We start from the raw sequence: 270,000 nt of genomic DNA on the forward strand, positions 1-270,000 counted from the left end.
GGGAGAAAAAACGAAGATAAATCCTAATAATCCTAGCTGTTGGAAATATGTCTTCATAATTTAATGAGCTAGAGTGCATGTAAGGATCCAAAGGACATTCACCCCCAACAAAACTTGCAAATGACTGCAACAAAAGAAAATATTTACTAAGAGGAACTAAATTTTGGAATGGTGTAACAAAGGGGATTTTAGGATGCACATGCACATGGTAGATGGGCCTAGCCACATGTGGTTTCAAGGGTGTGTGGGCATTGGGACTATAAAAGACACCATCCCTAAGAATATTGTACCTTATGACCTTTTGACTACCATTTGACATATGATACATTGGACCTTTCTCTCTAAACCTAGGCTAAATCACTCTAAGCTAGGCTAATCTAGGTTTAGCTTCCTTTCAGTGGTATCAGCTCTTTACTATGATTTTGGTAGCTTTTAGCTTTGATCTTGGTAGCTTTTAGTTTTGATCTTGGTAGCTTTTAGTTTTGATCTTGGTAGCTTTTAGCTTTGATCTTAGTTGTGATTAAGACTTAATCATTCTTAGTTATGATTAATCATTCTTGGTAGCTTTTAGCTTTGATCTTAGTTGTGATTAATCATTCTCGGATTAATTTTTATACATTTTTTCAAGATTACTGTTATCTTGATTTGTATGGATTAGTAATCTATGCTAATCACCATTTTCAAAAATCCTATTCTCTTAGTTTAGTGTACACTTTAATGACTTCTATGATCAAATCTTTTCATAAACCCTTGTTTTCTTCAACATTTACCTAGTTTCTTTAGATTCTTGGTAGTTTGCAAGATACTGGTAGTTGCTGTGCAAATCTTGGAGTAGAGTTTATTAAGAAAGTGTGAAGATTGTAGTTCTATAGAGCAAATTTTTTGCCATAATCCCAAAACTTTGCAAATATTTTATGACTACAAAGCTCGGGTTCCCAAATTTCTCATGCCATAGCTTACTTATCTTGACATCATCAGCTTGGGCTATAAAAGCCCGACATCTCATACAAGTTGTTGCACCAAATTCCTCTGCTAAATGACACTATTGCTGGCATCTGTGATGATTATGCCAACCTTATCGAAGAGAACCTTCAAGTCATGGTCAGCTATGGTTGCACAATAGACAATAGATTTCTCTTGATGTTTAGCACATAAAGGATAACTTCAAGTCATGGTCAGTTATGGCCACATAGTAGATAACAAATTCCTCTTAATGTTTAGCACATAAAGGACATAAGACAACTTCTTAGTATCATCATTTCTAGAAACAAGAGAGATGGTATCTCAACCCATGGCTGGGCATTTGGTATTGCTACTAGAATGGACTTCCCCCAAGTTAGAGGGTGGTATACCAGGCCTTTTTTATTGGCCATATGTCAGGATGCTCCATTCTCAATAATCCATGAACCATCAAATGCTAAGGAATGTTCTATCTTTGTACATATTTCTTCTTTTGCCACAAATAGCTCCAATTTTGTTTCAACATTATTCCTAGACTCCTTCATCAAACTTCTTCTTCAGCACTATTCCCATACTCCTTCAGAATCTTTAAAGTGCCATTCTTCTCATCTACTTCCTTTAGTCTACATGATTTGACCACATGACCAAGCTTGTCTCGCAATAGAAATACTTTACATTTGATTTATTCTTATTCTCAATAGTGTTGGGGTTATTGAGGCCCTTCTCCTTACCTTTGCAGCATCACTACAATATCTTGCTTTAAAACTTATCTTCTCCTCTACCAGCATTGCGTCAAACTCCTTAAAAGTGTAAGAGACAAGATGTGCTTCTGTGTGTTTAGTGTGAGGTTATCAAACTGTCATACTTTGGGGACAACACTCTGATGTATCTTTGTGCCAGTTCTTCATTGGTCATAGTGATCCCACCCCCACCATTTGATCTTGTAAATTCTTCTTTATCTGCAATATGAACTACTATGTTACTTCTTCGACATAATGCCTTTCTACTACAAGTTGATTCTCAAGGTTTTAAATCCTTATCTTATTCCTCATCTCATACTGCTTAAGAACTTGGCATGCATCAAAAGCTATGGCAGTATGCTAAATATCACGATCATCACTAGCGTTGTTTGGAGAGGTTTGTAATTTGAAGGAAAAATTATAAGCGATGGGTTGTACCATTGACCAAGCTTTCGCCTACCATGGCTCCCCCATCCAGAGATGTATCTAGAAATTGTCGATGGTGAGACTTTGGTGCAAATGTTCTCCTATGCATGAGTATAGATATGTACTCATGGAGTAACTGTCTGTTACATTAATTTAGCCAAAAGAATAGTAAGCAATATGCTTAACAAATATATAATGGCTATTGAAGATCGTTGGAAAAGTGTTAATGTGTGAGATAGCTTAATCTGTGATGTGGCTTAAATCGTGAAAGTGCAAGTTCTTATGTCGTGAGACTGTAATTCGTGTGAGAAACCTGAACTCGTGAGATTACATGTTTTTTTTTACCCCCAGGATATTCCGTGAAATGGTCTAATCTCGTGAGATTGCAGGGTTTTTGGCCGTGAAGGGATATTCCATGAAATGGACTAAACTCGTGAAAGTTAATCCCGTGAAATGGTGTTTCCGTGAAAGTGCAAGCTGTGAACTGGAATTCCGTGAGTGAAGGGTAATTCCGTGAGATGGAATTCCGTGAAGTGTAATTCTGTGAGATGGAATTCTGTGAGATTGTAGGTTTTGACCTCGTTGGGTTTTTATTTTGATTAATTTTATGGCTCAGCTAGGGCATGACTTACGAGCAATAGCTTTTTGTGCATATCCAGAGGGGTGACAAGAGCTTTGTTATTTTGTCCTTGATGCACTCGTAAGTCTTTGTTTTTTGTAGACATGGGTATTGATTCTTGAATTTGTCGCTCAAATTTGACAAGAGCTTTGTTATTTTGTCCTTGATGCACTCATAAGTCTTCGTTTCTAGACATGGGTATTGATTCTTGAATTTGTTGCTCAAATGTTATCGAGGTAGTAGGTAGAACTGCTAGTTGTTTTCTTGAACACCCAAGCTCTTGTGTAGGTGCTGAATGCACGAGATTTGTTAAGTGATTTGCTTGTTGTTGCTTGGGCATCCATTCTTGTTGAACTTTAGGTGAAGTTGTTGGGGTTGAAGTTGGTGGTGAGGCTTTCTTCACATTGTTTGATTTTGGCAACCATATGATGGAATTACCATCATAGTATCCTTGTTGTTGAAGCACATGCACAGGCACCCATCTTTGATGAACATTATAAATTGGTGGGGCTGATGTGCTTGGTGCTGAGGCTTCCTTCTTTGTGCACAATTAGGGGACTTTGTGATGCATTTGGAGATCCAAGTTTTAGTATTTCTTTGGTAGTACCCTTGTGCTTGCAGTAATCTTTTTGGTACACACACTTGTTGACTTGGTGGAGTTCTTTAAGAAACTTGCATAGGCTTTTGTGGACGGTGTTGTGGAGTACTTTCTTTTTCTTTGGCCTCTGAGTGCTACGTTGAGGATGAGGTTGTGACTGTCGAGGCACTCAAATGTGATTGGCACCTTCATAGTAGCCTTGGGCTACAAGTAGTTGCTTTTCCACCCACATTTTGCTACCATTAAGATACCTTAATTTTGGCTGTCTTGGTGGAGTTTTCTTTTGGGTTGATGCGGAAGGTTTGGGGCCCTCTTGAACTTTGGTTGGCATTGAGGCTACAGGTCTGAGACTCACGAGCATTTTTGTTGATGATGAGGCTAGAGTCTCTAGTGGAGTGGCTGTCGTCGCAAGAAGTCTTGTGTTAACTTCAATATACATTGTATGTTCAAAGTACCCCAAACATGGCATGTTCAAGTCTTGTGTAAAGGGAATTCTTTGAGGATATGCCGTGAGTGTTGGTTGACTTAACAAATCCCATAGCTCGAGGATCATGAGATTGTGTTCTCATGTTGGATAAGGCTGTGCTTGAGCTGTGGTGATTTTATTTGAAATTTCCTATCCAACCAGAATCCTAGGGATCTTTTTAGTAAGATATGTTGGAAGTTCCAACTCCTCTATGGTCTCGTTCTCCCGTAAAAGCAATTAACAATGTCTGTAGGAGTGTTCAAGGTGACTGTTTGCATGGATTCATCTATTGAATACAACGAGTCACATATCCAAGTTCCACCACCAAGGATGACATCATACTCAAGGGAATCTAGGGTAACATGGAATGTAAATTCCACATCTCCACTGATTGTTTGAGTAGCATAGCTAAAGTAACCTGAAGCTTCAATGCTTTGTCCATTGGCTTCTCTTACAAGACCATTGTCTATAGGGATAAGTTTAGGTTATCCCAATGACACCCAAGTGTCTATTGTCATGATGTTATGACTAGCTTGAGGGCTAATCAATGCTCGTTTGTGCTGCTTAACATCATTGCCTACTATAGGGAAATCCAACCATACCATGATAGAATCTTCCAAAGGAACCATTGATGTTTTAGTTTTTGTTTTAGCTTCAGATCCCCTTTCTTTTTCATATTCCCATTCACTTTCATCCTCTGTTTGGCGCTCAGCTTTTTCAAGAGTACCCACCAATGTGTACATTGGCACACTTCCTCTGACAATTCTTAATGAGGTCTATTTGGAAACTTGTGAATCCTCACAGTCTTGTTTTATGGAGTTCTTTATGTCTTGGTATAACTCATGTTGAGCTCTTAAAGGTGCAAGTGCTGATGTTATGCTGGCTTCATCATGAGAGAAGAGCATTCCTCCAAATGAGGTTTTGAGAGATTGTTTTAATCTTGTAAGGGATTATTAAATTCCTCATGTGTTTTCTCAAGCGTATAGTTCGTGCAATCTGTCTCAAATGACTCTTCTATAGGAGAGTATGTCTTCCTCTTGAAAGGGAAAGCGGTACTCCTCTGGGCCTTGTATTTTGGTTGCTTTTTTAGGATTGGCATTATGAGGCTCAATCACAGCCGGTGACCCTATAAGACACTCAACCAAGCTAAGCATGCTCTCTTGAGCTTGCTTTTTGCGTTTCGCATATGTCATGTGATCATTATTATCAATTTGGGGTGGTTGGGTGGGTTTTAGTTTCTTGATTGGTCTATGTGGTGCATTGAGTGAAGAGTCATAACTTGTTTCATCCTCACTTAGTGACGTACTAGAACTTGTTTCATTTTCTAAATTTCTTTGGATTGTTAGTTTTTCATTATAATTGCCCATGGGATGAGATCGAATTTTCTTTTGGGCTTTTGTATCCTGTGTCACACATATGGGTTTTGTGGTTTGTGTGGTAGCTTTTGATGTGGATGATTCTGCATCCTGTGTATCTTTTGGCTCTTTTGTGTTTATGTATCCCTTTTGGGTTTATGTCCTCCATAGGCTTCTTTTCCCTGTCCTTTAATTCAACCTTGGTTTCGATAGTTTGTTGTCCCTTGTTTTTCTTAGGTTTAGAAGGTTTTGCTTTTTCTTTTGGGTTTTGCTTTAAACCATTTTCTTCTACCCATGTTGAGGTATTATCTTTTTCGTTCTTTTTTACTATTCCTCGTGCCTTGGCTTGTAAGCGTGTAAGCACATTCAAAGTACCGTGGACAATTGCATGTTTTGTACACTTAAGATGTTAAGAGTTGTATTTTGTGAGACAAGTTGCATTGAAGCAACTCGTCTTGGGCAATCTTGGAACATGTGATCAATGCCACATCATTCACACATAGGTTGCAAGGTGTCAGTGATTATGGGCATGGAAGTATTCCAAACTGTGCAGCCTGCCACCTTGTGAGGTCCACGATAATAGAAACACTGAAGTGTTTGATTAACTGCTTCCTGAGATGAGCAGTTTCTACCCTTTGGATTGTTTCTGTTTGGTGCATGGGAGATGGAGGTTTTGAGTCAATTATGGATGAAGTGGGACACTTTTTAGTATCATGGCCAAAGGTTTTAATATATATGGAGTATAGAAAAACAGGTGCCTTGTATGCACAATGGGGATTGGGATGGTCATAGTGATTGCACTCAATATACAAGGCATTTCATTCCTCACTTGTAGAGGCATTAAGGATGTTTGGTTTTGAAAGATCCCATCCTCTCTTAGAGATCTTGGTTGTAAGCTTTTAAGAAAGGTTGCATAGAATTCAGGGAATGACAATTCCGAGATCAATCTTTCTTTTGCCATTGCTTCACTAGGTTTAGATGAGGAACACCTCATAGCATGATCATCTTCCAGCATGTTGTCATCTAAACGTATTACTTCGTTACAACATTGATCGAATGTTTCCGGATTGGATACAATGATCAAGTTGTGTGAGCTGTTATTCTTTAAGCCTATCATGAAACATCTCTTCAATTGAATATCGTTTAATTTTTCCCAAGACTCACATCGTGAGTCCAAGAGTTTTATCCGAAGGATAAACTCTCTAATGGATTCATTTGGTTGATGCTCAATTGAATAGAGTTCTATTCCTGTAGTCCACCGATCACCTTGTCTAGAAAAGCCATGTATAAAGGCTGATTTCAAGGTTTTGAAGTTAGTCTTGATCGCAGGCATCAATGTGATGAACCATTGACTAGCCTTTCTCTCTAAGCATAGGTTTAATGCATGTACCTTGGTGGGACAGTTGGAATTCCCAAAGGCTTCACATCTCTGTTCAAATATTTTAATGAATTGAATAGGGTCTGTTGTTCTGTCGTATTTGCCCATAATTTTGGAAATTTGTGCGGCTGTATTTCTGTATGTCCAAGGTGTGGGCATCTAGGAAATGGTTGGTACCTATAGGATTTGTGGGAACGTTAGGTAAGGAACCAAAGCTCGGCGGGATTGAAGTGATGATCTTCAATCCTTAGTGAAGATATCTATATTAGCCTCGCAAGTTGATGTAATTCTTTCAATCCTCACCAACAAGTGGCTACTTCAACACAAAGCAGTTCAATAAGAGTCTATATGACTCAATTCTTGTACTTCATGTATCTGCTTCATAAGAGCACTTAAATATACATAAAAACATAAAAATCCCTTTGTGTGACAAGAATCCTGTCACACAAAGGGACATTATCGAAGGCCAATTTCTTCAAATGGTGAAGGTCACTTCAATGAATCAAATGAGGAACTGAGAATCACCATCAAATTTTGATAATTTAGTCTACATTCCTCCGGATCCTTCCCTCTCTTCTCTCCCATTATTAACATCTCTTAGCATCTCCACTAACACAAATCACATGTAACATTGCTTATGATTGCCAAAAATAAAGTGAGCAAAAAGCCAAAAAAAAACATGCTCACAAAAATGCAATCATTCCCCCACCCCCCATTAGGAATTCCCATTAAACCACTAACCTCTCCATTCACTAACTAGCTTTTCTTATTCCTTCTGGAGGAACAAAGACCATTGAATTTCACTCAACATCAAAGACATCGATAAAGCTTGTCCATTCTCCCCACACAAATGTCTTCAACACGATCACGAGGATGCGATTGCCATCAAAAGAAGGGGGGATGTTAACCCAGTTCTCAGGTTAACAAGAGCTACCACCATTATCTTACATCAAGGATTCAAGGTAGATACACCAAAGGGTCATACATTCAAGATATGAAGCAATGGTGTCCAAAGCTATAGCTTGGACGGGCGCCCATAATGGTGTGACGGAGTATTTATGGCGATTCCCACGTCAAGAGCGTGTGGTAGCAAGTTAGGATTAAGTCGTCCTAAGTGATGTACTTCTTTGATATATTATGAGAGTAGTCATTATAATAGCATTAAGCCTCTTATGAGCCTAAAGTGCCTGGCCAGCAATAGTTTGAGTGTGAACACATATGGCCATGTATATAATTGAATATCTCTCATAATACAACATACTCTCCCATTGTGCAAGTGAGTCTTGCTCTTGCTAATCTCTCTCCCTAATGCATGCTAGTGAGTGTGTGTGAGTGAAGTGAGGTGAGAGGAGGGACGAGCACCCGTAGTGTAACGTGGCAGTGTGACAACACTTGTGGGAGACATGGTGGAATTGCTTCTCAAGGAGTTGTAGAGCTTGGAGACCTCAAGGGTTACGAACTCGGCCATTGGAAAGATCCTCATGACAGTTGTGGTTCACCAGGTAATCTCTTGTTATATGTGTTTCAAGGGGGGTTAGGGTGAGCCTTAACAAGTGTATGGCCAACAAGAGATTGTGTTGATGTCCTCATATTAAATTAAAGCAAAGGCTACATCATTGTATGGCCAGCACAAGAGATTGTGTAAGTGTTGATATATCTGTTGTTGTTACCTTTGCAATTATGTTTTTTTTGTGGTTTTACTGAGATTAATTTGTCTTGTATATGTCGATGTGTTTAGATTGATCCACATTCAATGAAAACCCAACATGAGATTCAATCTCGATAGCATGCACAACTCTTAAAGCGCACTACTACTACCAGGCAAGCAAGCCAAGAAGTAACAAGTACGAAGAAGAGGAGGAAAATAGTGCAAGAAGAAGATTATGATGATTAGTCTCCTCCATGAAGAAATCCAAGTTGATCTTCTCTAAGCTACAAAAAAGGTGCTTCTTCGAAATCCATAAAAGAAACAAGGAAAGTAGGAGATGTGGAAGAGGAAACTGGAAAAGAAGGCAAGAATGAAAACCACTTCATGGTCACACATGCAACGTATTTGCAACTAAAACTCTTGTAGGATAGTCTTAACAAAGTAAAGGTAATTGTTACCCACTTTTTAAGTAATCTTGCAGCATAAGGTATTTTTATGATGACTGGTAAGCACAACCTTTGTGTGTACATTGCAGGGAAAGAAATCCACTCCTTTGCCACCTATTACTTTGTGCAGACTTGTGCCTAACCCCTCTATACGAAGAGTGTAGTTTAGGTACAAGAAAATGGCAAGGGAATTAAGTCTACACAAATGGCTATCTTGCCGATCGATGTAGGTTCATTTGCTCTATCTCCTCATCCCACAATCTTATTATAGAAGTATCGCAAGATGATGTTAGTGCATGGGAGGACATATGGTAAATGAAAAACGAGGAGTTTGAGAATGTGATCAAAGGCACAGAGTGGGAATTTATGTCCAACAAGATGTTCTATGTGTGGGCAAGCAATCATCGCGTTGTGGCATGGATGGAGGAGATTAGTAAATGTGAGTCATCTTAAATTGCTAACTTTTTAAACACGATGGTAAGTTTTTTTAAAATAGATTTGTGACTTATTAGATTCACATTGATTGTAACATTCAAGAAAGTTATATCAAGACATCCATATGCTATCCTTATTGAATTCAATGAAGATATCAAGGGGGAGGTCCTCACAGTCATAGCACGCTTAAACACGTAAGGGAATGTACACAACATTATGAGAATATATATCTTAAATCTCTTTAACTTGGGAAGGTCCAAGTGCAGGATGTTTTATCTTTCTTCATCATCACTCATAATTGTTTCGCCATAGGATGAATGAAGTGGGCTATGCTTCGTTGTCTCTTGTGGAAAAGGTATGTCTCATTAGGGAACTTGGATTAGAAAATAAAGAAACAATTATGAAGCACACAAGAGCGATGAACAAGGTATGGATGGACAAGCATGCCTCGATGCAGAAAATAGGATTGCCCATCCTGGTACAACTATGAGCTTTCAGAACTATCCCAAATAGTATTCCAAGTATAATCATCTATCTTCTAACATTTGCAATATATGATTAACATTTATATATTATCAAGCTAATGTAGTACCCTGTGAATAATAGAATGGTTACCTCGTTGCACGAGATTGACCCCCTAGTAGATACCTTGCCTGCAAATGAGTTTGAAGACAAATGGATAACTACATTTTATAAAGATGAGAGAAAGTGGAGGCATGCTACTAGATGGCTGGCCATGATTGCAAACCCTCCACAAGGAGAAGGTTTCTTTGAGTAAGAAAGCCTACACTCTTCTCTCTTTGTCTTTTTGGTAGGCAATGACATCTCAAAGAGAGAAATGTTGCAGTTTGATTTTGGTGTTGTGTTACAGATGACTAGTGAAAGTAAATGGGATGAGAAACCAGATTGTTTGACGGAGGATAGGCTGTATAGCTTAGTATCTAGCTCATTGCCAAATGACCAAAAAATAATTATTTTAGATATTTTAATTGATGGAGATTCACAAGGCTCAAGGACTTACAAGTCCCTAAAAGTAAGTAATAATTACTTCCCCTATTTTCTTGATATATAGAAAGTACTATATTTTGTATAAATAACAATTTCAATGACAACACAGCAAATGCAAGTTTATTTAGGGATTGGCTAAGAAGTGAAGTCATATGGCACAAGATTGGAGCACAAGGTGTGGCCGTCCTTGAAAAAATAACATATAAGTACAAAATAATTTTCCCATATACATTTCAGGAGGACCTCACCGATCTCAAGAGACTGTATTTTGAAAATTGGCATCCCTAAAAAACCAAGGCGTGGTAGCTTTAAACCCTGATGTCATCAAAGCTACTAATCGTATTGTGTTTAGGTGCATAACATTCTAGAAAGCCTACTTACTATTTTATTGTGCTCTTATATTCGTAAACTAAACGGAAACAATTATATGTAGATGGATTCGTAAGTGCCATGCTGAGAAATATATTGTAGGTGTGCCTGCAATCATAAATGATTGGCTGCAATCCACGATATGAAAGCACAATGTATACACAGCAACAACTTCGAGACCTTTGGAATGTAGGGATAAACAAGAGATGCCCATTATTCCTTGACTTTCTAAATGGAAAATTTCCCAAGAGCGAGAAGGAGATGTATACTCGAGCTTGTAAATCAAAGCAATCAAAGATGGTGTGTACTATATAATTAGTTCTTTATTAATATTGTTCCTTATATCTTTTTGAATCGTGATTTCTATTGTGATGAAGACTAAAATTATGCATGACCAATTGCATGTTTAAGACAAGGGCAAAGGTATTTTTGTGAAGAGTAGAATTCTACGTGACCAATCACATGTTCAACACAAGGGCAAAGGCTCCCAAAGGTCTTATTGAAAGATCAAGGTGTTGATGAAGATGAAAATAATGAAGGGGCAAAAGTGCCAAAGAAGGATGCCACAAAGGAAGATAAAGAAGTAAAGGCATGAGAGGAAGAAGATGGCTCTGATGTCTTTACATCAGAGTATGATGAAAGCGATTCCAAGGATAGCACTCAAAGGATTGAGGTAACCCCAAAAGTTAACAAAGTGGGTCATGTAGCAACACAGGTAGGGCACTCTTTTACTCATGATTGATTAGTTTTATTATACCTATAGTAGAATGAGGGTCCAGTAGCAAAAATAGCAACACTTTTATAACTAGAAGGGTACAAGGATGTCGGGCCTATTTTGCTTACTAGAAACGCTGCTATTTTTGCTGCAACAATGGGATCGCTACTCAACTGTGAAAATAGCAGCAAAATTTCGTTGTTGAATAGCAAAATTTCACTGTAATTTTTGCTGTTAAGTAGCGACAGATAGAACTGTGTGGAGAAAAAGCTGGGATAGACTGGGGAGTCTACATAGGACTCCCCAGTCTGGGATAGACTGGGAAGTCTGCATAGGACTCCTTGATCTGCCCCAACTCTTCTTATTTATTGATACAGATAGTTTTTTGATACAGACATAAACTTGAAAAAAAAAACTGGGAAGAATGCAAGTGAACCAAATATATATTATATTTCTCAATTAGTTGGGCCTATGGTCATATACAAAAAAGAAATCAAGGAAGAGAAGGCCACTTGGTATCCTCATTAGATTCCTCCAGCTTGTCATCATCTTCACTTCCTTCACCCACTTCACACTCATAGTTTGGATCTTCCTCTTCCTCTTCCTCTTCATTCTACATATATGCCAATAAGAGAAAGGTAAGTATAAAATAATAAGATAAAATTACATATAGATAAGAGAAGGGCTTAGCAACTACTTACCTTGACTACTTGAGTTCCCAAAACGAACTCGTTTAAGTGTACACCTCGCGTACACATCCAAGCCCACAATTGCAGACGGGGGGGCTCTATATCCATAATCATACCCCTCTTTTGTTGGGTCACACCCAACAACCTCCCTCTATAAAAAAGAATTAAAAAATATATAATTAGTTAAAGGAAACAATATAGTACAAAACAAAATGAAAGAGGAGAAGGAAAATAGTAGAATAGATACTTACGAAGCGAGCAATGAAGGAGGATTTTCCTCCCAAGCCAAAGTGTGAAGCCCCTCGCTTTTGTAGTCGGGAAGCACACGCTGTCGCTTGTTGAAAAGCACGTGGATGCTTTCTCGCAAAGCTCCATGCATGCCTCCACTCCTCCAGTAAGCAAATGCTTGGCTTTTCCAAATTGTTCTTCACCGCTCTCTTGATGTTTACTCTTCTATTAGAGAGCAAAATCTTCATCCTGATCTTCATCTAGTCCTCCGAGAAGACAAGGCTCCCATGTGGAATAGCAAACTCAGTCTTGATGAGCCCATCAACAACATATTGCTTTGAGAGCTCATCCTAGGCTTTCCACTTCTTCAAGGAGTTTGTGAACTCTAGGTTAGCAAGTACATGCATGTGGTTGATGACTTGCTTCCTTGTGCATTCACCACAAGGGAACCATTGGCATCCACATTATATGGTAGGGTTTGTGGATCAAATGGTGGGATGGCTCTCCTTGGGGGTGGCTTAAAATGAGCAGATGAAGAACCCCCCTCCCTCCCCCACCCGGTTGGGGAGATGCCTCGAGAGACCTAGTGCTGCTTTTGCCAAAGCAAAAGCAGCCTACTCTCCCCTAGCTACTAGGTCTCTAGTCCCCCCAGATTCCCTACTAGGTCTCTAGCCCCCCCAGATTCCCTAAGATGTCGTCATGGGGTGAAGATGGATATGAGGGAGCAGAGGTAGGTCTAGTCAACATTGGTGGTGTAGGCTTATATCATAGCCATAGCGTGATGGGCCTACACCACTTGAACCACCACTCAAACCTATGCCTATTATCAAAGGAGTAGACTGTCCCCACATGGAGTCGATTGGCCCGATGGTATGTTGGCCTACATTGTGAGACCCCTGCCCCCTCCGGGGGTGCCGGTGGGCAGAAGCCGCGTCAGCCTCCCGTGCGGGGCAGGGATCCACACTCAGGGCCTCGCCTCGTGGATGTCCGGGCGAGAGACTAGCCCGAGCAGTTCGTCTGAAACAACTGAGCCCGAAAAAACTCACCTCGCTCGGAAGGCACGGGTGATTCCGCCATGGGAAAATCTTCTAACGGGGGAATTACTCTAACGAGTCAAAATCTTAACTAGTTAAACTGATCTGACCGAACCTGAAGTCACATGGTCAGATCAAGAAGAGACTTGCACTTGGTCCATGGAATCACCGCTTTTTTCCTCCTTTAACGAGGCATAGCCACTGATCCCCTCCCATAGAACAAGGTCTTCTCAGGACTTAATCTAACTAACGTAACTAATCGTATCTTAATTGTTTCGCAAGAATCCTCTGATCTAGCCTAACCCCAATAGCCAACCACCCGAACCACCCGACCACTATATTGGTGGGATTCCTTTATAAAGATTTGGTTGTGTTTTGCCCAAGTACCGAGGAAAAGAGTTCCCAGGCCCCCTAGCCGGCGATTCATGCAAAAATTAAGGTAGGCATACCACGTACACACCCAATATGAAATTGCCATTTATAACAGACTTGGCTAGCTTTAAAACAATCCTTCAATAGAAATCATAATATTACTGATCATCATCCTCCAAAATTCTGAGTCCATATTGTATTACAAAATGTGTCCTCTGGACTCTCCGTTGAAGACCAGCTGGCCAACCAACGAGATCCAGTATCAAAATTCGATTCACAAAAATCTTTCCTTTTAGTCCATCCGAATCTTCCTTGACGCACGCATGGGTGTCCTAGCAACCGCGAGCCCGTGCATCACTTGTCAAAACCCTCTAGGATCCTCTTTAGGTGTCCTAGCACTTCACTTAGGGACCGCTTCGTCGGTCCTTGCCCATCGTACCGGAAGTGCACCATTTTAACCATACCGAGGTTGGTCAAGACCTCGGCAGGCTTTGCTGCGAGCGACGTCCCTTGACGACTCCCCACCAGCTGTTCCAACGAACCTCCTCTTAGTAAAACACATGCCAATGCTTTCTCTAGCATTCTGGCGTAAAACAGTCCTTTAAATGAAAAATAGAGGTTCCAATGCAAGTAAAATTCCCAATTTTAGATTGGTTCCACAAAACCCCTTTTTCCATAATTCCCAGTTTCGTAAAAATGAGGATCCTTGATCTCTCATCAGGGTAATCTACCCATGATTTGACTGATTGTCCAACTAGATTCTTGGTGAGTTCGAAGAAAAACTAGTTTAATTCAACGGTACTCTATTCTTTGTATTTAGGAACTGGAATTGGTCCACGAAGTTTTTGCTTGATTTAGATCGAGAGATAGACAAGTAGGTTTACGTTCTAACAAAGATTTCCTTCAGATAAACATCTAACTTTGGGTAAATACCAATTTAGTGATTTTACCAATTAAAATATCTAAAGATATTCTTTCTGCCACTTAATTTCTTGACCTTAATTCCCTAGGTAGAATTATGGTGGAAATTCATCTTTTAACACTAAAAATTAATTCAAATCCTTCTTTTCTTAAATATCATAAAAATTCTTCTTTTGACTGAATACCAATATCCATTTTTTTGAATAAGCTTGAAATCCCTCTTTTTCTCATTTAATGAGTGCAATCCAATTATCATGGGAATTCCTCTTTTACCATAAATTAAATCTATCTAAAATTTCTCTTTAAATTAAATAAAAATATTCAATATTACAATTATACCAAGAATTCTCTTTTCCCATTTAAATGATTGAATTCCAAATATATTGGGAATTCCTCTTTTATCATTTAATTTTTTCCTATGCATAAAAATAAATTTAACTAAAATTTCTCTTAAAATTGAATAAAAATATCCATTAATCCAAATATGATAAAAATTTCACTTTTTCCATTTAAATGATTGAATTCCAAATATGGTGGGAATTCCTCTTTTATCATTTAAATCTTTCATGCATTAAAAAAATTAACTAAAATTTCTCTTAAAAATAGATAAAAATATCCATTAATTCCATTATACTAGAAATTTCACTTTTCTCATTTAAATGATTGAATTCTAAATATGGTGGGAATTTCTCTTTTATTATTTAAATTTATTTATGCATAAAAATAAATTTAACCAAAATTCTTCTTTAATGTTAAATAAAATATCCATTATTTTGATATTCCAAATTTTCTCTTTCTCCATTGGAATACATGGATTTCCATTGTCATGGGAAATTCTCTTTAATCATCAAAATGAAATTACTAGAAATTCCTCTTTTTTCCTAATTAACTATTTATGCATAAATATTAAAAATCAAATTTTCCATGGTTATGATGAGAATTATTCAATTAACCTAGGATGACCAATCCTAGAATATGGTAGGAAGTCCTCTTTTCATATTATGCATAAAAATGATTTATGTGTTAATTTTTTAGAAATTTTACCATAGCTCCGCTACTATTATTGATAATTTTCAATAAATTTCAAAAGCATAAGGTTTAGTTAATACAATAGAATAACTATCATTTGGATCAATATCCAATTTATGGATTTAATCCCTAAGTTTATCATAAATTAAGTAACATAAAAGCATTAAAAAGCCACTTCTTTGGCCTCTAGCTTGACTAGCATAGAGTTTACTTTTAGAATTAAGAATTGCTTCATGAGAAGCATCATTTGAATATAGAATTGGTCATAGGAATGACCATTCTTTGGGGGAGAGAGAGATATGCTTAAAAAATATTTTAATTTAAGCATAAATGTAAACTTTATGTGATTAATCATTAAAATTCATTAGAGAGCTTCATTTACATTGAAGAACCATTCAATTGAATACTTCTCAAGCTTGAGAGGGGTTGAGAAGTGAAAAACATTTAGATGAAGAAAAAAAAATCATAAAGTCACACTTTACCTCTTGTTTTGCTTGATTCTCTAGTCTTAGTAGAGGCCCCCAACCAATCAATTGGTTAGTATGTTGAGAAAAGCTCCAAAGAAGGTTGAAGAGAGAGAGAAACTCCAATCTCTTTAGATTGTAGAGGATTTTTAGATGATAATAGAAAATATGCTTATTTTAGAGTAATATTGGCATGGTCTAGTTCACAGATGAGAATACAAAATAATGAGGGTCTATTTATAGGTAAGGAAGGCCACTAACTGAGTCCAACTAAGTTCTAGAATTTTCCAGCTTCAGTTTGGCTGAATTTGGATAAGATTTGGACCAGTTTGGCTCCCTTTTTTATTTGGTTTGATTTGATCTAGGAGAGAGGAGAGATAAAAATATCTTAATATTTTTGAGTTTAAAACTCCTTCACATGTGTGAAATAGGAACCTCCTTGAAGGCTCCCCCTTTCCTTACCAAGGTGTCAAAATGGTATGATTACTCCAAAATATCTCATTTTTTTAATAATATTTCATAATTTTTAACTAATAAATCTTGTACTCAGTCAACTCTTCATCTTATGTGGGCATTTACTCATTTTTGGGTATTTTTCTTTATTCATTGGATTTATCTCATCCCAACACTTGGATTAATCTTATTGGTCCATAGGAACCTTAATTGGACCATAATCCAAAATTTTTAAAAAATCTTGACCCTTAGGCTAAGGTCTTTTAAATCATTTTTAATTGATTCCTAATGCACCTTGGAAAATTTATTTTAATTTTTTGTTTTAGGAAAACATATTTTTGATATTTATTAAATGAATTGACTTACAAAATGCATAAAGGATAAACTTTGTGTATGTAAAAAGGTTTTCAAACCAAACCTTTGTTTGTGAGAACTAATTCCATGCTTGCTACCAATATCGTCAGTTGATGATATTGAGTAGATTTGTGACATTTGGGTCTTGTGATGGGCCGATTGGCATTACCTATACATATAACCTAGCCCAAATACATGCATTACCTATACATATAACCCAGCCCAAATACATGCATAAAAGTCAATTGCTCGAAGTATAAAACATTCATAAATAGCTATTCATAAAGGCTTTATGCATAGAGCCTACATATAGACTCTACACATAGAGTCTTATGCATAAAGCTCTATACATAGACCCTGCGCATAAAGCCTTATGCATAAAGCATGGGCATAGAGTCTACACATAAAGACTTATGCATAAAGCTCTATGCATAGAGCCTATACATAGAGTCTATGCATAAAGCATGGGCATAGAGCCTACACATAAAGCCTTATGCGCATAAATCTCTATGCATAAAGCTTACGCATAGAGCTAACACATAGAGCCTTGTTCATAGAGAGCCTTGTGCATAGAGCCTACGCATAGATCCTACGCATAGAGCCTTATGCATAGACCCTATGCATAGAGTCTACGCATAGAGCCTTTTATATAAATATCTATGCATAGAGGTAAACCTAAGCTAAACCTAAACCCGGCACCCAAGGGTGCAATAAAGGTAGAACTTGCATAAGCAATTAGAAGAAAAAGAGGACTTACCTCTTTTTTGTAAAGGTAAAGGAGAGGATTAGTGCAAGAGCTACAAAAAAAAAAAGATTAAACAAAGTAATTAGTAGATTAAACATAATCTTTATGCAAGCCTATGCATAGAGCTTACAAGAAGCCTATGCATAAAGCCTATGCTGTATAGAGCTTGCAAGAAGGCTATGCATAAAGCTTGCAAGCCCATACATAAAGCTCTATGCATAGAGCTTGCAAGCCTATGCAAGCTTTATACATAAGATTGCAAGGAGCCTATGCATAGAGCTTACAAGAAGCCTATGAATAATCTTGCAACAAGAAGCTTATGCATAAAGCTCTACGCCTATGTATAATCTTGCAAGCCTATGCAAGCTTTATGCATAGAGCTTACAAGAAGCCTATGAATAATCTTGCAACAAGAAGCTTATGCATAAAGCTCTACGCCTATGTATAATCTTGCAAGCCTATGCAAGCTTTATGCATAAAGCTTATGCCAACCTATGCATAGAACCTATGTGGGCTCTATGTGCCACAAGAAAAAGGAAGGCAATGAATACTAGATGAAGCATTACATCAAAAGGTGAATACATTCTGCATTCTAAATAGTCCCATCATGGAGAAGTGGATTGGGAGATACAAGGATGCAATCAATAGATGCAAGGATGACAGAAGAGCCTAAAAATCATGCTTTTGTTTAATGTTAGTACAAACTATATAATGCAATATGGTCGGAGGGAAGGTACTTTCACATAGAGCGTGAGGATTCTCAAAAAGAAACACATTTAATTATGGTGTGATGACTTTTGAGCAAGAAAGTCGAGCTATTAGGCATGATACCAATGTCATAGAGGACAATCTTGAGTATTGTGGAACTATTCAAGATATTCTTGAGGTTTTTCCAAACATACGGGACCAAAGGAAACAAATGCTTGCTTGGATACAAGCATGGTGCCGTATCCCAAACCCAACAATCGTGGCAAGTGTTTGATTTTTGAAATTGCTGGTGGTCCTGATTGATCAACCCAAAGAGCCCTATGATGGCTATGAAGCTGAGCACATGCAGTTCGACATGAATCAAGGCCCATCTAACCGGGGCATGATGTTGTATTATCATCGTCTAAGCTATCTTTCGGCTTACATGCATGTCACGTTCGAAGACATGGTGGACATAGGGTTCTGGCGCTCACACTCAGGCTTCAGACGCACCCTAAGAAAGCTTCAATCTCACGAAGAAATTTCTACTGACATGAGTTCAGTGACCAAGTCTTTAGATCTCGGTAACAGGTTCTGAGGATAGAACCTACATCAGGAAGGGGGGGATGTTAATCCCATTTTGGATTAACAAGTATGCTCCTCCAATCAAGAACATTAATAAGTGTCATGAAACGGCACTATGAAAGTTATACATTATGAGATATTGGCCACCCAAGGCCTAGTTAAGTAAGTTTTGGATACCAAAGTGTGAATAAGGGCCAAATGTATATAAGGCAAGTAAGTTTTGGATACCAAAGTGTGAATAAGGGCCAAATGTATATAAGGCATTTTTCCATATAATGAAAAGACACAATCCCCCTTTGTGCTATTGAGAGCTCTTCTTTGTGTCTTGAGAGAGATTGAGAGAGAGCATTCTAGCATTTGTGCCTCTTTTATGCTTGTATGATTCATGCTTGTGTGGGAGAGTGAGAGAGATTGATTACCTTATGCGACGGTGTGAGCGACTCTACAATGACAGCATGGAGGTGGAGCTTGGAGATTTGGAGCTTAACAAGTGAGCTTGGAGGCCTCAAGGGACTCAAGTTCGAAACCTTGGTAAGTGCCCTATGACAATTGTGTTCTATAGCTCATCCTTTAGGTGAATGCATTGAGTTCCCTCTTGGAGGCATGCCCCATAACACTAATCTAGAGCGATTAGACGAATCTCTTGAGTTATGTACTGAGACAGAGCGCTTAGTGGTGGACCCTTTATGCCCAATTCACCTTGTGTTAAATGGGGGTGATAAATTTATTGAAGTGAAAAGTGGTAGTTTCTTTTAACCGATATTGGGTATTGGCTTCCAAAGGTGAACTGGGCATAAAGCCTTGAACTTGTCGATTTGGTGTGGCCAAATTTCCAAGAGTGTTCAGTGTGTACTTGGGTAGATGTGGAAGTGTTTTCACACTATTTTCAGTCATGGGTGTGGCAAATAGCCAAGAGATGGATCCACAAAGTATTTGGGCAAGTTCTTGAAGGACTTTGCTATTTTTATTCACATTGAAATTGAGTCTTAGGCTACTATCACAGCCTAGCAAGACTTATATTTAGATGTTGAATGGTAGAGCTTAGAGATTGACATAGCTCTTGATCCAAAGACATTGGCCTAACAAGGATCTGGTGCTGAAATGCCCTAACTTTGTACTATAGTGCCAAGGGTTTAAGGTCAATTTAATGTGCATTTTTTACTAAGTGGCTCAAGCGTCTTCTAAGAGATAGCTCCTTCGAATATTCCAACTCAGAAAGAGTATATCCATGAGTACAAAGTTAACCAAATTGAAGGAAGGATTTGGCATTTTAGATGGACAGAGTAAAGTGAACGTAGTTCAACTTTACCAAGCAAACATCACCCCAAAAAAAAAGCCAGCTTGTACTAATTTGTGTTTTGGAAATATTTATAAAGTTTATACAAGGACTTAGTATTCCTTGCTTGTCATCGGTTATGGTTGGGTAGTATATTGCCACCTCTACAAGAAGGTAGTGCATTGCCACTGTAATGAGGAGGCAACAAGGAAATGTTATATATATACTGACTTCATAGTACATCAAATAGGATGAGTGATGTTTATGTCATAGAAATCTTGAAGATTAAGAAGACAAAGCTTAAAAGGGTGGTTGATCACTACTTCAAAGAGGTTGCACACTGCTAATAGTTGACAGCCAGTAGTAAGAAGTCAAACATGGTCATAGTGCTTAGGAAGTACTAGTCTCTGTGTCGAGCAGTTGCTCTGTAATGATCTTGAAATGATTTCGAAAGTAATCCAATAAACAAAGAGCAATAATGCCATTCATTATGTCTCTGTGTTACTCTCTGTAATATGTTGAATAAGAGTGACGTATCTCTATTTTAATAAACATTCTATGCACTAGAGAGAGAGTGAGAGTTATGTAGTAGAGTGAGAGTAGAGTGAGAGTGTGTGGTGTTCTAAAGTGGAGCGATGTTCTAAGTGTCCCCATGACCACTCTAGAGATGGTGTTTGAATCCAAAAGCTCTAGTAGTTAGCGGGTGGCTACATGCCTCCCACAGCATTACCTGATTGGTCTATTACTTCATACCAATGTCTTGCCATTCTTTCAAGAGGGATATCGATGAGAAACACCTAACGATTTTGTTGGGAAACTCCACCGCAACTCCGAAACCTTCCTACTGAGGGAAACTTCTATCGCAACTAGGTCAAAAATCTTTCCTTTTTGGGACATTGTGGCAAAGCAAAAAAGTCTCCACTGAGTAGCATTCTGCACATTCAGGCAAAGGAAACTCTAAAACAGAAAGCTTTGGTTAAATTGATCTTGCTAGAATTAGATCCCTAAAACAAGTCTGCAGAGAAACCATAGCATGGAGGGGCTTTTCTAAGAAGGTCAGTGCGTGGAGAAACTTCCACCACACAACCCAACCTAAAAAAATGGAGTCAGGCATGCCTTCCACATGATTGTGAACATGAGGATGGAGAAAAGTAATGCCTTCCAAGAAACCCTGTAAGAAGCTCGTAGTAGCTGGGAGTATCTCGCACTGTTCCAATCAGGAAGATAGTGAGGAAACTTCTACAACCCCACATGAGTAAGAGGGAGCGTCAGATTTTAAGCACAATTTGGACCAAGAAAAGGAGTGACCATAGCTAAAAGCTGTGCATAGTTTAGGTGCCCAAGAAGGGTGAAGTAACAAAACCAGGAAGAAGAACCACAACAACAAAACCCCTATAAAAGGTTCATGGGAGCCATGGCATCATTAGCCAAAAATTTCCTAGTGTTCTCATGAGAGAAAAGGGAAGATGTAGATCTACATGTGAGGAGGTTTGAGTAATACTCAAAAGTGGCCAGACCTCGGGATGTGGAAGAACAAGAGCTGAGTGAAATCTACAGAGATGCTTTCATGAACACCTTCAAAGACAAAGCCACGGAGTGGTTGTCAAGATACCAAGACAGACATTTCCAGACTTATGAAGAGGTCATGACTACTTTTTTAGGGAGATTGCACAAGATAAAGTCTACAACTCAACTCTGAGATCAAATGAGAGAACTCCCACAAGAAGACATGGATGTAGAGGCCTATGCAACAAAACTATTGAGGTTGAGGAAGAGAGTGATGGAACAAACCCGACCCCAAATGCAAATAGTTGTAGATTGGTTTGTCCAAGGGCTTAAGCCGGACATCCATGCAGCAATCCAACATAAAGTAGGCAGAAACTGAAGAGGAGTTCAAGGAGCTAGTCGAGCTGGCCAAAATGGCAGAAAAAATAAGTCAAGAAAAAAGAGAAAGCCTAGGAAAAGCATCACAACTAAGGAAGATAATTCAAGTGACACCTCTCACAGGACACTCTAGAGGCAATAAAGAAAAGAAAGGACAAAAAGAAGAAAACCGCGAGGGCACAAATAAGCCCCGGAGAACTTGTGCTACAGGTGAATGATTCAAGAGATGAAAAAGAGAAAAAGCTCAAAATTCCACAAAAATGTTTTCTCCTCTCAATGCACAATGCCACCAATGTGTACCATTTGTAACATGTACAATCATAGTACATGGAACAGCAGGTACAACTTGAAAAATAAAGCTCCCATGGTGAACAATATGGAAGGAGCGAAAAGAAGATCCCCAGGGATGGGAAGGTAGGGAAGCAAAGGCTGCAAAAATTACTCAGGAAGAAGAAGCCAAGGACATGCCGGTGGTTCTACAACCTTCACATGTGCTACTATTGTCAACAGCCTGGGCACACCAAGGTGGAAGGTGCCATGAAGATAAAACATGATGAAGAAAGACAGGTGAAATTAATGGAACTCAAAGAAAGACAGGTGGAATTAATGGAACTCAAAAAAAATTTGCCAAGTGCTAACTTAGGAATTAATGTCATTATTACTGAGGAAACTGCAATGGTATGGGGTGTCAAATGGGAGCCCATTCCATTCAACATAAGAATGGTAGATAATAGAATGGTGGTTCCTAAAGGAATTATCAAGAATGTCCAAGTGGAAATCAAACAAGTAGACTTCAAGGTTAACTTGGCGGTCACTCATTGTTGAAATTTGAGCATAATGATGAGCTATGGTGGATCATACACTAGAATCAACATGATTAACAAAGTGATTAGTAAATGATTTAGACATAATTAGTGAATAATTAGCAAATAGATTAATGTAGGCATGGATACTCAAAAACCAGCAAATTCTCATTAGGGCTATGCCTCAATTTATAGTGTTTACATCAAGCGTCAAATCCCATTGATTTCTCCATGATTCACTCCCAGAATATCTCCACCTTTTGCTTGATTCTCTCCACCTCTTCTCTTTTCCCTGAATATCTCCCAGAATATCTCCACACTCCTAAATTCTCTCATGCTACCCTTTATTCTCTCCCAGTAGATTCTTCTCACCTTTTCACAGGTTCTTTCACATTTACTCATCTTCTTTTACAGCCTCTAACCAAGAGCTTGTTCCCACACACACCCTATTCACTTACAAGTATATTTCAACACCTCCCCTCAAGTGAATACTCCTAGTACACCTAGACCCTATACCAAGTTTGCCTCCCCTTACTTAGTAGTCCACGACCAGTGTCTATTCCTCCCCTCAAGTTATCTTAGCACACCTGGACCCTGTATCAAGTTTCTCTCTTACTTGACAGTCCGTGACCAGTGCCTCAAGTCCCTAAACTCCATAGTCCTTGACACTCTCTCTCTCTATGTGTCCAAGGCTACTATAAGTGCCCGCCTCCTTGACTAAAGTGCTCACACATACATCTACCACGTGGCCTACATCATCGGTGGCTCAGAGGTGGTTTTACTTTGTTGGGGCAAAAAATAGAGTATGCGGGGAGCCCAGATCTGGTGCCTTCCACTTCAAATGAGCTCAAATGCTTTCAAAGGCATCAATAGCAATGAGTCTAGTAGAGGATTAAGCCAAGAAACACAAGATTTGACCAAATATTGAAAGCTTAATCTCTGTTTTACCAAAGTCACCTGCAGATTTGATAAAGAGCTTGGATCTCACTGTAGACTTGATGAAACTCAATTCTGTCTTCACCAGCTTGTAGAGCATGCTTGATTACACCTTGGGCTAGGAGGAATTGAAACAATTTGATTTGAGCAAGGAGAAATCTGCAGTTTACTCAGAAAAAAATGCGCTGGAAAAAACGTCGAATTCTCTTGATAGCACCGACGGTTTGCTACGTTTTCTTGATGGGCTTGTAGCCAAAGATGTTAGCTATCATGTGCTAGAAGCTTGTGCCCTAATTCTATGTGTGCAAGGTGCTAGAGATCCTCCACTGGCTAGGGGTGAAGGGGAGAAGTGAAAACTCACTAAAAATTTGATTTTTTGCTAATTATCTACTAATCTTAATTAATTAACTAATGGGCTCATAAACCTAATTGATTCTAGGCATGGCTCTGATACCATGTTGAAATTTGAGCATAATGATGAGCTATGGTGGATCATACACTAGAATCAACATGATTAACAAAGTGATTAGCAAATGATTAAATAATTAGCAAATAGATTAATGTAGGCATGGATACTCAAAAACTAGCAAATTCTCATTAGGGCTATGCCTCAATTTATAGTGTTTACATCAAGCATCAAATCCCATTGATTTCTCCATGATTCACTCCCAGAATATCTCCACCTTTTGCCTGATTCTCTCCACCTCTTCTCTTTTCCCTGAATATCTTCCAGAATATCTCCACACTCCTAAATTCTCTCATGCTACCCTTTATTCTCTCCCGGTAGATTCTTCTCACCTTTTCATAGGTTCTTTCACATTTACTCATCTTCTTTTACAGCCTCTAACCAAGAGCTTGTTCCCACACACACCCTATTCACTTGTATATTTCAACACTCATGACCATTGAAAATCACGCCAGGTCTTACCAAGTGTTATTGGGAAGGCCCTAGTTGAGACATGGCAAAGTAAAGCAAGACTAGGGTAGAAATAGAATCTCTATCAGAAAAGGGAAGCAAAAAGTTCATATTGATCTTTTCAACATTAAGGGATCAGTAACACATTAAGGGATCAGTAACACATGCTCAAAGTCCAATTCATGGCGGAGACATTCAATATGTTAGAAGGCTTTGATGATGAAGAAGAAGAAGACAGAATACTCTGCGAACATCCCGACTATTGAAATATACGAGTGAATAGGGTGTGTGCAAGAACAAGCCCTTGTTTAGAGGCTATAAAAGAGAATATGTAAATGTGAGAGAACCTGTGAAAAGGTGAGAAGAATCTACTGGGAGAGAATAAAGGGTAGCATGAGAAACTTTAGGAAGTGTGGAGATATTCTAGGAGAGGTGGAGAGAATCAAGCAAAAGAGGTGGAGTGAATCAAGGAGAAATCAGTGGGATTAGATGCTTGGATGTAAACTCTATAAATTGAGGCATTGGCCTAATGAGAATTTGCTGGTTTTTGATTATCCATGCCTACATTAAGCTATTTGTTAATTACTCACGTCTTAATTATTTGCTAATCACTTTGTAGATGATGTTGATTCTAGTATTTGATCCACCATAGCTCATCACATTGCTGTAATTTCAACATGGTATCAGAGCCAAGCCTAGAATTCATCAAGTTTATGAGCCCATTATCTAGTAAATTAAGATTAGTAGTTAATTAGAATTAGTAGATAATTAGAAAATAATCAAATTTTTAGTTATTTTCAAGAAGCCTTATGTACCCCCAGCTGGTGGAGGAGCTCTATCTCCTTACACACTCAACATTAGCTCCATTGCTTCTAGCCATAGATAGCCAACACCCTTGTGCTCCAACCAGTCGAATCAACACAGCAAACCGCCCATGCAAGCGTCGGATTTTTGCTGATTAAGAAGCACCATTTTTTGCAGCAAATCAGAGATCTCTACTTCATCCAATCAAATGGGTCTAATTCCTCTTAGCCCCAAGTGTTTTCAAGTATGGTCTACAAGCTGGTGAAGTCAGAATTTGATTTCATTAAGTCTACAGTGAGATCCAAGCTCTTCATCAAATCTGCAGGTGACTTTGGTAAAACAGAGATTAAGCATTCAATGTTTGGTCAAATCTTGTGTTTCTTGGCTTAATCCTCTACTAGACTCATTGCTATTGATGGCCTTGAAAGCATTTGATCTCATTTGAAGTCTAAGGCCCCAGATCTTGGCTCCCCGCATACTCTGTTTTTTGCACACAAAACAGAGGATTAATTTACTAATTAGTGATTAATCAATGCTAATCACTATATTTTGGTGCAATTGAGGGTTCAAATTAACCATTAGGTATCTGATATAGATCCCTATAACTTCAAATTGCAATTTAGAGTTGGTTTAATACTCCAACCATTCCCTACAAATTAGTTACCCTTGATTAATGTAATTTCTGGTAAAATCATGCTGATAAATTTGTGGTAATCATTATTTTGCATTTAACCCTTGGTTAATGCCTGCAAATCACACTCAAATTCAAGATTATTCACAGCTAGAGTTGCATTTGGGAATGTGCATAAGAATGAATGCTATATGCATTATGTATTGGGCACATTACATCAGTGTAAAAATGGGATCAGACACTGCCCTTGTCCAGACCCTTGTCCAAAATAAGGCAAGAGGTAAGACCTCCCGCATAGATTTGGGTTCGCATTGCATAATGACACAAGATAAACATAAAAAACCCAAAGGAACTGTCAGCAAAACATTTAAACATGTTGCTCACATGGAGCAAGAAGACCTAACGGACAAGCTCAGCCCCAACCATGAAAGAAGAAAAACATCTCTTTCCAAGAGGAAGATCCACACCAAGAAGAAAAGCTGAAGGAAGACATGGACATGAGAAGAGAAGCTCCCACAAGAAGACTGAAAGAAGAGGAAGACATGGACGCATGGAGAGAAGCTGCCACCCACGACAAGAAGACTGAAGACAAGAGAAGATGTGAGGCTCCAAAGAGTGAGGAGCCATGTGAAAGTCTCTGAGAGAGAGAGAGAGAGAGAGAGACCCCACAACCCAATGTAACCTGCCCCAACAAAGTAAAACTACCTCTGAGCCACCGATGATGTAGGCCACGTGGTAGATGTATGTGTGAGCACTTTAGTCAAAGTCGCGGACACTTATAGTAGCCTTGGACACATAGAGAGAGAGTGTGTGTCAAGGACTATGAGATTAGGGACTTGAGGCACTGGCTACGGACTATCAAGTAAGAGAGAAACTTGGTACAAGGTCCAGGTGTGCTAAGTTAACTTGAGGGGAGGTGTGCTAGACACTGGTCGTGGACTATCAACAAGTAAGAGGGAAACTTGGTATAGGGTCCAGGTGTTCTAGGAGTATTCACTTGAGGGGAGGTGTTGAAATATACAAGTGAATAGGGTGTGTGCGGGAACAAGCCCTTGGTTAGAGGCTGTAAAAGAGAATCTGTAAATGTGAGAGAACCTGTGAAAAGGTGAGAAGAATCTACTGGGAGAGAATAAAGGGTAGCATGAGAAAATTTAGGAAGTGTGGAGATATTCTAGGAGAGGTGGAGAGAATCAAGCAAAAGAGGTGGAGTGAATCAAGGAGAAATCAGTGGGATTAGATGCTTGGATGTAAACTCTATAAATTGAGACATTGGCCTAATGAGAATTTGCTGGTTTTTGATTATCCATGCCTATATTAAGCTATTTGTTAATTACTCACTAATCACATCTTAATTATTTACTAATCACTTTGTTAATGATATTGATTCTAGTATTTGATCCACCATAGCTCATCACATTGCTGTAATTTCAACACTGACCTGGTGCCCTTGTACATGTTACATGTGGATCAAGTAATAAGGCACTATGCGGAAGTGTGAGACCCCTCTGCCCCGTCCGCGCACTAGATTCCCAGTGATGCTAGTAGCGGAAGTATCTTCCTCTTACGCAGGGCAAGGTTTCCCACTCGGGGCCTCGCCCTCGAATGTCCGAACATGAGACTAATCTGGTGGTCATTTCGAAATCGAAACCGAAACTGAGAAAATTTTCCTTGCCCGAAAAACTGAGACGATTCCACCTTTTTTATTTTCTTAACAAATTTTCTAATGGGATCAAGAGACTAAACTATCCTTCACCTGATTAAACCAGATAGAAGGAAAACTATCACTGACTTAATTTGAAGAAATCAACGCTTTTTCCTAATCAAAATCAGGCATAGCCGTTGATCTAATCATCTGAGGAAATCAACGCTTTTTTCCTAACCGAAATCAGGCATAGCCGTTGATCTACTCATTTGTTGAGAAATTCTTCAGGGTTTTATTTAACTACTCGAATTCTAAGCGTATTCCTATTATTTCAATTTAATTATTAAAACTCCACTGATTCCAGCCTCTGGTCCATGGGTTAGCCACCACCCAACCACTGGAATCGGTAGAACCAGACAATTACTTACCCACCCATAATTGAATGCCTTTCTTAGCTTTTGCTTTCAAATATAGATACGCACACACTCCTCTTTAAAACTTTAACATATAAAATAATCCATTGACAAACAGTTATTGGCTACAAATATCATAACACAAAATTTCCATCCAGTCCCTTGTTTCTCAAAAAACAGTATCACTCTGGACTCTCCATTGAGACCAACTGGTCAATGAGATCTAGTAACAGATTATAATAATCATTTCATCCATCATACATATCTTCCATGACATACGCATGGGTGTCCTAGGCACCGCGAGCCCATCGCCTGGTCAGAACCCTCCAGGATCCTCCTTAGGTGTCCTGGCACTTCACTGAGGGACTGCTTCGTCGACCCTCGCCCATTGTACAGAAGCACACCATTTTTCAACCATACCAAGGCTGGTCAAAGGCTTTGCCGCGTGAGCCGTCCTTTGAACACTCCCCGCCAGCTATTGCAGCCAAACTTCCCTTAGAAAAACATATACCAAATGCTCCCTCAGCATTTTGGCGTAAGACAATCCTTTAAGAAAGCAGGGTTTCTAGGCAAGTTTTCAGTTTGATTTTTTTTTTTGAATACAAGGAGTATTTCTTGAATCAGTATCCCCAAAACTTCTTGTATCTCCTCCCTACATTTGGATTAATCTTATTGGTCCATAAGAACCTTAATCCAAAATTTTAAGAAAATCTGGGTCCTTAGGCTAAGGTCTTTTATGCACATTATAATTTATTTCTAATGCACCTTAGGAATTTCTTTTTAAACTTCTATTTCAGGGAAATTTATTTTAATAAGAAGGGATATTTTTTCATCCAAAGATATCTAAAAACTGAATTATCTCTCTCTAGAATATTTTCTCTCTCTAGGCCAAAACAGGTAGAAACAAGATCTTTTATTATTCTGAAAAGGGAATCGATTACAGGGGAAGAAACTAGACATCTTGAGGGGCTAGGGAGGAATCTTACATGCTCTCCCACTTGAAAAACACGAGATGTCCTCATATCGCAAACTGGAAGTAATCCCGCATCAGTTTGGCTTCTTTCTCCCAGGTGGAATCTTTAAAAGGATAGAACTTCCATTTGACAAATAGTTCTCTCAGAATTCTCTTCCTAAGAACCTTCTCTCAAACATTAAGGATTTCTTCAAGCTAGAGTTCCATGTGCCCTTGGGCTGAAGAAGTTAAGAGTTCATCATTAAGCACATGATTCGGGCTCTCGGTACATACTTCTTAAGTAGGCTGACATGAAATACATTATGTACTTTGAGATCAGGAGGCAGAAGAAGTTCATAGGCTAAGTCACCTACTGTCTTTGTAATCAAATATGGCCCACAATATCTGGGGGATAACTTCTTGTACTTTCCAAGAGATAGACAACTTCTTGTACTTTCCAAGAGATAGACAACTTCTTTTGGGGCATACTTGTTGGAATTAGGGTTGCAGGAATGCACACACAACTTCAAGAAGATGAGGAAGCTTGAGCACAACACAGTAGTGTATTATGAGTGCCAAAAATGAAAGATAACAAGCCCTAGAAGATAATGGGCGTATATACAATGCACGGGGGAAAAAACCTCCTAGTGAGGGAAAAAGTGCCCCGGCGGTCCTAAGTGTGTTCACACACATCACTACTATAATATGGTAACAAATCCCCCCTGGAGTGATGCGGTGAACAAGAGCTAGCACTCATGTATAGGGAAGTGTCTAGCTATGTGGACGAATCCACAAAAGGGAGTAAGCCCAAAGCTTTGCGAAAAGCTTCGAACTTCTCACGAGGCAGAGCCTTTGTGAAAAGGTCTGCAAGGTTATCCTGTGTTGGCACATAAGCCAAACTGATCTCTCCTGCAGAGAGTCTCTCCCTGACATAATGGTAGTGCACCTCAATGTGCTTCGTACGAGCATGGAACACTGGGTTCCGCGCAACTGCCAATGCGCTCTGACTGTCAGTGAAGATGGTGGTGGCAGATGGCTGCCCAACACCCAAATCAGCCATAAGGCGTCTGAGCCACACACACTCAACCGTAGCTGTGAAAGCTGCCCTGTACTCAGCTTCACAACTAGAAGTGGCCACAGTAGGCTGCTTCTTGCTCAACCATGATATGCATGAGCTTCCAAGCATGAAGCAAAAACCACTCGTGGACACGCGTGTGTCATAACAACCAGCCCAGTCAGAATCTGAAAAAGCATGTAAATCTGGCGGCAATGATCCCCCCTTGGGATAAAACAACCCAAGATGCCGAGTACCACTCAAATAGCGAAAGATACGCTTCACTGCCTGCCAATGCTTAATGCCTGGGCTATGCATAAATCTGCTCACCTGTGAGACTGCAAACTGAATGTCTGGCCTCGTAATGCATACATATATGAGGCAACCACCAACAGCTGTCTGATAGAGTGTGACATCAAAGTGATCTCCAGCATCATGAAGACTCAACTTCAAACCTGTCTCCATTGGAGTAGCAATAGGCTTGCAGTCTTCAAGGCCAAATCTCCGCAACAATGTTTCAATATACTTTGTCTGACACAAAGCAATACCTCCATCACACTGCTTAAATTGTATCCCCAAATAATGATGCAAATGCCCCAAATCTGACATCTCAAAAGAGGCATTCAAATCAGCCTTAAAATCAGCAATATGACTCTCATTTGGTCCTGTGAGCAGCATGTCATCGACATAGAGAGCAATGATTAGATGTACACCATCCACACGTTTAACATACAAAGTGCTTTCTGTTGGACTATTCTGAAACCCATGTGCAGTCAAATATGCATGTATTTTTTCATACCAAGCTCGTGGAGCTTGCTTTAAACCATATAAAGCCTTTTTTAACCTGCACACTTTGTTTTCCTGCCCTCTTTGAACAAAACCATGAGGCTGCGATACATACACCTCCTCATGCAAATCTCCATTTAAGAACGCAGTCTTTATGTCCAGCTGATGTACATTCCAACCATTATGAGCTGCTAATGCACAGATGCTACGAACAGTGGTCATACGACATGTGGGAGCAAAAGTCTCATCAAAATCAATGCCCTTCTCTTGAGCATAACCTTTTGCAACAAGCCTAGCCTTATGGCGATCCACTGTGCCATCAGGCTTACGCTTCAATTTGTATACCCACTTAGTGCCAATGGCCTTCTTGCCAGGGGGCAAGTCACATAAAGACCATGTACCATTCTTCATAATAGCATCGTATTCTGCTTGCATAGCAGCCATCCAATTTTCTGAACTTTGTGCCTCATCAAATGAAACAGGCTCACTTTCATCGCACATACTAGAAACAGCCAATGCATAACAATCTGACGCATAAGAGGCACCATGAGAGCCAGAACGAGTGCGACTAGACAAAGGGGCATCCAACTTGCTGTCACGCAAAGTCTGCACCAGCCATCTAGGCATATTCCTAGAGCCCTCAATCTCTTGTCTCTCATCCTCAAGTGCATCATGCACATCTGCATCAGATATAGGCTGATCTGTGCCATCATTTAAAACCTGCATAGGCTGAAAAACTGCCTCATGAGGTATTGCACTTGACTGTGCACCACTGAAAAGAGGCAACAATGTATCATAGACATCACGTGAGCTGATATTTGTCTCCTTAGTACATGAAACCAAGGGCTGAACTGCATCTTCCACAAATACAACATCACGGCTAACCAAAATGCGCTTTGTCTGTGGATGATACAAACGATAGCCTTTGCTCTCAGCACTATATCCAACAAAAATACATTTGACAGCTTTGTCATCCAATTTTCTGCGATGTTGCACAGGCACTAATGCATATGCCAGGCAACCAAAAACACGTAAATGGCCAACAGATGGCTTGCGGCTATGCCAAGCCTCATATGGAGTGACAACCTGTAATGCTTTGGTGGGACACCTGTTTAGTACATAAGTGGCACACATGACAGCCTCAAGCCAAAAACCATGTGGTAGACTTTGACTCTTAACCATACATCTTGCCATTTCCATGAGAGACCTGTTTTTTCTCTCAGCCACACCATTTTGCTGTGGTGTATACGGCACTGTACATTGGTGTTTTATCCCACGCTCAGCCAGAAATGCATTAAATTCTGAAGACATATACTCCCCCCCTCGATCTGAACGGAGGGTGCCCATCTTACTTTCTGACACATTTTCAGCCATAACCAAAAACTGTTTGAAGCACAAAAACACTTCGGACTTTGCCTTCAAAGGATATACCCATGCATGCCTGGTAAAATCATCAATGAAAGTCACGAAGTAAAGGTAGTTTCCAAATGATGGAGTTTGCATGGGACCACAAACATCACTGTGAACAAGCTGCAATCTGCGTTCAGCTCTCACTGATCCATCTTTGGGAAAGGAAGCACGCTGCATTTTACCCAATATGCAGCCCTCACAAACATGCTTGACAGGTGCCTCAAGCTTAGGCAAAGAAGACACCATTTCAGATTTCTGCAGGCGCAGCAAACTTGCAAAATTCAGATGACCAAAACGTGCATGCCACAGTTTTGCATCTGAAATAGCCTGCGTATCCATAATAGCACATGCTGAATCCTCTACACATTTGCCATCCATATTGAGCTTATACAGCCCTCGACATAGTGAACCAGATGCTACAATGATGTCACCACAAGAGAGATCATGAACAGTACATCTGTCATCCACAAATTTTACAACCAAACCTGTTTTGGCAAATGCGGAGACTGACAGCAGATTCTTTTTGATCCCTGGCACATACAATGCATCAAAAAGTGTAAAGGTGTTGCAATTTGCAACATTCAGCACAATCTGTCCAACTCCTTCAACGGGATAAGAGGAGTTATTGGCACAAGTGACAGTATTCCCTGTGGGAGCAGACTCAAGGAAAGTGAATAAACTGCGCTGCGAGGTGATATGCTTAGTGGCACCACTGTCAAAGTACCATACATCTGAATCTACTGCAGACATACATGTGTCATGCAAAGATGGGTCATAACTGCACTGCGCATTGAATGCCCATTCTGTATCTAGCACAACATTAGCAGATTCATTGTTAGAAGGAGAGGCATCTGCAACAGCCATACCAGCCTCTTTCTTCTTAGCCTCTTTCGCAGCCAGCTTAGGACACGCTTTGATGACATGATCATTTCCCTTACAGTACTTGCAAAATGTCTTCTGTTTGTCACCCTTCTTCTCATCTTTGTCTTCCTTCTTTGGTTGCGCAGCATTTGCAGATTTCTGCTTACTAGAAGAAAAGCCAGCTTTACCTTTCCCGCTTCTCTGACTAGCAACGAAAGCTTGATCTGCGACACGCATAATATTCCTGTTTTGCCTTGACTGGTCTTCTTGCAGCAAAACAGAAACTAACTCCTCAAATGATAAGGCATTGGGATTGCCTTTCATCATCAAGCGAAGAGTGGAAGCAAAACCCTGATAAGAATCTGGTAGACCATTCAAAACAGTCTGCACAAGTGAACTGTCTGACAGGATTTCATCTGCAGAAATGAGCTGCTCTTTGAAATCCTTGATCTTTGTCAAAAAGCTATCCATAGAATCACCTTCGTTCATATGCTCACTCTCCAACTGTTTTCGGAGATAAGCAACACGAGCCTCATTTCTTGCCTGATACAATGTGGCAAGTACATCCCAAGCATCCTTAGAAGTCCTGCAGGAGCGAATATGTGGGATAATGGTACGTTTGACAGACAGCGCAATCAAGGCATGAGCCTGCGCATCTCTACCATCCCAACGAATCTGCTCTGCTGAAAGTGGTGGTTCTCGAACAGCTGCTACAGCACTTGTGCCTGCACCATCATCAACAGTACCTGTTTCTGATGTGTTTGCAGCATTCCCAGCCACAATAGGACGTGCATCAATACCCTGCACAATGTTCCATAACCCCTTTGCTACCAATACATGTCGCATCATATATGCCCACAATGGATAGTTGGTGCCATCCAACTTATCCTCAGCAGCCAACATGCGGAATACATCATTGTTGTCAGCCATGGCCAATGACTGTACTACTAGATGTAAATGCTGTCTGTAAGAGGCAAACCTGTATAAAATCGACCTGTGCTATGTAGCACAGCCCAAAACAGACGAATGGGCACCTGTCCTGCAGATTTTAATCTTGACAGAAAATCTGCACAGTAGGACGATTTTGCCTGCGCAGTACTTGGAATGCAAAAACGGAGGGCGAAATGACTTCAGATCAAAATTCTGAAACGACCAAGCCCTACGGGCTTGCCCACGGCATATACTAACCTGCAGACGCTCGTGAAATCTCGTCGCAATCGGAGGAGATGAAGCGGCAGGTGCCGGTGATGCTGCCCGGGAGGAGGAAGCCTGCTCTGATACCAATTGTTGAAATTAGGGTTGCAGGAATGCACACACAACTTCAAGAAGATGAGGAAGCTTGAGCACAACACAGTAGTGTATTATGAGTGCCAAAAATGAAAGATAACAAGCCCTAGAAGATAATGGGCGTATATACAATGCACGGGGGAAAAAACCTCCTAGTGAGGGAAAAAGTGCCCCGGCGGTCCTAAGTGTGTTCACACACATCACTACTATAATATGGTAACAATACTCGAATGAAGACCATATCTGCTTCTTCGAATTTTTTGTCTGACCTCTTCTTATCTGCATACTGCTTTTGTCTATCCTGGGCAGCTTTTATATCCTTGCGGATTGACTACATCTACTGCTCCATGTCGTCAAGTATCTATCTGGACATCTCGACCCTAATCAATGGGTCGGACCAAGTTAATGGTGTTAGGCAATCTTGTCCATACAGAGCTTTGAAAGGGGTCATCCTGATACTTTGGTGATAAGCTTTTATAATAAAAACAATTTCCATTATGCATCTTTCTATGCATAAAAATCAAATTTAATGAGAATAACACTTTTATAATAAAAAAAATTCCATTATACATCTTTCTATGCATAAAAATCAAATTTAATAATTAGTATCAGTGATATCCATGCATATTCATAGGTGAATATGTACATGGAGTAATTAGAATATCTCTTTTAGATGCAAAAATGGTGGGAATTACTCTTTTGGAATAACATAAAAAATAAACTTTCTTTTCCACAAAATTTTGGAAAATTTTTCCATAACCTCCTTTGTATGGCTGACCATTTCTCATTTTTATCATTCTATTTTTAACTTAAATTAACCCAAATTAGATTCATAGATCTCTAATCTATAAAATTTTCTAAATTGAAGTGTAAAACAATAAGCAAAGTTTAATTAATCACTTAGTTAATCTTTCTAGGATTAAGAAAGGCTGGAATGTAAAGCAGAGAAGGGGGTGGTCTTTTCGTCAAAGGCAAAGCATTTGAATTTAATTCAATCAACTGTAAAACATGAAAATCAAGAAAACCATAGATTTAAAATTAAACCAGTAAGAAAAATTAGCTTACATGAAGCTTGTAAGCTCTCCTTTGGATTGAGGGATTGAGGGTTCTACTCTGAAGCAAGAGTGGCCACCAATTCACTTTGGAGAGGATTAGGCCAATAACAATTGAATTATTAAGAAATTCAATGTAGATGGCTCAGACAGGAGTAGAGTAATAGTGCATAAACTTAAGCTTTTACAAAGGGAGAGGCTTCTATTTATAAGAAAAAGTGAGCCTCTAACCAAGCAAACTGATTCTAGAATTTTCCAGATCAGTTTGGTCAATTTTTGACCATTTTTGGGTCAGTTCGGCTTACTTTTTGGATCTAGTTTTGAAATAGGAGAGAGAAGAGATGAAATATCTCATTTTATTGATTAAAAATTGGGGGTAATGATGAGAAAAAGGTGCCTACTTCATGAGCAGAGATCACCACTCTGAGGTATCAAAATTCAGTTTTTTAATTGTTTTCTTTAGTCCTTAGTCCACTCTTCATCTTATGTGAGCATTTACTCATTTTTGGGGGGTTTTTCTTTCTCTTCAATTGATCTCCTCCCTACATTTGGATTAATCTTATTGGTCCATAAGAACCTTAATCCAAAATTTTCAAAAAATCTGGACCCTTAGGCTAAGGTCTTTTGTGCACATTATAATTTATTTCTAATGCACCTTAGGAATTTCTTTTTAAACTTCTGTTTCGGGGGAATTTATTTTAATAAGAAGGGATATTTTTCCATCCAAAGATATCTAAAAATTGAATTATCTCTCTCTAGAATATTTTCTCTCTAGGCCAAAACAGGTAGAAACAAGATCTTTTATTATTCTGAAAAGGGGATTGATTACAGGGGAAGAAACTGGACATCTTGAGCGGCTGGGGAGGAATCTTATAGGAAGCAAAAGATAAAAACATGGAAGAAGCAGCCAAAGAAATGAAGAAAAAAGAATCAGATTCCGTAACACCTGAACCATGCAGGAGAAAGCCTTAAAAGAGATTGAATGGGCCCGAAATCTAGAGCAAGAGATTGAATGGGCCCGAAATCTAGAGCAAGAGGAAGAGATTAAAGAGATCCATGATTAGGTGCAGAAGCAAAAAGAGAACCTGAAGAAAAATGTCGTGATAGTAAGCACAAACATACTATAAGAGGTGAATTTAGGAGATGAAAAGAAAGAAAAGCCTGTGAAGATTAGTCTGGGAACTGGAAGAATAATTCAAGCAAGAGTTGGTGTCCTTACTAAAAGAATACCAAGATGTCTTTGCTTGGTCATACGAGGACATGGAGGGCATTGACCCTAAATTCTTCCAGCACAACATCACTTTAAGAGAAGGAGCCGTACCAATCAGACAGTAGAGGTACAAAATGAACCCCAACTATGCGCCAAACAAATCAAAGAAGAAATTGACAGACTACTAAGAGTATGTTTCATTATGCCAGTAGAGAAAGCTGCTTGGATATCCCCAATTGTGGTAGTTCCCAAAAAGAACATGAAGATCAAAATCTGTGTGGACTACCACAAGCTAAATGCCGCAACCTCGGATCCCTTCCACTCCTGTTTACGAACTCTTTGCTAGATGAGGTAGCTAGAAAAGAAATGTATTCATTTTTGGAAGAATTCAGTGGGGGTACAACCAAGTAAAAATGGCACCAGAAAACAGGGAGAAAACAACCTTCATCACTGAATGGGGTGTCTTCGTGGTGGTGATTGTCATGATGTTTGGCTTGAAAAAATCACATGCTACTTTTCAAACAATGGTGCAAGATATCTTCTATGATTACCTCACAGACTTCATGAAAGCTTTTGTAGATGACTTCAGTGTGTCTGGAGATAAGGCAAAGCGCATCTATCATTTGAGGCTGTGTTTGCACAGCCTCAAATGATAGATGCAGAGATACAAGGCTTAAGCTAAATCCAACCAAATGTGCATTTATAGATGACTTCAGTGTGTCTGGAGATAAGGCAAAGCGCATCTATCATTTGAGGCTATGTTTGCACAGATGCAGAGATACAAGGCTTAAGCTAAATCCAACCAAATGTGCATTTGCAATGAGATCAAAAACACTATTAGGACACATTGTGTCAACCCAAGGATAGATCTTGCTAAAGTGGAGGCCATATCCAGGATGTCTGCTCCTTATAATATTAAGCAACTAGAGAGGTTCCTTGGTAAGGTTAAGTGGCATGCTAGATTTTTAAAATATTTAACACATGTGGCTAACCCATTGTATGCACTTACCAAGAAAGATGCAAAGTATGAATGGAGTTTGGAGTGTCAAAAGGCATTCCAATGGCTAAAGAGCATGGTGTCAACTGCACCAATAATAACCACCCCAGACTAGAATGAAATGTTCCATGTGTATGTAGATGCTTCAAACAAAGCAGTGGGTAGTGCACTGATGCAAGAGAAGCAAGAGGGGTATATGCAGCCCATTCATTATGCTAGCAAAGCCCTCGCAAGGGCAGAAAGGAACTACAGCACAACAGAGCGGGAAGCTCTCTCAATGATTTATGCTGTGAACAAGTTCTGACACTACCTCTTGGGAAACAAGTTTGTTTTCCACATGGACCATCAGCCCTGATTTATCTCGTGAACAAAGCCCTTTTGGTGGGGAAGATGGCAAGGTGGATGCTTCTATTGCAAGAGTTTGAGTTCACCATCCATCACATGCTCGACAAAGTAAATGCGATGGTGGAATTTCTTTCCAGATTGGATTCCAGAGAACCTACTCTAGATGGAGTGGATGACCAACTCCCAAATACCAACCTATTCACAGTAACAGTTTCAGAAGTGGGAGAAAATTGGTATCATGATATGATGCAATTTCTAGAGGATGGAACTTTCCCGGAAGGTTACACTACTGACAGAAAGAAAAGGATTACCTTAAGGAGCAAGAACTTCAATATGATTGCAGGGCAACTCTACAAAAGAGGCATAGACCAGATCCTATACATGTGTGTCTCGACCATGAGCAGCAAGAAGTATTAAGAGAAGCACACTGTGGCATTACCAGAGGACACATGGGCAGAGAAATCACAGCCCATAAAATTTTGCAAGCAGGCCTATGGTGGCGAACGATCATGAGGGATGCTAGAGCAAAGCAAAGCAAAGCAATGTGATGTCCGTCACCATCAGTGGGGCGATGGATGGGTCAACCCGGTGATTTTGAGAGACTGCCCATCTTGCCCATACTGCCAATGTTTCCATTCATGAAGTGGGGATTGGATTTTGTTGGACCAATCAAATTGCCCACAAAAGGGAGCAAATATGAATACATCATTGTGGCAACTGATTATTTCACCAAATGGCTGAAAGTTAAAGCTGTGAAGAGCAATTCCGCAGTAGAGGTGGTGAAGTTCCTCTTCAAGGACATTATTGCTAGGCATGGATTGCTGGTGGAAATAGTCAGTATGAGGGCACCCATTTCATGAACAAGGTGATGAAAGGGTTGGTGGAAAAGTACCTAAACAATCATAAGAAGTCCTCAACCTATTACACATAGTGCAATGGCCAGGCCAGGCGGAATCTACCAACAAGGTTCTGACAAAAATCCTGAAGCAGATTATAAATGCCAACAAGGTTCTGACCAAAATCCTGAAGCAGATTATAAATGTCAACAAGGATGATTGGGAACGAGAAGCTAGATACAGTCCTATGGGCATTCTGCATATCTTACAAAGTCTGAATAGGGCAAACACCATTCAAACTAGTCTATGGGCTAGAAGCAGTAGTGCCCATGGAATTTGTGGTGCCCACTTTGAGAGTGGCAATCCAAGAAAATCTACCAATAGAAGAATCCCGGGAGCACAGAATACAGAAGCTCCTAGCCTTAGAAGAAGAAAGACAACTTAGCTCTATATAGGCAGAGATAGTGTAGTGGAGAAGAAAAGCTTGGATTGGCAGGCATCTTAAGCACAAAATTTTCAAGCAAGGAGACCTTGTATTGGTCTACAACTCCAAGTTGGGATCGCACCCTGAAAAAATCAAAATCTGGTGGATAGGACCATTCATGGGGTGAAAAACCCAGTCAATCAGAATGCCTTCACATTAGAAACCTGGATGGTATGCCTTTTCCCAAAAGAGTGAACAGCTTCAAGATAAGGAAATACATGGGCCAACTGGTGGAAGTTGAACCAGAAGAAGAACAAGTAGAGGATGAGGAGTTGGTCCTCCGAAGCATCCGTTGTGGCATGATCTCACTAGCGGGGACAATGATGTGGAAATTCCAAAAAGCAACAAAGTTGCAGAAGAATTCTACACGGTGGCTAGTTCGCAAAAAAACATAATTCCACAACAAATCAAGGCAAAGACAACAAAGAAGCAAGCGACCAACTGTACGCTAGAGCACATCCATGTCAGCAATGCGAATTGCCATGATGTCAACATAAGTAACCGCCATGAAGGACAACTGTCACAATAACATTAAAATTCCATATGCAACGGTAAGACAAGGAGGCAACGAGCAAACTTTAATGCATTTACGCTAGATCAGCGGGGATGATACAAATTAGGAGTCAAATCACATCAAGAGGTGGGAGGTTGAAAATGACAATTCCCTAAGAAAGGAAGGAAAAAGGAAAAAACATCGCAAAAAAGAGCACAAGGAACCAAAACACGCATACTCTCAACCTGCTTTCTTGCAGACAGCTCTCTCATCAACTCGCAACGCTCTCTTAGAAGACAAAGCCATGCCGAAGGTCAGCAAGAGTCTAAGGCCAGACAAGAGACCAGAGAAAAGCCTTTACCCACCACGAATGATGATTCGTGACATGAGGAAAAAAGAACACCGGGAGTGGGCGAGGAAGTGCTGCTTTGAAAAACTGATCGATCACCACTGGGAGGATCTTCAGGACCCCGAGGATGGGGGAAAACTTATCAACCAATTTCTTGAAGCGAATACTGTACATGTGGAAGGGAAGGAATCTATCAAGATCTTAGAGCTTGCAATGCACCATGCACTAGGGTTGCCGTCGATGGACAGAGTACAAGACGACACTCGAGAAGCAAATAGAGGAGGCGCGTCTAGTGGTGGAAAGGGTGCATCAGACCCAGAAGACCAGACTGTAGTGGGTGTTGGAGCTGCAAGCAAAAGAAGAGACCGCCAAGCTACAGGCAGAACTCACAGTGGTGAAGGCTGATGCGGAATTAGCGATGCCAACCAAGCTCTAAACAAAGAAAATGTGTGCCTGAAAGACAAGCTAAAAGACAGCTTAGCAGCCCCATGGGCCAGCATAGATAACCCCTTCTTTGAGGCCTCCCATGTGATGTTCTCAGAACTGTTGTGAAGGCTAACAAAGAACTGCCAACATACTTTTGAAATGAAGACAGAATAAGGTCTATACTAACCAAGAAACCCCTTCCTTCGGAGCATCCATGCTCTCAATACTTGTTCTCTCTGACTCCGGAGGGAAGGAAGATGTTGTCACCAAGGATGCGACCACCAACCAGCACCGATGTCTGGAAGTGGGGCACTAGAGATCCAAATGCGGAAAAGATAGAAAGCCCACTTCCAGAACATTTGGCAGAATACCAAGAAGTCGCATCAATCAAGTGGAAGCTTATCCCCATGGCAGAAAAGGAAATTCTAAGGCAGACCCCACTCCGACTGGTGGTGAGAGTTTTTGACCTACAGACTCCACAGACCTACAATAGAGGTCTTGGGTGCTCAGAAGAGCAGGCAACAAGGGTGAACAGGATGCAGAAGCATGCTACTTACTTAGATAATGTATACATTTCGGACTGTACTCCTCTTGAAATGTTCATAAGGTTTAAAGATAAATTTGTCAAGGGAATAGGTTTCAGAGTTGATGCTCTAGCACCAGGCATGCTAGGTGTTGTGCCCAATGGCTCAGTGGCAATAAAGTGCATAGTCGAACCACTTCCCACATCAAGAGCACCACCTCGGTACTGCACATGTGAAGGTGATGAGCTGTAACCACCAGAATAGTCGTTGACAAGATCAAGAAGACAAAGCTTAAAAGGGTGGCTGATCACTACTGCAAAGAGGTTGCACACTGCTAATAGCTCATAGCTAATAGTTGACAGCTAGTAGTAGTGAGAAGTTAAACATGGTCATAGTCCTTAGAAAGTAGTAGTCTCTGTGTCGAGTTTATAATGATCTTGCAATTGCTATGTGTCGAGCAGTTTCTCTAAACTATAATGATCTTGCAATGATTTCGAAAGTAATCCAGTAAATAAAGAGCAATGTTGCCATTCATTATATGTCTCTGTGTTACTCTTTGCAATGTGTTGAATAAGAGTGATGTGTCTCTGTTTTACTCTTTGCAATGTGTTGAATAAGAGTGATGTGTCTCTGTTTTAATAAACATGCTATAGAGAGTGAGAGAGTTATGTAGCAGAGTGAGAGTGTGTGGAGTTCTAAAGCGGAGAGGTGTTCTGAGTGTCCCCATGACCACTCTAGAGATGGTGTTCGAATCCATAAGCTATGGCGAGTGGCTTCCCATAGCATTGCCTCACTGGTCTATTACTTTAGACGGTTGTCTTGCCATTCTACCAAGAGGGAAATTGGCGAGAAACACATAGCTTACACACTTGACTTGCCAAAGAGCTCTCTAGTGTATCCAGTTTTTTCATGATAATGTAAAAAATAGTGATCCATCAGGACAACATAGATCATCGTAAGTTTTGGTTGAGTTCTTGGAGTCATAGTCACTTCCACACAAACGAGGGACAATTCTTGGGTTCAAAGATCGGAACGTTTTCCCTAGTTTGTTTTTGTTGCGCAGCGGTGGCGGACAAAAAACTATTCTTAAGGGGGGGTAATGTTACGTAGCCTATAACGGTGTGTGGGGAGCTTGACCGGATGCGGAGCCCAAACACTAGAGTGCAGATGATAGGGTACATCAGGGGCCTAGGGGTGACAGCTGGGCAAGCTCATGCAGGCCCCTATAAGTGCCTAGGAGTGTGGAGTTATCCACACTCCCCTCTATGGCTGGGTGGTCTAGAGCTCCATGCCCTTCTTAACTATAACAAAGGCTATGGTGACGTGATACAATAGTTAATACAACACAAGAGCATGAATTAGAGACATAAAGTGATCAGTTCTCTTAATAGAAATCTGAACTGAAGCTAATGTACTCTTATTTCTTATTACTAGAACACGTTACTTGAAGAATACATACTAAAGAGTACAATGGCGAGCTTTGTGCTCTCTAATAGCAACAAAACAACTAACTCTTGCTCTATTCTATGCTCTTTGTTATATATCTAAAAGAATACTTTATGTACATTTATCTTATCTCGCATAGAGGGGGCACATTCTTATACAAGATTAAGATTATGAATAATCTTATTACAACTAAACTATAATGACTATGATAACTTTGTTACAAGATTAAGATCAAGAATTGTCTTATTACAATTGAACCATAATGACTATGATAACTTTGATCCTAGGGTGGCACTTGCACTAACCTCCTACTCAGTAAAACCTATATGGGCATAGTAACCCATCAATAATCTAGGGCCAATCCCAAGTTGACTTGAGAGTCAACACCAGCATGCCAAGTAGATCATCCCCGGAAGGTGGTGCCAAGGGTGGTGGTTGGAGTATGAAAGTTTTTGAAATGGGCTCCACCTTCTTGGTTTTTTAATATCTGTCTTCTGATGTTCTATGTATGCTTGGGCATCTACCTTCAATGCTAGCTTTATACTTGATTTATTCAAATCGGATAGTTTGATTCTTATGATGATTTGCTCTATAATGTATCATATCTATTCAGGAAAACATGGGCATCAATAAATAGTGTTAGAGTAGATTCATCTACATTATTCAAATACCTTGATGTGCTTGCATCTTACGATGCAACTTCTAGCCCTATCTATTCTTACAACTCTATGTTTTGTCCCTTCTTCTATTGATAATACAAGTCTAAAGTTTGTCTACTGGGGTACCATTTTGGCAAGGCCCTTTTCAAATATTTTGGTGCAATCCTTGTCTGAGTTCCTCAAGGGTTTTAACTACTTTTCTAGGTAGCCCTACTGTAGTTTAGTGTGTCAGAGTATGCTTTGACCAAGAGACATGTGCTTTTTGTCATCTAACAACATTTTCTGAAGAAATCAATAGTTATTTTGTGAGTGCTTTAGTCTCTTGAATCTGATGGGGGGTGGGATCCTATGCATTGAATTATTCTAGTACATTCCCCAATTGATAATATTCTTTGTTATTGCTATTCTCATGCTGGGCACCAAAAAATCCATAGGGCTATTGCTTGCTATCCATATACCAACGAGAAAGGGGTGTGCCTAGTTATGAACTTATTGGTAGTGTTGAATACAAATTTTAATCATAATCTATCCGATTTTCATTCATAATCTTTTGTAAATGCTACGATGATGAATTCATCATCCAAGATGATGTAGGTGCAGCTGTCTTGACACGTATACATCAACTCTTGTTGATACAGTTTTCCCACAATATCCTCACAAAGTGAAAGGACCAACTTGATGAGAAGACGAGCTACATGCTTGGCGAACTCTATCGAGAGTTCCCACAACCCAATAAAGATGGAGTTTAGTAGAAAGTGGATGCTCAAGAGGATGACAGCCACAATGGGCCATCGAAGGTTAGAGGTACAAGATGCAATTAAAGAGGACAAAAATAAGCCCTCGATGTAGATGATTATGGATGCTCAAGAGGATGATAGCCACAATGGGCCATCGAAGGTTAGAAGTACAAGATGCAATTAAAGAGGGCAAAAATAAGCCCTCGATGTAGATGATTAGAGGGCCAAGATTCTTGACACCCCCACAAGTATAAGTAACAATGAGAGTTAGCTAGAGCGTGTCTCAAAGGTTCGAGGGCTTCTTATCTTGGCAGTGGGCATAACGCTTCTGTGCATACTTCATAAGTGAATCCATCACATTTACTCCATGTGTTTATGCATAGCTTGTACCATATGAATTGTCTTTCATGAATGTGTGTGGAAGGAAGCAATTGGTCATGCCTATATGCAAGATGAGAACAACTATGTATGGAGGCACATAACATCTGCATTACTTGAGATGTGGGAGCAAGAAGGGCATCAAATTAATTGGGCCCATGCTGTTAACTATGTAAGTATAATGGTTTGCTAATAAAGTTTGCAAGCATATGACTTATGGTTTGGTAGCATGTAACTTATGGTTTGCATATATCTATGTAGGGAATTCCATAAGAGACTCGTAAAATGACAAGAAAGGGAAAGGAGGCGATGGTGGGAATGACAACGAGTAGATAGGCCATCGTATAATTTATCGACTATTTTTTTGCAAATGTTTTTTGTAAGAGCTTGGCTCTAATTATTCATAACATAGCAATATAAACAATGCTCTCTACAATATCAATATAATCATATTTGTGTGTAGAAGTGTGTCTTGCTTTCAAACACCTTTCCTTTATGGTACTAATGGTATAATGGGATAGGTTGGGGTTGGTAGAGTATAGACTGGGTGGGCAACTCTCAATCTATACCATTCTACCATATTTTAAAAAAATATGAGTCGATATAAGCATCGGTAACCAGAGTCGATAACAATGTTGATATATTTCAATGATCATGTACCAATGCTTGTATTGATAAAACGAGTGAGGAAAAATATATAAAAATTCTAAATCTAAGACATTAGTATGGGTGTCAGTATGGGGTCATTCCCTTGTACTAAATTGTTGATCGGTCAAGGTTTACTAGCTAAATCTTACATAAACTTTTTTAGAATTAAAAGTACAACAAATATAATAATTAATGTGAATTTTTGTAAAATTTATAAAAAGAATTTTTTTCTTATGTTCACCATTAGATAGTGTGCTATCAGGGTTACCCTCTTGCTTGAGATGATTTACAGTTAGTTGTAAATAAAAATTATAAACAAAAAATTATACTTATGTTCACCATTAGTGTGTTGCCAGGGTTACCCTCGTCCTTGATACGATTGATGTTAGTTGCGCATTCGATCATGACCTTGTTCTTCTTTTTTGTCATACAATCCATAGCAAAATGTCTATGTTTACGACACTTGTAACAGTGAATAACACATTGCTTGGATTCATTATTGTTAATCGGACTTTGCTTGTCGATTTACTTAACACTCTTATCCTTCTTTGATATATTTTTTCTTCCCCTATACAAACGTCGCAAGATTTTTTCCTCGAAATCCTATGAGATTCTCATTTTTATCTATGCAAATAGGATGGTAAATATAAAACACGCACATGTGCACGTGCACGCACGCACACACACATATCCTATAAATATAAAGATTGTATGTGGACCTAATTAAAAAAGGTCTCACGCACATATCATACTATTTTTTATACTGATCCCCCCCTTAGAGGAAGCTAATGATGTCGATCTCAATGATATAGAAGCAATGTGAGCTCTTCCTCTTCCTCTTCATTCTACATACATGCCAATAAGAGGAAGGTAAGTATAAAATAATAAAATAAAATTACATATAGATAAGAGAAGGGCTTAGCAACTACTTACCTCGTCTACTTGAGTTCCCAAAACAAACTCCTTTAAGCGTACACCTCGCGTACACATCCAAGCCCACAATTTGCAGACGGGGGGGCTCTATATCCATAATCATACTCCTCTTTTGTTGGGTCACACCCAACAACCTCCCTCTACAAAAAAGAATTAAAAAATATACAATTAGTTAAAGGAAACAATATATAGTACAAAACAAAATGAAAGAGAAGGAAAATAGTAAAATAGATACTGACGAAGCGAGCAATGAAGGACGATTTTCCTCCCGAGCCAAACTGTGAAGCCCCTCGCTTTTGTAGTCAGGAAGCACACGCCGCCACTTGTTGAAAAGCACGTGGATGCTTTCTCACAATGCTCCATGTGTGCCTCTACTCCTCCTGTAATCAAATGATTGGCTTTTCCAAATTGTTCTTCAGTGCTCTCTTGATGTTTACTCTTCTATTAGAGAGCAAAATCTTTATCCTCATCTTCATCCAGTCCTCCGAGAGAGAAGACAAGGCCCCCATGTGGAATAGAAAACTCATTCTTGAGCACATCAACAACATATTGCTTTGAGAGCTCATCCTAGGCTTTCCACTTCTTCAAGGAGTTTGTGAACTCTAGGTTAGCAAGTACATGCATGTGGTTGATGACTTGCTTCCCTTGTGTATCCACCACCACAAGGAAACCATTGGCATCCACATTATATGGTAGGGTTTGTGGATCAAATGATGGGATGGCTCTCCTTGGGGGTGGCTCAAAATGATCAGATGAAGAACCCCCCTCCCTCCCCCACGCAGTTGGGGAGATGCCTTGAGAGACCAAGTGCTGCTTTTTGCCAAAGCAAAGGCAGCCTGCTCTCCCCCGACTACTAGGTCTACTAGCCCCCCCTAGACTCCCTACTACGTCATCATGGTGAAGATTGATATGAGGGAGCAGAGGTAGGTCTAGTCAACGTTGGTGGTGTAGGCTTATCACATCCATAGCATGATGGGCCTGCACCACTCGAACCTGTGCCTATTATCAAAGGAGTAGAGTGTCCCCACATGGAGTCGATTGGCTCGATGGTATGTTGGCCTACATATATTATTAAATGAATTGACTTACAAAATGCATAAAGGATAAACTCTATGTATGTAAAAAAGTTTTTTCAAACCATACCTGTGTTTGTGAGAACTGATTCCATGCTTGCTACCAATATCGTCAGTTGTGACATCTGGGTCTTATGATGGGCCGATTAACATTACCTATACATATAACCCAACCCAAATACATGCATAAAAGTCAATTGCTCAAAGTATAAAACATTCATAATAGCTATTCATAAAGGCTTTATGCATAAAGCTTATGCGCATAGAGCCTACATATAGACTCTACACATAGAGTCTTATACATAAAGCTCTATGCATCATAAAGCCCTATACATAAAGCTCTATGCATCATAAAGCCCTATGCATAAAGCATGGGCATAGAGTCTACACATAAAGACTTATGCATAAAGCTCTATGCATAGAGCCTACGCATAAAGCATGGGCATAGAGCCTATGCATAGAGTCTATGCATAAAGCATGGGCATAGAGCCTACACATAAAGCCTTATGCATAAAGCTCTATGCATAAAGCTTTATGCATAGAGTCTATGCATAAAGCATGGGCATAGAGCCTACACATAAAGCCTTATGCATAAAGCTCTATGCATAAAGCTTACGCATAGAGCCAACACATAGAGCCTTGTTCATAGAGAGCCTTGTGCATAGAGCCTACGCATAGATCCTATGCATAGAGCCTTATGCATAGACCCTACGCATAGAGCCTTTTATAAATATCTATGCATAGAGATAAACCTAAGCAAAACCTAAACCTGGCACCCAAGGGTGCAATAAAGGTAGAACTTGCATAAGCAATTAAAAGAAAAAGAGGGCTTACCTCTTTTTTGTGAAGCTAAAGGAGAGGATTAGTGCAAGAGCTACAAAAAAAAAAGATTAGACAAAGTAATGTAAGAAGCTTATGCATAAAGCCTATGCTGTATAGATCTTGCAAGAAGTCTATGCATAAAGCTTGCAAGCCTATACATAAAGCTCTATGCATAGAGCTTGCAAGCCTATGCAAGCTTCATACATAAGCTTGCAAGGAACCTATGCATAGAGCTTGTAAGAAGCCTATGCATAATCTTGCAAGAAGCTTATGCATAAAGCTCTAAGCCTATGTATAATCTTGCAAGCCTATGCAAGCTTTATGCATAATGCTTATGCCAGCCTATGCAAGAAGCCTATGCATAGAGTCTATGTGGGCTCTATGTGCATAGAGCTGCTCTAAGCCTATGCATAGAGCCTATGTGGGCTCTATGTGCATAGAGCTCTAAGCCCATGCATAGAAGCTTTATGCATAAGCTTTATGCCATCCTATGCAAGAATCTTGCAAGAATCCTATGCATAGAGCTTGCAAGCCTAAACTAAACCTAAACCTGATATCCAAGGGTGCAATAAACGTCTAGAGAAAAGCATAAACGATTAAAAGTAATTAGTAGATTAAACATTTATGCATGCTCTATGCATGCATTGAGAGCTCTATACATGCATTGAGAGCTCTATGCTAATCCTAGGGGCATAAAACCCTAAAAGTTTACAAAACCCTAAAAGCTCTATACATACATTGAGAGATCTATGCATGCATAGAGATCTCTATGCATGCATTGGGAGCTCTATGCATGCATCGAGAGCTATGCATACATAGAGAGCTCTCAACATGCATAGAGACCCAAAAATTTCACAAAACCCTAAAAGCATAAAATTCTAAAAAACCCTAAAAACATAAGAGAAAGGAGGGAGCTCTTATCTCAAGAAGCTAGAGTTGTGCGTTATTAACTTAAATAAGCCTACAAAATAGCAACAAAATAAAACAAAAAGTTAGAAAGTATATCGCATTTTAACATATGAGAAAGCATGAGAAGAAGTGAAAGAGGAGAAGGAGAAGAGGAGAAAAACAAGGTGGGTTTCTTTAACCTAACCCTAATGCATAAATGATTGAAAGCTTGTGGTTTATGTTACCCTAACCCTAGCTTCTGCATAAAAATCACATTAGAGAGATTTGATGGAGAGCTCTCCATCAAAGCTCTCTATTAGCAATTCTATGTAAAAGCTAGGGTTAGGGCAGCATATAGAGAAAGGAAAGAGAGGGGAAGGAAAAGAAAACCTCACATATAGAGAATGGTTGAAGATTTCCATAAAAGCTTCAAAAACAAGAACGGAATGAAGTTTCCATGAAAGCTTGAGAGAAAAAAAAAAAGAAAGGAATCAAGAATAGGAGAGGGAGAGAAGCACAAACCTCGGAGAGGGAGAGAGCTTTGATGGAGGGAAAGGTGGAAAGACTTGGGTGGGAGGAAGAGCTACCGCATCTGTCATCCTGAGCCATGCACGGGTGGGGCGATTTAAGCAGAAGTGACAACTGCTAAGTAGCAAAATTTCATTGTTGAGCAGCAATATTTTGCTGCTGGGCTACGTTATTTTGCTACTCATCAGCAACAAAATTTTGTTGTTGTAAACGTTGCGTTGGCAGCAAAACGTTAGGCAACTTTCCACCTGGCACTTCTGGATAGCTGGTGTCTTTTTATATTAACACATATTCACTTTTGGCCTAATTTCAAATTTCTGACAGTGATCAAGGGATGGATGTTGGTTCCAAAGCATGGTTGAGAGAAAAAATACATTGTATGTGTGATCGATGCAAGGGCCAATATATTTGACAACATCGTATAACAATTGAGCATGTCCGTACATATGGGCTTCATGAGGCATTGGACACGACCAAGTGCGGATGGACATGGAGGAGAACCATAGGAGAGCGCTACACAATATGTCACACCATTCAATGACATCGAGTAGATTTTAAAAGGTGCCAAGGCTTCATAGCGAAAGCATGGCTGAGAATCATCTTCCCTAACCAATGAATGAGGTACCTCCAACATTGCCACATGAGGAGGAAGAGGATCTCATCATGGAAGACATGGTGAACGACTTCTTTGAATGGGAGGTCATAGATGACAGAGAGCAAGCTCCAATGTCAAAAGAGGAGAAAACCTTGCATAGAGAGGAAAGCACCCCTTTGTATGAGGGATGTTTGTGCTCTACACTATGAGCAAACTTGGAGCTATTAAACTTGCAAAAAACTCATGGATGGAGTGATGCAAGTGTCACAAGTCTTCTTAGGTAAGACCCAATCAATATATTCTCTTAAATAGAAAATGTCTCTTGCTTTATATACTCTCCTTGTAGATATTTTGACATATGATTTCTTATGTTATGTTGTAGGCTTCTCAAGAAGATTCTTTCCCCTCAAAATCTATTACCAGACTCACAAGATGGGTCTCATAAATTTCTCTCTAGGTATGGGTTATACAAAAATACACGCATGTCCCAATGATTGCATGCTATTTAAAGGAGTTAATAAAGATACAACACAATGTCTACAATGTGGAGAGAGCTACTATAGAGATAATTTGCAAGGAGATAAAATTCCTTGAAAGGTGTTGAAACACTTTCCTATCATTCCTCGTGCATTCAACATATGTTTAAATGTAAGGGGATTGTAGAACTCATGATATGGCATGCAACTCATCGCTCAACCACCCGGGCATCATGAGGATCATAGTAGTTGATCCACGAGCATGGCAACATGTGGAGCATCAATGGCCAGAGTTTAAGGATGAGCCCCGTCACTTACGTCTTGGCTTGGGCATGGATGGTGTTAACCCATTTAGCTTCAAGTCCACATCATAGTCTACCTGGCCTATTGTATTGGTGAATTATAATGTCCCTCCATGGGTGGAAATCAAGAAAGGTCATATCATGCTTGCTCTCCTTGTACCAAGCAGGTATAAGGTGGCAAGCATGGATGTGTACCTCGAGACTTTGATTGAGGAGCTTGAGACACTATGGTAAGGTATCAAAGTGCATGATGTCTTAAGTCCAATAAATAGGCGTGATATAGAGATGAAAAGAGTTTTGCTTTGGATGCTGTATGATTATCTCGGGTTCTTGGAGTGCTCAGGTACACACTTAAACTTTATAACTCCTATCATGGAGAAGTGGATTGGGAGATACAAGGATGCAATCAATAGATGCAAGGATGACAGAAGAGCTTTTAGAATAGCAAATACACGCTTGCCATTCCAGCCCAAGTTAGAACCTCTACCAAATGTGATCAATATAGAATGGCTTCGTATGGCAATATCGATGGCATCAAAAAATAGAGAGATGATCACAAGAGAAGAGCATGAGTATGCACGAGGATGTGACCTTCAAGTAAATATATTCTTCATCTCTGTCTCGTGCTTTGATTGTTATATACCTTTCTTAATGCAATATACTAAATATCATGCTTTTGTTTAATGTTAGTACAAACTATATAATGCAATATGGTCAGAGGGAAGGTACTTTCACATAGAGCATGAGGATTCTAAAAAAGAAACACATTTGATTATGGTGTGATGACTTTTGAGCAAGAAAGTCGAGCTATTAGACATGATACCAATGTCATAGAGGACAATCTTGAGTATGGTGGAACTATTCAAGATATTCTTGAGGTTTTTCCAAACATACAGGACCAAAGGAAACAAATTCTTGCTTGGATACAAGCATGGCACCGTATCATCCCGAACCCAGCAATCGTGGCAAGTGTTCGATTTTTGAAATTGATGGTGGTCCTGATTGATCAACCCAAAGAGCCCTATGATGGCTATGAAGCTGAGCACCTGCAATTCGACATGAATCAAGGCCCGTCTAACCGGGGCATGATGTTGTATTATCATCATCTAAGTTGTCTTCTGGCTTAGATGCATGTCACGTTCGAAGACATGGTGGACATAGGGTTCAGCAGATGCACCCTCAGAAAGCTTCAATCACAAAGAAATTTCTACCGACATGAGTTCAGTGACCAAGTCTTTAGATCTCGGTAAACAGGTTCTGAAGACAGAACCTACATCAGGAAGGGGGGGATGTTAATCCCATTTTGGACTAACAAGTATGCTCCTCCAATCAAGAACATTAATAAGTGTCATGAAACAGCACTATAATGAAAGAACAAGAGTTGAGTGAAATTTATAGAGATGCTTTCATGAACACCTTCAGAGACAAAGCCACATCCATTAAGATGACTTCTTTCAATACTATTGAGGTAGTGTGTATAATCAAGGAAAACTTCATCTTGCCAATTTCATCTTGTGGTGCATTTGGTTGATGAAGTGGCACTTTATGGTGTTGTTCATGTTTGATGGTTGTTTTTTCTTGAAAGGTTCATGAAAGCCTTTAAGGACTTTGTGAGACAAAAAGCAAGGCCAGAAGCAAGCACGACAAAGGGATGGTTGATGCAAGAGTCTCTTGTGTATATCTCAAAACATCTTTCTTGCATAGATCCTTCCATGCTACCATTGTGGACCAATGAGGAGGTGACCGACTAATCACTAATGTGCCACAAGGAAAAGGAAGGCAATGAGGAGGTGACCGACTAATCACTAATGTGCCACAAGGAAAAGGAAGGCAATGAATACTAGATAAAGCATTACGCCAAAAGGTGAATACATTCTCATTCTAAATAGTCCCATCATGGAGAAGTGGATTGGGAGATACAAGGATGCAATCAATAGATGCAAGGATGACATAAGAGCTTTTAGAATAGCAAATAGACGCTTGACATTCCAGCCCAGATTAGAACCTCTACCAAATGTGATCAATATAGAATGGCTTCGTATGGCAATATCGATGGCATCAAAAAATAGAGAGATAATCACAAGAGAAGAGCATGAGTATGCATAATTAATAAGTGTCATGAAACGGCACTATAAAAGTTATACATTATGAAATATTGGCCACCCAAGGCCTAGTTAAGTAAGTTTTGGATGCCCAAGTGTGACTAAGGGCCAAATGTATATAAGGCATTTTCCCATAATGAAAAGACACAATCCCCCTTTGTGCCATTGAGAGCTCTTCTTTGTGTCTTGAGAGAGATTGAGAGAGAGCATTCTAGCATTTGTGCCTCTTTTATGCTTGTATGATTCATGCTTGTGTGGGAGAGTGAGAGAGAGTGATTGCCTTATGCGACAGCGTGAGCGACTCTATAGTGACAGCATAAAGGTGGAGCTTGGAGATTTGGAGCTTAACAAGTGAGCTTGGAGGCCTCAAGGGACTCAAGTTCGAAACATTGGTAAGTGCCCTATGATAATTGTGTTCTATTGCTCATCCTTTGGTGAATGCATTGAGCTTAACAAGTGAGCTTGGAGGCCTCAAGGGACTCAAGTTCGAAACATTGGTAAGTGCCCTATGATAATTGTGTTCTATTGCTCATCCTTTAGGTGAATGCATTGAGTTCCTTCTTGGAGGTGTGGTAGCCCATAACACTAATCTGGAGCGATTAGACGAATCTCTTGAGTTGTATACTGAGATGAAGTGCTTAGTGGTGGACCCTTTATGCCCAGTTCACCTTGTGTTAAATGGGGGTGATAAATTTATTCAAGTGAAGAGTGGTAGTTTCTTTTAATTGATATTGGGTATTGGCTTCCAAAGGTGAACTCAGCATAAAGCCTTGAACTTGTTGATTTGGTGTGGCCAAATTTCCAAGAGTGTTCAGTGTGTACTTGGGTAGATGTGGAAGTGTTTTCACACTATGCTCAGTCATAGGTGTAGCAAATAGCCAAGAGATGGATCCACAAAGTATTTGGGCAAGTTCTTGAAGGACTTTGCTATTTTTATTCACATTGAAATTGAGTATAATGCTACTATCACAGCCTAGCAAGACTTATATTTATATGTTGAACGGTAGAGCTCAGAGATTGACATAGCTCTTGATCCAAAGACATTGGCTTAACAAGGATTTGGTGCTCAAATGCCCTAACTTTGTGCTGTAGTGCCAAGGATTTAAGGTCAATTTAATGTGCATTTTTTACTAAGTGGCTCAAGCATCTTGTAAGAGATAGCTCCTTCAAATATTCCAACTCAGAAAGAGTATATCCATGAGTACAAAGTTAACCAAATCGAAGGAAGGATTTGGCATTTTAGATGGACAGAGTAAAGTGAACGTAGTTCAACTTTACCAAGCAAACATCACCCAAAAAAAAAAAGCCAGCTTGTACTAATTTGTGTTTTGGAAATATTTATAAAGTTTATACAAGGACCTAGTATTCCTTGCTTGTCATCTCATCGGTTATGGTTGGGTAGTATATTGCCACCTACAGGTAGGTAGTGCATAGCCACTATAATGAGGAGGCAACAAGGAAATGTTATATATATACTGACTTCATAGTACCACAAATTGGATGAGTGATGTTTATGTCATAGCAATCTTGAAGATTAAGAAGACAAAGCTTAAAAGGGTGGTTGAGGAAGGAGCGAAAAGAAGACCCCCAGGGATGGGAAGGTATGGAAGCAGAGGCCGCAAAAATTACTTAGGAAGAAGAAGCCAAGGACATGCCGGTGGTTCTACAACCTTCACATGTGCTACTATTGTCAACAGCCTGGGCACACCAAGGTGGAAGGTGCCATGAAGAAAAAACATGATGAAGAAAGACAGGTGGAATTAATGGAACTCAAAGAAAATCTCCCAAGTGCTAACTTAATATAGGTGACATATAGATGGAGGTTCAAGATATCTTGGCAGACACACAAGGGCAAAAGCAAATGAATCATGTGTAGTCACTCCACTAGATAATCAAGACTCACCTAAAGCCCACAAGAAGAAAATTGTGGACTGGGAACAACAGGAGAAGGTGAGGATCCAAACCACTAAGGAAATAGAAAGAAGGTAAGGTAAGCACAAGGAGGCTGGGTCATGCGAAGTCATCAATCACCCAAAAGCAGGTGAAAATCCGCACAAGATGCGTGCAGAGCACAACAATGGAATCTGTTCGGAAGAAAGTGATTTGTTGTTGTAAACCAATGTAGTATCAATGCTATTTGATGACAAGCTTTGCTGAGACAAGTGCTGGACTTATGTCCAAGATTCAAGGCTAAATCTTGATGGCATGCATTCAAGGCTAAATCTTGATGGCATGCATTGAAGGACTAAGCAAGGAACTGAAGCACGAAGAAGAAGAAGAAACCCCAAAATGCAGCAGAGTGCGAGCTGAAGAACTCCCAGCATCCAGAGATAATGAAGTGGCCAAAGTCACAATCCAACTGAACAACGTGCTCATCAATGATGCAGTACTGGATGGTGGATATGGAGTAAATGTCATTACTGAGGAAACTGCAATGGTATTGGGTATCAAATGGGAGCCCATTCCATTCAACATAAGAATGGTAGATAATAGAATGGTGGTTCCTAAAGGAATTATCAAGAACGTCCAAATGGAAATCAAACAAGTAGACTTCAAGGTTAACTTGGTGGTCATGACCATTGAAAATCACACCAGGTCTTACCAAGCGTTATTGGGAAGGCCCTAGTTAAGACATGGCAAAGTAAAGCAAGACTGGGGTAGAAACAGAATCTCTATCAGAAAAGGGAAGCGAAAAGTTCATATTGATCTTTTCAACATAAAGGGATCAATAACAACACATGCTCAAAGGCCAGTTCATGGTGGCGAAGACATTCAATATGTTAGAAGGCTTCGATGATGAAGAAGAAGAAGACAGAAAACTCCGCGAACATCCCGACCTGGTGCCCTTGTACATGTTACATGTGGATGAAGTGATGAGGCACTATGCGAAAGTGTGAGACCCCTCTGTCCCCTCCGTGCACCGAATTCCCCATTGCTAGCACAGCGGAAGTAGCTTTCTCTTGCGGGGGGCAGGATTTCCCACTCGGGGCCTCGCCCTCGAATGTCCGGACACGAGACTAATCTGGTGGTCATTCTGAAACCGAAATCGAAAAAATTTTCCTTGCCCGGAAAACGGGGATGATTCCACCTTTTTGATTTTCTTAACGAATTTTCTAACGGGGTCAAGAGACTAAACTATCCTTCACCTGATTAAACCAGATAGAAGGAAAACTATCACTGACTTAATTTGAAGAAATCAACGCTTTTTCCTAACCGAAATCAGGCACAGCCATTGATCTAATCATCTGAGGAAATCAACGCTTTTTTCCTAACTGGAACGGAATTCTGAATTTCATACTAGAATTCTTCGAATTCTGTAACCTTGATCCACAGATCAATTCGAAGGTCTCAAACTTAGTTTCAGATTTGGCGGGAGTTTTGAGTGTATTTTTCTAAAGTGGTCACATCTTCTTTCCTCGAAAAACTGACGAAAGAGTTTGGTCTTGGTCATAGTTTGATTCAAGGTTCAAGTCGAAATTATTTTCCCTGAACTAACTTTCTCGAAAAGGCTTGATAATTCAGTTACTATTTAACTGAATTTCTTTCTTTGAATATTCACTTAACTGATTTCTAAATTAGTTATATTCACTTACGAATTCCAATGAGGAATAAAATAATCATTTATCTGAATATTTCGATCTCGATAGATTTTTTGAATTTTCTTTTTACAATCCGTGTGAATATAAAACGATAGAAATTTCTCTCTTAGAGTATTTAATTATTCATTTATCAAATACTCATAGAATTCAAACATAGAAGTTAAGAGAATTCTAATTTTGATATAAAAATTCTTTATGCATCTATTTATGCATAAAAATCAACTTCAATGGGAATAACACTTTTATATAATAAAAAATCCTTTTATGCATCTGTTTATGCATAAAATCAATTTAATAGGAATAACACTTTGCATAAAAATCTATTTTTATAAGAATAACGCTTTTATAATAAAAAAATTCCTTTATGCATCTTTCTATGGATAAAAAATCTAATTTAATAAGAATAACACTTTGTAATAAAAAAATTTTCCTTTATGCATCTTTCTATGCATAGAAATCAATTTTAATAAGAACAACACTTTTGTAATAAAAAATTTTCTTTATGCATCTCTCTATGCATAGAAATCAATTTTTATAAGAATAACACTTTTGTAATAAAAAAATTCCTTTATGTATCTTTCTATGCATAAAAATCAAATTTTAATGAGAAGAACACTTTTATTATAAAAAAATTTCCATTATGCATCTTTCTATGCATAAAAATCAAATTTAATGAGAATAACACTTTTATAATAAAAAAATTTCCATTATGCATATTTCTATGCATAAAAATCAAATTTAATGAGAATAACACTTTTATAATTAAAAAATTCCATTATGCATCTTTCTATGCATAAAAATCAAATTTAATGAGAATAACACTTTTATAATTAAAAAAATTCCATTATGCATCTTTCTATGCATAAAAATCAAATTTAATAATTAATATCAGTGATATCCATGCATATTCATAAGTGAATATGTACATGGAGTAATTGGAATATTTCTTTTAGATGCAAAAAAGGTGGGAATTACTCTTTTGAAATAACATAAAAAACAAACTTTCTTTTCCACAAAATTCTCAAAAATTTTACCATAACCTCCTTTGTATGGCTGACCATTTCTCATTTTTATCATTCTATTTTTAACTTAAATTAACCCAAATTAGATTCATAGAACTCTAATCTACACAATTTTCTAAATTCAAGAGAGTAAAACAATAAGAAGAGTTTAATTAATCACTTAGTTAATCTTTCTAAGATTAAGAAAGGCTAGAATGTAAAGAAGAGAAGGGGGTGGCCTTTTCGTCAAAGGCATAGCATTTGAATTTAATTCAATCAGCTATAAAACATGAAAATCAAGAAAACCATAGATTTAAAATTAAACAAGTAAGAAAAATTAGCTTGCATGAAGCTTGTAAGCTCTCCTTTGGCTTGAGGGATTGAGGGTTCTACTCTTGTTTGAAGCAAGAGTGGCCACCAATTCACTTTGGAGAGGATTAGGCCAAAAACAATTGAATTATTAAGAAATTCAATGTAGATGGCTCAAGACAGGAGTAGAGTAACAGTGCATAAACACCATTAAGCTTTTACAAAGGGGGAGGCTTCTATTTATAAGAAAAAGTGAGCCTCTAACCAAGCAAACTGATTCTAGAATTTTCCAGATCAGTTTGGTCAATTTTTGACCATTTTTGGGTCAGTTCAGCTTACTTTTTGGATCTAGTTTTGAAATAGGAGAGAGGCGATATGAAATATCTCATTTTATTGATTAAAAATTGGAGGTAATGATGAGAGAAAGGTGCTTACTTCATGAGGGGAGATCCCCACTATGAGGTGTCAAAATTCAGTTTTTTAATCGTTTTCTTTGGTCCTTAGTCCACTCTTGATCTTATGTGAGCATTTACTTATTTTTGGGGGGTTTTTCTTTTATTCTTCAATTTATCTCTTCCCTACATTTGGATTAATCTTATTGGTCCATAAGAATCTTAATCCAAAATTTTCAAAAAATCTGGACCCTTAGGCTAAGGTCTTTTATAATTTATTTCTAATGCACCTTAGGAATTTCTTTTTAAACTTCTATTTCGGGAAAATTTATTTTAATAAGAAGAGATATTTTTTCATCCACAGATATCTAAAAATTGAATTATCTGTCTCTAGAACATTTTCTCTCTCTAGGCCAAAACAGGTAGAAACAAGATCTTTTATTATTTTGAAAAGGGGATTGACAGGGGAAGAAACTGGACATCTTGAGGGGCTAGGGAGGAATCTTACATTCTCTCCCACTTGAAAAATGTGAGATGTCCTCATCTCGCAAACTGGGGGTAATCCCGCATCAGTTCGACTTCTTTCTCCCAGGTGGCGTCTTCAAAAATATACCTAAGATTAGAGCAAGGGGTGCACCCTCTAGTGATAAGATAAGGGATGCAACGTTGCATAGATACATAACATTAGAGCAAGGGTGCACCCTTTTGAAAATATATGTATTTGGATTGTTGAAGTTATGTCTTTTGCTTTGAATTATTATAAACAATGACCAACAGAAGTACTACTCACTAACTCTATATTGTGCATTTGTAGGAGGCTAATGGTATGACAAAGAGAAGTACTACTCACTAACTCTATATTGTGCATTTGTAGGAGGGTAATGGTGATGCCATCAAAGGTCCATAGAATTCTATTAATAGTCAAGTGGAGGTTGAATGTCCATAGAATTCTATTACTAGTCAAGCATGGAGGTTGAATAACAAGATGATCATTGTGTTAATGATGATCACAATGCCGATCGTCATTTTGATGTTTGTCATGATGATGATGCCTAGGCTGGAGTGGTGAATAGTAATAACCACCAGGATTTGTACATATTTTAATTTGAATCTATGAATAACCACCAGGATTTGTACATATTTTAATTTGAATCTATGAATATTTGCATACTTTTTTAAATATGCATATGATATCATACATATAACTCTTTACCTTGTTTAGTAGGGGATCTACACAAATCCCATATCGCCTTTTTTTATTATATAAAATGTATCACATGCTACAAATATCATATACATACCTATACACACATATATTAATACATATACATGTATACACATATCTATAAATATTTCTCTCTTTCTCTTGTATACATGCATAGACACAAACATGATCTTTCTTTCTCTCGTTTATATGCATAGACACAAACATGATCTTTCTTTCTCTCATTTATATGCATAGACACAATGCATATGCCTTGTGGATTACAATGCATGTGCCTTACTTGTCTTTAGTGCTAGATCTTATGGTTTACTTGACTAGATTTGTGAGATAGTAACATATGAAATGAGTTAGACAACTCACCAATACCTAATCAACATGTCTTAAATTGGTATTATGGCTAAGTGATTGGCCTCAAATATCAACAAGAGATAAGGCCTCCTCGCATGACAAGTAAAATTAAAGTCCCTATACCATAATTCATGCATGTAAAAAACAACTTTATGACCCTATACCATAATTCATGCATGTAAAAAACAACTTTATGACCCTAATATGTTACAAAGACACTTCATTTGCAAGATGGGATATTTTAAATCTTGTTGGCATTGAGTTTGACATGATGATATGATTAGAAAATTAGTATTTTAATGATCATTATTTTCATGAGAAGACACTTTGGTTACAACAAGAAATATATGAGAGAAAGTTGTAGTGTGAGACGGACTTTCAGATTTCTGGAAGAGGCTTTGGGACAGTTTTTGGTCGAGGAAGATCACTCTCTTCCTCTGGTTGACCACACACACAAGTCTAGCAGTGCTGGCAATCGGAGGTCGGTCAACAGCTTGCCCGAGGTGCAGCCACCCCCAAGAGTCTTAGTGACATTGCCTTTGGGATTTCCTGAAGGCTCAGCACATTTGGTAGCGGATTCTCTGCATCTTTGCTATGGACAGGGCATCGACCTGGATTATCACTTAGGGTACTGTTACTTGGGCCACCAAGGCTAGAGTAGTCAGGACTTACGAGAGGAGGATGGGGAAGGCCATGCCCTTCAGGTCTCCCACCATTGTATTGCAATAGTACTAGTCATAGCCCCACCTACAGGTGTCTGGCGACTAGGCTCATGCCAGCGCTGGGAGATTTGCAATAGCATAGTAGCCTGGCACATCTGGCATGCTAGATGTAGCGAGACCATCGAGGGTACCCACACTCCGCCGGTTGAGACCATCAGGAGCATATGGCTCGACATCACTCACACCCTCCGCGGTCAGTGGGGGAAGCTATAGGGAGGTTCTGACTGCATGCAGAAGTGGCGGGAAGCTTCTTGAGACTTTGGAGGCTTGGCCCTTTCCACATAGATAGAGGCGGTGACCCCATTTGGCACTACAGACCACCTGTGTGGTTGTTTCCCTCCCCTCCCCCTGTATGAGATAGCCTTCTCCTCATAGAGCGCGGCCAGCTGGAGGAGAAGCATCTCTCCCCCTGTATGAGATAGCCTTCTCCTCATAGAGCGGCCAGCTAGAGGAGAAGCATCTCTCCCCCTTATGATCACTTGTTTCCCACCCTTATATGAGGCAAGTTTGTATTTATCCCTTCGTGGTTATACTTAGCCCTTTGTGGCTGTTTTCTCTTTAGCTAATTGAAGGATCTTTTTCCCAGGAAAAACAGAAAGCAAGGCTTCTCCAAGAGTAATATGCCCTAAACAATACTATGTTTAAGTCACAAAGTAAAGTAGAGAGTGGAACATATTACCATAAAGAGGAAGAGTAGATTTTTATATAATTAAGAATGAGGGCGAGAGGGGGAGAATAGAGAATATAGATCCAGAGGAATAGTAGAGAGTGAATAGAACATTGTCTCATGCTATGAAAAGAAAGTCGTTATTTGTGTCACTCAACAATGGTATTAATGTCAAGTGATGCATATAACTCTCATAACAAGCACATGACGATCCATAAGAATCCCAAATGGGTGAGCACGACTAAACATGTCAACATTTAGTCACCATTTAGTGATGCATATAACTCTCATAAAACAAGCCTAACTATCATTAAGAGTAAATGGGTGAACACGACAAAATGTGTAAGCGTTTAGTTGACATTTAGTGATGCATATAACTCTCATAACAAGCACACGACGATCCATAAGAGCCCAATAGAAGGCAAATGGGTGAACACACGACTAAATGCATCAACATGATCCATTCCATAAGAGAGGGTGATAAATGACATTAAGAATCATAATTTTGGATTTGCTGCTAATAATGAGTCTCGTTCAGCCTTGCAAACCTACTTCAAATGCTCTAGAATATGTTGCAGTAATTGATTGAGGCCCAATGGGACTAAAATAACAACTAGGGATCCTATTTTGATCATGTAAGCTTGACTCCACACATAATGAATACTACTTTCTAGTTCTCAACCCGCGCGTTGTTGCACTATGTAAAAGACATTAAAAAGCACGAAAGCCAGAATATAAAAGGTCAATGGAAGGGATTTTTTCCTCTTATTTTTTAGAAATCAAGGATTTATTTTTCTTTGTGCCTTGTAATAGAATAGATTACTCGCCTTTAAACCCGCTAACACGTCGATTTATATGCTTGTGGAAGTCCCACTGTAGCGTGTTTCTTTGACAGCATTCACAGGAACAAGGCCCGTCTGTCATCTTTCGCGCAGCAATGGAGAGACTGCAGCGCATCTTCTCAGGCGTTGGCGGGGCTGGAGGCGCCGGCGGTCCACACCCGGATTCCCCTCTGGTGGACTCCTCCGAGCAAGTCTACATCTCGTCGCTGGCGCTTCTCAAAATGCTCAAACATGGTAATCTCCTTTGTGTGTTTCTTGAATTTGGTTTTAGGGTTTTGAATTTCTTCCTAAATCTGCATCTATGAGGAAAACACGTATGCATACATATGTATATATGACATACATGTATTTGTGTGTTGAAATGCATGCATGTATGTATGTGTGTATGGATTGGTGGGTGGATTTGGATGGATGGAGGGACAAGGTCTTATTTACAGCTATCTTTGGTTGGTTAAAAAGATTGCGTTGCCTTTCTTCCCCGTCCTTGTGTCTGTTTCCTTACAGGCAGAGCGGGAGTTCCCATGGAGGTGATGGGGCTAATGCTTGGAGAGTTTATTGATGAATACACAGTAAGAGTTGTGGATGTTTTTGCCATGCCCCAGAGTGGGACAGGTGTCAGCGTGGAGGCTGTAGATGCTGTATTCCAGGCCAAAATGCTTGATATGCTGAAGCAGACTGGCAGGCATGTTCTTGGTTCTTAGTTGTGTGGCAAAATATTGCCAAAGTACATAAGCATAGGCAATAATGTTAGCCGGCAGCATGATTGCAAGCCACACATCATACGTTTAGGATTACATTCTGTGTCTGTTGCACAAAAAGTCACATGATGTGCTTTTGTCAATCTTGTAGACCGGAGATGGTTGTGGGTTGGTATCATTCACACCCTGGTTTTGGCTGTTGGCTTTCTGGAGTGGACATAAACACACAGCAGGTCAGTTTTTCGCTTATTGTGCAATTGCCAAGGTTGTTCATAATGCCCTTTCATTTTGTTAGGTTATTGTAAGTTATTTGTTGTCCTACTTGTCTTACAACTCTGTATACATGGTTAGCTCATGACCCTCCCTGTCACTGGTTTTGTACAAAAGGGAGAGCATGGACAAGGGGTTTTTCACCCTTGAGTGTCTGGTTAGTGTCCCTAGGGCACTCAAAGACTGCAAACTCATAAGCCTTGTTAAGCCGGGAAAAACCCGAAACTCCTTCAGGTGGATGCCTCTCAGTCAGCTAGAAAGGAAGGGTGACACTCCTGGCTAGGATTTATGAAATCTCAGAGTTTGGAACATACAAAATAAAGGGAAAAATACACATTTTGGGGGATGACCCGGGCAGAGGACCCTTATTGACTCAAACACACACAGCTAAAACATAAAAATGTGGAAGTTGCAGGGACTTCCTATGCATGATGTTAGCCGGTGTAGATCCTCTTCTGGCAGTGACGCCAAGCAGTGGACGCTTGGCTCATCATTTTAGGCCTGAGGGCCAGCGCAGAGCACCCTAGGGACTCTCAATGTGTCGGTGGAGGCTTGAATTGAGTGCCAATGCCTCAATTTCTCAGAAAGCCCAAATGTGAGAGTATGGAGGTACCCTTAATTAGCCAATTTTGGCTTCAATTTTGAAAACCCCCAAGTTACGTATTTGTAGGGTCCTTAATTAGGGGTTAATGGTACAAATTTTCAAAAATCCCCCAATTTCTGCTCTGTAGAGTCGACTGAACTGCGCGGAAGTGGTAGCTCCACCGGTGGAGGCAGGTGCAGATGAGTGCTGCAACGGTGGACGTGGCGGATCTGGGTGGAGATGCAAAATCGAAAAATTGCCTTAGCCGATCTCTAATTGGATCCCTCGCAAGCTATTTTGTGTTGGCACCGAGTTTGAGTAGCCGGCGGAAGAGGTGGTGAAGATGTTGGTGTATCTCCTTTGTCTAGCCTACCGAACCCATGCCAAGCTTAGGTTAAGTAAGCTTAGCAAGCCTAGGTCTTAGGCGAGGGTGCAGCTACAGCAGGCTATGGTGGCTGAGCTCCGTCAATGCCGCGTCGATGGAAAGTATTGGCTTAGGACAACCTGAAGGACTCCATCTCGAGAGGGACGGATTCTCAGCTGTCGGGGGTGCAAGGAGCGATCCACCAGCTCCCAACATGTCAGCTGGGCTAGTGTGCAGCGAGCGGTGACCAGTGCACAGAGGTTAGCAACTAGGGCTGCATGTAGAAGGACCAGGGCTACACATAGAAGTGAGCTCACGAACAGGGTTGCCTGTAGACTGTAGAAAGATGAAGATGCAGAATGTCTTGGGCTCTTGCTTTGATACCAATGTTGGATCAAGAGCTATGGCGGGGGTGTGCCCAAGAGAGCCATGGCTAGAGAGAGAATTGGTAGCTTGGGCACAAAGTACATTGCTTGATTGATTAATTTGTGAGTACGTTAGTGTCCCTTTTATGGGCTGAAAGTATGTCTTCTTTGACCTTATTAAATGAGGTGTGACATCACTGCTTACCTCAAGGGAAGATTCCTAGGCTAAGAGATTGTTCCCACACTTAACTCCGATTTCCCAACAATGGTTAGGTCACCTCTCCACAATGATGTGATGGAGTTCCTTTTGCATTTGGGTCACACCACCTTCGCTCCAAAGGGGGCTTTGTTGGGTATTTCGAAGCTCGTATGTGTGTCCATCTTCTGTATGTATGCATGTTTGTGTGTGAACTGCCCCCAAAGCTATGTTTATGTCCACCCTATGTGTGTGTGCAGTGTGACCTTGTTCATATGTATGTGTGTGAACACCTGCCTAGGTGTGAACCATGGTCACCACGAAACGTTTCATTGCTGAAATGTGAAACGATCTATTTTGGAATGAAACGTTTCAATTGTGGATTGGTGCACAATGAATCGGTAGATCGAAACAATCATATGCATAAAAATTGAGAAGATATTGCCATAATGTCACCATTGAAGAAAGGAGGATGGTTAAAACATAAAAAAGAGAAGAGAACAAAAGAGACAAACAGAAAAGAAGGGAAGTGAAAGACTTAAAAATATATAGAGAGAGGTTAAAGCATAGAAAAATCACAATTTTTTGTTCCGCATGAAACGAAATGGTTTCAATGATGCGCATGAAACGTTTCAACGCCGAAACGCGAAACGAGTTTCATGGTGACCATGGTGTGAACACACCCTTATATCTGGATAAGATAAGTGTGTGCCATGTGGCATTAGTTTATTGTTGCATGTGATTTATGTGAGTCAAAAGATAAGGTTCGCAACCTATAGAAGCATCTCTCTCTCCCTCTACGGTTCGCTTTCTTCTCTCTCCACCATGGAGTTCCATCCACCATAGATTGGGTGCTGCATACCCTAACCCTAGCAGGCCCATTATCAACAAATTGTTATCAATGCTTTTTGTTTCTGTTTGTGCAAATTCTGTCAGTCGTTAGCTGCATGGTGCTACTCTTTGTTAACCGCCTATGGCTGTCAAAGCCACACCACTTCATGTGTTCCTTGGTCCTGAAACTTCGTGAGGAATTGTTTTCTCTTCGGCCAGAGTCATGCTTGAAGCGATGCAACTGGAACCATAACTTCAGCTTTGTCGACTATGTCTGGTTCCTGTTCATCTTGGACAACGGAGAGAGGAGGTCCTATATAAGGCTTCTACTAATTGACATGGAACACATCATGCATGGTCCAATCGGGAGGTAGCTTTAGCTTTGTAGAAACCTCATTGATCTTCTTTAGAATGGGAAAAGGTCTGAAGCTTCGAAACGATAACTTTGGGCATCACTTGCCCACACGTTTCAACCTTTGCTTCATGATTTGTAGATATACCCGATCTTTTTTTGAGAAGATCACATCCCTTTTGTCCTTGTTGGCATGTCAAGTATAGGTCTCCTACGCATTAGCCAACCTACAGATATACCCAATCTCCTTTTGAGAAGATCACATCCCTTTTGTCCTTGTTGGCCTGTCAAGTATAGGCCTCCTGTGCTTTAGCCAACCTGTCCTTCATAGACTCCAAAATCTCATGATAAGACTCCGTCAATTTGTTAGCTTCAGGCACTCAGGACGACGTCCTGGTCAAAAAAGATTGGAATGGTCTTTGAAATGTTGCCTCATGTGGAGTCTTGCCAATAGTTGAAGAAAACGAGTCATTCAAAGCAGCTTGAACTAAAGGCAAAATTATTTTCACTTACCTTGCTTATCGTGGATATAACACTTGAGCATGTCGAACGCCTATTGATTGTAAATCTCAGTCTCGTTGTCGGTCTGTGGTGGGGAAAATGCACTAGAGAAATTTAACTTAGTTCCAAAGTTGTCAAATAATGTCCTCCAGAAATGACTGGTAAACTTTGCATCACGATCTAACACAATGGTCCTATGTATGCCACCTATGGTGTACTAATGCCCGATGAACAATCTAGCAACATCCTAACATTAGCCCTGCAAAGGAATAAGCATAACAAACTTGCTAAAATGATTAGCAATTGTTACACTGCGAAACACCTTAGGGCCATTCAGCCTCTCTAATATGTAGTCAATTTGAGGCATTGGGAACTTGCTTTTGATAGTTAGCTTGTTGAGAGCACAATAGTCTATGCAAAGTCGGGAGGATCTATCCTTCTTTTTTACAAAAGGCATCAGGGCTGTGAAAGGAGATTGCAACAACTCGTGGAGTTGACGGTTCAACAGCCTTGCTAAGGCGATATGGAGACTTGCTGGACGGTTTGGAACCTTGGAGGAGCTCAATTTTGTGGTCCTCCGGTCTAGATTGGGGAAGCTTAGGGGGGAGGTTGTCCCGAAGAAAGATCTTTTGGAACCGGTCATGTAGGGCCTTGTACATCTCAAAAGCACACTAGTAATCGTCTCGGTGGTCTAAACATAGATCGCTGCACATTGTGGACAACGCTTAAGCCTTTGATCTTTAAGCCTTATTATTAAGGCTTATCAAGGTCATCATTGCCGGCCTTACTTTTGCGCAACCTGCCAGTTCACCGCCAGCTTTGCCTGGCACCGTTGCCTGGGGAGTTCACTGCAACTCTACCCTCTTTGCTCATTCCGGTGGTATCCCAGCACTTGCAGCCGCCTTCGAATAGCATTGCCACCCTGTAGCGTAGCAGAGTAGATAATTTTGGGGATTTTCACATGTGGTAAAACCTTTTAATTAAAGATGAGCATTTTTCATAATCTAGGGCTTTTGCTGAATTCAGTAAAAATCAGCAAAATTGAAGGGCTTGCATTCAAGAAAAATTTGGGGGTATTCAATTTTAAAGAAAACTTCATAAAACTGAAGCTTGCAATAGCGGGGAAATTTAGGGCTTTTGTAAAAATCAGCCTTGTGCATCGACATTGAAGCCCTTGCAACAACATAAATTTGGGGATTTTTTCCAAATCAGCCAAAACTGGGAAAATCAAATCTACATTGAGCACATTTTCCTCGACATTTAACTTCCCGTGTGTGTGTGTCATGGGTCTCTGCTCGTGATGTCCCCCAAAACAAGATGTAATAATCTCTATGTGTGTTTTTCTGTTAATGTTATAAACGGCTTCGTGTTTCCGTTATCCTAGTTAGGAGCCAGGGGTGACTAAGTGCTGATCTCACTGTGTTGGTCCTACCTTGCATGGGTAGTGAGTGCAGATGGTGAGTCTAACTCTGAGACAGGGTGGATGGGGTAGGTGGTAGCATCTTCTGTGTGTTGGGATCTCACTACCTTCGCTCTGAAGGGGGATTTGTTGGGATAATGATTTCCTGCTCTTGTTTGGCCTTGAGCTTGTCCACACCCAGACATACTTAAAAGACCTCGACTTCCCAGAGTCAACATGGCCAATGACAGCAATACCAATTTGAGTTTTCTCCTTACCCATAGCGGCAGCGTGCAGAAGACGGAAATGCTCTGAAGCCGAAGAGTTCCAACGAGTTGGGATCGTGGCTGGGCAACCATAAAATCTTGCACATACTCTGTGCCCTTGATGATTAACTTAACACAATGGTCAACCAGCTTCAAACTTGATGCTCGTTGTCATGCCTGTGCTAAATCCCTGCACTTGCATATCCACCGAGGTCAACGGGAAACGAGCTCGCTGAGGGGCTTGTTTTGTGACCATGTCCTCCGTACTACCGCTGTCAAACAAGACGATGACTCTTTGGCCACCTATGTAGCCAAACATCTTGAGCAACTCATTTCGCTCATACTCCTGGTCATGGTTGCCCTTCTGCTTATCTTCGAGCTCCCAGCTCCTGACAACAGCGCCAACCGTAGCACATTAGTTGCCTTAAAAGCTTAGCTTACGCTAAGCTAAGCAAAGCTTGCTTAAGCAAGCTTTTGGTTGCGCATAGCAATCCGGCTGAGCACACATACAACCTATAGTAATTACTAAAACAAGAAACTTATTAACTTATGATTCAAATTAGAAAACACTAGTCCATAAAAAACAGGAGAGAAAAAAGGTGCCCAATTGTATTGTAGTACCTAGAGCCCCTGTGCACTAGCGAGCTTCCTCCCTCTCTTGCGTGCCCTGTTGAGAGCAACCCTGGCTCTTTAAAGTGATTGCTGAAGTTCGCAGGAATGATAAAGGAGAGAGAGAGAGAGAGAGAGAGAGAGAGAGAGAGAGAGAGAGATAGCACACCGCACTCCCGATTGGGTCCCCCCTCTCAAGGGCCCCCACCTGTTGCCAGGTGTATTTGCTTATGTATTGCAAGATGTAAATGAATTACAAGATTGACTTCCTGGCTGTCCACCTACCAGTGAGCACAGACACCTCGGGGACTGTTTTGCACTGGATGGAACCTCTGTTTTGGGGCTGATTCAGGCCACCTTTAGGGCTGCATTTCCTCTCTGTATGTACCCTGTTACTGCAGCTCTTTTGGCTGGCCTGTATGCTGCATTTTCTGGCTGCTGTAGCCTGCCTATGTCGTGTGTTTTTTGCTCCAGAGATGGCCTTCTATGCTCTCCTTCAGATGAAGTTGATCTCTATGCTCCCCTTATGCAAGCTATTCAAGGATCTGCACAATTTGGCCACCCAACTGGTCCACTCTTGCTTTCTCATTACCCTCTAGGTTGTCACTAGTGTAACTTGGTTGAACACAATGCTAATCAATACACTTAAATACACTAAGATTTGATGGACACTGTCACCAATTGGCTGACCATTTGGTCCATCTCCAGTTTTTGTGTCTCGTTCACTTGAGGCCAGGCTGGTGTCTCATGTGAAGAGGCCAGTATTTTGCTGACATGGACGGGAGCCAGACTGGTGCCACCCGTGTATGACCTGGACTGTGTTCGACCCATGGGATTGTCACGCCATGGAAGAGCCAGTATTCGTGCCGTGTCTTGCCTATGGGATTGTCACTCCATAGGGAGGCTCGTGCCTGGAACTGTGTCTTACTTATGGGACTGTCACTCCATAGGAAGACCAGGTTTTTATGTTTTACGTCGTGCCATTTTTGTGCCGACAGATATTTTGTACTTGTTCCATGAACGGGAGATATGTCCATGATACTATTTGCACATGCACTCATGTTTTGCATGTTTGAAACTGTTTTGGCATGATTTGTATTTTTGTGTTTGCCTGCTTGACGTGTCACTTACTGAGCAGGGACGCCTGCCAGTGAGTCGTGAAGTCTGCTCTGTCTTCTGACGAGTTTTGGTGCATGTGAACAGGTAGTAAGTATATTGCACATGTTGTTTTAATATTTCATATTTTAACCCTTTGTTTTATAAGGTCATTTGTTCACACTCACTTAAAAGTGGGCACCCCCTTTGGGCACCCACTTAGGGCCAAGGTGGGGAGCCCCACTTAAGTGTGTGTGTGGGGGTGGGTGCATGGTCACCTACCCACACCCCCAAAGAACTGGCCGCCCACATGCAAGCGTGGGGAGCCAGCCCAATCAATTTGTTAAACTCCACTTTAATTTTTATAAAAAAAAGCCTTCACCTCCAGCGTAGACCACCCCCAGCGATTCACTTCCACCATCTTACGTATGAGAAAAACAGCCGGCGACTCTCTTCGGTGCATGCTCTCAAGCAACGCCATCTCCATCATCTCTGCAGGCGGCACAGGCTGCAGCCAAGCGCCTCCCCATCATCAGAGGCGGTTGTTTTTCCTACCCACTACAGGCGGCTGTTATCCCTTCAGCAGGCGGCTGCATACTCCACAAGCTGCGCCTGTCTTTCTCAGGAGGGCTGCCCACTATCTACAGGCGGCTGCTCATTCAACCAGTCGGTTCCTCCACGCTGCAGCCAGGCATCTCCTCCCTTGCAAGCGGGTGCTCCTCCTCTCATAGCAAGCGGCTGTGGCCTTTGTATGGGGCTGTGTTCTGCATACTGACGCTTCATCCACTTCAGTACGGCTGCTCCTCTTCCTCTCTTCAGCCTGCGCTTCTATACCTCTGCAGGCGGTTGTACTGGTCTTGGCGGCTGCGCTAAGTTCTCTTACAAGGCGGCTGTGCCATCTCAACAAGGTGGCTGCTTCTTCTGTCCAGCAGGCTTCAGCAAGGTGTTACCTCTCCTGAGGCGGCCGCTCCATTTCCTTCTTTGTAAGAGGTTGCACTTCTTTTCCATTGGCGGCTACAAGAGGACTTTACCCCTCCTAGGTGGCAACACCTTCTACACAGACACATCCGGGTATTGGTCTTCCATCTGCCATCTCAAGTAAGTGAATTTCAGATTTTAGTAAAGCACTTTGTGATAAATCTGATAAGGGACTCTCTCCACGGCAACACCCGTTCGGTGCCGGGTAGTCCAAGCTATTGGAGAACCACGGTCCAAAGGTGCTGAGATCGGGAGAGCCAGGCATTAGTACGAGAGCGCCTGTTTGTGCGTGGTCTTGGAACACCAGTGAGGCGCTCTCCGCGGAGTCCAGTGAAAGCACAGGACCGTAGAGACTGGACCACGCTAGTGGTCGTTCTGCTTTGAATATCTACTTCGAGCCTATTTGTTTGGTACTGTATTCATTTTGTACATGGACATCATCTAGTTCTTGGAACCCATGGAGCATTGTATTTGTTAAATACTCCCAATAAATATATCATATATTGAGGGGGGGTTGGCCCGTTCTGGCCCCAGTGCTGGTGTCCATTTATCTCATTTCATTTCATTTCAATTTCAAGTTGTAATTAAGTTGTCCATTTCAAATTGTGGTATTAAGTCGTGCTATTATGCGTGTGGGTGTCCAACGGAGTCTTTCCCACTTGACGGGATCGGTTTCATTGGTATCAGAGCATGGTTGTTTCCCTCTTCGTAGTGGGGAAACGAACCTGTGTACTGGACACCCCGCTTTTTGCACACTTAAACACAATGGACAGCCAAGGCAACCCTTTGGAAGTGCCTAATTCGAGGGGTCCATCTAGTGCCTCTTGTGGTTCTGATGCTCTGCGAGGAAGGCACAAGCCCCTTGAAAGGGTTAATGATAGTGAATCAAAGGGACAACTGTCTCCAGGAAAGACAGTTATGCTTGAACAAGAGCCTGATGCAATGAGGGCTGAAATGGAACATATGAGAAAACTTTTGCAGGCACAAGAGCAAGAGTTAAAATTTCTGCATGAAGATCCCCATGTACAAAGTGCTATTGAAGCTAGGAAGGCTGATGCAATGGTAGATGTAACTTTTGAGTCTATGGCACGGGAAGTGGGCAAGAAACCAAGGGAGTTGGCACTTGCCTACCTCCTTCGCAAAGGTGACATCAAAGAGGGGGACGACGGAGAGCTGAAATTTAGAAATCCACCTCGCTTGAAGCATGGAGATCCCGCATCTCAAAGGCTGAAGTCTTTTATGCAAAAGGAAGAGGTGACAATCACCTCTCGACATGCATCTTCTCCACAAGGCACAAAGCCTGACAGGTACATGTATGCTAGTGCTCATGGAGGGCATGAAAGTCACATGCATCTGAGTTTCAAGTTCGTGGAGCACATGCCACCGTGCCTCATGGAACTTCTATGACGGCCCATGGAATCCATGCAGATAGGGCTGCCCCGTTGGATAAGGGGAAAAGAAAAAGAGAAGACCATGAGCCTCATGCCAGAAAGCTCAAGGAATTTAAAGCAGGTGACAAATCTGTCAAGTTTGATGTTTTTCATGGAGAGCATGATGCTTCTAAAGTGTTAGCATTTGTGGCACAGTTTGACATTGCTTTTAGCGATGAGGACTTCACAGAAAAGTCAAAAGTACGCCATGCTAGCATGTTTTTAAAAGGGACCGCTGCTCATTGGTGGATCACTGAAAAGATCACCAAGGATCCCATTTGCACCTCGAAGGAATTTAAGGATAGATTCTATGCTCAGTTTTTACCACCAAATGCGGAGCAAACTCTCACTTAAAAGTGGGACAGGCTGGAGCAAAGAGATAATGAAAGCGTGCAACAGTATGTTAACAAGTTCTGAAAAGTGTTGCTGGAAGTAACTCCCTTTATGCAAATCACTGAGGATGAAAGAAAGAGGAAGTTTCGCTCTGGACTGCAACCAGCATATCGTTCGGGCATTGAATTGCACCTGAAACATACTTTGCAACAGCTCACAGCTTTTGCTCTTGCTACGGAGCAATTGGTGCTCAAGATTAAACAGGATCAAGGAGGTTCAAAGGGGAAAGACAAGGCTGTCCCAAATCTGCAAAAGGGTGGACAGCCACCTAAAAAGAACTTCCAAGAGACCTACAAGGGTGGTAAAGCTGAAAATACTACATCTAAAGATTAGGGCCCAAGGAAGAACAAATTCGACTTAACCCCGGAGCAAAGAGAGTAATATGCCAAGGATGAAAAATGTTTTTCTTGTGGTAGCAAAGAGCACATGTTTAGACAGTGCCCTGACCGCAAACCAAAGCACGAGGACAAGCAGACCAAGGCTAATGTTCATGCAGTTCCTGATGTGCAAGGAAATACAAGTCATGATGCAAAAGAGCGAATGGTATGCAAGGCTTGGGGGCAAATCAAGGATCAGCCCGCCTTATTCATGTTTGATGACTGTGCAACTGATAACTTCATCTCTATGCAAACGGCAACTGCATTGGGTATTGAGGTTGAGAACATGGGACCTCAGATTGAAGCCGAAGTTGCATTTATTGGTAAAGAGGTGCAGGTTACCCCTTTGATAGGGAAGTTGCGCATCCATATCCAGGGCTACCTTGATAATGAACATTTCCTAGTTGCTCCACTAAATGGATGTGATGTATTGTTGGGCAAGCTGTGGCACCATAGGCTTGAGCCCCGCAAAGACTACAAGTCCAATATGATTTCTTTTATGCATAAAGGCCACATGGATTTTATTGATGCTGGCAAAGAAGGGGATTCCATCCCACTTGTATCACACATCCAAATCAATAAAGCAATGAAAAAGAGTCTTTCTGCGTACTTGGTTTTTGTTTGTGATAGCCTTGTGCCAAATCATCAAAATGTGGATGCTATGTCTAATGATAGGCTGAATTTTCTTCATGCACTCAACGACTGTTTTGTTGATTCATTGCCAGGTGAATTACCTCCCCAACGGCCCGAAGATCATCGTATAGATCTTGTGCTAGGTAGTTCTCCACCTAACAAACCTGCATACCGAGTGAGTGCTGCACAACAAGAAGAGATCATGAAGCAGGTAAATGAGCTTTTAGATAAAGGTTTGGTTCAGCCCAGTTCCTCACCTTATTGCTCCCCTGTGCTTCTTGTTCAAAAGAAGGACGGATCATTCCGTATGTGTGTGGACTATAGAGCTTTAAACAAGCTTACCATCAAGAATAGATTCCCAATTCAGCGAATTGATGATATTTTGGATAAGCTTGATGGCTCAGCTTGTTTTAGCAAACTTGATTTGAAGAGTGGTTATCACTAGATACGAGTGGTGCCACAAGATGTCCATAAAACTGCATTCAGGACAACCTTTGGATTATATGAATTTTTGGTAATGCCTTTTGGTCTCACCAATGCTCCTGCTACATTTAATCGTATGATGGATAGGATATTCCGACCCCATCGCAAATTCACAGGAGTATTCTTTGATGATATCTTGGTTTTCTCCAAGAATGAGCAGGAACATAGAACTCATTTGGTCACAGTGTTTGAAGAGTTGCGGAAGCATAAACTTTTCATTAATGCCAAGAAAAGTGAGTTTTTCCTTTCAGAGATTCATTATTTGGGACACATTGTATCCAAGGATGGAGTTACAATGGATCCTGCGAGACCCATTCGGAATTGGTCCGAATTGCAAAACGTACATCAAGTACGTAGTTTTCTGGGATTATGTTCGTATTACAGGCGTTTCATAAGGCATTTTGCTATGATAGCCACTCCTTTACATGATCTCACAAAGAAGAAAATCACTTTCAAATGGACTTCAAAAGAACAGGATGCTTTCTTGCAGCTCAAGCATGCTATCATATGGATATCTATGAGAAAGAGCTCTTGGCTGTAATTCACGCCCTAAAGATATGGAAACATTATCTTCTTGGGGCTGAATTTGTAGTCAAGACAGATCATCAAAGCTTGAGATACTTTCTATCTCAGACAAAGCTTTCAGAGAAGCAGATGAGAATGGCAAACTTTCTTTCCATGTTTCATTGTCAGATTGTGCATACTCCAGGAAAGAAAAATGTAGTGGCCGATGCACTAGTCATTCACATGCCTCTTATGTTATCAACGAGGGTTATCTTATGAAGGATAATTGCCTATGTGTGGTGAAGGATTTGCGTCCAAAGGTTATGGAGGAATGTCACACTCCACCTTATGCTGGTCATAGAGGTATCATGCCTACTACACGCATGATTCAGAGATCTTTCTTTTGGCCGAGCATGCGTAAAGACATTGAGGCTTATGTGCGTGCATGTATTACTTGCCAAAAGGTGAAATTTGACAGGCAAAAACCTCCAGGTTTGCTTCAGCCATTGCCTATTCCCTCGCAACCTTGGGAAAGTATTACTATGGATTTTATTATGGATTTGCCTAGATCCCAGCATGGGAATGATGCTATTTGGACCATTGTGGACAGGTTTAGCAAGCAAGCTCATTTCTTGTCCGTTAAGAAAACCATTAAAACTGATCATATGGTAAAGCTTTTTCTTGCTAATATTTTTCAGCATCATGGTGTGCCTAAATCCATTGTTGGGGATAGAGATCCCAGGACTACAAGCCTCTTTTGGAGGGCTTTACTTGATAATATGGGTACTAAGCTTGAGTTTTCATCAGCTTATCATCCCCAAACGGATGGCCAAAGTGAAGCTGCAAATTCAGCCGTGTTGGATTTGTTGAAATGTTATGTGGCAGATCAAAAGACTGCATGGGAGAAGTATCTTCCACTTGTTGAGTTTGCCTACAACAATACGATCCATGCTTCCACGGGAAAGGCTCCGTTTGAGATTATCAATGCAGAGTGGTATTGCCACCCATCCTTCGTACAAAGGATGAGATTTTTGCTGATGAATATGTTCATGACTTGGATGTATCCTTTGGTCAGGTGCGGACAGCCATTGCCAGATCACAAGATAAGCATAAAATGGCTGCTGACAAGTATAGAAGGGACATGGAAGTCAAAGAAGGTGATTGGGTTTTGCTGAAATTTGAGAAAGCTAGGCTTCGGAAGAGGCCAGGACGAGAAGGATCATATCCTAAGCTTTCTCCTCGCTATTATGGACCCTTTAAGGTGATTCAAAAGATCAATGAAGTGTCATACAGGCTTGCTTTGCCTAGTCACTGGAAGATTCACAATGCTTTTCATGTGAGTCTATTTCGGAAATATGTGGGGCCAGATCCTGATGAGCCTGTCACACAGAAGATTGATGAGCTTGAGGAGAGCCTCCAGCTAGAACAAATTGTTTTTCACAAGGAGAGAAAGCTACCTGTCGCTTTCCAGGAGATACCTTGTGAAGTGTAAGAATTATTTGCCTATTGATGCCAAGTGGGTAAATGAGGACTATTTTGTTGACTACCCACAGTTCTTGCAGGCATATCTTGAGGCTTTTCAGTTGAGGACAACTCTTTAGAAGCCCGGGGGGATGTCATTGGCCGACCATTTGGTCCATCTCCAGTTTTTGTGTCTCGTTCACTTGAGGCCAGGCCGGTGTCTCATGTGAAGAGGCCAGTATTTTGCTGACATGGACGGGAGCCAGACTAGTGCCACCCGTGTGTTAGCAGGATGGTATCGTATGGACGGGAGCCAGACTGGTGCCACCCGTGTATGACCTGGACTGTGTTCGACCCATGGGATTGTCACGCCATGGAAGAGCCAGTATTCGTGCCGTGTCTTGCCTATGGGATTGTCACTCGATAGGGAGGCTCGTGCCTGGAACTGTCTTACCTATGGGACTCACTCCATAGGAAGACCAGGTTTTTATGTTTTATGTCGTGCCATTTTTGTGCCGACAGATATTTTGTGTTTGTTCCATGAACGGGAGATATGTCCATGATACTATTTGCACATGCACTCATGTTTTGCATGTTTGAAACTGTTTTGGCATGATTTGTATTTTTGTGTTTGCCTGCTTGACGTGTCATTGACTGAGCGGGGACGCCTGCCAGTGAGTCGTGAAGTCTGCTCTGTCTTCTGACGAGTTTTGGTGCATGTGAACAGGTGGTAAGTATATTGCACATGTTGTTTTAATATTTCATATTTTAACCCTTTGTTTTATAAGGTCATTTGTTCACACTCACTTAAAAGTGGGCACCCCCTTTGGGCTCCCACTTAGGGGCCAAGGTGGGGAGCCCCACTTAAGTGCGTGTGTGGGGGTGGGTGCATGGTCACCTACCCACACCCCCAAAGAACTGGCCGCCCACATGCAAGCGTGGGGAGCCAGCCCAATCAATTTGTTAAACTCCACTTTAATTTTTATAAAAAAAAGCCTTCACCTCCAGCGTAGACCACCCCCGGCGATTCGCTTCCACCATCTTATGTATGAGAAAAACAGCCGGTGACTTTCTTCGGTGCATGCTCTCAAGCAACGCCATCTCTGTCATCTCTGCAGGCGGCACAGGCTGTAGCCAAGCGCCTCCCCATCATCACAGGTGGCTGTTTTTCCTACCCACTACAAGTAGCTGTTATCCCTTCAGCAGGCGGCTGCATACTCCACAGGCTGCGCGTGTCTTTCAGCAGGGCTGCCCACTATCACAAACGGCTGTTTTTCCTACCAACTAGAGGCGGCTGTTATCCCTTCAGCAGGCGGTTGCATACTCCACAGCCTGCGCCTGTCTTTCAGCAGGGCTACCCACTATCTACAGGCGGCTGCTCATTCAACCAGTCAGTTCCTCCACGCTGCAGCCAGGCATCTCCTCCCTTGCAAGCGGGTGCTGCTCCTCTCACAGCAGGCGGCTGTGGCCTTTGTATGGGGCTGTGTTCTGCATACTGACGCTTCCTCCACTTCAGTACGGCTGCTCCTCTTCCTCTCTTTAGCCTGCACTTCTATACCTCAGCAGGCGGTTGTACTGGTCTTTGCGGCTGCACTAAGTTCTCTTACAAGGGCAGCTGTGCCATCTCAACAAGGTGGCTGCTTCTTCTGTCCAGCAGGCTTTAGCAGGGTGTTACCTCTCCTAAGGCGGCTGCTCCATTTCCTTCTTTGCAAGAGGTTGCACTTCTTTTCCATTGGCGGCTACAGGAGGACTTTACCCCTCCTAGGTGGCAACACCTTCTACACAGACACATCCGGGTATTGGTCTTCCATCTGCCATCTCAAGTAAGTGAATTTCAGATTTTAGTAAAGCACTTTGTGATAAATCTGATAAGGGACTCTCTCCACGGCAACACCCGTTCGGTGCTGGGTAGTCCAAGCTATTGGAGAACCACGGTCCAAAGGTGCTGAGATCGGGAGAGCCAGGCGTTAGTACAAGAGCGCCTGTTTGTGCGTGGTCTTGGAACACCAGTGAGGCGCTCTCCGCGGAGTCCAGTGAAAGCACAGGACCGTAGAGACTGGACCACGCTAGTGGTCGTTCTGCTTCGAATATCTACTTCGAGCCTATTTGTTTGGTACTGTATTCATTTTGTACATGGACATCATCTGGTTCTTGGAACCTATGGAGCATTGTATTTGTTAAATACTCCCAATAAATATATCATATATTGAGGGGGGGGTCGGCCCGTTCCGGCCCCAGTGCTGGTGTCCATTTATCTCATTTCATTTCATTTCATTTCACGGGATTGGTTTCAGACACTAACTCAAATACAAGAAGTAAATTGCTGAATTGACAAGAGACACAATGAGCCGGAACGGCCGACCCCTCCCTCAAATAAAGTATATTGATCTTGGGAGAGTCAAGTACATAGTGTCATGGGCATTTTTGACCAGATTTCCATACCAATGCATATGAATACAGTATTGCAAACAAGTGGTTGTCGATGTAGACTTGCAACCCACACTACCCTCTCAAGTGCCCATGTTCCCTACCATGCTCTCTATTGTTCCACCAACACATGGTAGCAACAATTTGCAAGAGAGCACGTAGGACAAGAGAACACTACACAGGGTATGTGATCTTGTAATCCGATTCCTCCCTCCTGCTACTTGCTCCCATATTTAAACATAAAAGCTTACCAATAGCAAGTAGAGTCGATGACAACGGAAGTCTTCGCGATGGAAGTCCTTGGAGTGTTGAGATCTTCGATTTGTCGCCTTTCTTCGCGACAAGAGTCTTCAAGAGGATGAAGGGAACCTTGGGAAAGCTTCCCCTATGGTTCAACTTGAGAAAAGAGAGCTAAAATTAGGGTTTTCAGCAAAAAGACCAGAAATCACAGCAAAATGAGAGCTGTTTTGCTGAATTTCAGTCATCATTGGCAGTGAGTAGGAGAGTGATTAGCACTTGGAAACACTCTTGGAAGCTTGGAAAACACCCTAGCAAGTTGGGTATGGCTATGGAGAGCTTGGAAATGGAGAGAAATGGTGGAAAAACAGAGTTTTCAGCCTCCAAAAATCTTCATGAAGAGAAAACACGAATTTTCTCTTAATAAGTAAGTGAATTGGGGTCCAATCAGGTGAAGGGACATGGGGAGATGCCCATTTATGAGTAAAAGGGGAGGGTTAGGTCTTGGACATTGAGTCTTGTCCGCCTCGGGACTTCAGCGAGTGTGAACTTGGAAGCGGTCATAATTTATAAGTGACTTTTGGGCGCCCAAACTTTAATGAAGTGGGAACGCACTCACTTATAAATATTGGCCGAACAATTGGGTGGCACATGTTGTAGGTCAATTGAGGAGTCACCGGCTCGCTGAAGCTCCCGCCCCCTCTCCCTGCTCGCGTTGCTGCACAGCGCCCGTCGCCCTCCCTGCCTGCTTGCCCCCTCGCCTTCCCCTCGCTCCTTGCCCCCCTGCCTTCCCTGCATTGCTCGCCGCCTTTCTTTTAGCCCCCCCCCCCCCCCCGCCTGCATTCGCTGCTGCGTCCCCCTCCTCCTGCCTGCCTTCGCTGCCGCCGCCTTGCTCTCCTTCGCGCCTCCCCCCCTTGTCTTCGCGCCCTCCTCCCCTCTGCAGCGCCTCATCCCCCCCCCCTCCGCCAACTCGCTTTCCTCCCCTCCCTCTTGCGTGCAGCCCCCGCCCTCCTCCCCCTTTTAGGTTTTTTCTCCTTCGCCTGCTCCCCCCCCCTCCCTCCTTTTTCTTGCTTCTGCCCCCTGGGGGTTTTGTTTTCCTTTTTTGCTCCGTATTCCGCCTCTCTGTGTGCAACTCGGTTCCAGCAGGATCCCGCCTGCGCCTCACCTTCGCCGCAGCTTCAGACTCTGATGGAGGATCCTTCCGCCCCGCCTCAGAGGGACTCATCCGCAGCCCCCTCGCCCGCCGCTGAGGACACCCCCATCAGGCTTTCTCTTTCGCCAGAAGAGGAAGCGAGCCTCACCGCAGAGGTGGAACGCCTCCAGGCTCATTCCACCATCTGCCGTATAGTCGGCACTCGCCCCAGCAGAGGGGAGATCAGGGATCTTCTTCAGGCCCGCCTTCTTGCAGATGTGGGCAAGATCCTGGATGTACAGCTCCTGGGCCGGGGACATTATCAGATCGAGTTCGAGGCCGCCCAGAGCGTTGCCAAGGTCCTTGCCATGAGTCCCCTTGACATCAGGGGTGCTCGGGCTTTCTTCAGACCTTGGCAGCATGGATTTGACCCAGCAGCGGCGGAGCAGGGAGAGCGCCTCTTCCATGTTACAGTTTGCTTCCCTGGACTCCGCCGGGAGTATCTTCCGATCCTCTCCAGGCTCGGAGCATTGGTGGGCTCGGTACTAGAGACTGGCCCCTCAGCAGCTTCAGTGGTGGCCAGAGCAGCTGGGCTACCTTCGGTCAGAGTGTTGGTGTCTGACATCTCCTCCCTTCCTAAGGTCATTCAGCTAGCTAGGATAGGGGGGGGGATGGATAGATCAGAGAGTGGAGTTCTCGGGGCTCTCGAATCAGTGCTTCATTTGCAGGCAGGTCGGTCATCTGGCCAAGGCCTGCCCTCGCAGGAGACCCCGACCCTCACCACAGCAGCAGGCTACTGATGGCCCGCCCAAAAATTCGGCTCGGCAGGCTGCCTCCGGGACACCTGCTCAGGCCACAGAGACCTCGGAGTGGCAGCCTGGACAGGGGCGCCGCCGAGGGAGACAGCCGGCAGCAGCACGCCCAGAGACCGCTGCAGCAGCAGCCACAGTCTCAGCCTCACTGGGTTCCCGTGAGGAACAGCTTTTCTCCCCTCCAGGAGGAGACCCCCGCGGCGACGACTGAGGACCAGGAGATGCCAGCACCCCCTCCTTCACCCCCCCCCCCCCACCCCCGTCCCCTCCCACCGCCTCGCTTCCACCATCGCCTCCTCCCGTCTCCGCTCCGGTTTCGGCAGCGGCTCCCTCTCCACCCCCCTCGCCTCCCCCTCCTCCCCCTCCGCCCGCCTCACCTTCCCTGGAGGCCCTGGCAGTTCCCTGGCGTTCACCTGCAGTCCGGAGAGCGCTGAGCACCGACCACGCTCGAGCATCACAGAGGAGACCTATGCTGATTAGGGATCACGAATTTCATCTATCCGCAGTCGGCTGAGTCGCCTTGGCATTAGACAGCGCTCGGAGGCTTTTGATTATACCTTCACACGGCTTTTTGGAGCAGAGGGCCCCCATGAGCCAGCACCCATCCGAGTTCATGTAGTGATACCTCCGGCCCGCGGGGAGGAGGCACTAGACTCAGCGGTGGCCTTCTCGTTCCCTCTATGTGGCCCTTGCGACCGGGAGTGGACTCTAGAGCTTGCTCTCAGCACTTTGAAGACTCAGGCAGTTGAGTTTTCTCATCACATGAGCGATCTGGAGGTGACAGATGTGATAGGCCGACTTTGGGAGTTGGCTCATTTTTTCTTGGATCCCGGGAGTGTGGATACCTCAGGGATTCGGCATTTGGTCGTGCGCATAGTGGCAGACTTAGCACGCGACCCTGGATATGTGTGTATACACGAGGTTGCTCTGTCAGAGCGGGAGGCAGTCGCCATGGGCCACAGCCACTGGCGCCTGATCCGGGATTCTTGCAGTACACCGGGTGGGCAGATTCGCAGCTGCTCGGATGGGGACTACTCTCCATCCAAGCCGCTTGCGAAGGCCCGCCGTACGGCTGAGACAACATCCACCTCAGCAGGGCATCCATGAGGATCATCTCATGGAATGTACAGGGCCTTGGCGGAGCACACTTTATACGCTATCGTGGTTGCTTGAGGCAGGAGCTTCAGAGATGCCTGGTTGGTGGCAGCATTGATATTTTGATGATGCAGGAGCACCACTTGGGTGAGAGCAGGATCCAGAGATATGGTTCGGTGATGCCTGGTAGATGGGACACTTTTTGGTCTGCAGGGTTTGGTCCTTTGGGTGGACAGGGACGAGTATGCATGGTCATTGCAGATGTATGGCGGCGGGCCACTGTGGATCGAGGGATCATTGTGCCTGGTAGAGCACAGTATGTCATTCTGAGGATGCAGGATGAGCTATTGGGTGTGCTCAACGTCTATGCGCCCAATCATGCTAGTGCCAGAGCAGAGTTCTGGACCCAGGTTACGGATGCATTGCCAGAGGCCGCACATTGGTGTGTCGGGGGAGACTTCAACATGCTTGAGGACCCGGCAGATAGGGTGGGAGGTAGTCATGTTACAGTGCACGGCACGGAGCTTGCAGCTTGGGACCGGTTTTGCATGTCACTGAGGATCACTGATGCATGGCAGCATGGAGCTTTCTCCCGGTCTCAGGACAGTCTTAGTTTCTCTTGGTCGGATCGCCGGCAGGGAGGGACTAATCTATCACGGATTGATCGCTTTTATGTGGGCGACTGGTTAGGGGAGCGAGGGGGCTCCGTCGGCATTCTCGCTGGCACCTCATTTTCAGATCATGTGCCAGTTATATTGACATTGGAGGAGGGGACACGGGAGCCCAGCTTGCAGCAGTTGAGGATCCCAGAGAGGGTACTTACAGATCCCAGTCTCGCAGAGGACATTGAGAGGATCTGGCATGATAGTCAGTGCTCTGACCAGGATGCAGCGGGCCAGTGTGCCCAGGGACTCACCGATCTTAGCTCTTTTCTACACGCTGCAGCTTTGACACGGCTGGGAGAGATTCGCGAGCGGGAGCATCGGCTGAGACGCAGCCTTGCTTCGCTACAGCGCCTTCAGGAGCAGCAGCCTGCATGTGAGTGGGTGGCGTCCCAGCTGAGCGAGGCACGCCAGGAGGTTAGAGAGGTAGAGGAGCAGAGACATGAGTTTTACTATCGTCGTCAGGCCTCTCAGTGGACGCAGCTTGGTGATAGAGTGACTGGAGAGTTTTTTGAGATCACTGGACCCCGTCATGCGCGAGCAGGAGTCCGCCAGCTTGGTAGACCGGATGGATCGGTAGCTACTGAGCTCGGGGAGATCAGAGCCATTGCCACTGCATTTTATAGAGACCTGCTTTCAGCGGAGCCAGCCACTGAGGATCGAGATGTTTGCAGACAGACTGTGTGGGCCCATGTGCAGAGGAGGGTCACAGACCGTATGCGTACAGTTCTAGGTGCGCCTCTGTCAGAGATTGAGCTTGCCGAGGCCTTGAGGGTCTTGCCGCGACATAGTTGCCCAGGGGAGGACGGACTGACGCCGGCCTTTTTTATGCGCTATTGGGACCTTTTGGGGCCAGGCCTCCGCAGGGGCTTTCAGCATGTTTTGGACACTGGGGTGATGCCGCAGAGCTTTTCAGAGGGCTTGATCTATCTTATCCCCAAGGGGGAGGGAGTATCAGATGATGGAGGCCTATTACGATCCTCAATACTGTCTACAAGGTCTTAGCAAAGGCCTTGAGTTTGAGGATCCAGCCCTTCCTTGGGGAGTTGATTCATGCTACTCAGACAGGATTTGTCAAGGAGCGCAGTATCCTTGACAACATCTTTACTTTCTGGGAGGCGACGGCCCGAGCTAGATTTCTTGGCGAGGACTTGGTCGTGATGCTTCTCGATTTTGAGAAGGCATACGATAGAGTTGATTGGGGTTTCTTAGAGGGCACTATGCTTCGCCTGGGCTTTGAGCCAGGATGGATCAGAGGGGTGGCGGCTCTGTATTCCACAGCTCGCAGCCAGGTGCTGATTGCAGGAGGACGGGGGCCGAGTTTTGAGCTGACCAGATCAGTCCGTCAGGGGTGTCCCCTAGCCCCTTTTCTTTTTCTCTTCTTTGCGGAGGCTATGAGCATGTATTTGACGGCAGAGGAGGTTGGTTTGAGAGGACTTCAGCTCCTAGTCCGGGGGGAGGACCTGCTTGATGCTGAGTTTGCAGACGACACGGGCTTATTTTTGCATGGCCAAGAGGCTAATCTTCTTCGGGCAGAGCAGTCGCTCCAGGTTTTTAGTGCAGCTTCGGGAGCATTGATCAATTGGCGCAAGACAGTGGCCTTTTGGATCAGTAGTGCTCCCACTCCGGCATGGAGCCCGGACCCCGGTTTTAGATGGATTCCTCCAGGCACAGCAGTGCGATATTTGGGATGCCAGATTGGCCTAGATTTGTCACCTGAGCAGCAGATTGCCCCGCTTCTTCTGAGCATTCGGAAGAAGCTTTTGTATTGGAGTACAGCTCGACTATCCTTGGCCGGGAGGGTGGTGGTGGCAAATCAGGTGCTGTTAGCGACCATGTGGTACATTACGTCTTGCTGGATTTTCTCGAGCTCTTGCATCAGCCAGGTACAGAGGTTGATCAGGAACTTTTTGTGGTCTGGGCGGGACGGTCAGCCAGCTCGGGCAAAGGTTGCATGGGCAGTTATTACACTTCCGCTGGCTCAGGGAGGTTTGGGCATTATAGATCCAGTCGATCAGAGTAGAGCCTTATTGGGGAAGCTTATTGTTCGGGGGTTGCTTCCAGGCGCTGAGCCTTGGAAAGAGCTCCTCTTGCAGCGGCTGCAGGCTCGGGCGTCCCCAGGGGGTACTTGGGCACCAGAGATTCGCTGGATCTTCATAGAGATGAGGAGGACAGGCCTCAGTAGAGGATGGGAGGACAGATTTGCTTTGAGTATCCTGAGAGCTTGGGAGCTGCTGAGACCGGGGCTCTCTCAGCGACCTCCTTCTTGTGTTGAGGAGCGGGCCAGACAGCCGCTCATCTGGAGCCCAGCGGTTCGCACGGAGCAGGCTCATATGCTGGGTTCTCGGCCTCGTCTAGCCTGGGGACCTTTAGCGGCAAGCCCAGCTCGTAGTTTTGGAGACTGGCAGGCCTTCTGCAGTCTCCCAGAGGAGATCCAGGTGGAGAGGCTGAGTCACTTCAGAGGGGGATTGATTATGAGGGATGATATTCAGGAGGCACTCACAGAGGAGTGGTTCACGCCTCTCGAGCCAGTGGCCCCACGGTGGATGGGAGCCTTTACACAGTTGGAGATCCTGATTGCAGTCAGAGCTTGCACTGAGGATGGCAGCTGCCTCTACTATGAGATTCAGGATGAGGGTAGACTCCAGAGAGTGGAGGTGGAGTCGCCTTTGGTTGCAGAGTGCACCTTTCAGAGGATTCGGGTAGTGGCCGCCGCTTCTCGGAAGTGGCATATTGACCCCGACCCTGCAGATGTGCTCTCGGATTGGCGCATATGGGCATATGCAGCGCGCCCCTTGGCCCGGCTACAGTGGGACCCCGGGGAGTACGAGTGGCATGATCCTTATGCATCCCTTGAGGCCACAGAGATTACCTTTTTTCAGTATACTGTTCGGCTGGGGCGGCATTGGACGACGGTCTCTCCAGCACGGCAGCGGGGCATTGGCGGCTACAGGGACTCTCATAGGAGTTCCTGGAGAATTTTTGGGCTTGGCTCTGGGCTAGTCGACAGGCCCGCAGGATCTCGACTTTTCAGTTGGCTGATCGCCCACAGGGGCTCAGCAGTTGGCACTTGGCTTGTTTACAGCGGTCTTCCGGCGGCCTGCGTGCGATGCGGCCACCCTATGGAGACACAGAGACATTGCCTTTGGGATTGCCCTCAGGCGCAGCAGATTTGGCTGCGGATGCTGCGTATTCTGGCTCCCCTCTCTCCAGAGGGTATGTTTACGTGGGGTGCCGCTGCTTGGTCGACCTCGTCAGGGCCTACGATGGGCTATGAGATGGAGCAGGGCAGTCAGGCCATCAGATTTATTAGGGGCCAGCCTCGCCTGGTTCCGGCACCGGATTTCTCGTCCGCCAGCTGGACACAGGAGAGGGATTTACGATGGGAGCTCCTCAGCAGCCTCACCATTTGGTTCACCTGGAGGGCCCGGTGCTTCACGGCCTTTGAGGGGAGATTGGAGCCACCAGCAGAGACTGTACGGGGGATTTGGCAGGAGTTGATCCACACCCTGCGAGGACACTACGACCGCATCCGGGAAGACTCGGATGAGGCGATCTTGCGGCGCCAGGCTTTTCACCCCTTCTACACCTTACACACGGGATTCCCCCGTTGGCACTACAGGCCACCTGTTTGGCTCTTCCCCCCCCCCCTATTGTATGATTTAGCCTCTCAGTCCTTTGTGTTGATGCTTGTATTTTGCAGCACCTAGGGAGAGTCTCCCGAGCTGCCATGCTGTATTCACTGCTCTTTTTCTCTTATGAGCAGGAGAGATTTTTTGTAGCCCTACGGGCATTTTTTATATAACTAATGAAAGGATCTTTTCTCGGGGGAAAAAAAAACTTATAAATATTGGCCAAGTCCTAAGGGCTATTTGAGCCTAGATTGGGTAATACTTACCACCTGTTCATATGCCACACAACCATGTCAGCAGACAGTTTTACATGCACGGTTCACGGGCGGGTGTCCCCTAGGCATGAAAACAGCATGCAATTTCATTTGCAGGCAAGCACATAAAGATGCTATGCAATGGAGCATTGGTATGGACAATCCCCGTTCATGAGACTATACCAAAATAGACGTGCTCCAGGCAAGTACACGAGGTACAAGACCCAATGGAACACCAATCCACCAAGCATTTCCGGGCATGTACACGGAGGCACAAGTCCCAACGGAAAGCCAAGTCTACAGTATCACATGAGTGGCATCAATCCCCGGCATAAACAACTGCCATGGACACCAGTCCTATGTACATACATGATAAGAAAGCACGGGTGGACCAATTGGGTGGCCAAATGGTGACATCCCCCCCGGCTTCTAAACAGTTGTCCGCAACTGAAAAGCATCCAAATATGTCTGAAGCACATGCGGGCAATCTCTGAAGAACTCTTCATCTACCCATTTAGCATCAATGGGAAGATAGTTCTTAAACTTTACAAGGTAACGCTTTACAACTTTGCCTGCAGCAAGCTTGCGTTCCTTGTGATACAAAATCTGCTTTGGCTGCAAGATCTCCTCAAGCTCATCCACTTCTGGTGGATCCTCAATGACCATTTCACTGGGCTCCGGTCCTACATACTTGCGAAGGAGACTCACATGAAAAGCATTGTGTATGTGCCAATGACTAGGTAATGCTAATCTGAAAGCCACTTCATTGATCTTCTCGATCACTCGAAAAGGCCCATAGTACCTGGTTGCAAGCTTAGGATATGCACTCTCTTTGCCAGGCCTTTTTGCAAGTCTTGCTTTCTCAAATTTCAGCAATACCCAATCATTCTCATTAACATCCAATTGTCCTCTATGCTTATCGGCAGCCTTTTTATGCTTGTCTTGTGACCTTGCAATGGCTGTCCGCACCTGAGCAAAAGCAATATCCAAGTCTCTTACATACTCATCAGCTGCAAATATGTCATCCTTTGTGCGAAGGATGGGTGGCAAAACCACCTTACCATAAACAATCTCAAACGGGGCCTTTCTCGTAGATGCATGCACTGTGTTGTTGTATGCAAATTCCACAAGCGGTAAGTACTTCTCCCAAGAAGACTTCTGATCCGCCACATAACATTTCAAGAGATCCAACACGGTTGAATTTACAGCCTCACTTTGCCCATCCGTTTTGAGGGTGATAAGATGATGAGAAGTCCAATTTGGTGCTGGTCACACTCCACCTTATGCTGGTCATAGAGGTATCATGCCTACTACACGCATGATTCAGAGATCTTTCTTTTGGCCGAGCATGCGTAAAGACATTGAGGCTTATGTGCGTGCATGTATTACTTGCCAAAAGGTGAAATTTGACAGGCAAAAACCTCCAGGTTTGCTTCAGCCATTGCCTATTCCCTCGCAACCTTGGGAAAGTATTACTATGGATTTTATTATGGATTTGCCTAGATCCCAGCATGGGAATGATGCTATTTGGACCATTGTGGACAGGTTTAGCAAGCAAGCTCATTTCTTGTCCGTTAAGAAAACCATTAAAACTGATCATATGGTAAAGCTTTTTCTTGCTAATATTTTTCAGCATCATGGTGTGCCTAAATCCATTGTTGGGGATAGAGATCCCAGGACTACAAGCCTCTTTTGGAGGGCTTTACTTGATAATATGGGTACTAAGCTTGAGTTTTCATCAGCTTATCATCCCCAAACGGATGGCCAAAGTGAAGCTGCAAATTCAGCCGTGTTGGATTTGTTGAAATGTTATGTGGCAGATCAAAAGACTGCATGGGAGAAGTATCTTCCACTTGTTGAGTTTGCCTACAACAATACGATCCATGCTTCCACGGGAAAGGCTCCGTTTGAGATTATCAATGCAGAGTGGTATTGCCACCCATCCTTCGTACAAAGGATGAGATTTTTGCTGATGAATATGTTCGTGACTTGGATGTATCCTTTGGTCAGGTGCGGACAGCCATTGCCAGATCACAAGATAAGCATAAAATGGCTGCTGACAAGTATAGAAGGGACATGGAAGTCAAAGAAGGTGATTGGGTTTTGCTGAAATTTGAGAAAGCTAGGCTTCGGAAGAGGCCAGGACGAGAAGGATCATATCCTAAGCTTTCTCCTCGCTATTATGGACCCTTTAAGGTGATTCAAAAGATCAATGAAGTGTCATACAGGCTTGCTTTGCCTAGTCACTGGAAGATTCACAATGCTTTTCATGTGAGTCTATTTCGGAAATATGTGGGGCCAGATCCTGATGAGCCTGTCACACAGAAGATCCACCAGAGATTGATGAGCTTGAGGAGAGCCTCCAGCTAGAACAAATTGTTTTTCACAAGGAGAGAAAGCTACCTGTCGCTTTCCAGGAGATACCTTGTGAAGTGTAAGAATTATTTGCCTATTGATGCCAAGTGGGTAAATGAGGACTATTTTGTTGACTACCCACAGTTCTTGCAGGCATATCTTGAGGCTTTTCAGTTGAGGACAACTCTTTAGAAGCCCGGGGGGATGTCATTGGCCGACCATTTGGTCCATCTCCAGTTTTTGTGTCTCGTTCACTTGAGGCCAGGCCGGTGTCTCATGTGAAGAGGCCAGTATTTTGCTGACATGGACGGGAGCCAGACTAGTGCCACCCGTGTGTTAGCAGGATGGTATCGTATGGACGGGAGCCAGACTGGTGCCACCCGTGTATGACCTGGACTGTGTTCGACCCATGGGATTGTCACGCCATGGAAGAGCCAGTATTCGTGCCGTGTCTTGCCTATGGGATTGTCACTCGATAGGGAGGCTCGTGCCTGGAACTGTCTTACCTATGGGACTCACTCCATAGGAAGACCAGGTTTTTATGTTTTATGTCGTGCCATTTTTGTGCCGACAGATATTTTGTGTTTGTTCCATGAACGGGAGATATGTCCATGATACTATTTGCACATGCACTCATGTTTTGCATGTTTGAAACTGTTTTGGCATGATTTGTATTTTTGTGTTTGCCTGCTTGACGTGTCATTGACTGAGCGGGGACGCCTGCCAGTGAGTCGTGAAGTCTGCTCTGTCTTCTGACGAGTTTTGGTGCATGTGAACAGGTGGTAAGTATATTGCACATGTTGTTTTAATATTTCATATTTTAACCCTTTGTTTTATAAGGTCATTTGTTCACACTCACTTAAAAGTGGGCACCCCCTTTGGGCTCCCACTTAGGGGCCAAGGTGGGGAGCCCCACTTAAGTGCGTGTGTGGGGGTGGGTGCATGGTCACCTACCCACACCCCCAAAGAACTGGCCGCCCACATGCAAGCGTGGGGAGCCAGCCCAATCAATTTGTTAAACTCCACTTTAATTTTTATAAAAAAAAGCCTTCACCTCCAGCGTAGACCACCCCCGGCGATTCGCTTCCACCATCTTACGTATGAGAAAAACAGCCGGTGACTTTCTTCGGTGCATGCTCTCAAGCAACGCCATCTCTGTCATCTCTGCAGGCGGCACAGGCTGTAGCCAAGCGCCTCCCCATCATCACAGGTGGCTGTTTTTCCTACCCACTACAAGTAGCTGTTATCCCTTCAGCAGGCGGCTGCATACTCCACAGGCTGCGCGTGTCTTTCAGCAGGGCTGCCCACTATCACAAACGGCTGTTTTTCCTACCAACTAGAGGCGGCTGTTATCCCTTCAGCAGGCGGTTGCATACTCCACAGCCTGCGCCTGTCTTTCAGCAGGGCTACCCACTATCTACAGGCGGCTGCTCATTCAACCAGTCAGTTCCTCCACGCTGCAGCCAGGCATCTCCTCCCTTGCAAGCGGGTGCTGCTCCTCTCACAGCAGGCGGCTGTGGCCTTTGTATGGGGCTGTGTTCTGCATACTGACGCTTCCTCCACTTCAGTACGGCTGCTCCTCTTCCTCTCTTTAGCCTGCACTTCTATACCTCAGCAGGCGGTTGTACTGGTCTTTGCGGCTGCACTAAGTTCTCTTACAAGGGCAGCTGTGCCATCTCAACAAGGTGGCTGCTTCTTCTGTCCAGCAGGCTTCAGCAGGGTGTTACCTCTCCTAAGGCGGCTGCTCCATTTCCTTCTTTGCAAGAGGTTGCACTTCTTTTCCATTGGCGGCTACAGGAGGACTTTACCCCTCCTAGGTGGCAACACCTTCTACACAGACACATCCGGGTATTGGTCTTCCATCTGCCATCTCAAGTAAGTGAATTTCAGATTTTAGTAAAGCACTTTGTGATAAATCTGATAAGGGACTCTCTCCACGGCAACACCCGTTCGGTGCTGGGTAGTCCAAGCTATTGGAGAACCACGGTCCAAAGGTGCTGAGATCGGGAGAGCCAGGCGTTAGTACAAGAGCGCCTGTTTGTGCGTGGTCTTGGAACACCAGTGAGGCGCTCTCCGCGGAGTCCAGTGAAAGCACAGGACCGTAGAGACTGGACCACGCTAGTGGTCGTTCTGCTTCGAATATCTACTTCGAGCCTATTTGTTTGGTACTGTATTCATTTTGTACATGGACATCATCTGGTTCTTGGAACCTATGGAGCATTGTATTTGTTAAATACTCCCAATAAATATATCATATATTGAGGGGGGGGTCGGCCCGTTCCGGCCCCAGTGCTGGTGTCCATTTATCTCATTTCATTTCATTTCATTTCACGGGATTGGTTTCAGACACTAACTCAAATACAAGAAGTAAATTGCTGAATTGACAAGAGACACAATGAGCCGGAACGGCCGACCCCTCCCTCAAATAAAGTATATTGATCTTGGGAGAGTCAAGTACATAGTGTCATGGGCATTTTTGACCAGATTTCCATACCAATGCATATGAATACAGTATTGCAAACAAGTGGTTGTCGATGTAGACTTGCAACCCACACTACCCTCTCAAGTGCCCATGTTCCCTACCATGCTCTCTATTGTTCCACCAACACATGGTAGCAACAATTTGCAAGAGAGCACGTAGGACAAGAGAACACTACACAGGGTATGTGATCTTGTAATCCGATTCCTCCCTCCTGCTACTTGCTCCCATATTTAAACATAAAAGCTTACCAATAGCAAGTAGAGTCGATGACAACGGAAGTCTTCGCGATGGAAGTCCTTGGAGTGTTGAGATCTTCGATTTGTCGCCTTTCTTCGCGACAAGAGTCTTCAAGAGGATGAAGGGAACCTTGGGAAAGCTTCCCCTATGGTTCAACTTGAGAAAAGAGAGCTAAAATTAGGGTTTTCAGCAAAAAGACCAGAAATCACAGCAAAATGAGAGCTGTTTTGCTGAATTTCAGTCATCATTGGCAGTGAGTAGGAGAGTGATTAGCACTTGGAAACACTCTTGGAAGCTTGGAAAACACCCTAGCAAGTTGGGTATGGCTATGGAGAGCTTGGAAATGGAGAGAAATGGTGGAAAAACAGAGTTTTCAGCCTCCAAAAATCTTCATGAAGAGAAAACACGAATTTTCTCTTAATAAGTAAGTGAATTGGGGTCCAATCAGGTGAAGGGACATGGGGAGATGCCCATTTATGAGTAAAAGGGGAGGGTTAGGTCTTGGACATTGAGTCTTGTCCGCCTCGGGACTTCAGCGAGTGTGAACTTGGAAGCGGTCATAATTTATAAGTGACTTTTGGGCGCCCAAACTTTAATGAAGTGGGAACGCACTCACTTATAAATATTGGCCGAACAATTGGGTGGCACATGTTGTAGGTCAATTGAGGAGTCACCGGCTCGCTGAAGCTCCCGCCCCCTCTCCCTGCTCGCGTTGCTGCACAGCGCCCGTCGCCCTCCCTGCCTGCTTGCCCCCTCGCCTTCCCCTCGCTCCTTGCCCCCCTGCCTTCCCTGCATTGCTCGCCGCCTTTCTTTTAGCCCCCCCCCCCCCCCGCCTGCATTCGCTGCTGCGTCCCCCTCCTCCTGCCTGCCTTCGCTGCCGCCGCCTTGCTCTCCTTCGCGCCTCCCCCCCTTGTCTTCGCGCCCTCCTCCCCTCTGCAGCGCCTCATCCCCCCCCCCTCCGCCAACTCGCTTTCCTCCCCTCCCTCTTGCGTGCAGCCCCCGCCCTCCTCCCCCTTTTAGGTTTTTTCTCCTTCGCCTGCTCCCCCCCCCTCCCTCCTTTTTCTTGCTTCTGCCCCCTGGGGGTTTTGTTTTCCTTTTTTGCTCCGTATTCCGCCTCTCTGTGTGCAACTCGGTTCCAGCAGGATCCCGCCTGCGCCTCACCTTCGCCGCAGCTTCAGACTCTGATGGAGGATCCTTCCGCCCCGCCTCAGAGGGACTCATCCGCAGCCCCCTCGCCCGCCGCTGAGGACACCCCCATCAGGCTTTCTCTTTCGCCAGAAGAGGAAGCGAGCCTCACCGCAGAGGTGGAACGCCTCCAGGCTCATTCCACCATCTGCCGTATAGTCGGCACTCGCCCCAGCAGAGGGGAGATCAGGGATCTTCTTCAGGCCCGCCTTCTTGCAGATGTGGGCAAGATCCTGGATGTACAGCTCCTGGGCCGGGGACATTATCAGATCGAGTTCGAGGCCGCCCAGAGCGTTGCCAAGGTCCTTGCCATGAGTCCCCTTGACATCAGGGGTGCTCGGGCTTTCTTCAGACCTTGGCAGCATGGATTTGACCCAGCAGCGGCGGAGCAGGGAGAGCGCCTCTTCCATGTTACAGTTTGCTTCCCTGGACTCCGCCGGGAGTATCTTCCGATCCTCTCCAGGCTCGGAGCATTGGTGGGCTCGGTACTAGAGACTGGCCCCTCAGCAGCTTCAGTGGTGGCCAGAGCAGCTGGGCTACCTTCGGTCAGAGTGTTGGTGTCTGACATCTCCTCCCTTCCTAAGGTCATTCAGCTAGCTAGGATAGGGGGGGGGATGGATAGATCAGAGAGTGGAGTTCTCGGGGCTCTCGAATCAGTGCTTCATTTGCAGGCAGGTCGGTCATCTGGCCAAGGCCTGCCCTCGCAGGAGACCCCGACCCTCACCACAGCAGCAGGCTACTGATGGCCCGCCCAAAAATTCGGCTCGGCAGGCTGCCTCCGGGACACCTGCTCAGGCCACAGAGACCTCGGAGTGGCAGCCTGGACAGGGGCGCCGCCGAGGGAGACAGCCGGCAGCAGCACGCCCAGAGACCGCTGCAGCAGCAGCCACAGTCTCAGCCTCACTGGGTTCCCGTGAGGAACAGCTTTTCTCCCCTCCAGGAGGAGACCCCCGCGGCGACGACTGAGGACCAGGAGATGCCAGCACCCCCTCCTTCACCCCCCCCCCCCCCACCCCCGTCCCCTCCCACCGCCTCGCTTCCACCATCGCCTCCTCCCGTCTCCGCTCCGGTTTCGGCAGCGGCTCCCTCTCCACCCCCCTCGCCTCCCCCTCCTCCCCCTCCGCCCGCCTCACCTTCCCTGGAGGCCCTGGCAGTTCCCTGGCGTTCACCTGCAGTCCGGAGAGCGCTGAGCACCGACCACGCTCGAGCATCACAGAGGAGACCTATGCTGATTAGGGATCACGAATTTCATCTATCCGCAGTCGGCTGAGTCGCCTTGGCATTAGACAGCGCTCGGAGGCTTTTGATTATACCTTCACACGGCTTTTTGGAGCAGAGGGCCCCCATGAGCCAGCACCCATCCGAGTTCATGTAGTGATACCTCCGGCCCGCGGGGAGGAGGCACTAGACTCAGCGGTGGCCTTCTCGTTCCCTCTATGTGGCCCTTGCGACCGGGAGTGGACTCTAGAGCTTGCTCTCAGCACTTTGAAGACTCAGGCAGTTGAGTTTTCTCATCACATGAGCGATCTGGAGGTGACAGATGTGATAGGCCGACTTTGGGAGTTGGCTCATTTTTTCTTGGATCCCGGGAGTGTGGATACCTCAGGGATTCGGCATTTGGTCGTGCGCATAGTGGCAGACTTAGCACGCGACCCTGGATATGTGTGTATACACGAGGTTGCTCTGTCAGAGCGGGAGGCAGTCGCCATGGGCCACAGCCACTGGCGCCTGATCCGGGATTCTTGCAGTACACCGGGTGGGCAGATTCGCAGCTGCTCGGATGGGGACTACTCTCCATCCAAGCCGCTTGCGAAGGCCCGCCGTACGGCTGAGACAACATCCACCTCAGCAGGGCATCCATGAGGATCATCTCATGGAATGTACAGGGCCTTGGCGGAGCACACTTTATACGCTATCGTGGTTGCTTGAGGCAGGAGCTTCAGAGATGCCTGGTTGGTGGCAGCATTGATATTTTGATGATGCAGGAGCACCACTTGGGTGAGAGCAGGATCCAGAGATATGGTTCGGTGATGCCTGGTAGATGGGACACTTTTTGGTCTGCAGGGTTTGGTCCTTTGGGTGGACAGGGACGAGTATGCATGGTCATTGCAGATGTATGGCGGCGGGCCACTGTGGATCGAGGGATCATTGTGCCTGGTAGAGCACAGTATGTCATTCTGAGGATGCAGGATGAGCTATTGGGTGTGCTCAACGTCTATGCGCCCAATCATGCTAGTGCCAGAGCAGAGTTCTGGACCCAGGTTACGGATGCATTGCCAGAGGCCGCACATTGGTGTGTCGGGGGAGACTTCAACATGCTTGAGGACCCGGCAGATAGGGTGGGAGGTAGTCATGTTACAGTGCACGGCACGGAGCTTGCAGCTTGGGACCGGTTTTGCATGTCACTGAGGATCACTGATGCATGGCAGCATGGAGCTTTCTCCCGGTCTCAGGACAGTCTTAGTTTCTCTTGGTCGGATCGCCGGCAGGGAGGGACTAATCTATCACGGATTGATCGCTTTTATGTGGGCGACTGGTTAGGGGAGCGAGGGGGCTCCGTCGGCATTCTCGCTGGCACCTCATTTTCAGATCATGTGCCAGTTATATTGACATTGGAGGAGGGGACACGGGAGCCCAGCTTGCAGCAGTTGAGGATCCCAGAGAGGGTACTTACAGATCCCAGTCTCGCAGAGGACATTGAGAGGATCTGGCATGATAGTCAGTGCTCTGACCAGGATGCAGCGGGCCAGTGTGCCCAGGGACTCACCGATCTTAGCTCTTTTCTACACGCTGCAGCTTTGACACGGCTGGGAGAGATTCGCGAGCGGGAGCATCGGCTGAGACGCAGCCTTGCTTCGCTACAGCGCCTTCAGGAGCAGCAGCCTGCATGTGAGTGGGTGGCGTCCCAGCTGAGCGAGGCACGCCAGGAGGTTAGAGAGGTAGAGGAGCAGAGACATGAGTTTTACTATCGTCGTCAGGCCTCTCAGTGGACGCAGCTTGGTGATAGAGTGACTGGAGAGTTTTTTGAGATCACTGGACCCCGTCATGCGCGAGCAGGAGTCCGCCAGCTTGGTAGACCGGATGGATCGGTAGCTACTGAGCTCGGGGAGATCAGAGCCATTGCCACTGCATTTTATAGAGACCTGCTTTCAGCGGAGCCAGCCACTGAGGATCGAGATGTTTGCAGACAGACTGTGTGGGCCCATGTGCAGAGGAGGGTCACAGACCGTATGCGTACAGTTCTAGGTGCGCCTCTGTCAGAGATTGAGCTTGCCGAGGCCTTGAGGGTCTTGCCGCGACATAGTTGCCCAGGGGAGGACGGACTGACGCCGGCCTTTTTTATGCGCTATTGGGACCTTTTGGGGCCAGGCCTCCGCAGGGGCTTTCAGCATGTTTTGGACACTGGGGTGATGCCGCAGAGCTTTTCAGAGGGCTTGATCTATCTTATCCCCAAGGGGGAGGGAGTATCAGATGATGGAGGCCTATTACGATCCTCAATACTGTCTACAAGGTCTTAGCAAAGGCCTTGAGTTTGAGGATCCAGCCCTTCCTTGGGGAGTTGATTCATGCTACTCAGACAGGATTTGTCAAGGAGCGCAGTATCCTTGACAACATCTTTACTTTCTGGGAGGCGACGGCCCGAGCTAGATTTCTTGGCGAGGACTTGGTCGTGATGCTTCTCGATTTTGAGAAGGCATACGATAGAGTTGATTGGGGTTTCTTAGAGGGCACTATGCTTCGCCTGGGCTTTGAGCCAGGATGGATCAGAGGGGTGGCGGCTCTGTATTCCACAGCTCGCAGCCAGGTGCTGATTGCAGGAGGACGGGGGCCGAGTTTTGAGCTGACCAGATCAGTCCGTCAGGGGTGTCCCCTAGCCCCTTTTCTTTTTCTCTTCTTTGCGGAGGCTATGAGCATGTATTTGACGGCAGAGGAGGTTGGTTTGAGAGGACTTCAGCTCCTAGTCCGGGGGGAGGACCTGCTTGATGCTGAGTTTGCAGACGACACGGGCTTATTTTTGCATGGCCAAGAGGCTAATCTTCTTCGGGCAGAGCAGTCGCTCCAGGTTTTTAGTGCAGCTTCGGGAGCATTGATCAATTGGCGCAAGACAGTGGCCTTTTGGATCAGTAGTGCTCCCACTCCGGCATGGAGCCCGGACCCCGGTTTTAGATGGATTCCTCCAGGCACAGCAGTGCGATATTTGGGATGCCAGATTGGCCTAGATTTGTCACCTGAGCAGCAGATTGCCCCGCTTCTTCTGAGCATTCGGAAGAAGCTTTTGTATTGGAGTACAGCTCGACTATCCTTGGCCGGGAGGGTGGTGGTGGCAAATCAGGTGCTGTTAGCGACCATGTGGTACATTACGTCTTGCTGGATTTTCTCGAGCTCTTGCATCAGCCAGGTACAGAGGTTGATCAGGAACTTTTTGTGGTCTGGGCGGGACGGTCAGCCAGCTCGGGCAAAGGTTGCATGGGCAGTTATTACACTTCCGCTGGCTCAGGGAGGTTTGGGCATTATAGATCCAGTCGATCAGAGTAGAGCCTTATTGGGGAAGCTTATTGTTCGGGGGTTGCTTCCAGGCGCTGAGCCTTGGAAAGAGCTCCTCTTGCAGCGGCTGCAGGCTCGGGCGTCCCCAGGGGGTACTTGGGCACCAGAGATTCGCTGGATCTTCATAGAGATGAGGAGGACAGGCCTCAGTAGAGGATGGGAGGACAGATTTGCTTTGAGTATCCTGAGAGCTTGGGAGCTGCTGAGACCGGGGCTCTCTCAGCGACCTCCTTCTTGTGTTGAGGAGCGGGCCAGACAGCCGCTCATCTGGAGCCCAGCGGTTCGCACGGAGCAGGCTCATATGCTGGGTTCTCGGCCTCGTCTAGCCTGGGGACCTTTAGCGGCAAGCCCAGCTCGTAGTTTTGGAGACTGGCAGGCCTTCTGCAGTCTCCCAGAGGAGATCCAGGTGGAGAGGCTGAGTCACTTCAGAGGGGGATTGATTATGAGGGATGATATTCAGGAGGCACTCACAGAGGAGTGGTTCACGCCTCTCGAGCCAGTGGCCCCACGGTGGATGGGAGCCTTTACACAGTTGGAGATCCTGATTGCAGTCAGAGCTTGCACTGAGGATGGCAGCTGCCTCTACTATGAGATTCAGGATGAGGGTAGACTCCAGAGAGTGGAGGTGGAGTCGCCTTTGGTTGCAGAGTGCACCTTTCAGAGGATTCGGGTAGTGGCCGCCGCTTCTCGGAAGTGGCATATTGACCCCGACCCTGCAGATGTGCTCTCGGATTGGCGCATATGGGCATATGCAGCGCGCCCCTTGGCCCGGCTACAGTGGGACCCCGGGGAGTACGAGTGGCATGATCCTTATGCATCCCTTGAGGCCACAGAGATTACCTTTTTTCAGTATACTGTTCGGCTGGGGCGGCATTGGACGACGGTCTCTCCAGCACGGCAGCGGGGCATTGGCGGCTACAGGGACTCTCATAGGAGTTCCTGGAGAATTTTTGGGCTTGGCTCTGGGCTAGTCGACAGGCCCGCAGGATCTCGACTTTTCAGTTGGCTGATCGCCCACAGGGGCTCAGCAGTTGGCACTTGGCTTGTTTACAGCGGTCTTCCGGCGGCCTGCGTGCGATGCGGCCACCCTATGGAGACACAGAGACATTGCCTTTGGGATTGCCCTCAGGCGCAGCAGATTTGGCTGCGGATGCTGCGTATTCTGGCTCCCCTCTCTCCAGAGGGTATGTTTACGTGGGGTGCCGCTGCTTGGTCGACCTCGTCAGGGCCTACGATGGGCTATGAGATGGAGCAGGGCAGTCAGGCCATCAGATTTATTAGGGGCCAGCCTCGCCTGGTTCCGGCACCGGATTTCTCGTCCGCCAGCTGGACACAGGAGAGGGATTTACGATGGGAGCTCCTCAGCAGCCTCACCATTTGGTTCACCTGGAGGGCCCGGTGCTTCACGGCCTTTGAGGGGAGATTGGAGCCACCAGCAGAGACTGTACGGGGGATTTGGCAGGAGTTGATCCACACCCTGCGAGGACACTACGACCGCATCCGGAAAGACTCGGATGAGGCGATCTTGCGGCGCCAGGCTTTTCACCCCTTCTACACCTTACACACGGGATTCCCCCGTTGGCACTACAGGCCACCTGTTTGGCTCTTCCCCCCCCCCCCTATTGTATGATTTAGCCTCTCAGTCCTTTGTGTTGATGCTTGTATTTTGCAGCACCTAGGGAGAGTCTCCCGAGCTGCCATGCTGTATTCACTGCTCTTTTTCTCTTATGAGCAGGAGAGATTTTTTGTAGCCCTACGGGCATTTTTTATATAACTAATGAAAGGATCTTTTCTCGGGGGAAAAAAAAACTTATAAATATTGGCCAAGTCCTAAGGGCTATTTGAGCCTAGATTGGGTAATACTTACCACCTGTTCATATGCCACACAACCATGTCAGCAGACAGTTTTACATGCACGGTTCACGGGCGGGTGTCCCCTAGGCATGAAAACAGCATGCAATTTCATTTGCAGGCAAGCACATAAAGATGCTATGCAATGGAGCATTGGTATGGACAATCCCCGTTCATGAGACTATACCAAAATAGACGTGCTCCAGGCAAGTACACGAGGTACAAGACCCAATGGAACACCAATCCACCAAGCATTTCCGGGCATGTACACGGAGGCACAAGTCCCAACGGAAAGCCAAGTCTACAGTATCACATGAGTGGCATCAATCCCCGGCATAAACAACTGCCATGGACACCAGTCCTATGTACATACATGATAAGAAAGCACGGGTGGACCAATTGGGTGGCCAAATGGTGACATCCCCCCCGGCTTCTAAACAGTTGTCCGCAACTGAAAAGCATCCAAATATGTCTGAAGCACATGCGGGCAATCTCTGAAGAACTCTTCATCTACCCATTTAGCATCAATGGGAAGATAGTTCTTAAACTTTACAAGGTAACGCTTTACAACTTTGCCTGCAGCAAGCTTGCGTTCCTTGTGATACAAAATCTGCTTTGGCTGCAAGATCTCCTCAAGCTCATCCACTTCTGGTGGATCCTCAATGACCATTTCACTGGGCTCCGGTCCTACATACTTGCGAAGGAGACTCACATGAAAAGCATTGTGTATGTGCCAATGACTAGGTAATGCTAATCTGAAAGCCACTTCATTGATCTTCTCGATCACTCGAAAAGGCCCATAGTACCTGGTTGCAAGCTTAGGATATGCACTCTCTTTGCCAGGCCTTTTTGCAAGTCTTGCTTTCTCAAATTTCAGCAATACCCAATCATTCTCATTAACATCCAATTGTCCTCTATGCTTATCGGCAGCCTTTTTATGCTTGTCTTGTGACCTTGCAATGGCTGTCCGCACCTGAGCAAAAGCAATATCCAAGTCTCTTACATACTCATCAGCTGCAAATATGTCATCCTTTGTGCGAAGGATGGGTGGCAAAACCACCTTACCATAAACAATCTCAAACGGGGCCTTTCTCGTAGATGCATGCACTGTGTTGTTGTATGCAAATTCCACAAGCGGTAAGTACTTCTCCCAAGAAGACTTCTGATCCGCCACATAACATTTCAAGAGATCCAACACGGTTGAATTTACAGCCTCACTTTGCCCATCCGTTTTGAGGGTGATAAGATGATGAGAAGTCCAATTTGGTGCCCATATTATCAAATAAGGTCCGCCAAAAGAGACTTGTAGTCCTGGGATCTCTATCCCCCACAATGGACTTCGGCATTCCATGATGTTTGAACACTTGTGCAAGATATATTTTAACCATATGCTCAGCTTTGATGGTCTTCTTGACTGGCAAGAAATGAGCTTGCTTGCTAAACCTGTCAACAATTGTCCAAACTGCATCATTACCCTGTTGGGTACATGGCAAGTCCATAATGAAATCCATTGTAATACTTTCCCATGGCTGCGTGGGAATAGGCAATGGCTGAAGCAAACCTGGTGCCTTCTGCCTATCAAATTTGACCTTTTGACAGGTGATACATGCACGTACATGTGCCTCTATGTCCTTCCTTAAACCTGGCCAAAAGAAATACCGCTCAATCATGTGCGTAGTAGGCATTATGCCTCTATGACCAGCATATGGAGGAGCATGGCACTCATCCAAAACCTTTTGTCTCATGTCAGACACCACACATAGGCAATTATCTTTCATGAGATAACCCTCTTTGATCACATATGAGGCATGTGCATTACCAGCCCACAAATCAGCCCAAATAGTGGCAAAATCAGCATCCGTATGATACAAATCACGCATAGTAGACGAGTCCCCATGAGAGGCAACCGAGATAGCTGTTACATACGGCTTTCGTGACAATGTATCGGCCACTACGTTCTTCTTTCCCGGGGTGTGCAAGATCTGAAAATGAAACATAGAGAGGAAATTGGCCATCCTCATATGCTTCTCTGACAACTTAGTTTGAGTAAGAAAATACCTCAAACTCTGGTGATCTGTCTTCACAGTGAAATCAGTTCCAAGAAGGTAATGTTTCCATATAGTAAGTGCATGAAATACAGCCAAGAGCTCTTTCTCATAAATGCCAAGAGATAGCTCTGCATCATGCAATCTACGACTCTCATAAGCCACGGCATGTCCCTCTTGATTTAGGACAGGTCCTATGCGATTTCCAGATGCATCACATTCCACACAAAAAATCTTTTGCAAATCCGGAATGATTAACACTGGACCATGAGTAGTTGCATCTTTCAATTTGAGGAATGCATCTCTCTCTACATTAGTCCATTTGAACACGGCCTTCTTCTTTGTCAAATCATGTAAGGGAGAAGCAATCCATGCAAAGTGCCGAATGAACCTACGGTAGTAAGAGCATAATCCAAGAAAACTACGGATCTCATGCACCGAACTCAATTCGGGCCAATTTTGAATTGCATCAATCTTTGCAGGATCCATCCGCACTCCATCTTTGGACACAATATGCCCAAGATAATGTGTCTCTGACAAGAAGAACTCACTCTTCTTTGCATTTATGAAGAGTTTATGCTTATGGAGCTCTTCAAAAACAATGGCCAAATGAGCTCTATGCTCTTCTTCGGTCTTCGAGAAGACTAGGATGTCATCAAAGAAGACACTTGTAAATTTCCTGTACCCACGGAATATGCGGTCCATCATTCTATTGAATGTAGCTGGGGCATTTGTAAGACCAAAAGGCATAACAAGATACTCATATAGCCCAAATGCTGTCCTGAAAGCAGTTTTGTGTACATCCTCAGGCACTACACGCACTTGATGATACCCACTCTTGAGGTCAATTTGGCTAAAGCATGCCGATCCATCCAACTTGTCAAGGATGTCGTCTATGCGTGGAATCGGAAACCGATTCTTGATGGTAAGCTTATTTAAAGCTCTATAATCCACACACATACGAAAGGATCCATCCTTCTTTTAAACCAAGAGGACGGGTGAACAATATGGGGAAGAGCTTGGCTGAACCAAACCCTTCTCAAGAAGCTCATTCACTTGCTTCATGATCTCCTCTTTTTGGGATGCACTTACACGATAGGCTGGCCTATTAGGTGGTGAGCTATCCGGCACAAGATCAATGCGATGATCTTCCGGTCGTATAGGTGGTAACTCATTTGGTAACTCATCAGCAAAACAATCATTGTGCTCTTGCAAAAATTTCAGCCTATCATTACTAAGAGTGTTTACATGTACATTATTTTCCTCAACATGATCTCGTACAAAAATCAAGTACGCAAAAACACTCTTTTTCATTACTTACTTAATTTGTACATGAGATACAAGGGGAATGGTATCACCCTCTTCACCAGCATCAATTACATGTTCTCGGCCTTTATGCATGAAGGTGATCCTGTTGGTCTTGTAAGCCTTGCACGGATCAATACGTGTATGCCAAGGCTTTCCAAGCAATACATCACAACCATTCAAAGGCGCCACAAGAAAATTCTCATGATCCACATAGCCTTGAATGTATATGCGTAACTTGCCAAAAATAGGCATGACCTGCACTTCTCTACCAACAAAGGCAGCCCTTGCTTCAATTTGAGGACCCATGTCCTCCACTTCAATACCCAAAGCAGCTGCCATCTGAGTGGATATGAAATTTTCAGATGCACAATCATCAAACATGAACAAAGGGGGCTGATCTTTGAGCTGTCCCCAAGCTTTACATACAACTCTATCTTTTCTATCATGTGAAGTGTTACCTTGCACATCCGGAACCATATGCACATTAGGCTTTGATGCGTTTGCATTATCACGCTTCTTCTTGTTTGGGCATGCCTTTGCAATATGCTCGGTGCTACCACAAGTAAAGCATTTCCCCTCACTCATATATTGCTTTTTCTGTTCCGGAGTGAGACCATAGTCTCTCAGTTTGAAGGGACGCTTCTTGGTAGTGTTATTTTGAGCCTTTGGACCATTTTTATCTTGGTTTTGGTCCTTTTTAGGTGGCTGTCCATCATTTTGCAGGTTTTGGACAGCCCTCTCTTTGCCTTGAAATGAGGGTTTAGCCTTATTGGATCGACTCAATTTGAGTTCCAATTGCTCGGTGGCGGTGGCGGTGGCGGTGGCGGCTGCGATTAATTGGTGTAAGGTATGACCAGGATACATTTGTAGTCCCGCTTTGTACACGGGTTGCAATCCCGATTGAAACCTTCTCTTCCTTTCCGCCTCCGTGACATGCATAAATGGAGACACCTCCAAGAGCACTTTCCAAAACTTTTGTACATATGCATTTCCCGATTCCCCCTCATTTTGCTTTACCCAATCCCACTTCATTGTTATCTCATTCAATGCATTGGGAGGCAAGAATTGAGCATAGAACCTCTTCTTGAACTCTTCCCATGATCTAATAGGATTCGGTGAGAGCTTCTCTGTGAGCCACCAATGGGCAGTAGTGCCTTTCATGAACATGCTTACATGCCGAATCATGGATTTCTAAGTGAAATCCTTATCACTGAAAGCAATATCAAACTGGGCAATAAAAGCAAGTGCCTTTGATGCATCATATTCCCCATGATATGTGTCAAACTTCATAGATTTGTCTCCGGCTTTGAAGTCACGAGACTTTGATGCATGTGTGTGCATCTCAACATGTTTTCCCCCATGTTTGTCCATTGGGACAGCCCCTGTGACTGGCATCATTCTTGGACCAAAAGGTGATGCATAAGGCATAGATACATGTGCCCTGTAAGCATGAGGCATGGCTGACCCCTCAACATGCATTGACACATTTTTAGCCATAACTTCTCCCTCACGAGCACACTCGAAGGCATGAGTGGCATGAGAGATACGCGGTATACCTGCACCAACAGAAAATTGCAGCCCATGTTGCATGTGTTGTGCATGCACATTTTCAGCCGGCAATGGCATTTGACATACATTTTGACCACTGCCATAAACATTGTATCCTTCACGGGCTACATTAGGTGTTCTTGCATGGCGTGAAGTCACTGATTGTTTCTCTCCCATAGCATGGAGATTCATCCTCTTAGACATAAGTTCTTGTTCGGGCACTTGTGGGTTTCCAAGACATGTAAGATGGTTGCCTTTTCTGCATAGGCATCCTCGGTACGAGCCAAGTATGCACGTGCTGCATCCCTCGGTTGCATGTGCAACTCTTGAGCAATCATTGCCATTGCATGATCCATATAAGATTCAGCTTTCTTGGCCTTCAAAAACGGTCATGTACCAATGGATCCTCGCGGCGATAGAGATTCAAATTTCAATTCTTCTTGTTGTGCATGGAGAAGAGCCTGCATACGAGTAAGTTCAGCCCTCAAGACTATGGACTCTTCTTCCTGCATCTTCTCTTTGCCACGGGACGGCTATCCCACATATTCATGTTCCCTATTGTGCACCACATGAGTTTGCTCATCCTGTAAAGCATTGGAAGTAGGCATTTCATTGTCCCTGCCTCTTGTGTTAGCATCTCCAACATTCATTATATGGCTGTCCATAATGTTCTATGTGTAGAGATAGCTAGTTCACGGTGATCGTCTCTCACGATAGAAGTGAAAGAGAACCGTATGCTCTGATACCAATGTAACTTAGTTGAACACAATGCTAATCAATACACTTAAATACACTAAGATTTGATGGACACTTGCTCGCTGAATTGACAAGGGACACACAATGAGCCGGAACGGCCGACCCCTCCCTCAAATAAAGTAAATTGATCTTGGGAGAATCAAGTACATAGTGTCATGGGCATTTCTGACCAGATTTCCATACCAATGCATATGAATACAGTATTGCAAACAAGTGGTTGTCGATGTAGACTTGCAACCCACACTACCCTCTCAAGTGCCCATGTTCCCTACCATCTACTCTCTATTGTTCCACCAACACATGGTAGCAACAATTTGCAAGAGAGCACGTAGGACAAGAGAACACTACACAGGGTATGTGATCTTGTAATCCGATTCCTCTCTCTTGCTACTTGCTCCCATATTTAAGCATAAAAGCTTACCAATAGCGGAAGTCTTCGCGATGACAGCGGAAGTCTTCGCGAGATGGAAGTCCTTGGAGTGTTGAGATCTTTGATTTGTCGCCTTTCTTCGTGACAAAAGTCTTCAAGAGGATGAAGGGAAGCTTGGGAAAGCTTCCCCTATGGTTCAACTTGAGAAAGGAGAGCTGAAATTAGGGTTTTCAGCAAAAAGACTAGAAATTACAGCAAAATGAGAGCTGTTTTGTTGAATTTCAGTCATTAGCAGTGAGTAGGAGAGTGATTAGCACTTGGAAACACTCTTGGAAGCTTGAAAAACACCTTAGCAAGTTGGGTATGGCTATGGAGAGCTTGGAAATGGAGAGAAATGGTGGAAAAACAGTGTTTTCAGCCTCCAAAAATCTTCATGAAGAGAAAACATGAATTTTCTCTTAATAAGTAAGTGGATTGGGGTCCAATCAGGTGAAGGGACATGGGGAGATGCCCATTCATGAGTAAAAGGGGAGGATCAGGTCCTGGACATTGAGTCTTGTCCGCCTCGGGACTTCAGTGAGTGTGAACTTGGAAGCGGTCATAATTTATAAGTGACTTTTGGACGCCCAAACTTTAATGAAGTGGGAACGCACTCACTTATAAATATTGGCTAAGTCCTAAGGGCTATTTGAGCCTAGATTGGGTAATACTTACCACCTGTTCACATGCCACACAACCATGTCAGCAGACAGTTTCACATGCACGGTTCACGGGCGGGCGTCCCCTAGCCCGAAACTACACATAGGTCATGTAGGCATGAAAACAACATGCAATTTCATTTGCAGGCAAGCACATAAAGATGCTATGCAATGCAGCATTGGTATGGACAATCCCCGTTCATGAGACTATACCAAAATAGACGTGTTCCAGGGAAGTACACGAGGTTACCAGACCCAATGGAACACCAATCCACCAAGCATTTCTAGGCATGTACACGGAGGCACAAGTCCCAACGGAAAGCCAAGTCTACAGTATCACATGAGTGGTATCAATCCCCGGCAAGTCCTATGTACATACATGATAAGAAAGCACGGGTGGACCAATTGGGTGGCCAAATGGTGACAACTAGTCCTCCAGCTCCCAATGTGGGTGTTGTCGACTGCTGGAGCAAATGCGCACATTGGTTTTAGTTCAGTCGGACAAGTGGTTGTGCGGGCTGCGCCAGGCTGATGACGAGAGCGAGCAAAGCTATGGTTACTGTGCGCTGGTTGCTGGTACAAGGCTGCAATGGCTTTGATATCAATTGTAGGTCCTAATAGAGTGCAAGGCTGAGGAGGATGGAACCTCCATTAGTGCTGAGCAGTAAGAGAGAGAGTGTAGAGAGAGAAACTCAATGCTCTAGAGAGATGATTGCAACTCAATGTAGATTGATTGATATCTCAAAATGAAGTACAAGCCCTTGTTATATAGGTCTTTCTTACAACAAACCATTTTGATCCTTATTGAATGCATGCTTATCCACCCTCCTAAGAGGTGGTTCACACGTAGACACAACCAGGGGCTGCTCACACATTGTTACACACACATAAGCACCGACTTATCCCAACAGTCACTCTATTGATTGGAACTCTAAACTTCTAGAAATTTGCACTTTTTTCTGTGTCCTTGTATTCTTTGCATTTTTTTAAAAGGCTTTAAATTTAATGCAACTTTCTCTCAATTTGTAAGCTGGGATATATCCCAGTCTTATGAAGGCATAAGTAAATAAAATCAATAAAAGTTGGGTGATGCTTCAGCCTCTCCTCTAGCTTTGTTCAAGCAGCTTCAGCATGTGTTGCTACTGTATTCAGTTTAACCAAGGTGGATTCCAAGGAAGATTTCACAGCTGGCTATCTCAGTCATGCGTGCTATTGTGTTTGTGTGTTTCTCTTTGATGTGAGTGGTCCTAGAACGCACTTTTTCCAACCCAGTCAAGCAAAGAGATTGTGGATTTTGTAATCTGTATATGGTGGTTTGGCTGTGTGTTTCTATCTTGGAGTGCCAAGTATTGCTTTTAATGCATAACTAATTACTGGTAACTGGAAGAATGAGTCTTACTCTTTAGACCTTTTGTACAGAGTTTTGAAGCTTTGAATCAGAGGGCCGTTGCGGTTGTTGTGGATCCGATTCAAAGTGTGAAAGGCAAGGTGGTGATTGATGCTTTTCGGCTGATCAATCCACAAACTATGATGCTTGGGCAAGAACCTCGGCAGACAACCTCTAACCTTGGGCATCTTAATAAGCCCTCCATACAGGTTTGATTCTTTTTATGGCTCTCTTTTTGCGAGAGAGAGAGAGAGAGAGAGAGAGAGAGAGAGAGAGAGAGAGAGAGCGTCTACTAAAAACCCAATGGGCTTGTGAGACCAAAGTGATACAATAATGTCCATGGTATCTCATCATGGAGTGGAAAATAAAATAGAAACAAATCAAAACTCTCACTGGAGTGATACAAAAGTGTCCATGGAAATCTTATCATGGAATACTAGGAACATGAAACATGAGATGAGCATCAGCCCCAATAGATGGTATACCACTCTCCAAAATATCAAGCATGGGGCTAATGCGTATGGCTGAGAGGTCTCCCTCACCTATGTAACGTGGAAAGGTAGCTCGATGGTGATGGAGCATGCCTTGGATTTAGAGCTGACGAGGAGATCATGGTTGACGTTTGGGGGCTCGGGTCCGTAGTAGCCTGAGATAGGCGCACGGGATCCATTGTATGGGTGTCCGCCTCCTGGGTCTGGAAAAAGCTGGTGGAAAGTGTCCTTGTTTGTGTGGAGCTTAAGCAAGAAGAGCCCTAGGCAATGCTGGTCCGGGAAGTCAATGATCCCGGAGAGGGCCAAATCCCTCATGGAACATGTTGGACTGTGTTCATCTCTAGCATTTATCGCAATTATTGCACCATTTATGCAGCATACTTAGCATACTTATCTGATGTATTTTACTCAGTCGTGGGTGTTTTTTCCCACATTTTTAGGCACTCTTTCTCAGTCGTAGGTATTTTTCACAAGTCGTGGGTTTCTTCTATTGGCCGACTTGGCTATTTGTGCTGTATACATGAGGCTTTTTGCCATTTAATTCATTCATCATTTTGCTGGAGTGTTGGATCGTTGTTGGCTGCTCCAAGTCTTCTGAAACCGGCCTTTAGAAATCTGACGGGCGGTGGAACAAACACTTGCACACAAAACACTTCCTCACCCATGGGGACATGGAACAGGAAACAAACAGGGGGAGCTAGAGTGCTCTTGCAAATAATACAAGGACACCGATTGGCCCCAAAATGCAGTGGCGCCCCTTGCGGTATTTCTTTACTTGAACAAAATTTGAGTACATATTACAACTCGTAGAATCCTCTACCAATAGGATCCCTTATAGCTTTTTACCTAGGACTTCCAAATAAGAACTCTCATTATTACACCAAAGCATTCCATAGAGAAGGCACACCTATACAACACCTCCCTGCTTGAAAAGGTCATGGAACCCTCAAACCCTTTCCTAAAAAGCAGTAGGACTGTACCAAACCATATGTCCTTCCCTATAGTCACAGCTTGCATGTAACCTCGAGAAAACTAGAACCTGTTCACGTGAATCCAAAGACATGTTTTCCACATGAAACCAAAGACCTGTATCCATAAACCTTAGGCTTGTTTCTTCGATACCAAAGTCCTGTTTCTTCTCGAAAGACCAATGTCTTGTTTCCATGACAGATATACCATCAAATCACGATTGCCAAAACCTAGAGAGAGAAAGATAGAGGACGTGTCAAGCATAGTTGTTACGAGGCGTGCCTCTAACGGTACGAGGCGTTTGAGGTGTACAAGTGCCTGATCGAGACGTCCACAAAAATATATTTATTTATTTATTTATTTATTATTATTATTATTATTATTTTTTGCTGGTTTGAGTCTTTAGACGGGGGCTTTAAGGGCCCAAGGCAGCCCCTCTGACACACACTCTCTCTCTCTCTCCCTCCCTCCCTTAAGTCTTTCTCAAGACCCAAAGTTCAAAGTTCAAACTTTAAACACACTAGGATGATGATGTTCTTTATACCCACTTTTGGAGCTCTCTCTATACTCTACCGGTTCATTTCATTTTACTCTGTACCCTTGAATCTTGATGATGTATCCAGATGATGATGATGGACCATTTTGGTCGCATAGGTCATTTTGGCCTTTTGCAGATGTTTAATACAGCTTTCTTTCTTTCACACACACACTCTCTCTCCCTCTCATACACACCCTCTCTCTCCCTCCCTCAAGGCTCATACACACACACTCTAGTCTCTCTATTGCTCTCTCAACTTTCACTATATATATTATATCTATCTATCACACTATATATATATATATATATAAAACAGACGCCTCTAACGTTTCTAAAAAATAGGAGTCTTTCGAGGCACGTACCATACCCGGCTCATACCAAACGCCTCTGACGCCTCTAACAACCTTGATGTCAAGCTATCCTTGAATACACATAAGTCCGAGATGAAGAGCAACAACACATCTCTTCCAAGAACATCATCTTGTGCATATGTAGCTTGATCCTTTGCATCCTAATCTTGTAAACAAAACCTGCTTGCGAAGAGAGAGAGAAACCCCTTGGTTGTTAGCCCCTCGGTGCCTCCTTCAGCTCACCTTCTTCCAAGAGAGATAGAGAGAGACTCGCGCTGGCTGCTTCCACACATGCAGCCCGCCTGCACCCGCCTGGCTGCCCGGTTGGCTATAGAGAGTCTCCCGCCTGACTCCCGCTGTTGGCTGCAGCCCATAGGCGCAGCCGCTTGGTCTTCCACACGTGCAGCCTCCCACCAGAAGCCTGCTTGGCTGCCCGACTGGCAGCAGCCCATATGCGCAGTCACCTGGTCGCCTACTTGGCCGTAGCCCATGCGCAGCCGCCTGGCCCCCTTTTGCTGGCTGTAGTCCACGTGGCGTCCTCAGCCATACGCAGCCTGCTTGTAGCCCATGCGCAGCAGCCGCCCTGTAGCCCTTCTGCGCAGCAGCCTGTAGCCCATGCGCGTAGCAGCCGCCTGCTGTGGCCCATGTGCGCAGCAGCCGCCGTGTAGCCCTTGTGCGCAGCAACCTGTAGCCCATGTGCGTAGCAGCCACCTGCTATGGCCCATGTGTGCAGCTGTTCTTCCACACGTGCAGCCTCCACATGGTGACCTGCTCAAGGGGATGCGCCATGCCACACGATGATCCACACGGCGACCTGCCTCGAATCTGCCACCCTTCGTCCTTTATAAAGAGGTGATTCCGCTTTTCTCCAAAAAGCCAAAAGCAGAATAACAAAACGCATGTCTCCAATAATAATAATATTTTTAAGTCATCAAAGGTTATTAAACCTTATAACTTTAAAAATCCCTTCTGTCCCCTTTCACACTTGGGCTGGCCACCATATATGGGTTTCCTTTTCATATCCAACTGATGTCTGTTCACAATGTCCATCCCGTGCCCGTGTCCACCTGCTTGTTGTCCAGAGGGAAAAACACAGGGTTGTAACATAACCCCCTCTTGAAAAATAGCAAGCGTCCTCGATTGCACTCAATAACACAGTAAGCATCCAAAAGATTTCCCATATGACCAAAGCAATGCCCCTCCAGTGCATCTGGGTGATGAAACAATCATCCTGGACAATAAGGCCACCTTGTCACGTCAAAGTGACACAGAACTCTTGCTTGTTCCTTCAGAACCTGAAGCAAAAGTCTAAAACCAAGTGGAAACACGTAACCTGTGTTAGCCAAAAACAAAACCATGCATCATTCTACATATGACAAACATATGCATGACACATATGCATTCGCAAACAATATGCTCCTCAAGATGCTCTACCTACTCCAAAATAACAGTCTCAGGGTTGCTCGCAAGCCTTACACCCATGGGCATCCACACTTGGAGGTACAACATGAGCACATGAAAGCACTCAATGCATCCAAACAGTACATCCACTAAGTACTTCCCACATATGTCTCATGGCTATCCCGTAGGAATCACACCCAATGATGAACATAATAAAGTACTTGATGTATCATATCAACATACATGCATCTCATCCTGACACATCCAGAGTATCACCCATGTATTCTCAAGGGTACCAGGATCCAATGGCACCAGAATAAAATAATACCTCGGAAAGTGTATAAATACATGTAGAGATAGAGTTCAATCCATATATGAACCAAACCAACTCTAGGACTGCTCGCAAGACGTATGCCCTTCATAGAGTCTCGAAGTGTTAACTCAGGTTGCTGCAGACTGAGCTAAACCAAACCCAACTTTACCATCTCATGTGACTAGTACACAATATCATAGAAGTCCCATAAGCATAAGCAGATGTATTGTCAGCCTCAGTACCTCGGGTGAATACAAAGATGTCACCAAGCGACTCCTAGATAAAAAACTGAGCCTGTTTATAACAAGGGAGCGGAGATGCTACCCCCCTCTTGAGCATTAGGCAATGCTCCAGAACCATGCTTTGCTGAACCTGAATGAGCCGTCGCAAGAGTCGACTCCAACTCAAAGGCATAACGATAAAGCTGCAATACCTAAGGTGAATCTGCTAAGTCACTCTCCTCCATCCACTTTGCATCCATCGGTGAATAGTTCTTTAAACTTCACAAGATAGCGACGGGAAACTTTACCTTGTACCTTTCTTTCCTTGTGTGCGAGTATTTGCTCGGGAATAAGAACCTCATCAAGTTCCTCAACTTCCATCTGAGCCTCATCTGATACAACCTCAGGCACCCAAAACTTGCTTGCACTCTACCCAAGTGGTAAGCACAAGTCCCTAATGAAGCATAGTAGATCACCACTGCTAAACATAGAAAGAAGCTGCCTTCCAAACCTCATGAAGCCTCTGTGAAGATACCACTGGTGACAAAGTGTCAAAAGCCATAGCCTTCAACCCATCTCTTGCACCATAACACTTCAACTGCTTTCTTGTTCCTGGCCACTATTTCCTGTCCTTGGTGTCTTTTCTCCGGAGCTTCATCTTTAGCTTTTCCTCTTCACCTCATATAGGCAAAGACACACAATCCTGTACTGTCTCCTGCACTTCCTTTTCACTTTCCACATGTTGAAGCTTTTGATGTGACAACCACCTCCTTGAGAAAGTTGACGATATCCCGGCGATGGAACCATGAAACCGGCCTTAAGAAATCTGACGAGCGGTGGAACAAACACTTGCACACAAAACACTTCATCACCCATGGGGACCTGAAAAAGGAAACAAACAGGGGGAGCCAGAGTGCTCCTGCAAATAATACAAGGACACCGATTGGCCCCAAAACGTAGTGGCGTCCCTTGCGGTATTTCTTTACTTGAACAAAATTTGAGTACATATTACAACTCGTAGAATCCTCTACCAACAGGATCCCTTATAGCTTTTCACCCAGGACTTCCAAATAAGAATTCTCATTATTACAGCAAAGCATTCCATAGAGAAGGCACACCTGTACAACACCTCCCTGAAAAGGTCTTCTCCATTGCAACCATGGCTCAAACCCTTTCCCAAAAAGTAGTAGGACTGTACCAAACCATATGTCCTTCCCTATAGTTAGAGCTTGCATGTAACCTCGAGAAAACTAGAACCTGTTCACATGAATCCAAAGACATGTTTTCCACATGAAACCAATGACGTGTATCCGATAAAGCAAAGACCTGTATCCATAAACCTTAGCCTGTTTCCTTGATACCAAAGTCCTGTTTCTTCTCGAAAGACCAATGTCGTGTTTCCATGGCAGATTTACCATCAAATCACGGTAGCCAAAACCTAGAGAGAGAAAGATAGAGGACGTGTCAAGCAATCCCTGAATACACATAAGTCCGAGATGAAGAGCAACAACACATCTCTTCCAAGAACATCATCCTGTGCATATGTAGCTTGATCCTCTGCATCCTAATCTCGTAAACAAAACTTGCTTGCGAAGAGAGAGAGAAATGAAATGAAATGTTATATTAACGTCTTCAAAAGGCCAAAGTGACCTATGAGACCAAAGTTACAACCATGGGACATCTGATACACTGTTTGGAAAAGAAAAGAAAGAACTGAAGGTAAGTATCTAGCCCTACAATACATCAGTAGGGAGCATCCGGAAGTAGCAACTAGGGAGAGTGGGAAGCTAATGCTACTAGTCAAAATGGGGTACATGAGTACGTGGATACATGAATACATGAATATGGGGGAGTACAAAAGCGACAGTGAGTACAACAGTATATGGCTGGAGTGGTAATCATCCTAGGAGTTCTAGCATGGGTCTCTGCCGGATGGCCTGGATATCTGCCATAGTGAGATGCTTGGTCGGACGAGCTCGATGCCTCGCAATGATGCTCTGAATCCTCCGGTGTAGGCACCGTCTGTGATTTGAGGATCCGTGAACCCTCGGGCGTTTGGATCTGCCCAACTGGATAGCTCTCTCAACTAGAGTCCCACGGGGTGCTTGCTGCTGGGTTGTCGGCTGTGTGTCCTCCCGGGTAATCTGTCTCTGTGTGGACTCCCTGCCAGTCGGGCGTCTGTTCCTGATAGTGGACTCTCTGAGCCTGCGGATCTCCAGGAGATAAAAACCCAAGCATCTCTGATCACAATAGTCCATGACTCTAGCCACAGTGGTCCAAATCCCTCTCTGAAAAGGGAATGGTAGCGCTTTCGAATCTCATAATATGCTGTGCAGCGACAGATGTAGCGCTCCTCCGTCTCAGGCTCTATCCAACAAATCTGACAAATCCTGTCCCCTGGAGGTATGCCTCTAAATCTTCCTGTCTCTATCTCTAACTGATGTGAAGAGGTGCGGATCTGCCCAATGGCGCACCTCAATCCATGAGACAGATGGGTATCCATGTAGCTCGGTCTAAGTATAAAGCCATCCTCAGTGGTGCGGAGAAGATGGTCTCTATAGAAAGCCATCTTCGTCCCCCACTCCTGTGAGGGCTCTAGCCATGTCCTCCTAGTGTCCAACTGAATGAGGTCCTGTTTGATGACTCTACTAATCTCAGAATGTGTCAAGGTGAGAGAGGGTGCCTCCGAAGAGTACTGGAAGGGTGGAAGTTTGTCTAAACTGAACCCATGGAGCTCAAACCAGGATGCTATCTGCACATACCAACATGAAGTGTCTCCCTCCATGGCTAGCTGATGAGAGGACTCTAAAGCAAGTCGTGCATACCGGTGTTGGGGAAGCTCCCAGGTGCTATGAATGAAGGACACTGATTGGCAAGAGCCTCGACTACGATCGGTGGTGCTCCCATCTCGGCTCTGATAATCTCATGGGGTACGAGGCCTTAGCCCGAATCATCTTGGAGATCATGGACACAAGTGGTCTCTCCATCGATCTCCATCCATCGTATGTGTGTCCTGATCGACTGTGGCGAGCTAGGCTAGGCCCCCAAATCTGTACTTCATATATCATCGCCGATGTGACCAGCGTGTCAAAAAGCCACAGCTTAGTGCGTGGCTCCTGAAACTGTACCTGTGAGCACATCCTCTCTAGACCTCCTCCTAGTGTTGCATATCCTCTAGTCAGTTTGGCCTCTGCTGCCCCCCTCATGGAAAATGTGGGCCCAGTGAACACCACTCCAAGATATGTGTATGAGTCAACATACTCCACTGTCTCCTGCCCATATGTGAAATAGGCGCTGATCTCCAGACCCACTGAGCTGTAGTATTAAACACCATAACCTTGGTCTTACCAAGGTTAACTGAGAACCCACTGTCCTAAGCATAAGCATGTAAAATATCCAAGTGCCTCTGCATACCCTCTGGTGAGTCTGCTATAAGCACAATATCATCAGCATATAAGAGCAGAGGTATCCAAGTGCCAGCCAACTGGGCTCCTCTGTCCCCTCGTGTCCCAATATAATCAGAGATCTCATCAATGTATAGTCCAAATAGAGTCGGAGACAGCGGGCAGCCCTGTTTCACCCCTATAGTGGAGTGTACTGGCTGGGAGAGACCCTCTGAAGTCCGCACCTGCCCAACTACTGTCTCATAAAGTGCCATAATACCCCAAATGAGCTCACATGGAACCCCCAAGTCTTGCAGCCTCCGCATCAGTCTAGCTCTGGGCACTGTGTCAAAGGCCTTGCGGAAATCCACAAAGCCACAGTAGATCGTCCTCCCATGTGCTCTGCCCTCCTCAATGATAGCCTTGAGGGTAAAGATATGATCCAAAGTAGAGAATCTCTTCCTGAAACCGGCCTGTCCCTGAGCTCGGACCCCTTGTCTCTCTGCCCATCTGCTCAACTCCTGCTCAAGAATAGAGGCATATAGCTTGGCCAGCGAGTGACCTCTTTGGCTGTTAGCCCCTCGGTGCCTCCTTCAGCTCGCCTTCTTCCAAGCGAGAGAGAAAGAGAGAGAGAGAGAGAGAGACAGAGGGAGACCCGCACTGGCTGCTTCCACACATGCAGCCGGCCTGCACCCGCCTGGCTGCCCGGCTGGCTATAGAGAGTCTCCCGCCTGTAGCCCATGCGCGCAGCAGCTGCCTGCTGTGGCCCATGTGCGCAGCCGCCGCCCTGTAGCCCTTGTGTGTAGCAGCCGCCATGTTCTTCCACACGTGCAGCCTCCACACGGCGACCTGCTCAAGGCGATGATGATCCACATGGCGACCTGCCTCGAATCTGCCACCCTTCGCCCTTTATAAAGAGGTGATTCCACTTTTCTCCAAAAAGCCAAAAGCAGAATAACAAACCACATGCCTCCAATAATAATATTATTTTTAAGTCATCAAAGGTTATTAAACCTTATAACTTAAAAAATCCCTTTTGTCCCTTTTCGCACTTGGGCTGGTTTCCTTTTCATATCCAACTATGCTTGTTCACACTGTCCATCCTGTGCCCGTGCCCACCTGCTTGTTGTCCAGAGGGAAAAACACAGGGTCGTAACATCTCCTCTGCTTCCGCTTGCTGCCTTAAACTATTCTCTCATGGTATCAGATAGTTCTCAGGCCCTTGCTTTTGCACTCTATAGAAGATTATCAACCAGTGTTTTCTTTTTTCTAGCCCTCACGAGACTAATGGTAGCATTGTTCACTTGCTCCATTAGCCTCTCCCTCCCTTACATCGTGCATTGGGTTGGCACCTTTCGTTCACCTCACCTAGCGTCTGGGGAGGAGTGAGCAAGCCCACGGATACCTACTTGTAGCCTTTCTGAGGTAGATTCAAGGGGAGGATTCCATGGTTTCTACATGGAGTGTCATCTCTTCATCTATTTCCCAACTTCCCAAGATGGGACCAACTACCTTGATTGGTAATCCATCCTAGATGGGACCAACTACCTTGATTGGTCTTTGCAAATGAAGACTTTACTCTGGTATCATTGGCTATGGGATATTGTTACCAGGGCCGACGCCGAGCCAACTGCGACTTCTCCTCATGTTGAGATTGATGCCTGGCTTGATAAGGATGCTCGGGCACCTGCGTTCATCATTTTCAACATTAAACCATCTGTTGCTTGTCAATTTGATGACAACGATGATGAGACTGCAGAAGAGTTGTGGGATGCCATTCAAAGGAGGTATCATAGAGAGAACCCTACTCAGAAGATTGCCTTGGAGAATCAGCTTGCCAACCTGAATATCTTCGATACTGCCAACATCATGGATTCCATCACGGAGTTTGTTACCATCCAGAGGCAGTTGTTCTCTTTGGGCAGCAAGGCTACTGATGAAGGCTTTGTTCATCGGCTCCTCACCAAATTGCCTGATGTGATACTATTTCACTTCTTCCCGCTACTCTCGATCTGCATACTGTTGTTGGCATGCTTGAGGATATAGGTACGAGGAAGAAAACAAGCCAAGGTGCTTCCGATACCCTTCTTTAGGTCAAGGGCAAAGGCAAATGGAAGTCTAAGGGTTCCACTAGCAACAAAGTTGACTCTAAACCTGCTAGCAATCTTGCTCATATAGATCTTACTTGCCATTGGCACAAAGGTCACATTCAGCCTAATTGTTGTAAGAAGAAGAGAGAAGGTGGTTGCTGGAAGACTGCTGATCATAGGCTGCCGACTTGATCTTAGCCCCTTCTATGGGCTTAGGGCTGGTTAGGTTGCCTCTACTGTTGGGGTAAAGGCGTTATGCCCACCCTTATAGTGTGTACAAGCCCATAAGTTATAGTACATAGTACACTTAGTACTTTTAATGTACTAAGTGCACTATGTGTACTAGTGCAATATACATGTGTGATAGGGGAGTCACACACTCACGCTTTTCATGAGTTGACTTATCCCCACAACTCTCTCTCTCTCTCTCCCTTGCTTCTCTGTGTATGTCTCCCATGAATGAACTCTAAAACCCTAATTACAGGTTTCTCCCCATCAACTGGTATCAGAGCTTTGGTCCCTCCCTCTTCTCCTTGATGGCTCCTGCCTGCTGAATCTCTCTTGGAGCTGGTCGCCTGCTGAATCTCTCTTGGAGCTGCCTGTATTTTTTCTGGTCTCTGCCCAGCCAGTAGGCGTGGGCTGGCTCAACTGCTGCCCAGCCATCAGCGTGGGCTGCCCCATTGCCCAGCAGCCAAGCAGGCTGCGAACCAGAGCCTTGTTCAACTGGCGCTAGGCGAAACCCAATTATACGTGTAGCGCTGGTGCACAAAGTGAGGCGAAGGCAGCTAAGTGAGCGTAGGCGACTTAGCGCTCGACGGCGAAGGCTACCAAACGAGCGAAGGAGCGAAGGCGGGTGATGAATTATTCGCAGCCTAAGGCGAATACGTGGCAAAGAGGAGGCCTGCGCGAACCCAACGCGATTCACACGCAGGCTTGTCAGCGCTGGACGGCGAGCTTTAACACACGGCGAAGTGAGCGAGCGAACCTGGCAAAGGAAGCGAAGCGCTCTTGACGACCCGTCGACTGCAGGCGTGGAGAGCTGGTCGTGGAGGTCAGCCAGGTGTGCAGCTACATTGCCCAGCAGGCATCCAAGCGAAGTGCACCTACCTCCAGGATGTGCTTGGCGCCCTCATTAGCCCTCATTGGAAAGCTAAAAAGAGCATCAACACAAACGTGTTCCCCCCTTCTCACCTGCACAGAACAAAAGCAGGTTCCTGCAACAAAAAATTCAGCCTGCAAATTGGATTGAAATCAAAGGTATTTTGCTTTAATTTTGAATTTTCCTTGTCAAATCAATCAATTGAGCAGGTACAGGTGCCCAATTGCTCAATTTGGAGCAAAATTGGCAAAATCGGGTGACATTGGTCACAATCAGGATCAATTTGCAGGAAATTGGTCAAATCAGGATCAATTTGCAGGAAATAAAGGTCGAAATTTGGGGCTTTTGATGTAATTGTGCAATTAAGCACTCATACATGCTGTATGATGTGAGAAATCGCACATTTGGGCAAAATCGCAGCAAATTGCAGCAAATTGCAGTGCAAATCAAGGGGCTTTTGTGCCGATTTGGTTGATTTGCATGCAGGCAATCGCATTTGATGCTGTGGATAATGTGTTGATGCCTTACAAGCACTCAATGTGCCTGTAAATCAAGGGGCTTTCATGTATTGGATGTATATGTGGCCAGGGGGAAGCATCGTGAACACTCTGGATGCCTTCATGTGCGTCAATGTACCATGTATGATCAGAAATTGATCTTAAATCAAGGGGCTTTTCAAGTTTGTATGCTTGTTGAGCTTGGCAAAGCAGCAGGCGAGACTTTTATGCCTTGAATCCTCAAAAATCAGCTTGCAGTCAAGGGGCTTTTGCCCAATTTCTGTTCGGGACTGTTTTATGCAGTGTACAGGACTGTAAAAGTCTGATTTTCACTCATTTGGACAGCCAGGAGAGCATTTATTGCTATTGTACCTGCTGGTACAGATTTGGCACAGCTTTGTGCATGTTTTGGCATGGCTGTACACTGTTTTGAGTGATCAAAAGGTTCAAATTCAGCTGCTGAAATTGCCGGTACAGGTTTGGTACATCATTGGAGAGCGCTTAGTACTGCTGTACAGTACTTTGGAAGGGCAAAAGAGGACATTTAAGGTGCTGTCCAAAATCTGCAGCAACCAGATTTTGGTGTTTTCATCACAAAAAGTGGGAGAAAAGTTGCATTCTTGCTTCCGCAGTGGGAGATAAAGCTTGGGAGAACATTTGTGAGCACTTTGTGTGCTTTGGGTGCAGTGTTTGCACATCTTTGGTGCAGTGTTTGCACATTTGCAGGGAGTCAGGCATTACAGGTTGCATTTTGCTATGGCAACCACAGGTGAGAGCTCTTCATTGCTTCACATCAAGAAGCTTGAAGGCTCGCATAATTATGATATTTGGCAAACCCAGTGCTACAATGTGTTGCTCCAGAAAAAGCAGCACAAGCCTATCAAAGAAAGGGGTGTGATGCCCGCTTCTCTTACAGCTGAAGAGTGGGAAGATATGGATGAGCTGGCAAGATCTACTATCATGTTGTCTGTGTCAGACTCATTACTTTTCAGCATTCGTGAAGAGAAGACAGCTTGGGGAATGTGGCAGAGATTGCAGGACTTGTATGCCCAACAAAGTGCCTCAAGCAAAGTGTATTGGTTGAAGAAACTCATAGGTCTTCAGATGAAGGAAGGGGCTTCTATGACAGCCCATCTAAATGAGTTTAATGGTATTGTCAGCCAGGTCATCAATCAAAAGTTGGCAATGGACGATGAGTTCAAAGCCACCTTTTTGTTATGCACTTTGCCAGAGAGTTGGGACACATTTAGGACAGCCACTAGCAATTCGAATGCTATGCTGTCATATGCAGATGTTGAGGGTGCTCTTCTTCAAGAAGAGATGAACAGGAAAAACAACTCTGTTGGCAAGTCAAATGCAATGAATGCACGTGGGAGATCCCAGCAAAGGGGGAAAAGCAAAGAAAGGGGAAGGAGCAAGTCTCGCTCCAAAAAGGATTTGGAATGCCATTATTGTGGCAAGAAGGGACACATTAAAAAGCAATGCTACAAATGGAAAAATGATCAGAAAGAAAAGGGAAAAGGCAAAGACAAAGAGAAGGATGAAGCCAAAGATGTAAAGCCAAAGGGCAAAAGTGGAGTCAAGATTGAAGAAATCAATGTGTCACATGCAGGTGGCAGTGAGGATGAGGTCCTCTTTACGTCTTCACTTGATGCCCATTCACTTCTTACAGGTGGTCATGGTATGCACTCATGGATCATTGATTCAGGTGCCTCCTTTCATGTCACAGGTTGCAGAGACTTGTTTGTCAGGTACACTGCTGGCAATGAAGGAGTGGTTTATTTGGGTGATAACCATGCATGCAAGATACTTGGCAGAGGTGATGTGAGGCTTGTATTTTCAGATGGCTCACAGCTTATGCTCCATGATGTCAGGCATGTGCCTGAGATCAAAAAGAATCTGCTTTCTACTGGACAGCTTGATGATGCTGATTATGTTACCACATTTGGTAGTGGAAAGTGGAAGATTAGTAAGGGCTCACTGGTTGTTGCCAGAGGCTCTAAGGTGGACACTCTTTATTTCATGCATGCAGGTGTTTGTCACCATGCTAATGTAAATGCAACCGAGCTGCCGGAAATTTCTATGTGGCATAGCCGGTTGGGACACATGAGTGTCAAGGGAATGGAGCAATTGTCTCGTTTGGGTTACTTGCCTTCTCTAAAGTTTTCAAGTTTTCAGTTTTGTGAGCATTGTATATATGGTAGGCAACTACAGTGCCCCCACAAGAAAGCTCTTGGACAGAAAGATGCTCAGTTAGAGCTTGTGCATACAGATGTATGTGAGATGCCTCAGCTTTCTTTGGGAGGGGCAAAATATTTTGTGTCTTTCATTGATGATGCCACACGCAAGGTGTGGGTCTATCCTCTTCGTTTGAAGAGTGATACATTCTCAGTGTTTCAGAAGTTTGTTGCTCTTGTTGAGAATCAAACTGGCAAAACACTGAAGGCTTTGCGTTCCGACAATGGTGGAGAGTATACGTCCAAACAGTTTCAGGACTTTTGTGATGCTAAAGGCATCAAGAGGGAGCTCTCTACTCCTTATGATCCTCCACAAAACGGGACAGCAGAGAGGATGAACAGGACCATACAGGAGAAGGTCCGTTCTATGTTGTCACATGCTGCATTACCTCATGGTTTTTGGGTTGAAGCTGTTATGACAGCCGTTCACCTTATAAACAGGTCACCTAACACGAGGCTTGGTGGGAAAGTGCCAGAAGAAGTATGGACAGGGAAGCCTCCGTCATACAAGCACTTGAGAGTGTTTGGTTGCGTTGCGTACGTGCACATACGCAGGGAAATGCGCACCAAACTTGATCCCAAGTCTCACAAATGCATATTCCTAGGATATGGTGACAGAGGTGAAATGGGGTATAGACTTTGGGATCCCATAAATAGAAAGATCATACGCAGCAATGATGTCATTTTTGATGAAACATGCATGTATAAGGAGCCTGCAAGGCAACAGGAGCCTGGCAGAGTCATCTTTGATGATGATGGACATCATGGACAACAACAAAGGGCTGTAAATCAGCCATTACAGCAGGAAAACCAGCCCTTAAATGGTGCTGAAAATGGTCCAAATGGACAGCCAGATATGGCAGAAGATATCCCTATGGATATACCACAGTTGGAGGATATACCGGGCATGATTTTTCAGCCTTATGGCATGGAACAGGAGCCACCAATGGGTGATATGCAGGCTGGACAGCAACCTGCAAATGATGGTCATTGGGTACGGAGGTCCACTAGACCCTCCAGAGTCCCTGACAGGTTTGTTCCAGGGGTTGACTATTTGATGCTTACTGACTGTGGGGAGCCCTCATGTTATAAAGAGGCTTTACAGAGGGCAGACAAAGCTCTATGGGAGCGTGCCATGAAGTCAGAGATGGATTCTCTGCACAAAAATGGAACTTGGAAGTTGGTGCCTTTGCCTGCAGGCAAGAAGGTTTTGCCATGCAAGTGGGTATACAGGCTCAAAGTTGCATCAGATGCTAAGCCAAGATACAAAGCCAGGTTAGTGGCTAAGGGCTTTAAGCAGGAATATGGTGTGGACTTTGATGAGATCTTCTCTCCAGTGGTCAAAATGACCACACTTAGAGCTGTGTTGGCTTTGGTTGCGCATGATGATCTGGACTTGATTCAGATGGATGTGAAGACTGCTTTTCTTCACGGTGATCTCCATGAGGAGATATATATGCAGCAGCCAGAGGGTTATGCAGTGAGTGGAAAGGAGAAGCTTGTATGCAAGCTGAAAAAGAGTCTTTATGGGCTCAAACAGGCACCAAGAGAATGGTATCATAAATTTGATACATTCATGAAAACTCAGAAATTCAGGAGAAGTGACATAGATCACTGCTTGTACACCAAGAAAGCTTTGGATGGCAGTCTCTTGATTCTCATTTTGTATGTTGATGATATGTTGATTGCCGGGAAATCTCGTAAAGAGATGGATGCCTTGAAGCAGAGGCTGCATCAAACCTTTGATATGAAGGATCTGGGTGATGCAAATCACATCTTGGGTATGCGGATACTTCGGGACAGAAATCAGCATGTGTTGTATTTGTCTCAGAAGGAATACATTGGCAAAGTCTTGCAGAGGTTCAATATGGACGGGGGGAAGAAAGCTAGTACTCCTCTGCCTCCATATGTGAAACTCAGTGCTATGGACAGCCCACAGTCGGATAGTGACAGGGCTGATATGGCCAAGATTCCGTATGCTTCAGCTTGTGGCAGTCTCATGTATGCCATGGTTGCTACTAGGCCGGACATTGCATTTGCAGTGGGAGTGGTTTCTAGATACATGGCCAACCCTGGCAAGAAGCATTGGGAAGCAGTGAAAGGTGTCATGAGATACCTGAAGGGCACACAGGATTTGTGCATTTGCTTTGGCAAACAGGATGCATTAGTGCATGGTTACACGGATTCGGATTATGCCGGTCATCCAGATAACCGGAAGTCTACTACCGGTTATGTATTTACATTCACAGGAGGTGCTGTGTCATGGATATCCAGGATGCAGAAGTGCATTGCCTTATCTACTACAGAGGCCGAGTATATTGCAGCCACAGAGGCTTGCAAGGAGGCATTATGGCTATCTCGGTTAGTGGTTGATTTGGGCTATACAGGGGATATTCCATTGTTGCATTGTGACAGTCAGAGTGCCATCCAGTTGGCAAAGAACCCTGTCTTTCATGCAAAGACGAAGCATGTGGATGTGAAGTATCACTTCATCAGAGAGGTGATAGAGAACAAGCAAATTCAGCTTGTTAAGATTCATACGGATGACAACCCGGCTGATCTGTTGACGAAGAGTTTGCCTCCGGAGCGGTTTGCTCATTGCAGACACTTGATGGGCATTGGATGAGGCCATTTTCAGCCTTGATATGGCCTTGTATATTATCATGTACATGCTGATTTTTTCTTTTCCTTTACTTAAGGGCACTTTGCCTTTAAGTGGGAGGTTGTTGGGGTAAAGGCGTTATGCCCACCCTTATAGTGTGTACAAGCCCATAAGTTATAGTACATAGTACACTTAGTACTTTTAATGTACTAAGTGCACTATGTGTACTAGTGCAATATACATGTGTGATAGGGGAGTCACACACTCACGCTTTTCATGAGTTGACTTATCCCCACAACTCTCTCTCTCTCTCTCCCTTGCTTCTCTGTGTATGTCTCCCATGAATGAACTCTAAAACCCTAATTACAGGTTTCTCCCCATCATCTACTGTGTCCCATGGACAAGGGCTGGACTTTGGTTGGCCCATAGGGATGCTTCACATGCATCTACATGTCTGAACTTTCTACATGCTTGCTAATGCATTGACTGAAGTTGAGGTTGACCTCTACATGAACCTATCTGATGAATTCTCCAAGTGGGTAAGAAGACTGACACATGTTGACTCTCTATGGCTGTGGAGACTGACCTACGTAGCTAGTGCCTAACATGTGGGTAAGAGGATTGACACTTGCTGACTCCCTATCTGATGAATTCTCCAAGTGGGTAAGAGGACTAACACATGTTGACTCTATGGCTGTGGAGATTGGCCTATGTAGCTTGTGCTTGACATGTCCCGGACTCGGGCTCACAATGGGGCCATGGCATATGACAAAATATTCCTAAAAAAGATAATCCTACTGTAAAAATGTTGCCACATAGCACTCCAGTGTAGGGTGCATGTGAACATTCCCTCCTTCTTAGCTTGGTGGCAGGTTCATGGATTCCAAGTAGTTTGCCAGGAGTTGCGGGTCCTCTAGAAAGAACTCTTCATTGAGCCATACGGTCCTTGAACTTCGTGTAGAACTGTCTTTTTCTGTGATCGGATCCATGCTTCCATCTCCGGAGGAGAATTCGTCTACCACGTCCGGTTGTTGCTCATATGCAATATCCTGCAAAGCTGGACCAATGTAGGGCTTCAACCAAGAAACATGGAAAACATTATGCATAGTCCAACTATATGAAATCTTAAGCTTCATGGAGACATCATTGATCTTTTTGATGATAGGAAAGGGTCCGAAGCTGTGAAAGGAGAGTTTGGGACAATATTTGCTCACTTGCTTCAATCTCTGCTTCATTATCCGGAGATATACCTAGTCTCCTTCTTTAAAGTTGACATCTCGTCTTGACTTGTTGGGTTGCGTGGTGTATGCTTCTTGTGCTTTGGCAAGGCGCTCCTTGACAAACTCAATAATCTCTGAAAATGTTTCGGTGGTCTTGTTGGCCTCCAAGGATGACACCATTCTTGTAATAGTGACGAGAAACGGCGGTGAAATATTGCCTCATACGGAGTCCGACCAATGCTAGATAAATGAGTGTCGTTTAGGATGGCCTGAACCAAAGGAAGATAATGCTCTCACTTTTACTGCCTGTCATAGCAATACGATTTGAGAACATCAAAAGCCAGCTGATTATAGATTTCTATCTGGCCGTCTGTTTGTGGATGGAATGCATTGAACAGATGCAACTTCGTTCCAAAGTTGTTGAATAATGCTCTCCAAAAATTTAAAGTAAACTTGGGATCCTTGTATGATACTATTGACCTTGGCAATCCTCCTATGGAGCACCAATGGCGAATGAACAGGCGAGCGATGTCTTCAGCTATGGCCATTTGCTTGCATGGGAGCAATATGCAAAATTTACGGAGTCGGTCCACAATGGTCATGCACTGTGTTTCGAGATCCAATAGCAGTGGGAAGAGGTCCAACAAAGTCCATACTGATGTCTTGGAAAGGGCCTTCAAGAATCGGCAAAGGTTGAATCAACACTGCACGTTTCGTATGAGGAACCTTGACTTTCTGGCATATGTGGCATGCTTGGACATGCGTCTCATTTTAGGCTAATAGAATGATCGCTCAAGCTTCTCCAATGTACTGTTGACACCTTGATGATCTCCGACAAGAGAGCCATGGGCATCATGAAGAAGTGCCTCCCTTAGTATGCACAGCCGGTTCTTGTAAAATAACTAGCCATCATGGATGGTATAGTGACGCGGTTTTGACTTAAGGGCCGATCTATACGGAGTCTCGAACTCCAAAGAATCCTCGTATTGCTTTATACTGTCGAGATCTTTTCCTTGTATTTCAAGCACAGTGGACTCTTGAAAATTTTGAATTGTGCCTTTATGACTTAGAGCATGGGCAACGGGGTTATTCTTGCCAGGAATGTATTCAATCATACCTCCTAACTGTTGAAAGATTTGACTCCATTGTAACATGCGGAAGCTTCGGGGGAGATCGGTAACTTCAATGCTCAGAAAAACAACACACTTGTCGCGACGAAATTCACGCACAAAATTGAATGTAGATGTGCAGAAAAATAGGGAGAGAGAGAGGGAGAAGAGGACACAGTATTGGGTCTCAAATACCCTTTGTAGGGCCCCCACCCCATGGACGGTGTATTTGCTTTTATTAGAATGATGCAAAACTGAAATAAAAGACTGAACCTGAACCTTCTTGGCTGAAGAGAATCCTCTGCCCTTGACCTTCAATCCTTCACCCCTTTTGCGTTAGCTTATCCTTGGCTGTCCTGGCCCCTTGATCAGCTTCAGCACTTGGTGAAATATGAGATGAATGCCTTGAATATATGCCATGGGTATTTATACCCTGGTCGGCTGGATTAAAACCAGGCGGCTGATTGTAATAGTCCCACGACCTGAAAAATCAGCATTAAATGCTAATAAACCTTGCGCATCACACTACTGGGTGCTGGCCACCATGCGCCTCTGATTCCGGCTGCTGGGCAGCCTGTGTGGGCTGCTCCACACCTGGCCTACAGCCCTCTAGGGGCTGGGTACCTTGTCGGCTGCCTGTCCAGGAGCCCTAGGGCTGGCCTAAAGCCCTTCCATGGTTGGTGGGCACAGTCAAGGCCTTCCTGGCCCCTATGGGGGTGGTTCTACATCTTCCCTATGCCCACATATCTGTCCTTGGGGTAGCCCTTATGGGCTGGCTCCTTTCCTACATGCAAACCCTGACTGTCTGCACAGTGGTCTGGCATCCAGTATCATACCAGATACATAGAACCAATGACATCATTCCAGAGGGAGACTCACAGCACGGACTGGCATTGTTTCATGTGCAGGACAATGCACACCTGACCTTGGACGCATGTGCAGGATGATGCACACTTAACCTCGGACGACTGGAGTGGGACCCTGGCTTACTCGTCCCAGATTTGGCTCACATGGGACCAGTTTTCCACCCCAGGTCTTGCACCTTCTGTACAGATATGTCTACGTGGCATCCAAGCGCGGGATGCATGTGACATCCCCCTTTGCTTGACTTGACGGAAGCTGCATAGCCTCCAAATAATCCGTCAATAACGCCGGATAGTCGTCGAAAAACTCTTTGTCAAGCCATTCCGCTTCGTGGGTCCCTCGGTCTTGACACTTTGTGAGGAACTGTCTTTGTCTTCGGCCTGAGCCATGCTTGAAGCGGTGCAAAAGGATCTGTTCTGGAAGTCTGTGGGTGAAATGCACTGGAAAAATTCTATTTAGTACCAAAGTTATCAAACAATGCCCTCCAAAAATGTCTGGTAAACTTGGCATCTCAGTCTGACACTATGGTTCTGGGAATCCCGCCAATCGGGTACCAATGCTGAATGAAGAACTGGGCAACATCCTCGGCTGTCACATTGGCCCTGCATAGAATAAGCATAACAAATTTGCTAAATCTATCAACTATAGTTAAGCACTGAGTATTACGCTTACCTGGACTGGGAGGTAGATTCGTGACAAAATCCATCGAAATATCTTGGAAAGGTTCCTTCGGAATTGGCAAGGGCTGTAACAACCCTCTCTTCTTTCCATGAGGAGCTTTCACCTTTTGACAAGTATCACAGTGTTGTACATATGAAAACACATCTCACCTCATCTTTGGCCAATAATATTGCCGTTCCAATTTCTCCAAAGTCGAATTCATGTCCCTCGCCTCATACCAAACGCCTCTGACGCCTCTAACAACCTTGCTCTTGTCTGTGATTGCTCGCATCATCTGTTGGAACATCTCTTTAACACTCATGCTTGATGCCCTAGCTGGGCTTCCTGGTGCACTTTGGTCCCAAGGTTCTTGGTCTCTCTTGTCGTCGAAGCTTGCCATAGCAGGAAAACGCACTTCCTTTTTGGAGCGCAATCTGACCATCCACTATGTGTGCGGGAGACTTCCGGAGGCTGAAAACCAATTGACCTTCCAGGGATAGGAGTCACTCCGAAAGGGGTAGTCCACCTGAGTCTGAAAACCAACCACACGAGCGAGAAAAAATTTCTGGTTTCTTGCTGAATCTTTACACTTGAAGTAGGCTTTGATACCATTGTAACATGTGGAAGCTTCGGGGGAGATCGGTAAGTTCAATGCTCAAAAAAACAGCACACTTGTCGCGACGAAATTAACGCACAAAACTGAATGTAGATGTGCAAAAAAATAGAGAGAGAGAGAAAGAGAGAGAAGAGGACACAATATTTGGTCCCGAATACCCTCTGTAGGGCCCCCACCACGGATGGTGTATTTGCTTTTATTAGAATGATGCAAAACTGAAATAAAAGACTGAACCCTGAACCTTCTTGGCTGAAGAGAATCCTCTCCTCTTGACCTTCAATCCTTCACCCCTTCTGCGTTAGCTTATCCTTGGCTGTCCTGGCCCCTTGATCAGCTTCAGCACTCGGTGAAATATGAGATGAATGACCTGAATATATGCCATGGGTATTTATACCCCTCCAGGGTGCTGGTCGGCTGGATTAAAACCAGGCGGCTGACTGTAACAGTCCCACGACCTGAAAAATCAGCATTAAATGCTAATAAACCTTGCGCATCACACTACTGGGTGTTCGCCACCATGCGCCTCTGATTTTGGCTACTGGGCAGCCTGTGTGGGCTGCCCCACACCTGGCCTACAGCCCTCTAGGGGCTGGGTACCCTGTCGGCTCCTGTCCAGGAGCCCTAGGGCTGGCCTACAGCCCTTCCATGGCTGGTGGGCACAGTCAAGGTGTAACTCGCGGCGGGTGCCTGGGGGACTAGGGTCTTTGACACACTTGTTGATACCATCAATGCATATTAAAACACTTAAACATAGTCACAGCCTTAACACATATCCATCATCACTTTGCATAAAACATAAAAGCTGGACAAAACATCCACAAATGCTGAAAATGGAGTTTGCACGTGTGACACCGCATAGAGGCCGGAATGGGCCGCCGACCCCCCCCTTGGAGTATTTTATTACCCAAGGAGAATAATATCATGTACAAGCTTTGAGGGCCTTACTCTCCCCACGGGAGATGCCAGATTATCCATATACAAATGCCATAACACAGCCCAACACGAGGCTACCAAGCCGGAACACAGGCTGTAGAAATGCCGAGCCAACAATATAATCCATATACCTCCGTGTGGGTACTGATTCTTCCCCAAAAACCACGGGTCTTCATGCAATAGAGCTAGTACAGCAAGTACAACTCTCCATTCAGCCGGTACAGTAGGTACAATGGTTGGTACAGTAGGTACAGTGGTTGGTACAGTCAATGTACAGTGGTTGGTACAGTAGGTACAACAAGTACAAATGCTGGTACAGTCGGTACAATGGGTGGTACAGCAAGTACAGAAGCTGGTATAGCCGGTACAAGGACTGGTACAACAAGTACAATGGCTAGAAATCATAATAAATGATTAAATACCCTTGCCTTCAGTATTTCTTCGCAATGGAAGCCTCCAAAACAGTCCCCAACAGTCGGTATTCTTCATGGGCAGCCTTCAAGAGAGAGAGAAAGAGAGTAGCCATCATTAGGGCAGCCTGTAACGGTGGTACAGGCTAGTGTGCAGCAAGAGAGCCTCCATTAATGAAGAGAGAGGGCTCCAATTTAAAGATTTGGGCCTCCCATGAGCTAAAATGGCAAGAGAAGGCTACAATGACAAGTGGAGAGCCACACAATAGCTGAAGTGACAAGTGTGAGGCCACTTGTCTCACTTTGGTCCACTTTCTTGCCACATGTCCCAATCTAAAAGATGGGTCCTTCCATAATCTTTAGCTCTAAAAATATCCCAACTAGTAGACATTCTGTCATAGGCACTTTGCCAACTCTTGGTATGTGCTCAATTCCAGATGTAATGACGCGAACAGAATTTCCATCGGAGTCGAGCCAAAAATAGCAACTCTCCTAAATTTTACTTTCCAAATATTTAGACATCCTGGAGTCCACCAGACTCCTTTCATAATAATGGAAAATGTCCAGGCTGGTGACATCCTCCCAACTTCTTAAAAGTTGTCCGCAACTTTAAGCTTCAAGCTATATATTCAAGATATAATCATGTCCCATCAAGTGGGTGAGACGAGACAGTCTCAAAAATCCATGTCCCAAAGAAATGGGTGAGACTAAATAAGTCTCCATAATACCAATATCAAAATCATGTCCCAAAATAAATGGGCGAGAATTCCATGGAAGATATACTAGACACAGGCACAAGAGCCAATTGTGTCTCAATCACCAATATCAATGAGATAATCATATGCCAATGAAAATCACTGAAACCGGCCTCTGATAGAAAACCAGAGTGCGGTAGACTAGCAGTCACCCGTCCACTTGTAGTCTAGATGTGAAAACAAAGCAGATTGGAGCTAGAGTGCCCAAATCTGAAAACACAGCGACACCTGTTGGCCCCAAAGCTTGGCGCCCCTTGCGGTATTTCTTTATTCAATTATATAATAATATGAATGGCTGAGTACAACACAAAGATCAGCCAAGAGTTTACACCTGTATATCCAATCTGACGGCCCATAAATCCTTCTTAGCACAGAGGATCTATGCACACAGATCTGTGTCTCCAAATAACACACTGTGTCTCCCTCTGATCAGCCAAGATCACTAAGCAGGCCAGCCATGGGCATACATCTGGCATAACTCAAGTGCATGATACATCATCTCAGCTCAAACATACATGTGCTGTCCAAACTCTGTCTCAACCCTTGTCAATCTGCCATACCCCTCCTCTCACAAGGGGCCAGATAACTCATATCTGCAACAGACATCAAGCAGTAGAAAGAGAGATAGATGAACAAAAACGGAGCTTACCAAATTCAGCTCGTGAAACAGCACTGGAGGAAGCAACAGCACCAATCTGTACTTGCAGGTACTTGTATCCACAATCCTGCTTCACACATGTGCTTGTACTTGCCTGTACCCTCCTGATGTTCACTCTTATGCTGTCCTTGAAAGTACAGATCTGAAAAATAGCACTGTACTTGATTGTACTTGACTGTACTTGCCTGTACTTGACAGTACTTGCTTGTACTTGACGGTACGGGCTATTTCTGCAGTGAACCTGAAGTAGCCGCCTGCTGGATTTTGCTGCTGGTCACCTGCGCTGACTGCAACAGTGTTGCCCAGCTCTTGTACCTACCCTAGAACTGGCCGTACAATGTACCTGCAGAAGGTACAGAGCTGTACTTGCAGTCGTACAGCACTGTGCAGCCTGTATTCAGCAGTTGCAGGCGCCTGTATTAGTCCCACAGCCCTGCGCTTCTCTGTCCTCAGCAGCACCTGCAGTCGTACAGGGTTGTACGGCTTTTGTATGGCCTGTTACAGCTCACAGCTTGCAGAAAACAGCAACTACAGCACAGATACAGCAGCCGCCTCAGTTTCCTTGTGCTTTTTCCATGCTAGAGTGTCCCTTTTGCTCCACGACTCCCAAAAGGGAAGAGAGAGAGAGAGGAGAGAGAGAAACACTCCAAAAGTGGCCCTCTTCCCCAAAATAATCCCTAGGGTCCCAAACTTTAATAAGTCCCTAGGGCCACTAAGGCCTAGGGGCAAACTTTAATAAACATTAAAGTTTAATGTTTCTAGTTCCCCCCCTTCACACTTAGGGATGTCCACACATCTTAAACTCTGTCCGGGCACCCCCCATGTGAATCATAAAATATTCTGACTCTGCAACCACCATGCCCACACTTGTACCGTTCCATTTTCACAGGGCCATGACATACCCCCCTCTTGAAAAATGGCAAGCGTCCTCGATTGCATTCTGGTGATGCATCAAAATATCCAAAGTGAAATATACAAGATGGCAAGATCAGCGTCCGAATCTCTCTAAGCCATACACATGTATCATCATTCACTGCAAACCAACGGCATAGTAATAGTCCAAGTTGTATACCACTGTGAACCATACATATCCACAAAAATCTCATGTGACTAGTACACATATATCATAGAAGTCCCATAAACTAATGTACTGTCAGCCTCAGTACCTTCGGGTGAGAGAATGTGCACCAAGCGACCTCTAGATGTCATCTGAGCCTGTCTGTATCAAGGGAGTGGAGGTGCTACCCCCCTCTTGAGCATCAGGTAATGCTCCAGACCTATGCTCTGCTGAACCTGAATGAGCCACAATAAGAGTCGGCTCTAACTCAAAGGCATCGAGATAAAGCTGCAAAACCTGAGGTGAATTTGTTAAGTCACCTTCCTCCATCCACTTCGCATCCATCGGTGAATAGTTCTTGAACTTCACAAGATAGCGACGGGAAACTTTACCTCGTACCTTCCTTTCTTTATGTGCCAGTATCTGCGCTGGAATCAGAACCTCATCAAGTTCCTCAACTTCTGGCTGAGCCTCATCTGATACATCCTCAGGCACATCCCCACGGAAAGGTCTAAGAAGACTCACGTGAAAAGCATTGTGAATCCTCCAGTGATCTGGTAACTTCAAACGATAGGTTACCTCACCAATCTTTTTCAAAACCTGAAAAGGTCCATAATATCGCATGCTCAATTTAGGGAATAAGCGCTCTTTACCCTTCATCTTCTTGAGTCTAGCCTTTTCAAAACGCAAAAGAACCCAATCACCCAATGCAAACTGTAAATCACGTCTGTGACGGTCTGCGGCTTTCTTTTGCTTCTGCTGAGTTTTCTGGAGGGCCAACTTAACTCTCCGATAAGCTTCATCCAAGCTCTCCACATACTGATCAGCCTCAAAGATCTTATCCTTTGTATGCAAAATGGGCGGTACCTTTTTCCCTCCTACAATCTCAAAAGGCGCCTTGCGTGTCGAGCTATGTACAGTGTTGTTATATGCAAACTCCACCAAAGGAAGATACTTTTCCCATTGTTGCTTGTGCTCTGACACATAACACTTGAGAAGATCCAACACTGTAGAGTTAGCCTCTTCTGACTGACCATCTGTCTGTGGATGAAATGACGATGAAAACTTGAAACGGGAAATGATGGCATCTGGACTATCATATGCAGATTCAGTAAGCAGGCTCATTTCATTCCCGTGCGGAAGACAATTAAAGTGGATCATATGGTGAAGTTGTTCATGGCGAACATCTTCAAGTATCATGGCTTGCCTACGTCTATCATTAGTGACCGTGATCCACGGATGACGAGTTTGTTTTGGAGAGGGTTGTTTGACAACATGGGTACAACTTTGTGTCCGTGGAAGATCAAATACAAAATCCATGGCAATGCTCTCCCAAGGTCTATCCGGAATAGGTAAAGGTTGTAATAACCCTGGTGTCTTCTGACGGTCAAACTTTACCTTCTGACATACGATGCATTGCCTCACAAAGGCATCAACATCTCTTCTCAAGGTTGGCCAATAAAAGAAAGTCTCCACTGCTTTTACCGTGGCATCAATACCTCTATGACCTGCATACGGTGGAGCATGACTTTCAATCATAACCTTGAGTCGCAATGGCCTGGTAACACATAGTCTGCCATGCATCAATAAAAACCCATCTCTGAGAGTATAGTGCTCATGCCGCTGACCCTCAGACATCTGATCATACAACCTTTCAAAGTCCTCATCATGGGCATACTGCTCTTTCATTTCATCAAGCTCATGATGATAAGCAAGTGAAACTGCAGAGACCTGTGGCTTGCGTGACAAAGCATCTGCCACTACATTCTTTTTGCCTTCCACATGCACAATCTGAAAGTGAAACATTGACAAAAAGTTTGCCCAACGCATATGCTTCTCTGAAAGCTTAGTCTGCGTGAGGAAATATCGCAAGGTCTGATGATCTGTCTGCACAGTGAAATCAGCCCCAAGCAAGTAGTGTTTCCAAGTAGAAAGAGCGTGAATTACAGCCAACATCTCTTTCTCATACACCTGCAAATGCTTCTCAGCATCTTGCAAAACTCTACTCTCATAGGCTATCACATGTCCCTCTTGCATGAGAACTGCACCAATGCTACTTCCACATGCATCACACTGGACAACAAAAGCCTTTCGGAGGTCCGGTAACACCAATACTGGGTCCGAAGTAAGCTTTTCTTTGAGCTTTTTGAATGCTGTAATTTCCCGATCAGCCCATCTAAACGGAGTTGCTTTCTTCGTCAAAGCATGAAGAGGCGAAGCAATTTCAGCAAAGTGCCGTATGTACCGCCTGTAATAGGAACACAATCCTAAAAAACTGCGTACATCATGCACGGTCCTCAAAGCTGGCCAATTAAGTATTGCTTCCACCTTTGCTGGATCCATACGGACTCCATGACCAGACACAATATGCCCCAAGAAATGTATCTCCTGCAAGAAAAACTCACTCTTCTTGCCATTAACAACCAACCTATGGTTTCTGAGTTCTGCAAACACAATGGCCAAATGCCTTCTATGCTCTTCCTCAGTTTGTGAATGCACAATCATATCATCAAAGAATGTGCCCACAAACTCTCTATGAGGTCTGAAAATCCTGTCCATCATTCTGTTGTATGTGGCAGGCGCATTCGTCAAACCAAAGGGCATAACCAAGAACTCATACAACCCAAACGTGGTTCGGAATGCTGTCTTATGCACATCCTCGGGTCTAATGCGTATCTGATGATACCCGCTTTTCAAGTCAATACGACTAAAAACTGTGGAGCCCTGTAAGCGGTCCAAGATGTCATCGATCCTCAGTATGGGGAATCGATTCTTGATGGTATTCTTGTTCAGCGCCCTGTAATCAATACACATGCGCCAAGAACCATCCTTCTTCTGCACTAAGAGCACAGGTGAGCAAAAGGGTGATGAGCTAGGCTGTATCAACCCTTTATTCAATAGCTCTTGCACCTGACTCATAATCTCTTCCTGTTGGGCTGCACTAACACGGTACGGCGGTCTATTCGGTGGAGTACTACCAGGAATCAGATCTATGGCATGATCTTCTGGCCTCTCAGGAGGTAATTCTCCTGGCAATGACTTGGAAAAACAGTCTTGAAACCCACTTAAGAAATCAGCCCTGTCCTTATCTAACATTGACAAATTAGACTTAGACTCATCATCCTGTGCATCCTTTACATAAATCAAATATGCGGAAAGATGCTTTTTCATTACTGATGAAATCGCCGAAGCGGATACAATAGGAACAGATTCCCCTTTGAGTTTTACATCCAATACATGCTCTTTCCCTCTATGAGTCAGAGTAATTTTCCTATTGTAAGTATCCACCACCGCATGTACCCTGTGGCACCATGGCATCCCCAACAAAACATCACAGCCATCCAAAGGCATGATGAAAAACTCTTCGCTGTCCACATAACCTTGCAAATGAAGCCGAAGCTTCCCAATGATAGGAGTAACGGGTTCTGCATATCCTGGACAAGCCATATTAGCCTCATGTAACGGCCCCATCTCCTCTGCGCGAATCCCCAATCGGCCAGCCAAATCTGGTGAAATGAAGTTGGCTCTAGCACCTGTGTCAAAGAAGATCAAAGCATTCTAATCTCTCACTTTGCCCCATGCCCTGCATAACTCTGTAGCTTCACCACCTAGCTGCTCCCCCACAAGATCAGGAACTAAGCCTGCAGAAGGCTTTGGTTTCTTTGGCTTGGGCTCTCCTTTATTGTCAGGGTCCTTTTGGGACTTTCTTTTGGGACAATTGAATGACATATGCCCCTCTTCAGTATTGTAAAAACACTTTTGAGCATCTCTCAAAGCCTGTCTTTCCTCAGAAGTCCTCTTGGGCATTGGCAACTTCTTATACTTTGTCTCTGAAGACCCTTTAGTATCACGAGAAGCATGCCCAAATTTTTCAGCTTTCTTGCTCAATTTCTTACTGCCTTTAAACCCAGATGAACCACCTGTGAGTAACGCATTAGCTGTCATAGCATTTTCAATCATCTGTGACATGTTCGTTACTCTTGTCTTTATACAATAATCTCGTACCTCCTTGGGCAGCCCACAACAATATTTCTCTACCTGCTCAGATAATGGCACGGCAGGATAAGAAGTCACTGGGAGTAGAGCTTCCCAAAACTTCTTGTTATAATCCTCCAAACTATCACACTTTGAAGCATCCAGCTTGTGCCAAGCAGTCATAACATCCACCTCAAATGTAGATGTGAGCCATACGGAAGAGAAAACCTGTTTGAATTGGACCCATGTGGTGGGTGATATGCCCTGCAAAAGAAGAGTAGACCACCACTGCAAAGCATTGCCCTTGAGAAAAGTGGCAGCTTTCCTCACCTTTGAGGACTCTGTGTAATTCCCACCAGAAAAAGCAGCATCAAACTGCTGTAAAAAGGTAAGTGCTTTAAGTTTATCCTTGGCCCCACTGAAAGTGTCAAACTTCACTGCAGCTCCCCCTTCCTTGTAATCCTTCGTCTTTCCCATAGGCGTTAGATTGTCATATGGAAGTGGTTTAGCGAGATTGCTGCCCCCAACATTCATACCCATCATTGGGTCAACATTTCCCATTCCCACACCAGGCATACCATACATCCCAGCCATGTTTCCATACATTCCATTATGCATACCTGGCTGCATACCACCAAACATATTGCCTTGCATCCCAGGTTGCATGCCTCCAAACATATTTCCAGCCATACCGGACTGCATACCACCATACATATTCCCTTGCATGCCAGGCTGAAAATTGGCTCCAAAAGGCCCATACATACCCATGCCTCCCTGAGGATAACCCCCAGTCATGGATTGGAACACCGAGCCACCACCAAAATAACCTGGATGCATGTTCTGCTGAGGAATAGGTGGCTGTCCATAGAAGGAACTCTGAGAGTTTGCTCCATAAGCATGCTGCATATTCGGAAACTGGCCAAAAGATGGTTCCTGTGGGGTGGCACCACTATGACCCTGAGGAAGATTCTTTGAACGAACCTTCTTCTTCTTTTTCTGGGGCTCTGTGCGGGGCTCTGTGCGAGATCTCATAAATTCAGCAAATCTCACTCTGTGTGAGCTGCATAAAAGTATCCATAACACTAGCCAAGCGATCTTTGAACCGAGCATCATCATCCTCTTTACCATGCACATCTTCTGGCTGTGTTACATCCTCATAAGGCTCAACATCTGCAGCCTGTTCTCTTGCAAAAATATCCTCAGATACATCTCTCTCAGGAGAAGTCTCTCCCTCTGATCAACCAAGATCACTAAGCAAGCCAGCCATGGGCATACATCTGGCATAACTCAAGTGCATGATACATCATCTCAGCTCAAACATACATGTGTTGTCCAAACTCTGTCTCAACCCTTGTCAATCTGCCATACCCCTCCTCTCACAAGGGGCCAGATAACTCATATCTGCAACAGACATCAAGCAGTAGAAAGAGAGAGAGATGAACAAAAACGGAGCTTACCAAATTCAGCTCGTGAAACAGCACTGGAGGAAGCAAGAGCACCAATCTGTACTTGCAGGCACTTGTATCCACAATCCTGCTTCACACATGTGCTTGTACTTGCCTGTACCCTCCTCCTGATGTTCACTCTTATGCTGTCCTTGAAAGTACAGATCTGAAAAACAGCACTGTACTTGATTGTACTTGATTGTACTTGCTTGTACTTGACGGTACTTGCTTGTACTTGACGGTACGGGCTATTTCTGCAGTGAACCTGAAGTAGCCGCCTGCTGGATTTTGCTGCTGGTCACCTGCGCTGACTGCAACAGTGTTGCCCAGCTCTTGTACCTGCCCTAGAACTGGCCGTACAGTGTACCTGCAGAAGGTACAGAGCTGTACTTGCAGTCCCACAGCCCTGCGCTTCTCTGTCCTCAGCAGCACCTGCAGTCGTACAGGGTTGTACGGCTTCTGTATGGCCTGTTACAGCTCACAGCTTGCAGAAAACAGCAACTACAGCACAGATACAGCAGCCGCCTCAGTTTCCTTGTGCTTTTTCCACGCTAGAGTGTCCCTTTTGCTCCACGACTCCCAAAAGGGAAGAGAGAGAGAGAGAGAGAAGAGAGAGAAACACTCCAAAAGTGGCCCTCTTCCCCAAAATAATCCCTAGGGCCCCAAACTTTAATAAGTCCCTAGGGCCACTAAGGCCTAGGGGCAAACTTTAATAAACATTAAAGTTTAATGTTTCTAGTTCCCCCCCTTCACACTTAGGGATGTCCACACATCTTAAACTCTGTCCGGGCACCCCCCATGTGAATCATAAAATATTCTGACTCTGCAACCACCATGCCCACACTTGTACTGTTCCATTTTCACAGGGCCATGACAATCACCAACCAGGTGCTAAGACACTTAAATAAGTGCCATGCACAAGAAACTAGTGCCTCGCACAGAAACATGTGCGATGCACACAAATTGGTGCCATTCAAGAGCACAAACCATGATGACAGAAAAGTTGGTTCTCCATAGCAATCCTTTCTCCCAATCCCAACAGTTCCCATGTTCTCCCATACAATCCCAACTCTGATCAACAAGCATGGTGTGGAAACAATGAAACACTCACTCCACAATTGCAACACGAATCCACGTGTATGGTGGAGTGTTCATTGAATTGCCCTCTCATAAATCCACATGCATGGTGAGATGAACAATGAACCTCTTGGCCTCTGTATGGGGAGATAGTGATTCTAATATGGCATAAAGATTAATAAATCCATGTCCCAAATAAATGGGCGAGACAAAACAGTCCCATAAGTCGAGATATCATAATTCAAGCTCAAAGCACACAAACATGTGCCAATCCACATGACCCTGGGCGTACACATAAGTCCCTTGCCAACCAGGTATCATGTCCACTTTACCACTTGCACTCCGTGTTGGTACTCTGACCACACACCTTGGATGAGAGGTGGGCTCAAGTAACCAGATCAAACAATCACTCGCAGGCATAGATAGCCTGGTGTTTCATAAGCATTCTTGCTACACATAGTTTATAGGCATTTTGGCCACCAATAGTTTGTAGGCATTTCGGCCACCAACTCACACTACCCTCTCAAGTGCCCATGTTCCCTTTCAGCTGCTCTCTATTGTTCCACCCACACATGGTAGAAACAATCTTCAAGAGAGCACGTAGGACAAGAGAACACTACACAGGGTATGTTGTGCTCGACACTACCCTCTGAAGTGCCCATGTTCCTTTTCATCTGCTCTCTATTGTTCCACCCACACATGGTAGAAACAATTTTCAAGAGAGCACGTAGGACAAGAGAACACTAATACACAGGGTATGTGAACCATGAGTTTCATAAGTCCAATGTATCCCAAATAAAGGGAGTTATAAAGAATAATCCATCCTAGTAAAAGGGAGTCATAAACATAATCCATAAACCTGAGGATGGATCTAAATCCCTAGAAAAGAAGTCCAAGAATCCATAGACCTGTATACCATTATCCTTGTATACCATAACTCTTACCACATACTCCGTGCTAACTACACACCTTGGAGTAGAGGTGGACTTTATCCATAAAAGCATCATATCCATGAGATATCCAAAGATTTCTTCTCTATAAACTCGGACAGATTCGTCCATAGAAATTGCTTGTGAAGCCCGATATCTATATAAATCTCGTCCAAGAAAGAAATCTCCATAGATATAATCCATCCCAATAAAGGGAGCCATAAACAATGTTTCCCTGAAACCATGTCAAGGCAAACAACACCACCTTTCTCCTTGCATAGCTATACAAGGGTTAGTGAACATCAAAAACACTTCATAGTAAATAGCAAAAGCACCAACTTTGCAAACTCAAAGTATACTTAGCTTTTCTTTGCCAGGCTGATCATGAAGCCAAAAGAAACATATCGTCACCATATCCTTAAGATATCCTGAGATATATCTTCATATAGCTTGCCTGTAAGCTTGATAATATAATCCACAATATCCATATGGAAAAAGTGTTAAACGTGTGCACATAAAGCCAACTCCATACTTCCAAGACATATCCTTAAGATATCCTGAGATATATCTCCATATAGCTTGCGTATAAGCTTGAAAATATAATCCACAATATCCATATGGAAAGAGTGCTAAACGTGTGCACATAAAGCCAACTCCATACTTCCAAGATAAAATTTTGTGAATTAATAAATCCTCAGATCAACAAGCTGTCTACTGCTCATTCTCTTGCTTCATAAGCTATGAAGCGGCTGGGCATGCTTAACAGCAATGATGGTTAGTGTGGTCCCCACTTGAGATCTTTTCTCTTCCTTATTGATAGAAGGAAGCCTCCGCTTCCAAGAAAGCCTATGCTTTAATACCAATGTAACTCGCGGCGGGTGCCCGGGGGACTGGGGTCACACTTGTTGATACCATCAATGCATATTAAAACACTTAAACATAGCCACAGCCTTAACACATATCCATCATCACTTTGCATAAAACATAAAAGATGGACAAAACATCCACAAATGCTGAAAATGGAGCTTGCACGTGTGACACCGCATAGAGGCCGGAATGGGCCGACCCTCCTCTTGGAGTATTTTATTACCCAAGGAGAATAATATCATGTACAAGCTTTGAGGGCCTTACTCTCCCCACGGGAGATGCTGGATTATCCATATACAAATGCCATAACACAGCCCAACACGATGTTACCAAGCCGGAACACAGGCTGTAGAAATGCCGAGCCAACAATATAATCCATATACCTCCGTGTGGGTACTGATTCTTTCCCAAAAACCACGGGTCTTCATGCAATAGAGCTGGTACAACAAGTACAACTCTCCATTCAGCCGGTATAGCAGGTACAGTGGCTGGTACAGTCAGTACGGTGGTTGGTACAGTAGGTACAACAAGTACAAATGCTAGTACAGCATGTACAGTGACTAGTACAGTAGGTACAGTGGGTGGTACAACAAGTACATAAGCCGGTACAGTCGGTACAATGGGTGGTACAGCAAGTACAGAAGTTGGTACAACCGGTACAATGGGTGGCACAACAAGTACAGAAGCTGGTACAACCGGTACAAGGGTTGGTACAACAAGTACAATGGCTAGAAATCATAATAAATGAATACCCTTGCCTTCAGTATTTCTTCGCAATGGAAGTCTCCAAAACAGTCCCCAACAGCCGGTATTCTTCATGGGCAGCCTTCAAGAGAGAGAGAAAGAGAGTAGCCATCATTAGGGCAGCTTGTAACGGTGGTAGAGGCTAGTGTGCAGCAAGAGAGCCTCCATTAATAAAGAGAGAGGGCTCCAATTTGTAGATTTGGACCTCCCATGAGCTAAAATGGCAAGAGAAGGCTACAATGACAAGTGGAGAGCCACACAATAGCTGAAGTGACAAGTGTGAGGCCACTTGTCTCACTTTGATCCACTTTCTAACAAGTGTCAGGCCATGTGCGCTCTTGCCGCACGTGTGGGAGCTAGGGACTTGCCGAGCACCGTGTGCGAGCTACGAATGGCTGTAAGCACACAACTAGGAAACCTGTAAGCTCAAAACAGGGAGCAATGGTGTGTCACTCACCGCTCAGACCGCCGTCGTGAAGGATTCTCGCGCCGCTCTGAAGAGGAGCCGCCGCCGTCGCTGTACCGCCTCGCTGCCGCCGTGCCGCCACGCAATGCACGATCGCTACACTCTCTCTCCTCTCTCTCTCTCTCTCTCTCTCACACACACACACACGCGCGTGCGCGCGAGCGCGCGCGCTGGAGAAGGAGATGGAGAAGATGAAGCAAGAGCACTCTTTGTATTCAACACTCAGAGAATGAGAGGTTTTAGGTTACATTTGACTTTTATATGTGACGTGGCCGTTCACACATGGGCGCCCACACATGGCCGGCGGATCCTAACCCTTATCCTGATGAAATTCGAGGTGCGTCTCTCATCGGCGATCACCCAATCCCCTTACCCTTTACATGTGGTGCCGACAAGTCCGGCCCATGACTCAGAATACGTAAAATAAATATATGACGTAAAAAGTAATACGTCTCAATGTCCGCCATAGGTTAACATGCCTCCCTTCGTGATGTAGATTCCGTTCTCGGAAGCTATGGTATGGTAAGCTCGACAGGGTTTGTTGTGGTAGACTGTATCTGCAAAACAGGGAAGTAGAGTGAAAGCATGCTTGGTCTTCAAAAGATATAGAGTGTATCAAAAATAAAATCAAGCATGTTAGACCACAATGGAAGTATGCCATGAGAACCTAGTTTAAGAGGTCACATGAAGGAGCTAGCGTAGCAAATTAACAGGAGTTTAAAATTATTGAAAGTAATTCAAGAGTTAGTAAGGTGTCGAAGGTGAATCAAGGTCTACAACTGGCCTACGTCAAGGAAAATTACCAAGCTTAATAAATAAACAAATGACCACAATGTGTCTATTGTAAGAACAAGCTAATCCCAAGAGCCTAAGGACACAAGAAATATCAGAGTCATAGGAGTCTTTTGCCTTTATTTCTTTTATGCTGTGACAATTTTTACAAACAATGGCGACCTCCCTAAAGCAAAACTAGCATCGACCCTGGTGCCATGTTTATCACAAGGCTTTCTCTAGGAATCTACTAGCTCACCTTAGGCAAGGCTACCCCCTACCAATCCAGGGCATCGGTGTGGAGTGGAATACTTCTCTCCTACCAAGTGTCAATAGGGCGATAGGCCGACATGAAAGAACATAACAAACATACATTGCCATTTTTTGTAGGCCTTTCTTTTTATTTTTTATTTATCTCTTTGTATTTTTGCTCCCAAATTATCATGCATTCTTACATCCTTTCGACAAAGGGGTAGAAGCTATGTCTTAGAGGTGAACACACACGGCCAGGTTGTTCAAGCATTAAGATGGTTTTAAGCCTAGATCTAAGACAATTATATTCCAAGGTTAACTAAAGACATCATGTATTCCCAAGAATTTCTAAAATAAGGTTAAACTCAATTAATGATTTACACTAACACCTTAGGCAACTTCAAAAACTAAGTAGTGCTTGACAAATTCCATGTGCTCATGCATTATAGTTCATACAATTAATTGAACAGTAAAAATGAAAGAGAGTGGGCATGGAAGAATTACACCTGTATTTTGGAGATCTCCTTGATTCGACGAGAAATACCCGCAATTTGATGTAGATATCCATGTATGAACAATTGGCAGTCCCAGGACTATGAAAGCGAACCCACCTCAAACTTTTCAACCTGTACAATTAACTAACAAGCACTATACCTCGAGAGGCACATCAGTGGGAAAAAATAAGGACTCGTTTAAGGACACAAAACTAGAAACAACTTGAAAACACTAACCTACCTACCAGTCACCACACTAAGACTGAGGATCAAGGTAAGAGGATGTTGTAGAGTTCTGGTTGTAGCCCTAAGGCTAAGCCTCTATGTGCATCATCCAAATAAATAAAATCAGCCTCGGTAGTGCCATGAGTCTCATCCGTCCATTCATCGTCAGATATATCTTCTTCGTCCTCCCATCCACATAGACTCGTCAAGAATGTAACTATGCGAGGATAGTCATTTTGTGGAAATGTAAAGACTTGGGCTATCGGGGATACGTCCTCTACGGAGTAGGAGTCAGTCGTGGTCAATAGGCAAATTAGCCATTTTAATTTCTCAACATTTCTCTCGCTGGCTAGTACATCTATATGACCCAATTCGGTTTTAATTACAGGATAGCACATGTGAAATATCTGAGAAAGGTAAAGATGATACCTCTCACCAAAGGTGGGAGTGGATGAAGAGTGTGATGCTCGTGCATCTGCCATATCTGCAAACACAGATACTAGATTCATGAAGACATGTCAATCTTGTTTCTAATTGTGTGCGGATAACTCTCCTCTTAATGTGCTCTTGCTCTTTTTACTTTTTTTTTCTTTCTTTTCTTTTCTTTTTTGTGTATGAAGCTATATATATACATTCCCTCGAATTTGGGAGTTACATGGTCAGGGGAGAAGGTTAGGGAGAAAGCAATAGAATGTCGAACATGAGTACATGCTCTCCCCTTCCTTGGGCAGATCATTTTTTTGCAATGATGTTGTAGTCCCTTGGAACCAATTTGTCCAGTGGGTTATAGGTGGTGATGTGGGCAGATAGCTTTTTATGACCCTTGTGGCCACATCAAGTTGCAGAGATGGTAGTGTACGCTCCCATGAATGAACGGAGGATATGGCTTCTGACGATACATTTACAAGGGGAGACGTAGACTCATTGGTTTCTTGGTGGATATTGACAAGGGTAGGTGTAGAGCGTGCAGAAACTTCTATGTCAACGTGTGAATGGCATGAGGAGCTAGAAGCTTCCTGTGACTTCTCCCTTCCTGAGCTAGGTGGTATTGATCGATATCGTTTGGGAATCCAAACTAGCTCTGGAAGAAGTGTGGAGTACTCCGTTACCTTTCCCTTACCACGGTCTTGAATTGTCGTTGGGGTGGCAACATTTGGCTTACAAGATTTTACAGGCGATGTAGAGGAATCCAGCTTATGTTTAGGGACCCAAATCTGGTCATTCCCTTCGTAGTATCCTTGGACTGCTAATAATATTTAAGGAATCCAACATGATGTTACCTTGCCTTTTCTAGGGCGGGTAGCTGCTTTCCTACTACGAGGCTTCTTGTCTGAACGAGATTGAGCAGTAGAGGTAGCTGTTTTCGAAGCTTTTGGGACCCATTTGTATGTACTCTTCGGTAAGGTAAGCGGAGCCTTGGGGACCACACTGCCTGTCTCCACTCTTGGCATTGAAGCGTTAGAGGGGTGGCAAACAATCAAAGATGGTGTAGCCAGTTGACTTTGTGATATTTCCTTATCTAGCGTTTTGTCTAGAGTTGATGGCTTAGGTGCGGGACCTTGAGTAGTCAGGCTGAGAGCTGGTTCTTGCGTTGTAACTCGCCTGGTTGCCCAATCAATATTGCACTTGGTCGCTAACATCCATTTGCGTCCTAAGTTTACAGTTTCCTCCATGGTACCAGCAGGCATAACCAAAAAGCTTTGAACCACAGTCCCCTTGTCATAGGCAACATGAGTGAGCGGAATTCCCGAGATAGTGGTTTTCTTCTTATTGATACCCTTAACTTGGATGGTACTCTTGGATAAGGGTGGTTTTCCAAGTTGACACCACACTCCATATGACAGCAAATTGTGTTGAGCTCCCGTATCCAATAATGCATTATATAGCACCTTCCCGTAAGGACTCTGTAGGTCAATTGGGTATCGTAGAGGCGGGTCAGATTCTAGTGAATCCTTCTCTGCCTCCTCGAAAAATGCTTGCGTAATCCCCAAGTTGGCCTCTCGTTGGCGCCTAACACGTTGCTGACGTTCTTTAGCTTCAACTCTCGCTTGTATCTTCTTAAGCTCAGCCTGTTCTTTAGCTGCCTTCTTCTGATGGATTGCATGTAATTCCTGTCACCAGGAGGTGAAACTTTTTGCAGTTGTTTTCCTTATTTACATTTCTTTATAAATACATATATTTTTCTTTTCTTTCTCTTTGGTTGCTGTTGCTTTCCCCCGGTATCTCTTGGAAGGGCTTGGGCCATTGCAATGTCAGATTGGGTCAGCCAGTGGGACTTTGGACCAGTGGTTGGCTAAGCCTGAGAACTGCACTAAAAGATGAATGACAGTGTCCAGGACATGGGCACTGAAAGATGAATGACAGTGTCCAGGACATGGGCACTGAATGAGGGTATAGGCCAGTTTACATTAGTAAGTGGGCGTCACCGAAATGTGAATGTATCTTGAATTCTAAGCAAATTCTGAAGTGACCATAGTGGTCAAAGACGGTCAGGAGACCAAAAGGAATGCAGATGACATCATCCCTAAAATTTAGGGAACTGCTATTTTTGGCAGTGTCGGAATTGAAAAGTGTTCGCGTCAGTTTGTGCGGAATGTCAAGGGGACCAAAAGCTGACAAAGGACTGTTGTGAGAATGTGAACCAGTCAGGAGATTTTTAGCCTGGAAGATTGCATGTGGAAAAGGCTTAAAAATGTGCCAAGTGTCAAATTTTGGTGCATTTTCCTCATAGACAAGAGGGAAGCGTGGGAATTTGGGAAGAGGAGGCTCATTTGCAGCCATCGTGTGGTTTTGTTGCAGGAAAAACAGCTATGGTGGTGTACTCCCTTGCCCTACAACTCATGAATTGAGGGTTGAGCTTGCTCCCCACAGCCTCTCTCTCTCTCTTTCTCTCTCTTGCAGACTATGGAAATGCTTTCATCAGATAAAATCAGGTACAATTGTGTGAATTTCATGCTTATATGCAAAGGCTAGTTGCCTCTTTGAACAGGAACCGGTGTAGTTGGTTCCTACACCAAAGCAGGGACGGAAGAGGGTAATAACCTCTTCAATACAATGCTATTTCAGCACTGTTTAGGTGCTGTTTTTGGGCTGTTATGTTGCCCGGTTGATGCCAAAATGCAGTAGGACCTTGCTTTAGTCCTCCAGGACAGTACAAGGGTTATTGTGGGCTGAAAACAGAGCTGAAAACAGGTCTGTGCAGAAAATTACAGCAAGCTGAATTGTGATGTTTTGGACTCTATTGGGTAGCTTGATGCCTATGGAAGTGAGCCTGTTAGTTGGGATTCATTGTGAGATGTTATGGAACAGTTTTAGTGCAGTTATGCTGGCAAATTTCTTCTAAAATTTGTAAAATTCAGCTGATGTAAGTAGAGTGCTTTGTAATTTCCAACCTTTTAACAATAAAGAAATACCGCAAGGGGCGCCGGACTTCGGGGCCAATGTGTTGTTGAGCGAGGGAGCGAGGATTCTGTGAATGTGTGTCTCAGTAAGTCCAGGTTATTTGTGAATGAATTACCGCTTTATGTGTCCATAGACCGGTTTTATGGTTCCATTGCCGGGATAGGGTCCTCTTTTCTGCAAGAGCCCGGACACGGATTGGATTGGGTGAACAAGAGACACACACAGAGAGGTACAGCTGATTACAGGTGAGAAAGAGTACGGTCTCTTTCTTTGGATATAGGTTCCCTTAAACTTTCAGTTGACAGTATGACAGACAAAGGAAAAGGCAAGCTTCTTGCCGAAGAGAGTTCCTCTTCTACTCGCAGACAGCATATAGAGGTGACAGGTGCCCAGGTGTCAGCCTCTGCTCGGATGGAGCCAGTAGTACAGCTAGCCTTGTTAGAGGAAGAACAGGAACAAGAGGATTTATTTCATGCGCAGCTCCTGAGCATGGTTGGTACCTTTGAACAGTTGGTGAAGAATCCCAGGATGAAGAGGTATTTGCAGTCAAGGACAGGGGATTCCCAGGCTGAATCATCTCAACATGCAGTTGAGAGGGCACAGGAACAAATGCCAAGGATGCCACAGCATGTAGAGCAGATACCAGCAGTGGCAGCTGATCCAGTGCAGCATGTTACACAGGCACAGGTACATGCATTTAATGGCCAGGAAAGTAATGTGCAAAGGGTCATGCCGACCATTCCTCCATTCCTTGCTTCCCAGCCTGGCTATTTTGGTGGTGGATCTGTTTTCCAGGCCATGGCTAGACCACCCACAGTTTTGCCAGGATTGATGTCAAGAGGGTCACCAGGAATGATGCCTATGGAAGCTGTGAACCCTCTTTATGCCAATATAGGTATGCAGCCCGGATTTCAAACTTATTTTAGTCCAGCTTTGGGGCCCGCAGCACCTGTCAGTGTGGCTGAATTTTCTCAACCTAGTGGACAAAGAGCAGTAAGGACTGATGCAGAAAAGGTGCAAAAGGATTACAAAGAAGGAGGTCAAGCAGTAAAGTTTGAGACTTTCAGTGGGATGCAGGACAAATTGAAAGCGCTGACTTTCATTCAGCAGTTTGATGCAGCATACACTGGGGGTAACTTTACGGAGTCTTCTAAGGTGCGGAAGGCTGCTACTTTCTTGAAAGGTAATGCATTACAGTGGTGGACCTCATTGTTGATGCAAGGATAAGCACCTGCTACATGGGTTCAGTTTAAGCAGCAGTTCTCTTTTGCCTGGCTTACAAATACTTTTGAAGTTTTGCCAGTAACTTCTTACAGGACAGTGCCATTGTCAGAGCAAATAGAAAAGTATTGTTGTGGTTTGCCCAAAGAAATTAGGGATTATTGCATTAAGACCAATGTTTCTAATATGACTCAGCTCATTGAGAATGCAAACATGGCTAATGCATTGCTACAGGGAGGTTCACGTGGCTTTAAGAGCACAGTAAACAAGGAACCTCATGGCAAACAGGAACCACTTATGAAGAGGGATTTCTCACCTAGACCATTCTATAGAAAGAAGCCATTTGAGAAGAAGACTTGGCAGTCACAACCTCAGAAAAGTGTTGGTCAAGGCAAAGGACAGAAGAGGCCACTATATGGCAAGTCATTTGAAGAGAGAAAGGCATTGATGCAAGCTGGGAAATGTTTCATCTATGAACAAAAAGGGCATATGGCTGCAAAATGTCCACAACAGCCAGCAAAAGATGCCGAGGATAAAGAAGGGCCACCCAAGAAGAAGACAATGCCGAGTGCAGGATTGGTACCTGACATGGTTGGTGACCAGCCATGTGATAATGCTACAGAATTGTGCAGAGCATGGGGTAAAATCAGAGATGCTACAGTGCTGATTTTCTTTGACCCTGGTGCTCGAGCCAACTTTATTTCACCGGCATTGGCAGCCAAGTTGGGAATTCGTGCTGAAGAGATGGGACCAGTTGGACAGGCTGATTTGGCATGCCCTGGGCATTCAGTTCCTGTCACTCCTATACTTGGCAAACTTCGTATCCATATACAGAGTTATGTGGACACAGAGGAGTTTCTTATCATGCCCTTGGAAGGATGTGATGTCTTGTTGGGAATTCCATGGTGTCATAGGAAACATGCAGTGTTGGATGCTTTCAACAGGAAAATCACAATTGTACATAGGGACAAGACTCATGTTTTGGATGTGAAGCTGAAAGGAGAGTCTGTCCCAGTTATTTCTGCTTCTGCTATAACTTCAGTAATGAAAAATCATCTTTCTGCGTACTTGGTTTTTGCAAAGCAAGTGAATGAAGTTGAAACTGATTTGTCTACACTAGACGAAGATAGAAAAGCTTTCTTGGATATGTTCAAAGATTGTTTTTCAGAATCTTTACCAGGAGAGTTACCCCCCCTGAGAGGCCAGAGGATCATGCCATAGATCTTATTCCAGGGTCTAGTCCGCCCAATAGGCCACCGTACAGGGTTAGTGCAGCCCAGCAGAAAGAGATTATGACACAGGTTAATGAGCTGTTAGAGAAGGGACTAATTCAGCCCAGTAGTTTCCCGTTTTGTTCACCTGTGTTACTAGTACAGAAGAAAGACGGTTCATGGCGAATGTGTATTGACTACAGAGCCTTGAACAAGAACACGATCAAGAATAGATTTCCGATTCCGCGCATAGATGATATTCTTGACCGTTTGCAAGGAGCAGAAATGTTTAGCAGGATAGATTTGAAGAGTGGGTACCATCAGATTAGAATCAGACCCGAGGATGTGCACAAGACCGCATTTCGCACTACATTTGGTCTCTATGAGTTCTTAGTCATGCCCTTTGGATTGACAAATGCTCCTGCCACATTTAACAGAATGATGGATAGAATTTTCCGTCCTTACAGAAGCTTTGTGGGCACATTCTTTGATGACATGATAGTCTATTCAAAGAGTGAAGAGGAGCACAGAGACCATCTGACAGCAGTCTTTAATGAGCTGAAACACAACAGATTGCTCATTAATGGCAAGAAGAGTGAATTCTTTCTGAAAGAAATTCACTTCCTTGGGCACATTGTATCAAAGGATGGTGTCACAATGGATCCTGCTAAGATTGAAGCAATCGTTTCATGGCCAGATTTACAGACTGTGCATGATGTTCGCAGTTTTCTTGGCCTATGCTCTTACTACCGCAGATTTGTAAGGCATTTTGCAGAGATTGCTTCACCGTTACATGCGCTTGAAAAGAAGGCCATTAAATGGCAATGGACAGATAAAGAGAAATCAGCATTTAGATGCCTGAAACAGAAAATGACTACAGATCCTGTGTTGACATTGCCAGATTTGTCTAAGTCATTTGTTGTGCAGTGTGATGCATGTGGGAACAGCATTGGTGCTGTCTTGATGCAGAATGGCCCAGTCGTGGCATATGAGAGTAGAATACTCTCTGACACTGAGAAGAACTATCAGATTTATGAGAAAGAGCTGCTAGCTGTGATCCATGCACTTACTAGTTGGAAACACTATTTGCTTGGTGCTGATTTTGTTGTGCAAACGGATCATCAGACGCTCAGATACTTTCTCACACAGGCAAAGTTGTCAGAGAAACACATGCGTTGGACAAATTTTCTGTCAATGTTTCATTTTCAGATAGTGCATGTGGAAGGCAAGAAGAATGTGGTTGCAGATGCATTGTCTTGCAAACCACAAGTGTCAGCTGTTTCTATTTCTTATCACCAGGAATTGGATGATATGAAAGAGCAGTATGCCAGTGATGAAGATTTTTCCAGAATCTATGAGCAGCTAATGAATAATCAACATCATGATCACTATGTTCTGAAAGACGGCTTTCTCATGATGCATGGAAAGCTATGTGTGACTAAGGAGTTAAGGCCGAAGGTAATGCTAGAAAGTCATACTCCACCGTATGCTGGACATCGAGGCATTGATGCTACAGTGAAAGCGGTTGAGACTTTCTTTTATTGGCCAGCTTTGAGACGTGATCTTGATGCTTATGTCAGATCTTGCCTAGTATGTCAGAAGGTCAAGTTTGATAGACAGAAGGCACCTGGGTTATTGCAACCACTGCCTATTCCAGAGAGACCATGGGAAAGTATTGCCATGGACTTCATTTTTGATCTTCCAAGGACAACGACAGGGAATGATGGAATCTGGACTATAATATGTAGATTCAGTAAGCAGGCACACTTCATTCCTGTTAGAAAGAAGATAAAGCCTGAGCACATGGTAAAGGTTTTCATGCAGAATATCTTTAAATACCATGGTATGCCACAGTCTATTGTCAGTGATAGAGACCCAAGGATGACTAGCTTGTTTTGGAAAGCATTGTTTGAGAATATGGGCACGACCTTGAAATTCTCATCTTCTTTTCATCCTCAAACTGATGGGCAGTCTGAAGAGGCTAACTCTACTGTCTTGGATCTGCTGAAATGTTATGTCTCAGAACATAAGGCAACTTGGGAGCATTATTTGCCATTAGTAGAGTATGCTTACAACAATACAGTGCATTCCTCTACTGGCAAGGCGCCTTTTGAAATTGTTGAAGGTGGCAAGAAAGTACCTCCCATTCTGCAGACAAAGGATAAGATATTTGAAGCAGATCGGTATATTGAGGGATGGCAAGAAGCGTATAAGAAGGTCAAATATGCCTTGGAAAAGTCACAAGCTAAGCAGAAAAGAGCTGCTGACATGCATCGTCGAGAGCTCTTGTTTAAAGAGAATGACTGGGTCTTATTGCGATTTGAAAAGGCACGACTGAGAAAAAGAAAGGGCAAGGAACGTCTGTTTCCTAAGCTGAGTATGCGATATTATGGTCCTTTCTAAGTCTCAGAGAAGATAAGTGATGTGGCATACAGGCTGAAATTGCCAGAAACCTGGAAGATACATAATGCATTTCATGTGAGCCTTTTGAGGCCTTTTATTGGCAATGTGTCAGAAGATATGGTGCCAGAGGAACAGCTTGAAGTGGAGGAATTGGATGAAATTCTGGTTCCTGAGCAGATTCTGGCCCATAAAGACAGAAAAGTGAAAGGACAAGTTGCAAGAAGGTACTTGGTGAAATTCAGAAATTATTCACCAATGGATGCTAAATGGATGGATGAGGTTGAACTGGCTGATTCACCTCAGTTGATGCAACTTTACAAGGAAGCCTTCCTGTTAGAACCTGCAATGGTTTAATATGCTTTTTGAAGCTGAATTCTGAATGACCTGTACATTTGTATTATATGTTTGGCAATGTACAGTTTTGACATTTGTTGTCAATGACTTAATCAATGAATGAACTTTCAGTGCTTTGAAGTTGTATCTGTTACGCTTCAAATGAATGATTTACATGTTGTGACACTAATAGTACAACATATATGCTATCGCCCTGTGTTGCATCCGGAAACATGTATTTGAAAGGCTTGAACCTGCGATGGCACAAATGGTAGTGGGGAATTCCTATCATCGCCCCGTGTCATCCGTTGGCAGGAGATACATGCGATGACACTAATCACCTCGGGAATCTGGTGATCGTCCTGTGTCATCCGTTTGCATGTGGACTTGCAATCGAGGTCGCTTGCTTCTTTCAAGAGGGGGGTGTGTCACCAGGAGGTGAAACTTTTTACAGTTGTTTTCCTTATTTACATTTCTTTATAAATACATATATTTTTCTTTTCTTTCTCTTTGGTTGCTGTTGCTTTCTCCCGGTATCTCTTGGAAGGGCTTGGGCCATTGCAATGTCAGATTGGGTCAGCCAATGGGACTTTGGACCAGTGGTTGGCTAAGCCTGAGAACTGCACTAAAAGATGAATGACAGTGTCCAGGACATGGGCACTGAAAGATGAATGACAGTGTCCAGGACATGGGCACTGAATGAGGGTATAGGCCAGTTTACATTAGTAAGTGGGCGTCACCGAAATGTGAATGTATCTTGAATTCTAAGCAAATTCTGAAGTGACCATAGTGGTCAAAGACGGTCAGGAGACCAAAAGGAATGCAGATGACATCATCCCTAAAATTTAGGGAATTGCTATTTTTGGCAGTGTCGGAATTGAAAAGTGTTCGTGTCAGTTTGTGCGGAATGTCAAGGGGACCAAAAGCTGACAAAGGACTGTTGTGAGAATGTGAACCAGTCAGGAGATTTTTAGCCTGGAAGATTGCATGTGGAAAAGGCTTAAAAATGTGCCAAGTGTCAAATTTTGGTGCATTTTCCTCATAGACAAGAGGGAAGCGTGGGAATTTGGGAAGAGGAGGCTCATTTGCAGCCATCGTGTGGTTTTGTTGCAAGAAAAACAGCTATGGTGGTGTACTCCCTTGCCCTACAACTCATGAATTGAGGGTTGAGCTTGCTCCCCACAGCCTCTCTCTCTCTCTTTCTCTCTCTTGCAGACTATGGAAATGCTTTCATCAGATAAAATCAGGTACAATTGTGTGAATTTCATGCTTATATGCAAAGGCTAGTTGCCTCGTTGAACAGGAACCGGTGTAGTTGGTTCCTACACCAAAGCAGGGACAGAAGAGGGTAATAACCTCTTCAATACAATGCTATTTCAGCACTGTTTAGGTGCTGTTTTTGGGCTGTTATGTTGCCCGGTTGATGCCAAAATGCAGTAGGACCTTGCTTTAGTCCTCCAGGACAGTACAAGGGTTATTGTGGGCTGAAAACAGAGCTGAAAACAGGTCTGTGCAGAAAATTACAGCAAGCTGAATTGTGATGTTTTGGACTCTATTGGGTAGCTTGATGCCTATGGAAGTGAGCCTGTCAGTTGGGATTCATTGTGAGATGTTATGGAACAGTTTTAGTGCAGTTATGTTGGCAAATTTCTTCTAAAATTTGTAAAATTCAGCTGATGTAAGTAGAGTGCTTTGTAATTTCCAACCTTTTAACAATAAAGAAATACCGCAAGGGGCGCCGGACTTCGGGGCCAATGTGTTGTTGAGCGAGGGAGCGAGGATTCTGTGAATGTGTGTCTCAGTAAGTCCAGGTTATTTGTGAATGAATTACCGCTTTATGTGTCCATAGACCGGTTTTAATTCCTCTTGGCTTAGGGGGTCATAGTATCTTTTGAATTTACTCCCATTGAGGAATCCAACGGTTTCAATTCCGTCGAGAGTCTCCACTCGGATGGTACCTTGCGGGGTAATTTCATATACTCTGTAGTACGGTCCCTTACCAACATATTTTAGCTTCTTCTTTTCGTTACGCACTCCATACATCAAGACTTTATCTCCAACTTTGATGTCCATGTTTTTCAGGTGGCGATCAAACCATTTCTTTCTTCTATCCTTCTCTACAAGGACATTGTATACCGCCAATTGTCTTTCTTCGTCTAACCGCTCAAGGATATACAAACGCTCTACTAAGGGATTACTATCCCAGCCCTCTTGAGTAGCAACACGAAGACTAGGAATGACACATTCCCAGTTGTCTAGTCTTTCTTTTGCTCCCTCACTTATGAGACACTTTATGTCTCTTGCTTGGGATTGTATCACTTCAGTATATTTAGTATAGTTGCTCCATCTCTCTCTCTCTCTCTCTCTCTCTCTCTCTCTCTCTCTCTCTCGCACTCTCTGCTCAGCACACTCTAGTGCTTATTTGCTTCCGCTTTGTGCACTCATTCATGTGGGTCCTGCATTTAAGGCGGGCAAGAGTTGGACGGTGTTGGTGGCCGATGTGGGAGGTGTGATGCAGTTGAAGGGGTGGCTACTGTGGAGGTAGAGGTCTTGGAGGCTTGTACAACCTGCCACTCGGTACAATCTTTCTTACCATGCCCCACGGTGTGGTAGAAGAAACATCTGGTCTCCCCCTTATACCACATTTGCTCTTTTGGTTGGAGATATCCACCAGTAATGCCGTCTTTGGCCTTTTCCTCAGGGGTTTTCTTAGCCTTGAAGTCTTTATCCTTTTTGTCTCCTGAGGTGCTCTGGGAATCTTTCTTGTTGTCTTTGCTATTCTGAGTTTCCCTCCTCCCTTGAGATGATGTCTGTTGGGTGGTGGATGATTGCTGTTGGGGTTTGGAGCTAGCTTGGATCTGCTTGGGCTTACCTCCGTTCAGCATCATTTCCTGATTCCAAGCGAGAGTGAGAGCCTTGTCACATGATTGTGGCTCAAAATTATGCACAGTAAACCTAATGTTAGTATCCAAACCTCTAATGAATGGTTTCAATTTATCCTCCTCAGATATACCTAACTACTGTGTTGACGTGATAACTTTAGCATGGGAGACCCATTTTGGGAGAGTTTGTAAAACTCATCCTCAAGGTTGTTCATGTATTGAGGAGGTAGACACTGTTTTTTGAGATCAGACACGAAGGTGTCCCATACATACTAATTGGCATATATGCTATGAGTTATGCCACATATGATATGAGTAGTGCGACATGTGAACATGAGCTAACCAAGGGGACTTTTCTCCCTTTGGTTTTTTCCCTTGCATATTAGGTGTGAAAGGACACCACACTTATTTTGTATTTTGATATTGTGGAGTCAACTCTCTTGCTCCACACATTGTATCCATCTTTTGAGCATCAATCACCATCTCACTCACTCTTGAGAGTGTTTGCTGCTGTGTGCCTCGTTTCTATGCAACCCTAGCCTAATAGTGGTATCAGAGCAGGGTTTTCCCTTCTGCTGCGTGCTCGCGGAGTTTTGTCGCCGGCCGCGCTTTTGTCGACTGTAGGTTCTCGTCTGTCGCGTGTAAATTTCCGTCCGTCGTTCATTGCCGCCTATCCTATGCCCGCTTGGCGTTTCGCCGCCCATTTCGGCCACTGGTTCGGGCGGCACTAGTAGGGAGGACTCCACCACCGCCCCGCCCATAGGCAGCGCGCTCGCACTAGAGGAGGCGGCCCTGAGCGGAGCTCAGCCCCACTTTGGGATTACATGGCATAAGATGGAATTCACCCAAATTTGGAAGCCATTCCGTCTGGCGATTTTGCCATCTTGGTTCCGTCCGGCAGGCTCGCACCCAGCTGTCAGCTTCACGCTCTCCGGCGTTGTGTGCAGTCCGCCCGATGCGCTATGTGCTGCACCGCCTGTAGCTCTCGCCAGCTGCAATCCCACTTCGCCTGCAATGGCACTTGTAGCCTGTCCTGTCTGCAGTATGTCGACTCCCATTGTCCAGCACTGTGCTGTCTGCACAGTCACCGACAGTCCAACCCATCGGCTGTTTGGAGTCATTTGAAACTAGCTATCTCCAACAAACAACCTGCAACAGCAAACAATTTGCAAAATAAGCGTTACTTCAAGCCAGGTAAATGATTTTTGGTTCAAATTCATGGGGCTTTCATGAATTTATTGCTTCATTGCAAAAATCACCAATGCAGGGCAACATCTCTGTGCAGGATTCAGGGAAATTTGGGGATTTTTCAAAAAATTTAGAGATTTGTCAAAATTTGTGCTTAATTGCACATTTGTAGTTACAGGACACAGAGAATTTTGGGGCTAAAAAAAAATAGTGCTTAACAATTAAAGCTCATTGGTACACAGATTTTTGGGACTTTTGTGAATTATGTGCAATTGACACATAAATCTGTCAGAATATGCAGTGGAAATAAAGACAAGAATTGAAAACTCCAAGAGTAAGTGCACAGCAGAAAAATGCAGAACTGGGAGAGAGAGAGAGAAGCGTGTAACTCAACTATATACACAAGAAAATCCCGGAATACAATGTACAATGTGGGAGGGGCAAGGGGCCATTTTATATGGTCCCAAGGCAGCCAGTCGGCCTACTGTAAACAGTCGACAGCAACCACTACTGTCCACGACCAGCAATCAGTGCCAGTCGGCCAACTCCCTCCAGTCGGCTAGCAGTACACACATGTCGACCAGCACTCTCCAGTCAGTGAGCATACAGGGGAAAGCCGGGGACAGTCGAGCAGTTGGACCACCACCAAGGAAAAAATAGGAAAAAATATGGAAAGTGGGAAAAAATGGAAAAACACCTAGATTGGGCGGGCACACCCACAACAAAGGCCCTGGTGTAAATATCCAGACAGGAGATGACTGCTCCTCTGAGCTCCTGGATGGGGAACCAACCCCAGTGAGCTGGAGTGCCGCCGGAGCATAGCCTGAGGTAGAGACTTCGTGAAGAGGTCCGCCGCATTGTCCTCCGTCGAACAATAAAGAAGCAAGATGTCACTAGCCAAGTTCTTCTCACGAACAAAGTGATATTGTATCTCTATGTGCTTGGTCCGGGCATGGAAGACCGGGTTTCGAGCAATAGCGATACAGCTCTGGTTATCGCTCTGGATGACTGTGGTCTCCTTCTGTGGAAACCCAATCTCGCCAAGCAACCTCTGCAGCCACACAACCTCGCAAGCAGCACCACAAGGAGCCCGATACTCTGCCTCTGTCGACGACAAGGCAATAGTTGGCTGCCTCTTGCTGCTCCATGAAACCGCTCCTGAGCCGAGGGAAAAAATTGTAGCGTGATGTGGATCTCCTCGTGTTTGGATCTCCTCCCCAATCTGAGTCACTCCAACCTTGGAGTCAGACTCCATCCATCAATGCCCCTCCTGTGTAAAAGAGTCCAAGATCCTTCGTACCTTGTAGATACCGCAAGATCCGCAATCTTGCATCCCAATGAGACTTCAACGACGTCTGCATGAATGAGCTCAACAGCCCCACATGAAAGCTCAAGTCCAATTTGGTGTTTAGCAACCGGATCAATGAACCAACTAGCTTCCGGTATAGAGAGGCATCAACTTGCTCACAAGGATCATTCACTGTAAGCTTCGTGTTCGGGTCCATCGGCGATGTGATAGGCTTGCAGTTCCCCATCCCAAAGGCCTCAAGCAACTCATGAACATACCACTGTTGAGAAACAAAGAAACCTCTCTGGGTCTGCCAAATCTCCAATCCCAAGAAGAAATGGAGTATGCCTAAATCGGTCATCTCAAACTCCTTTGACAAGGCAACCTTCATCACTGTAATGTACTCCATATGACCGCCAGTGAGAATGAGGTCATCCACATAAAGGATGATCAACGTGACCCTGCCGCGTTCCCGAAAGAGATATAGGTTGGGATCTGCAACTGATCTCTGAAATCCAGCCCGTAGAAAGAAGGAATCAATCTTCTAATTCCAAGCCCTGGGAGCTTGTTTAAGACCATACAACGCCTTTTGCAATCTGTAAACCATACCCTTTGATCCTGGAACCTAAAAGCCTGGAGGTTGCTCAACATACACCTCCTCCTGCAGGTCACCATTAAGGAACGCAGATTTAACATCCATCTGATATACTGGCCACTGCTAAGAAGAAGCAAGGGAAAGAACGGTCCGAATCGTGGTCATCCTCGCTGTCGGTGCAAAGGTATCCTCACAGTCGTCGATGCCAGGCCGTTGAGCATAACCCTTGGCCACAAGTCTGGCTTTGTGTTTGTCCACCGACCCATCTGACGTATACTTGGTCTTAAAGACCCACTTGACGCCAATGACAGACCGTTTCGACAGCCTCGGTACCAACTCCCAAGTGTTATTCTTCTCAATGGCATCTAGTTCCGCCTGCATGGCTTTCCTCCAAGTATCCTGTGCAAGGGCTTCCTTGATGGAAGTGGGCTCTTTGTCCCACATGATACGAGACATCAAAGCATAGTTTACCTGTAAAAGCTCCGCTGAATGACTTTTATCATGGACTCTGTGTGATCTTCGAGGTCCATCCTCTGTGGTCCATTCGGAGGGAAGCTCCGTGACACCTGACTCCCGAAGGGTGTCCACCAACCACCTGGGTACTCGAACAGAATGGGGAGCCTCGTGCTGTTGCCGGGGCTCATCTCCAGCTGCGGGCTCAACCTCCTCAACTGACTTAGGTTGTCCAGTTGGAACAATTGATTGGGAATCATCATCAAAATCTTCTCGGTCTCCAAGAAGTGGCAGCTTATCAACAGTGGAAACCGGAACATGCACATCAAACACCACATCCCTGTTGACGACAACCTCGTTCCTCTCTGAATCATACCACCTGTATCCCTTGGAAAGAGAGTTATATTCCACAAAGACAAGCTTTTGGGACTTTGAGTCGAGCTTCCCCATCTGCTTCTTCGGAATGTGAACATATGCGTCGCTCCCAAACACATGGAAATGGGAGACATCAGGTTTCCTGCCAAAATATGCCTCAAAGGGAGTCATGTTCGGTATTGAAGTCGTCGGGGAACGGTTGAGAATATAGACAGGCGTAGCCACAGCCTCTCCCCAAAGTGGACGAGGAAGATCACGATGCTCCAGCATCGTCCTCGCCATCTCCACCACAGTCCTGTTCTTTCGTTCAACTACTCCATTCTCTGACGTCGAACCTGTATTGGCTAGCTCCCTCTTGATGGTATGTTTCGCACAAAATCTCACGAAAGCATTAGAAGAAAATTCACCTCCTTTGTCAGCCCGAAGAGTCTTCACCTGCAAGCTAGAATCTTTCTCCACCATTACATGCCACTCCTTGAACCGCAAAAGCTTGGTCCTTCTGTGAAAGGAAATAAACCCATGTGAATTTGGAACAATCATCAACAAGCAACATGAAGTACAAAGAACCTCCCAAGGATGCAGTCTGCGCATAGGTCCACACAAGTCAGTGTGTACCAACTCCAAAGGTTTCGAAGCCCGCCTGGAAGCTTGCTTCGGAAAAGATTCCATGTGCTGCTTCCACGTATGCAAGAACTACAATGTCCTTGCCTGCGGCCAACATTTGGCAAGCCAACCACCATCTGGTCCCGAAAAGCTCGCTGCAAGGCATCCACATTCAAGTGGCCAAACCGAAAGTGCCACAAGTCACCAATCTGAGAACCTGTCAAAGAGGAGAGTGCGGAGAGTTTGTATATACCATTCTCCATGCCGCCTTCCCAAACAACCTGGCCAGTCTCGCGGTCCCGTAGAGCAACAGAATGCTCCTCAAACTCCACCCGGAAGCTAGTCTTGCATACCTCATGCACTGACAATAGAGGAAAACCAAGTGCGGGGACGTAAAGAACATGAGAGGAATGCTTCCCCCCTCTGCCACCGGGAATGATCTCCATCCGGCCCTCACTATGTATCGGTATGGTGGAATTGTCGCCAATGAAAATGCGACCTGACTGCCGTTTAAGATCTTGAAAGAAGTCATGGGAAGGAGTCTTGTGCTTGGAAGCACCACTATCAAGAATCCATTCCCGAGTTTCCTTTTTTACGGTGAAGCCAACTACCTCCTCGCTCGAAGAGGATGAAGCATCCATGTCCATTATCTCTAAGTGCACAAAGGCTGGAGTCTTTGCAGTTGAAGCTGAAGAATCAACACTCTTCGCAGTCCGCTTGGGACACTTCCTCCAATAGTGGCCTTTCTCGCCACAATCATTACAGGTCCTCGCGGCCTTCAGTTTCTCTCGGTTTGAGATGGGCTTCTTCTCAGAAGACTTCTCTGATGAAGCCTTCCTTTTGCCCTTGTTGTTGTTATTACGACCTTTCGACCGTCAGCTAGTTAAGACCTGAGAACCTCCGCCCTGTGGAGGGTTCGTGAATGGCTCTTCCTGGTCCAAGACCATGGGCACAAGCTCCTCCCATGTGATGGTGTTGAGCCTGCCATTGGTAAGCAACGAAGAGTAAAAGGCTAAGTACTGAGAGGGTAAATGTGATAGCACGTTATGGCCATATCCTCTGACGATATCTCTTTCCCTGCCTGGAGAACTTTCTGCTGAAGAGCCTGCAGCTTGTTGATGTGCTCCCGCATCGTCGACGACTTTGCAGGATTCATCACCCGCATTTGAACTTCCAAGGAGATTCTTTTCATGGGTGATACCCTGTTGTAGAGAGAAGCCAAATGCTGCCAAATACCTCTGGCCACCGTCATATGCTTTATATGACTGATCACCTGTGGTGTGCGATTGAGGAAGATGAAAGAACGGACTCTGGCATTGACACGATCCCATAACTGTGCTTGTGCCTCTTGTTCCTTCTGAATAGAGGGTAACTCCCCTTCCTCTAAGTCCGGCCGTGGAACCCCAACAACAATGAAATCAGCCAAGTCATAGGACTCCAAAACAGATTCCATCATTACCTTCCATATGCCGTAGTTGTTCCCGTTCAACTGACGGTCCACTGGGAACGTGGGGAGTGTCGGGATCTTCACGTGCTTCTCAGCCATCTCAAGCAAAGCTGCCATTGCGGGGGTTTAACTGAAAAGGAGGGTGGGTGGGAAAAAATGAAGAACTAAACCTGCAAGTGGCTGTCCAGCAACAGGGCCGGCCTTTTCACTTGCTTCTCCTCTTTCCGTACGGCCCAAAACAGTCCTGAAGTCTTGTGAAAGGAGGTGGATGAGATAAGAAATAACAAGAAGTGGCTGTCCAGCACTCAGCCTGCCAAACGCTTGCTCTCCTATTTCCTCAAAGCCCAAACAGTCCTCCAAACAGCACTTCAAACTACCCCCCTCTTGCTCACATAGTTCCCAAGATCTTCCAAGAGCCTAGAGCTGTGATACCATGTCAGAATATGCATCGGAAATGAAGACAAGAACTGAAAACTCCAAGAGCAAGTGCACAGCAGAAAAACGCAGAACTGGGAGAGAGAGAGAGAGAAGCGTGTGACTCAACTATATACACAAGAAAATCCTGGAATACAATGTACAATGTGGGGGGGGGCAAGGGGCCATTTTATATGGCCCTAGGGCAGCCAGTCAGCCTGCTGTAAATAGCCGACTACTACCCACGACCAGCAATCAGTGCCAGTCGGCCAACTCCCTCCAGTCGGCCAGCAGCAGACACATGTCGGCCAACACTCTCCAGTCGGCCAGCATACAGGGGAAAGCCGGGGGCAGCAGAGCAGTCGGATAGCCCTCCACACCAAGGAAAAGATAGGGAAAAATATGGAAAGTGGGGAAAAATGGGAAAACACCTAAACCGGGTAGGCACACCCACAACAGAGGCCTGGTGTAAATATCCAGATAGGAGATGACTGCTAACAAAATCAGCCCATTGGTGCTCAGAAGTTTGGAGATTTTCAACATTGCTTGTATTTGGGGCAAAACATTTGCACAGGACTTCGTGGTTGCCTGGCATTGCACTCCGGTGCGTTTGGGATTTTGCTTGCAGGTGCTTTTTACAGCATATTTGGTTGCACGTGTTTGCATCTCTCTTGCAAGAGATTTCAGCACATGGCTGGAAATACGACTGATATATTCAGGGTTTTGTCCCAAGAGGACAAATTGGATGGCAGTAATTATTCCCTATGGAGTTTCATGGTCCGAAATCTACTTGTGGCCAAAGGATTATGGGGTTATGTGTCAGGTGAAGATATACGTCCTGTTGACATAGCACCTAACATGCCTGGCCGTGGTGCTCAACAAGCAGTAGTACCCACTCCTCCCTCACAAGAGCAGAAGAGATGGGATACTCGAGATGTCCAAGCGATGGCTTTGATTGCTTTGTTAGTAAAGCGATCAATCATATCGCATATTTGGTCTTGCAGGACCTCACGACGAGCTTGGGATGTACTTGAAACCACGTGTTAGGCAAAGAATGAGGCAAGGGTTGCATTTCTCAAGAAAGAGCTTGAGAACTTGGACATGATAGTATGGCTGATCATCTTATGAAGATCTAGGATCTTCGGGAGCAGCTGCTCAATATTGATGAAGGTCATTTCCGAAAAGGAGTTGGTTTCCAGGACACTATCATCTTTGCCAGAAACCTACTTGAACTTCCACACATTCCTCGCTCTATGTATGTGGGGAAACCCGGAACCAATCTTGTTTGAAGAGTTGGTTGGTTTGTTACTACGGGAGGAGCAAAATTGGAAGAACAAATCTTCCAGATTCACAAAGGCTAAAAATGATGTAGGCAAGCCCAAGAAAAAGGGTAAATGTCACTACTTCAAGAAGACAGGTCATTCCTTGAATGAGTGCAGAAAGAGGCTTGCAAAGGAGAAGAAAAAGGAAAGCGGCATGGCTGTAGATTCTTCTTCATCATTTGCAAGGAAAGATGATGCATCAGTAAATCTTGTGCAAGATGAGTGGACTTTTCTCACTTGTAGTTATGATGCATCATTGGAGCATATGTCTCTCAGTGTCAATGAAAGACACGACACATGGTACTTTGACAGTGGTGCTTCTAAACACATTACCACTCGGAGGGATTTGTTCAAGAAGCTTATGGCTGCCCTTGAAGGCAAGCGGGTAACATGTGCAAACAATTCTTCTTATCCAGTTTAGGGTGTTGGTGAGATGATTCTCACAACAGCAAATGGTGTAGAATTATGCCTTCCATTGTATGTGCGAGGGATTAAGAAGAACTTGTTGTCCGTTTATTCTTCCTCTAAAAGATAATACGCAGTGAACTTTGAGGACGACAGATGCACAGTGAAAGACCGTGAAGGCGGCTATGCATTGATCACTTCCGGCACATTGTATCATGGGTTATATTGGCTTGACAGGTTTGACAGGAGAGAGCATGATGCTCATGTTGTTACCACTCTTACACTTGCCATTCATGAGACAGAATTGTGGCATGCCAGGTCTGGGCATGTGAATTATGGCAGTTTGAATATTGCAAAGGCATAAAATGGTACAAGATATGCCTCATGTAGAGCTGCCACCAAAACATGTATGTGAAGGGTGCATATTGGGTAAGATGCACAGAAATGCATTCCCAAAAGATGGATCAACAATTGCTGTCTGGAAATTACAGCTTGTGCACAGTGATGTGTGTGGTCTTATGTGGACACCATATTTTGGAAAGCATCTATACTTTGTAACCTTTATCGATGACTACTACAGATTTGCTTGGGTGTATCCCTTGAAGGCAAAATCTGATGTATTTGCATGTTTTCAGCATTTTGTGGCACAAGCTGAAAATCAAACAGGTTGTAAATTGCAGACCCTCCATACAGATCGAGGGGGGGAATACATGTCCATTGCTTTCAAAGCATTTATGGTAGAAAAAGACATAAAGCATCAATGCACGATGCCATACTCTCCTTAGCAAAATGGTGTTGCTAAGAGGAAAATAGGTCTTTGATGGAAATGGCTAGATGCATGGTTAAGGCAAAGGCTTGCCTCAAATTTTGGATGGAGGTAATAATGTGTGCTACACATGTGTTGAATAGACTCCCTACCAAAGCATTGAAAACCATAATGCCATATGAGGCCTGGCATGAAAGGAAACCTAAAGTTGATCACTTTAGAGTTTTTGGATGTATAGCAGATGCGCATGTACCTCAGCTGTTCAGAAGTAAGCTTGATGACAAAGCAACTAAGTGCATATTTGTGGGTTGTAGCAGTGGCAGGAAAGGCTTCCGTCTCTTTAATCCTTCCACACAAAGGATTTTGGATAGCAGAGATGATGTATTTGCTGAAAATCAGACCAGTCATTGGCTGAATGTTTTGGACAGCCACCTTTGGGCCCACATAACATGTTTGAAGGACTTCTCCCATTGGGAATTGATGGCTCAACAGATCAGCCATTAACTTTGCCTAATGGACAGCATTTGGGTACTCAAAAACAGTCCATGAATGAGCTCATTACACCTCAAAATGTGGAGGAAGCAGTAGAGCAAGAGCGGACAGCAATGGAAGAGGCTAGAGTTGTGCCTTGTTGGCTACTCCGTACTTTATAGGAGAGCAAAGTTTCAGCTCCACTTGGTAGCAGGACTAGGGTTGGTTCACGTAATGCAAGAGAACACATAAATGTTGTTGCATGAGTACACTTTGTGATGTAGATGAGCCAGATTCATTTGAAGAGGCTCATAAGGATGACCATTGGATGCAAGCCATGCAAAACGAGATGGATTCTATCCATAAAATGGGATTTGGTAGACTTGCCTGCAAGCAAGGAGCCCATTGGCACAAAGTGGATTCACAAGTTAAAAAGAAAGTGTGATGGTACCATTGACAGGTACAAGGCCATGCTAATGGCCAAGGTTGTTTGGTACGTGCCTCGAAAGACTCGTATTTTTTCGAGGGAGGCATCTTTTATATATATACATACATCATACATACATAATGAATCATGATATATATACATATATATATACATATGTATATATATATATACATATGTATATATATATATACATATATATGTGTATATATATATATGTGTGTGTGTGTGTGTGTGTGTATATATATATATATATATATATATATGTGTGTGTGTGTGTGTGTGTGTGTGTGTATATATATATATATATATATATAGGTAGATTATGAGAGAGATAGAAAGAAAGAAAGAAAGTTGTATTAATGTCTACTAGAGGCCGAACTCGACCTATGAGACAAATCAATGTACAACTGTCAATGTCTTCTGGATGTCCAGAAAAAAAAGGACAAAATGAACATGAAATATAGTATGAAAGTACTGAGCTAGTGGGGGGGTGTGATGGATGGAGCACTACTGCTAGAGGCTCAGTATGCAACCTATATGCGAGAGAGAGAGAGAGAGAGAGAGAGAGAGAGAGAGAGAGATTAACTTTCAAGACCTTAGACGGTAGAGTCTAGACTGTAGACGATATCACCATTTAATTTTACAAAAATTAAGAATGATTGAACACTCAAAAGACAATAGATTCATGATTCATACATGAAAAAGATTCATACGTATTACATGCCATCATCATCATAAAGATTCACTCAGAGTCTCAGACTCTAGAGTCTGAACTATCGGATCTACCACTAGGAGCCTCACTCGAGTCATTAGACTCAGCACTACTAGGAGAAGACGACTCACTAGATTCTAAATGAAAATCCCCATCTGAGATGAGATTGCCATCATCATCATCATACTCGAGGCTTCGAGCATCTACATCCTCAAGGGCTCCATCTTGACCAAGTGATGCATCCACATCTGCAGCATAAGTAGAAGAGCTAGTAGAGTCCCATTGCTGAAATGTTTGGATGGGTGGTCGAGCTCCTCCCCGTCTAATCTGGCAGCCTCGACTTGCTACACTAATGCCTCCTGGGCTCGTGGTGGTGGAATCAAAACAACTAGCAGCAAGGCGCTCACGACCTCGAGTACTGGTGATGCACATATCTATCTCCTCTAGCTCTCTATGGAGCTCAGCATAGATGGCATCTTCCGGTGTCTCTTGCCTCAGTTGAATGCTCCTAAGGTTCTCTGCAACAGTGAGTTGGATGTCATCGGGATTTACCTACATTCAAGTTGACAGAATAATAACTTGTAAGTTGTAACTTCTAGGTTACAAGAGAGTCGAGACTAAATAGACAGCATTAAAATTACAAATTTTGATTATTAGAGAATGGAGATGCCTACTTGCTTTGGGATGTGAAGCTCTTGAAGATTTCGCACCATCCACAAGTTAGAGCCGCAATATACGAGGCGCTCTAACTGGGATGTGCTAAGCTTGTTCCTAATCTTCGTGTGCACGAGGGAGTATGCACTCCAATCCCTCTCGCATGCACTCACAGAGCAATCCTAAGAGCAAAAAACAAAAAAATTAAATTTTAATAATATGACTAAATAAAATAAAGAATTAGAAGAGGCAATGGCAAATGACCGTCACGTGGGCAAGGATCCTCATGGCAAAAGCTTGTAGGGATGGGTGGAATAGCCATACGTCTCCCACCATGAGAGTGGCTTCACCATCACCTCTCTTCTTCTAGAAGTAGGATGAGTGTACGATTGCCCGGTCAAGTTGTTGTAAGCAATGAGCTCCTCGTCCATCTTGATTTGTGCTTCATCATCAAGCACACCACGCATGTAGACGTCTGCATTGGACCGGATCCTTGATGCGAGAAGAGTTCCCTTGTTTTGTAGAGAGGATGGAGGAATGCGGCCATACCATGAATAGGCCTACGCATCCATTGCCACCTCCTCTCCACAATGGTCTTGATGTCATCAAGCCTATTAAAGCACATGCCACATTGCATAGGAAAAATTAAAATCAAGCTTACAAGTTACAAGTACTATGTACACAAAGAGTACATGAATTAAAATAACTTACTAACCTTCTTGCATCAAGTGTCGTGCAAGCTTGGAGCTCCTCAATTGCATTTCTCATGAAGTGTGTGAGAAGGTCCAAACTGGATCCCTCCATGTCCGACATGCGAAGTACTCGGTACAATGGAGTCATCGCAACTACGACGGTCCATGCATCATCCCAAAAGGAAGGATCCAAGCACTTGCGTTGCACCGCATAAGCCTCGGGGCGTAGATGATCATCCCATTCTTCCGACTCTTGGGACACCACCGTGCGTTGAAGCTCGCTACGAACGGCATGTAGTCTCTCCAAAACAATCCACATGTAGGCAAACCTTGTTTTGGAGGGCTTCATGAGCTCCAATCGCGAATGAACACGGAAGATGGCCAAGGGTTTCACCTTCTTAGTGAAGAAGATCACAATGGTGGTTGCTTGGACCAAAATGTCCTTGACCCAAGCCAACTTGCCGATATCTTCCATGAGTAAGTCAATGCAATGGGATGCGCATGGAGTCCAAACAATTGTCGGGAACTCCTTCTCCACCATGCGACCCATTGCACGGCAATTGGATGCATTGTCGGTGATGACTTGCACCACATTTGCATGGCCAACCTACAACCCAAAGTGCTCATGTAATTAGTACTATGTGACATGTACTATGTTACATGAACATGTAGACTTATAGTATGTACAATGAATAATTTACCTCGATGATTGCTTGGCGGATGTGTTGGAACATGAAACTCCCACTTGTCATGACTCCTTCTACCAGCTTTTCCGGCATCCACCGTCCATAGGAAATACGTGCCAAGAGGGCAAGACACGAGGATGTTGATGATGCTTCTCCTCTTCCGATCACTCCATCAATCGGAGAGGATGCTACATCCATACTTGGCCCATCCCAAACGAATAGGCTCAAGTGATCTACCAATCCTCTCCTTCTCCTCGGTGAGCTTCTTCGTCCTCATGTCAGCGTAGCTCACTCCCGTTCATCCATCGCATGGACGGACGACAGCAATGGCCTTGACCATCCTCTTCCATTGCGGGGTTTGAAGAACATGAAAAGAGAGATTGCACTCAATGATGGTGCGTGCAATCTCGATCTCCGCCACTCATTGCCGCTCTTTGACATAGGCCTTCGTGTTTTGAGTGGCTTGTAAAGTGGGTTGTACAAGTCCTCTAGCACCGGCATCATCAGAGGGATGTCGTGGTCGCTTTGATTTGGAGCTTGACCCCGATCCTTCCCCAATATTGACACTCGCACTTCCAGATGCCGAAGAGGGCATGAGTGTCTCTTCCTCGAGCTGTTGTTGTCGAAGAGGTGGGCTTGACCTTGTGTTATCCGCTTGCAAATGAGAGTTCTCCCTAATCACCTCATCGGCAATGGCTTGTGGAATAGATTGACATCTGGAGATTCCACCTCCTCCCAACTTTGCCATGTGGCGAAGCACTCAGGTGATGGTGCTATTCCCTTTGAAGCCGCAATACCGGCATTTCCAACGCTTCCCTCCCGAACCGGCGGTGGAGGGTCCAAGGACTATGGTGAAACGATCCCATGCGGGATTGGTCGGCTTAGGCATGATGGATTATGAGGGAGAGAATATGTGTGTGTATGAGAGAGGGAGAGAGAGAGTTTGTGTGTGTCTCTAGACTCAGAGAGAGGCCTTGAGGGAGGAAGAAAGAAAGAAAGATATATTAACGTCTGCAAAAGGCCAAAATTGGTCTATGAGACAAACAAGTAGTACAATGATGTTCCTCCAGTCATCAAGAGGAAAATGTGGAGTGAGAATAAAATGTACAAGTATGACAACACGACCATAGGGGACTCAATAGTGGTGTACAAACGAGAGGGTGTGAATGGAGTACTAGGGCTACTAATGCATCTCCATATGCTGAAGGGGTGATACAAGTATGATATGTTATCTACTCCTAACTCCATCCAGTCCCATAGTCTGGGTACAATATGTCATACATCCGATCTGAGGATGCCGTAAATGTCTGGAGAGAGAGTGTGTGTGTGTGTGTGTGTGAGAGAGAGAAAGAAAGAAAGAAAGAAAGATTTTATTAACGTCTTCCAAAAGACCGAACTCGGCCTATGAGACAAATCGGAGTACCTGTATGGGGTATCCTCTATCATCCCAACAAAATGAAAAAGTACTGAACAAAAAAAAGCTGAATCTGGGTGTGCACGGGGATGGAGCTCTACGACTAGGAGAATGCAAAGCTATATGCATGGTGTATACAATCATGATATGCAACCTAGCTAGCTCCATCCTGTACTATACTGGTTGTATAAAATGATGTACATCAGTGAAGGGGGTGTCCACAGCTCCCTGAAGAACATGCCAGTCGCTCCGCACCCTCTTTGTGAAACTGAGCTCTGATCTCTGTCATCTCTCTCTGGTATAGGCGTGGTGTCCGAAAGCCAGGTGTCCTCTGTCTCCTGCGGGCTCTAAGTGTCTCTACTCTCTGGAGAGTAATTCCCTGCCGTGTAGGGGCTGGGAGGGGAATGGATCTCTGAAAAAATGTAGTAATCTGTGTCTGTCGCCCCCCCTCTGGAGCTGTCTGAGCCTGTAATAATGTCTCTCTGTGGCGCTGTATGTCTAGAATGTATCTCCCCAGTATGTGCTGGTCTGTTGCCTCAAAGATCTGGCGTAGGGAGTGTGGCTCTCTGAATAAAATGGGATATCTCTCTCTGATGGCTGTATATGCTCTGCATCTGCATACATAATGCTCCTCACTCTCCACCTCCTCTCTGCACAATCTACATACCCTCTCCTATTGGGGGATCCGTGCTGCTCTGCCAGTCTCAATCTCCAATCGGTGTGATGAAATTCTGAGCTGACCAATAGCCACTCGAGAGCCGTGTGGTAAAAAGCCCTCCATGTATCTAGGCCTCTCTATAAATCCATCATCAGTGATACTCATGAAGTGATCTCTGTAGTATAGCATCTTCGATGGAAGAGGCTGTGTAGGCGATATCCATGTCTCTCGTGTATAGAGCTGCCATAGATCCTGTCTCAATACTCTATTCCTCTCACTATGAGAGAGACGGATATGTGGTGCATCCCTGTCATACTGGAATGGTGGTAGATGATCCATGTCTAGGCCATGCTGTGAGAACCAGTGTGTGACCTGTGCATACCATGATCCTCTGTCTCCTGCCTCAGCTAGCTGTCTAGATGCCTCAAAAGCTCTGTATGACAATTTGTCATGTGGCATCTCTCTGAATCTGTCTAGGAGGCATATAGTCTGAAATATGGCCTCTACCATCATAGGAGGCGCAGCAAACTCTGCTCGGATAATGTCATGAGGTACTAACGGTTTGCTGCGTATCATGCGTGCCATCATGAGGGCCTGTGGTCTCTCTATCTGTGTCCACCAATGGGTAGCAAGGCCTGGCGCCCATACCGCTGCTCCATACATCAATGCCGGTGTGACTAATGTGTCAAATAGCCACCCCTTCGTCCGGGGCTCCTCAAAATGCGCCTGGTGGCACTGTCTCTCTAGCATAGCCAATGCTGCATATCCCCGTGTCAATCTAGCTCTGGCTGCTGAACCCATGGTGAAGCGTGTGGCTACTGCAGAGAAGGTAACCCCTAGGTACACGTATGATGTCACCACCTCCACCTGGCATCCTGCGAGAGTGAATGTCAGCTGACTCCTGCCCTGTCTCGATGTATGAAAGACCATAACCTTGGTTTTCCCAAGGTTCACAGTAAGACCCCTCTGTGTGCAGAAATCATGGAGTGCATGTAGATGCTGCTGTAGACCACCTGGAGACTCAGACACTAATACAATATGTCACGACCCTGTGTTTTTCTCTGGACAAGATGCAGGTGTGCACGGGGACATGGTGGACAGTGTGAATGGCATCAGGTGGGAGTGAAGATGGAAGCCCATGTGTGGATAACGCCATGTGTGAAAGGGGGCAAAGAGATTTTAGCTTAAAAGGTTTAAAAACCTTTAAAAATTATTTAAAAAGCCCTTCATTAAAGATAATCGTGGCCCTTATGCTATTTTGGGGCCACGTGTGCTTTTTGGGAAAAAGAGGGGCTGCCAGGCAAAAGAGGCGCCTAACTCTTGTTGGGTGGTGTGCTTTTTCGCTGAGAAGGGCTGGTCGCCTGAAGACCCATGGGCTGGCTTTTTCGTTGGAAAGCGGGCTGCTTGGCTGGGCGCACAGAGCTGCACGCTGAACATCCTCTCTCATGCTCGTGTTGAGGGCGGGGCAGGAGATACAGAGGCTACAGGCGGCTGCAGGACAGCAGGCGCACAGAGCTGGGCGTGCTCTCTCTCTCTTTTCCTTGCCAACAGGTGGGCTGGATTTCAGGCGCAGCATACAGGAGGCTGGACTGTGTGTTGCTTGGGCAGTTTTCAGGGCACCTTTTGATAGGAGAAAAAGCGCATGGCTGCAGGCGCTTTTCTCTCTCTTTCTTGGTGCAAAAACGGAGGACCGGACTGAACAGGGGGCTGGTTTTTTTCATGAACATAGACATCATGATGATGGTGTTCAACTGATGGAACTTTCAGCCTTTCTATGCTTTGATTCAGGACTGTTTTGGGACAGTTTATGGGCTGTTTTTGTTTGGCTGCAAATTCAGCTATGTACTTGGGTTTTGGGCTGCAAGTACAGGTCATTTGGTTATGTTTCTTGGCATGGGAGTGATGCAAGCTCGCATGGCTGCGTGCTCATGGAGCAGATTGTTTTCTTCCTGCTAGAAAGGAACAGTGGGACCTACAGTTATGGGCATCTCTATGTTGCCAGATGTTTCATGAGGGAACAGGTAACTAGATGTATGGAAACAGGACAGAAGTTTCAAAGGGAAACAGGCCTAAGGGTTTCATGTGGAAACAGGTCGTAGGTTTCTCGATGAGGAAACATGTTTTTGGGTTTCTCCAGGAGATAGGTCACATGCAAGCAGAAGGTACAGGAATGGACACATGTTTGGTACAGCCTTGCTACTAATTGGGCAGGGGACAGGGAATCCATGACAGAGATGGATAGTACCCTTGGAAGGTAGAGAGGGTTTGTAGAGGTGTGTCAACTGTATGGTATGCTGTGCTGTGATGCGAGTTCTCTTTTGAGAGACAGTTTGGGAGACTGTGTTGTGATGCAGAAGCACTGGATGTGTCAGGGTGTGATGCTGTTCATAGTGTGAGAGGCTATGGATGGTTGTGGCAGCCTTGATCATGGGAGAAAGCTTCTGTATGCAGACTCATTGTGAGAAGAGTCTTTTGATGTGAACAATGGCTGGATTTATTTGTGGAGGCCGTGTGAACAAGAAGCCAGATGCAGGTTCTTTGCAGGCTTCAGGAGTTCTATTGGGACGGCTGAATTACCAGCCTTAGATTGTAATCAAAGCTCTTAAATTCAATTAAAGAAATACCGCAAGGGGCGCCACTGCGATTTGGGGCCAATCGGTGTCCGTGTACTTTTTGCAGGAGCACTCTAGCTCCCCCTGTTTGTTTTCCTTTTCTAGGTCCTCAATGGCGTTGAAGTGTTTTATGTGCGAGTGTTTGTTCCACCGCCCTTTGTTTTCTGAAGGCCGGTTTTCACAATATCATCAGCATAGAGCATAATATGTACTGAGGTACCTGCTAAATCAACTCCATCTCCGCCTCCGCGTGTAATGAAGTCAGCCACCTCATCAATGTATAACCCAAATAGCGTGGGGGAAAGTGGGCATCCTTGCTTCACACCAATGGTGCTAGCAATAGTCTCGGACATACCTCCTGGACATTTGACTCGCCCAAAAACCTGCTCATATAATGCATAGATGCCCCATGTCATATCTGCTGGTATGCCAAGAGACTGCAGGCGCTGAAAGAGCCTCTCTGGTGGTACTGTGTCAAATGCCTTGCGGAAATCCAGTGTCCACAAAGCAGCAATAGAGCTTTCTCTTCCTCACTCTGGCCTGATCAATCATACATCTCAAAGTGAATACATGGTCAGTGGTAGAGAAAGCTCTCCTGAAGCCTGCTTGCCCTGATGAGCGTAAACGTGCTCGCTCAGCATATAAGCTAAGCTCTTGCTCCAGCACTGCACCATAGAGTTTGGCCAGCACGTGGCCAACCATAACCGTCCTGTAGTTGCTCGGATCGAGCATATCCCCTGTTTTGTGAATCGGCACAATGGTGTGCATCGTCCACTCTGCAGGCAAACCCTCTGCTAGTGCCCTGTTAAACAGGTGTGCAAGAAAAGGAGCTAAAGAATCTACTGCATATATGAGATGCTCACCCTGCAGGCCCATATGGTCGGCGGCCCATCCATGCTGTAGGCGGCGGATAGCTTCCTGTACCATCGACGAGTGGGTAAAGAAGCTAGATGTGGTAGGTCGAGGCTCCTGTGGCTGAGATATAGGTGGCTGCTGTGGGGCATTGGGTAGGCCTCTGCATATGTGTGCCATGTCTATGGGTCTGCAATAGGTGTCGGGGTCCGGGGCTCTCTGAAGTGCCGCCATGAGACAGGGCTATCTCTACTCATGAAGAAATGAAAGATCTCTAGCTCCTGTATCTCTGCGAAGGCCCGCCTTTTGCGGCGAGTAAGTCTCCTCATCTCTCTCCTCGACTCCTGCTCTGTGATGGCTCCCAAGGCTCTCTGTATGCGGAGCCGTGAGTATAGGGCTCTGCACTCGTCATCATACCATCTGTTCTGGGGCATAGTCCTAGGTCTCGCAGGCTCTCCTGCGTGTACACGATGTGGGAAGCTCTGTAATGCAGCTGTGTGTAGGAGTGATGCCAGTTGGGCTGTAATGGTATCCATAGGTACCAGGGGATCCATGAGTAGGAGCCCATCCTCTACTCTGCCAGTGTATATGTCTGCCATGTCATGTGTGAAGTAGATGGTAGTGTGTGGCATCGGTATGTGGGGTGCTGGTGATACTGGTGATCCGGCTAGTGAAAATGCCAAGTATGTATGATCTGCCCCAATAGGACGAGGTGGAATGGAGAATGAGGTGACAAGCTGTGATGCCTCCAAAGACCCCATAATGTAGTCTACCACCGTGCCTTCGGTCCGTGTATGACCCCCATGTGGGAAGCATGTCAGCCCTCCTGATCCCGGCCACTGTAGCATCCCGTTATAAATAACGAGACGATGCCTAGCTCCCAACTCTAGTAAGTGGTTCCCATAATGTCCTCTGTCTGGTCCAGTGTCCTCTGATGCCCGACTAGCCCCTATCTCCTCTAGATTCACAGGGTGGAGGATCTCCATGTCATCATAGTCATACACCTCACACTGTCTGCTCTGTGTGTGGGCATTGAAGTCACCCGTAAGAAATACTTCCCCTAGTGTAGAATAATGCATAATCTCCTCTGACAGACAAGTGTATGGCGAGGCTCCTGTCTCCTCCTCCTGTGGCGTGTCCTCTGTAATGACATAGGAGGATCCTGATGGAGAAAAGTAACATAGAGCTATGTATATAACCTTGTCCTGTGAGAGCTGTAAGCTGATCCACATGTATCTGGCCTCTGGATCCTGTGCTACCACTCTCAGTCTCCCCTGTAGCTCCCGTCTGAATAGGACTGCTACTCCCCCCGACCCTCTCGAGGTACCCTGGCGTGTGGTCCTCCTGTATGCTGACTCCCACTGGAATCCCTCTACTCGAGGTAGCCCTCTCTCTAGGCTCTGATGTGTCTCTGTCAGAAGTATGATGTCTCTCCCCACCATAACATGCTCCAATCATCCAGGCTGCACCCATAGTGAACCATTACAGTTCCATACTGCAATGATGACCCGACCATCTCGATAGAAGGCCTTCTTGCCTTCTCTCCTCGCGTGTAAGACTCGTGGCATGCAAGTTCTCCTATGCTCAAGCTGCATCCTCGTGAGATCATCATCCAAGAAAATAGGAGCTCCCTCTAAACCCCATAGTATGACTCTCTTCCTCATGAAGGTGACCCTCTCCGTCTCTCTTGCAAACTGTAGGATGAGGGCTCGCTTGCGTGTTGAGTCTTTCCCGGCTCTCCATGCTTTGGTGAAGGGGAGAGGGTGCTCTTCCTTGTAGCTGAGCTTCATGCATAGAAGCTGTCCATCTTTCTCGGGAGTGGAGTCGGGTGTCTCGGCTATACCTGTGACTCGAATGTTGAGGCGGCGGGCATGCCTCATCTTCTCCTCCTCAAGGGTGGTGTGAATGATTTGGTGTTCTTCCCTTTGAGTCTCCTCCCTCACTTCTTTGCGGATGTTCTTCTTCACCACCTCGACCCATCCTGACTGCTTGGCTTCGAGCTTTCCCTCCATGTCCTTTGTGATCTCCTTGGAGATCTCTTCTTTGATGGCCGTGAGAGTGTTGTCATTGATCTCCCCTTCTTCCTTCTCAGTATTCTTGATGGCTACCATTTCCACTTTCAATGCACTCACCTCCTCCTTGAGTGCCATGTTCTCTTGTTCGAGGTTCGTGACCCGTGCTTCGAGAGCTATGATGTGCCGGTGTAGTTTGTTTTCCACCTCATTGAGGTTGGAATCTGATGTCTTCTTGTTCTCCTTGATGAGTGCCTTCATTGCCATCTCGAGGGCCTCGAGTTTCTCTTGGAGACTCGGGGCCATTCCTCCAGATCACTCTGCAGTCCTTCCCACAGGCAGGGAGGGGAGAGAGAGAAATGAAATGAAATGAAATGAAATGAAATGTTATATTAACGTCTTCAAAAGGCCATAATGACCTATGAGACCAAAAGTTACATCATGGTGGATCTGATACAATGTCTGGATAAAAAAACCCAGAAAATGAAAAATAAAGATGATACTACTGGCACCTAGAAAATGAAACTGGAACTGGAAGGTACACTATGGAGGTACCTCCATCTCATAATATGGAGAGAGAGAGAGAGAGAGAGAGAGAGAGAGAGAGAGAGAGAGGCCTTGAGGGAGGAAGAGAGGGGGTGTGTGTGAGAGAGGGGGACAGAGAGAGAGAGTGTGTGTGTGAGAGAGAGAGCCTCGAGGGAGGAAGAGATAGGGTGTGTGTTAGAGAGGGAGAGAGAGTGAGAGGGTGAGAGTGTGTTTGTGTGTGTGTGTGAGAGAGATAGAGAGAGAGGGGCTGCCTTGAGGGGGAGAGAGTGAACTGTGAGAGAGTGTGTTGGGTACGAGAGATTTGAGAGGGGGAGAGAGAGTCCTGCAGCCTGTCGGCTATATGAAATAGCCTAGCCCCTGGACAAGAGAGAGAGAGGCCAGCTGCCAGCGCACAAGAGAGAGAAGACATTATATGGCCGAGTGACCAAACCAAGACTACCCAAACGGGTATAAACGAGCAGATTCCAGAAATGGATATAAACGGCCAGACTTTCCCAAACGGACGAAAACAACGCAGCCGGTGACTCGGCGAAAACAAGGAAGTCGGCGAAAAAAAATCTGGAAGATCCGTATGCGCCTCGATCAACGGTCCATACGCCTCGATCGCCTCGAACAGATAGGTGCGCGCCTCGTGACAACCCTGCTAGTGGCCAAAGGATATGCCTAGCAAAAAGGGATTGATTATGATGAATCATGAGACTTTCGCACCTACTTCTCGTATGGCCTCAGTTAGATGTGTTGTTGCATTGGCTGCCCATCATGGAAGGAAAGTGCATCAGTTGGACATAAAATTAGCTTTTGTCAATGGGGATTTGCAGGAAGAAGTGTATGTAAATCAGCCATAGTCACAAGGAATGGGCATTTTTAGACTTGGGAATGTTGGGGATGGCAGCATCTTCCCATTCCCATTCTCGTCCCATGTCACTCTATAGTCACAGGGAATGGCCATTCTCAATCTTTTCCGTCCCCGTTCCCCGTTCCCATTTCGCGTCCCATGTGACTATGAAATCAGCCCATTGGTGTTGTGATTCATGGCCATGAAAACAAAGTATGGAAGCTTCGAAAAGCACTTTATGGTCTCAAACAAGTTCCTTGAGCTTGGTATGAGAAGATACATACTTATTTGACTACGCAGGGATTTCGCAATAGTCCAATACAGAGAGCACCCTCCATGTGAAGAGGATCATGGCACTTTGATTATGCTCATTCTTTATGTGGATGACATGTTGCTAAGTGGGAATGATATGGATAAAATTTCAGCATTCAAAGCTGAATTGCAAACGTCATTTGAGATGACATATTTGGGATTGTTGCATTATTATTTGGGCATACAAGTTGTGCAGACAAATGTTGGGATTTATGTACACCAATCAAAGTACATTCAAAAGCTGTTGCACAAATTTGGGTTTCAAGATTGTAAGCCCATCTCTACTCCGATGGAGCCAGGACTGAAACTGAGCATGTATGATGTTGGAGAGCCTTTTGATATGAGTGTTTACAGCCAAGTAGTGGGTTGCCTCATATACTTATGCAACACACGCCCGGATATTCAGTTTGGGGTTTCCCAGTGTAGCAAATTTATGCACAAGCCAGGTACAAAGCATTGGCAAGTAGTGAAGCGGATCTTTGGCTATCTTCAGGGCTCCTTGGATCTTGCGTTGGTATATCCCAGGGGTGACAACTTGCATTACATGCTTACAGTGATTCCGAGTGGGCTATGATACACGGCAATCCACCAGTGGGAATTGTTTCTTTTTGGGGCATTCATGCATATCATGGTTGAGCAAAAAGCAGTCCACTGTTGCTACATCTACTTGTGAGGTTGAGTACAGGGCAGCTTTTATAGCCACAATAGATTGTGTATGGCTGAGGAGATTGATGATTGATCTTCGTGAGTGTCAGCAGACACCTACCACTATACTCACTGACAGTTAGAGTGCTATAGCCGTGGCAAGAAACCCAATATTTCATGCACGCACTAAGTACATAGAGATTCATTATCACTATGTTAGGGAGAGGATTTGAGAGTGCTTGCTGTTGTGTTTTCTTTGTGTGCCTCATTTCTGTGTATGCACAAGGCCAAAGGGCTTAGGCACACAGTACTGCTCTTGATTGTCTGTAGACTGATTTATGAATGATGATTTGTGATGTGGATTGAGTGTTTGCTGTTATATGCTGGTCGGCCTCTTCAGGTGCTGTCAGCCTGTTTTATGGGACAAGAAAATGCTATTTTACAGCATTAAATGCTGCGCATCACATAATCTGATGAATTCTCCAAGTGGTAAGAGGACTGACATATGTTGACTTTCTATGGCTGTGGAGACTTACCTACGTAGCTCGTGCCTGACATATCCCGGATTGGGGCTCACAATGGGGCCACGACATATGACAAAATATTCCTAAAAAAGGTAATCCTACTGTATAAATGTTGCATTGATGTAGAGCCAGTGTGTCACATAGCACTTAGTGCAGGGTGCATATGACACCGCACGTGCTGTGGTTCCAGCCCTGTTATCAGCTATCTGATCAGCGTTTTTCTTCCATGAAGTGTCCCATGTAGTAACCAGCATACAATCAACGTTTTTCATCACGAGAGACCACTATCGTGCTACACAAAGATGACATGAACCTGCAGCATAACAATCCATTCAGACTCTAGAGGGGTCTTCTACAAGAGATTTGAAGCCTAGAGGCATACAAGAGCGGGATACCCATGAAGAGGAGGTGCAAGTCAGCAAATGGCTTCATCTACTTTATCAACATGTGCAGTACCTTTCAGATGGTTCTCTGGTGAGAGATTCAATGGATCAATCTTTCTTTCAGTGTTTTATGTCCTTCAAGGAGGAGGCAAGGGGTGCACTATCAGTTGTTTCAATCTATGATGCTAAGACCACCACAAGGTCTATATCCTATGCTTCAACATTGATGCTTGTCTCAAGGCATATGTGTTATGCATTGACATTCACATCTTCATCGAACACATCTACATCTGGGTGCTCTTCCCAAGCCCATTAGCCTAAAAGGATGACCCAAGCATCCATTGCTTGGAAACGACATCGCAAAAGGATCTTCACGGTATAGTTGTCAGGTACAAAAAGTTCGATTCGGTAAGGTACATTCAAATACGGTCTTGGAACGCACCGCTAAATTTGAAAATAAAAATACGGTGGAGGTACGGTCCATTTAAAAAATACTTAAAAATATAAATATATATTGTTGATGGAGGGAGAGGCTCGAGGAAGAGGGAGAGAGAGGGAGAGGGAGGGAGGGGCTTGAGGAAGAGGGAGATGCTTGAGAGAGCCTAGAGGGGAGAGAGGCTTGAGCCTTGAAGGAGAGCTCGAGGGAGAGGATTGATCTTGAGCAATGAGCACTTGTGAGGATGTTGGGGGAGGGGCTATTTTATAGGATGCATCATGCAAGCAAAGGGCCAAAGGCTAAAGCCTAAAACAATCCGCAAAACGCCCAAGAAACGGCAAGAAAAACGGGAAAAAAAGGTCAAAAAAACAGTCAACTGGATTCGACCGAACCGCCACCGCACCGCCCGTACTAAACCGAACCGTCCATATCGATCTGGACTGCTTGGGCAGTGCGCAAACCGGGTGCCACTGTGTTCATCGGCATCGAGGGCAGATTCTTCGTCAGTTTCTAGTCATCATTTATGTTTGAGTCAAGGGTTCTTTGCTTGGGTTGTTGCGCATGGCTAGGTCGCCTCTGTGCAGTGATGTGATGGAGTTGGAGGCTGGTTGCTTCTTCTGTGTTTAGGTCTCACTACCTTCGTTCTAAGGGGGGTGTTGGAATAGTCGGAGTCTTAGTAGTGTGGAAGGTTAACTTTGACTTTTGGTGCGAACACATTAGGTGTGAACCACCTCTTATTAAGGGTCAAAAAATAAGGCCTTGGTGCCTATAAAAACATTGTACATGGTGTGAGTATGATCACTTAATACAATCATTGTGTTGCTGAGCAAACTCTCTTGTGTTGTAACTGTTAGCAGTCATCTCTTGTTTGTACCATATTACTCAGTAGTAAGTGAGGCCTCTGTTGTGGGTGTGCCCGCCTGGTTAAGAGTTTCTCCATTTTTCCTCATTGTCCATATTTTTCCTAGTTTTTTGCTAGTTGTGGGGGGACTGTATGAGGTGGCCAACTGTTTTTCTCGTGGCCGACTCATTTTGCTGCTGGCCGACTTGTTATGTGTTGGCCAACTGGAGTCTCTACTAGCCGACTAGATAATATCCAATCATGGGCTGGTCTAGGGAGTGTCGGCCTGTTTTCTTCTGGCCGACCAGCAACCCAGGGTGGTATATATACCACCCTTGCCCCCCCCCCCCCCCCTACTTCTCCTTGTACCAGATTCTTGTGTATATAGTAGAGTTCAATACCACCTCCTACTCTCTTTCATTTCTGTACTTCTGCTTTCAGTAATTTGTCTCATTTCCGCTGCCCATTTTGACATGGTATCAGAGCCTGAGGTGGCTTGAAGATTTTGAGACAGTGAGAGCATTCGAGACTGCTATGTTTTGGTGCTGATTGGAGTATTGTTGGGCTGTTCAGGACGTGGAGGAGGTAGAAGGCGGCATCATTGCTGGACATCCACTTTGCATTTATTTGCAGCCTCTTGTTCATTTTTTTCCCACCCACCCTCCCTTCACAAGACTAAGTACACCCCTGAGATGGCAGTTTTGCTCGAGATGGCGGAGAAACATGTGAAGATCCCCACTCTCCCGACGTTCCCGATGGACCGACAGTTGGACGGGAACAACTATGGCATATGGAAGGTAATGATGGAGTCTGTCTTGGAGTCTTATGCTTTGGTTGATTTCATTGTGGTTGGAGTTCCAAGGCTAGAGTTGGAGGAGGAGGAGCTTTCACTATCCACTAGGAAAGAGCGGGATGCTCAGGCGCCGTTGTGGGATCGTGTCAATGTCCGTGTGTGTTCTTTCATCTTCCTTAATTGCACTCCCCAAGTGATCAATCACATCAAACACATGGCGTTGGCTCGAGGGATTTGACAGCACTTGGCTTTTTCGTACGACAGGGTATCGCTTATGAAGAGAATTTCCTTGGAAGTGTAGATGCGAGTGATGAATCTTGCAAAGTCTTTGACGATGCGAGAGCACATCAACAAACTCCATGCTCTTTAGCAGGAGGTTCTTTCGGCTGGGAAGGAGATATCTTGAGAGGATATGGCCATCACTTTAATGTCTCATCTTATCCCTCAGTACTTAGCTTTCTATTCTTCTTTGATCACCAGGGGGAGACTCAGCACCTACCACCATTACATGGGAGGAGCTTGTGCCATTGGTTTTGGACCAGGAAGAGTGGTTTTTGAACCCTCCACAGGGCGGAGGTTTTGAGGCTTTGATTGGCCAGCGGTTGAAAGGCCGCAACAATAACAACAACAAGGACAAAGGGAAGTCTTCACCGGCGAAGTCTTTTGAGAAGAAGCCTGACTCAAAGCGTGATGCTTTGAAGGTCGAGTGGACCTATAACCATTGTGGCCAGAATGGTCATTATTGGAGGAAATGTCCCCAGCGGAGCACTAAGAAAGGTGCCGATTCCTCAACTGCAGCCGCAAAGATTCCAGCTTTTGTGCACTTGGAGATTATGAACACTGACGCTTCATCTTCTTCGAGCAGGGATGTAGTTAGTCTCACCGTTGGGGATACTCGGGAGTGGATTCTAGACAGTGGTGCTTCTAGGCACATGACTTCGTCTCGAGAGTTGTTACAGGATCTTCGAAGGCAAACATGTCACATCTTTATTGGTGACAAATCCACTATCCCGATTCACAGTGAGGGCAGGTTGGAGATCATTCTCGATGGCAGAGGGGGAAAGCATTCCTCTCGGGTTCTTTATGTTCCATCTCTTGGCTTTCATCTTTTGTCAGTGCATGAGGTTTGCAAGATTGGCATGCGAGTGGAGTTTGATGAGCATTTTGTTGCTCTCGGGGACAAAGCAACATGCCAGGTTGTTTGGGAAGGCGGAGTGGAGAAAACAAACTCTCAGCACTCTCTTCTCTGACATGTACATAGCTAGGTGATTTGTGGCATTTCCGTTTTGGCCACTTGAATGTGGATGCGCTGTGGCGGGCTTCTCGGGACCAGATGGTGGATGGCTTGCCAGATGTTGGCAGCAAGTAGGGACATTGCAGTTCTAGCAGCACAAGGAGTCTTTTCCGAAGCAGGCTACTAGGTGGGCTTCGAAACCATTGGAGTTGGTACACATTGATTTGTGTGGACCTATGTAGACCCCATCTTTGGGAGGCTCTTTGTATTTCATGCTGCTTGTGGATGATTGTGGCAGGTTCACATGGGTTTATTTTCTCTCATAGAAGAACCAAGCCTTTTGCTCAGTTCAAGGATTGTCATGTTATGGTGGAAAAGGAGTCTAAATTTCTGGTGAAGACTGTTCGGGTTAACAAAGGAGGGGAGTTTTCTTCTAATGCTTTTGTGTGGTTTTGTGCGGAGCATGGCATCAAGTGGGAGCTGGCCGATACAGGATCGTCTTCAGAGAATGGAGTGCTTGACAAAAAGAACAGGACCGTGGTGGAGATGGCGAGAACGATGTTGGAGCATCGTTATCTTTCTCGTCCACTTTGGGGAGAGGCTGTGGCTACAGCTGTCCATACCCTCAACCGATCTCCGATGACTTCAATACCTAAATTGCCTCCATTTGAGGCTTATTTTGGCAAGAAACCAAATGTCTCCCATTTTTGTGTTTTTGGGAGTAAGGCCTATGTTCACATACCAAAGAAAAAGAAGCAGAGGGGGAAGATTGACTCAAAGTCCTAGAAGCTTGTTTTTGTGGGATACAACTCTCTTTCTGAAGGCTACAGGTTACATGACCCAGAGCAGAATGAGGTTGTTGTCATCTGAGATGTTGTCTTTGATGAACATGTTTCAGCTTCCACTGTTGAGGAGCCACCACTTCTTGGAGAACCAGATGAGTATGAGGATAATTCCCAGGCTATTGTCCAAGCTAGCCAGCCTCAATCAGTTATAGAGGTTGAGCCCGAGGTTGCAGATGAGCCACAGTAGCAGCAGGATGCTCTGCGTTCTGTTCGAGTACCAAAGTGGTTGTTGGACACCATTCGGGAGTCAGGTGCTACGGAGTATCCCTCCAAGTGGACCATGGAGAATGGACCTCGAAGATCGCACAAAGTTCGTGATAAAAGTCAATCAGAGGAGCTGTTTACAGGTAAACTATGCATTGATGTCTCATATCATTCGGGACAAAGAGCCTACTTCAGTTAAGGAAGCTCTTTCCCAGGAGACTTGGAGGAAAGCCATGCAAGTGGAACTTGAAGTCATAGAGAAGAATAAAACTTGGGAGTTGGTTCCGAGACCGTCAAAACCAAGGTAGTTTCAAATGTACGAAACGGCACGAGTTTAGTATGTGGTATAGAACGTTGCCGATCGATAAAGTACGTCAAAAACGTTATGTACTTTACAATGTTAAAATCATATATATGTGTGTGTCTGTGTGTGAGAGATTGGTCAAGAAAGCTCGAAGTCTATATCTAATATCCTTTGATAGACAAGGAGTGATGTGTCAACGCATGTCACATTCTAGAATTTCAGCCTATCTTAGAATTTCAAAATTAGCACTCACAACATAAACAATGTCTAGACATACCTAAATACACCATGATTGGAATTTGACAATTCAAGTAGATAGTAGAAACAAATGGTAAATCAAAGTCAAATGACAATGTCACATCTATTTGATGTCATGAGCATGAACGGGCTATACAAAGCGTTGCCAAACATAATAAATAAAAAAAAGGACACGGGGAAAGAAACCAAGACACAAACGTTTTTTAAGTTTGAAACGTTCGAAAGTCCAAAAAGTACTAAATAATAAAAAACAAGTTTTAAATGCAACCTTGGTCAAAACGGTTAGTCATTGGTGTCAATTGGGTCTATAAGACCAAGTATACGTCTGATGGGTCGGTGGACAAGCACAAGGCCGGACTTGTAGCTAAGGGCTATGCTCAGTCACCAGTGGCTTGGCATCGACTATGAGGACACTTTTGCACTGACAACTCGGATGACTGCGATTTGGATAGTTCTTGCCCTTGCCTCTTCTCAGCAGTGGCCGGTGTATCAGATGGATATGAAATCTGCGTTCCTGAATGATGACTTGCAGGAGGAGGTGTATGTTGAGCAACCACCAAGCTTTGAGGTTCTGGGATCAAAAGGTATGGTTTACAGGTTACTTAAGGCCTTGTATGATCTTAAACAGGCTCCTAGGGCTTGGAACCAGAAGATCGATTCTTTCTTTCTTAGAAAGGGTTTCCGGAGATCAGTTGCAGATCCGAACTTGTATCTCTTTCAAGAACGCGGTATGGTCACTTTGATTATTCTCTATGTGGATGATCTTATTCTCACTGGCGGTCATGTGGAGCACATAGCTGTGACGAAGGTTGCCTTGTCTAAGGAATTTGAGATGACAGATTAGGCTTACTCCATTTCTTTTTGGGATTGGAGATTTGGTAGACCCAAAGGGGGTTCTTTGTTTCTCAGCACCGGTATATTCATGAGTTGTTGGAGGCCTTCGGGATGGAGAAGTGCAAGCCTATTTCATCTCTGATGGACCCGAATACCAAACTTACAGTACATGATCCTTGTGGGCCGGTTGATGCCTCATTTTATTAGAAGCTTGTTGGTTCATTGCTTTGGTTGCTGAATACCAGATTGGACTTGAGTTTTCCAGTGGGGCTGTTGAGCTCATTTATGCACACACCTTTGAAGACTCATTGGGACGTAGGATTGTGGATCTTGCGGTATTTGCAGGGTACGAAGGATCTTGGCCTCTTTTATAACACCGGAGGGGGAACGAAGGACCGAGTCAATCTCCGAGGTTGGAGTGACTCTGATTGGGGAGGAGATCTAGACACTAGGAGATTTACTTCAGGCTACGACTTTACCCTTGGTTCAGGAGCTATTTCTTGGAGCAGCAAGAGGCATCAACTATTGCCTTGTCTTCTACTGAGGCAGAGTATCGGGATGCTTGTGGTGCTGCTTGCGAGGTGTTGTGGTTGTGGAGGTTACTTGGCGAGATTGGGTTTCCACAGAAGGAACCCACGGTCATCCAGTGCGACAACCTGTATAGCTATTGCTCGGAACCCGGTCTTCCGTGCCCGGACCAAGCACATAGAGATACAATATCACTTTGTTTGTGAGAAGATTTTGGCTGGTGACATCTTGCCTATCTTTTGTTCGACGGAGGACAATGCGGCGGACCTCTTCACGAAGCCTCTACCTCAGCAGATGCTCCGTCAGCACTCCAGCTCAGTGGGGTTGGTTCCACATCTAGGAGCTGAGAGGGGGTGTTAGCAGTCATCTCCTATCCCTACCATATTACTCAGTAGGGAGTGAGGGCCTGTGTTGTGGGTGTACTTGCCCGGTTAGGAGTTTCTCCATTTTTCCTCGTCCATATTTTTCCCAGTTTTTTGCTAGTCATGGAGGGACTATATGAGGTGGCTGTTTGTTTTTCTCCTGGCCGACTCATTTTGCTGCTGGCCAACTTGTCATGTGTTGGCTGACTGGAGTCTCTACTGGCCGACTGTAATATCCAGTCGTGGGCTGGTCCAGGGGCTGTCAGCCTGTTTTCTTCTGGCCGACCAGCAGCCCAGGGTGGTATATATACCACCCTTGCCCCCCACTTCTCCTTGTACGGGATTCTGGTGTATATAGTAGAGTTCATACCACCTTCTCCTCTCTTTCATTTCTGTGCTTCTACTCTCAGTATTTTGTCTCATTTCCGCTGCCCATTTTGACAGTAACTGGTTACATCTTGTTTCAGTTTCAGTTAGTTGTTTAGTTGTTTTTAGCTTTGCTTACACATACATTGTATCAGATCCATCAATTGTTGTAACCTTTTTGGTCTCATAGGTCATTTTGGCCTTTTGAAGACGTTAATATATCATTTCATTTCATTTCATTTCATTTCTCTCTCTCTCTCTCTCTCTCTCTCTCTCTCTCTCTCTCTCTCTCTTCCATCCATGGCTGCTCATGCACCTTCCATGGCTTGATCTCTCCATCCTCTTCTCTTCCACTCACTTCCTTCTGGACCTGGACATGTTTCCAATAGAGATTGCAGCAATTTGTTGATGTAGGCTATGTTTAAGTTGAAGTTGACATTGGTTGGGTAGAAGTCGTTTTTTTTTCCGGAACAAACGATACTAAAAGCTTTACTAATAAACTAAGGTATATAGCCTAAGTATGAAAAGGTGAAATAATACAAGCTTCTTTGAAAAATGATGCTTGCAAGACCAATGCAACAATGCAAAATGGAAAAAAAAGAGGAAATTGAAGGTCACATCATGAATTTGGGTTCACCAATTTTGTATTCCTTGTCATCTCTAATAGGTACTGGTCAGAAAACTCTAATTTCAGATTTAAGCATAACACACCAATTTAATTCAATTAGAGAAAATCTTTAATTTTTCATAGAGTGCTTGCTTCCTTCTTCACCTCCCTGCCATATTGTGGTCTGCACGACTCTTTCCTTGTGGCTACAGAAGGAATTTTCTCAAATCGTGCTATTTTCATGTGATGGACCACACCCCCTTGCCCAATGCTTGCCATGTGGCCAATTATTTCTCTAAGTTACAAACACCTACGGGGCTTTACCTTGATCCTTCAATTAATGCCTCTAGGTGTCCCCTTAGGCCTTTCTAATTCACATTGGCCATCCCAAGCATTGGCTAAGCTCTCTAGACTTCCAATTATGTACTTTTCCCTAGGGAAATCCCATCAATACAGCACTTGTAACACCACACCTTTGGAGCCGTGTATATACATACCCCGTCCCCCCGCCCAAAAAAGGAGGTACAAGTCTGGCCCCTAAAGGCTTACTCCCATACATATCAAGATGCATCGGGTAGCCCTTTCTCAGGGCTATGATGTCTCTGCATATAGAAGGCAATCTCTCTTCCAGTGTAGGTCTTGGTGAAGCCACCCGGGTTGGACCATAAGGTGCCATGTGGAGTACATCTATGGTATCATAGACCCCACACTGTCATGCGGGGCATCACTTGGTGATGATGACTCTATAGTCTCTATAGACGACCCATTTGCTTGCCTTGCGTGCTTCCATGACTTGGACCAAGTTGACTTTGTGTTGCTCCACGAGAGAGAGAGAGAGAGAGAGAGAGAGAGAGAGAGAGAAGAGATCAGTACATGGATGCTCATTTTGATGTGATGTATGGTAAAAACGTAAAAAGCCCAACTAGAGCTGAGAGAGAGAGAGAGAGAGAGAGAGAGGTCAGCAGATTCTTTGACATGTATGTAGGCCTTGATTCATGGACTGAATCGACACTACTACTCAATTGCAATCAATTATCGGAAGAATGAACTGGAAGAGAAAATGCTACTCAATTTACATAAAAGCAAGTGGACAGATGGTCTCACCCTTGAGCGGTTTGATAATCATGCGAAAATGAATGAGACTACTGTACAAGTAAGTCACCTTTTTGAAGCTTCCGCCAGTTTGTTCTCATCTGGTTCTTGTATTGGAGATGTATTTTTGGCATGTATATAGTGGTTATTGTTATTTTTTGTGAAACTTTTTCAAAAAGGTACAAAAGCGAACGAGGCCGCTTGTCCAGGGTCTGTATATGGACTAAAAACAGGACCACAACCTGCCCAAACCTGCACATACCTGGTCAATACTGAGATTGTCCCCTTGTATGCTGCCCATGCTTTACTGCACTTGTTTCTGGCTTTTCTTTCTAATAGGCCATGGAAACCCTTTGTAGGCTACTTTGTGCATCCCTAGTCCTCACTTTTTCTAGGTCCCTTTGTACAAATAGGGCCATGTCCAAGGCTCTGCTAACACTCAGTAGTATGACAAATCCTTCAAGCCCTTATTCCTTCATACCATGAAAGGGTATGGGCTTAGTAAGTAGTACAGGGCTGCATATTCCCCAGTGCATTTAGCATGTTCAACTGTTTATGTGCTTGGGTTCCTTGGTTATACATGCCCTATCATCTCTTTAAGCAACAGGGTGTTGAAATCAGATGAAAAGTTTGTCAGAGTTCTCTCAGATCCCTATTTTTTGTGCGCATATGGCAACAAGCTTGCCATGAGCATCAGTAATGGTGCAACTTTTCTTTGTGAAAGTTTATCTTTTTTTGGCTGGAGTCTTGGTTTTTGTACATTACTGAAATATTTTGCAAATTATGAGACAGATGTCAGCAGTCGTGTGCATTCCACACTTGGATGCCACATGGACATTACTGTACATACAAGTGCAGAACCTGAGGCTTGACATGGTGCATTTTCCTCGAGAGTCCTTGTCTAGGGAGGAGTCAACAGTGTACTGCCCAAGGTGGTTAGTCGAGTCGTGTGTGCCCTGCACAGTTGTGTCGTACCCGTCTGGTGCCGACTGGTAACCTACAGTATGATATGATGTACATGGGTGCTAGGACACTTATTATGAAAGAAAGAGCATCATAGGTTGTAGGCCCAGAGCACAAACCGTAGAAGGCTGGAAACAGTTGATTATTGCTGAAAATGAGCACGAGGGAAGCCCATAGGTGCTCCTGCTCGCTGAAGCTCCCCGCCCTCCACCCTGCTCTGCGCACCTTCGCTCCCCCCCCTCCTCGTGCCCCTTTTTTCCTTCCGCCCCCCGCTTGCTCCCCTCTGCTCGCCGCTGCGCCCCCCCTCTCCTTCCTCGCTGCTGCGCCGCCCCCCCCTCTTTCCTCGCCGCTGCGCCTCCCCCCCCCCTCTTCGCCAGTTCGCCCCCCTCCCCTCTTCGCCATTTCGCCCTCCTTCCCCGCTGCCGCCTGTTCGCCATCCCCCCCCGCTGCCGCCTGTTCGCCCCCCCCGCCTCTTCGCCTCCTCTCGCCTGCCTCCATTCAGCAGCGCCCCGCCCCCCTCCTTCTCGCATTGTCGCCGCCCCCCCCCTCTGGGCCTCTCCTCGCTCCCCCCCCCCTTTTTTTTTTCTTTTTTTTTCTTTTTTTTCTTTTTTTTCGCCGCCCCCCCCCCTCCCTCCTCTGTCGTGCTGCTTTTTCGTCGTCATCCGTCCTTCCGCCTCTTGGTGTGCAGCCCGCTTCTTGCAGGTTTTCCGCTTTCGCCTCGCCTTCGCTTGAGCTTCAGACTCTGATGGAGACTCCTCCCGCCTCGCCTCAGAGGGACTCTTCCGCAGCCCCCTCGCCCGCCCCCGAGGTCATCCCCATCAGGCTTTCTCTTTCGCCGGAAGAGGAAGCGAGCCTCACCGCAGAGGTGGAACGCCTTCAGGCTCACTCCACCATCTGCCGTATAGTCGGCACTCGCCCCAGCAGAGGGGAGATCAGGGATCTACTTCAGGCTCGCCTTCTTGCAGATGTGGGCAAGATCCTGGATGTACAGCTCTTGGGCCGGGGACATTATCAGATCGAGTTTGAGGCCGCCCAGAGCGTTGCCAAGGTCCTTGCCATGAGTCCTCTGGATATCAGGGGTGCTCGGGCTTTCTTCAGGCCTTGGCAGCATGGATTTGACCCAGCTGCGGCGGAGCAGGGAGAGCGCCTCTTCCATATTACAGTTTGTTTCCCTGGTCTCCGCCGGGAGTATCTTCCGCTCCTCTCCAGGCTCGGAGCATTGGTGGGCTCGGTTCTTGAGACGGGCCCCTCAGCAGCTTCAGTGGTGGCCAGAGCAGCTGGGCTACCTTCGGTCAGAGTGTTGGTATCTGACATCTCCTCCCTTCCTAAGGTCATTCAGCTACCTAGGATAGGGGGGGGGTGGATAGATCAGAGAGTGGAGTTCTCGGGGCTCCCGAACCAGTGCTTCATTTGCAGGCAGGTCGGTCATTTGGCCAAGGCCTGCCCTCGCAGGAGACCTCGGCCCTCACCACAGCAGCAGGCCACGGATGGCCCGCCCACAGATTCGGCTCGGCAGGCTGCCTCAGGGACACCTGCTCAGGCCTCAGAGACCTCGGAGTGGCAGCCTGGACAGGGGCGCCGTCGAGGGAGACAGCCACAGCAGCACGCCCAGGTACCGCTGCAGCAGCAGCCACAGCCTCAGCCTCACTGGGTTCCCGTGAGGAACAGATTTGCTCCCCTTCAGGAGGAGACCCCTGCAGCGACCGAGGACCAGGAGATGCCAGCTCCCCCTCCTTCACCTCCCCCACACCCATCCCCTCCCACCGCCTCGCTTCCACCATCGCCTCCTCCCGCCCCCGCTCCGGTCTCGGCAGCGGCTCCCTCTCCTCCTCCCTCGCCTCCCCCTCCTCCCCCTCCGCCCGCCTCGCCTTCCCGGGAGGTCCTGGCAGCTCCCTGGCGCTCACCTGCAGTCCGGAGGGCGCTGAGCACTGACCTCGCTCGAGCATCACAGAGGAGACCTATGCCGATTAGGGCCTCACGGATTTCATCTATCCGCAGTCGGCTGAGTCGCCTCGGCATTCGACAGCGCTCGGCGGCGTTTGATTATACCTTCACACGGCTTTTTGGAGCAGAGGGCCCCCATGAGCCAGCACCCATCCGAGTGCATGTAGTGATACCTCCGGCCCGCGGGGAGGAGGCACTAGACTCATCGGTGGCCTTCTCGTTCCCTCTATGTGGACCTTGTGACCGGGAGTGGACTCTAGAGCTCGCTCTCAGCACGTTGAAGACTCAGGCAGTTGAGTTTTCTCATCACATGAGCGATTTGGAGGTTACAGATGTGCTAGGCCGACTTTGGGAGTTGGCTCATTTTGTCTTGGATCCCGGGAGTGTGGATACATCCGGGATTCGGCATTTGGTCGTGCGCATAGTTGCAGATTTGGCACGCGACCCAGGATATGTGAGTATTCACGAGGTTACTATGTCAGAGCAGGAGGCAGTCGCCATGGGTCACAGCCACTGGCGCCTGATCCGGGATTCTTGCAGTACACCGGGTGGGCAGACTCGCAGCCGTTCGGATGGGGACTACTCTCCATCCAAGCCGCTTGCGAAGGCCCGCCGCACGGCTGAGACAGCATCCACCTCAGTAGGACATCCATGAGGATCATCTCATGGAATGTACAGGGCCTTGGCGGAGCACACTTTATACGCTATCGAGGCTGCTTGAGGCAGGAGCTACAGAGATGCCTGGTTGGTGGCAGCATTGACATTCTGATGATGCAGGAGCACCACTTGGGTGAGAGCAGGATCCGGAGATATGGTTCGGTGATGCCTGGTAGATGGGACACTTTCTGGTCTGCAGGGCTTGGTCCTTTGGGTGGACAGGGAGGAGTATGCATGGTTATTGCAGATGCATGGCGGCAGGCCATTGTGGATCGAGGGATCATTGTGCCTGGTAGAGCACAGTATGTCATTCTGAGGATGCATGATGAGCTATTGGGTGTGCTCAACATCTATGCGCCCAATCATGCTAGTGCCAGAGCAGAGTTCTGGACTCAGGTTACAGATGCATTGCCAGAGGCCGCACATTGGTGTGTTGGGGGAGACTTCAACATGCTTGAGGACCCGGCAGATAGGGTGGGAGGCAGTCATGTTACAGTGCACGGTACGGAGCTTGCAGCTTGGGACCGGTTTTGTATGACACTGAGGATCACTGATGCATGGCAGCATGGGGCTTTCTCCCGGTCTCAGGACAGTCTTAGTTTCTCTCGGTCGGATCGCCGGCAGGGAGGGACTAATCTATCTCGGATTGATCGCTTTTATGTGGGCGATTGGTTGGGGGAGCGAGGGGGCTCCGTCGGCATTCTTGCTGGCACCTCATTTTCAGATCATGCGCCAGTTATACTGACTTTGGAGGAGGGGACACGGGAGCCCAGCTTGCAGTTGAGGATCCCAGAGAGGGTACTTGCAGACCCCAGTCTCGCTGAGGACATTGAGAGGATCTGGCATGATAGTCAGTGCTCTGACCAGGATGCAGCGGGCCAGTGTGCCCAGGGACTCATTGATCTTAGCTCTTTTCTACACGCTGCAGCTTTGACACGACTGGGAGAGATTCGCGAGCGGGAGCAGCGGCTGAGACGCAGCCTGCTTCGCTACAGCGCCTTCAGGAGCAGCAGCCTGCATGTGAGTGGGTGGCGTCCCAGCTGAGCCAGGCACGCCAGGAGGTTAGAGAGGCAGAGGAGCAGAGACATGAGTTTTACTATCGTCGTCAGGCCTCTCAGTGGACGCAGCTTGGTGATAGAGTGACTGGGGAGTTTTTTGAGATCACTGGACCCCGTCATGCGCGAGCAGGGGTTCGCCAGCTTGGTAGACCGGATGGATCGATAGCTACTGAGCTCGGGGAGATCAGAGCCATTGCCACTGCTTTTTATCGTGACTTGCTTTCAGCGGAGCCAGCCACTGAGGATCGAGATGTATGCAGACAGACTGTGTGGGCCCATGTGCAGAGGAGGGTCACAGACCATATGCGCACAGTTCTAGGTGCGCCTCTGTCAGAGATTGAGCTTGCCGAGGCCTTGAGGGTCCTGCCGCGACATAGTTGCCCAGGGGAGGACGGACTGACGCCGGCCTTTTTTATGCGCTATTGGGACCTTTTGGGGCCAGGCCTCCGCAGGGGCTTTCAGCATGTTTTGGACACTGGGGTGATGCCGCAGAGCTTTTCCGAGGGCTTGATCTATCTTATCCCCAAGGGAGAGGGAGTATCAGATGATATTCGGCATTGGAGGCCTATTACGATCCTCAATACTGTCTACAAGGTCTTGGCAAAGGCCTTGAGTTTGAGGATCCAGCCCTTCCTTGGGGAGTTGATTCATGCTACTCAGACAGGATTTGTCAAGGAGCGCAGTATCCTTGACAACATCTTTACTTTCTGGGAGGCGACGGCCCGAGCTAGGTTTCTTGGCGAGGACTTGGTCGTGATGCTTCTCGATTTTGAGAAGGCATACGATAGAGTTGATTGGGGATTCTTAGAGGGCACTATGCTACGCCTGGGCTTTGAGCCAGGATGGATCAGAGGGGTGGCAGCTTTGTATTCCACAGCTCGCAGCCAGGTGCTGATTGCAGGAGGTCGGGGGCCGAGTTTTGAGCTGACCAGATCAGTCCGTCAGGGGTGTCCTCTCGCCCCTTTCCTTTTTCTCTTCTTTGCGGAGGCTATGAGTATGTATTTGACGGCAGAGGAGGTTGGTTTGAGAGGACTTCAGCTCCCAGTCCGGGGGGAGGATTTGCTTGATGCTGAGTTTGCAGACGACACGGGCTTATTTTTGCATGGCCAAGAGGCCAATCTTATTCGGGCAGAGCAGTCGCTCCAGGTTTTTAGTGCAGCTTCGGGAGCATTGATCAATTGGCGCAAGACAGTGGCCTTTTGGATCAGTAGTGCTCCCACTCCGGCATGGAGTCCGGACCCCGGTTTTAGATGGATCCCTCCCGGCACAGCAGTGCGGTATTTGGGATGCCAGATTGGCCTCGATTTGTCACCTGAGCAGCAGATTGCCCCGCTTCTTCTGAGCATTCGGAAGAAGCTATTGTATTGGAGTACAGCTCGACTATCCTTGGCTGGGAGGGTGGTGGTGGCAAATCAGGTGTTGTTAGCGACTGTGGTATATTACGTCTTGCTGGATTTTCTCGAGCTCTTGCATCAGCCAGGTACAGAGGCTGATCAGGAACTTTCTGTGGTCTGGGCGGGACGGTCAGCCAGCTCGGGCAAAGGTTGCATGGGCAGTTATTACACTTCCGCTGGCTCAGGGCGGTTTGGGCATTATAGATCCAGTCGATCAGAGTAGAGCCTTATTGGGGAAGCTTATTGTTCGGGGGTTGCTTCCAGGCGCTGAGCCTTGGAAAGAGCTCCTCTTGCAGCGACTGCAGGCCCGGGCGCCTCCTGCAGGGGGTCCTTGGGCACCAGAGATTCGCTGGATCTTCATAGAGATGAGGAGGACAGGCCTCAGTAGAGGATGGGAGGACAGATTTGCTTTGAGTATCCTGAGAGCTTGGGAGCTGCTGAGACCGGGGCTCTCTCAGCGGCCTCCTTCTTGTGTTGAGGAGCGGGCCAGGCAGCCGCTCATCTGGAGCCCAGCGGTTCGTACAGAGCAGGGTCATATGCTGGGTTCTCGGCCTCGTCTAGCCTGGGGACCTTTAGCGGCAGGCCCAGCTCGTAGTTTTGGAGACTGGCAGGCTTTCTGCAGTCTACCAGAGGAGACCCAGGTGGAGAGGTTGAGTCACTTCAGAGGGGGGTTGATTATGAGGGATGATATTCAGGAGGCACTTACAGAGGAGTGGTTCACACCTCTCGAGCCAGTGGCCCCACGGTGGATGGGAGCCTTTACACAGTTGGAGATCCTGATTGCTGTCAGAGCTAGCACTGAGGATGGCAGATGCCTCTATTATGAGATTCAGGATGAGGGCCGACTCCAGAGAGTGGAGGTGGAGTCGCCTTTGGTTGCAGAGTGCACCTTTCAGAGGATTCGGGTAGTGGCTGCCGCTTCTCGGAAGTGGCATATTGACCCTGACCCTGCTGACGTGCTCCCGGATTGGCGTATATGGGCATATGCAGCGCGCCCCTTGGCCCGGCTACAGTGGGACCCCGGAGAGTACGAGTGGCATGATCCTTATGCATCCCTTGAGGCGACAGAGATCACATTTTTCCAGTATACTGTTCGGCTGGGACGGCATATTTTGACGGCGAGGAGGACGGTTTCTCCAGCGGCAGCGGGGCATTGGCGATTGCAGGGACTATCACAGGAGTTCCTGGAGGATTTCTGGGCTCGGCTCTGGGCTAGTCGACAGGCCCGTAGGATCTCGGCTTTTCAGTGGCTGGTCGCCCACAGGGGCTCAGCAGTTGGCACTTGGCTTGTTTACAGCGGTCTTCCGGCGGCCTGCGTCCGATGCGGCCACCCTATGGAGACACAGAGACATTGCCTTTGGGACTGCCCTCAGGCACAGCAGATTTGGCTGCGGATGCTGCGTATTCTAGCCCCCCTCTCTCCAGAGGGTATGTTTACGTGGGGTGCCGCTGCTTGGTCGACTTCGTCAGGGCCTGCTATGGGCTATGAGATGGAGCAGGGCAGTCAGGCCATCAGATTTATTAGGGGCCAGCCTCGCCTGGTTCCGGCACCGGATTTCTCGTCCGCCAGCTGGACACAGGAGAGGGATTTACGATGGGAGCTCCTCAGCAGCCTCACCATCTGGTTCACCTGGAGGGCCCGGTGCTTCACGGCCTTTGAGGGGAGATTAGAGCCACCAGCAGAGACTGTTCGGGGGATTTGGCAGGAATTGATCCACACCCTGCGAGGACAGTATGACCGCATCCGGGGAGACTCGGATGAGGCGATCTTACGGCGCCAGGCCTTTCATACCACTTGGCGCTGCGGCCCGTTCTACACCCTACACACGGGATCCCCCCGTTGGCAGTACAGGCCACCTGTTTGGCTCTTTCCCCCCCCCATTGTATGATTTAGCCGCTCAGTCCTTTAGACTGATGCTTGTATTTTGCAGCACCTAGGGAGAGTCTCCCGGGCTGCCATGATGTATTCACTGCTCTTCTCTCTGTTAGGAGCAGGAGAGATCTCTTTTGTAGCCCTACGGGCGTTTTTTACATAACTAATGAAAGGATCTTTTCTCGGAAAAAAAAAAAAAAAGGGAAGCCCATAGGTGCTTACAAGCACAAGAGACTGTTGCTACAGCCAGTGACCTTCTGTAGATATGCAAGAATGAGATGAAAAGTGAGGGGAAGGGTGAGAACCCTTATATATCCCTCCAAAGAGCTGGTCGGCCGGCTGTAGCAGGCCGACAGCTGTCCAGTAGCATAAAATGCTATAAAATGCCTAAAAATGGTAGAAAATGCCTAAATAATATCTGCTAAATATGCCAATGTAGGGTCTCATAAAATGACGAGTACAAGCATGAAAAATGGTGATGTAGAACCTGTGGAGATGATATATTCCAACTCCTCCTCTTCAGTGCTAGAGGGGCGGTCCAATACCAACATGCTGAAGTAACACCTCCAAAGTAGCTCTCGGAAGTGGTTTGGTGAAGAGATCAGCCACATTGTCCTTGGTAGAACAGTAGGCCAACCGAAGAAGTCTGAAGTGTGTAGCCAAAGCCAAAACGACCCGGATGGTGGTACACCTGGCTGTAGGAGCAAACGTCTCATCAAAGTCTTCACCTGTCTTTTGAGCGCACCTCAAGCAACAAGGCGGGCTTTGTACTTATCCAATGTACCATATGCATGAAACTTGACTTTGAAAATCTATTTCACACCAATCACACAATGATGTAAAGGTCGTGGCACCAAAGACTAAGTGTGATTCCTCTCAGTAGAGGACATCTTTGCATCCATGGCTTGCCGCCACTGTGGCTGTGAAAGACCCTCCTCTGGACTCTCAGGCTCATCGATCTCTTGGAGAGAACTCATGAGAGCATAATTCATAGTGTGATGAGATGTGGAAGCCTGAGATGAATGGCGAGGTCTAGGGGTGGTGGTAGAGAACTGGTTATGGAGCTGTGCATCAGTGAGACCAATCTCTAAAGAGTTGCTGAACCCACTGAGGTAGGCCAACCTTCCTGGTAATGAGTCAAAGTAGGACTCGTAGAGAGACTAGAAGTTGTAGAAGATGGTGCAACAGGATCTGGTGGTTGTAAAGTAGCAGCTGGCACCGGAGTTGCAGCAAAAGGAGGAGGAGGAGAAGGATGTGGAAGAGGTACAAGATCACTAACATCCACTGGGAATGGATCATCCGAAAAATCTATAGATGTATCAGGTGGAGAGGATTCGATGCCAAACAAGCTCTCATCAAACCGAGCATCACGGGAAATGATGATGTCATCAACCTCCGGATCCTAGAAGCGATACTGGGCCTTATGGACCCTCTGACTACAGCGAAATCATGCATATCTGAATTCACCCCTTCAGCACCCTTATGAGTTCTTCCGAGCCTCTTTACGGCAGTCCTTATATGATGCCGTACATGAGGAAGATTTGGATGTTTCTTGTGTTCAGCTTTTCTTTTACTGTTTCTGATGGATAGGGCATAGGCTCTTTTCTTGAGTACTGCCCTGTTCTTGCATAGAACTTTTTTACTACTTTTTTTTAAGTTCTGGGGTTTAGACATCCTCTTGATGTCAAACCCATTTGTACATTTATGATATAATGCAATTTCAACTGGTTTTACAAAAAAAGAAGAAAGAAAGTGTGTGTGTGTGTGTGTACATACATTATATATATATATATATATATATACGTTTTTTATTATTAAAAAAATGGCGTTTTTAATTTTGGCTTGATAAAAACAACGTATTATACACGTATTATACTTTGCCGTATTATACGTCCCGTCCCGTACCTGGCTGCTATGTTTGGATCTCAGATTGTAGCTTGTGAAGATCATCCTCTTTGACTTTGGTGTGAGTGTGGTCCTCTTCTGATTTGGGACATGCACATAAGCAACACAACCGAAAATACGTAGATGAGAAACAGAAGGCTTGTGTCCTGGAAAAGCCTCCTCTGGGGTCATTCCCTCAACCACTTTTGTGAGAGAGCGGTTAATGAGATAAATTGAGGTAGCCACAACTTCACCCCAGAAAGCAGGAGGGAGACCTACATGATGCAACAAAGAACGCGCCATCTCGTTTACGGTCTGGTTCTTCCATTCCACAACTCCATTCTGTTGAGGAGTTTAAGGAACTGTGGTATGTTGGTGAATGCCCTTTGACGCAAGGAAGTTTTCAAACGGTATAAACTTGCTACCATTATTAGTCCGGAGAAAAGAAATTGTACCGCTAGATTGATTTTCCACCATAGCAATCCAAGTCCTGAAACTGGCAAAAGCATCTGACTTGCGAGCCAGAAAACATACCTAGACTTTGCAAGTAAACTCATCCACAAGAAGAAGAAAATATCGAGCCCCTTCAAGAGACTCAATCTCCATGGGTCCAACAAGATCTGCATGTATAAGCTTTCGTCCTTGGTTTGCTCGATGAGTGGGCTCCTCTGGAAACACATCTAGATGATGCTTGCCCATCATGCAGGATGAAAAAATGTGTGAAATAGACCTGAGCTGAGGTAGTCTGTTGACAACCTGCTGAGAATGGAACTTTTGTAAGGCAGCAATGGATACATGATCGAAGCGAGAATGCCACAGAGAAGTATCTGCCTCAGAAACCAAAGCCATCAAGGAGGAGAAATGCTAATGAATATGTGAGTTAGTGTAGGAAGAAAAATTGGTGATCTTGTAGAGACCCCTTCATGGACTCCATTGGCAACAACCGAGAGAGTCTTCCTATATTGATCACTTCAATGACCTCATCATCAAAGTACACACCCTTCTGAGAAGCCTTGTACAATGAAAACAGATTTTTGGAAATCCATGGAACATGAAAAACATCATGTAAGGTGGCAGAGGAACCCAAAGAAACATTACCAAAACCGGTTATAGGAAGCGAAGAGTTGTTGCCCATACGAACTGAAGAAGAGAGTCTGGTAGTCCTCCAAGATATGGGCTTGATTGTGTTAGACTTAGTGCATCTTAGTGTATTTATGGGCTCTACCCATTTTGGGTATTTTATTCATTTTGTCCTATTTTAGGGAGTTGTGGAGCAGTCGGCCAGCTCCCACACTGCACTATAAAAGGAGGCCTCCCATTGTGCACTTTGTCATCCAGTCCCTTACACATTGTTCAACATCTCTTGCTGGCTATTGCCAGTGTAAAGCTGTTTGCTATAATAAAAGGTGATCTTGTCCACAAGCTCTCTCTACTCTCTCTCTTGTTCAGTTTATGCTTCCACTCCAACATGGTATCATTGGCTTAGGTTTAGGTTTTCCCAACACTCTACAATCTGCTCGCTGGTTCTTCATCCATGCCTTGCATTTTCTTCCATAGCTTCTCCTGGCTACTGATCAATGACACAGTTGCTGCGTTTCTGTATACCCTGCTGCGTTTTCTGGTCCAGCCACCCTTTTGCTGTCGGTCAGCCCTTTCTGGCTGCGTTTTGTTCTACAGATGCAAGTTGAGGAGTTGTGGCTGTGTTTTTTGCTCCGGCATCAGTTGGTGTTGAGTTTCTTGCATGTGGTGTTGTCAGACAAGCAGCTTTACATCTTCTTCTTCCTCCACGAGTCCCTGCCCTTCTGGTACGAGATTCCCAATGGTTCTAGGACTGTTTTGCTTCTGTCTAGCCTCTTTCTCTCTCAGATTTGAGAGGGGGCTGATTGGTTCTGGAGCCTCGCTTCGTTGGAAAGCATTTGAGAGGAGTTTTGGAGTGCTGAGATTTGTGTTCTTTGTTGTTGTGGATATGGCCCCCTCTTGTACGAACAAGGATGACAAGTTGAAAGGACCCGACTATGCACATTGGAAGCTGCAAATGCGGATCTGGTTCATCTACAAGGGTTTGTGGGATATTGTTCAGGGCAATGAGAAGAAGCCCGAGTGTCCTCAGAACTCTAGGAGGTGGACTCAAAGTCCATCCTCGTTTCTTAGGGTAAGATAAAGGTGTCTCTTAACAGTTTTGATTAGGCACTTACTTCAGTTCAAAAGAAAGGTTGGAGTCACTGCTTCTCTTGTGGAAAGAGAGGACGTTTGTCCAAGGATTGTTTGTCCAAGAAGAAGGGCAAGGCCAAGGGCAAGTCTTCATCTCAGAAAAAGGACAAAGACACGACAAACGACAATAATACAGATTCCTCTAGTAACACATCTAGGGCTCCTAGGGCGCTTCCGGCTCAGGACCCAGATGGTGCACTCTAGTATACATGCAGCTCCTCCCATGTGCTTTTAGCCAGAGGAGGGTTGTGGGCGGGAGGGGGCTGATTGCAGCTCTGCATCATAGTTGTCAGGTACGAAGGTACAAAACAACGAAAAACGGTATTGGTACGAGACTTTTTATTTCAGAAAAATAAGTTCGATAGAGGTATGGTCGACTTAAAAAAACACTTGAAAAATAGATATTTGTACACATTTAGAGATGCCAAGTCAAGAGAAGGTGGCAAGGTAGAAAGCCCCCATTGCCCAAACGGCCATAAAACACAGTAAAACAAAACAGGAAGAAAAAAAATGGACATAAAAAAAGTCACCCAAAAAAAGGGCAAACAGTTTCACAATAGTTTCGCTTGCATAGTTTTGTACCGTACGGTTTTTTACGTACCTCATGAGAGGGACTAGTTTCGCAGACAACTATGCTCCGCATGGGAACCGTGATTCGGAGTTCCAAGCATTAGACATTTGGCGGGACATGGTTATCTTCTGTGTAGCAGAGATTATGAACTGAATCTGTTTCGAGCTCATTGTTCAAGGCTTTTGGGATATGATGTGTTTTCCGTCCACTGTTGGGGATTATGGGCGTGGTGTGTCCAACAGCTCATCATCTATTCTTGGAGGTTATTGCATACTTGTGGGGAAATTCAAGCAAAGTTCCTTGCTGCTCGTGGTGGCATTTTTGTTTCGAGGAAGCAGGTTGGCGGGTGCTCTCTCCGAGGTGATTTCAGTATTCACGGTATTGGAGGGTCCATGGTTGCAGCTTCATCAACTTGTCTTCTTCAGACTCTTGCACACTATGAATAATGAGCTGCAGAGGGGGTGTTAGAATTTGTGCATCCCAGTGTATTTATGCGCTCTACCCATTTTGGGTATTTTATTCATTTTCTCCTATTTTAGGGAGTCGTGGAGCAGTCAGCCAGCTCCCACATTGCACTATAAAAGGAGGCCTCCCATTGTGCACTTCGTCATCCAGTCCCTTGCACATTGTTCAACATCTCTTGCTGGCTATTGCCATTGTAAAGCTGTTTGCTATCATAAAAGGTGATCTTGTCCACAAGCTCTCTCTACTCTCTCGTTTCTGCTTCCACCTCATGCATTCTCCAACAGATGGTCATATGGGCAGAAGCACCACTATCACCAACCCGTTCCACCGCTTCAGGTGTGTCACTAACCTCTTTTGGAGAAGTCATTGTTGTGATCACGAGGAGTGAATCCCGTGAAGAAGTAAATGAATCTGTGATTGCCATGTATGCAACTTTGGCAGATCCCTCCTCTGAAACTTTGTCCTTGCCCTTGTCTTTGGTGTTGTCCTTGTCAGATGCTTTGGAAGCATCCTGGGCTTTATACTTGGCTTTGGTTGCTCGAGAGTCATCACGACGAGCGAAGTAGCGAGCCGCAGCATGACCTGTCGTGCCACAATAATCACATTCATTGCTTTTGTTCTTGGACTCCTTTGAATCTTGTTTACCCTTGCTTTTGTCTTTGCCCTTGTCAGAGGCAACAAAAGAAGACTCCGACTTGATCTTTTCCGTGAAGCATGCACTTGTCGTGGAGATAACTCACGACTTCTTGAAAAGGGGAGAGAGGATCACGGAAATAAATATTATCCTTAAAAGAATCAACGGAAGTAGACAATTTATCAAGAAGTTAATGGATGGGATTGTTGATGGTGCTCCCGTACTCCTCAAGCTGCAGCTTGATATGGGTGAACTCTCCAATCTTCTCAATCAAGTTATCTGACTCATTGATTGTAAGCTTCTCCAGATCTAACTCCAATTTGGCAATCTTCATTGTCAAAACTCTCCCATACCACCTCCGGATCTCTGTCCACATCTAATTGGCATTACTCTAGGTAGAGACAAACTGTGTCTGTATAGATGGAGTCATGCAATGGATGATGATAAGACGATCCCGAGCATCCAATATGCTTCTCAAAGCAGGGTCCACCAAGTGAGGTGTGGAGATAGCCATCCACACACCGGCTCCTTCCAGCAATAATTGAGTGTAGAAAGACCATGTATGATAGTTGGTTGCTGTAAGCTTCATGGAGTCACTGACTTGGGGAGGATTGTAGGATGGTATATGGGTAGGGGTGGGAGCAAGACCTGGATGAGAGAAACTCAAAGAAGAAAGATTGGGAAGAGGAACCATCTGGGGAGCAGGAGCATGGGATCCAGGCAATGAAGGAGCTGGAGTATCAACGGGACAAGGAGCAGCACTAGAGAAATCTCTTGAAGCCATGCCCTCTGACAAGAAACCTTCTTGGAGAAAGAGGGCTGTAAAAAAAAACAGCAAATAGCCTCCTCTCAAGCTGTGCACAGCAAGAGGAGAGAAAGAAGAAAGGGAGGGAGGGTAGGAAAAGAGAAATAGAGAAAGCAAATCTCTCAGGTTCCCTGTTCTCAGCACCTAGAAGAGAGCTTCAGCCTCCAACAGCAAAAACACAGCAGTTCAGCATTACAGATGCAGAAAACACAGCATAATGATGAAGCCTTTGCTCCAATCAGAAAAATGCAGCAGTTTCTTACTTGTAGATCAGCGTTTGGCTCTCATACCATGAAAGAAAGAGTATCACAGTTGTAAGTCCAAAGCACAAACTGTAGAAGGCTGGAAACAGTTGATTATTACTGAAAATGAGCACGAGGGAAGCCCGTAGGTGCTTACAAGCATAAGAGATTGTTGCTACAGCCAATGGCCTCCAGCAGATATGCAAGAATGAGATGAAAAGTGAGGGGAAGGGTGAGAACCCTTATATATCCCTCTAGAGAGCTGGTCGGCCAGCTGTCTAGTAGCATAAAATGCTATAAATAATATCTGCTAAATATGCCAATGCAGGGTCTCATAAAATGACCAGTACAAGCATGAAAAAAGGTGATGTAGACCCTATGGAGATGATATATTCCAACATATTAGACCGATGATGGGTGTCCTAGGCAACCCCAGCCAAATGTTTCGTCAAAGTCTAGTCCAGAGTGTATTTGAATCCTTTATATTTGGTACTAGCAATGCTCCATTGTAGGGATCATGGAAGTGGGCACATGGACAAGGGTCGGAGACAGCCGACACTGGTCAAAGCCAAGGCCTAAGAACAAGGGGCCAGGTGCCCTAGGCCGGTCCATGTGAAGCCTCAAAAAGGCCACGACCAGCCCTACATAGAAGTCGGCCACCCGTCGCTCTCCATGACAAGGTGGCCTGCTCGACTGGGGGAGGTGCACCTATATATGGTGTGTCTGGGGCATGGCTTATTCATGCTCTTGCATGTGGCGTCCTCCTCACTGAGGGAAGCACAGATTTCAGGTCAGTCCTTTGTTTGGTCAGAATTCAACCCCGTCTTGTGCTCATTAATATCTGCAGCAAAATGAAGCAAATACTTCATTCGTGAAGGAGGCCCTTCAGTGGGTATTGGGACCCATCTCCTTTCTCCCTTATCTCTCTTGAAAGAAAATACACCTTTGTTTGTATCTGCAAGGCTCTAACCAGAAAGGTCTACAAAGCTTCCACATGTTACAAACGAGCAGCTTAAAAGGGGGTGTGCCCTTTGCATTGGAGCTGAAGCTTTGTTCTAATTTGAGCTGTGTAGCCATCGCAGGTGCCCATTGGTGGTACATCCACTGTTGTGGGTTGCAATGACCATTTACTAGGAATCTGGACTAGTAATCTGCTCTTACAGATCCAAAGTTCAAACCCTTCATGCCAAATAATCTCCCAGGGAGGATGGTAGTACATGCTTCTCATGTGGGAATGTGCATCCTGCGGTCCTGGCCGCTTGTTCAAAAATTAAAGCAAGCAAACACCAGTAGTCCTCTGAATGTGCAACAACCAAAAGAATCAAGCAGGCTTATTAAAACTCCGATTCAGATGTTAAAAGGGGTAAAGAGGGCTGTCATTATAGCTCATGTTCCTACTCCCTCAAGAGTAGATATATGCCAACTCTGCAGGGTCACGGCCTCAATAGTTGTGCTTGTTGAGCCAGCCACTAAGTGAAGGGTATTGCTTTGTGTCATGACTATGCCTTGTTTACAGTTATAGGTGAATAAATAAATTTGCTTGGATATTGCTGTACAGTGTACTATATTTTTCTTGTTATTGCAATCTCAACCGAGGTTACTTGCTTTTGTGCAGGAGATGCTGGATCTTGCCATCAAGTACAACAAAGCTGTTCAGGAGGAAGATCAACTACCTCCTGAGAAGCTGGCTATTGCAAATGTAGGACGACAAGATGCCAAGAAACATTTGGAGGAGCATGTCTCAAATCTCATGTCTTCTAACATTGTCCAGACTCTTGGAACCATGCTTGATACAGTTGTGTTCTAGAGGCAGTTAGCGCGCACTTCCTACTTTCATTGTATGCTCCAATATGGATGTTTGTGTAATCAAACGTTGGAACATCAATGCAGCCAATGGCAGTCGCAGGCCTGCGAGAGCAGTTAGTCCTTGGGGTGCTGCAGGCATAGTGATATTTCAGACCTTTTTTTTGGGGCTTTTTTTTTGTTTGAAGATTCCATTCAGTAATCATTTGTTGTGGCAGCATTTTGATTATAGAATTTTTTCCAAACTAAATCTAGTCAATATAAGCTGGACGATTTGGGTGCTTGTTAGTGTTATAAAATCACTACTACTCAGTTGCTATTAATGTGAAGCTACTGCTCAGTCAAAATAAAATTTGAACATTTTTTAACTAATTTGATAAGGCTTTCTATCGAATTGAGTAGGCTTCTGGGCTTCACATTCGTCGTATATGTACCCCACTTTGACCTTTTTCATCCACTTTTGAAGGTTTTGAATTTTTACCTGTTACATGACAGGACTCCCATATTGCCCCTTTGCTGTGATCGACTGTGCTTGTTCAAGTGAGTATGATGTACATAGTTTATGAATATTCAGCATTGGAAACTTTGCAACATGTGTATCTAGGAATATTCAGCATTGGAAACTTTGCAACATGGGTATCTTGTATCCAGTCAGGAATGTGGGATCTTATGATATTGTATCGCCAACATCAGTGACTTTGTTATGACTTTAATTCAGTGGGTCTTAATGAGAAAAGACGCTTGGCTAATATTGAGAGAACCATTAGACGAGAATTCTCAACCTTAGCACGTCTCAAGGACAGCATACCAGACTATGGTTAGGCTTACAGAAGTTTGAGGGAGAAGCGACTTACCAGTTCTTGAGAGGATCAAGAACCTTTGTAACTATTGTCATAGTATGACAATCTCATCATCTGCTCAAACACAGGGTAGGAGTCTCTGTCTAAATTTTGAGTTGTTCAGTTCAATAGGAAGACTTGAGGGTGTTTTTCTTGAGATGCTTTTTCACTACGGTTTATTCAGCCCATCACTTGATTCCAGGCATTGCTTTCAATTGTAGAGAGCGGGGGTCAAATTTAGGATCTCCATGTTGGGATTTCGACCCCCTAATCAACTTGGCTACATGGTGGGTGACAAAAAGAGTTGGTTTACGGCTCTAGAGAGTGGAGAGTCCAGACTATTTCTCCATCAAAACAAAAGGGAAAGGAAAGTGTAAGAACTTGGGAGCCCTTCATATATTCCAAGAAAAAGGAGCAAGATCTCCCCTTCATTTGGCCATGTTTTTTATGGAAACAACTATTATTTATGTTGGATTTCTAGTAGGTGATGTAGATTTGGCTTACTTAGAGTGCAATGTGTGGAGTTGAGCTCGAGAGGGAGTGTTGAGATATCGAGCTCAACTAGTGTTGTGGACATTGATGACCCCTGTATGGATGATAGCTTTCACACTTATGCCTTTAGCATGGTTGGTGAGATTATGGTTGATATACCACTAGTGGATGACAGGCTATGTGATAGCCACTTTGGAGTGCTAGAGTTATGGCATAGTTATAGTGCCAGCTCATATAGTTGGGTTCACACTATGGATCGACCTTTGTAAGTTATAGTAAGAGACTACTTTCCCTTATAGTATGTACTCTTATCTCTTTATGTTAATGGTTGTAAAGAAGATAGAAGAAAATTCAGCCATCCATCTCTCGCTTGCGTCTTGCTCTCTCTCTTGTGTATGTGTGGTTGCTTGTTGCAAGGAACTCAAGCTCTCTCTCTCCCCTGTATTCTCTTATACTCATGGCTGACTAATATCCACTCCCTAACATCGACTTGAGAGACAAAGTCTCGTATTTAAAGGTCGGGTATAATAGGATTGGGCAATGATTCGACCTTATCGTAGATGCACAAGCACTTGATCTAGCATCAAAATCGCTTGTAAAATTTCTTTTTATGATGATTTTATGGTTTTTTGAGTTTTATATGGATTTTTTAATGGCCTTTTTATAATATTTTTTGTATTTTTCAAGATTATTGTGACAAGAGAACAATAAAGGGAAAGAGAAAACATACACAATGTTATTATGAGTTTTTTTAATTAAAAAACCCTCTCTAGAATCCTATCAGATTGGCAATCTAGATGATGATCTAGAAGTCAAACAATCCAAGCATGCAACAATCTGAATAAGCATGATCTTGAGTTCGAGCAATATGAATATTTTGACGATCCCGAGATCAGGTCATTTGACAATCTTAATGTGACGATCTAGATGTTAGCAAAATCGCCTCAATTTGAGATTGGAATCGCTCGATCTGTATAAGTACGATCTAAAATACATGTGTTCCAACTCTAGGCGATCTGGAATCATAAGTGATTTGAATATTAGATCGATGTGATCACAATCTGGATGTCAACTGTGTGGAAATCACATCAACGATTAGGACTTTTGAGTAGACAAGATTTGTTATCAGGATTGAATATGAGTTAGATTGGTGATCTCGATTTGAGATCGGCGATGCAAAAAGAAGTGCATTTATGATGGTAGGTGGTATCGGTTTCTATGTACTTTTAAGGTATTGCAAGGGCCTCTACTAATCTTTATACCCTCGAATATGTGATACCTTAACAGTCCCCCATTCTTTATGCTCAAGTATGTGGCGATGAAGATCATTTACCACAAATAGCCCCACATTAATTATTTTACAAGCCCTAGTCAGCGATTTGGATGCAAAGCTGATGGTTTGGATCGAGACAATTTGGATCCTAGTCGATGATCCAAAATTTCTAGAGAATAGAATACACATTTTTTTTAGATTTTGATTTTTAAGGGATTTTCTTGATGTTTTTTGGGGTTTTTTGACATGATAAGGTTGCTTAGCAACAATCCAATGTCGTAAATCTGGATGCAAAGTTGATGATTTGGATCAAGACAATTTGGATCCTAGTCAGACAATCCGAAAATTCAACAGAATATGTAAATTTTTTATAGGTTTTGATTTTTAAGGGTTTTTTTAATGTTTTTTGGGGTTTTCTGACATGATAAGGTTGCTTAGCAACACTCCAATGTCATGAATTTCAACGCATTTAGCAACACCCCAATGTCATGACTTTCAGCTCAAAATAACAAAAAATAACAACTAAGACTAATGCCTTGATTAAGCTAAATCTTGGCAAAAAATGTTACTGTACACTAATGTCCTAATCTTGATAAAAATTAACAACTAAGATTATGTTAGCAAAAAATGTAAAAAAATGCTAACATACACTAATGTCTTAATTAATCTAATGGTAATTCTGAATAATGAAATCAACTAAGTGGAGAGATAACCTATCTCAATCACATCTAGGAAAGCTTGATCTTCATTCTACCACTTCTATGAGATAAAGAATTAAACAAATTAAGCAACATAAAGGTTAAGGTTAGAAGCAAAGCCTACTCTAATCACATAAATCTTCTTCTAATCACATCAATAGCACACACAATTACATAATGCAACTCCAATCCTACACTAGAACACATTTCCTAAATAATCTACCAATCATTTGCATCCAAGGGCAAGATAGAGTGAAAAAATAGAAGATTTTTTAGTAGAAAATAGCTCCATTTCCTTACCTCATCTAAGACTAGTTTGATCCCTGATAGCAGTGTCATTTGTTCATGCCTAAAACCTTCTTTCTCTCTAGCAACCAAAGTGCTAATGGTTAGACTACTTATCTTGGATCATGGAAGTCCCTTTAGAGAGGCTAAAGAGGCTAGAGGTGTGTTAATCCCTCTTGTTTCCCTCTACTCTCTAATTAACTACTTAATCCTTCCAAAAGTCTAGAGGTGTGTTAATCCCTCTTGTTGCCCTCCTCTCTAATCAACTACTTAATCCTTCCAAAAGACAAAAGTTCAAGCTAGAAAGCTTGAACCACCTTCTTCTTTAATCATAACTCTCACTCAAGCAAGCAAGCATGAACACTCAACACACTCCATCCACTCACATAAGCATGCACCCTACAATCAAGCAAGCAAGAAGGTGAGGGCTCAAGAGAAGAAGAAATCTCTGCACTTAAGAAATGATACAATTTCCCTATTTACGTTATCAAAAGTTATGTTTATACAAAAGGGCTTTACCCAACTGTCCACCTTAAGTGGGTTCCCAATTCTTATCTCTTCCTATATATACAAGGCTTCTGCTGGTTGTGGCTCACTTTGATACATCAATGGCCTACATAGCTAATACATAATGTGAATACAACTCAAGCTAGAGGTGGGGATTTTGGGTGTATGAAAAAGAGTTAACAAGTGTCGGGATTATGCTGGGATTCCTTGGTACCAACAATCATGGTTCTGGTAATGAGCATAATATTGTTGTTATCTAGGTTTTAGTAGTGGATACTCTGCGCTTATATGGTTTTGGTAGAAAATTGCATACCAATCCATCTCTCTCTGTGTTTGTATGGTTTTGGTGGAAAAGTGCACACCAATCCATATCTCACTGCCATGGAAAAAAAATCTTGGTTTCCTACTTGAGAAACTGGCTCTAGGGCTGGCCTTGCCACTACTAGCCTAAACAGTTGGGCAGATTTCCTACCAACTCATCCATGCTCGTGTCCTCAACTAGGACTCTAGCAAGTGGGCACCCTTAGCCATTGAGGCTATGGATGACGCGTTCCCTATTTCTTGGTTTGGGGGGGGGAGGGGGGGTTGCATCTCATATGGAACCCAAGCACATGATCGCAATGGCTCAAGAGCCAATTATAGAACCGACAAAGACCAGATTTAGAACTCCAGAAACGAGAAGAAAGATTGATGTCGTTTTGGCACTAATGAGACCAACAAGGGGATTAAGGGCGGAAGTGGAATGCCAATGACATGCAAGCAAGTAAGAGTAAAGAAGAAAAGAGATCACAAGTAATCTATTGCAAGGGAATCATTCTCTACTATAAAAAATGACTTATATACAAGTGAATAGTTTTCACACTATGTCAACCAACTTAAAAATGGTCCGACCTCTATTGCTAGTCTTAAGCAAGTATGTAAATGAAGTCCTTAGACTTCCCTTATTTGCCACAAGGTAAGGCCACTTTTATATGTTCTAGCACTGTCTTAAAAAAGTTAAGTGCTTATTCAAGCAGGTAGATGACAAAGCAGCTTACAGTAGGTCAGGCATGTGAAACCGTGTTAACGTATAGAGTGGTTTGTTACCACAAAAGCCTACCTATGAGTGAAAATATGCCAAGTGAAAGCCTCAAGGAATAGGTTTTTACCCACAACTCGATCCCTGATGTTTGCTAATGGATCTCCATCAAGATGCTAGAAGCTTAGGGCTTCTATGAGTTAAACCCTTATGTTTGTGTCTTAAAAACCTTGTCGTCATCCGTACCCCAATCACCTAAGCCAAAGAAAGTCAAGTGGTAGCCCCCAATCCCAACTCTTCAATCTCAACAACCTACACTCTATTGTGTCCTAACCAAGCTGTCCGTACCCTAATCTCCTAAGCGAAATAAAGTCAAGCGGTAGCCCTCAATCCCAACACTTTAATCTCAGTAGCCTACACTCTGTTGTGTCCCAAGCTGCTTGAAGCTCAAGACTTCTACAAAGGGAACCCCTACATTGGGGTTCCAAGGTCAAGGAAACCATACCACAAGCCTTTCCAACCATGCCATTAAATGCTAAATCAAAGATAGAGTGATAGCCTAAAGCCATGCCTTCGACGCAACCCCAAAGCTTAAGCAAGAATGGAGAGCAATGGCTACAGCCTCATTGTTAGATAAGAGCCGATACCACATCCGAAGGAGTCAAAAGTCTTCGTGGGGACACCCAATAGAGCAAGAGGGAATACAAAGTCCATGTGTGTGGTTGTAGCCCCTTCCAAAGAAGAGCCACCCATGGTGCCAAGCCCCCAAGAGTGCCGTCGTGCACTAACCTATGGGGGGCAAAGGCTCTAAGGGATCACCAGAGTCCCACAACACCTCCATCCACCACACCACAACACTAATTTGCCAGCTAGAAGACCAAGGCTTAGGCCAAAGCTCAATCAAGCGCATTGCACTAGAAAAGCCAGCAGCAATGGGCACAACAACATCAAAGTTTTTGTTGTGTAGTATGGGTAAAGAGTTTTCCACCTTCACTCATTGAGCTCACAATATAAGCCAACAAAAGACTTAAACCACATTTGTACAAATGTAACGTCGCTTATCCTATCAATTGTACAAACACATACACACACACACACACAACTTTTTAAAAGAAAAACACCCCATCCCTCCACCTTTTTTTTTTGTTTCATTTCAAACCCCTTCCCTCTCTTTTAAATTTTTACCCTCCCCAACCAAAATACCCCACCACCCTTTTACTACCCCATTAACCCCCCCCCCCCAAAAAAAAAACACCAACCCAACCCTAAACTCTCAACCCTCACACCCCTTTTGTTTTTCCCCCCCTTTAAAAACACCACCCCTCCAAAATATTTTTTCCCCCTTAAAAAACCCTTCCCTCACCTTTTTCCTTGATCAATTTTGCAAAACCGTGAGGCCAACTAAAGAATGTGGTCACTCGCTTGACTACATGCAACACCATACCTTTTTCCTTGATCAATTTTGCAAAACCGTGAGGCCAACTAAAGAATGTGGTCACTCGCTTGACTAAATGCAACACCATACCTTCACCACATCAAAATAAGTTCAAGTACGTCTCTGAATGGGCGGACTGTGATGGCTGAAAGCTTGGTCCATGGTACGGCCCATCGCTTGGATTCCCTTAAAGGTGCACGCATAAGTGGTTGTTCTTGTTAAATTAATGTATCTCAAAGTGTGGTGGTGGTCGGCCATCTTCTACACGTGGATATATAAAGAGCATCTGCCCCCATTGTAAATTCAATCTTCATTGCTAATAATCAAGTCAAGCACTGTTCGGCTCCATCTCTCTCTCTCTCTACGTGTGCGTGTGTGTTGCTTCCGCAAGGCCATTCTTGACATGGTATGAGAGCTCAGGCTCTAGGGTCCTTGGACAAGCGCATAGAGAGGAGGAGAAGACGAAGAGAAGAAGAGCACGTGCTGTGTGAAGGAGGCTAAGAGCAAAGTCAGCGAGGCATTGGCAGCCATTGAATAGAGAGTTTCTTGCGGGCACGCATTTCTTGCAGACGTTTGAATCAACTGCGTTTCTTGCGGGCAGCATTGGCAAGCAGGCGGCAGAGAAAAGGAAGCGGCTGGTGGCTTGGGTGGAGCCAACAGCGAAGCAGCAGTGCTAGTAGCGTTGTAGGTCCCAAGAAAGACAGGCTGCATTTTTTGGCACCGGTTGAAAGAAGTCTGTGCACCGTAAGCAAGGCCAGCCCCGCAGTTCAACGTGGCACAGGGGTGCATTTGGTCTTCATCTGGCACAAGGCTGGCAGTAGCACGACTGTATAAAGCCAGTTCAAGGTAGCAAAGTACATAGCCCAAGGCTTGAGGAAACGCACAAAGCGAGCAGGCAGGGTAGACCTGCGTTTCTTGGCACGCGGCAGCACGTGGAGAAAGTGAGGCACCACGTCGGCATTGAAGCGAAGAAAGCGTTTTTTTTAAACGTGTAGTTATATATTTTCAAGGCCCCATGTTCCCACACACAAAGCTTCCACAAGGGTTTTTGGTCCACAAAGTGCTCTTATTCAGGGCTTGTGAGACTGCCCTACATTATTGTTGCACCCATCATAAAACCACCGACTTCAACACTTGTTGCCTGGTAGATTTGCCCAAGCTTGGAAGTTTAATGGGACCGCCAAGTATGGATCAAGGGTTTGGGACTCAAGATATTGACATGGACAAGTGGATCTTGGTGAATTCACATGGCAATCGTCAAGATGCATTGGGCGACAATAGTTGGCATACCACTTTAGCATTGGCTATGAAGAGACAAGGATATCTGTACCAGTGGACATGTGTACAACAAAGTTTCCGTGTTGTGGAGTTGGTTCCGAGACTCAGATCCGAGGACCATGACCATCACTCTTTGGCAGTTTCAAGTTTACAGAGGATAGTTTTCCTGATAATCAATTGACATCGAGGTTGCGAATGATTTCCATGCTAAAATCTCGTGGCAAGCCATTTGGACCAGGGTTCCCATTATCCAGGAGCAGTGAGACTCTTTATCTCCTTCGGGCTATTGAAGCAGAGGGGGATTGGGAGGTGTCAGCTTCAACGTAACTATGGAGATACTCCCCTCACATGTTTCAGCCAGAGAGAGGCACGTGACGGGAAAGGGGGCTAATCGAAGCTCCCATTAGGTGTATTGGAACCGTGTGACGGAGTTCAAAGCACATGCATCTGGCAAGAAGAACGGCTTGACAACACTATGGACGTGCTTTTGTTTGCAGTTCATTGTGGTAACATTATGGACGGGATGAGTTCCTAGTTCATTGTCAGAGAATTTTGGGCGTCATGTGTCGATAGTTCAATGTTCAAGAGATCTTTTGGACGTGTGTGTTCTCAGTTCAACGAATGGAGGATCATGGATGTGGAGTTGTCTGCAATTCATTATTCTATGTGGCAGCTGAAGCTCAAGATGGCATTCCTTGAGGAGGTAGGTTGTTTGGTGCATCTTCCGAGGTGTATTCGGTATCCGGCCGGTACTGAGGTGTCCATGGTTGCATCTACATCAACTTGGCTTGTTCATCTATGCCCACTATGAGCTACAGAGAGGGTGTTAAATTAATGTATCTCAAAGTGTGGTGGTGGTCGGCCATCTTCTACACGTGGATATATAAAGAGCATATGCCCCCATTTTAAATTCAATCTTCATTGCTAATAATCAAGTCAAGCACTGTTCGGCTCCATCTCTCTCTCTCTCTACGTGTGCGTGTGTGTTGCTTCCGCAAGGCCATTCTTGACAGTTCTACCATTTGTTGGAAAATCCATTCTTGCCAACAACCAAAGCCTTAAATGATAAACATCAACTTTAAAAAAGGGCCTCAATTTTCTCTCAACCAAACCCTCAAACAACATTGGCCTAAAAAGCCCTTGAATTTTCTCTTAACCCAAGTGAAAAATGTCAAAGAAAGCATAGAGTCGAAGCTTTCATTATTAGGAGGGAAACACACGTTGGTACACCTTTAGTCTTCATAGCCCTGCATTACTCATAAGGGCTTCACAAGAACATCTGGCATATATAGGCACTCACAATAGCTAGCACCTGCACACCAAGCCTCATTATATCAATAGTTATCCAAGTATATCTTTGAATTGGGAGGCCATGGTTTAGGTGAATGCCTGCTCCACGGTGGTACAACCTATCACTTAGATCCTCTTTGAGAATGTAGAAACCTCCAAAAAAGCAGCTCCATGTGGTCCCCATTGGAGCATTTCCTCTTCTTTGACAATCTTCACCATCACAACACAGACATCACCATCAAGATACAGCAACAAAGCAACAACAACAAGGCAACCTTAGTGAGGGAAGGAGGTGATGGCGTCAGAGGAGGGCCATACAATCGGCCATGTTGTGTGGCGTAAGGGGAGTGGCTCGGTGAAAAATAACAAACAGCAATGTGGATGACTCTGTCATCGCGCTAAGCTATAGCCACACCCAAAGATATCATGTGTCCTCCTCCTTCTAGATGATGTTGATAATCTATTGGAGATGGGATCTAAAAAGGAAAGCTACCCCTCCTAAGCCAGGTACTCCTCCTGATGTGCGGGTCTCACCTGAGAAAGCTGACTCCTACTCATACCCAGCTATATATGGTAAACCCCTCTCAAGGCTCTGATGAGTCAGTGTATAGAAAATGGCATCCCTACCTGTGAGAATCTCACTCAAACCTCCTAGATTTGACCACAGGGTGCCATTGTAGTTCCATACTACTAACCTCATACATTTGGTCTCAGAGACCTCACACCCCTATTTGGGATGGCGCTAAGTGATAATGACCCTACCATCTCTGTAGATAGCCCACTTGCCCACTCTATGGGCCTCATGAGCTGTCGTCGTCGCCTCTCACACCGGTATGCCACATGTGTTGGGGTGAGATCATACCCCATGTACACTTGTGTATCCTTGAGGGGCAACCTGCATGTCATGTCTGTTAGTGGAATCTAATGATGAAGGGCCTCTCTCGTGTCATATCCTTGCCTACCCTCCATGTATCTACAAGGGGGGGGGGGAGCCAATCCCATCCACTCCTATCATCTAGCAAAGCATCATGGCATCTACCTTGGGGGAATCCCCCACCTATAGCTCCTGCACTTGCACATGGAGGGCCTTATCCTTCCTACGTTTCTCCTCCTCAAGAGTCTCATGTATGATGCTCTATGGGGGTTTGTGCCTCTTCACCATCTCCACCCAATCTTTCTTGGTGGTTTACAATTCTTCCTGCAACTTATCAGTCTCACAACCTTCAGTTGCTCCAAGTCCATCCTTAAACCCTCCTGAATATTCAATTCCCCTTCCTCCATTGTATGGTCTTTGTTGATAGTAGCCTTTAAGGCTTCCATTTTTGCCTGAAGTTCCCCTATCACTAAGGCAACCTCTGGCATTGCATGTTGTTGCACCTGGGTCTCTTTCAACATTCGAATCTCCTCCTCCTCCTGGTGGTTCGCCTTTGCTACCAATTCTTCAATCTTGTTATTCTTTCCCTAAATCTCCTTGCGGAGGCTGTCCAACTGTTTTTCATGTTGGTTCAAGACTTTGTCCAGCATCTTCTTTTGCTTGCCCAGTGCCTTCGTAGTGTTGTCCTCTACAGTCGATGTATGCCTCCAACTCCTGTAGGTTCATCTTGCTATCTCCCCCTAGTTGCTGCCTTGGTGGGGGGCGTGAGCAAGGTGGGTGGGATAAGGGAGGCAAGAGGGGACACACACAGCGGTGCGCGTGTAGGACTATGTGCAGGGCAAACATTATGGTGCGCAACAGGTGCCCGAGAGAGAGAGAGAGAGAGAGAGAGAGAGAGAGAGAGAGAGAGAGAGAGAGAGAGAGAGAGAGAGAGAGAGAGAGAGATATTAAGCATTACTAAAGACCCAATGGGCCTATTAGACCAAAGTGATACAATAATGTCCATGGCATATCTCATCACGGAATGAGAAAGAAAACATAAACGTAGCTATCTCACTGGGGTGATACAAAACTGTCCATGGAAACTCATCATGGGATCTCATCATGAGATCAACATCAGCTCCAAGTAGATGGTATACCACTCTCCAAAATATCAAGCATGGGGCTAATGAGTATGGCTGAGATGTCTCCCTCAGTTATGTCACGTGGAAAGGTAGCTCGATGGCAATGGGGCATGTCTTGGATCTGGAGCTGATGAGATGATCGTATAGCCGACGGGGGAGCCAAGGGCGTCGGGCACACTAGAGTGTAGAGGCTCGGTCCGAGGTAACTCCTCTCAGGTGAGGTAGGTCCAGAGCAGCTTGTGGAGGGTCCACAAGATCCACTATGTCGATGTCCTCCACCTCCTGTGTCCGGAAGAAACTGGTGATGGTTGGCTGGCGAGGGAGGGGGCGAGTGGTGGGGCCAAAGTTCTCTCAAGGTGTTCCTGTGTCTACAGAGCTCAAGCAAGAAGAGGCCTACGCAACGTTGGTCCTAGAAGTCAATGATCGTGGAGAGTGGACCAAATCCCTCATGAAATAGATAGTGAAACCTCCCGCCCGCGGATCTCATAGTATACTGAGCAACGGCATATGTAATGTTCCTCCGTGTAACAATTGTAGAGAGAGAGAGAGAGAGAGAGAGAGAGAGAGAGAGAGAGAGAGAGAGAGAGAGAGAGAGAGAAAGGACACATTGAAACAATAACTAATTGAAAAATGATCTATTAATATAAAATTCAACTCATGCACTAGTCTCGTCTTGGTTTCCTTAGCTTGGTGGGGAAGGTGGGGTTGGGAGGGGGGCGAAATCTTGTCATGTTACATGGTGATTTCCACATGTTCAAAGTTCATGCAAGCTACATCATTGAATGCCTACGTCTTCATAAATTTATATTGACTTGCCCTTGCCCAAGTGATAACGCCATAAAGGTCAAAGAAAATTCTAGGTAATAATTTTGTCATATTTGCATTATGTAGCATGACACAGGCATTTCATTTTACAAAAAAACATTATGCATGCGGAGTTAAGGATCATTAGACTCTAGAAATAAGTTGGCGTACTTGCATTGACAATGAAAAACAAAAAGAATATAAAATCTTGCAACTTAACTTATAGGGCTATTACCACCGAATTTCCTACTAGAACCTTCTCCCTCACAAAGTGGTATTGCACCTCAATCTACTTCATCCTAGACATGGTATACTGGATTACTGGAAAGCTATATGATACTCATGTTATGATAATAAATGATAATAGTTCTATCCATGGGCTCATCCATTCATCAACAAGTAGCTTCTAAAACTAAGCTACCTCACACAAGCTGCCATAGCAATGCCCCTATACTCTGCTTCTATACTTGACAAGGTAATTGTTAGCTATTTCTTGCTGCTCTAACTCACATCAACACTCCTAAAAGAAAACATAAAGCCGTTGGCAGATCTTCTATCTAGGACACTACTAGTCCAATCAATATCCATGTACCTATCTCTATGCCAGCCTCATAGAAAAGTTCATAATTAATTGTAGACTTTATATACTTGATTCGTCTAGCCAAGGTAATTAACAAGGTAACTGTCAGCTATTTCTTACTGCTCTAACTCACATCAACACTCCTAAAAGAAAAAATAAAGCCGTTGGCAGATCTTCTATCTAGGACACTACTAGCCCAATCAATATCCGTGTACCCATATAACTCTATCTCTATGCCAGCCTCATAGAAAAGTTCATAAGTAATTGTAGATTTTATATACCTGATTCGTCTAGCCACATCCATGTGTGGCTTCCTGGGGGCTTGCATAAACTGACTCACAAGTCTAATAACATCCATGTGTGGCTTCCTGGGGGCTTGCATAAACTGACTCACAAGTCTAATAACATCCAAGTGTGGCTTCTTGGGGGGGCTTGCATAAACTGCCTCACAAGTCTAATAACATCCAAGTGTGGCTTCTTGGGGGACTTGCATAAACTGCCTCACAAGTCTAATAACATCCAAGTGTGGCTTCTTGGGGGACTTGCACAAACTGCCTCACAAGTCTTACAACATAGCTCAAGGCTAGCCTAGTAATGGTCATGTAGATCAAGCTACCCACTATGTGCTTGTATATAGTGGGGTCCTCCAAACAATCATTTATATCTATGAAAAGCTTTGTGTTTTGCTCCAATGGCACTAATATAGGCTTATAGCTTGTAATACCATACTTGGACAACATGTCTAAGCTATACTGCCTTTGTTAATAACAAAATGCAATGAGGTGATCTCACCCAAATTCTTCATCTCAAACTTCTACTTCAAAATCCTCTTGACATCATGTATGTGAGTATCACTATCGCTAGTGATAATTAAGTCATCCACATAAATGACTGACAACATAATCCCTCTATCTATCTTTTTTACATAAAGTGAAAAATTTGCATTAGATATCTGAAATCCAATGGTAACAAGATACTCCTTGATCTTGTTTGACCATGCTTTGGGTGCCTGCTTCAAGCCATACAAGCCTTTGCGTAACTTGCACACAAAATTTGGGTATGCATCACTGTCATAACCTGATGGCTGTTGAGTGATGTATACTTCTTCTTGCTACAAATCACCATGCAAGAAATCATTCTTTACATCCATTTGATGTAAAGAACAACCCTTCACTGCTACCATAGCAATAATGACAGCTCTCACGGTTTTTGTCATTCTCGTAACAATTGGGCTGAACGTCTCCTCATAGTAGTCAAAACCCTAATTCTACCCATAACCCTTAGCAACCAATCTTGCATTATACCTGCTCATGATCCATCTAAGTTATGCGTGACCTTATACACCCACTCGCATCCAATTGCCTTCTTTTCCTTAGGCAAAGGCACTAACTCCCATATTGTATTTGCATCCAATGCTACAATCTCCTCATCCATGGTATCTTTCTATTTTATATTTCCAAGTGCTTTCTCACTTACTCAAAACAAGTGGGCTCTATCTCATATATTGCTTTCACCATGTAAACATAATGACGGGCTACATATCCATCATATCTTAACATGTCAATAGCGTATCTAACCCTCATAGACTTGCGTACATCTTGATCATTGTTAGGTGTCCTCAAAACAACCAAGGTTCTCCTCGCACCTAGAGTAACCACCAACAAAATGCTGAGCTCCTCATCAGGGTTTTACTCGGAGCCTCTAGAGTTACCATCCACATATAAGTGACCTGCTAATAGATCGCTATAAAAGGTTGATTTGCCTACTAATAGATTAGGTACAAAAGGTTGATCTACCTTTTCATTTCCTTTGTGTGATACATGTGTACCTATATCTATCCTCAACCTACCTAACCATGGACTAACACTGGACACCACTAAGCACCTATGATTACTGCTCTACATGTGGGATAGCATCATTTCTTCTTACATCTGCATCTTTTGTTACCTTTATTGGTGCATACCAATAAAGACAACATCTCTGCTTACTCACATCTCACAAGTGGTATGGTTATAACACCCAAACACTCTCAAGTGACACACATCTGGTTTTATGTCTGTAAACTTATGTTCAAGCATCATACCATGAAAAGCTATAGTGGGGGTCTTGTTCACATTGTAAACATTAGTTTCTTCTGTCTGAAAATAACATGGCATATTCTTTTCAAATATCAAGGCACGTGCCATTTTTACAAGATGCCTATTTTTCTTTTCTGTAACACCATTTTGTTGCGAAGTGTATCTACATGTAAACTATCTCTTGATTCCCTGCTTTCTCAAGAAATCATTCAACTCATTGGCGAAATACTCTTCCCCACCATCTGATATTAGGCATTTGATTTACATACATTTTTCCTTCTTGACTAAGGCTTTGAATCTTTGAAAGTGAGCAAACACCTCACTTTTCTCCTTCATGAAATAAATGTACACTTTGAATCTCTAAAAGTGAGCAAACACCTCACTTTTTTCCTTCATGAAATAAATCCACACTTTCCTAGTGTGATCATAAATAAATGTAACATAATACCTGTAACTTGTAATTATCCTAGTCTTGGTTGAAAACTTGGTTCTTTGTAATATTTGGAACATGAAGTACATCTGCCAAGTATTGCATAGGCAATGATGCTTTACCAACATGCACAATGGGGTGCATAGTATCATCACCAGTTTCTACATAACCTAGTTTTTTCATTTTTTGCATGTCTCTAAACCACTCACCATGATTGGTCATGTAGTTAGAGACACCAAAATCCACATACTAAACATCTCCAGATCCTAGTACATCTCTTGTTGTGGAATTGAGCATATACTATATCACAAATAGCTTCTCACTTTTATCATCATCACCATCTTTTTTACTTGATGATACATAGTCGCCTTGCTCCAACTTTGCACTTTTGGTATTATTCTGCTTTTTATAGTAGGCCTTTGCCATGTGCCCTGATTTCCCACATTAATAGTAATCTATGCTATTTGCATTCTGATTTCTTTGCCAACCACCCCTCAGGCTCTATGGATCCCCCTACCTCTAGAGTGGCCTCTTCCACTTGTATGAGATTGATTTTTTTTTGGTTGCTAGTTTTGATTTCCATACCGAGACCACACCACCTAGTTGACAATCTGTCTATTCTGCCTCTATCTGTATGTGAGTAGAATTCTGTTCATTTGCATTCCTAGAGGATGATTCTCCCCCAATATTCATCTCTTCATGGATGAGGAGAGAAATCAATTTCTAAAAATTGGGAAAGTTCTCTTGAACTCCAATGGAGGTTTGAAATTGAATGTATTGTTTTCCAAGACAATTTAAGGTCATCAACACTATATCATCATCATTTACTAGAGTGTTCTAATAGAAGCAAGGTCATATGCAAGGTCTTTAACCTTCATTGAGTAATCATTTCACTCAGCTTTCCTCTAGTCACGTTATGTAGTTCTTGCTTTAGCTGTATCTTCTGAGCTTTGGTGCATACATCTTCACCAAGGTGTCCCAAGTCTCCTTAGGCATTTGTGCATCCTAGATATGCATAATCATAGAAGGTATTACACTTTTTTGAGCTTAGGTATTTATGTTTTACATCTTCACCAAGGTGTCCCAAGCCTCCTTAGGGAGTTGTGCATCTTTGATATACACAAATCATAGAATCTATCACACTAGTACAACACCTTTCATGCCATGCTTTATATGCCTGCACTTGCAATGGGGCCGGATTTTCTTTAGCAATCTCCGGCTCCTTTTCATCGCTTGTGATGAACTCCCAATATCCTTTTCCCATGAGGAAATTGGTTATCCTGAACTTCCATGCTTGGAAGCTATTCTTGTCTAGTTTTTCACTCACAATCTGGGATCTTTGAATCTATTGGATCAAGTGCTTATGTATCTATGATTAGGCTAAATCATTGCTACCTAGTCCTATTCTAACCTGACCTTTGAATATGATAAGGTTGAATCATTGATGTCCAATCCTATTCTAACCTGATCTTTGAATACAAGACTATCTCACGCATCGATGTAGGGAGTGGTACTGGATCGTGAGTACAATTGACCTCCCTTATTGCGTCAGACACTAGCAGACCAAGCATCCTTCACAAGAGAAGAGACTAGATTAGTGGGGTATAACCCTTACAAAGCTTCCACAAGTGAGAATGGAGCCAAGTGAGCATCACATGTAATTGTCAAAGATCTCAAGAATCTTGTCCTACTCAAGAAAGGTGAGACATCAATGAAAATGTTGGAGAACAAGTTTACACTCAAATTAGAAGTGATACCTATGTGCTACAGGGCTATGGATATCATAAAACTACAAAGGCTCCCACCTACATTGACCATAATGGGGTGCTCTTGGAGCGATGGTCACTTTCGGCTATGCCATGGTAGAATGCAGAGAACTTAGATAACCAAAAAATTATTGTTGCTTCATGCATGGACACGAGTTATATGTAGATCCAAAGGGAAATATGTATATTCCTATGCTAGACTCCTTGAGTATCCGATCGTTTGGTGTGCCAACAAGGACACAAGGACCTCATAGATTCCTTAAAAGTTCAAGAGCTTGCATGAGACTAAAAAATGTGATAGATTCTTCTTAAGCATTAGAGTCAATTAAGGCAATACAGGCCAATACAAGGATGCCCAAGGTAACCTCTTCTTCAGCATTACCAGCACACAGAGGGATGCGGAGGGAAACCATAAGTTTTGGATACACCTTTAGTCAAGTATTATCATATCACCAGTGATCAAACAACATATGTGAATGATGATGGTAACATATATATCCCAAGAGTGACCAAGGAAGTGAGAAGGACAAAAAGGTCTAGGTAGGGGGAAGTTTTCCCATCATCCAACCTAGCCTACTTTACCTTCAAGCTAAAGTATGAATGAGAAGATTTTTGTGGGATCATCAATCCTTCTCATGGCCTAGAAATTTTTATTGAACCTCTCTAGATACTGAATGGGATCTCCAATTCCATTCAAATTTGGTCATTATCCTTCAGATGTGGATTGGCTTTAAGCCGTATTATGTTTGTGGAAACTACCTTTCCCATTTCAAACGTCATCCTAAGCATGTCTTATGCATATTCATGTGGCAGTGGAATGTAAGGGAGTGATTGCACAAAACCCTCTATTTCATGGTTTGGAAATTCTTGCCCCACGGGGTTGGGGTGTATGGTTTCTAATAGCACTTATCCTATACTACCGGCCTAGCTTTAGGGCTACAGGCCCATTGACCAAGGACATGTTATATATGAATGCCAATGTAAATCCCTTTGGTTGGAGGTAGTAAGTTACCTTATTCTCATCACTCTAATCCATATCTAATGAAGCCTAATTCTTATGTCACTCCTTCACTTATTCTCATCACTCTAATCCATATCATGTCACTCCTTCACTTATTCTCATCACTCTAATCCATATCTAATGAAGCCTAATTCTTATGTCACTCCTTCACTTATTCTCATCATGTCACTCCTTCACTTATTCTCATCATGTTACCTTATCATGTCACTCCTTCACTTATTCTCATCACTCTAATCCATATCTAATGAAGCCTAATTCTTATGTTTTTGGACACTCCTAATAATCACAATTGTTAAGCTATTCCTTGGCTATATACAACAAGATTAAAGGCTTATGGGCTTCAAAATCATGCAATCACAAAGAAATCAGGGTTTTCTCTTTCTAAGAGATAAAATAGAATGTAACAAGATTAAAAAATAAATAAATAACAACAAACTAAATACATCCAAGACTCCAAAATCATATTGTTTTGAGTGTGACCTCCTAATCAGTACTTGGTAATATTAGATAATACCAATAGCTTGAAATGGGCAGATTAATGGAGCTAAGACCTAGGCTAGTCCCCATCTCTGTGGTGCTAAGTCAAGAGCTTACCTTAGCCTTACCGAAGTAAGTGTTGTTGGGTCCTGCAATTGTAACTTCTCTATGTGGGTGTGCTTGTCCATTACGTTCTCACTCCATTGTCACATCAAATGCTCCTTGTTGATGGGGTGAAGGGAGAACTCTCTTCATCTAGGTGGAGGAAAATAGAGATGGTCCTTCGTGACGGTTCTCTTTCTTACAAAAGGTGGGGGAAGAAGAAGCCAATGGAAGAGGCAAGGAGCTTTTATTTAAAAAAAGCAAGGGAAAGGAAAAAGCCTTTAGCATAAACCATAAAACAAAAGGATATCTAGGCAATAATGTTGAATGTTTGGGCAAAGAAAAAGCAAAAGGGAGAAATCTTAGGCTAAACAACTACCTTTGCTTATGGAAGGAGGCAAACCTCACACAAATCTAACAACATTATTTCTCCTTACAAAAGTGACACCTTATTCCTACATATAATGGAATATGAAGCTCATTTCTTCACCTCATGAATGCAATCAAATGGTTGTTTGGTATAGAAAATTAACTCTTCAGCTTCTAATTAATAGGCACCAAAATGTATATTTTTCTCCATAGTGTGATTACATTTTCTTAATCACTAAAAGGTAGATTAAGCCTTTATAATAGATCTGATACCTTTATAAACTGTTCAAGTCAAGAGCTTACCTTAGCCTTGCCAAATGTTGTGTCGTTGTGGGGGCCTTATCAATTGCAACTTCCCGGTATGGGTGCGCTAGCTTGTTCACTCCATTGTTACACCCAAATACTCCTTATTGTGCCAATGGGGTGGAGGCAGAGCTCTCTATGTCTAGATGGAGGCAAAATATGGGGTGAAGGAAGGGCTCTCTATGCCTAGATAAGGCAAAAGAGAATCATGTTCATGGTGGTTCTCTCTCACAAAAGGTAGGGGAAGAAGAGGAAGCTAATGTAAGAGGGAAACCTACAAACAAACCTATCTAGCATGCATCCATCAACCAAGATCCAATCGCATACATGCAAGCAAGAGGAGGGAAGATAAGTATTCTATTGCAAGGGAATGATTGTGTATTGCTTATTGTAAAAAATGACTCATATACAAGTGACTAGTTTTCATACTAGGCCGGCCACAAAATTAAAAATGGTCTTCTATTACTAGTCTTAAGCAAGTATATACACAAGGTCCTTAGACTTTACCTATTTGAAATTAAGCATAAGGCAAGGCTACTTTACATGTTCCAACATCATCTTACAAAAGATAAGTGCCCGTTCAAGTAGGTAAGATAGCAAAGTGCCTTATGATAGGTCAGGTAGGTGAAAGCATGTTAACATATAGAGTGCCCCCCTTCTTAATGGTGAGACTATATCCTTACATTAATACCAAGTCGATGGGGTGAAGTTGATGCGCCGGGGTGGAATGGTATGGATAGTCCTAGATATGCCATAAAGTTGGTGTTTGAGGTTAAGTGGTATGGTTTGGGACCAATCCACAGATTTGGAGGCAAGGCAAAAAAGTGGTGAGAAGTTATGGGTTGCCTTAGTAGTACTGGAGGCAAGGCAAAGAAGTGGTGAGAAGTTATGGGTTGCCTCAGTAGTACTTTGGTAGTAGGCATCTTGGTGAGAGAACATATGGTAATAGGCGATGTAGAGGTTGTTTATTTGAGGCCTTCAGTGGTTATGGAAGTGACATAGACCCTTCAAAATTAGGTAGTTTTGGTAGAAGTGGCCCACACACTTTGATTGATATAATGAAGGCCAAGACCACCATGGAATGATTGGTGTCAGGCGTTTTTCTGAGTGGTCTTTCGGGCTCGTGTACATATAAATGCGTGGCGTGTGTAAGAATTTGGCCGTGGAATGCCTGGCCAGGTGTTTAGTGTGGACAGATTTGGTTTGAGCTGTTGGCAGGCTTGTCCGGAGTGAACTCAGATGCAGGTGGTTTCAGCTACCCGATGGTTTTGGTGTGTACGCGTCCCAAAGGAAAAAGTGGGCATTCGAAGCTGTGTGAAGTGTATGTGGAGCATGGGTAATAAGGGTAAATGGCCAAGGTAGTATTGTGGGCATTGGGTGTGAAATAGAAGGTATGGTGGGTGGCTATCCTTAGGCATTAAGAGAATAAAATAAAAAGAGGATAACGTAAGCCAGCTGGTAATGTGGACGTGGAACGCAGATGGGCTGCCAGCGCATACTCCAGAAGCCGATCGAAGGTGGCGGGGAGTCGGCGTGTGCTGCAGTAAAGGTGAAGGTCGCCGTTTGTTCGAGTGGGGGGCTTCCGGTGGTTCTACTGCAGAGAGGCTCTGCAACTGCGAAAGGTGAGCGTGGGGGGCTTCTCGGGCGACGAGTTGCTGCAGGCGACGGGCTGCTGCAGATGCGAGAGGCGTGGAACGCTTTGGAGCGCAGTTGATCGAAAGTGGATGGGCTGCAGAAGTGTGGGAGTCTCCCCGTGTAAAGAGCTCCTTGACGACGTGCGTAGCTGGTGTGGTCGCAGAGAGAAGCGGCCAGAGTGTGGTGAAGAAGCCGACGTGGGCTGGCATATACAGGTAAGAGTGGGCTGTGGAGCGCAGTTGAGTGAGAGGCGCAGCTGCTGGTGGTTCGTGGCTGCTGGAGCGCACACCCGTGTGAAGAGAAGGTAAGAGGATAGACGTGGCCTCCCTGGGCAGAGGGTGTGAAGAGGTGAGGTTGGTACACAACTGAAGGGCTGGCGCTTGTTGCAGAGAGCAAGAGGAGCGCAGTATAGCTGCGCTGCAGGTATACGGAGTGGAGACCCTCCCGTGTGAAGGAGTAGGCGCCAACGTGTGGCTGAAGTAAGTGGGCTTTGAGGTGGCCATCGTGGAGAACAGCAGACGGGCTACAAGCGTGGAGGGCTGCTGGTGTTCAAAGGCAGAGGCTGGTGGGGCGCTGCCTATGGGAAAGAGACGAATGCTGGCATCAAGGGGAGCTGTTAGCGAGAACAATAAGAGAAGCAGATAAGCTGCTAAGTGACAGGCAGGCTGGTGTGGGCTGCCTAGGAGACAGGGCTGTGAAGCAGGGTGCCGAGTGAAGCACAGAGAGAGGTTGGTGTTGCTGCTTGGTGGTGGGCCGGTAGCAAGGCAGATAAGCTGCCTGGGTTTGTGATGAAGCTGGCAGAGGATCAGCACAGAGACAGAGAGTGAGAGAGAGATGATGGTGTAGCTGCTGTTGACGACACATGCAGAAGTGATGGGTCAGAGAGGACTCGAGGGTTAGCTGGTGTGGGCGCCTTCTGGAGTGAGAGTGGCCGGGTTCATTCTGGTGTGGTTGGTACAGCAGGCAGGCGAGTGTTGTGGTGATCAGGGATGTGGTGTCTCCTCGGCTGACAGGCCTGAGTGAGTTTTTTTATGGTTGTGTGAGTAAGGCTTCTGTGTCGAGAGAAGCTTGTATGAAATGTTTTGATCTGGGAATATAAAGCTGGGTGTTGTCTTGGTTTATGGTGCCCCTGTTTTGGGCTGTCTGTCTGGCGTGGGTTGGGTGGTGAGTGAGAGAATTGTTCCAGCCGGTGGGGCTGGTGGTGCCCCCGTTCGTGTGTGTTATTCCAAGTTTGCGAGGTGGAAGGGCTATAGAGGCAGGTCTTCCTTTCTTTTTTTCACCTCACATCCTTCTGGTGCCCCCACTGAGGATTTCTCAAGGATAGTGTGACTGAGGGTGGCTCAGGTGTTGTTCGTTGCCTAGAAGGGCGTGTGTTCCGCTGAGGAGAGCTCAGGGATTGGTACAGGTTTGTCATGATGTGGTCTTATCCGGAGTTTCATGGCCGGAAGGGAGAAGATGTGTGTGACTTCTTGGAGCAGATGGAGCTGGCATGCATTAGCAATCATGTCACAGATGAAGAGCAGGTTCTGAGGTTGATAAGGATTTTCTTGAAGGGAGATGCCCGAAGCTGGCTGAAGGGTTTTGAAGCACAGGATGCTGGTGTTTTGACCTTGGACAGGTTGAAGGAAGGCCTTTTGGAGTGTTTTCAGCAAGTGGAGGATTCTAGTGTGCTTTGGCAGGAGCTGAGCGTCTTGAAGCAGGTACATGGGCAATCACTGGACGATTTTGTGAAGGTATTTATATGTTTGTGGAATAAGTGGTGTATGACATTGAAGCAGGAAGTTCCTCCAATGTTTCTGAAGAAGAGCTTGTTTATTGATGGTCTGTTACCCCATTTGAGGGTCAGGGTTGAGTTGAAGAATCCCAGGTCATTTGATGATGCTGTTAGGATTGCTAGGGAAAAGGAAGGCAAGATTTTGAAGCAGATGGAGATGGGTATATATCCGTATGAAGGTGTTGTGTCTGTGAGGGATAAGCAGGTGAATTTGGTTGAGGTGGACAAGAGTCCTATGCAAGGTTTGATCAGACAGGAGCCTCAAAGGCCGAGACAGGTACGGAGGGGGATGTTCTATATGCCTTCTGATTTTTTTCCAAAGTTTGAAAAGCATGTGCAGGTGGATGAAGAGCAGGTGAAGGAGCAAAGTGAAGATGAGAAGTTGTCAGTGGATTCTTCTTTGGATGAGGAGGTCGTGGCTGTACAGGACAGGGATCTGGATGATATGCATGCACAGGGAAGTAACGAGGATGATACCTTGGGATTAGATGCTGATAAGAAGGAAGAGGAGCTGGATACAGGGTGCTTTGAGGATGATTTTTTGCTGGATACAAAAAGGGAGGAGGATGGGGTAGAGACTTCTGATGAAGTGAAGACGGATGCAGATGTGGAGAGTGTGGAGGAAGATCCTATCATCTTGGATTTTCTTGAACAGCTGGATGCTGATATGGTACCTGCGATGGATGGTATGGATGTTGTTCCATTGGATGCATTAGGTGCTGAGGAGTCTTTGGACGATGATACCAGGGGGGTTGGCAACACTAAAGAAGATATGCATGAGGATTTGGCTAATGAGGAGCGTTGTGAAGTGAGTATGGTGCCTGAGGATGATATATGGGAAATTGCTAGCCTAGATGAACAGGAGCCAGAGGTGGAGATGGATGCTGATATGGCTGAGAGTGTGGCAAAGGCTTCTTTGCGGATTGCTGAGATGCTGAAGGCAAAGTCCCTGGATAATAAAGATTCTGAGCCAGTTGAGCTGGATGATTATGAAGGGAAGCCTGAACCAGTGGAGCTGGAAGTGCTGGTGGACACTGCTGATGGAGAGGATGTGGATTTTGGTGTGAAGAAAGGTCAAGATGCTGGAACTTGGCTTTCACTGGAGTTGATGGATGGGATGCTAGATGCTGGAATGCCACGGGTTTTGAAGAAAGGGAGGTTGGTTGTGGGTGAAGAGCAAACGTTTGAAGATGATGCTGTGTGGTCAGAGTCGGTGAATGCTGATCAGATAGTGGACGTGAATGATTTTCTGATGGCTATGGTGGATGTTTGGTGTGCAGTGATGCAGCCATGGTGTTTGATGGATGTCGGGGAATGGGATGATGAATTGCTGTTTCCTTTTGATCCTGGTGGATAGCTATTGGACTATGCTGAATGCTGCTGAGCATGAATGCTCTAGCAGATGGGGGGGTGGCAAAGTATGTCAGGCGTTTTTCTGAGTGGTCTTTCGGGCTCGTGTACATATAAATGCGTGGCGTGTGTAAGAATTTGGCCGTGGAATGCCTGGCCAGGTGTTTAGTGTGGACAGATTTGGTTTGAGCTGTTGGCAGGCTTGTCCGGAGTGAACTCAGATGCAGGTGGTTTCAGCTACCCGATGGTTTTGGTGTGTACGCGTCCCAAAGGAAAAAGTGGGCATTCGAAGCTGTGTGAAGTGTATGTGGAGCATGGGTAATAAGGGTAAATGGCCAAGGTAGTATTGTGGGCATTGGGTGTGAAATAGAAGGTATGGTGGGTGGCTATCCTTAGGCATTAAGAGAATAAAATAAAAAGAGGATAACGTAAGCCAGCTGGTAATGTGGACGTGGAACGCAGATGGGCTGCCAGCGCATACTCCAGAAGCCGATCGAAGGTGGCGGGGAGTCGGCGTGTGCTGCAGTAAAGGTGAAGGTCGCCGTTTGTTCGAGTGGGGGGCTTCCGGTGGTTCTACTGCAGAGAGGCTCTGCAACTGCGAAAGGTGAGCGTGGGGGGCTTCTCGGGCGACGAGTTGCTGCAGGCGACGGGCTGCTGCAGATGCGAGAGGCGTGGAACGCTTTGGAGCGCAGTTGATCGAAAGTGGATGGGCTGCAGAAGTGTGGGAGTCTCCCCGTGTAAAGAGCTCCTTGACGACGTGCGTAGCTGGTGTGGTCGCAGAGAGAAGCGGCCAGAGTGTGGTGAAGAAGCCGACGTGGGCTGGCATATACAGGTAAGAGTGGGCTGTGGAGCGCAGTTGAGTGAGAGGCGCAGCTGCTGGTGGTTCGTGGCTGCTGGAGCGCACACCCGTGTGAAGAGAAGGTAAGAGGATAGACGTGGCCTCCCTGGGCAGAGGGTGTGAAGAGGTGAGGTTGGTACACAGCTGAAGGGCTGGCGCTTGCAGAGAGCAAGAGGAGCGCAGTATAGCTGCGCTGCAGGTATACGGAGTGGAGACCCTCCCGTGTGAAGGAGTAGGCGCCAACGTGTGGCTGAAGTAAGTGGGCTTTGAGGTGGCCATCGTGGAGAACAGCAGACGGGCTACAAGCGTGGAGGGCTGCTGGTGTTCAAAGGCAGAGGCTGGTGGGGCGCTGCCTATGGGAAAGAGACGAATGCTGGCATCAAGGGGAGCTGCTAGCGAGAACAATAAGAGAAGCAGATAAGCTGCTAAGTGACAGGCAGGCTGGTGTGGGCTGCCTAGGAGACAGGGCTGTGAAGCAGGGTGCCGAGTGAAGCACAGAGAGAGGTTGGTGTTGCTGCTTGGTGGTGGGCCGGTAGCAAGGCAGATAAGCTGCCTGGGTTTGTGATGAAGCTGGCAGAGGATCAGCACAGAGACAGAGAGTGAGAGAGAGATGATGGTGTAGCTGCTGCTGACGACACATGCAGAAGTGATGGGTCAGAGAGGACTCGAGGGTTAGCTGGTGTGGGCGCCTTCTGGAGTGAGAGTGGCCGGGTTCATTCTGGTGTGGTTGGTACAGCAGGCAGGCGAGTGTTGTGGTGATCAGGGATGTGGTGTCTCCTCGGCTGACAGGCCTGAGTGAGTTTTTTTATGGTTGTGTGAGTAAGGCTTCTGTGTCGAGAGAAGCTTGTATGAAATGTTTTGATCTGGGAATATAAAGCTGGGTGTTGTCTTGGTTTATGGTGCCCCTGTTTTGGACTGTCTGTCTGGCGTGGGTTGGGTGGTGAGTGAGAGAATTGTTCCAGCCGGTGGCTGGTGGTGCCCCCGTTCGTGTGTGTTATTCCAAGTTTGCGAGGTGGAAGGGCTATAGAGGCAGGTCTTCCTTTCTTTTTTTCACCTCACAATTGGCATGGGTAAATGGTAGTCCATGGTATGCTTGGATCTCACAACGTAGAGTAAGCTTCTTCATGGGCACGAATGCATCAGCCAGGGTGAGGCTATGTTGGTGTGGAAGTGGAGTTAAAGAAAAGGTTACATGTATTAAAGCTCTTTGGAGGAAGTTGCAAGGTCAAGGGTTCTCTAGGGCAATGGTGGGCTATACCATGGGAGGCCAAGCTTGCACCCACCATGGTGTCCCCATCCAAATATGTACTTAGAGGGTTGGCATTGATGAGGTTAGTTGCAAGTGCATGTGTTTGTGTGTTCCATGAGATGCAAGATATGAAAAAAAATTTAATGTCCATAGTTAAATATGTAGTTGATGTACATGTTTAATTGGAAAAAGGTGTGCCCTTGAGCATGTGTACTCCTCCAACTTGAAGATTTCTCCAATTAAATTGCTTTTTTTGACTCTCTTTGTTGATCTCTTTGAAATTTTCTTGACGTCCCTTTTTGTCGAGGAGTGAAGATCATTAAATTATTGATGTGTAGCAGCTAGCTTTGCCCATAGATACAATAGAGCTAGGCATAAAGCGAGCACTGGTGGGTGGGGGGTAGAGGCTTGAACGATATTGAGATGGCTCAATTAAGACACTTCTATGATATGTGTTTCTTATTATGTACCTCAAGCAAGCACTACTACCTGTATAGATGCATACAATTCGGTTCAACCCATAAATGGCAAAGCACTCCTAGAGCTCAGAGTACGACATGATCTCGTTATCTATAATGGGATGTCTCGGTGGCCGCTTTCTAGAGGTCTTGGGCCAAAGAAGAGGCCACATAAGGTTCCTAATGATTTGAGGGAGGTCTAAGCGATGGGTCGTACTATAGGCTAGGATTTTATTAGGGATTTGTTAGCAAGGATAAGGACAATGCAGATTTGGAGGGGGAGGTTTTCTTGCTCTCTTACCCTCTTTCTCTCTCTTTCTCTCTTTCTTTCTTTCACCTCTTTTTAAATTTTTAAATAAATGATAAATAATAAAAAAATATGTTTTATTTTTTAAAAGATTTTTTGGTGATGATGTGGCACATGTGAGCCTACATGATGATGTGGCACACGTGAGCCTACATCACCACATATGGCACTTTTTATTTGTGAGGACATTTCTTCAATTGATATGCCAATATGCCCAAGCGATAAACGAATTCCATGGACGGTATTATCCACAGTGGGGTTCACATGTAGCATGGTCCCATTAGCTACTTTCATACCATTGAACATTAGGAACACCCGTGTCCCTCTTTTGAGTTGGGGAGGTGCCATATAGAAAAGTGGACAAGCAAGAGACAAGAGAGAGAAGTAAGAGATTGCTAAATAAGACCGCCTCAGAAGGAGATTGGAAGAGGAAAGAAAGAGACCAAGCAAACAAAGTGAACAAGAAAGAAAGAGACCAAGAAGATATAAATAAAGGAAGAGGAGAGATAAATAAAGAAAAAGTTATAAATAAGAAAAAAGATATAAATAGAGAAGAGAGAAAAATAGAAAAAAGAGATAAAAATAGAAAAAAAGAAACAAATCTTTAGGGTTTTGGATAAAATTGAAAACAAGAGACAAGAAAGAGAAACAAACTGAGAAGTAAACAAAAGAGGAAAAAAAAGAACAGAGAAAGAGAGAGTAGGGGAGGCATTAGAGAGAGAGAGAGAGAGAGAGAGAGAGAGAGAGAGAGAGAGAGAGAGAGAAGAGGCATTAGAGAGAGAGGAAATAGAGAGGAGGGGAGAGAGAGGCGAAAGTGATAGGAGAGGGGAAGAGAGAGAGAGAGAGAGAGAGAGAGAGAGAGAGAGAGAGAGAGAGAGAGAGGGAATAGAGAGGAGCGGAGAGAGAGGCGAAAGTGATAGGAGAGGGGAAGAGAGAGAGAGAGAGAGAGAGAGAGAGAGAGAGAGAGAGAAGAGGCATTAGAGAGAGAGAGAGGGAATAGAGAGGAGGGGAGAGAGAGGCGAAAGTGATAGGAGAGGGGAAGAGAGAGGCACATGAGAGAGAGAGAGAGAGAGAGAGAGAGAGAGAGAGAGAGAGAGAGAGAGAGAGAGAACAAATCTTTAGGGTTTTGGATAAAAATTTAAAACAAGAGACAAGAAAGAGAAACAAACTGAGAAGTAAACAAAAGAGGAAAAAAAGAAGAGAGAAAGAGAGAGTAGGGGAGGCATTAAAGAGAGAAGGGAGACGTGAAGAGAGAGAGAGAGAGAGAGAGAGAGAGAGAGAGAGAGAGAGAGAGGAGGCATTAGAGAGAGAGAGAGAGAGGGAATAGAGAGGAGGGGAGAGAGAGGCAAAAGAGATAGGAAAGGGGAAGAGGGGAGGCACATCAGAGAGAGAGAGAGAGAGAGAGAGAGAGAGAGAGAGAGAGAGAGAGACGGTGTCCCTAAGTGAAGGGAGGGTCCCCTCACTAAGGGCGGTGTCGCCCTTAGTGCGGGGGCCCTCCCCTCAATAAGAGCAACGTCGCCCTTTGTGAGGCCCCTCACTAAGGGCAATGTCACCCTTTGTGAGGCCCCTCACTAAGGGCTATGTCACCTTTTGTGAGGGGACCCTCACTAACTAAGGGCGACCTTGTTGAAAAAGTAAAATTAGTTTTTTTGGTTTTGTTTAAAATTTTAAAAAATATTTTTTTGTTTAAAAAGGTAGAAATATTTATTAAAAAAAGTTTTTTTTGGTTTATTTTTGCCATAATAAAAGTAATAACTCGAGGTGAGAGAGAGAAAGATATTGATCTTGTAAGAGAGGAAAAGGAAAAATGAGAGGTGAAAGGGGAGGGGGAGGAGGGGAGAGAGAGAGAGAGGACACCTCACCTAGAAAGTGAAGAGGAGGCTTACAACAGTTAGCAAGTGGGATTTTCGTAAAAAAGGAGATATCATTACTCAAAATTTTATGTATTAAATGGAATAATCATCCAAGAATGATGATTTTAATCACAATAGTATGACTACCACGTACAAATTACATGTACTCATGAAAATCCAAGATAGGTACACAAATAATTATCTATGGGAGTTAGTTATGTAAGCATTTATTATTAAATATAATTATTAAAAATGAATTTTAGATTTTGTAAATTTATGACACTATTTATAATAATTGAAGAATGTTTTTATGTTTGTTAGAAATAAGTTTTTTAAAGAAAAATGAATACATATTTTAAAAAATTATTCTAATATGTATAGATTTAGTGTTTAAAATTTGAATTCGTTTTCATTAGTTTGTTGTGTGTTTGTGAGTTTATTTTGTGAGATGTAGTACTTGGCAAATAGAGATCTCTTTCTCTCCTATCTTCTTTTAGTTTGTATTTTTCTTTATTGATATGGAGAATACAACTTTTCACATTTTTCTAGTACCCTCAACCCACACCCTCTGGCCTAGTACCCATCACTGTCAAGCACAAGGTGGTGGAGGCCTTGATGGACTCAGTCCTTAGATCTGCCTTGCCTCGCTACACCTCTACAAAACCCCAACCAACTCCTCAACCTCCAATATCAAGCCCTCCGCATCAACCTCCTACAATATGACATCTTCCTTGATGACCCCATCTCCCTCACCACCCTTTCTTATATCCTCACTAAACTTCCCTCCAACTCCATCTCCCTCCTCGTCACCCTCTTTTTCCAATCCCAAATCTCCTTCTCTGAACCCACATACCCCTTCACCCTCCCCATCCACCCTCTACCAACCTCCTGAATTGGGCTAACCTTATTCGATATGGGCATTCCACAACTGATGACCCCCCCATCGACCACATCGTTCCCCATGGCCTTTGCCCATACCCTTACCCCTCCAAAATCGCAGAAGTGCTCCATCTCCTTGAGCGCCAGGGGTGGGCTTATAAATCCCCTTGTCTCTGTTGGGAGCTTCCACCCTACTCCCCCTATGGGCTCCTCGTCTTATGTTTTCATTAGGGAGTGATGCTATTGACATGGAGTAGCCCAGAGTTTCCTTGTCGAGTACAAAGGCAGAGTGCAAAGGAGCTGCAGTGGCAGCATGTGAGATAGCTTGGTTATGCAAGCTACTTGTTGATTTGGGGTTGCATGTGGAGAGAAAAGTTGTCATATATTGTGACAATATTAGCAATATACAGTTGGCCAGGAACCCAATTTTCCATGCACGGATGAAACACATTGAGGTATACTTCCACTTCATCAAGGAGAGAGTCTTGCCAGGCGACATTGACTTGTCCTACATTAGCACACATGATCAGGTCTCGCTAACATCGCTAACATCTTCACGAAGGCCTTGGGATCTGAGAAGCTCCACAAATTTTGAGATATGCTTGGAGTTCACGAGCTGAAGTTGAGCTTGAGGGGGAGTGTTGAGATGTCAAGCTCAACATGAGTTGACACTCACGAGGTGCCTATGTGACCGTTAGACATTTACATCACTGGTGGGTTTGGTAGCTGGCACTGACATATCTTCACTAGAGAGCTAGACTACACTGACTAGTCCACACCTACCCACTCTACTTTAGGTTCAAATTATGGGCCACTTGTATACACTCTCGTATGTGTGCTAGTCACTTTATCTCCTTTGTAGACCTCTTTTGTTGAAGAGAAAAGAAGAATAATTTTTAGGCTCTCACCTTGTGTGTTGTCTTCTACAGTTTGTGAGAGTGTGTGTGTGCTTGCAAGAGCTCAAGCTCCCTTCTTCCCTACATCTTTTCATCTCCACCTCCCTCTCTCTACCACACATACACATGCACACACACACACCTCTCTCTCCCTCTCCCTACCACACATACACACACACACATCACAATTTAAGTAAGTAATCAAACCGCCCCATATTTTGAAATTATTATGGTCCTAGTTTTAATTAGCAAATTATATTTGTACCAAATGTATACTAATATAATACACATGAAGCCTCTCTCTCTCTCTCTCTCTCTCTCTCTCTCTCTCTATTAAGTGGTAGAATATCAATAATAATAAATATTAATGGTGGATTAATAGGGCCCAATGCTTGTGGTGGAGGATCTATAATGAAATGGGCCCTTATTGTTTGTGGTGGTGGAAGTGAATGTATGAATGGTGGAGAAATGCTTATTGGGGAGGATTTGTAATGAAATGGACCCCTATTGTTTATGGTGGTGGAGGTGGATATATGCTTTTTAAAGACTCCACACTCTGATGCATGTGTGCTCCAAGGTCCTTAGGGACTTGCCACATGATGCCATTTAAGATGCACAAATGGCAATTATGGTCATCCTCCAAGCTAATGCAATGATGATGTAATTCTCGACACACTTTTTCCATATTCCCAATCCCAAATCCCAGCAAAGCAATCGAAGACAAGCTCACCAAGCATGGTGAATGTGGCAATAAGGAACCTATAGTTATATGTTAAAAGATTTAGTAAATAAATCTCCTCTACCAATAAATGAGGTTTTTTTTGGCATCTTATCACCACCTTAATAGTACTATTGGTCATTTTGCAGGCCCCCATGAAGTGGTTTGCCATAATATAGGAGATTGTTGGTCTTGTAAGTGCATCTAACCTTGACAAGACATCACTCTATGGTGGATAGGATCCCCTTACTATAACTGCACCATTGGCCCACATGTAGCATGGTGTGTGTTGAGCAGAGCTCCTCTTTGTAAATATGGCCATAATAAAACTGCTAGATTGCAATAAGATTTTGAGAGTAACTATTAGCAAGTATAAACATTACCTCTTTTTAATTTTTAAGAATTACTAAGTGTTTGGAAAAAATAAATATACCTCCTCATACCTCTCAATATCATGACGGTGATAGGTATCCTATATTTGTAAATATAAATTCTATCAAAGGTTAAACTCCACTTTTTGTGCTACCTCTATTATCAGACCGATGTGTTCCCTAATGTTTGTAGTCACAAAAGACCATGCATCACACACATGTACTCCATGGCTACTACACATGTTGCATCTACAGAGTCTTTATTCCAAGTATCCTACGATGGAATGAAAGGTATATCTAAGTTAATGGAGATCGAGGTAGGAAAATCATCCCACACCAATGAGTAGCATCCTAGATGTTTGTAGGGAGGGATAATATTCCCACCCCTACCTAACCCACCAACAAACCTAATCAACTTCTCATATGCTCAATTAAGAGTTGAAGAAATATTAGATAAGGCTTAGAATATGATAGTGTTTTTAAAATCTTTCAATGCATGGTAGAGATTTGAGATAACGGAACTAACTTGCTTTGATGCTTACCTTGCACACATAGTGCTATTTCCATAATGTTAGCATGGATGGGTAAATGTCATAGAGTAACATCTATAAATATAGTATCTAGTTTTGTCATGTAATATGTCATAACTAATGAGAACCCAATGCCTAACTTCTGTAAATATAGTATTTGGTTTTGTCATACAATATGTCATAACTAATGAGAACCCAATGCCTAACATACCTTGTAAACAAAAGAATATATATAAAAAACTTGCTTAAGCTTTAGAGTACTTGATAGAGATTGGGAGGGTAAGGTTGTTGTGTCCCTATGTAGATTAGCTCTTGATCCTTCAGCCTAGGTGGAGCCAAAGCTTCATCCCCCAAGTAACATTATCTTTGGCAGCATCACCACAAACATCCATATCTGTATGGCCATGTTGTTCACGTCTTTCCTTCTATTTGTTACCTACTTTGGATGACTCTACGTCGGTCTTTTTCTTAGAGCTTTGTGACATCTTTTTTTCTTTGTCATGTTGGGGAACTTTCTTTTATTGATGATGAAGTCCCCTATGACCAGAAATAATATTTAGATTTTGGAGAATACGTACTTATATTTCATTGATAAAGTCATGCAAAGGTAACTTACTTTTCCACAAGTTGCCTCTCTTGGTGGGAACTTTCCATGTGGGTAGCCAAGCCACCACACACATAATCTCCACTCTTCTATCCTTGCAAGGTCATCTATCTATGATTATGGGTAGATAGAGCTTTCCTCGCTTTCACTCCTTCCCCACTCATCCATTATTATCCCTATCCATGATCCTAGATAGATAGAACTTTCCTCACTCTCACTCCTTCCCCATTGATCCACTATAATCTCCTCATCCTTGAAGCTATTGGCATTGCTCTTCATTTGTTTATACCATCTACAATAGCAAAAAATAATAGAAAATTCTATTAATTTTAAGGGAAAATTACCAAAATGACCCTACTCTTTGGTGAAATTCCCAAAATGACCCTCATATTTTCAAAATTCCCAAAATGATGCTATGAAATTATAAAATTGGCATTAATGTTTTCTTAAATTCCCAAATTGATTCTCATAATTTGGAATTCTTATATTGAACCCAAGGATCAAATCATTTGGAAAAAATAAATCTTGAAATACCCAATTTAATGCTTGTTTGTAATATTGAAATTGGGTATTTCAAGATTAATTTTTGCCAAATTATTTTTCCTTGGGTTCAATCTAAGAATTTCAAAGTATGAGAATCAATTTGGGAATTTAATAAAAAAATTTAAGGTCAATTTAGCAATTTCATATGGTCATTTTGGGAATTTTACCGAAAACTAGGGTCATTTTGGTAAATTTTCCTAGTTTTAAATTAAAAAAACCATTTGTTTTGAATATATATATCATACTAGAGACCTACCTATAAATTAATGGTCTTGCTATAGACATTATGTGAGGTTGGATTGTGGCTACATTGCTTGATTTCATGGCTTTGTGCCACTATGTAAATCCAAACTCAAAGAGGATCCTCCTTGCATGCCATAAAATAATGCTTGGGTGTCTATGCACAGCATTGGTGATCTTATCAATTACCAATGTAGCATAACAGCATTGGTGATCTTATCAATTACCAATGAAGCATAACAATCTTTATCTTGAATTTTCCTAATCATGTTGAGATCCATTTCAATCAACTAATCCCAATAAATAAACTTTTCCAAGTAGTTTCAGAAAGGGTCATCCTTGTCGAGAACACTTGTAGCTTTCACTTTTTCATTTCCCAATGAAAAAAGCTTCACAAAGTTGTTTTTTGTATTCATGATATCATAGTTAATTGGAACATTACATGTCAAGAACATTTGCAACTTTCACTTTTTCATTTCCCAATGAAAAAAGCTTCACAAAGTGTGTTTTTCTATATATCATAGTTAATTAGAACATTACACGCATCATGTACATATACCCTAAATGAAATGAAAAAGAAAAATACATACTGCTCTACTAGCATGTGTGCTGCCCCTATGTGCAACGAGAGAGCTTGGCCTTTTATATCCCAGTCTTGGTATTTGAAAATTGTGTCAAACCACTCCCTGCCATTTGCACAGTTACAACCCGACATATTGTAACCTCTCTTTTTAAAATACTTATCTGCCTCCTTGGCCGCTGTGTCTTTGTAGAGTTATGTCTCATCATCTGTTTTTCGATCTTCTTCAAATGGTAGTGTCAACATATTTCTTGAATTCAACCTGCATGAAGAATCTCTATCAAATGCCAAATCCCAACCTCAACTGAAAAATCATATTTACTAATGTCCAAATCATAGTTACTTGGAAAAAAAATCGCACCAATAGACTCATTGGTATAGCCGATACCATGTGTCTTTTGACCTTGTCTTCTCACATATTAGAGTAGTGTCTACCCACTTTCTTTCCTTATGAGATATTTTTTCCAATAAAGCGTGAGGATTGGCTAATCCTCCAAAACATTGCATTAAGAAGATTTCATGGCCCAGTGTTTGTGGAACATGAACTCGTGTAAATCTAAGTTACGCACATGAAAGAAGTTATTATATCTTTGCAGAGGTGATAAGAAAAACCCAAACCAAACAAAAATAAAACATCTTACTTATTCAATGATGTTAGAATCATTAGAAATTTTGCCTCTTCCCATTTCTCAAACTTGACTGCGTAACACTTAATCAAAGGATATCTATGTCGTTGTGTATCCCAGTCTCATAAAATGTTTAAAAATAAGCTAATTAAATTGGACACATATAGAAAAAAGTAAATTTTAATGGTCTTGGGTTTTAGATTTAATCAAATTACACACATAGAAAAAAGAAAATTTTAATGGTCTTCTTACTTGACAACATGCTCTCTAGCCACGCAACAAGCTGATGGTTCCCATCCTAGATGACTAGGTTCCTCTTTTCAAGGTGGGAATACTTTGGAGAGTCCCTGAGCTTGCAATCAAAGTCTTTGGACTGATTGCTCCACCAAACCTTACTCCACCTTGCATCACTCAGATCATATCTCACTAGACATACTCTTTGACACAATGAACTCACCCATGGAAGCCACATATCTATGAGTAGTATTGAACACATGTTTCACATCCTCTAGGTGGTCATGGGTGGTCCTTATAGCTAGGTTTATTTGCAAGCTATTCAGTGGAACCTTTGGGAGGATTTCCTCTATGTCTACAAAGTGTCAATAACCACTCTTGTGGGTTACTTGTATCCTATTCAGCGGAACCTTTGGGAGGCTTTGCTCTGTGTTTATAAAGTGTCTCAAGACAACCATTCCTGAAACATTATGATGGAAATCTCTTTTTGTGAGGACCCCCTACCCTTACAATTGCTCAATTATCTACAGCCGAATACTGGCATAAGGGTAGAGTAGTCTCACTCAAGGCCTCAACACAACACTATCTTGATATTTGACTACTCCAGTAGTTTTATCTCATAAATATTGGTGTAAGCTTTGCATTGAGAAATGTGTATGATTCCTCCAAGGTTCATCCCTCCATAATTTTCACAAATAGGAGGCATATTGGTGGCTCAGGGAACCATCGTCGAATCCTATTCCTTGTTTATGGAGTAGACAATTCTACCTGGGTAACATTGGTCCCAATTTTCCCAAGTTTATCTAAGCTCACACTGATTTTGGTCTCGATTCTTCCTTATTTTTTGAAAGCACCCACAACTTGGGTCCACCCTACCTCTCACTTTCCAATGGTTTAATCCTTTTTCAACTTAGACCAACTCCAAGGGTACAACCTAGCCGCGATCACACCGTGGATCTAGTTGCCCTCCTAACCACTAGACCTGTGGAGCCAGTGTGAACCCACACACTTGTCACACACTTGTAATTGATCTTCCATTTCATTATGCACACTCTAATGACAAACAAGAAAATAGGATAACCACACACCTTGTAAAAAGCAGTCTTTAATTAGAAGTTTAAAAATGTAGTATAATATTAAAATAACATATGTCCATAAAGATCTCCAAGCCTACAACTGTGATCCTCAGACTAAAAAGATATGCACTATTGAGTTTGAACATTGCGAGACCACTAGGCCACTTGTCAAGGAGCCCATATGTCTCACACCTAGAACTAATGTCGTGAATAGCCATACAAATTTGCTTCTATGACAGCCATATCACTTCTGAGGCATAAACGATCAGACGAACTAACGCACCATGGTTCTTACAACAACCGTCACTTAGATCGGTTCTCATAGTAACTATGGCCTAGTACAATCAAAGCCGCCTCTTGTCCACCATCACATGAATTGCATTTGGAGCACACCCACATTCATTGAGATGGGTTAAGGTATCACACGGATGACCATCTTTGTAACATGATCCCCCACTCAAGCGAGATACATTTGGTACAAACAAATGCAAGAGAGACTTTCTTAGTCCTTTAGTCAACACTTCAAATGCAAATCTCTTGTTCCATAAGTCCAATGGTTCTTGCATGTTCATTGTCCAAGTCTCTTAACCAATTCTTAGCCTTTGACTGAATGACTCGATGTGAATCTGCAGTCATGGTTTATGGATTTTTTTCATTTTATTTGAAACACGTCATGTATTGAATGTATTCAATTGATTTATATGCATCCTAGACATGGCATGCATTCAAGCATTCAATCAATTGACTCAAATGCAAAAAGATATTTTAGACTTTACACCATCAATTGACATTATCATGGACAAAAGATAGAAAAAAGGAAAGCAAAGAAAAAGAAAAAGCAAAAAGTTAAGCTCCCACCTTGATGAGCTTGGGTAGGCGTTTGAAGGAGATCGGAAGCAAGCACATGATGTATGAAAGTCGATCAAAGAAGAAAACACGAATTCACACAAAGCAAAGTGATGAAAAGAAGACAAAATTTTGATTTTATAGCGTAGCCGTCGGACACGGTGGCTACGTTTGATGAAGGAGCCATGTGTCATTTTATAATTGGTTGTGCAGTTCTTACCGTTTCACGACGTGAAACACCAAACAATGGTTCACGATGTGAACGACTGTAGGGTGGTTCATGGCATGAACCATTTTTCTATAGTTTCACGTGGAGTTTATAAGATCAAATTTTTATCTTTCGTGCTCAAACACTCACACATGCATATGATGATGCATTGCTTACCTTGTCCCTTTAATGGTGCACCTTGGCACTTTTGGGCATTTACTGATGTAGTCTTTATAATTCTATTTGGGAGCTTCTTATTGTTCCTTCCACCCAAGTAAATATTTTTATTGTTGTGTTTGGTTGTGTATGGCTTCCATTTGGAACACCTTTGCCTCTACCTTCACTTGTCTTGTTCCATTATATATTCATAGTAGGTATGGTTGTTGCCTTGGTCATTTTCAACTTAGTTGGCTGAATTTTCTTTATCCTCCACACAAGAGCAAGTGTGGTATTGGCTCTATCGGGAAGTCGATGGCTGCAAGCCCTCACATTCTTTGTATATTGATTCAAACCTGTTGTGGTTTTGGCCATGGGCTTTGGTTTAGATACCCATATTGTTGTATTGCCTTGATAGTAGCCTTGTGCTCGCAGTAGGTCCTTTCAGACCCATTGCTGTGACGACAGTCATGAGGCCTTTGCAAGTGCTTGGAGTTTTGCCACTTAGTAGGTGCTGGCAATGGCCGACTTTTGAATTGTGTTTGTCCCTGAATACATTCATTACTCATTGTCTCTTTCCTCTCTGGTTGATCCTTGAGTTTATTCTTGAGCGCCCATTTATGTGTGCCCTTGTATGTTGGGTATTGTGTAGGCCAATTCAACACAATGGGTGCAGATTCTATTTTCTGAGGTATTGCCTCCTGCAGTGATTTGTTTCCCTTGATTTGCCGAGTTCCATAATGGTATGGACATGACCTTCTCACCGATGCTCAGCGATGCTGTTCTTTATTCCCATTGGATATTGCACTTGTTGGCACAGAATCATCCAGGATCGTACTAGGATCATCTCTTCTTCCATTGTACCTACAGGCATCACAAACACCTTTTTGACCAAGGAATTATTACTGATGGAAATATTAACATTTAAATACCCCTCAGCCTTTGTGGTTTTTAGGTGCACACTACGAACTTGCGCATCTGTGGGTTCAAGGTATGGTCTTTTTCTAAGGCTATCTAAGTACCATATGAGATTAAGTTGTGGCTAGACCCTATGTCTATGAAATACTTGTTGCAATGCCCTTAGCTATTGTGAGTCCCAACTTGAGTCATGCTGGCTCAATGTTTAGATCCTCTTCGTCCACAAGTGTTATGGATGCCATGTTGACATGAATCAGGCCTTTCTACATTTTAGCTTTGACTTGCCTAGCCTTAGCTTCGTCTTGCGCTTGTTGGATCTTTTCTTTTGCCAGTAGTTTTTGCTGTTTTAAGAGGTGTTCTTGCAAGAGCATTTCTTGGGTTAATGGTCCAAAATATTTTTTTAGTTTACTCCCATTGACATAGCCCTCCATTTGGATGCCGTCAATTGTTTCTATTCGGACAGACCCTTGAGGTGTGATTTCTGATACTCGAAATGGTCCCAGGCCTCAATATTTAAGTTTCTTTTTCCTGACGTTTCCCACACCATACATGAGGACAAGGTCCCCCGTTTTTAGTTCTTTTTGCTTGAGGTTTCTATCAAACCAGTGTTTCCTGTGTAACTTTTCGACCATGAGCCCATGTGATGCTATTAACCGCCGCGAGTCTCATCCAGTTTTTCCAAGTCAATTAGCCTTTTAGCTAATGCATTCTCAGTTAGATGATCCTGTACAGAAATCCTTAAGCTTGGGACTAGGTATTCCATGGGCATAACCACTTCAACACCATAAGCTAGATGAAAAGGAGAATATCCTGTTGCTACCTTATATGATGTACAGTAGGCCCAAAGAGCTGCTGTCAGCTTATAATCCCAATCTGTTCGATTTGCTTTGTTTGATTTGCTTCCAATGTTTTTGTCAAGATGGCACACAAATCTTGTTGGTACTTTCTGCTTGACTATTGGCTTGTGGGTAGTAAGGTGATGATTTTCGATGGATCACTAAGAATCCTGCAAGCAAATGATTAATCACCTCATTGATGAAATGTGAGCTGCGATCACTCACTAGTTCTAATGGGTAGCCGAACCTTGATATGATTTGCTCATATACAAATTTTGTAGTTGTTTGCGCATCAACTTTCTTTGTTGAAGCTCTGGCTTCTGCCCACTTTGTGAAATAGTCCGTGGCCATGATTATGTAGCGGGCTTGGGAGGGATGTGCCGCTGGACTAATCGGCCCCACAAAATCTATTCCCCATTTCTCAAATGACTGCCTTACGACGATGATGGGGGTTAGTGGCATCTTGTCTCTTTGTTATGGAACAACAAAACGTTGGCATTCCTTGCATCTTTTGATGAATTCTATGGCATCCCCGAATAACGTAGGCCACCAGAGTCCAACTTGAAGCACTTTTCGAGCTATAATTTCTCCAGCAAAATGCTCGCCTACTATCCTTGAATGAGATTCTTCCACTACGGTCATGACTTCATCCTCTCTTACACACCGTCTCTGAGCACATTGTCTTTGCCTAGACTATATAGTTCTCTAGCAATCAATTGATATGGTGCCGCAAGCTTGATAAGCCGCCGCATCTTATCCTTGTTCAAGGGTATGTCCTACAGAAAACCATAAGCTAGATACTCTAAGATCTCTTCGCTCCACTCAAGTACCATATACAACTTGAATAAACGAGCATCAGGAAGATCATCATCAACACATGCTGTGTTCCCTTCCTTACCGTGGCAGTAAAGTCAAATTCCAACAACAATAGCAGCCAACGGGTGATTCTTCCCGTAGTGCAAGGTTTATTCACTAGATATAGCAAGGCTTGATGGTCTACAAAAAATATGAATTTGTTGGCCAAGAGATAATGTCGATATTTCTTGACTTCGTAGACCATGGCCAATCCTTCTCTCTCCATAGTGGTGTAGTTCACCTCTGTATCATTCAATTGACGACTAGCGAAGCAAATTGGATAGTCCAATTTGAACTCACCACGAAACCAATAGCAAAATTTGACGCATCGATGTGTACATGAAATATGAGATCCCAATAGGGGGGTTGCAAAATAGGTGCGCTTGCCAAGGCTTGCTTCAGACGATCATAAGCCTCTTGACACTCCTCGGTCCAGTCAAAGACAATGAGAAGTTTGTATAGGGGTCTGGCTATCTCAGCATAAAATATGATGAAGTGTTGATAATATCCCACATGACCCATAAACCTTTGCACTCCTTTGTAGTTGGTAGGCGGTAGTAGCTCCAAGATCAGTTTGACCTTGCTATCATTAGTGGATATACCATTTTTTGAGACTATGTGTCCCAGTATCACACCATGCTTAACCTAGAACTGGCACTTCAAGGGGTTTAATGATATCTGATATAATCGGCAACGTTCAAACACCTTCCTTAAGCAGGTCAAATGATCTTCCCATCGAGAATGTGCACATAGATCATCAATAAACACTTCCAACCACTACTTGCATAGTCCTTAAAAGCTGTGCACATCAATCATTGAAAGGTTGCCGAGGCATTTGTGAGATCAAACGGCATAGAAAATGTCCCCCACATTGTTTTAAAGGCTGTCTTATGTTGGTCTTCTAGTGCTATGGACACCTGATTATACCTAGAAAACCCATCCAAGAAGCTGTACGCTTCCCTCCCGGAGCCACTCTTTCCAAGACATGTTCAGTATAAGGTAATTGGGTAATGGTCCTTCCGAGTGGCCATTTACTTTTTTCAGATCGACACATACTCTCAGTTTCCCATTCTTTTTAGGCACTATCACAATAGATGACAACCAATCCGTATGTTTGATCTCATAGATAAAGTTTGCAGCAATGAGCTTATCAATTTCCTGCTTTACAATTGCTGCATTTTTTAGATTCATCTGGTATGGTTTCTGCCTGGCTGGGGTCTCGAGCCTTCCATAATTGAAATCATATGTTGTACCACCTCTGGCGGTACCCTTTTCATTTCCTTGTAATTCCAGGCGAAACAATCCTTATATTCCTTGAGGAGAGCAATGAGTTCTTCTTCCTCTGCAGAAGTCAAATCTTTAGCAATGTATACAGGTCGTGCTTCTTCCCCTGGTCCTGCAATATCAACCTCCTTGACTTCTGTCGGGCCATCGTATGATGCCGGGATAGCCCCTCCTCTTTTACCCTTGTAGCTGTTAGCCGAACCACTCTCCGATCATCTACCGTATAGTTCTTGAAACGGTCGGGTACTGAAAGCAATTTTGGTTTGTCCTCCTTATTGTCCTTTTTGGCTTTTGCCATTATCTTCTTGATCTCACAATCTACCTCTGCTAAGGCCTTGTTGCATTCGATTGCCAATTTGCAGCATGCATCAAGAGTAGCTGGTCAGGCGAGTACCAGGTAATCATGCATTTTATGGTCTCTAACCTCTCTCTGGAAACAAGGCAACAATTGATCATCTGTCGACCTTTCCCAAAGTTTGCATCTTGAATTCAAGTGCTTCAGACAAGAGACATAGTCTCTCATCGACTCATCTTCCTTTTGTTTGATGTTATGTAGTTGTGCCACAGGGCTCCATCTGTCACCACTGCGGGCAAAACTAGGCACAAAAACATTTTTTAACCTTGTGAAGTTAACCTCTAAGGTCACTAAGAAGGCATCTATCATGGTCACATCACTGACCAGTCCGCAAGTTTCACATGTGGATTCAAAAATCTCTACATGTTGGATAGGATCCCCGTCCCCAGAGAACTTTTGGACAAGTTTTGAAATGATATGGGGTTTCATCTGCAAAGGTCGGGGGTTCTAGAGTAGAGTCTAGTCCCCTGACCATCCCCCTACCCATCTCTCTGCTGCCATATTTAACAAGTCTGTCCTTGTAGCCACTTTAATGTCCATAGCTGTGGATCGTTTCTAGGTCTCTGTGGGGAATTGTCCCCCCCCCTTCCTAGACCTCATCCCCTACACCTGTATTGGCTCTTCTAGGTATTTCAGGTTCATGGACTGGTCCAGTTGTGGTAGCCTGGTAGAATTTCCCATTAGTCGTCTCTGTGCATCTTTGTGTAATTAAGAGCTCCATGTCTTGTAAGAATGTAGGGTTATTAATCATTAGCTCAATATCCTTCTTGGTATAGAGTAGGTCCTCTACTTCTACATCCAAGTTAGCTATGTTACCCTCTTCTTCTCTGGTTGTAAACCCTTCCTCCATTCTGGATTCCTCATTGATGGGTTCCAAGTTTGGAATTTCTTCATCACTTCTACCTATAGCAATTTCAGGTTCTTTCCCTCGTGATTGGAGTGGGTTAACACTTCTTGTCTCCTTTCTCTCAGCTCTTGCCCTACGAGTATCAAGGTCTTGTTTCCTTAAGCTCAATTCTCAGAGTTGTCGTTCTATCTCACTTTGTTGGAGGTCCGATTCCACTTCCTTAGTGGTGGGAAAGAATATTTGACCCGTCTTAGCTGCACTTTCCACCCCTCGTCTAATTCGAGGGGTGCCAGTATTTGATAGCCTAGAATTCAACGCTTGGAATGGCACTTCTTGTCTTGGACCGGGTCCAACGCTAGTTGACGGACCCATGCCCCGCAGATTACGCTTCTTTATCATGACTAGTTTGGAGACCAAGAAATCCCCGGGCGTTATCAATGATCCCACTGGACTTGGTTGGGGAGTGTGGTTTATCTTCTTTCCCAAACCCAGCGTATCTCATCCCTTCTTCCATGGATTCTTCACTACTGGTTTCCGCAGTGGTCAGGTTCCTCAAAACACTCAAGTGTGTGTTTGTAGAATGTCATGATCCCACACTTCTCTGGTTAGGAAGTTCGTGGATGATTTGATGCACTATCGTCAAGCGTAAGATCATCTCTGATGAGTTTTCCAGATCTTAAGTACATGTATGTATGATTTGATAAGCTATTAATCAACCCAAATTGATTCAATTTCTAATTCTATCGCTCTGTTCAGGAGGCGTGAATTAGCAGAGAATGTTTTACACATCATGAAACAACAAGATTCATTTCACGTCGTGAAACTGTAGGAAAATGGTTCACATCGTGAATGGTTTTCCTGCACTTTCACGTGCTCAACAATTTTCCTCCTTAGGGTTAAATTCCTTCTTTTAGTCAAATTTCCTTTCCTTAGCCGACCCTCACAGCCTTAGTATTGTCAATCTATCGATTTTGCCTTCACGTGAATCTGTGGGATTTCATTCACATCGTGAAACAGTAAGTGTTTCACACCGTGAACCACTTCAGAAATGGTTCACGCCACGAAAGGTTTACTGCACTTTCACACGTACTCCAAATTTTGGCAGATTGCACCGTGTCAGAGGTGTCGGGATAAGGATTTCTATTTTTGGAATGTAATCCCGTGATTTTCGGTGAAAATCCTAGCATTGATTTCGTGAAAAATTTGTGGCATGAAACTGCAGGGAAATGGTTCACGTCATGAACAACTTTCCTGCACTTTCACGTGGAATTTTTTGCATCGACAATTTGTGGTTTTGGATGCATAATACTTATCCAAATGATGAAAATTAGATTGTGCCAATGCTAAGGAATGAAATGCAAGTTCCTAGCTCAATCAATGGTCCCTTATGTTTTTGATTTTTATGGTTTTTTTTTTAAAAAAAGAAGAAAACACGCCCAACCTGCTTCTTCACGTTGGTGTTTTTTGTGATGCTAACTTCAAAATCATCAAGAGGAACCAATGAATCCTTTCCTAAACTACTCTCCACAACATTCACAGCTTCAAAACTATAGCTTTTTTCTCAACCACACACACCTTATCCTTTCATTTTTCACACAATACACTACCATAATGCAAAGGCAATAATGAATACTATGCAATGGGAGCTGAAACACAAAGAGTATGGAAGAAACAAAGGTGTTTCCCTAGCAGTAGCGGCGCCAAAAATGTTATGGGCTACCACACCTCCAAGAGGGAACTCTACACATTCACCTAATGGATGAGCAATAGAACACATTCACCTCCAAGAGGGAACTCTACACATTCACCTAATGGATGAGCAATAGAACACAACCATCATGGGGTACTTTTACCAATGCTTTGATCTCGAGTCCCTTGAGGCCTCCAAGCTCGGTTGTCAAGCTTCAAACTCCAAGCTCCACCTCCACACTGTCACCGTGGAGTCACTCACACCATCACATAGACCAATCACACTCTCTCATACAAGCAGCATAAACACACAAGCATGAAAGAGGCACAATGGTAGAATGCACTCACTCCGCACTCTCTCTCAAGTCACAAGGGAAGAGCTCTCAATAGCACAAAGGGGATTGTGTCCTTTTCATTATGAGAAAATGCCTTATATACAATTGGCCCTTATTCACACTTGGGCGCCCAAAACTTACTAACTAGGCCTTGGGTGGCCAATGTCTCATAATGTACAACCTTTATAGTGCCTTTGCATGACACTTATTAATGTCCTCAATTGAGGATCATGTTGTTAATCCGAATGGGATTAACAACATAGAAACTCTTGAGGAAAACTTCATCCCCAGTGCAAGGAGCCGATCCAGACAATGTTGAAGGGACTCTTCCGGGCTTAGCTTTTTTGCAATAGCAATGCGGAGACTTGGCACTAAGAATTCCATTGGTATGACTACTTTAGTGCCATATACTAATTTGAATGAGGTCATTCCAGTGGAGATCTTATAGGCCATGTGGAATGACCATAAATCTGAATAAATCTTTTCATCCTAGTCATTGTGATTTTGATTAACCAACTTTGTGAGGATCTTTTTTGAGGATTTTGTTAGTTGATTTGGATTGACCATTGGCTTGGGGATAGTATACTGTCGAGCGTTTATGAATGACAAGATGTTGGGTGACCAGTACTTTGATGACATCATTGAGACAAAGTGCTTGCCTTGGTCCCACTAATCAACTTGATCGTGCATTCGAAATGAGTGATTATCATCTCGAGTTGATTGTGTCGTGTTATCCCAAAGAGAACGGGCTTCTACCCACTTGGTGCTATAGTCTGGTTACTACTAAGATATACTTGTGAGCGGTGAAATGGGCTGGGGGCTTAAATGGGCCAACAAAGTCGAGGTCCCATTTCTAGAATGATTCTAGGGGAATGATTGGGTTGTGTGGCATCATGTTTCTATCTGTTGGCTGACCAAGATGTTAACATAAGTCACACTGCTTAGCCCATTTGTAGGCATCACCTAGTAGTGTCAGCCACCACAGTCCTGCTTGGAGGATTTTCCTCCCGGTGATTTCTCCGATGACGTGTCCTCCACTAATTCCTTGGTGAGCTACTCTAAGGACATCTTCTTGCTCATGTGGTGGAATACACCTCCAGAGGATTTGGTCAATCCCTTTCTTGTAAAGCTGGCCAGCTCTATGACCTGAAAGTATCGGCTATGCAGATTGCAAGCTACTTTTGCTAATCTCTAGGAAGGTTATCCTCCATCAAACCTGTGACAACAAATGTTATCATTTCATCATACCATGTATGGGGGATGGGAGTGACTGTGTGAGTTGTAAATAGTTCAGCATTTGGTAGGTCATTTGCCACTCCGGTTGGGTCTTCTCTAGACTCAAGCCAGGATAAATAATCTGCCATTGTATGATTGGCACCTCGGGTGTGCCCTATTGTGAACTCTAATTCTTGAAGTATTAATATCCATCTAGCTAGCTTTCATTAGGGGAAGGTTGAGGTCTATAGGGGCCCTTTAAGCTGCCATATTATGATTTTAATGACTTTTTGTTAAAATGTTAAGTTTATTTGACTTTAGATACCTTCTTATTCTTCAAATGGCTAGAAGTTTATTTGACTTTAGATACCTTCTTATTCTTCAAATGGCTAGAAGTTTGAATTTCAAAGTTTCCCGCCAAAATTGAATTTAAAATTGAGTGGGCAAAACCATATCATGTGACATATCTATGGAAAGAGCTCAGCGAGTAGATTCTGGATCTCTAATCTTCGACAAATTTTGAGCTCATATGTAGAAGTTATGGATGTCCAAAATTTCAAAAACTTTCTCCCCCACTTTTTGGGAATGAAAAGTACAAAAAGGCATCTTTTAGAGAATCTTTTGACCACCTTTAATCACCCAACATTTTTGTATACATGGCATCATATGATTGGCCCTTTTCCTTAATAACCTTTTAATCACATGGCATCTTAAAGGGCCCCTATAGACCTCGACCTTCCCTTAATGCCTGCTAGACTTTGCTTATCTACCAAATACAGCAAGGCGGAGTGATCTACATGAAAGGTAAATTTGTTACCCAATGATAGTGCCAAAACTTGGTTACTGAGTAGATCATGCCAAGGGCTTCTCTATGTGTGGTTGAGTAGTTCCGCTCAGCTTTAGAGAGCCTTTGACTGGAGTAGTAGATAGGCCAGAACCATTTCTTCTCGGCCTCTTGCATCAGCACACTGCCGATTGCGACATCAAAGACATCTACAAAGACATGAAATGGTAGTCCCAATTTAGAGGTTGGACCACTGGTGCTTTTGATAGCATGAGCTTAAGATGCCAGAATGTGATGTCACATTCCTCCATCCAATTGAAATTTGCTTGCCTTAATTGCTTGGTCAGAGGTTTTTTTATCTGTACCATTCTTTAATTCAAAGGGGTTGTTACATGGGCGAGGTATTTAAGCATTCTGTTGTGCCATCTGACTTGCCCCAGAAATCTTTTGAGCTCTTTATCATTTGTGGAAGGTGTGGCTTTCCGGATTACCTCGACCTTGGCTTGGTTGACTGTTATTCCTTCTTTGGAAATGATGTGGCCTAGTAGCATTCCGCTATGGACAGCAAAGGCACATTTGGCTGGGTTTAGGCTTAATCTGGAGAGTCTACATTTGGCTGGGTTTAGGCTTAATCTGGAGAGTCTGCATTTGGCCAACATAGCTGTAGATGCATCAGATGTTGAGATGTTTTACCAAAACACTGAAGTCATCAATGAATACTCGCATGAAGGATGTCAGGAAATTGGCAAAAATTTCTTGAACCATGCATTGAAATGTGGTGGCAGGCGCATTCTTGAGGCCAAAGGTCATGATGTTTGATGCAAAAGGTCCCCATTCTATGATGAAAGCTATTTTGTGCCGGTCTTTTGAGGCCATTTGTACATGATTATATCCACTGAACCCATCTAGAATTGAATACATTTCAAGGCCTGCTACAACATCAATCATGTAATCTGTGAATGGTAGGGGGAAAGGATCCGTGATTGTTGCTGCATTTAGCTTCCAGTAATCTATAAAGACCCTCAATTTTTTATTTTTCTTGGACACTATTATGATTGGGAACAACCATGTTGCCTCATCTATCGGATATATGAATCCGACTTGTAGCAACTTATCTATTTCTTCCTTCACCCTTTTGGCATAATTCAGGTTCATCCGGTATCTTTGATATACCAGATAGGGATGTCATCTTCCTTTAGATTGATCTAGTGTTGGTAAAAGCTGGGATCAATCCTCATCTTGGTGTAGCTCCAAGCAAAGACATCTTTGAAAGAACTGAGCAACACCCGGACCTTATCTCGAAACTCTCAGTGTCTAGCTTTACACTGACCCGAATCATTTTGGGGTCATTATCAATTTTGGGGTCATTATCAATTTCGAGGTTCATTTCCATGAGATTATCCTCTTTGACTCTTTTGGAGTGCCTGAGATCTTTGTCAAAAGATTTTTCTACTGTAATGAGTTGCTATAAGCTTGGAGTAGTGTGTCTTCCTCAGCCAGATCCTCATCAAAATCTTCTTCTTTTTTTGGACTGTGTTCCTCCGTCCTTGGGGCAGAGTGATCCTTAAGAACCTCACTACTTCGTCAATATCTGTCCATTATCTGAACTACATCAACCTCAAATAGGCTAATCAAATGAGAATTTTGTTGGAGATACTCCTCCTCTTCATCAAGGTCTTGCCCTTCAAGCATGTTCACTCCTTCGGCTACTTCAGGCTAGGCTGGTTTTTCCACCTTTCGCTTGCTGGTGACAGAGATCTTGATTTTCTTTTTACCATGCTGGATAGTAATCATATTCACGTCCCAATGTTTCTTGATCCGTGCTTGGTGGAGTCAGGGTCTGTCGAGCAACATTGGATAAGCACCTTTGATATCTTCCATCCAGAGCACTACAACTGCTATCTAAAAGTTGTATCTGGATACCTCCAGTGTGAGCTCCCAGAATAATCCGGGTGGCTGTACTTACCATTGATTTGCCATTTTAATAGAGAATGTGTGAAGTCCCTATCCCCACCGCGCAACGAATTCAGGGGTTCTAGCAGTGGAAGTAGCACTTCTTGCGCGGGGCAGGGTCTCACACTCGGGGCCTCGTCCCCACGGATATCCGGACAAGAGAATAATCCATCGGTTCTTCCAAAACCGATCCCGAAAAAACTTCCCTTGCCCGAAAAGCACGGGCGATTCCTCTAGGATAACTTTTCTCTAACATAGTCAAAAGCCTTAACTAACTGAACTGATCTGACCAAACCCGTAAGTCGCAAGTCAGATCAGGGAAAAGATTGCACTTGGATCATAGAGATCAACGCTTTTGCCTCATTGAGAGACACAGCCGTTGATTCTTTTCCATAGAATAATTTTTGTTCGGGATTTACTTCATCTATCGTACCATAACAGAATTGAGTCTCAATTTAAGGATCCATTAGTCCAGCCTAACCCCATCCAGTGCCGTGGGTTAGCCAACCGCCCAACCACTGTAGTGATGGGATCCAATTAAGAATTTGGTTAGGTTTTGTCTCGGGTACCAGGGAAAAGAGTTCCCAGGCCCCCTAGCCGGATATTCATGCAAACTTAAAACTAGTCACACCACTTACACACCCAATATGAAATTGCCTTTTTCTCTGCATCAGCTATCTTTAAAACAATCATTTAATGAAACCATTGTGTCACTGATCACAATCCTCAAAATCTCTGGTTGAATCCTTATTTCCAATCATTCCTTCATCGGTGTACCTATGGCATCATTGGCAACCAGAACGCTCACCATCTATTCACTCAGGGGCCTTTTTGATAGTTCCTAGCTCATAGTAACCGGCAATATATTCACATATCAAAATGGAATCTCCGTTGAAGATCAGCAAGATCAACCAACGGATCCATATAAAAGAGCCATGGACTCATCCGTTGAGGACCAACAAGGTCAACCAACCAGATCCATGCCCGAATTCAGAAAACAACTCTTACTCCTTGTTCTAATATTTCCCCGACGTACGTGTGGGTATCTTCGGCACCGAGCACCGTATGGTCAGCACCCTCTAGGATCCTTTGCAGGTCACCTAGCGCTTCACTCATAGGCCCCTTCCTTGGTCCCTCATCCAATGTACCGAAAGCTCACCATTTAAATCAAACCGAGGCTGGTCAAGACCTCGGCCAACCTTGCTACACGAGACGTCCTCCGTTGACTCTCCGTCACAGCAGTTGCAACTTTAACAGATAGGTCTCCACGACCTCATTCACAAGACGGTCAAAATGCTTCCCCAACATTCTTGACATAAAACAGTCATTTAAAAATAGATTTCACATACAAATACAGTTCCAACAATATTTCCATTTTTTCTCATCACTCCACATCCTTTCACATTAGTCCCCATCTTTTCTCATCTTCCCACAATTTTTTTTTTCTTCATCGATCCCTATCACATCATATCATTCCCACATCCAATCACATCCAATCGCATCATCCACACATCAATCCACATCATCCATACATCCATCCACATCATCCACACCAATCCACATCATCCATACATCCATCCACATCAATCCACATTATCCACACATCCATCCACATCTTTCATACATCCATCCACATCAATCTACACGTCAATCCACATCATCCATACATCTATCCACATCAATCCACATTATCCACACATCAATCCACATCATCCATACATCCATTCACGTCAATCCACATTACCCACACATCAATCCATATCATCCATACATCCATCCCCACATCCATCCACATCAATCCACATTATCCACTCATCCATCCACATCAATCCACACGTCAATCCACATTACCCACACATCAATCCACATCATCTATAAATCCATCCACATCAATCCACATTATCCACTCATCCATCCACATCAATCCACATTACCCACACATCAATCCACATCATCCATACATCCATCCACATCAATCCACATTCATTTCCCATTCTCATCTAATCACATCTTTTTCTAACTCATCACTTATTTCCTCATTTATCCTCATCAGATCTCACATCTACCCATACATCTCATCACTTCACATACATTAACATCTATCCAGTTTACATCACATCTTATCACATCCATTTCACATCACATCTCATTCATTCACATCCCGATTCACATGCTAACACATTCATTCACGTCCCTTATCGTTCATTCACATCCCGATTCAAATGTTATCACATTCATTCACATCCTATATCATTCATTTACATCCTGATTCACATGACATCACATCTCATCTATTCATTCACATTTATCTGATTCGCATCACATATCATCACATCTATTTACCTCTCATTCTCATCACTTCTATTCTCATCACATCCATCCATCCATTCTTTCCCATCTATCTGATTCGCATCCCATGTTATCACATCTATTTACCTCTCATTCTCATCACATCCATCCATTCATTCCCATCTATCTGATTCGCATCCCATCTCATCACATCTACTTACCTCTCATTCTCATCACATCTATTCTCATCACATCCATCCATTCATTCTCATCACATCCATCCATCCATTCATTCCCATCTATCTGATTCGCATTCCATCTCATCACATCTATTTAGCTCTCATTCTCATCACTTCTATTCTCATCACATCTATTCTCATCACATCCATCCATCCATTCATTCCCATCTATCTAATTTGCATCACATATCATCACATCTATTTACCTTTCATTCTCATCACTTCTATTCTCATCACATCCATCCATCCATTCATTCCCATCTATGTGATTCGCATCCCATCTCATCACATCTATTTACCTCTCATTCTCATCACTTCTATTCTCATCACATCCATCCATCCTTTCATTCCCATTTATCTGATTCGCATCACATATCATCACATCTATTTACCTTTCATTCTCATCACTTCTATTCTCATCACATCCATCCATCCATTCATTCCCATCTATCTGATTTGCATCCCATCTCATCAGATCTATTTACCTCTCATTCTCATCACTTCTATTCTCATCACATCCATCCATCCATTCATTCCCATCTATCTGATTCACATCACATATCATCACATCCATCCATCCATTCATTCCCATCTATCTGATTCACATCACATATCATCACATCTATTTACATTTCATTCTCATCACTTCTATTCTCATCACATCCATCCATCCATTCATTCCCATTTATCTGATTCGCATCCCATCTCATCACATCTATTTACCTCTCATTCTCATCACATCCATCCATCAATTCATTCCCATCTATCTTATTCGCATCACATATCATCACATCTATTTACCTTTCATTCTTATCACTTCTATTCTTATCACATCCATCCTCTATTCATTCTCATCTATCTGATTCATATCACATCTTATCACATCTATTTATAGAATGTAAGAGAATTCTTATTTTTGATATAAAGATTCTTTACGCATCTATTTATGCATAAGAACAACTTCAATGGGAAATAACACTTTTATAAAAATCCGTTTATGCATCTATTTATGCATAAATTCAATTTTAAGGAGAATAACACTTTTGAAATAAAAATAAATCTTTTATGCATCTTTCTATGCATAAATTCAATTTTAATGAGAATAACTCTTTTGAAATAAAAATAAATTTCTTTATGCATCTTTCTATGCATAAAATCAAAATTAATGAGAAAAACTCTTTTGAAATAAAAATAAATTTCTTTATGCATCTTTCTATGCATAAAATCAAAATTGATGAGAATAACTCTTTTGAAATAAAAATAAATTTCTTTATGCATCTTTCTATGCATAAATCCAATTTTAATGAAAGTAACACTTTTATAATAAAAAAATTCTTTTATGCATAAAAATCAATTTTGATGAAAGTAACACTTTTATAATCAAAATATTCCCAATGTGCATCTTTCTATGCATAGAAATTAATTCTAATGAAAATAACACTTTTATTATAAAAATATTTCTAATATGCATTTTTCTATGCATAGAATAAAAATAACACTTTTAGAATACACAAGCGCTCGGGATTACTCTTTTTGAATAATAAAAGATAAAACTTATTTCACAAAATTTAAGAAAATTTTACCATAACCTCCTTTGTATGGCTGACCATTTTTAATTTTTTTCATTCTCAAGTTACTTAGAAAATATCCCAAATGGTTTAAAGCATTCTAAACTAATCAAATTTCACTTTTTAAAGAGAAACAATATGAAAAGTTTAATTCTAACAATTTGATTACACATCTAGGATAAAGAAAGGCTAAATTCAAGAATGAAGAGAGGGGGAAAGCCTTTCCAACAAGGCATAGCATCATTTTTTATTTTTAAGAAAACCAAAATTAGAAAATCATTAAATGGAATAAAGAAAAATTAGAATTTCTAGCTTACATGAATTTTTGTGAGCTTTCCTTTGGCTTGATGGTTTGAGGGATCTACTCTTGTTTGCAACAAGAATGGCCACCAATTCTTTTGAAGAGGAAATGGTCAAAAACTAATGAATTATCAATAAATTCACTGTTTTTGGCTCTGGGAGGAGTAGAGTAATAGTGCATAAAACACTATTAACCATTTACAAATGGGGAGGCTTCATTTATAGAAAAAAGTGAGCCTCTAACCAAGCAAATTGATTCTAGAATTTTCCAGATCAGTTTGGTCAATTTTTTACCATTTTTAGGTCAGTTTGGCTTACTTTTTGGATCTAGTTGAAGCAGGAGAGAGGAGAGATGAAAATATCTCATTATTTGTGAGTTTAAAACTCAACCACACAATTGAAATAGGGGCCTCCTTCATGAGGGGGATTCCCCCACACTGAGGTGTCAAAAATGCATCATTTCTTCTAAATATCTCTTCTTTTTTAACTAATAACCTTGTCCTTAGTCAACTCTTCATCTTATGTGAGTATTTACTCATTTTTGGGGGGATTTCCTTTTATTCTTCAATTTATCTCCTCCCTACATTTGGATTAATCTAATTGGTCCATAGGAACCTTAATTCAAAAATTTTAGAAAATTTGGATCCTTAGGCTAAGGTCCTTTTTACCTGATTTCAATTTATTCCAATTGCACATTGGAAATTTTTTTTTGAATATCTGTTTCAGGGGAATCCATTTTAGACACTAGGAGGATTTTTATATCCAAAAATATCTCAATTTTGAATTACTTTCCTCTCTAGACATTTTCTCTCTCTAGGCCAAAACAGGGTAAAACAGGATCTTTCTTTTATTTCAGAGAGGGGAATAATTATAAGATTAGAAGGGGAGTTTTTTATACCTACACACCTCAAAATCCGAAGGGAGGAATCTTACAGAATGGCGCTGGCTCTCAATTGCTCAGAACTGTTGCATCTGATAGGATATTGACTCCAGAACTGCCATCCAACAAAACTTCTACTATATCCATTCTGGCCAACCTGACCTAGATCATTGGGATGACTTTATCATAAATGTTGAGATGTTAAGCTCAAGATGAGCTGACACTCACGAGAGGCTCCTCCATGACCATTTGACATTTACATCACTGGTGGGTTTGGTACCTGGCACTGACATATCTTCACTAGAGATTCTACAGCTGGACTACACTGACTAGTCCACACCTACCCACTCCACTTAGCATGTTCACATTTTGGAGCACTTGTATATACTCTATTATGTGTTAGTCACTTTATCTTCTTTGTAGATCTCTTTTGTTGTGTGAAGAAGAAGAAGAATTTTCAGTCTCTCACCTTGTGTGTTCTCTTCTAGGGTTTGTGTGAGTGTGTGTGTGTGTGTGTGTGCTTGCAACAGCTCAATCTCTCTTCTCCCATGCATCTTTTCATGGTATCAGAGCCTGGTTCATGCTAAGGGCTGAGTGGCAAGCAAGAGAAGAACAGGAAGTTGTACGAGGGTAAGAGCTTCATCTACTCTTCCCCCTTTGTGTTGGCTACTGCACCCTTTTGTCGTCTCGAGAGCTCTTCAAGAGGCACCGAAAAATGAACTTCAATTGAGGAGCTTTCTTTGTGGGAGTAGAGCTACAGGAGGGCAACTATACTGTCCACCCATTGGATAAAGTTTTTCAAGCCGAAAATGCATTTCGGGTGTGTCTGGACCTCCATTTTTCAATTCGCAGGTGTTCACGGGCACTGCGGGTAAGTTTTGATTCTTTGTAGAACTCTATATTTAGAATTGCAGGAAGGGTGATTGGTTGTGCAGACATTGTGTGTATTGCAAAGAGGTCTTAAAGTTGCCATTGGGTGTATGTATGAAAATTGAGATCACTGGTTGTGACAGTCTGGGTGGTGTAGTATAGTACCGTTGCAAAGAATACAACAGTTTGTACACGTCAAACAAGAGTGCTGTTTTTGGTAAATTTATGTTGATGTCAAATGATGGAATAAACAAGATTGTTGTAGAGAAGCTTGACAAGAACAACTTCCATGTTTGGAAGTTTAGATTGACAAATTTTCTCATGGGAAAAAGGTTACTAGGACTACATTGAAGGTGAACATGAGGAGGCACCAGAGATTAATCCAATTGTTGTAGATGTAAAAGAATTCAAGGATTGGAATCAAGGAGCAAGGAAAGTCATGTATTGGCTTTCTATCAGCATACAAGACACTATGATTGGGCATATACGAGGCATATAAAGGATGCCTAGTCACCTAAGGAGGCATGGGACACCTTGGTGAAGCTATATAAAACTAACACCAAGGCACGAAAGATCCAGTTGAAGATGAGATTTACACTGTGGAGGAGAAGAAAAATGTATGTGAATGATTATGCCTTGAAGATCAAGGGCATTATTGTGGAATCCCTTGCATCAATTAGTGTTTCTGTTGATGAGTGATGATGATAAGGTGGAAGTGTGTCTACGTGGTCTCGAGCCACAATACAAGGCGTTCAAGATGTCTATTCAAAATCGGGAGAGTATTCCCAACTTCACAGATTTGGTGTCAATGTTGATCATTGAAGAGAAGAATTTGGGTGAAGATTAACAGTCTTCACAAAACAAAAATAGTTCAAAGCAGCAGGCCTTCTACACAAATGCAGGTAGAGGATGAGGTAGAGGTCGTGGACATGTCCAAGGTGGTGGCCGAACAGGTAATCAGAATTATGGTCAGATAGCAAGAGTCCTAAGATTTGCAACAACAACACATAGGTGGAAGAGGCTAGTTTAGAGGCAACGGGAGTCAACGAATGTCGTGGTAATTGGCAAAGGCAACATAATGATACACAAGGCTGTTTTTATTGTGGTAAGACTGAACATGTGCAGGCAGATTTCTATAAGAAACAGAGTGACATGTGAAATGGAAAAGTGTAAAAAAATAACTATGCATCCTCTAGCAGAAATAATGAGGATAATGAGAGGTTGTTTGTTATGCAAAATGTAGTTAATGCTGTGTCTGGAAATGATGTGCAGCATGAAGGATGATGTATGGTATGTTGATTCAAGTGATTTGAACCACATGACAAGTTGTGTGGTGAGTGGTTTAAGGAACTGAAGAGTCTTGTTGAAAGACTAGGTTTTGTTGAAACAGAGGATGACACTGCTCATCCGATTTCCCATGTTGGAGATGTGCCATTGTCTATGTAGGATAGTAAGGTGAAGTACCTTGTAGATTTACTTCATATTCCAAACATTATAAAGAATCTGGTTTTTGTTGGCCAGATGATTGAGAAGGGTTTGCAGGTGCGGTTTAACCCTGATGGGTTGTTATGTAGGAGACTCTAAAGATAAGTACACGTTGGTTGCAAAAGGGAACACAGTGGACAGAATGTTTACACTGAATGTATATGTATGAAGTGAGTGTTTTAATGTTTTCAAATGGTTTAGGAGTTGTTACAGATATAAACATTTGGCATAAGAGAATTGGGCATGTAAATGTGCAAAGAATGAAGTCTATGCAGACTAAAGAAATTGTGGGATGGCTGCCTAAGTTTAAGGTTGAAGGTATGCAGAAAGTATGTGAAGCATGTCAATTTGGAAAGCAAACAATGCATGTATTTCCACATGATAGAAATGTGAGCAGGAATGTACTAGATGTTATACATTTAGATGTATGGGGTCCTTGCGACGACGAAGACTATGTGTATGGGTGGCTGCAAGTACTATGTAACATTCATTGATGACCACACAAGTGTGGGTGTATTTCATGAAGGACAAGAGTGATGTGTTCACTCATTTTCAGTCATTTAGAGTGATGGCTGAAAAATAGATAGGAAAGCATGTGAAGTGCCTAAGGTCAGGTTGAGGGGGAGAATACTTCTCCAATGAGTTCTTTGAATTCTTGCGAAAGAATGGCATTCAGAGACAATTTACATGTAAATACACTCTGAACAAAATGGATTTGCTGAGCGAAAAAATAGGCACATTTCAGAGAGCATGAGTATTGATGATAGAGAAGAATATGCCACATAGCTATTGGGCTAAGGTTGTGTCTACAACAGTTTATATCATGAACATAACTCCTACTGCAGCCATACATGATGTAACGCTAGAGGAGAAGTTTACTGGCAAGAAACCTAATTTGTCTCACTTGAAAGTTTTTGGATGTATTGCATATGTGCGTGTGCCATATGAGTTGCGTACTAAACTTGATCCAAAGGTAGAAAAATGTGTGTTTATTGGGTATTCCCTTGAGCAAAAGGGACATAGATGCTATAAACCTGCTACATGTGAATTGAGGGTAAGCAGGGATGTTGTATTTGATGAGATACCAGTAGTAGCTGGTATGCTATTGAAAAAGATGTTATTGGGGCTAATGTCATTGGAAACGCGGTTGCACAAAATGCAAGTCAGTAATCATAGTCATTGAGTGGACCAGGAGAGTCCTCATCCAACGGTTCCATCATTGATGGACCATGGAGTGGCAGGCTGCATCATAATACCAGTCCTTGAAATGTAGTTGGTACGTCACATAAAGGCAAAGATAAAGTGGTTGAGCCCCTTGGTATGCCTAATATTTTTTCAGGGCATTCTCTTGTTGATGGAGACTCTAGTGATGAGCCTTATGAATGCAAAGTTATGAAGATCTAGGGAGAGGGAGAGGAGAGAGGGTGGGTGGGAGAAGGAGAGAGAGGGAGGGTGGGAGAGAGAAAGGGAGAGAGGGAGAGGGAGTGTGAGAGAAAGATACAGAGAGAGGGAGTGTGAGAGAAGGAGAGAGCGAGAGAGGAAAGAGGGTGGAAGAAGGAGAGAGAGGGAGGCTTGGGCTAGGCTAGGCGGTGGTGGGCGAAGATGGTGGTGGCAATAGTTAGAGAGAGGTAGTTCAAGTAGAGAGAGAGGATAGCCAAGAAAATTTGCCACCACTAAGCTCCCTAAAAAATCACACTCACCTGATTCAAATCTCCTTACCTCTGTGTCCTTTGACACTCACATACTTCAAATCCTACAAAGATTGAACACTAGAGTCTCTTACCTCACTTTAGCTGACCTTCATCTATCCTCTTAATCTCTATTGATACAGTCTAACACCTTACCCTCCTCAACTTGAATCAGTTGATCCTCTAAAATGACTTCTTAGGTCAAATATGACTCTGAACAACTCTGATCTTCAACCCTATCACCTCAACTGACCTTCTCTGATAACCTACTGACCCAACTAACTCTCAGGTGAACACTACCCGACTGTAATCTGATTCAGCCAACTAATTCTAACCTCTGTAAGATTCTTGTCCTCTAGACCCTCATATTTTCCTTGAAAACCAACAATCACCAATCCTCAAATCTCTAGCTCTAGGACCCTACTACTGAGTATGTTAATTGTCTTGTATTGACTCTTATTTGACTCAGGTTTGACTAAATTGATCTAGTTGATTCAGATCTCCTTACCTCTGTGTCCTTTGACACTCTCACAAACCTTCAAACACTTCAGATTGATCTAGTTGATTCAGATCTCCTTACCTCTGTGTCCTTTGACACTCTCACAAACCTTCAAACACTTCAGATCCTACAAAGATTAAACACTATAGTCTCTTACCTCACTTGTGGGTTAATTTTTTTAGAGCCACACCACTCTCTCTCACACACACACAACTCTCTCTCTCTCTCTCTCTCTCTCTCTCTCTCTCTCTCTCTCTCTCTCTCTCATACACACACACACACACACTTACTTACCCTCTCTCTCACGCACACACAAAAAACCACTCACCCTCTCTCATGTGCCCAAAAAAATCTCCAAATGCCTTGTCCAAAAAAAAAAAGCCATGTAGGATGGTCAATGATTAGCCATTCTATGTGGCTTAATTGTTTTAATACACTTTAAACTGTAGGATGGTCATTGATCAGCCATTCTATGTGGCTTAATTGTTTTAATACACTTTAAACTTACGCCTTAAGTCACTTTAAAAAAATCGATCCACACCACTCTCTCTCATGCACACACATATACACAGAGCCCCGCTCACCCTCTCTCCCTCTCTCTCTCTCTCTCTCTCTCTCTCTCTCTCTCTCTCTCTCTCTCTCTCTCTCACACACACACACACACACACACACACAAATGCACGCACGCACACACCACTCACCCTCTCTCACACCTTTATCAACAATATTGCCAAAAAACTCAAATATTCTTTTGCCTAATTCTTTTTTTCTAAAAGTCACGTAGGATGGCTGTGGCCATCTTACGTGGATTTTTTATTTAATACACATAAAAATTATGTCTTTAGCACCTTTAAAAAACTTAAGCCACATAACTCTCTCTCTCTCTCTCTCTCTCTCTCTCTCTCTCTCTCTCTCTCTCACACACACACACACACACACACACATACACACACACCCATCACAAAAAAAATATCGACAACAATGCCTTCTGCCCTAAAAAGGCACATAGGATGCCCGATGTGATCGGCCATCCTATGTGGCTTTTTTATTTAATATACTTAAAATCTATGTCTTTAGAAACTTTTAAAAAAATTCAACCCACACCACTCTCTCTCTCTCTCTCTCTCTCTCTCTCTCTCTCTCTCTCTCTCTCTCTCTCTCACACACACACACACACACACATACTTAAAACCTATTTCTTTACTAACTTTAAAAAAAAATTCAAGCCACACCACTCTCTCTCTCTCTCTCTCTCTCTCTCTCTCTCTCTCTCTCTCTCTCTCTCTCTCTCTCTCTCTCTCTCTCTCTCTCTCTCTCTCTCTCTCTCTCTCTCTCTCTCTCTCTCTCTCTCTCTCTCTCTCTCTCTCTCTCTCTGGTGGGATCCCACCGAGGGCGCTGGCGACGAAAACAGCGTGAGCCTCCCACGCAGGGTAGGGATCCACACTCGGGGCCTCACCCGCAGATGTCCGGACGAGAGACTAGCCCGGCGGTTCCTTCGAGACACCGAGCCCGAAAAAACTTTCCTCGTGCCCAGAAGGCACGAGTGATTCTGCCGCCATGGAAAGTCTTCTAACGGGGAAATTAATGTAACGAGTCAAAGTCAACTATTCAAACTGATCCGACCGACCCTGAAGTCACATAGTCAGATCAAAGAAGAGACTTGCACTTGGTCCATAGAATCACTGCTTTATTCCCTCCTTTAACGAGGCACAGCCCGTTGATTACATCCCACAGAATAAGGGTCTTCTCAGGACTTAATCTAACTAACATAACTAATTGTATCTTCGCAGGAATCCTCCGATCCAGCCAACCGCCCCAACCATTGTATTGGTCGGATTCCTTTATAAAGATTTGGTTATGTTTTGCCCGGGTACCGAGGAAAAGAGTTCCCAAGTCCCCTAGCCGACGTTTCATGCAAAAATTAAAGGTAGAAAATTCCACATACGCACCCAATATGAAATTGCCATTTATAACAGATTCGGTTGTCTTTAAAACAATCCTTCAATAGAAATCATAATATTACTCATCATCATCCTCCAAAATTCTGAGTCCATTGTGTTACAAAATATGTCATCTGGACTCTCCGTTGAAGACAGCTGACCAACCAACGAGATCCAGTATCAAAATTTGATTCACAAAAAATCTTTCTTTTTAGTCCATCCAAATCTTCCTCGATACACCGTATGGGTGTCCTAGCAACTGCGAGCCCGTGCATCACCTGGTCAGAACCCTCTAGGATCCTCCTTAGATGTCCTAGCACTTCACTCAGGGACCGCTTCATCGGTCCTCGTCCATCATACTGGAAGTGCACCATTTTAACCATACCAAGCTGGTCTCACAAGACCTCGGCAGTCTTTGCCCGCCGCCCGCGAGCGACGTCCTTTGACGACTCCGTGCCAACTATTGCAAACGAACCTCCTCTTAGTGAACACATGCCAAATGCTTCCTCTAGCAATTCTGGCATAAATCAGTCCTCTAAATGAAAAACAGAGGCTCCAATGCAAGTAAAATTCCCAGTTTGAGATTGGTTCCACAAAACCCCTTTTTTCATAATTCCTAGTTTCATTAATGAGAATCCTTGTTCTCTCATCAGGGTAATCTACCCATCATTTGACTGATTGTCCAACTAGATTCTTGGTGATTTCGGTCAAAGGAAAACTAGTTCAATTCAAGGGTAGTCTATTCTTTGTATTTAGGAACTGGAATTGGTTACAAAGTTTTTGCTTGATTCAGATCGAGATATGGACAAGTAGGTTTACTGTCCCTCCCTCTCATAGTCTAACCAAAATCATTCGGTTTAGTCCTAAACAAGGATTTACTTCAGATAAACATCTATTTTTGGCTAAATACCAATTTAGTAATTTAACCAATTAAAATATCTAAAGATATTCTTTCTACCACTTAATTTCTCAACCTTAATTCCCTGGGTAGAATTATGGTGAAATTTCATCTTTTGACACTAAAAATTATTTTCAATTCTTTCTTTACTTAAATATCATTAAAACTTTTTTTCAACTAAATACCAATATCTTTTTTTTTAATAAGCTTGAAATCCCTCTTTTTCTCATTTAAAGAGTGCAATCCAAATGTCATGGGAATTCCTCTTTTATCATAGATTAAATCTATCTAAATTTCCTCTTTAAATTAAATAAAAATATTCAATATTCCAAATATACCAAGAATTTCTCTTTTCCATTTAAATGATTGAATTCCAAATATGATGGAAATTCCTCTTTCATCATTTAAATTTATTCATGCATAAAATAATTTCAACTAAAATTTCTCTTAAAAATTAAATAAAAATATCCATTAATCCTAATATGACAAGAATTCCACTTTTTCATTTAAATAATTGAATTCCAAATATGATTGGAATTCCTCTTTTATCATTTAAATTTTTCATGCATAAAAATAAATTTAAATAAAATTACTCTTAAATTTTAAATAAAATATCCATTATTTAATATTCCATTTTTTCTCTTTTCTCCATTGAAATACATGGATCTCCATTATCATGGGAATTCCTCTTTTATCATAAAAATGAAATTATTAAAAATTTCTCTTTTTCTCTAATTAACTATTTATACATAAACATTAAAAATTAATTTTTCATGGATATGACAAGAATTATTCATTTAACATAGGATAACTAATCTAGAATATGGTAGTCCTCTTTTCACATTATGCATAAAAATGATTTATGTGTTAATTTCTAAAAATTTTACCATAGCTCCGCTACTATTACTGATAATTTCTAATAATTTTGAAAAGCATAAGACTTAGTAATACACTTATGATATATTAACTATCAATAGATCTAAATCCAATTCATGGATCTAAATCATAATTTTATCATAATTTATGTAACATAAAAGCATTAAAAAGCTATTTCTTTAGCCTTTAGCTTGACTAGAGTTTGATTTTAGAATTGAGAATTGCTCCATGAGAAGCATCATTTGAATAGACAATTGGTCATAGGAATGACCATTCTTTGGGGGAGAGAGAGAGATATACTTAAAAAACATCCTAATCAAGCATAAATGTAAACTTTTTATGATTAATCATTAGAATTCATTAGAGAGATTCATTTGCATTGAAAAACCATTCATTTGAATACTTCTCAAGATTGAGAGGGGTTGAGAAGTGAAAATATTTAGAAGATTAAAGAAAAAACCATAAAGTCACATCTTACCTCTTGTTTTTCTTGCTTCTCTATTCTTAGGAGAGGCCCCCAATGAATCAATTGGTTAGTATGTTGAGAGAAAAGCTCCAAGGAAGGTTGAAGAGAGAGAGAAGCTCCAATCTCTCCAAATTATAGAGGACTTTTAGGGGATAATAGAAAATATGCTATTCTAATGTAATATTGGCATGGTCTAGTTCACAGCCAAGAATACAAAATAATGAGGGTGTATTTATAGGTGAGAGAGGCCACTAACTGAGTCCAACTAAGTTCTAGAATTTTTCAGCTTCAGTTTGGCTAAGTTTGGACAAGATTTGGACCAGTTTAGCTCCTTTTTGATCCAGTTTGATCCAAGAGAGAGGAGAGATAAAATATCTTAATATTTTTGAATTTAAAACTCATTCACGTGTGAAATAGGCGCCTCCTTGAAGTCTCCCCCTTTCCTTACCAAGGTGTCAAAATTGTATGATTACTCTAAAATATCTTATTTTTTTAGTAATATCTCATAGTTTTTAATTAATAAACCTTGTACTCAGTCAACTCTTCATCTTATGTGGGCATTTAATCATTTTTGGGTTTTTTTCTTTTATTTCATTGGATTTATCTCATCCCAACACTTGGATTAATCTTATTGGTCCATAGGAACCTTAATTGGACCATAATCCAAAATTTTCAGAAAATCCTTAACCCTTAGGCTAAGGTCTTTTAAATCATTTTTAATTGATTCCTAATGCACCTTGGAAAACTTATTTTGATTTTCTGTTTCAAGAAAAATATATTTTTGATATTTTTAGAATTTATATATCCAAAAATATCTCAATATTGAATTACCACTCTCTAGAATTTTTATCTCTCTAAGCAAAAACCAAAAAAATAATATTTTCTTGTATTCAAAAATAGGAAATGATTATAGGGGATTTAAGTAAAGGCTTATTCATTATTCAGGTTGAGGAGGAATCTTATATCCTCTCCCACTTGAAAAACGCGAGATGTTCTCATCTCGCAAAGTCCTTCGCCAACTCTTCTTCTTTCTCCCAGGTGGCGTCTTCTAGAGGGAAGAACTTCCACTTTACTAAAAATTCTCTGAGGACTCTGCTCCTGAGAATCTTCTCCCGAATGTCAAGGATTTCCTCAGATTGGAGTGCCATCTGGCCTTGAGTCGAAGAGATCAATTGTTCATCAAGTACGTGACTCGGGCTGAGTATATATTTCTTAAGCAAACTGACATGGAATACATCATGTACCTTGAGATGGGGAGGCAGAAGAAGTTGTAGGCTAGATCGTCCACTTTCTTTATACAGATCAAATTCCTGTTGGATGCAGGGTCTGCATCCATCTCCTTTGACGCATGTTGAGATCCCTTTGGGTGAAGATCCACTTCAGACTTTGATAATCTATCATCAAGGTGAACCTCTGTCCCAAAAGATAATGTCTCCACAACTTCAGAGCATAAACTACTGAGAGTAACTCCAAGTCATGGACGGATGGCATAATTTCTCTCATGTGAGTTTTCTAGATTCATAGGCCATTACATGACCTTCCTACATTAAGAGCACTGCCTAAGGCAAAACCCACTCGCATCAGTATAACTACCTCAAAGAGTTTGGTAAAATCTGGCAACTTAAGGACATGGTTGGTTACTAAGGTTGTCTTAAGTTTATCAAAGGCACTCTGACACATTGTAGTCCACTAAAAAAGTGTACTCTTCTTGAGAAAGTTAGTTAAAGGGGATGCTATCTGAGCATACCTGGGTATAAAGATCCTATACCATCCGATTAATCCTAGGAATCCTCTGACTTCGTTTACTATCTTGGGTTCCGACCATTCTACGAGACTGCTTGGATCTTTGCGAGGTCAGGAGAAAATCCCATCCTTTGACACTATGAATCCCAAGTATTCCACCTGGTCAACAGAGAAAGAACACTTGCTCTTTTTTTGCAAAGAGTTGGTGTTTCCTTAGGATTTCCAGGACCTTGCGCACATGATCTGCAGCATTCTTTAAGTATGCCAAGATATCGTCAAAGAAGACAAGAACAAAATCATCCAAGTATTCTCTGAGAATATCTTGCATAAGATGATTAAATGTTGCCGGGGCATTAGTCAATCCAAACAGCATGACTGTGAACTCATAATGCCCATAGAAAGCGAGATTAAATGTTGTCTTTGGGATGTCCTGCTCCTTATTCTGATCTGGTAGTACCTGGATTTGAGATCTATCTTTGTGAACATTTGGGTCCCACACTTAACCAATCTGGTAGTACCTAGATTTGAGATCTATCTTTGTGAACATTTGGGTCCCACCGATCCAGAAGTTCATCAATCCTATGAATAGGATACTTATTCTTAATGTTAATTGATTCAATCCTCTGTAGTCAATACAGACTCTTAACATTCCATCTTTCTTCTTTTGAAAGAGAACGGTGCACCCCAAGGTGAGACATTGGGTTTGACGAATCCCTGCTCTAACGGTTGTCATAACTGCTCCTTACATTCTATGGCTTCAAGGACTGGCATTTTGTATACACGCTGGGCTACTAGCTGAGCTCGAGGGTTAACTTGATCTCATGATCTACTTCACGAGATGGAGGCATCTCAGTTAGCCCTTCAGGGAACACATCTGCATACTCACTTAACCACTATGGTTCTTTAGCCTTACATTTTATGTCTACTAGATTCATCTTAACGACATAAACAGCTTGCCTCTTTCTGAGCCCTTTTAATAATTTAGAAGCCTTGACTAATTGTAGCACTGGGGATCTGAAAATTCCAGTTCCTTGAACTTTATTCCCATGAAGGTCAAGGAAAGAGATGGTTCCTTTGTGACAATGAATGTCAGCCTGATTCTTTTGGAGCCAATCCATTCCAAGGATTCCATCATAGATTCCAAAGGGTAGGACTCTGAAACTGGCACTCTGTTATGTTCCCATCTAGACTAAACTGAATAAGGTCTGTCTCAAGGTGTGTGAAAAGAATCTTTCCACTGGCCAATTCCACTTGCATAGGTTTCCCTTATTTTTTATTTAGGACTAATTTACGCAGACATCCTGGGGAAATTGCTTACCCTGGTACTCTGCTGGAGTCTGGAGGACTAAAAATTGACGGTTATTCCCCTGATGCTCTATTGCTGCATAGATTTGTCCTTTCTTCCTCCACTTCATCAGCTATAGTGACAGCTCTGGCTGCTGCAGTTTGAGGTGGAGCTCTCTCTCTCTAGTTGTTCCAATTTTGGGAGGGAGTTCGGAGACTGCTTTACATGGAGGCTGCAGGGCTGAGCTGGCACTCTTCTGGGGTTGCCTTGATTCTGGCGCAGGGGACCCTGATTGGACTGATACGAAGGAGTTTGTCTCTGAATTCTAGGACCCTAGCTTCCTTGGCCCACAGAAGGAGATGGGCAATCCTTGAGTTGGTCCCCAAATCCCTGACATCCGAAGCACCTGTTCTCACTTCGAAGCTCTTCCCTTTGAATCCTTGAGAGAGTCGGAGTTCCTGAGAAAGAACTTCGAGGGAAAGGTCTTCCTTCATTCCTGAAGCTTCCCGTCTCTAGATTCTGGTTGGGACCTTGATGTCTCTTTGGAGGCGGAAGGTTGGAAGAACTTCCCGGTGTCTGAAATCTTTTGAAGGACGAGGGAGCTGGCTTTGGCGGGACTTTCATGATGAAAGCTTTGGCAAAGTCCTTTGCCATTCTGACAGCTTCTACCATGGACACTGGCTTGGCATTCTTGACTAGTGTGTCTAAGGATTTGTTCATTCCCTGAATGAACCTGGCCATGAGTTTCTCTTCGTCTAGAGGTGGTAAACACTTCAGGAGAAGAGCAAATGCCTGGTGATATTCTTTGATGGTTTTGCTCCCCTGGTTTAGCTCTAAAAATTCATTCATTTTGGTTTCTAAAAACCCAGGGGGACAAAACCTCTTCCTTAAATAGGCTTTAAGATCGTTCCAGGATTGGGTATTCTTGTCTAGATGGTTGGTGTCACAATGGTTCCCCCATGCCACCCTGGCTGTTTCCACAATTTTCAGCCTGGCAAGAGCCATTTTGCTCCGCTCATTGTAGCCTATGACATCAAAATACTCTTCCATAGCTTCCACCCATTTCTCCACAGCCTCACCCAAGTTCTCCCCTTCTCCTTTGAAGGGTCCTGGCTAAGTTCTGTGAAAGAGCCTTGCGAACATCGAGGTCAAGCTCTTCTTCTTCAGAGAGAGGGTATGGCTGACGGCCACGGTTTCCTCGCCTCATGATTTTGCCAAAAATAATATATTATTATTTTATTATTTTGATATCGTCCACGAGGTCCTAAGACTTAAGAGTTCGAAAAATAATTTCTTAAACAAGATAAACGATCTTATTGTTGGAGATCTATGACATATGTCCGATAAAAGATTTTGCTTTATCAGTTTGTCCATAAACAATCACTTATACAACATGGAATTTTTCTCCACAAAATATTTTTTTATTTATATAAAAGTTACAATATGTACATAGAGTAGCTCGGCTCCAGAAGTCAAAATCTCCTCGGGAGACGTATAAGACGACGGTACTAGGCTATAGACATGCCCTGATACAAATGTTCCCTTACTGCCAAGGAAGCTACTATCTTCTCCTTAGGAATAAAACGACTAAGAAGTCTGTAGATTTGGCAAGAAAGTCTGAAATTTCGAGGCCTTGAGTGATATAAAATAACACCATGTATCACTTTCAGCTTCATCAAAATCATGGTCAATGAGAGATTCTGCCTCAACATCGCATGCTGGTGGTCGCAAGAGGCATGGACATACTACCCTGCAAACCACTTGTGCTGCCGTCTCTCCGCTAGGTCAGGAAAATATAGATCCTTGAAATGGCTTGCGAGTCTGGCTCGGCTCGTTCGAGCTGTAACCAAAGAGATAAGATACTCGAAAAGGCGAACGCAGTCATGTCTTGTGACTGGGTGAGGTCGGGAACACCAGATAAGTGTGGAACTCCCATCTATAAAATCAAATTCTTTGATATAAAATCTTCATTAATGAGGCTAACGGAATGAAAATACAATATGTAAATGCTCTTTCTGAGTTTTATTACAAATTTCTGATAAGAATTAATTTGTCCTTATTAGCTTTCAACAAAGCTCTAATACCAGCTGTGAGATCCCCCTCCGAGGGGCACAGAGGCGATGGAAGCAGCGTCACCCTCCTACGCGACGCGGGGCGGGGATCCACACTCGTGGCCTCGCCTGAAGATGTCCGGAAGAGAGACTAGCCCGGCAGTTTCTTCGAGACCGAGCTCGAAAAAACTTCCCTCGCCAAGAAGGCACGGTGATTCCGCCATGGGAAAATCTTCTAAAAAACGAGGGAATTACTATAACGAGTTAAAGTCTTAACTATTCAAACTAATCCGATCGAGCCTGAAGTCACATGGTCAGATCAAAGAAGAGACTTGCACTTGGTCCATAAAATCACTGCTTTTTTCCTCCTTTAACGAGGCACAGCCCACTGATTCCCTCCCACAGAACAAGGGTCTTCTCAGGACTTAATCTAACTAATGTACCTAATCGTATCTTAATTATTTCGTAGGAATCCTCCAATCTAGCCTAACCCCAACCGGCCCATGGGTTAGCCAACCACCCGACCACTGTATTGGTGGGATTCCTTTATAAAGA

At 44.0% G+C, this 270,000-nt stretch overlaps 1 protein-coding gene across 1 annotated transcript; it reads left to right on the forward strand.

The window, feature by feature from the left end:
* The first annotated feature begins 61,712 nt into the window (after positions 1 to 61,712).
* LOC147621539 (26S proteasome non-ATPase regulatory subunit 14 homolog) lies at positions 61,713 to 202,533 on the forward strand. Its single transcript, XM_086824305.1, has 6 exons — positions 61,713 to 62,021; positions 62,292 to 62,469; positions 62,637 to 62,718; positions 106,626 to 106,802; positions 185,673 to 185,840; positions 202,096 to 202,533. The coding sequence occupies exons 1-6, from the start codon at positions 61,883 to 61,885 to the stop codon at positions 202,285 to 202,287; spliced, it is 936 nt and encodes a 311-aa protein (XP_086680431.1). The 5' UTR covers positions 61,713 to 61,882; the 3' UTR covers positions 202,288 to 202,533.
* Positions 202,534 to 270,000: the final 67,467 nt, after the last annotated feature.

The sequence above is a fragment of the Cibotium barometz genome, chromosome 30 (genome assembly GCF_041138505.1).
Source record: "Cibotium barometz isolate CiBa-2024 chromosome 30, ASM4113850v1, whole genome shotgun sequence".
In the NCBI taxonomy this organism is placed as follows: domain Eukaryota; kingdom Viridiplantae; phylum Streptophyta; class Polypodiopsida; order Cyatheales; family Cibotiaceae; genus Cibotium; species Cibotium barometz.

Bases quoted from the DNA above. Each gene is read 5' to 3' on its own strand.
- LOC147621539 (XM_086824305.1), top strand. From the start codon at position 61,883: ATGGAGAGACTGCAGCGCATCTTCTCAGGCGTTGGCGGGGCTGGAGGC. The intron at 106,803-185,672 runs GTTTGATTCTTT...ACATGTATGTAG, and splicing joins TTAATAAGCCCTCCATACAG to GCCTTGATTCATGGACTGAA. The intron at 185,841-202,095 runs GTAAGTCACCTT...GCTTTTGTGCAG, and splicing joins TGAATGAGACTACTGTACAA to GAGATGCTGGATCTTGCCAT.